We start from the raw sequence: 279,423 nt of genomic DNA, 5'->3' as shown, positions 1-279,423 counted from the left end.
ATTCAGTGGGGGTTTCATCCTTCTTTTGTCGGTCGTTAAATGCTTTATTTATATTCTGGCCCCTAGGAACGGACTCTCTTATGCCATCAATTAATATGGTCCGAAAGTCCCGCATGTTAGCTCTATGGGCCTCATCCTGGTTATCCCAATTAGGATTCTGGAGAGGCCATTTGGTATCGGCCGGCTGCTGGGCATGCGCGGGCAGGGCATCCCAGGCTCGCATTCCAGCAACTCTTATCATGTTCCTTTCCTCGGCCGTGAATAAAATGTTAAGTATAGCTTGTAATTCCTCCCAGGTGTATATATTAGGGCCTAGAAATTGATCCACCCGCTCTGCCACGCCCAAGGGGTCTTCTAGCAAATTTCCCATCTCCTTCTTAAAGTCTCTAACATCCCCCGAACTTAAAGGCACCGAAATAAATCCAATCCCCGGCTCTGGTCCCCCCATCGGCATTTCCCTTAAGGGAAATAGTTTGCCTTGCGTCTTACTTCGGGTAAGAGGACCACGCGAGCCTGAGGGTTGATCAGAGTCTGAGTCTGATTCTTCCTCATCCGATTGTGGAGGAGGAGGGGGTGCATTTGGTGCAGGGGGAATGTAGGGCGGGGGTGCAATGATTACTTCTTCCGCTCGCCCCTTCTTTTTCTTTCCCCCTGAAGCCTCCGAGAGTTTAAACACGAGCACCTCCGGCTTTTCTATCCAGACTTGGGCATAGGCACTCTCCTCAAGGTTAGAAGGTTGTTTAGCGTGTACCCAACCATTCAATAGTTGCTTTACCCAGTCCTCTGAGGACCCAAAGATGGGCCAAAACACTCCTTTAGAAATCTCTTGTCCTCCCCATACTTCTATGCAATAGTGTATCATCTTTGCCTTATCCTTCCCAGGTGCCCCTGGAAAGTGCTCCCAATTTGTTAGCATAAACCCTAAGGGACTCTCCTTAGGAATTGGGGGAAGTTTTACCCCCGCCGGGGAGGGGGATTTATCCTTGCTTCTCCCCTGCCCCATGTCCTCCGGAGTACCTTCAGTCACTCACGACAGCACAATCGCTTCCCCTGGTTCGTGGCCCAGGCCCTCGCGGGCTCTGGAAAACGCACTACTGAGGGTCCACACTCGCTTGGAGAATCCGGCTGCCAGTCCTCCTCTCACACACACACACACTCGCCGTACTCCGGGATCCCGAACCCCGCCCGAACGGATCCCCTTTATACTCACGCGTCCTGCGTCTTCGTCCGGACTTTTGTGCACAAAAATTACGGGGTACCCTGGGCCCGCTTCCCTTTCTTTGCTTTCGCTCTCTAGGCTTTTAGGTTCGTCGGTCGGGATGAGGGTAAAAACCCCGGTCTGAGTCCGCTCAAGGGAGCGGAATCGTGGCGCCCCTCTCAGAGAGAGGTTCCCCAGATCCCGATCCGAGTCACGGCACCAAATTGTTATAAACGAGCACAATAGGCTGTTAAATCCAATTAAAAGGATTTATTAATAGCGGAAAGCGAAAGCAAACCAGCGCGCGCTGGGCGGCAGTCGGTTCAACTACCGCGCCTAGCTCCCCGTTTCCCCCCCACTTATTGGGTTGTCTCTTCCGGGTGTGTGACGCTCTGGTGACGCTCCAGTGTCTCTTCTGCGCAGGCGCACCCTGTTGTTAGGTGGTTGTTCTCTGCCTCTTGATGGCGCCAGTGGTCTTCTTTAAGGTTGTCTCTGCGACCTGGAAATTCCCTCAAAAATAAGAAATGTTATCTCGAGGCACGTTTACATGTTTTGCCAAGTCTGTAACGGAACTATCCTTGAAACATATCTAGTTGCTTAGGTGTTTGGGTGCCTAGTAGCAGCCTTTTCAAAACAGTTCTAACTCCCTAAAAACTTCGTAACGAAGTCAACCTTGAAAGATAGTCACTGGAATGCATGAGATAGACACTGGAATGCCTGACAAGATGAGAACATGTTCAGACAAGTACAAGCTCTAATTAAAACTCTATTCTGTGAATATGAGAGACTCTATATGAACAAAAAGGCCTTATTTTCCTAACACTTACCTTAAACACCACCCGAGCAACTGAGGGGCAGACGGGCATCTTGAACAGCCAAGTAGGGGCTCGAGGGTGAGAAGCTGAGAGCAGAGGAACAAATAACAGGTGGGCTTGGCAGTGATACAGAGAGACTTTAGAGGTGAACAGCTTTAAGACTGGAGAGCACACAGTGAAAATAAGGGGTACAGGTTAGGATATAAGGTAGAGTACAGGTGTAGCAGCCATGGCCCAAACCTAAACAGCAGCCCTAAGAACAGCCCCATTTCCCTGAGAGGACCTGCAGGCAGCCGCTCCAATGCAGGGCAATGGCAGAAGCGCTCAGAGGTGCAGGCAGTAACCCTAATGCTAGGGCTAGGCAGGGGGTGATTGTTGGGGGGGGGGGGGGTAGGGTCAACAGGGCCAGGAATAAAAGGGGGATTCCCACCCTGGAATGCCTTGGTCCTATCCAGTGAAATAAGAGATTTTCCAGAGAACACTTGAGCTAACAAAATGAATGTATCAAAATGAATGTATCAAAAATGAATGTATCAAAATGAATGTATCATGTTTGTAGAATCATGTGTTGAATTTTAAGAAACCTCTGCCATAGCGCAAAAGACATAGAAAAAAAAAAAAATTCTTTAAAGCTTCTTGCAAAAAGACAAATACCAGAGAAGACCAGGAATGCAAAGAACTCAGATAAGGAAGCCCCTCTGTCAAGAATGATGGACTTATCCAGATAACAGAGCAGAAAGCCAAAAGCGCATGTGCAGAGGAGAAGAGTTCAAAAGTTCAATGCAGAAGAAGGCTATGGTTTCAGCCTCAAAAGACAACCGGCGACCCTGTAAAGACCACCACAAAAAACCACGCATGCCCAGAAGGGCGTGGACCTATTTAGCATGAGAGGCAAAGACAGGCGGGGCCAGGGGTTGAATATGCATAGAAAAGTTGTATAATGTATTGCATATGGAACACCTTTGTGAATAAAATTGTGGGACAAACTCCAGCTCGGGGCACAAGATTTTGGAGAGCTATCTCACTTGTGTCGGGCGCTGGCATACATACCCACTTCATAACTACATTAAGTTGTGGAATCTATTTATTTATTCTGCGTATCGCTTCAAGTCTCTAGGTCATCTCTGCCCTGCTGCATAGCCTGCTGTAGGTATGATGGGGCATGTCTGGGGCCTGGAAATGTGTAATGTAGGTTGTATTTGGACTCTAGATGGGATTTGTAGATTGATAAAGGATATCTGGAGCTGTTAAGTTATCCTGCAGTGCTCTGACTTTTGTCCTAACATTCTTTCAGATGCAGCCAGCTGGATTCTGTGGCAGAGGGCCCCATCCCAGCTGAGGGGGTTCCCCTGAGGTCAGTCACCGTCCGTCTTTGCAGGGGAAGCCTAAATGGTGACTCTGTGTTACAGTATTGTTCTTCGTCTTTCTTTTTAGGATCTAAAGCCAGATATTAGCAGTCAATGTAAGTGGGCAAGGTGAGCAGTGACCGGCGGCTGGCAGCAGTTGTTATTGCTCAGGTCTCAATTTCAGGTGCAGCTCTTACCCTCTGTTCCTGTTTGTGTGCATTAGGCAGTCCACTCGTGTTACACGGAGGCCACATCGGCAAGTGGGCAAAAGACCCAGTTTGTCACTTCCATGGGAATTGATGTTGTGAAGTAAATTTTTGTTGTACTAATTGGGTATTTTTTTAATGTATTCTTGTTATGTTTGGTCTTAGTTGGATTAATTGTTTTAAAATATAGGTTTGATATTTTGAGGTAAGTTCTTTGTGGTTTTGTGCTTTTTTTTTTTTTTGTTATTAAATATTATACAAGTATTTATTTGCAATGATTTTAGTAATTTTAATTTTTGTGGTTTAACTGTAATTTGGGGTAAGAGTGTATAAATGTTAATTGAAGTATATGTTATGTGCAGGACTTTTTTATTTTGGGTTAAAGTCTGTGAGGAATAAGGTTAGTTGTGAAGAGGTATACTAACAAGGTGTGAAGAACTACATTGACTTGTTTGTTCATCAAAAGTATGAAATTAGGATAAAAGGGGGGGAAGTCAGGACATGGAATTTGCAGGCTTGACTAGTAACCACAAACAAAGATTGTGAAAGATTTTGCAGGACTGGCTGGAACTGATAACCACAGTGGAAACCCATTGTTGCTGAAACTGATAACCGCGGTGGAAGGAGACTCACCACCCCCACTTGTGAAACCCATTGTTGCTAGAACTGATAACCATGGTGAAAGGAGACCCATCACCCTCACTTATGCAGGATAAAAAAGGACTGAAGAGAAGGAAAGGTTGTCAGCTTTGGTGGAGCCAGGCTCCCAGCTGAACCCAGTGCTGTTTTGCTTGCTATCGCTTGCTGTAATTAATAAAATTATTAATTGATCTTAAAAGGCTGAATCAAATTATTCGCCTCAATTTATAACAAATTTGGTGCCATGACTTGGATCGGAACACCCGGAGAGGAGGTCTCCTGAGGAGGCGCCCCACTGCCTTTGCTTTAACAGTGGCCTTTTGGGGACACTCCTCCCCAGACTCCAACCGACAAACCTAAAATCCGATAGCAAGCAAGGAACTGCCGGCTACCCCTTAATCTTTGTGCATGAAGCCCCAGGCGAAGACACCGGATGGTGTAAGTATTTTCCCAAAGGCCTGGAGTCCGGAGGAGGCCTGTTCTGGGAGAACGGGACCGCCTGGTCGGGGGTGGGGATCCTGGAGTGTGACGAGTGTGGTGTATGAGAGGGGGGTGGGCAGCTCGGACTCCCCAAGCAAGTGCGGACCTCATAGTAGTGCGGTTCCCATATCCGGCGACGGACTGGGCCACAAATTGAGGGAAGCAAGTGTGTGTGTGAGAGAAGGCACTCCAGAAGATGGGTCAGAGGAAAAGCAAGCCTGCTGAACCCATGGGTGGGGGAATCCCTGTAAAACTTCCCCATATTCCAGACGATAGTCCATTAGGCTTAATGATTAAATATTGGAATGCCTTTCCTTCTAGGAAGGGAAAAGATAAAGTAAAAAATGGCTCATTACTGCATAGAAGTTTGCGGGGGGGAAACAAATAAGAGGAGATGCAATCCATGTTAGGGATTTTGTTTTCTGCAGAAGAAAGGAGAATGATTAGAGAAACGGGCATGAGAATCTGGGATGATGAACATCAACAGGGACCATTAGCAGATATTAAATGGCCCCTATAGAATCCCCAGTGGAATAATCAAGACCCGTTACACCGTACCCATATGGGCGATTTGCGAAATATAATAATAATACAGGGAATAAGGAAGGCTGTCCCTCGTGGACAGAATGTACAAAAGGCATTCAGGGAACAACAAAAGAAGGATGAGAACTACAAGAAGCAGTCTAAGATTATGTTAGCAGCTGTAAGGGAAAGACAGAGGCAATCTCCCCAAGGAAGGGGTAGTGGTCACCCAGGAGGTTTGAGGGGAGCTGGTCGACAGGTGCATGAAGGAAGACAAGGTGGAGGAGATAGAATTGTTTGCTTTTATTGTGGGGAAAAGGAACATATGAAGCGGGAATGCTGACAAAAGATGGCTGATGAAGAGCAGTTTAAGGAAGATTAGGGGTGTCAGGGGCTCTATCTGCTGGGGACAAGAGAAAGAACAGAGCCCCTGGTAAAATTAAAAATAAGTCCCCAGCAGCGAGAATATGAGTTCCTTGTGGACTCAGGGGCAGAAAGATCGACCGTCCAGACCTTTCCCCAAGGGTGTAAGATTTCATCTGAAATAATACAAGTGATTAGAGCCAAAGGGAAACCCTTTGGAGTACCTACAATCAGGGATGTACTCTTAGAAAGTAACTCCAAATTAGGAATTGGGTAGTTTTTATTAGTACCAGAAGCAGATTATAATTTACTGGGAAGGGATTTAATAATTGAATTAGAAATAGAGATAGAGATTAATAAGGGAGAACTGACAGTAAAATTGTGTCCTCTCTGGGCTGAAGATGAGAAAAAGATTAATCCAGAAGTTTGGTACACCCCTGATAGTATAGTAAAATTAAGTATTAAACCCTTTGAAGTAACTATTAGGAACCTGGAGATACCTGTCAGAATTAGACAATATCCTATATCTAAGAAGGGGAGGCAAGGACTGAAACCAAAAATAGAAAGGCTTTAAAAAAAAAAACAAAAAAAAAAAACAAGCTTACAGGCGATAGTGGCCTCTGCTCTCCTAGTAGAGGAAGCTGGGAAGATAACCTTTAGAAGTGAGCTAAAAATCTTATCTCCCTATAACATTCATGGAGTTTTGCAACAGAAGGCCGACAAATAGATAATGGATGCCAGATTCCTAAAGTATGAAGGCATCCTAGTCTCCTCTCCTAAGTTAAGAAACAATGGGCCTGAAAATCCCAGCCCATATTTTTTATATAAAGAACCAATTACAGAACTAACACATGATTACCTCTGTTATGTGTAATAAATATAATTTGCACCATTCCTCGTATGAAATATGTTATATTGGATATTTGTTAAATCATGCCCGTCGTATTAGTTCCCCCCCCTTTACAGGAGAGACTGGATATTAGAATATTAGTATATTAGAAACTGATTTACAAGTAAAAGGATGTGGCTCGGCCAGGAGATGGGCCATGTCTGGGCTCCAGGTGTTAATCATCACGATCATCAGTGCTGATCGTCCAAGATGGATATCATGGAAATCCTCAGACAGATCCATGTGAATGCAGCCTTCCCGTAAACTCTCATCAAGAATTCAACTACTCCGGACATTGAATTATTTCTCCTCATCACCAAAAAGAAATCCTTACTAACATATGGACTCCGAATAGAAGAAAGGACTGATTGCTAAAACCTTGGCCTCAGGCAGAATTTTCCCTATAAAAACCGCCTGTGCCAGGATGGAGGTGTGTGGGCATAGGAGAAAACCTCTGTTGAGGCTGACTCCTTGTTGCACACCCAGGGTCGACCCCGGGCTCGGCTCTGTCCTTTCCGTGTGGCTGACTAGATAGAATCTGACCGCAAATAAAATGATTTTTATTTTTAATCTGGCTGAATAAATTCTCATTTATAACACCTCCAACAAATAAAAGAACAAACAAAAATAAGGCCAGATCTTGAGGAAGAAAAACTAAAAGAAGGGGATCAATTATATGTAGACAAGTTCTCTCAAGTTTTGAAAAAAAAAAAAAAAAAAAAAAAAATCCGGGTATGTTACAATAGATAAGAAAACATTTAAGACAGTAGAATCTGGTCCCCTTAGCCCCAGCTGGTCAGCCCAAGCATGCAAATTATATGCTGTGCTTAAAGCTCTAAATTTATTGAAAGGAAAAAGTGGGACTATTTTTACTAATTCTAAATATGCCTATAAAGTAGTTCATACTTTTAGTAAAATTTGAGAAGAAAAGAAGACTACAAAAACTGCAATACGGATGGCCAAAAAAGAGTGGACGCATGCCAGTCGAGTTAAAAGTCCGGCCACCACGGATGACCAGTAGAAAGTAGACAGCCAGCCTGGGAATTTGAAGGTTACCATTAAGAAAAATCTATGAACTCTGTGTACATCATTTAAGTCGATCGCAAAAGAGAACAAAAAGGGATGTAATTACCTACTCATTAGTAATTATTTAGTAGTTTATAATAAGGTAAATTATAATTATTATCCTTTCGTATGTGTTAGTAATTATTTTAATGATTATTTGATAATTTGTAATAAGGTAAATTGTAATTGTTGTCCTTTTAAGTGCTTTACATGTAAAATTTGCCAAGAACGGTGGCAGGTCCATTGCCAAGGGGGGAAGCCGCCAACTGGGGTCTGAACAGAAATTGTGTTAAAATCAAGAAAATTGAAAAATCAATAGATTTGTTTTGAGTCTGAAGACTGGTAAAAAAATGTACACCAAAGGAGTGCATCAGAAAACCTTTGTTTCCATATTAACGAACCCACTCCATTTGTTGCCCAAATTCTATAAAGGTGTTGTCAGAGGGAACTAAAGGGGGGTCTCATGTGACCCACCCCCGGTCAAAGATAAAAATAGGGAACAGTACAAAGTTAGGCGGGAGCAGGGGAAAGGACGCCTAAGCAAGTACCACTGCTGCTGAGAAGATAATTTACCTCGTGGCTCGAAGCAACCGGGTCGGCGAGCGAGGCAGAGGGGAAAAAGCCAGCCCCCCCCCCCCCCAGACAGAATAATGCTGAAATGCTCCAACTATTGCCAACCAAGTACTAGGCTCCCCCAGACGACCAGTCTGATTGCCTCTGAAACACCAAAAAGGCAACAAACCCAAAAAGGGAAAACAGGATATTATGCCATAAAAACAAGGTCAGGACCCCACCCTTATTGGCAAATTATTAGTATTTTAATGCTTTGTATCATACATAAAGGGAAGGGTTCCCCGGCTCTACACCAGCCCTTTAAGTAGACACTAACCGGAATAGATGGCAGGGTAATTCGGAGTCAGATAACATCCAGACCCCCTAGTTTCACCCCACAGTTATGTAAACTAGCCCCTGTAGAGCCCTGTTTTAATACCACGAGATTTTACATGTGTCCAACATCAAACCCAGGGAAAGGGTATTGCAATTACCCTGGAGAATATTTCTGTGAGTACTGGGGGTGTGCAAAAAGAAAATTCACCCCCTGTGTTTCCTTAGAAATAGTTAACGAAACCTCTAACTATTGTATACAGGTAGCTGTGATTCCCAAAATTATCTATCACCCCAATAAATATATGTATAATGTACAAAACATCCCAGAACACCACATACAAAACCGAGAGCCTTTCACCGCACTTGCAGTGACAGTTTTAATGCTTGCGGAGGGAGCAGGTGTTGATACAGGAGTAGCCTCCCTAATAAAACAAACAAAAGAGTTTAATTCCCTGAAGATTACTGTAGACGAAGATTTAGAACATATAGAACAATCAATATCAGCATTGGAAAAGTCAGTAAGGTCCTTATCGGAAGTAGTTCTGCAGAATAGAAGAGGACTAGATCTGCTATTCTTACAACAGGGAGGACTGTGTACGGCTCTCCGGGAAGAATGTTGTGTCTATACAGATCACACTAGGGTGGTACGAGACACCATGACAAAACTAAAAGCAAGACTTGAAAAAAGGAAAAGGGAAAGAGAGGCCCAGTAGAGCTGGTATGAGACCTAGTTTAATCACTCTCCTTGGTTAACTACCTTGCTATCTATAATTGCGGGTCCTTTAATAATATTAATGTTAGGATTAACATTTAGCCCATGTATATTCAACAAGGTAATTGAAATAGTAAAGAAAAGATTGAAAGCAGCACACCTGAGGCTAATCAAAGCCAAATATGAAACTCTCCCTAGAAATCCTGAAGTAGAAGAGACTTTGATTCTAGCCCACCAAGAAATAAAACGATTTGATAAACAAAATGATAAAATATGGAATGGGGGACTGTGAAGAACTACATTGACTTGTTTGTTCATCAAAAGTATGAAATTAGGATAAAAGGGGGGGAAATCAGGACATGGAATTTGCAGGCTTGACTAGTAACCACAAACAAAGATTGTGAAAGATTTTGCAGGACTGGCTGGAACTGATAACCACAGTGGAAACCCATTGTTGCTGAAACTGATAACCGCGGTGGAAGGAGACTCACCACCCCCACTTGTGAAACCCATTGTTGCTAGAACTGATAACCATGGTGAAAGGAGACCCATCACCCTCACTTATGCAGGATAAAAAAGGACTGAAGAGAAGGAAAGGTTGTCAGCTTTGGCAGAGCCAGGCTCCCAGCTGAACCCAGCGCTGTTTTGCTTGCTATAACTTGCTGTAATTAATAAAATTATTAATTGATCTTAAAAGGCTGAATCGAATTATTCGCCTCAATTTATAACAAAGGCATGTGGAAAATAGATTTCTTTTAGGATTGGTGACCAATAACACGGTGTGTTTGGATGGATGGTTTTAGTTACTTATGTTTTGTTTTGGTTGTGGAACTAAGATAAGTGGAAAATAATTTGTTCACTGTGATATACTCGCTTACCTTGGTTTGCATAAGAATGTACTAGTGTGTCTTTGAAATGCTTATTTGCTTACAAGGTGATAAGGAGGTTGAGATTAGAGTCCTGGGTGTGTATATCTGGTCTGCTTGCTGTATCTCAAAAGAAGAGACTTAGAAGCTATCACAACGACCAGACTCAGACTACATCTGGAGAGTCACGCCTGCAAGGAGAAGGGGGGGGATAAAAGGAAGGTTGGGACAGAACATTTTTGCGCGCCGTTGGTGGAGCAGGAGACTCCCCGGCCGCCCAGCGCTGGATTTTGCCTGCCTTACTCGCTTGCTATTTTCAATAAAATTGCTTTATTGGATTAAGACACTTCAAATTGCCGTGTCACAATTTATAACAATTTGGTGCCGTGACTCGGATGGAGAAGTAGATCAGTCGCTACGGGACGATCGGGAGGCGCCCCGCCCTTATGGCGGCCCGGCTGCCCCAGGCTTTCTGATCACTCTCCACCGACGAACCTAAATTGAGTAACGGGCAAAGGAGAACCGGTTACCCCTGTAATCTTTGTGCACGAAGAACCAGCGAAGACGCAGGACGCGTGAGTATAGGCCGGTTTCCCGCTCGGTTTGGGGTGGTTTTCCCGGAGTGCTGTGTGTGAGAGGTCTCGTGGAGACCAAGTGAGTGCGGACTCTGTATTAGTGCGTTTTCCATTCCCCGCGAGGGGCTGGGCCACGAACCAGGGGAGCACGTGTGTGAGAAACTGAGTGCACTCCGGAAGATGGGACAGAGGAAAAGCAAGCCCTCTGGTCCCATGGGAGAGGGGACCCATGCTAAACTTCCCCAGATTCCCAAGCCCCTTGGGTTTGATGATAATGAATTGGGATGCTTTCCCATCTAAAAAAGGGAAAGACAAAGTTAAAATGATACATTATTGTATGGAAGTGTGCGGGAAGGGCCTAACCCTAATTCCCATGCAAGGAATGTAGAACAAAGGGAGAATCGGGAGCAGAGTTATATTTCTAGGGAAGGAAAAGGAAGAGGTCGTGAAATTGTCTGCTTCTACTGTGGAAAGAAGGGACATATGAAGAGGGGATGCAAACAACGAATAGCGGATGAGAATGCCTTTAAGGAAGATTAGGGGTGTCAAGGGCTCTATTTGTTGGGGAAGAAACATCATAAGGAGCCCTTGGTAAAGCTTAAAGTAGGACCCCAACAACAAGAGATAGAATTTTTAGTGGATACCGGGGCTGAAAGATCCACAGTGCAAGCCTTGCCGCTTGGATGTAAAAAGTCATCTGACACTGTACATGTAATTGGGGCAAAAGGAGAGCCCTTTGAGGTATCTGTTATCAAGGATGTGATGGTAGAAACTGATTCCAAATTTGGTATAGGTTCTTTACTACTGGTACCTGAAGCAGATTACAATTTATTAGGGAAAGATCTGATAATAAAATTGGGTATTAATTTAGAAGTTATAAATAAAGAATTACAGATAAAGCTCTGCCCTTTAAGGGTGGAGGATGAAAAGAAAATTAATCCTGAGGTGTGGTATACCCCAGAAACGGTGGGGAAATTGCAGATTAAGCCTTTCTCAGTGGAAATAAGTGATCCTGGCAAACCCGTAAGAATAAAACAATACCCTATCCCTAGGGAGGGAAAATTAGGACTAAAACCTGAAATAGATAGGTTATTGGAAAAAGGGCTTTTAGAGCCCTGTATGTCTCCCTTCAATACTCCCATCCTGCCTGTAAAGAAGTCAGATGGGTCCTACAGATTGGTGCACGATTTAAGAGAAATAAATAAGAGGACTTTGGCCCGGTTTCCAGTAGTTGCAAATCCATAAAAAGATTTAAAGGTAATTGAATCCGGACCACTAAGTAACTCCTGGTCTGCACAAGCTTGTAAATTATATGCAGTACTCAGGGCTTTAAGGTTATTAAAAGGAAAAAATTGGAACAATATACACAGACTCTAAATATGCATATGGGATAGTGCACACATTTGGAAAATTTGGGAAGAAAGGGGACTTATAAACTCACAGGGAAAAGATCTAATTTATCAAGAGCTAATTGTCCAAGTTTTAAATGCCTTAAGGGGCCCGGCTCAAATTGCTGTGGTCCACTTAAGGGGACACCAGAAAGGATTAGACTTTAGAAACAAGGGAAATAATTTAGCTGACCAAGAAGCCAAGAAAGCAGCCCTACAAACTCGGGGGGACATGGGGCAGAGCGACACTGTATCTGTGGACTCCCCCAAAGAAAAAGGGCAAATATATAGTTTTACCACTCAAGAAAAGGAAAAATTACAAAAGATGGGAATTGAGGAGGGGTCTGAAGGGCAATGGAAGCTCCCAGATGGGAGAACTGTTTTACCTAAAAGCAAGGCCTCAGAAATTTTGCAAAGATTGCATGACCAAACTCATTGGAGAACTCAGGCATTAGTAGATCAATTTGCCACTAAATATATAAGTATTGGAATCTATGATTTGGTTAAAAGAGTAGTGGGAGATTGTCTGATCTGTCAAAAAGTAAACAGAAAACATCTTAGGGAAAGGCCCATGGGAGGAAGGGAATTAGCTCACAGGCCTTTTGCCAAAATAAAAATAGACTTCACTGAATTGCCTAAAGTGGGTAGATATAAATATTTGTTAGTAATAGTAGATCATCTCACCCATTTTGTAGAAGCTTACCCCACTACTCGGACTACTGCTCAGACAGTGGTCAGAATATTATTAGAAGAAATAATCCCTAGATATGGGATAGTAAAAACAATAGATTCTGATAGGGGACCCCACATGCCATATGATTTGGAGGAACCCCGAGACCACCCCCAGTTGAAGGACTATAAAATAACCTCATATATTATTGCCTTAATGAAACGCCGCAATGAACTTTGGGAAAAAGGAATCATTACGCAAAGAACCCCTTTAGATTTAAAAATACATAAAATATACCCAGGAGACTATGTGTTAATAAAATCCTAGAAAGAATCTACACTAACCCCACAATGGGAAGGTCCTTATCTTGTGTTACTCACTACAGAAACTGCAATTCAGACTGCAGGAAGAAGATGGACACATGCCAGTCGAGTAAAAGGACCAGTTAACAACACTGTGTGGCAAGTAACCAGTCCTCCCAGGAACCTGAAATTGAAGTTACAGAGAAACTAATGGACTCTTATCAGATTGAATACACATCAGACTTATATTACTTAGATAGTGGGCTAATTAGTAATTCAAGTGTTAGAGTAAAGTGTAAAAATCAAAATTGTAATTGCTATCCTTTTGTATGCTATATCTGTAAGGTGTGTGGGGAACGGTGATGGTCACATTGCAACAGAGGGTATCCTCCACGAGGAACTTGCAATTCCTGTTGGAACGTACAAAGAGAGATTACAGCTTGGGTACTGACCTGTAAAGTGACTAGAGGGGAAATCCGATTGGAATCTAAAGAGTAGTGGGAAATTTTCTCAAATTACTGCTACCATACAAACGAGCCGAGCCCATTTGTGGCAGAGATCATAGAAGGCCTTTGTAAGAAAGACCTAAAAGGGGTCAGTTGTACCGCATCAGAGGTAAAAGATCAGAATTGGCGTTATTATTGCATGCGGCAAGGCACTAGAGGGCATAAATCCCCTCCTGAAGAATACTCTTGCTGCCGAGAAGATAGTACACCCTGTGGCTCGAAGCACCCGAGTCAACAGGCGAGGCAGAGGAGTAAACAGCTGTGGAGGAAGGAGCCCTCAGGATAGAATACGCAAGCAATATTTGCGGAACTACCCCGGGACTGGGAGTAACAAAGGCAGAAATAGTTTTTGAGCTCAAGAGTATAATTGTTGCAGTGTGAGAAACCAGACCCCACATGCCATTTGCTTACTGCTTGTGATTTTCCTTTGTATATATTATAATACTGCAGAAGTAACAACTCATGAACCTTTCAAGTAGACTTTAGGAAGATGGGAGGATTCACGAGTTATAAGGAGCAATACTACAGCTGAGCTCCCACTTTCCAGTTACCTGTGGCATCCTTAGGTACTCGTTGGGGTTCCCATTGAGTTTCATCGTTTTATATGTGTCCTGCTTCGAATCCTGATAAAGGGTATTGCAATAGTCCTAGACAATATTACTGTGCATATTGGAGTTGTAAAACAATAGCTAGTACATGGGACCCCCCACTCCTGATCCATACATTAAGGTGGTCTAGAAGCCAGATGGTTGTATTCCTCCCGGCTACTAAACAGGTCATAAACCCCCAGAAAATATTTGCAGGAATATACAAATTACTGCATTAAGGCCAGAGGATAATATATGGTTAATTGGAAAAACTTGGGGCGTTCGTTTATATTCGGCTGATTTTGGCAATTTTGGTAGCTTAATATTTATAAAGAAGGAACTTGTGCCCCCTGATCCTGAACCTGTAGGGCCAAACCCAGTGTTATTAGAAAAGAAGGTTGTTTTAGCCAACCAAACAAAAGAAAGGGATCAGACCCAGAATAAAATTCAGAATGAAAACACTTCAGGAGACAAACAGAAAAAAACCCAGGAGGGTAATATACTCTGGAAGGTTATGAAAGCGAGTTATAGTGTCCTAAATAGAACCAACCCAAAACTGACGGAAGACTGTTGGCTGTGCTATAATTTAAGACCCCCATTTTATGAAGCCATAGGGGTCACTGCAAAGCCCAGAAGAGTGAATGGAACTAATCCGAATCAGTGTTTGTGGAAAAAGGGTAAAGAGACAACACCGGGGCTTACCTTGGCTTAGGTAACAGGAAAAGGGAGATGCATAGGAAAAATCCCAACACAAAGAGAATACCTTTGTGGAGTAATAGAAACAGGTGAAAAGAAACCGGCTGACTAGCTATTGCCAGCAGCTAACACTAAGTGGGTATGTAACACTCTGGGTGTCACACCGTGCATCTCACTGAAACTGTTTAATCCAAGCCAAGACTACTGCATCCAGGTAACGATTATGCCCAGAATTACCTACCATACAAGTGACTACATATATGAACAACAAACTGTGCCAAAACACCATCTAATGAAAAGAGAACCCCTCACTGCCTTAACTATTGCAACTCTCCTTACCATCGGGGGAATACGAGCTAGAACTAGGGTGGCATCCCTAGTAAAATTGAGCAGGCCATCGATGGATTAGTAAAATCATTAAGGTCCCTATCTGAGGTGGTGTTGCAGAACAGAAGGAGTTTAGACTTGATTGTGTGTAGCCCTGAAGGAGGAATGCTGTGCATACGCTGAAGATTAAAGCAGAGAAAGAGGGAAATCATGGTTCAATCAATCTCCTTGGTTAACTACCTTATTATCCACCCTTGCAGGACCTCTATGAGACCCTAATACTAAGTCACCAAGAGTTACAAAGATTCAGTGAACAAAATAAAGATAAACAAGAAAAAGGGGGGAATTAAGATAAGTGGAAAATAATTTGTTCACTGTGATATACTCGCTTACCTTGGTTTGCATAAGAATGTACTAGTGTGTCTTTGAAATGCTTATTTGCTTACAAGGTGATAAGGAGGTTGAGATTAGAGTCCTGGGTGTGTATATCTGGTCTGCTTACTGTATCTCAAAAGAAGAGACTTAAAAGCTATCACAACGACCAGACTCAGACTACATCTGGAGAGTCACGCCTGCAAAGAGAAGGGGGGGGATAAAAGGAAGGTTGGGACAGAACATTTTTGCGCGCCGTTGGTGGAGCAGGAGACTCCCCGGCCGCCCAGCGCTGGATTTTGCCTGCCTTACTCGCTTGCTATTTTCAATAAAATTGCTTTATTGGATTAAGACACTTCAAATTGCCGTGTCACAATTTATAACAGAACTATTTATCTTGGTTTTTTTTTTTTTTGAGTATTTTCAATAAGGCTTGACAGAGTGAATAGGACTGTCGTGTAGTTTATTTTTTGTGGAAACATAAGTATACCTTTAGGTTATGAAATCGATGGGACTACTTTATTGACTACTTACCAAGTCTTTTTTAGGAGTAGGTTTTTGTAAGTTGGTTTTGAAATCAAAGAAGAAAAATTAGAAGACGAAGGAGGTAGAGAAGTTATCTCCTTATAGGATAAAAAGGGTTTAACATAGTGTTATGTATAGTAAATATAATTCGCGCCATTCCTTGTATGAAATATGTAATATTGGATGCTTGTTAAATCATGCCCGTTGTATTAGTTCCTCCCCCTCCTCCCCCTCCTCCCCCTCCTCCCCGCTTTTTGCAGGCGAGACTGGGTGTATACTGGAAACTGATTTACAAGTAAACGGATGTGTCTCGGCCGGGAGATGGGCCATTGTCTGTGCTGATCGTCTGTGCGTAAACGCTCAACATTGAATTTTTTCTCCTCATCACCAAAAAGAAATCCTTATTAACATATGGACTCCGAATAGAAGAAAGGACTGATTGCTAAAACCTTGGCCTCAGGCAGAATTTTCCCTATAAAAACCGCCTGTGCCAGGATGGAGGTGTGTGGGCATAGGGGAAAACCTCTGCTGAGGCTGACTCCTTGTTGCACACCCAGGGTCGACCCCGGGCTCGGCTCTGTCCTTTCTGTGTGGCTGGCTAGATAGAATTTGACCGCTAATAAAATTATTTTTATTTTTTAATCTGGCTAAAATAAACTCTCGTTTATAACAATAGCAACTGCTTTGTCTAATGTTTGCGTGGGGCGTTTCCGTGCGACGGCCGGGCTGCCCGCGGGGCTCAGTAGCAGGAGTACCGAGCCGCGCGTGCTGAAGGTGAGCCGAGCTCATGAGGGAGCCGAGCTGAGCTGAGCCGAGCCGAGCTGCGCCGAACGCAGCTAGCGGATCCGAATTCAGCCGAGTTCAGCCGAGCCGAGCTATGCCGAAGAGGCGAATCCAGCCGATAATAGCCGAAAATAGCCGAGTCTCACCGAGCCGAGCCGAGCGCAGCATCCCGGGCAGGGCGGGGCGCCAGGGCGGGCTCGGGTGGAGCCGAGAGGCTCTCTCTCCTGTCCCTCTCTCTTACCCCCTTTCCTTCTCCAGGTATTCCTCTTTCTCTCTTTCCCCCATTTCCCGCTCTCCCCCGAGCAACCCCTTTCTCTTCCTTTCCCGCTATCCTTCCTTCCTCCTCCCCTCCCTTCTGTTCTTTGTCCCCCAGACCCTCCTCTCCTCTCCCTCCCAAACCCGACCCCCACTGGCCTCACTCCTTCCTGTCCTGTCCCTACCCCTTTACTCTGTTTTATTCCCCTTCTCTCCCTCCTCTGTCCACCGTCCCTCTTCCTCCCCTGCCGGCCTTTCCCTTCCCTTTCTGTATTCCTCCACAGCCCGACCTCCCTCCCCACCCCTGTCTCGTGCCCTGCTCTCCCTCCTCTCTTCCCGTCGCCCCTTTCCTTCTTTCACCGGCAGCCACGGGGCTCGGGGCACCGGAGAATAAAGCCCAGAGGGCCGGAGCCCGGCGTCCCCGGCCCTTGCGGGAGTCCCCGCACGGGGCCGGAGGCTCTCGGCAGATCCCCCGCGCCGCTCAGAACCCGCCCTGGCGCTGCCGGGCATCGCGCTGCGAGCGGCCCCCGCTCTGTGCCGTGCCGGCCGTGCCGCATCCTCGCCGCCTCTGCCGCTCCCTCTTTCTGCCCCTGGCCTGCGACAGTGAAACTGGACAGGAGCTTCAACCCTTCTGGGGCTGCCGCTCCCCTTTCTTGTTGCGGCAGAGTCCCTTTCTGGGGGGATGGACGTATGGAAAGGGCTGGAAGGGAGTGCTGGGCTGCTGTCCATGGCAGTTGGACTCGTCCTGTGCCTTCTTTGAGGGTCAAGAAAAGGGGGTGAAGACTCGGGGCTCTGATGTCATTTGGAGCACCCCAAGGTCCTTAGGAGAGGGAGGCACACTGTGGTGGAGGAGCAGGTGGATGGTGAATGAGAGGGTTCATGTTGTGTGCCGTCCCCCAGAGGGACCCAAAGCTGCCCCAAAGTTCACAGGGAGGGGTGTGTGTAGAATACTAAAACCTGGCAAATGTTTCGGTTTTATAGGTATTGGTAAAGAATAGGAATTTGTCTCTAAATTCATTTGGAAAGAAACCCCGAGCAGCCCCAGGTATGAGCTGTGAGGATGAGGAAGGGGCGGCTCCTGCCGGGGGCTGTTTAAGGGGGTTTGCCTCAGCTCACTTTTACATGGAGCTGCTGGAGAAGAGTTTATGGGGGGGGAGGGGAGGGGAGGGCTCCCGGGGCTATCCATGGAAGGAGGGTGAGCTCTTCGGACAGGGTCCAGGGGATCATCTGGATACGCACTTGGATACGTGGAGCATTGCTCAAAAGAGGTGCCGAGGGACAAACCTTTGTGCTGGGAAGAAGCAGCCAAACAGGTGAGCCGGTGCGCCTTTGCAGGGGGGAACTTTTCTCCTTTCCCTTTTAAATTTCGTCTTGCCAATCCCTCCCCGGTGCCCCCAGGATTTAAAAAAAAAAAAAAAAAAAAAAAGAGTACAAAAGAAATTCAGATTGAGGGTACCGACTTCTCTTCCATTATTGACCGTGTCTGAACTAGTGGGGGATCCCTCTTCACTTGTGGTTGTTAGGGGTGTTATAAACGAGAGTTTATTTTAGCCAGATTAAAAAATAAAAATAATTTTATTAGCGGTCAAATTCTATCTAGCCAGTGTTATGTATAGTAAATATAATTCGCGCCATTCCTTGTATGAAATATGTAATATTGGATGCTTGTTAAATCATGCCCGTTGTATTAGTTCCTCCCCCCCTCCCCCCCTTTTGTAGGTGAGACTTGAGTGTATACTGGAAACTGATTTACAAGTAAACGGATGTGGCTCGGCCGGGAGATGGGCCATTGTCTGCTGATCATCTGTGCTCATCGTCCAAGATGGATATCATGGAAATACTCAGACAGATCCATGTGAAAGAAGCCTTCCCGTAAACGCCCAACATTGAATTTTTCTCCTCATCACCAAAAAGAAATCCTTATTAACATATGGACTCCGAATAGAAGAAAGGACTGGTTGCTAAAACCTTGGCCTCAGACAGAATTTTCCCTATAAAAACCGCCTGTGCCAGGATGGAGGTGTGTGGGCATAGGGGAAAACCTCTGCTGAGGCTGACTCCTTGTTGCACACCCAAGGTCGACCCCGGGCTCGGCTCTGTCCTTTCCGTGTGGCTGACTAGATAGAATCTGACCGCTAATAAAATTATTTTTATTTTTTAATCTGGCTAAAATAAACTCTCGTTTATAACACCAGCCAGCTTTTATTTGTTGGAGGTGCTATAAATGGAGACTTTCTGATTTTTTTGGAAGATATTGGTGGGAATTTAAAGTTGTTTTGGCATTTTCTTTTTAGGATTTGGATTTAAATGCACAATTAATAGTTATAATGAAAGAAAACAAATATATAAATATAAAAATGGGTATGTTATAAATTTTGACACGACAATTTGAAGTGTCTTAATTCAATAAAGCAATTTTATTTAAAATAGCAAGCGAGTAAGGCAGGCAAAGCACAGCGCTGGGTGGCCGGGGAGTCTCCTGCTCCACCAACGGCGCGCAAAAATGTTCTGTCCCAACCTTCCTTTTATTCCCCCCCTTCTCCTTGCAGGTGTGACTCTCCAGATGTAGTCTGAGTCTGGTCGTTGTGATAGCTTCTAAGTCTCTTCTTTTGAGATACAGCAAGCAGACCAGATACACACACCCAGGACTTTAATCTCAACCTCCTTATCACCTTGTAAGCAAATAAGAATTTCAAAGACACACCAGTACATTCTTATGCAAACCAAGGTAAGCAAGCATACCACAGTGAACAAATGATCTTCTACTTATCTCAATTCCCCCCTTTTTCTTGTTCATCTTTATTTTGTTCACTGAATCTTTGTAACTCTTGGTGACTTAGTATTAGGGTCTCATCTACATCGTGTATGGGTTCATATTTTGCCCTAATGAGCATTAAATGTGCTGCCTCTAAGCGTCCCTTCACTATTTCTATTGCCTTATTGAAGATGCATGGCCCAAAGGTCAGTCCCAATATTATCAGTATCAGAGGTCCTGCAAGGGTGGGTAACAAGGCAGTTAACCAAGGAGATTGATTGAACCATGATTCATACCAACTTTGCTTTCCCTCTCTTTCCCTCTTTCTCTGCTCTAATCTTCTCCTTAATTCTGCCATGGTGTCTGTAACAACTCCAGTATGATCAGCGTATGCACAGCATTCCTCCTTCAGGGCTACACACAATCCCCCTTGTAATAATAGCAAGTCTAAACCCCTTCTGTTCTGCAACACCACCTCAGATAGGGACCTTAATGATTTTACTAATCCATCGATGGCCTGCTCAATTTTACTGAGATCTTTATCTACTGAAATTCTTAATGCTTTAAATTCCTTTTGTTGATTTACTAGGGATGCCACCCCAGTTCCAGCTCCTTATAACTCGTGAATCCTCCCATCTTCCTAAAGTCCACTTGAAAGGTTCATGAGTTGTTACTTCCGCAGTATTACAAGATATACAAAGGAAAATCACAAGCAGTAAGCAAATGGCATGTGGGGTCTGGTTTCTCACACTGAAACAATTATACCCTTGTGACTTCTTTCCCTCTATTAGCTGGTTATCACCAAAATACCCTTGAGCCCAAAAACTATTTCTGCCTTTGTTACTCCCAGTCCCGGGGTAGTTCCGCAAATATTGCTTGCGTATTCCATCCTGAGGGCTCCTTCCTCCACAGCTGTTTACTCCTCTGCCTCGCCCGTCGACTCGGGTGCTTCGAGCCACAGGGCTCTTCTCGGCAGCAAGAGTATTCTTCAGGAGGGGATTTATGCCCTCTAGTGCCTTGCCGCATGCAATAATAACGCCAATTCTGATCTTTTACCTCCGGTGCGGTACAACTGACCCCTTTTAGGTCTTTCCTACAAAGGCCTTCTATGATCTCTGCCACAAATGGGCTCGGCTCGTTTGTATGGTAGCAGTAATAGTCTGGGTGAATGCCCTTTGAGAAAATTTCCCACCACTCTTTAGATTCCAATCGGATTTCCCCTCTAGTCACTTTACAGGTCAGTACCCAAGCTGTAATCTCTCTTTGTACGTTCCAACAGGAATTGCAAGTTCCTCGTGGAGGATACCCTCTGTTGTAATGTGACCACCACCGTTCCCCACACACCTTACAGATATAGCATACAAAAGGATAGCAATTACAATTTTGATTTTTACACTTTAACACTTGAATTACTAATTAGTCCACTATCTAAGTAATATAAGTCTGATGTGTATTCAATCTGATAAGAGTCCATTAGTTTCTCTGTAACTTCAATTTCAGGTTCCCGGGAGGACTGGTTACTTGCCACACAGTGTTGTTAACTGGTCCTTTTACTCGACTGGCATGTGTCCATCCTCTTTCTGCAGTCTGAATTGCAGTTTCTGTAGTGAGTAACACAAGATAAGGACCTTCCCATTGTGGGGTTAGTGTAGATTCTTTCCAGGATTTTATTAACACATAGTCTCCTGGGTATATTTTATGTATTTTAAATCTAAAGGGGGTCTTTGCGTAATGATTTCTTTTTCCCAAAGTTCATTGCGGCGTTTCATTAAGGCAATAATATATGAGGTTATTTTATAGTCCTTCAACCGGGGGTGGTCTCGGGGTTCCTCCAAATCATATGGCATCCCGTATAGCATTTCAAAAGAGGAAATCCCAACATCTGCTCTGGGTCTTGTTCTTATGTACAATAGGGCTAAAGGGAGACACTTGACCCATGTCAATTTTGTTTCTATTATTAATTTGGTTAATTGCTTTTTTAGTTCCCCATTCATTCTTTCCACTCTTCCCGAACTTTGGGGATGCCATGGGGTATGGTATTCCCACTTAATTCCCAGAGCATGTGAGATATCCTGTTATTTTGGACACAAAGTGGGGTCCCCTATCAGAATCTATTGTTTCTACTATCCCATATCTAGGGATTATTTCTTCTAATAATATTCTGACCATTGTCTGAGCAGTAGTCCGAGTAGTGGGGTAAGCTTCTACAAAATGGGTGAGATGATCTACTATTACTAACAAATATTTATATCTACCCACTTTAGGCAATTCAGTGAAGTCTATTTGTATTTTGGCAAAAGGCCTGTGAGCTAATTCCCTTCCTCCCATTCAAATGCAAAATAATCCCTACTTTTCTCATCCAGGGGGCATGCCCAAAAGGCATCCTTTAGATCAATAACACTATACCATCGATTTTCAGGTCCCAGACGGCTCAACAAAGTATATGGATTTGCAACTACTGGAAACCGGGCCAAAGTCCTCTTATTTATTTCTCTTAAATCGTGCACCAATCTGTAGGACCCATCTGACTTCTTTACAGGCAGGATGGGAGTATTGAAGGGAGATATACAGGGCTCTAAAAGCCCTTTTTCCAATAACCTATCTATTTCAGGTTTTAGTCCTAATTTTCCCTCCCTAGGGATAGGGTATTGTTTTATTCTTACGGGTTTGCCAGGATCACTTATTTCCACTGAGAAAGGCTTAATCTGCAATTTCCCCACCGTTTCTGGGGTATACCACACCTCTGGATTAATTTTCTTTTCATCCTCCACCCTTAAAGGGCAGAGCTTTATCTGTAATTCTTTATTTATAACTTCTAAATTAATACCCAATTCTATTATCAGATCTCTCCCTAATAAATTGTAATCTGCTTCAGGTACCAGTAGTAAAGAACCTATACCAAATTTGGAATCAGTTTCTACCATCACATCCTTGATAACAGATACCTCAAAGGGCTCTCCTTTTGCCCCAATTACATGTACAGTGTCAGATGACTTTTTACATCCAAGCGGCAAGGCTTGCACCGTGGATCTTTCAGCCCCGGTATCTGCCGCGCTCCCGCCCCGGTTCCCTTTGTCTCAGCCCCGGCTAGCTCTTCTCTGGGGCGAGAGTGGGCGATGGAGGCACCCTCCGCCGCTCCCAGCTGGGGTTTGGAGAGTGCCTTTGTGGGCTCCGGGCAGCGCTAGCAAGCCTCGCGGTGGTAAATGAAGAGCGGATCCTGCTGGGGGCTAAGTCCGAGTTTATTGTAGCCCAACGGGGCCAAATATCCTAGAACGGTGCCAGCCAACAGGAACAAGCACAAGGTGCTTGCACTGGCTTATAAACTGTAAGGGTGGGGTATCCAACGACCAATGGGGATAGGGATAGGGGGTGGCTCCGGGATGGGGGGATATGGTGGGGTCCAATGGGGGAAGGATATGGGGGGAGCCCCAGGTCCTCGCCCAATCACCCGGTGCCCTGAGTAGAAGCTTCTGGATGGATGGGAAGGGGCACCGAGTGATAGACAAGGCACCCAGGGGGGGTAAAATGCCTCTTTCAGGGTGATGGATAGATACTGGGAAGGCGGGAAGGGAGGACAAGGCGGGAAAACTGGGGATAAACCAAGTTGCACACGGGGGTACAAAGGAATAAACCAATACATAATACAGGGATAATAAAACATACAAATAACGCAACTCCACATCTCCTCCTTTTTTTGTTTAAAAAGAAAGGGGAAATGGGCAAAATGAGTCTTTAAACGGGGGCTGCACAGTCTCTGGGCTCATCTTGAAACTAGATGTTGTTTTCTTCAGGAAGTTCTTCTTCTTGGAACCCTTCCTTGTTCAAGGGTTTTAGTTCATCACTACGCTAAAGCCTGTAATAAACACAATGACTCCCAGCAGCAGCAAAAGTCCTGTTTTTTTAGAAAGCAACTGAAATTAATAGTCGAGGTAGGGGCGGTCTAACTCAAAGGGGAACAGAGAATCCCAGGAGCCAGAGAGGGAAGAGGGGGGACCAGGTGAGGGGGACCTTTTCTGCCCTCGGAGGGCGGCATACCCAACTTGAGGACTGTCCGGTTTTCTCTTCTGGGTCTTAGGGACATATGGTCTGACGAATTTGGAAGGAACCCATCTCAGGCCTGAGGGCGTGGATACGCAAGCGTACCCCCGTCCCCAGGTGACTAAGTCATAGGGTCCTTCCTGCCGCCAGGTCTCAGGGTCTTTAATGAGAACTGGTGGCTTCTCCCTGACCTTGCTCTGCTCGTAGGAATTAAAGTGCCTCGCGATGGGGGGGTTGAGGCACTCGAAGGAACAGTTTAAGAAATTGATGGTAAAAAGGGCCCGTGCCAACTGAACCTGTGGGGACTCATTTTTAGCTGACGACTGTTGTTTAAGCATCCTTTTGATGCTCTGATGAGTCCGTTCCACTACGGCTTGACCTGATGGGGAATAGGCAATGCCAGTTTTATGTTCTATTCCCCATTGCTGCAGGAAGCCTGCGAATTCCTTGGACGTGTACCCGGGGGCATTGTCTGTTTTTATCTGTTTTGGGACGCCCAGCATGGAGAAGGCTTGTATCAGGTGTTTCTCTACTTCCTTGGCCTTCTCCCCTGTGTGGGCAGAGGCGAAAACTGCTCCAGAGAAGGTGTCCATGGAGACATGGACGTACTTCATCCTCCCGAAGGAGGGGATATGAGTAACGTCCATCTGCCACACCTCACAGGACTTCAGACCCCTAGGATTAGCCCCTGCGCTCACTGATGGTAGAGGGAGCGACTTACAGGACGGGCATGTGGCCACAATGGCCTTGGCCTGGTCCTGGGTTAGATGGAACTGCCGGACCAGACCAGGCGCATTTTCGTGGTAAAGCTGGTGGCTGATCTTTGCTTGCTGGAACTTGTCCGGGAGCGGCGCCAGCTGTGCGGGGGCAGCAGCGAGGGAATCGGCACGCCGATTGCCCTCCGCCAAGAACCCCGGCAGGTCGGTGTGTGACCTGATATGCATCACATAAAACGGTTGCTCTCGGTGGGAGACTAGCCTTATCAGCTTTGAGAGCAGGCTGTTAAGGGCATCGTTGGAGACACCTTGCAGGATTGCATCCTGTGCTCTAGACACTACACCCGCTACATAGGCCGAATCAGTGACCAAATTAAAAGGTTCAGAGAACCGCTCAAAAGCTCTGACGACTGCGGCCAACTCAGCTACTTGAGGGGATCCTTCCACCTCAACAACATCTGCTTCCCACTGCTGAGTTTGAGGATCTTTCCAAGTCACTACTGACTTGTGGGACCCTCCGGACGCGTCCGTAAAAACTGTTAGAGCCTTTAAGGGTTTTTTTACTCTGAATTTGTTTTGTTGACAGAGTGAATTTGATTTCCGAATTGAAAATTTTGTGGGCCGGTCTCAAAACAGAAATTTTTCCGGTGTAGCTGTCCAGTGCAAACTGCAATGATTCATTCTCTTGCAGCAGGTGTTCCAACATTGCCTTTGTGAATTGGCCCGATTCCAATTTCAAAGGAATGTGGATGTGATCAAAGTCACACCCCGCCAGCTCCCGAATCCGCGTTCTCGCTTTGCGGATTAGCTCTGCCACCAGCTCTTGTGGCCGTGTCAACCTTTTGGATCGTGAATGACTCAGGAATACCCACTCTATGATGGAGAGTGGGTCCCTTTTGTCCTGATCCTTGCCCTTTCCTAGGGTGTTTGCCCACTGAAAGATGACTCCGTGGAGGTGTGGCAGTCGGCCCAATATGATGAATCTGAAGGGCAGGCCCGGATCGTACCTGTGGGCCTGCCTGGCAGACATTGCCTCCTGAACCTTCTGCAAAGCAGCTTTGGCCTCTGGAGTGAGTTCCCTGGGAGAACTAGGCTCTTCCCCCCCTTTCAATAAATTGAAAAGAGGGGCTAGGTCTTCGTTGTTAATACCTAACCAGGGTCTCACCCAATTTAAAGACCCACACAGTTGTTGCACGTCGGCTAGAGTCTGAATTGAATTTTTTATGGCCAATTTCTGCGGAACAATGGTCCGCTTGTTTATCTCCAAACCCAGGTACTTCCAAGGTGGCATCTTTTGAATCTTATCCTCTCGCAGCTCGAACCCTACAGCAACCAACGCACTGGTTGTCAGTTCAAGCGCGTGTGTAAGTAAATCGCTGTTGGGGGCACAAATAAGAATATCATCCATATAGTGCTGGATGATCACGCCCTCGGTGGCTGCACGCACAGGGGACAGCAATGAAGAGACGTACCACTGGCAAATGCTTGGGCTGACTTTTATGCCCTGGGGAAGAACTTTCCAGTGGTATCTCTCCATTGGGGCTTCTCGGTTGATGGAAGGAACTGAGAAGGCGAACCGTGGCGCATCATCAGGGTGTAGGGGAATTTGGAAAAAACAATTTTTGATGTCAATGACAGCTAATTCCCAATTTTCTGGTAACATCGTGGGGGACGGCATCCCTGGCTGGAGAGGACCCATGTCTTCTATTACATTGTTGATGGCACGAAGGTCATGAAGGAGGCGCCACTCGTCTTTGCCAGGTTTTTTCAGGACAAAGACAGGGGAATTCCAGGGGGATGTTGTTTCCTGGATTTTCCCTTTGGCGAGTTGCTCCTTCACGAGCTCCCGAAGCGCTTTTAATTTCTGTTTATTGAGCGGCCACTGCTCTACCCACACTGGTGTATTTGTGAGCCAATTAAGTTTCCGGGTGGGACGCTCCTCAGTGACTGTTGCCTGAAAAACCTGGGGGGGCCGGGATGTTAATTGTGACCCCCCACTGGGCCATCAGGTCTCTCCCCCATAAGGGTTCCGTGTAATCTAATACGAACGGGCGTAAATAGGCCGATTGTCCGTTCGGCCCCTCAAATTTTACGATGTTTTTTGATTGCTTTGCCAATTGAGAACCCCCTACACCTTGAATTTTCCCCGCCACGTTTTGCAATTCCCAGCGTGACGGCCAATCCCGTGCGGGAATGACTGTCACGTCTGCCCCTGTATCCAGGAGACCGCTTAGGTGTTTGTACTCCCCATCCTTCCACATATAGCAGGAGAGCTTTGGTCTTTCCTTCCCTATGACCTGGGCCTGGCACACCTGGTAGCTCTTCTTAGCTGACTTCTTCCATAGATCCTCAGGGTGTGCCGGAGGCCCAGATGCTGGAATGGCTTGGGCGATGATTTGGCCCTTGGGAAGGAAGACTGGAGGATGGGAGCAGTGCAGCCACACCACTAATTGCTCAGTGTTCCTGGATGTCAGGGATGGTGCAATAGTGACTTCGAGAGGCGTGAATTTTGTGTCCCCAAGAACGATGTACTTACTGTGGAGGTTCCTCTAGGTTCCCGGGTCCTCTGTGTCGACAGCGATGGAGTGCCAGTCGCTGTCCCTTAGGTGCAGAGCCTCAGTCAGGGCCAACCTATATGGGGAGAAACCAGATACGATGTTAAGTATCGGCTTGGGCTGGTTCAGGCCTCGACCCAGCCAGGCAGTGGGAATGAAATCCACATCTTCCCTCATATAGGCTGGTTTGTCAGCCATAGTCCGGTGTGTCAAGTCCAGTGAAATGTCCTCAGGTGGGCATTGCAGGTAGTCGTCCCTCCCCTCCTCTGATGTTATAGAACCCACCATATTTATGTCCTCGCGCAGGGAGGGACTGCGCTGATGACTCAGTTTTTTTGTTTTGCCCCCGAGTTGGGGGCACTCTTTTCTTGTCGCTGCTGTTTAAACCTAAAAAACTCGTCCCTCAGCGGGCATTGGGAAGCCCAATGTCCCTTCTGCCTACACAGATTGCAGGCCTGATGGTGCTGTTGTCCCCTCGGGGGTGCTCCTGTAGGGCGGCGATCTGGAGAAGGGGTGGCTGGCGGTGTCACGGCTGCAGCAAAAGCCACTCTCCTTGTTGGTGGTTTAGGAGTTTCTGGAATGTCTTTAGCAGGAACTGTCACCTTCCTCACACAGACTTGCAGCATGCTTTGAAGGGTAGGCTCAGGGTCCAGGGGCAGACTGAGGATTGCTTGCCGGCACGCGTCGTTAGCGTTCTGCCTCGCAACTGTGGCAAGCATCCCCTCTCGCAGCCTCTCGTCCGGGACCTGAGCCTCCATCGCGTAATGCAAGCGATCCACGAACACGACAAAAGGTTCTAGGGGTTCCTGCTTTAGGGACAAGAAGTTAATAACCATACCGCTGGGTCTTAACTTAAAAAACGCCTTTTCTGCTGCCCTAGTGCTGACTTGCAGCGCCTCTCTGGGGATTTTTTCCGCCTGCTTGGTCCCCATTTTCCAATCCCCCTCCCCGCACAAGTGGTCTAGCGATATTACAGCCCCATCCTCATCCCTAGAGCTATCTGCATTGGCCCAGAGGTCAGGTAACACCTCTCTGATCTCCCGCTTCCACTCTGACTCCCAGATGAGGAATTCTCCGTGGGTAATTAAACAGGAGAAGAGAGTTCGCATGTCTGCTGGGACATATTCTTTGGAGGAGAGGGTTGCTTTTAATAAGCCTCGGAAGTATTCACTTTCTATCCCGAACCCCTTCTTGGCCTTGCAGAGCTCTTTGATGGTCTGCTGGGGGATGGGGGACCACTGTGCAAGGGGCCTACCCCCCCGCCGCGGGGTACAGGTGACAGGTGCGGCCGAGAAGGCAGGTAGGGATTGGGGTGGATCGGGGTTCCCACGCTCCCCCCCCCCAGAACCGAAAGCGTGGGAACTGGAAGTGGGGTCGTGGGAACCAGGGGACGAGGCGTGGTCTGGAGCAGGGGGAGTGGTATGGTGGGGACTCCCCTCCCCGGGGGTGGAGCTGAGGGGTGGGGTGTTGAATAATTCAAGAGAGGGGGAGTTCACGGGGGGTGGAGGAGGGAGGTGGGCGGAGAAATCTGGGGAGCAGAAGGGGTTGGTCTGCCGGAAGGGATTATGGGAGGGGGGAGGACAGGGATCATGGGAAGAAGGAGCACGAGTGGCGGGAAAACCCACGCGGTCACCTCCATCTTGTGTCCTGGGGAAGGGGGGAGAAGGGGAGCCATTTTGAGGGGTTTGGGGATGGAGGATGGGGGATGAGGGATCTTCGGGGGTCTGGGATAACTGAAAATGAACGGAGTCTCTACGGGACGGGGCTGTACAGCGCGGGGAAGAAGGGGAACGGGTAGAAGCAGAGACAGTGCCTGCACCGCCCTGCGGGGTGTCTAGGGTATTCTCAGAGGGGCCAGAATCTGCCTGCGGGCAATGCCGGGATGCCTGTCTGATAATACCCGACTTCGGGAGAGAGGGAGGGTTTTGCCGCAGTTTTCCCGCAGCGCCTGCTGCAGCCGCAGCTTCGGGAGCAGCGACAGCAGCTGCCCTGCGCCCCGCCGCAGCCGCAGCCTCGGGAGCAGCGGCAGCAGCTGCCCTGCGCCCCGCCGCAGCGGCAGCCTCGGGAGCAGCGACAGCAGCCGCCCCGCGCCCCGCCGCAGCCGCAAGCGCTGCATCGTACTGCAGAGACTGGGCTGAGGGACAGGGAAGCGGAGTAGGGTTATATGAACTACCCGCCGAACTGGGGATCGGTTTGTATGCGGCTGGCTGTGGCAGACTTTCATAGCGATATTTAATTATATCGCGAATTTGGAGAGCCAAATGGGTGAATATGGAGAGAGAGAGATCCGACTGTCGCAGGATCTTTTTCCCTACCTGGTCCCAAAAGGGGGCTTGGTATAATTTAGCTGGCGAAATGTCAGGGAAAGTCTGCGACAACCACTGAACAAACTTCTTAACTTCAGATTTTTTAACCTTAATTCCCCCCACTAAAAGGATACCCACAACTTGGGAATAAATGCTCTTCTGCGGCACGGACAGCCTTGCACCCATGGCTGTTAGATGTTAAATCGTGCCGCAGCGCCTACGATTGGGAAAACACGAACGAAAAACAAAAGACCACACTTCCGGCTTTGTCGCGGTCCTTAAGCTTCCCACCCGGAAAGGGAAGCACCAAAAACAGGAATTTTTTCCCCGAACCCCGGGGAAAAAGAAACCCACCAAAAAGGGATCCTTCCCCTAAACCCTAGGGGAAAGGAACCAACCAAAAAAGGACCGGGAAAGCCCCAGGGGCCCCTATACTCACAAAACACAGGGATCCGAGAGGGAAGGGTGGAAAAGAAAATCCAATCGTAGAACTCCTCCACGAGAGGATCGACTCCGGCGGTGCGTTCCGGAGCTGCCGATCCTGTCCCCGAGAGCGCCACACACTAGAACGTGGGTCTGCTCTCACCGGGGAAGCTGACGGCCAGGAGGACGATTCTTCGGGTCCGCACGACCCTAAAATCCTCAAACGAGGGTCCAACGCTGCGAAAACGGGGCCCCACGTTGGGCGCCAGCTGCCGCGCTCCCGCCCCGGTTCCCTTTGTCTCAGCCCCGGCTAGCTCTTCTCTGGGGCGAGAGTGGGCGATGGAGGCACCCTCCGTCGCTCCCAGCTGGGGTTTGGAGAGTGCCTTTGTGGGTTCCGGGCAGCGCTAGCAAGCCTCACGGTGGTAAATGAAGAGCGGATCCTGCTGGGGGCTAAGTCCGAGTTTATTGTAGCCCAACGGGGCCAAATATCCTAGAACAATGCCAGCCAACAGGAACAAGCACAAGGTGCTTGCACTGGCTTATAAACTGTAAGGGAGGGGTATCCAACGACCAATGGGGATAGGGATAGGGGGTGGCTCCGGGATGGGGGGATATGGTGGGGTCCAATGGGGGAAGGATATGGGGGGAGCCCCAGGTCCTCGCCCAATCACCCGGTGCCCTGAGTAGAAGCTTCTGGATGGATGGGAAGGGGCACCGAGTGATAGACAAGGCACCCAGGGGGGGTAAAATGCCTCTTTCAGGGTGATGGATAGATACTGGGAAGGCGGGAAGGGAGGACAAGGCGGGAAAACTGGGGATAAACCAAGTTGCACACGGGGGTACAAAGGAATAAACCAATACATAATACAGGGATAATAAAACATACAAATAACGCAACTCCACAGGTATCCACTAAAAATTCCATCTGTTGTTGTTGGGGTCCCACTTTAAGCTTTACCAAGGGCTCCTTATGATGTTTCTTCCCCAACAAATAGAGCCCTTGACACCCCTAATCTTCCTTAAAGGCCTTCTCATCCGCTATCCGTTGTCTGCATCCCCTCTTCATATGTCCCTTCTTTCCACAGTAGAAGCAGACAATTTCACGACTTCTTCCTTTTCCTTCCCTAGAAATATAACTCTGCTCCCGATTCTCCCTTTGTTCTACATTCCTTGCACGGGAATTAGGGTTAGGCCCTTCCCGCACAACTGCAGCCATAATCCTCCTCCCTTCTCACAGAAACCTTCTGCGCTTCCCTCAAGAGCTCCTCTAATCCTCTAGTCTGCCGTGAACAAAATCCTTAGTATTGACTGTAACTTCTCCCATGTGTACACATTGGGCCCCAAAAATTGGTCCAACCGTTCTGCCACTCCTAGAGGATCGTCCAACAAATGTCCCATTTCCTTCTTAAAGTCCCTGACTTGCTCAGAGTCTAAAGGCACAGTTACATAGGCAACCCCTGCTATTTGGGGTGGCTGACCTTCCTGTCCCGCTTGGGGATTTGGGATCATACCAATGCTTTGTTCTCTTAGGGGAAACATCCCCAATTCCTGTTCCTTTTTCCTAGTCTGACTTCTAGTTACCCTACGATTGTTTTCCCTTGTTCCTCCACTCTCTGCCTCATCATCAGAGTCTGAAGGAGCCGTGGGGACCCCGGGGCCAACCGGGTCCGCAGGCAGCTGGGGATATATATTTTGACTAGCAGGGGGTGGGAGTGGAGGAATATATGGAGGAGGAACGTAGGGGGGCATATTATCTTCCTCCTTGTTTTTCTTGTTCTTTTCCCTGGCTGATAAGGCAAATAGTTTTGTCCTTGTCTCCCCAACTGTCCACAGGGAAGCATATTCGCTCTCTTCTGAATCAAAGGCTTCCTTTGAGTTAACATATATATTTAGAGCCTGACAAATCCAATCCTCAAAGGACCTGAATACCGGCCAATACAAATGGTCTCCCCTAATTTGTTTCCCCCCCGCACACTTCCATACAATAATGTATCATTTTAACTTTGTCTTTCCCTTTTTTAGATGGGAAAGCATCCCAATTAATTATCATCAAACCCAAGGGGCTATCCCTGGGAATCTGGGGAAGCTTAACATGGGTCCCCTCTCCCATGGGACCAGAGGGCTTGCTTTTCCTCTGTCCCATCTTCCAGAGTGCACTCAATTTCTCACACACATGCTCCCCTGGTTCGTGGCCCAGCCCCTCGTGGGGAATGGAAAACGCACTAATACAGAGTCCGCACTCACTTGGTCTCCACGAGACCTCTCACACACAGCACTCCGGGAAAACCACCCCAAACCGAGCGGGAAACCGGCCTATACTCACGCGTCCTGCGTCTTCGCTTGGTTCTTCATGCACAAAGTTTACAGGGGTAACCGGTTCTCCTTTGCCCGTTACTCAATTTAGGTTCGTCGGTGGAGAGTGATCAGAAAGCCTGGGGCAGCCGGGCCGCCATAAGGGCGGGGCGCCTCCCGATCGTCCCGTAGCGACTGATCTACTTCTCCATCCGAGTCACGGCACCAAATTGGTATAAATTGTGACATGACAATTTGAAGTGTCTTAATTCAATAAAGCAATTTTATTTAAAACAGCAAGCGAGTAAGGCAGGCAAAGCACAGCGCTGGGCGGCCGGGGAGTCTCCTGCTCCACCAACAGCGCGCAAAAATGTTCTGTCCCAACCTTCCTTTTATCCCCCCCCTTCTCCTTGCAGGCGTGACTCTCCAGATGTAGTCTGAGTCTGGTCGTTGTGATAGCTTCTAAGTCTCTTCTTTTGAGATACAGCAAGCAGACCAGATACACACACCCAGGACTTTAATCTCAACCTCCTTATCACCTTGTAAGCAAATAAGCATTTCAAAGACACACCAGTACATTCTTATGCAAACCAAGGTAAGCAAGCATACCACAGTGAACAAATGATCTTCTACTTATCTCAGGTAAATAAACTTAATTTTAAAATATAAACAGAATATAAGTTTAAATATAAACAGTATACATATACCATAAATAATATTGTATATTACCATAAGATATTATAATGTTTGATATAGAGTATTTTATATGTTTATATAAGTACATATAAATGTAGATTATAAATATAAACCAAATCCATATAAAATATCAATATAGAAATGTATAAATAATATATGTAGATATATAGAAATATAAAATACAAAAAAATACAAAATCATATAAATCGATACAATGCATAATACATATTATACTGTATCTATATTATTATAACACATTCTATGTCATATAAATTATATATCTAAATGCATACTATTTTGTAAATATTGTATATACAAAATATATTGTAATATAATAGATAAGAACCTATTAATGTAAATATCAAAAGCATAAATATAGAAATATTGAAATATAGTTTAAATTAAAGGGGTTTTTATTTCTATTTGGTAGTAGGCAGGGTTTTTTATTATAAAAATTATAAATATAAATAAAATAAAGTTAGAAATCTATATATAGAAATATATCATACATACATTAAGATATATGTAAAAATGAAAATGTAAGTAAATAGAAGTATTATCGGTATATATGAAATAAAATGTAATAATAATTTCCCTATCTTGTTACCTTATGCCTTGGTTCGACAAGACAGGAGTCTGTGAAAGAGGGCAAAGCCTCCTGTGCAATGGAGAACGGCAAACCCCCCTCCCTCTGAATTACCAGGATCTTTAAATTAAAAGGCTCTCAGGCAAAGATATGGGAGTGGGAGTAACAATTCTTTACTAGGAGAAAACTAGACAACAATTTAAAAAAAGGCAAATGCAATCGGTACAAACAAAACCAGTGAAAGAAAAAGTCCAGAACCTGAGGGATGCCAGTATCAGTTCTGCTGGGACAATTGCTTCCCTTGCAATAGTTGATGAGTTGCAGCTGCAGTGGTGATCTTTAGAATGGTATAGTTTTCCTCTGAAGATCTGGTGGCAGTGGGGCCGGTCTTCCTCTGCGCCGGGGTTGCCTCTGAGCTCCGCCGCTGTCGGCTCAGCGCGCGCCGGCTGCTTCGCTGCGAGTGCCGCCGAAGAGAGAGCGAGAGAGAGAGCTGCTTCTCTGGGAATCCCGTGAAGAGAGAGAGAGCTGCTTCTCTCGGAATCCCGCAAAGAGAGAGAGAGAGCTGCTTCTCTCGGAGTCCCGCCCAGAGAGCTGCCTCCTCTCCCCAAAAAGCTACCCCTTTAAACAACAATAGAGTGCTTGGCTTCCCCCCTCTGGGTGGGACCCCTCACGGTGTTACATTTACCAGCCCTTCATTGAATCAGTCAATGGTGTATAAACAAACCATTGCCTCTACAGGGCAAACCATTGTCTCTGGGAGAGATAACAAAAACCTGTCCAACCGGTTTCGCCTTCAACAGATGGCAAATGGAATACAAGCTTATCTTACAACCCAGGACACCTTATTATATATATTTATAAATGTAATACATCAATATAAGGTATAAATCCAAATGTGAATATAATTATGAAAAAAATATAAATATTCAAATACTGTTTAAAGAAAGGGCTTTTTTGTTTATTATTTAGGTAAAGGCAGGGTTTTTATTGAAAAAATAGGAATATACATTTTATTTTTATATAATTCGAAATATAGAAATATATAATCAATGTATAAAGATATATATATAAATATAAAATAGAAATAAAAATAAGTAATAGGAAGAGAGAATATAAATAACACTATAGCTATCAGTCTACATTTAAAATGTATGTTTCAATATAAATGCAAAAAATAGAAATGAAAAAAAATTCAACACAGTTTAAAATAAAGGGTTTTTTTAGGTTTTTAATTGGGTAGAGGCAAGGGCTTTATTTTGAACAATATAAACCTTTTAGAAATATCAATCTAAATATAGAAATATATAATCAATATATTAAGATATGTATAAAAATATAAATTATAGCAAAATATAAGAAATAGGAATAAATTTAAGAAATTATAAAATTATCATTATACAACAATATAAATTATAAATCAAAATGTGAATATAAATATAAAAAATATAGAAATAAAATATATTGAAATATAGTTTAAAAGAAAAGGTTTTTTCTTTTGGTTCTTATTGGGTTAGAGGCAGGGGTTTTTTGTTGGTGTTTTTTTTCGTGCGGGATGTTTTTGGGCATTTACTGTAGAGGATGCTTTGAAGGCGATCGCGCCTGTTCTTTTTTGCCGCCTTCCCTGGCTTTCCCCGCCCCTCCTGCCGCCCTCCTTGGAAGGTCAAGCGAGTCCCCATTCCCGTCCCGCCGCCTCCCTGTGCTTCCCCACCGTCTCCACTCTCGCACAAACCCCCCGCCTTCTGGCCCCACTCCGGTTCAGGAAAATGCAGGAGAACACGGAAGCACCGGGGCAGAACCGGCGCTGGAGGTGCCCGAGCCGTCTCCCTGCCCGTATGAGCAGAGGTGCCTGCCGCCGTGCGCTGACAGGCACGCAGGATGGGCGGCTCCGGCCCGCTTTGCCTCGCTGCATTCCGGTGCCGCGCTGCTGCGGGAGAAAAGGGCAAGAGCTCCAGAGCCCCGAGCAGAGAGCTAGGGAATGGGAGGAGAGGAAGGTTTGGGCTAAGGGTGGATTGAAACCGGGCTGCCTGCCTATTAGTGCGCAAAGAGACGTTTGTCATGCACGCTGCCAAAATGAACACCTGGTACACCCTAGGTCTGCCTTGTGCTTCACGTGTTTTTATTTCCTATTTAAGTCATCCCAAAAAGCAAGGACGGAGCAAATGGGACTGGCTCCCACTATTGCTGTGTGAAGGCTTTTTACAAGCTGCTGTGTTGATGTCATCTTTTTTTCACTCCAAGCTTGGCTTTTCCCATCCTTTTCCCATGGCTGCTGCATTGGGTGTCCCCAGGGGGGCTGGGTTCCTCAGCAGGGGTCTTAGGAGTTGCTATGAATTCTGGTTTTTCTGAAGGAGTATGGAGGTGTGCTATCAAATCAGCTCTTTTCTCTCCTGAAAAGCTTTCCAACTGTGACCACCCACATGTCTGTGTGTTTTAATCACGTAGCCAGATGCACTAAAGTTTTTACTTTCTAAGCCAAACCTGAAGCAGATGACTGCTTTGTGTGTGTGAGAAGTGACATTTGTGCTGGAGAGCTTCAGTGGGGAAGAAAAGATGGACTAAACATGCTCTGGGGATGGGCACGGAAGGAAACACTTGCACAGAAAGGTGAGGCACTGACAATTCCGGAGGAAAAATGAGAGGTGGTTGCTTCCAATCCATGGGGACTTTCCTTTGGAATGATCAATCAGAGAGTGTATGGAAGCAGAGAGCATCTTCTGGCTATTTCTGCTCTGTAACCTTCTCTCTGGTGTCACAGGTCTGTGCTGGAGAGTGGGAGAACAGTCCCCACTGTTGCTGTGTCCTCAGTGGGCAGAGAGCTCTGACCTCAGCCAGATGGGCTGGTGAGTATTGAAACAATCACTGCCCCTTCATGAGCAAGTTGTTTCAAGGAGTCATCAGCAGGAATGGCTTTTAGCCAGCTTCAGTTCAATTTCTTTTTCAGTTTCTGTTTCTGCGTGTTTTGATCCTGACATCGCCAAACCCTCAAGTTTGCTGAATTAGAGCTCTTACCTGTTTGGCCCATGAAATATCCCGGAAGCTGATCGATGTCTTTGTGCTCCTGCTGCATTCATTTGGGCTGTGCTTCCAGCTTCTCTTCCTGGGCTCTTGCAGTTGCTGTATCTCTTGGATGCCGTGCAGAACGGAATCAGACAGCCAAACCTCAGGTTCACCTTCTCCCTGACACTCTACGCTGCTCATGTGGCAAAGCAAATCCTGAAGCCAGGTACTGGAACTTGCTGTGTGTGTCACTGCTGGGGTGAAAAACAGAGCCCTGGGGAGTGTTGCTTTCCTCACCTGCTCTGTGCTCATGCACTCTTGACTGAGCCTTTCCTCCTGGGCAAGAGAAGGGGAGGGTGGGCAGCAATCAGAATGAGCTTCAGAGCAAAGGCCTTCTGCAGTTGCTGGGCTGTTCTCCCAGCTTGGAGCACTGCACATTCACCACAGTTTCCATGAATGGTCATCCATGCTTGTGGATTGGGAGCATTCTCCTCCTCCACAATGCCAGCTTTTTCTCTTTACAGAGGAGCACATGTACATAAAGGTAAACAGATTCCTTTTGTAACACCAGTATTTGGACCTGAGGAAGGTACCGGATTCTACAGTTTTGATTTTGAGGTAAGGATCCCATTTTAGGTATCCAGTAATTCTTCAGGAACATATTGAAAACAGCTGTAAAAATACAATGAAACCTCATTCTCCCATAGGTAGTTAATTAGAAGCATCTTTCTTATGTTTCATATTGGAAATAAAAATGTTATTTCCATGGGTTTTTTTTTGTTTGTTTGTTTTCTTAATACTAATGCACAATGAGTTGTGCTGTGTATGCTCTTTGAGCACAAGAAACAGAATATTCTGCCCTGGCTAGTTACAATTCCTATTTGAGTTTAGATTAGTATCTTTGAGTACAACTGAAGTATTTTAGAAACAGCAACTTCTAAAATTCCATTTCCAGTGCATGTTTGGGCTGCAGACTGACTGTTCCCAGTGTCTGTTAGTGATTAAATTTGATAGGAATGGAAATAGAAATCCAGAACAAGCTGTGGTAAGCCCTGCGCTGGCACTCAGAGGGAACCAGGGTTTTATGCTCTTAGGAGCAGTTATTCTTTGGAAATGTCTACATGTCTGATAGTGGTATTTTTCTTTGTGGCTTCCAGTACAAAACAGAGCATGAGTGGATCCTCAGATTTCTTGGGGAAGGGCTGGGTGACAAACATTGCTATGAGCTTTATGACTACCAGAGGATTTTCCAGATCATTCTTTCCTTTTTCAACAGTCTTTTGTGTGATGAGGACTCCCAGGTAAGAATTTGAAAAGAAAGTTCCAAAAAACTCTAAACCACAGAAGCTTGCATGGCTTTGAGATCTCAAGTACCAAACAGAAAGAAACAGCTGACTCTGCCTTGGTCCTCTTGAAAATCTGTTCCTTGTTGGTTTTGTTATAGATAAAAATTGATCCAGCCAAATTAAAAATAAAAAAAAATAAAAATTTTGTTACAGCGATCAAATTCTATCTGAGCCAGACACAAAGAAAAGGACAGTGCCAAGCCTGGGATCAGCACTGGGTGGGTCACAGGTTTGACTACTCCAGCAGAGAGTCTCTCTATGCCACACACCACCCTCTTGGCACAAGCAGTTTTTATAGGAAATATTCTGCCTGAGGCTGGGATTTTGGCAATCAGTCTTTTCTTCCCGTTCAAAGTCCCACATATTCATCTCTGTGCTGGGGTGGAAGAATTCAGGGTCTGGTGGTGATGAATCTTCTTGATGGGGTTACAGGCTTTCAGATGTATCAGCCTGGAGGATTTCAGTGATCCCATCTCAGGCTGAGCCACATGTATTAGGTTGCAAATGAGGTTTTGTCAGAAACCAGTTTTCAAATATGTGGGGGCGGCTCCCAATGCCAGCAATAATATAAAATGTTACACATATCATATTATACTGGCGCAAATTGCATTTATTACATATAACAATTTTGTGTATTGTGTGGAGGGGGAAATAATTGCTTGTGTCTAAACCAGTCCCATCCACATCCCCTGAAACTGGAACAGGTTCCTGCCATCATGGAGCCTCACATGGGTGCTGTGGTTTTGCTCCTGCAGTCGGGGCCTTTTCTTTTTGGGATCTCTATTCCCCAGCCAGCACATTTGTTACCTGAACAGTGCTTCAGCAGGAGGGAAACTCACATGCCAGGAGCTCTCAGGTTTGGGAACATCCACCCTGAGTATTTCAAGTATCAAAACCTTGGACAAAAAGAGAAAATTGTCTTGCTACCTGAATACTTCTTGTAAGAGCAGCACCGGTAGTATGAAGCGTTGAAGGGAGAATGTCTTTCCTTCTCTGGAGCTCCTGAGAACAGGTGGTGTTCATTTTACCTGGAAGTTGATCAGATACCAGACAAATTGCTAATTTTAAATTAGATAATTAGATCTTGGGTGTAAAAGAACAAGTTGCATTTTCTGTTTCAGAGTCATATTCTGGAGATATTACAAAGTGCTGCCCATGTCACCAGAGCTGCCTTTGAGCTGATACAGGATCACAGTCTCCCTAGGTCAGGAGGCGGTTGGGCCTGGATCGGGGAGGAGGCCATCAAGGATGGGGACCTTGAGCTGGCCAAGGACCTAGGGCCATTTGCGGCACCGGTAATTTTGAGGAGGGGAGGGCAATCCAGGTGGGAGCAACTTCCCTATGTGGAAGTGAAGGAGTTGAGGGCGGCCAAAGACTACAGAAGGGACTCTCCATTTTTTAAGAATGTCTTAGATCTGACATTCTCGGGACACACTCTGGTCCAGCACGACTTGCGATATATCGCAAAGTCATTGCTTACCCCCACTGAACTATTATTCTGGGAGATTCACTGGAAAAAATTTTTGAAGCCTCTTCTCAAAAAACATAAACACAGGTGCTTGGTGACGGGGAGGAAGGACTGGAGGCTTTGGCAGGGGAGGGTGATTTCAGCCGCCCAGAGGACCAAATACTGTTCCCTGTGGCCCTCCTGGAAGACATCAGAGAGGCCAGCCGGGTTGCACTTTTAAAAATACCTGATGGTAAAACCCCCCTCCAGAGCTTCTCATCCATAGTCCAAGGGCCAGAGGAAACATTTATCAAGTTTGTGGACAGGCTCAAAGAAGCCATTGACTGGCAAATAGACAACCCAGCAGCATGGGAAGAGCTTCTCCGAAAGATGGCCATGACAAATGTGACATCTGAGACCAAGAAGATCTTGTGAGCTCTGCCTCAGGACCTGGAGCCCACCATCGCTCAGATGGTGGAGGCCTGCACCAAAGCCACCTCAACGGAAGCCACTGTCACCATGGCCGTGAGTAAGGGGATCGGGGAGGCCATGCTTAACATGAACACTGTTCGCTGCTTCGGGTGTGGCCAGATGGGGCACATACAAGCCTGCATTGGCCCGCGGAGAAGTGGTACCATCCTTATGTTTCCCCCCAAGGCCGTACTCTAGGAACCCACAGCAGCAACACCAGCCAGCGGGAAACAGGCCGCAGAGCGCAAGGAGGGGCTGCGCAATGACACCAAGTGGCCCCTCACAGTGCCTGAGCCTCCCTACCATCTGGGAGGACCAGTGGCCCAGCAGTCAATTTCGGAGGATTGGCGGAGACATGAGGACGGACTCCGCCTCTTCCGAATAACCGCAAATCTAGACCCAGACAGCCGCCGGGTCCTCACGAGCGCTATTATGATCACATTTCCAGATGAGGACCTGGTGAGGGTTCCCTCGGGGTTCCTGGAGCCCCCTTACTGCGACCACAACACCGCTGTATTGATATTAGGCAACAGCAGGCACACCCCAAATGAAATCACGATCATTCCAGAGGTGGTTTGCTTCCAGCCAGGGTCTGAAGTAAGAGTCTCTGTTGTATGTCATGAGCCGCCTTTCACACTGGACAAGGGGTTCCCCTTTACATTGTTATACTTGCTGGACATCAGAGACTATATTGGAGAGGACGCTGAGGAAGACAAATATGTCTTCCTCACCCAAAAAGTATGCCACCAAAGACCAATTATTAAGATTGTGCTTTCTTTGCAGGGAAAATCAATTTCCATCAATCTAATGGCAGACACCAGCGTGGATGTGACCATCATTCCCAGGTCAAAATGGCCCCGCGACTGGGAGCTGTTGCCCCCTTGTGGCACAATCTCTGGAGTGAAAGAAGCTGTTAATTCCCTTCAAAGTAAACATCTGGTAAGTGTGAAGGGCCCTGAGGGACAAATTGCCACCATTCGGCCTTCTGTTGTTCCATCTAATATTATGCTATTAGCCAGGGACGTTTTGTCCCAATGGGGTGCCCGACTTGACATCCTCCCTAGCCCTGCATGGAATTTTTAGTGTGCGCCACTGTGGAGCGCACCTCCCTGCCATTGAATTGGAAAACTGACACTCCAGTGTGGGTGGACCAATGGCCCTTGACGGAGGAAAAATTGAACGTGCTCACCAAATTAGTGGAGGAGCAGGTGCGCCTGTGGCATTTAATACCCTCCACCAGCCCCTGGAACACACCTGTCTTTGTCATCAAAAAACCTGGCAAAGACAAGTGGCGCCTACTCCAAGACCTACACAGGGTTAATGATGTTATTGAAGACATGGGCCCCCTGCAGCCAGGCCTTCCCTCATCCTCCATGCTTCCCCAGGATTAGCAGCTCGCAGTCATCGATATCAAAGATTGCTTTTTCAATATCCCACTGTATCCCAGAGATGCTTCCAGATTCGCATTCTCCGTCCCCTCCATTAACTGGGAAGAGCCATACAAACGCTATCAGTGGACCGCTTTGCCCCAGGGAATGAAAAATTCCCCAGTGCTCTGCCAAACATATGTGGCTCAAATATTATCGCCTGTTCAAAAACTCTTCCCTGAGGTGGTGATACTCCAATACATGGACAATGTCTTGATTTGCGCCGCGACAACTACCTACCTCAATGAGGCATTGGCAAAGGCAGTCAAGGCCATCAAGTCTGCAGGATTCCAGATTGCTGAAGAAAAAATCCAGCTTTCCGCACTGTGGAAGTATTTAGGCTTCATCATTGTTGGAAGGACCATCGCGTCCCAGTCACTTACCATCAAAGACAACCCACAGACCCTGCGGGATCTTCAACAGATCTGTGGCACCATCACATGGATCCGACCTCTCCTGGGACTCACCACAGAGGAGCTGGTGTCGCTCTTCAACCTACTGCAAGGAGACGGTGACCTGGCTTCTCTGCGCAAGCTAACACCTGCTGCACGTGGAGCCCTGGAGAGAGTCGCAGAGGCCATGAGATCCTGTCAGGTGCACTGTGTGGACTGGTCTCTTCCCATCACCCTTGCCATCCTGGGTAAGTGCCCAAACTAATTTCCATGGCCTGTTGTTCCAGTGGGACGCTGGTCGGAAGGACCCACTCATCATCATCAAGTGGCTGTTCCTTCCGCACCAGTCGGCAAAAGCTGTGTCTACCCCCACGGAGTTGATGGCCAAACTTATCATAAAAGCACAACACCGCCTCTGGATCCTTGCAGGGTGTGATCCGGTGTGCATTTACCTCCCTCTAAATTTACAACAATTGGAGTCTTTGTTACAAACAAATTAAAATTTACAAATATCATTAGACAGCTATCCCAGACAGATTTCAATCCACTATCCTAAACATAAGTTGTTCAAGGATACACTCTATTTAGCCCCTAAATCTTTTAAAAGTAAAACACCCATCAAAGATGCTCTCACAGTGTTCACTGATGGGTCAGGAAAGTCCCACAAATCAGTGATCACGTGGAAGGACCCGGATAGTCAAAAGTGGGAGTCTGACATTCAGCTAGTTGAGGGTTCTCCCCAGATCGCAGAACTTGCTGAGGTCGTGAGAATGTTTAAGAAATTCCGGAAACCATTCAATCTGGTGACTGATTCAGCTTATGTCGCCAGGATAGCAGAGCTGGCAGAACATGCCCTGCTCAAAGAAATTAAAAATAAAAAATTATTTTACTTGCTCTCGGAACTACTTTGGCTAATCTCCCACTGAGAGCAATTCTACCATATAATGAAAGTCCAGGCTCACACAGATCTGCCAGGACCCATTGCTGAGGGCAACTGGATGGTTGACCAGCTTGCCATGACTGTCCAATTGACTGCACCAGCACTTTCCTCTAATCTCCCAGATGTGTTTGCACAGGCGAGGCTCAGCCATGCCTTTTTTCACCAAAACACTCCTGCCCTCGCAAGGCAGTTTAAGATCTTGTGGGAACAAGCAAAGGCCATTCTTGCCACCTGCTCCAGCTGCCAGTCCCTTGCCCTTCCATCTGTGGCAACAGGGGTTAACCCCTGGGGACTGGGAGCACTGGAACTGTGGCAGACAGACATGACTCATTATAACCCCTTTGATGTCTCAAGTCTATGCATGTGTCCATTGACACATTCTCTGGGGCAGTGTTCACGTCCCTCCACATGGGGGAGAAAACAAGGGATGCCATCAAACATCTTTTTATGGCATTCGCTACTTTAGGGGTACCAAAAGCCATCAAAACTGATAATGGACCTGGACTTACCTCAGGATGTTTTAACGCCTTCCTACAACAGTGGGGAATTACTCTTGTCACAGGCATCCCCCACAACCCCACGGGACAAGCAATTGGGGAGCACTCACACAAAGAAATAAAATGATTGCTCGAACAACAGAACGATTCGGCCCTTGCCATGACCCCAGTTGAGAGACTGTGTAAGGCACTTTACATGCTGAATTTCATAAATTGCACTGACCAGGAGCCGAACCTGCCTATTTTAAGGCATTTTTTCAATAACTCGCAAGCACTTTTAAAGGAACGCCCCCAATCCTGGTAAGAGACCCAGAATCCAAGAACATCAAAGGCCCGTACGCTTTGATAACATGGGGGAGAGGGTACGCTTGTGTCTCGACAGAGCAGGGCCCCAGATGGATCCCAGGGAAGTACATTAATCCCTACTGTCTTGGTTTGACAAGACAGGGGTCTGTGAAGGAGGGCAAAAGCCTCCTGTGCAATGGAGAAGGTAAACCCCCTCCCTCCGAATTACCAGGATTTTTAAATTAAAAGGCTCTCAGGCAAAGATATGGGAATGGGAGTAACAATTCTTTACTAGGAGAAAACTAGATAGCAACTTAAAAAGGCAAATGCAATTGGTACAAACAAAACTAGTGATAAAGTCCACAACCTGAGGATTCGGGGTGTTGGTAGCAGTCCGGTTGAAATGACAGCTGCTCCTCTTGCAGTGGCTGCTGAATTGCAGCTGAAGTGGTGATCTTTAGAAGGGTATAGTTTTCCCTGAAGATCTGGTGGCAGTTGGGCCGGTCTTCCTCTGCGCCGGGGCCGCCTCCGAGCTCCGCCGCCGCTGCCTCACCGCGCTCCGGCCGCTTCTCTCGGGAGTCCTGCCGAAGGAGCTGCTTCTCTGGGAAATCCCGCAAAGAGAGAGCTGCTCTGTCCCCCAAAAGGTACCCCTTTTATCCAATAAAAGAGTGCTTGGCTTCCCCCTCTGGGTGGAGCATCTCACAATGGGATGGTGTTACATTACCAGCCCTGCAGTGAGTCAGTCAATGGCCCATTAACAAACCATTACCTCTTCGGAGCAAACCATTGTTCTTGGAAGAGATAACAAACCTGCCCAACCTCCAACAGATGGCAAATAGAATACAAGCTTATCTTACAAACCAGGACACCTACCTTGATGAGACCACCACGGCAGATCCCCCGATGTGTCACAACCCAGACACCTCAGTCTCATCACTGCCGGACAACGCGGTTGCCTGGAGCCGAGGAAAGAGAAAGAGGAACGCGGTCCAACTGAACATCGTGTCCCACATCCTCATTACACGACACTACCTACCTGTGATAGAAGAGACACTCCCCAACACCCATCTCCTCCCATCCCATTCCCTCTGCCTTCTTACCTTACCCATTGCTCCTTTACCCTACTTTTTTTTTTTTACTTCAACCAAGGGAGGAGCTGGGAGGGGAGGGAACCATATGTCTTTTATTTACATTCGTTCTTTATTGTTTCAGTAGAATGATGATGGCTGCCCAGACAAGATATACCTGGCTGCTCCAACCGAAAGCACCCCACTGTGTCCAGCTGCTCGCCGCCATGACTACCATCCTCCTGTGGCTGCAAGCAGCAGATGGCTAGATCGTGCCACAGCCAAAGGAGAACGTCTGGATCACGCTGGCGAAGTCCTTGAAGCAAGACAATCTCTGCCTGGCCATGGGCAACGTGGACAATCTGTTGTCCACATGCCTGGTGGGGGTTCCCATGGTAGCTGATGATTGGCCTGTCTCTAACTCTGACCTACTCCGAAACACAGGTAAGAGACCTAACCCGGTTGATGCCTGGGATGAGTGGACCCAAATCCTGCCAAATAGTAAAGAGGAACCCCAGGCATTGGACCTGCTGGGGTCCTCCACAGCCACTTATTGTGTTAAATTTTATTTCAGGAGGCCAAGTCAAAATTGGCATGGAATTGACTTGGCCAAGGATACATACAGGAAGGATGTGTCACCACTTAACAAAAAATATAACAGTCAGACCTGGTGCAGTTACACCAGCCAGGTCGTTTCAGTCTTGTCCATTCATCCTAAGATGTTGCCCAGGGGGATGTTTCTTACCTGTGGGGACAGAGTATGGTCGGGAATCCCCTCTCGGTTCCAGGGGGGCCCATGCAGCCTTGGCAAGCTTGCTACCCTTACTCTGAATAAAACACCAATTCTGGATTGGAAGAAAGAGAGACAATTGGCTCATGCAAAAAGATTCTATGCTCAATTCGATGCAAATTGCGATTCTGAAATTTACAATTGGGGTAAGACAAGGAGGGTCACTGCCTCCATCTTTCTCCCATGGTATGCAACTGCTAAGGCCCTTGGTGAGCTTTCTCACCTGGACTGCTGGATTATCAAGCATGCCAATGCCTCATCCCCCACTCTTTCCAATCTATTGGCGGACAAGCAGATCACCAGGCACGCCACCTTGCAAAATAGAGTGGCGATTGATTTCCTGCTGCTCGCCCATGGCCACAGCTGCGAGGACTTCGAGGGGTTGTGCTGTTTCAACCTGTCATCAAGAAGCACCTCCATTCAAGCCAACATCCAGCAGATCCAGAGAGAAGTGAAATCATCAAAACAGAAACTTTAGCTGTGGACCCTGTAAATAGACTGTTCTCGTAGTGGGGTGTCCCCAGGTGGACAGCCTCCATTCTGAAGGGACTCTCATGGATTTTTCTAATTATCATTATAATTTTAGTTGCACTTGCCCTCTTCAAAAGGACTGTAGTTAAAACTCTGGGAGAGGTGTATTTAGTAAATAAAAGTGGGGGAGATGTGGGAGGGGGTCCCGGGGGTAGTCCATCTGAGGTGCCCTGGGGTATAGATTAGGTCTGTCCCTTTCATCATCGCTATCTCCCGTGTTTTCTCTCCTCGTTTTCTGCCGGGTTCTACTGGCAGGAGGAGATGTGCTTTCCCCAGTGTGATATGTGTGTGCGTGTGTGTCCCCCTGCTGTGTGGAGGCAGGGGCTTGAGAAGGTCCCGGAGCACCTGCATCAGGGACTTGTACATTAGGTGGCAGTGCAGGCTGAGCCAGGGGCGCTGATGGGGGAGCTGCCGGGACCCGTGCTCGAGCTGGGGGAACCTGGTATGGAGGGGGCAGGTTTCCTAGGGGTTCCCAAGTTTTTTCCGAGCTTACCTTGTTGCCAGAGGTCTTAATAGGGAACAGCCACGCACTGGCATATTCCCATAGCCTGGCATAATCCAATTCCTCATCGTCCCATTCCTCTTCCTCGTACAAGTGATCCAAAAGTGCTTGGCAGAGCTCATTTTCGAAGGTACCAAAAACAGGCCAGTATTGGTATTTTCCAATTTCCATATTTCCCCATACTTCTACACAATAGTGTATCATTTTTTCTTTGGACCTTTTCCATCTCACAGAACAGTTCTCCCAGTGTTCTAACATCCAACCCAGGGGACTTTCCCTCGGAATCTCAAGCAATTCCTCTGTTTCCGCCCTTCTTGTTTTTGAATGCTTACCTTTTCTTGTTGTCAGGTGTTCACCCTTTCCTGGCCTAGGATTTTTCCCTTTTGGTCCCCCCCGCACCTTACTGTTTTTTTTTCCCATATTAAAGGTTTTCCTTACCATATTCCAAGTCAGTGTCTGCAAGCCGTTCCAAGAAGTCAGCAACCCGCGTGCTAAAATGTGTATTTCGGTCCTGTCCCGGACCGAAGCTTACCAAGTGTTTAAACCGGTCTGTTCCCGACCGAACCTTGCCAACCTAGTTACCTCACGGTGAACTGGTCCATGAGTTTTCAGTTGGAAGAACAGTGAGCTCTCTTTTACTTGTTTGTTGGGCTCCCCGAGCCCAGAGCCAGTGAGGTTTACCAGTTTCTCGAGTCCACGAGAACGTACCTTCCCTCCCTGACCGGTCCATGGATGGATCCCTGTAACTCACCGAGTTTCAGGTTGTATGCGTGTTGTGAGTATACGGGAACCTTTTCGCTTCCCCCGTAGCTGACCACCTCCCTCTCAGGCTAGTGGAACTGCAGTTTTATTGGCGTCCGCACTCACGCCGTGACTATGTCACGTCTCACACACACACCCAACACACCCCACTCAACCATGCAATACTTACGGCTCCTTTTCCCACATGGATTCTTCATGCACGTTGATTTTACGAGTGAAAGTTTGCTGCTGCAGCCTCGGAGATTTAGCTCCGAGTTCCAAGAGCTCTGGGCCCATTTATATCCTTTCCTTAACGTGGATTTTTGGCTGTTTTTGGAATCTGGTTGGTTCTGTGGAGTTCCTCAGTCCTGTCCAGCTGCTGAAATCAGCAGGGCGCCACCCAGATCGAGGATAGGGAACTCCCTGGATACCTCCAAACCAGATCACGTAAGGGGTCACCAAGATTGTTATAAATGAGAATTTATTCAGCCAGATTAAAAATAAGGAAAAAATAATTTTATTAGCGGTCAAATTCTATCTAGCCAGCCACAGAAAAAGACAGTGCCGAGCCCAGGAATCGTCCCTGGGTGTGCAACAAGGAGTCAGCCTCAGGAAAGGTTTTCCCCTATGCCCACACACCTCCATCCTGACCCAAGCGGTTTTTATAGGGAAAATTCCGCCTGAGGCCAAGATTTCAGCAATCAGTCTTTTCTTCAGAGTACATAGGTTAATAAGATTTTATTTTTTGGTGATGAGGAGGAATAATTCAGTGTCCAGAGTAGGTGAATTCCTGATGAGATTTTACGGGAAGGTTGCATTCACATGTATCTGTCTGAGGATTTCCATGATATCTATCTTGGGCCGTTTACACGATGATCAGCACCCAATGATCAACACCTGGAGTCCCGATGGTCAGAACCTGGAGTCCCAAGATGGCCCATCTCCTGGCCGAGCCACATCCTTTTACTCGTAAATCAGTTTCCAGTATACACCAGTCTCGCCTGCAAGGGGGGGAACTAATACAATGGGCATAATCTAACAAGTATCCAATATTACATATTTCATACAAGGAATGGCGCAAATTATATTTACTACACATAACCTCAGGAAGTTCAGTTGGTCTTTGTGGGACAAAACCTGTTTTGGGCCCAAGAGCTGACTCTAATCCCTGCTAGCTGAACTATCCAGCTGTAGGATGTTCAAAATAAACATTGGATCCTGAAGGGCAGTTTGTAACCCTCTGTAAAACCCCAGGGGAGAGCCAGGCTCCAAGGGCAGCCCTTGGTGCCTCCAGCAGCTGCTGCTGGAAACGCTGGCTGGACTGGTACAGATGGGATTGAACTTTTACACAGCTCTGTCCTGTGGGACTGAGGGTGCCAGACCAGAGAGACTGATGGAAATATGACAAAAGCTTGATTTAAGTGGACACTGATGGGACTGAAAAAGCCATACCCTGGAATGTGGGAAATGGATTTGTAGAAAATTCTCAAAGCTTGACAGAAGGCTCACATAGTGTGCATCTACATGCAAACTTTGAGATAAGAAATGCTGACTTAGAAATGCTATGGAATAGGACACTGAGAGAGAGAAATCTTCCTTACACAAAGCACCAATTTATCCTATTATGCCCTTTTCTGATCCAGAAATAAGGCAACTGAGAAGTGTTTTAAAAACTTTTATTCCATTTTCAGTCTCACGTGAAGGGTGAGACAACACAGATGCTATAATTCATGCCATCACAATCAGAAGCCAACTATTTCCTAATTACAATACACTGAAAGCATTTCTTGGCCTATCAGCTTTTGCTACACCATGCTGTAAATGTCTTAAAACCAATCATCTAAAATTACCCCTTATGAATCTTATTACAATGCATCTTTCATAGTTCTATTTCTCTAAAATATCTAGTCTTATTTACAAAGTCATCCTTTAAAACTTATTTCTAGCTCCATTTCTCTTTCAACATCTGTCCTATTCCATGGCATTTCTAAGTCAGCATTTCTTATCTCAAAATTTCCATGCAGATAGATACTATGTAAACCTTCTGTCAGACTCTGAAATTTTTCTGCAAGTCAATTTCCCACAGCAGAACTGCTCCCTGCCCAGCACAGGAGCTGTGTAAGTGCTGTTGCAGGGTACAATGTCTGAAGGAACACTGGAGCTGTGACATTACAGCCAGCAAAAGCAATTACTAAGTAGAAAGAGATCCTCACCTGGTCCAAGAACTGAACCTCTGTGGCTCATTCTCATGGGGTGACCCTGCTCCAGGGAGGAATCCCACACAGTCCCTGAGACCTGGGATCAGACGCTGCCCTACCAGCAGAACAACAAAGGGTTAATGAAGCTTTTTGGACACATTCTGTCCCCAGAGTGGTTTGACAAACCATCCATCAATGTGGATCTTTAATAAAGACAGCTTGTATCTATGCTTGCAACAGACTTTCATATATTATTTCCTCAAATTCTCTGTTTTAATGTATTTTGATATTACAAGTATTTAAACAAGATTTAACATGAGCTCTGCACCCTGCCATGCTCCAAGCCCTAAGGAAGAGCTGGATATCCTCACACTTGCCCAAGCTGAGGCAACTCTAAGTAGGGAGGGAGCTGCTGCAGCATTTAAAGCGCTTAAAAATCACACTTGCCTTGAGGGTGTCCGGACCTGGGAGAAAGCCCTTCCCACCACCCTCTTGGATTTCCCTCCCTGCCACTGGCTTTGCTTCCAGCTTGGGAAGGTTTGTCTTGGGGCCATTTCAGCATCACAAAGGGCTTTTCCAACCTCAGGGGTTCCATGGGAGCCCAGTGACTGACCCAGCTGTGCACCCAGGCACACAGATTATCCTGCCATGAGCCAGAGCACTCCAGGGCATCCTTGGAACAGCTCTCCTGCGGAGAGCAGGAAAAAGACACTGATCCTGCTCCCTTGCTTTCCCAGAGGGGCATGAACACCATTTCTTCCTGATCCTGAGAGCTCCAGGGGAAAGGGTGGCACTGAAGCTGCCACTTTTCGGGCGCCCTTGCCCTAGAACCATGGCCCAGCAGGTTTCTGTGAGAGCAGGGATTATTGGTGCAGTTCAGAAGCTGCACATCCCTAAAACAATCCTTAATATGAAGTTTCCCATGTGCATTTTGTAGTCCAGTATGTAATTTAAGCGTATTTCAAGAGAGTTTAAATCAGAATGAGGTGACTTGCTGCCAGCACAGCATTAGCTATGGGACATCAGGAGACTCACCAGACAACATTCTCTGCAGAGCCTCCATTCTCAGCACTCCAGCTGCAGTATTCGCATTTCTCACGGACTCCGAGTTCTGTTTCCAGGACTCCCATCAGGAAACTGGCGGCCGCTTCCAGATGCAGATCCCCAGGGCACCGCTGATCCCAACCACTGCACTGCACTTGCACTGCACTTGCACTGCACTGCACTGCGCCGCGCCCCGCCTCGCCTCCTTCCTCCATCCTTTATCCCTTTTATAGCTACGGCCCCACCCAGAACACAAAAGGAGACCCCCAGGTGCCTCCTGAGACCCAAATCATTCCACGTGCATCAGGAAACAAATAGAAATAAGCTCATCCCTTTTGAGGTAATGGATTAACTTTTTCTCAATTCCCCATTCTGTGTCCTGTTCCCTAAGGCAAAACACCTAGATCAGGTGGGGTTCAGGGGGAAAATGCCAAGTCCAAAACCAAACCAAACTTATTTTTCCATCGGTTTCCATCAGGACTGTTCAGGTTTTCCCACTGACCCTCGGCCGTAGCCACAGGAGCAGCTTCTCTGCGCAACCCACGGGGGTGGGCACAGGGACACCCAACCCACTGCTTCCCGGGAAACAGAGCTCAGCCCATCCCACAAAACGTTGTCACCGTAGCTGGGAACGCGGCGCGAGCTTTATTCCATGAAACACGATCCCAGAGAGCCTCAAGTCCCGGGACAAACTCGTCCCACGAAGCAGCTGGGTCCCACATATCAGTGCTAAAGCACACACGTTCCCCTGTGGATCCCACCGGCCGAGGTGACCCCTCCGGCCGCTCTCCTGCAGCACCATCCGTTCGCTCCCGGCCTTGCTGCCCGCTCCTGGCGCAGCTGCCGCTGGCACGGCAGGAGCAGGGCGGCCGAAGAGAGCGACCCCCGCGTTCTGTGCTGCTGGCCGCGCTCCGGCGGACACGGGGGTAGGCAGGGGCGGAACTGCAGCCCGCGGTGTCGCAGCTGTCCCGCGGCCCGGCCGGTGGGTACTGCCCGCAGCTTCCGCGGTGCCACCTTTCCCTGTGGCAGCAGCTGACCTCGGTCATTCCTGCTGCTTCCAGGGAGTAAAAGCCGCCTCGGGAATTTGCTTCTGATAACAGCGATCAGTTTTCTGATAGGAGCCCCGGAAATAGAGCTGAGTATCTGTGACGCATGAGGATGCTACAGATGGAGGAGAGAGGAAATCTTGTTCCTGACAGTTACCCATGGAAAGAAAGCAATTCCCAGCCATCTTATGCTTGAAAAACAGGGAAAGGGAATTCTGTGTCCTCTCCTGCTTAGGATGTACATTTTTACTGTCCTAAAAGGGGCCATTTGAGGCTTTAGAGAGATATGAGTGGGTCAAGGATCTGCTACCTTGGCAGGGCAGAAGGTGGAGCTGCTGTTTGTGATTGTGACAGACCTGAATAATTAGAGATCAGTGGAAAGTTGTTCAGTGCACCAGAAATTATGGAGAATGTCAGCTTGACTCGTGTCACATGTAGAGCTGGGACAATGACCCTGAACACCCCAAAAAGGTAAAGAAACCCTGAGCCACGCTGTCATCAGACCCCATAGGGGCGGTTTATTGGAAGTGCCAGTAAGGAATAACGGGAATTCCCTGGCCATCAGCTTGGTCCCACCTGCCCACACCACTGCCCTTGGGAAGTGCTATTCTTCATGGCTGAGAAGCCAACAAACAATTTTTTCCTTTGTCCCCTAAAACTGTTCTCTGCTCTCCCAAATTTCTCCTCAAACAGCATCCTTTCTCCTTCCGTCTCTCTGCTCCCTCCCCAAGTGTGTGGCTTCACTGCTCCCCGGCGCTTCGGCAATTAATATAATTGATGCTGAGCCTCACTGAGCCAGTGAGAAGTGCCGAGGGGCTCAGGCCAGGGCTGGCCGTGCCAGCACCATGGTGCGCTGCAGCTGCTCGTATGACACAAACATCACCACGTTCCAGGAGCCCAGCCGCAGGAAGGACGGGACGAAGCTGTGTTGGCAAAAACAGTGCTGAAGGGGACATGCCACGGACATCCCCATCCCCAAAGCCCCGCTTGGAGGTTGGGATATTTTGGATTCTGTGCTGCGGGTCCCTGCGGTCATTGCAGTGAGTTTGCGGGTGCTTAACTCACCCCTTGTAGAGGCCGGTGGGGCCATCCTGCACGAGCAGGGCCAGGAGGCAGCTGAGGGCGTTGCGGTACTGCCCAGAGCTGGCGTTCATGTACCGCGTCTTCACCACATCCACTGGTGATGCCACCACTGTGGCACAGAACCCAGCGCCAAAGGCGGCCACGAAGTGGCACAGGATGTTGTCTAAAGGTGGAGAAGAGCTGGGAGTTGGATGCTGCGGGGACAGGGATGGCACCTGGCTATGTGCCCCCGCGCCATCCTCACCTGTCATGAGCTGTGCCTGCAGCAGCGTGTCCTTGAGGAGGTCGTAGGTGACGAGCTCCCCGCAGTTGATGATGGCATTGCGGGCGATGTTGGGCAGTGTCCCTGCACAGGAGGGTGGTGGCGCTGGGACTGCTGCTCACAGCCCCTCCGGGAGCATTCTGGGCAAGTGCCCCAGCCCTGCTGCCTCCATCCTTGCCCCCATCCTTCTTCCCTTCCTCATGGCCATTTCTGTTCCGATTCCTACCACACCCCTTTCCCACGCCCATCCCTGCCCATGCCTACCTCTCCAGAGGCCGCGGACCCCCTCCTCCCTGGCGATGGTGCGATAGGCATCCACCGTACCGCTGTACCGCCGGGCACTGTCCAACGGGGCCCTGCTGGCCTGGAACCGGACCTTGACCACATCAGTGGGCTGGGCGCAGGCTACGGCCACAGCCCCCGTGGTGCAGCCAGCCAGGAGTCGCGTGGCCACGTCTGTGTCTGGAGAGGGCAGCTATTGGGACTCCTGGCCCTGCAAGGCCCCCCAGCCCTGCAGGGACCCCAGGGTGAGAAGCCCGTGGTGCTTCACAGAGGGTGATGTCAGGGGGTTGTGCCCCCCAGGGTGGGTTTCTCTTTGGGAAAGGACTGTGCAGCAGGAAGGGGGTGTGCAGGGAAGTCCAGGCCACCTGGACACTCACTCTCAGCACCCTTGGGGGTGTAGAGCTGCTTCACGGAGTCGTACAGACCGATGCGGATGGAGGCGAAACTCATCTGGCGCTGCAGCCCGGCTGCCAGCCCACTGTAGAGGCTGCGGGCTCCCTCTGTCCTCACCATGGTGCTCAGCGTGCCCCAAACACCCCGGTACTCCATGGAGCTGGTGGTCTGGGGGATCCTCACCTCACCCTGGATCTGTGGGGTGCCAACTGTATCACCCCACCTCCTGTTCCTCCCCAGGTGTCACCAGCTCTGTGGCAGAGGTGACGTGGAGAGTCCCACGTCACGTCACCAGGTGCTCTCTTTGCCCACAGGGTTTTGGGGACCGTACCTGCAGCCTCACTTTGGCAGTGTCCAGGGGGAAGGTGCACAGGTCAGCGATGCAGCCGGCCATCCCCGCGCTGACGAACTTCATGGCAACCGTCGGGGGCACCTCGGGGGGCTTCAGACCCACCATGGCGGCAGAGGGGCTGGAATGAGAGGAGGGGTTTGTGGGGGAGCCAGCAGGGTGCATCAGGACAGGGTTCCACGTGGGTGTCCTGTTCGGTGACAAGAGGTGATGATGTGCCATGGAGGCTCTTGGTGGCTTTGGTCAATCCCAAAAACCATATCCTGCCCTGTCTCAGAGGAGGATCCCTGAGATAGATTCCCTTCTATTGCAGGGAAACTGAGGCACAGGGCTTTCTCAGCATGGAATCACCAATGCCCACCAATGCTTCCCTATCCCACACCAGCCATAATGGGGGTTGCTGGCTGGGATCATTTCCCCCAGAGTGACGTGCTCAGAGCCATGTCCCTCCATGGTCTCACCGTAGGGACCTCGACACAGTGTTCCAGCTCCTGCCTTGCACAGACAGTGCCCTGAGAGTCGTCTCGCTGGCCCCGCCCTTATATAGAACCCAGGACAACATTCCAGCAGGCACAGATCGGGTGACAAGAAAACAGTGTTCCCCCAGTGGCATTTCAGTTGATGGGACTGGGTCACCTGACACCGACTGAGGTGGCTGGTCCAGCTCTCTGTCCCCCTCCCGGGGCTCAGGCATAGGGAGGGGGGTCCTGCCCAGACCCCCTGCAGTGGACTGGGGAGGAATGTCAGTTTTTGCCCTAAAACCACTCTGGGAAGGACAAGATGCAGAAAACCCATGCCCCAAAGCTTCACAAGCAAGTGATTTGGAAGCAGTGCAGCACTGTGCATACCGTTGCCCGGCACAGATCATGATCCACAATCCCAGACAGCTGCTGAGCTCCCAGCAGGGTTGCCTCTTCACGGTGGAACGTGTTCCCCAAGCTCAAGTGGAGCTGGGGCTGGGTAAGCACCTAGGAGCAAAATCCACCATAAAACCTATGGCACTCTTCAGAGCCAGGCACTGGGCCTGAGGCTGCCGGGAGGGACTGGGCTTGGGACAACAGGCTGGAGGCCAAGGTAGAGTGAAGAAAGGCCCCTTTTCCTCCATATTTTAAAAACTCCATGTGTTTAACCCTTGGTGCTCTTTAGCCCTACTCACAGAAGGGTCTCTCAGGATGTGCTGCGAGCCTCAGCATGTGTACCTGAGCTCACCATGCATGAGAAGGACTTTGGTCCTGACACCCTGGAGCCACCTTTGCTCCATCCCTCAGGCTCCAGACAAAAGCTGCCTGGTACCAACACCCCTCCCCAGCTGGCTCCTCCCTTGTTTTCCTGCCCAGCTCCATGGCTGACCTAGACCTGAAAGGAAGACGTTGTTTACCTCATGCCCAAGATATAGCTCAGCGGTCACTGCTGTGACCTCCTCTGAGACAGTGATCCCAGCTCAGCTGGCATCCTGCCTGAGTTTTTTTGGGGATGCCACCAGGAGAAAGCAGCCTGCATGTCACTCCTGCGCTTCCTGGGGACACTGGGTACCTTTACCTTCCAGACCCAGCAAGGGCAGGGAAAGGGGCCACAATCACAGGGCAAGTTGTGTCATCAGGGACTGATGCATTCAGGGTGTCTCCTGGGAAAAACAACAATATACAAGTGGGAGAAAAAAGGTATGTTGATCCTTTGGCTGGTTAAATCCTGAATTCCATGCACGGTTTGAAAAGCAGCTCAGAGACTTAGCCCACATGGGGCTGTGCTGTCCGGTGATACTGAACTCCTTGGCAAAGCCATGATCTTCCCATGTGATCCTGACCACTCCAGCTTCCAGCAGCATTTCTCTGACTTGGAAGCTCATGTGGGAGAGACTCCCATCTACTGTTGAGGAAAGGTTTCTGCCCTGGCACAGGGACACTTTCCATAGGTTGACAAGAAACCAGGGGAATTTTATTGAAACAAACACTGGAGAGAGCAGTACAAAAATAACTGAGCTCTGCTGGCATCAAAGTCTGTTCTCTGAAAGGTGTACAAAAATAACTTAAATATAAATATAAAAGTCCCATCTTTCTAGTCACCCTCTTTTGTACACCCACCAGATTTTACGGTGCCCTTGGCCTGTGCTCACACAAGCACTTTGGGCACCTGTGGAATCAGAGAATTGTGTTGCTCACCATTTTTGAAAGGGCCATTTCACAGGAATAAATCCTAAAACTGGGCTACTTGGAGAGCAGATAACAGGTCAATGGTTGCCACACAGGTGCATCTCATTGGGGACCTGCCCCTACACGACGTAACTCGCTGTGGGTGACCACAGGCTTTAAGCCCTTCTAAATAGGGGACTTCAATTAACTAACCAATTAGGCAAACTAAAACCAGAGCCTGAAAGCTGTGGCTTCCACCTCCGCTTTACTGGGAGGCTCTTTTTTTGCCAATGCAGCTGGCCCTGGCTTAGGAAACTCAGCTGTGGAAGGTCTCTGGCCAACACTATTCCTTCTTGGAGAGCTGAGCAGAGAAGATCCTGGCAATTCTTTTGGCTTCCTCTTCCAAGAGCTCAGGGCTGGGCCTGGGACGATTTGCTCTTCGGTATGGGATTCCTCCAGGCACTGCTCCACTCCTGCTCTGGGGAGAGAAGGAACCAGGTGTGAGAGCTCTTGGTTTCATGTTGTGCAAACCACAGGGCTGTGCAGAGGGTGACAAGATGGATACACATAAGAAAACACCCCAGTGAGAAAGAACAATCTGAACCCTTCAACAGGGGTCTTCTGTGTGACCTCTGAAATTCTCAGTGCCAATTCCCAGCCAAAGTCTCCCTGTATGAAGCCAAAGGAATGACAGTGGTGTACTCACTGGGACCTGACTGCATTTTGGCTTTCCATTATTATTTTACTTTATAATTTCCAGAACCCTGAAGACCAAATCTCACAGGGGAGAGGCAATGCTCTGTCAAAAACAATCTTAACCCTGCTGACAGGACAAGGCAGGGAGTGGGTTTAAACTAAAAGAGATTTAGATTAGATATTGGGATAAAATTCTTCCCTGGGAGGGTGGTGAGGCCCTGGCACAGAGTGCCCAGAGCAGCTGTGTCTGCCCCTGTATTTTTGGAAATGCCCAAGGCTAGGCTGGATGGGGCTTGGAGCAACCTGGGCTACTGGAAGCCATAGCAAGGGATGGGGCTGGATAATCTTTAAGGTCCCTCCCAGCTCAAACTACCACTGTGAGTCCATGATAAATGGGATGGGCCAGGCTCAGTTGACTGCAGAGACCCCAACGCAGCAGCCCATGACAGGAAAAACCCTGGTTTAACCAGTGTCATCTCTTCCTTGCTTTGCCAGCAGCCTCCCAGCAGTCTGGCTTTGCCCCTGATGTTCCAGCAGCACTAGAGGATGAGTAATTTCAGCATACAAAGAAAGAAATTTCTCCCAGCTAGTTTAGAGTGGGCTGTGCCTATGAAGCACTGAGAAAAGTGATCCTGTCCCAGGAGCCTTTAAGGGAGGAAGCTGGGGGGCCTGGAAGGTCTTTTGGAAAACTGATATGCCAATCTGGCCTTTCACCCACATCACTGGGCTGCTTCTCTGAGCCTCAGGAAGGGTCTCCTGAGGTGCACAGCTCCCTCACAAGAGAAACAGCACCAGGACCCTGTTTTGGTGCACTCTGAGATGCACCGTTTGGAGAGGGAAATGGATTTTTTTAGGAATAAGTAAATCCTTGTGTTTGGTGACCTGTGCATGACAGCTGTGGGTCTCAAATTCAGTCAAAGAGAGAAATGGAGAGTTTCTAGCCAGGCAGAAGCCTGGGAAAGAGTTGAAAAAGAATGTAAATAATTCTTTATCTCTCTTGTTGTTCACATTGTTTATAGTTAAGTTCTATCACTGTGCATCAAGCACTTTACACCAATGCTGTGGGTTGTTTTCACTTCAGGTCAAATGGAATTGGTCCTCACAAAGCTCTGTATAAAAGAGCAGTGTATTTTGAATAAACTGGAGTTTTACTCTCAGAGCCTTCTGAGTTAGAGTCTTCTCATTCCCATCCTGCCTCAACAGCAACATACAGCCTGCAGGTAAAATACTTAAAAACACTTCCCATTCTTATTGCACTGAAATAATGGACAGAGATAATTAGAAGAATCTTTGCTTTGCTCTTCTTTCTTAATAATTCTCCAGGATGAACTTCCTAAACCAAAATACACAGAGCCAAGAGAGATTAAATGCAGACCTGGCCACTGCAGAAGCTTACAAACCAGCAGAAAGAGCTGCTTGGTGGGCAAAACACCTCCCTTGGACAGGGCTCTCCAGAGACCAGGACAGTAGCTCATTCTTCGCACACTGTTTTCTGCCCAGCTGTCCAAGAAATAGCCAAAAGGTCAGAAGTGGCTGGAGAGGGGCAGTGACCAGGCTCTGTGCTGATCCCTGAGTTCTGCACAGCATCCAAAAGCATCTCCCTAGGAAATTCCCCCAATCTGCTGACTTACCCTATTTCAAAGTTGCATGAAACAGCATTTCCTGCCTCCCACAGCTCCCCTTTCCTGTATGCCACGTGTCCTGCACAGCCAGGGATGGGGAGCCAGCACCTCCCATTTTCAATGTCAGGAACAGAATCCCAGAATGGTTTGGGTGGGAAAGGACCTTAGAACCCATCCAGTGCCACCTCTGCCATGGGCAGGGACACATTCCAGTATCCCAGGTTGCTCTAAGCCCTGTCCAACCTGGCCTTGGGCACTTCCAGGGATCCAGGGACGGCCACAGCTTCTCTGGGCACCTGTGCCAGTGCCTCTCCTCCCTCACAGTCAGTAATTCCTTCCTAACATCTAATACCCCTAGAATGCTCTGTTCTCCAAAGCCACAACACAAGAGCAGGTGCCTGATGCTGTTTGATGTCACCAAGGTGAAGGAGAGCTGTTTGCTCCCACAGTCAGGAAACCAGGTGTGCTTGTAAAACACACCACTGGCATGCTGTTTCAGAGATCAGCAGCTAAAATACACCTCCTCCCATCTTCCTACCATTGTCCAATGTGCAGGATGAAGTGGTGTTAAGATGTGTGTATTTATCCTAACCACCTTCCTAAAGATGAACTTCCAGCTGTGGGGAAAGTTTAACATCAGTTTTTGCTGCTGTTTTACACGTACAGGTGTGACTCAAAATGAGTGAGGTTTAAAAGCACCATTAACACTCCCAGCTCAGGCAGATGACCAGAATCACAGAATCATGGAAATACTGAGGTTGGAGAAGACACATAAATCATGGAGCTGTTTCCTCAGCACTGTCAAGGCCACTACTATCCCAAGTGCCACAAGTCCCCAGATGCCCCATCCACACAGCTTTAAACCCCTCCAGGGACAGGGACTCACTGCTGCCCTGGACAACCTTCTGGGGGAAAAATTTCCCCCCAATATCCAACCTAAATCTTCCCTGGTTGAACAACTTGACTGTCCCCATTCCCTGGGAGCAGAGCCTGACCCCCCTGGCTGTCCCCTCCTATATCTGGGAGTTGTGCAGAGCCACAGGGTTCCTCCTGAGCCTCCTTTTCTTCAGGCTGAGCCCCTTCCCAGCTCCCTCAGCCTCTCCTGGTGCTCCAGACCCTTCCCCAGCCCCCTTGCTCTTTTTTGGACATCAAACCTTCCTCTAATCCATCTCACAGGCAGCTTCTGACTGCCAGTTTGATCCTCCTGCATAGTTTCCAGAGCACACAACTGAAGTGTCATGTTTATATCACTCCTCAGCCCAGAACAGGCTCAGGGCAGAGCCCATTCCAGGTTTCTCCCTCTCTGTCTCCCAGGCTCCAAATGTCTGGTGCTCAGCCAGGAAGCACACGTGTTCCATGGGGAAGATGCAAGAGGAAAGGGGACTCGTGCACCGACGATCACGCTGCACTCTCCTTTTAACAGGAATGGCAGCAACACTGAAACCAGCCAAGGATTACTCAGTGCCTGCATGCCAGGGGCTGGACTACAGCAGATTCATGTTATAGCTCATGGTGAGGGACATGGCCTCTTCCAAGGTCAAAGAATTCCAGCCTGGGAGGCAGAGGATGTTCCAGCACTGTGGCTCAGCAGGTTTGCCAGCAGTTTTGTTTGCGCACAGGGATGGAGGTGAACAGATCTGTGTTAACAGGCTACAACCTACCCTGGCAGTGGCCCTGCACCTGCTCCTGCTTTCTAGGCAGGAAAGCAGGAAGATCCAGCAGATCAGGAAGGAACAACACAACCACGAAAGGATGTTTTGGTACTTGTTGCCTTTGGCATTTCTGGAACATACAGTGCCTGTTGTTGTGAATCTGCCCAAGGCTGTTATTTCTAACTTACACTGAAGCTAAGTCTATGTATACACAAATATGAATTATTCTGAGTAAAACTGGTTTCCATGTAAGTTTCTTATCCTGTTGGAATATTCCTAGAGATGAGGGAAAAAAAAAAAAATCACTGCATTTGGAGAGGGACTTTAGCCAAGGGCCTGGAGTGCCAGAACAAGGGGGAATGGCTTCCCACTGCCAGAGGGCAGGGTTTGATGGGATATTGGGAATAAATTCTTCCCCATGAGGGAGGAGAGGCCTTGGAACAGGGTGCCCAGAGAAGCTGTGGCTGCCCCTGGATCCCTGGAAGTGTCAAAGGCTAGGCTGGAAAGGGCTTAGAGCAACCTGGGATGGTGGAAGGTGTCCCTGCCCATGGCAGGGGGTGGAGCAAAAGGATCTTTGAGGTTCTTTACCACCGAAACCATTCTGGGATTCCAGCATTTTATGGAAAAGCTCATTAAAACTCTCACTTTTCAAACCTATCTTCTAACCCCCACTCAGAGCAGGTGAGTAGTGTGGAAGACAAGAGCTGGGAAGAACCTCAAGAATGGGAAGCGATAGTTTGATGTAATGGAGAAAAGCAGTAAAAAACAAAGAGGTTTTGTGAGGCTCTATAAAACTCTGATCCCTGGAAGGTGGTCACAGCATCCACGCTGAGCCTGACCTACTGCAGCACCTCCTCAAGGCCCCATGTTCTCACAGCAGGAGCTGAGACATTTTTGGCTGCCAGCTCCTTTGTTGCAACTGCCCAGCTCCACACCTCACTACTGCTTTGTCATTCAAGGAAGGAAGATGGGGAAAGCAGCGAGTCAGACAAGTCAGGGAGAGGTGGCAGGAGCACTAGGAAGGCCAGGAGAAAGGTTTGCCAGCTGCCAAGTGAGAGAGGGCTCTGGTGATGTCCAGAGGACAGCTCGGATTTCAGCCTCACTATCACACTTGGCATTTGCTGACCTGTGCAGAACCAAACCAAGTCCAGATTTAGAAGCTGACATTGCAAAGGCTAATTAAAAACAAAACTATGAGGAAGCATTTTTTCTGACCTCTATGTATTGGCAGTAGTGAAAAACTTGTTCTTCACAGAGAGAATTTGATGAACAATGCACAACCAAATCCTGTCTCAGCACATCCTACAAGTGCTGCAGCAAAGAATTAGTGCCAGCTAATCCTCAAATTATGTGCTTTAATATCAAAATATCAAAATAGTGTCTTGCTAACATTTTGCCTAATCAGTAATAATTTGTGGGGCTGTAGTTCCAGCCACTCAGCTCAGAGCTGCAGAGAGGCAACTCAAGTAAAACTGGTTTTAGTATTAAACCAGTGGTTTCTATGACTTCAGAGCTGTTAGAGCCTGAGTCTGTTTTGATTCATCAAAACAGACTCAGCTGTTCCCAGTGACACAAATGTCCCTTGAAGTGTTTGTTTCATAGGTCATATGGAGATGAATAAAGGCATCACCTTATCTGGAAGTGGTAAACAAACAGCCCAGCTGCTGCACACCCAGAGCCACATCAACATCCACAGCAGAGTTGGGGCTGGAAAAGGATCATGGAATTCCAGAATGATTTGGGTGGGAAAGGACCTTAAAGCTTATCTCATTTCAACCCCTGCCATAGACAGGGACAACTTCCACTGTCCCAGGCTGCCCCATCCAACTTGGCTTGGAACATTTCCAGGGATGGAGCAGCCACAGCTTCTCTGGGCACCCTGTGCCAGGGCTTCCCCACCCTCACAGGGAAAAATTTCTTCCCAATATCCAATCCAAATCTCCCCTCTTTCAGTTTAAAACTGTTTCCTCTTATCCCATCACTATATGCCTGTGTAAAAAGTCACTCTCTCTCTTTCATACAACCCATCTTTTATGAACTGAAAATAAGATAAATATGTAGACATTGAAACAACTGAGACACAAACCTCTCGCTGTAAATAAATCCTTACGAACATAAAAGAAGCAAAACCTGAGCAATCCACAGCTTTGGTGCAGGAGGAACAATCACTCAGGTCATTCTACTACTCCCTGGGTGGCAGAACCATTACAAGACACCTCTCCAGGACCCCCCCTCCTGATCCAAACTCCCCCATTCCATCCTCATCTAAAAGAGATAAACTGAAGCCATAATTACAAGTCAAAACTGCTCACAACTAGGCGTGTCACCTCACATGAGAGCACAGAGAAGTGCAGAGTGAGAACCTGCCACTTCCACTGACCCTGATGGAGCAGCATTCTCTGAGCATGCTGAACAACTGGTTGATATAAAGGCACAAGGATCACAGACAACATGGCCACGGAGGTTTAAAACCATCCTCATGGAGAAGTGTCAGGAAGATTCCCCTGACACTGCTGGAAGCCATCACATCTAAGCTGAGTGCTGGCAGGCAAAGGAAGAGAGAAGTTTTGTTCCTGCTTTAAGGAATGGACTAAGCTGGACAATAAAGGAAAAGATATCTCATACTTACTTTTGGAGATATGGAAGGGTGAAAAGAAGTGCAGAGCAGTCTCATGGAGGCTTCCATCTCCTCAGGTGGAAGGAAGAAGTTGGGAATAACAACAGGATCAGACCTGAGCAGAACTGTTCAGGAACAACCTTTGGCTGTGTTGCACAGAGGTCCAGATGTGGAAAAACCCTCAGCTGTTAACAGGTCCCAGATAGGAAATATTCCATTGTTCTGAACACTTGGTTCTCTCTCCTGGGCTTGCAGAGTTTTAAACACCAACTCGCTTTAAAACAATACCTCACAAATTTACAGAGGACTTCATCCTGCAAAGATGCCAACATTTAATCCAAGATTTGAAATTTGTGCAAGAAACATTAGGAAGTGTTTTAAAAGCAAAATAAAGCATGTTTCTTTTAATACAGGAGAAACACAAAGGCTCTAACATGGGGAAAAATAACATGGAGAGAAATGCAACAAGACATGTCGGAACTACACAAAATGAAGTGACTCTCACAAATCATAAAGTTTGCTGGCTACAAGTTTCAGGAAAGACATCACTACGCTGTGTGAAACAGTGTAATGGGGTCCTCCAACACCTTCCCAGATCACCAGCTCTGGATTAATTTCCCAGGGAAGAGTTTCAAATAGCAAGTTTCTCTGTCCTGAGGCCAGGGAGGTTCTAACTAAGCAGAAGAGTCATGGAATGCAAGAGTGTTTAAGAAAAGAGTAAAGGATACAAAGTGATTTTTTGTTTGATGAGGTTTTCTGAGCTTTCCACTGGGTCTTCACTGCCGTCATCAGGGAAGCTCTCACTATTTCTTTCTGAGCCAGCTTGGGCTGATACACTCTGAACACAGTTCTCATCAGAACCACTTCCTTCCTTGCCTTGATGATCTCCATTTACAACCTCAGCATTTTCCTCCTCCTCCTCCTCTCTCTCAGTAGTTTTTTGATTGGTCAAACCCATGTCTCCCGGAGATGGCAGCAGTTCCTTGGAGCCTGCATGGAACTCCACACTTTTCTTTATGGGTTCAGTGTTCAGTACTCTGTTCCAGAGGCTCCCTTCAACTGGCCAAAGTGGCTCCTTCTCTGCTGTTTCTGTGCTGGTGTTGAAGGTCTGGAAGTCTCCTGCTGCTCCCCAGGGACTGTTCCCACCTGTGTAAGGGCTCATGGGTGGGCTCAGGGTGCTGAGCACGCTCTGGCTGTCCCCTTGCAGCATGCTGGACAAGGTGCTGCTGTTCCCTCTTTGGAAACAACCTGTATCTATAGAGTGCTGATCTTCAGGCCTGGACTCCAGAGGATGCTGCCCAGCCACCTGCCCTGTTTCCGAGATCATGCTGGACCAGGGGCTCGTCCTGTCTGTCGCGGTTGTTATTTCATTGAGAGCTCGTGGTTCTATGACATCTTCTTCATATTCTTCTTCACTGTGCGGCTGGATGACAAAAGCACCTCTGTTTTCCTGGATATAACCCACTGAATGCTTGTCTTCAGGGACAATGGGGCCTAGGAGCTGGTGCAGCATGTGTCTCTCAAACACAGACCTGCCAGCGCTGCACGGCTGCTGCATGTCACCCGAAATGCCGGGCTCATCTGGCTTCAGCTGGCCTTCAGGAACTCCAGGTCTGGCTTCTTCCTCCTCCGAGCTGGACACATCCAAAGCACCCAGCTTCCTGCTGCTGTCCTGATGCATGTTAGAAGCTTCCTTGCTATTTTTAGTTATAGTCTGCAAGTCTGGTTAACAAAAAAGAGCATCAGTAAATGCATGGAGCAACAATTCAGCTTAAATCTGATTTATTTGGGTTTGTGGCAGAAAAGTCCTAGATGTAAGGATGGTTGGGAGCTAAACATGTGCAGCTTTGCAAACACTGCTGATTGCTGATATGAGCATGTTCTGCTCTGCTTCCCACTGACAAGGCAAGAGGAACAGAAATGCTAAGGAAAAAACAAGCATTAAGGATGAAATTATTGGGAAATCTTACTAATTCTTTAAAAATTCACAATCACTTATTTTTGTTTCCCTGTGAGCAGATCCTTTCATTGCTTGCATCCTCTGGGAATTGAGTTCACCAGTATTAGGTAAAGTGACCAACTATTTTGAGGCAAGTCCTGCTCCAAGGGAATGGTGGGGGACATTTGGAAAAGGAGGAGTCTGGAACAGATTGTAGAGGAAGGCATGTAAAAAAGCAGTAAAAACCATTGCTAAGGATGAGGAAGGACATTAAAAGAGCACAACCTTGGAGAATAAAAAGTAGGAAAAAAAAAGATCAAAGTGGCAGAAGAACGGCAAATTCTGGCATAATAGGGATGTGCCCTTCATCTCTTGGAAATGCTGCTTCCCTGAAGGAAGTCACGGGCAGAAAAAGCATGGAATAACTTTCCAACTGGCAGCAACTGTAGCTCTGGGCTCCAGTTTATTCTCTACTCTGGTAAGTTATTTTAAAAGCACCAGCAGGGTGCTTGTCATTTTGCTACTCACAGCAACAACTCACCATTGATTAGGCTGCTGACCTGAGACACCAACTGACTAGATTTTTCTAAAAGATGGCAGCCTTTGGGATCCCCTTCTCTGCTCATCGAGCCCTGATGGTCACTCTCCCACTCCTCATGGCTTGGTTTGGATGTGCTGAAGTCGGGAAAAGACCTGGTCAGCTTCTCACTGAAGTATCTTTGAACCTCATCCAGCTCGCTCAAGTTTTTTCTGCAAGCAGTGGTCAGAAATTTGGTCAGAGGGGGAAAATAAGCCTGTGGCTTTAGTTGGGTTTTCAGTTGGATCATTCTAGTCAACAACATGCAAATATGCAAGTAAAAGATTAAAGGTTTTTATTGAAAAGCAGATCAGTAGGCAAGTGTTGAGGTTGCTCTATGAAAGAGGAAAACATTCTGGAACAAATCCTGACTTGGCTATGAAACTTGGGCTGGAAGCTAAAAAAGAGCTAGTTCTAAACTTAGGTAATCAAAGGAGCTGGATTTGAGATGACCTTCCAATAAAGGTCATAAAGCCAAGGATATTGTGTGACTTGTGGCTGAGCTAGATAAAAATCCAAGGATTTCTATGTGTTTAAATCTAGGGATTTTAGGATACATTGCTTGTGGTAGTGCAGGAAGGGATGAAACACCTCAGGAAGTATCTTTCCTTCCTATATTCCTACAGATAATAAGGACTATTCTTCTAAATTTAGATCTCATTTAAACCTAGAATCTAGTCAAGTGAACAGTGACTTTAGCAAGAACAAAAACATCCTGATGGGAAAGGATACACTGCTCTGTGCACCCCAGAAATGCTCACAGGCTTGTCCTTCTACCTGTGGAAGTCAGCTGAAGGGACTATTGGCTTCATAGCACCTGTTCTGTAACAGCAGCACCAGGATGGATAATCCAAGCATTCCCTCCAGGTCTGGAAACACTGCTGCTGCTGTTCCCCTTCAACAGCTCATCACCCTGCTACAGCATCTGAGTCCTGCTGCGGAGCGCCCCGTCCAGTCTCTGACTTTCCAGCCTCGCCTCAAGCCACCGTAAATTATGCTGGCATCTCTCCATTGGTTATCGCGCTGGTTCATTTTCGTTTCCCCAGAACTGGATCCATCACTTCCAAGCCCTTCCCTGCTAACCTAGGCCTGGCCTGCCCTACTGGCCAGAGCCCTGCTTTACCTGAGAGCGGTGAGGAGTGCAGCACGTGAGGACAGTGTTGCCGGGTCTGGCCTGGCCGAGCGGCGCGCGTTCCCGTCTGCCTGCTGCAGGGACTTGTGGAATCTGCGCACGTTCTGCATGTGCTCCTCGTGCTGAGGCGTCTGTGTGCCAGGCGGGCTAATCCTGCTAGAAACAGCCCTGTTTAATACCAAAAACCAGGCTGGGACCTCTAATTGTGCTAAGTCTGCTAACTAGACTTAAGAATAAGTCTAGTTATAGAATAACTATGAATAGACAATGTCTTGAAATCCACTAAAGGGCCACCGATGGATGAAACCAGTTCTTCCAAATGTGCACAGGAATGTAATTTACTGTCTCAGATTTATACCAAAGTCAAGTTAATAGTGGGTCTGGTAGGGAGCTTTCCATGCTTGCTGGCAGCTCCCAAGTTGTTCAGATCCCATAGTGGTGGCCCATAGTCCTGCTAAACTTCAAAGACACATATGGAAAGAGGATCATTTCTGTAGGTTAAATAATCAAATAATAAACTAAAACACTCTCACTCACAGAAAGCAGGAATTACTGCAGGATATCTGACAGTCCTACTCCTGTAATATGCAATGCTACAGCGTTTCACCAGCTGTCATTCACTGTCCATGGACAGAAATTAAGGCAAAATAAAGGGGATGCATCAGGAATACTCTATTCTAATTTACACTTACTAAAAATAGAACCAAATACAGACACAACCCTCATTCTTATCAGGGCCTGCAGAAAGTACCTGCCAGCTTTATCCATGGCACCATTTACATCCTTATTTACCAGGGTGCAAATGAAACAAACCAGGAAATATTAATGACAAGGGAAAGAACATCTGGGCTGTGCCAAAAGGAGCCTTTCCCAGGATTGCTACCTCCTGCACCTCTCTCTCTGGGAAAGGGAATGTTCACTAATTTTTAAGTCCAAACACAGTGGACACACTTGGACAGGATGCACCATTTTCCCAGTAGGGTCAACTGGCTTTAGGGAGATATTTCTGAGACCTGAAAATAACCAAAAATGTTGTCAGCCTGTGGACTTACTGCTCTTGAGCAGGAACGCTGACTTCCTTTGACAAGGAATTCAACATCTGCTTGGACAAGTTTGCAGAATTACTAGGACAAGCTGGAAAGCTGACCTTCCCCTAGGATGAAAAGGAAAAAGGAACACTGTACATGAGTCTTTCACAATAAGAAAATAAGAGAAATTAAGGTATTATCCTGCTGATCTAACAAAATTTTAGGCTTTCTAAATAGCTTTAAATTTTCAAATGATTTCTCAGCACTGAGCCAAAGTACTATTTCACAGCATTTTCATTTCAGAGAGTTTTGTTAACTCCCACCATGCTATCAGTGAGTAAAGTGATGGAAAGTAGGATAAAGGCTGCATTACATGTCTATAATACACCCAAGCATATCTGGGAAGTCTAGAGAATAAAGAAAAACCCAGGAAAAATGGCAAAGATCCCAGAAAAACAGATTCCTGCCAAATTAGATGTTTCCTAACCAATGAAAAGTTGAATCTACTGTTTTTGAGCACCAGCTGTCACCCTAAGCAGCAAACAGAACTATGCCATGCTCCCAGACATCCAAATGCACAGAATATTCTCCTAAAAAAAAAAAAATCCCACTGAACCATGAAGCAACCACAGAGTGAAGCCAATGGGGATGCTCATGACTTGGTTGAGGTGGTGTAACTAGCACTGCCATGGAAACCTGGAGCAAAATTCCTAAGGAATTAGGTGGTTTTGGTACATTTATGCAGACTGGTCCACAACAGTGCTGTGAATTGGTGGTGAATCTGCTCAGGAGCCCAGAGTGCTGATTATTAGCAATCCAATAAGGTGTGAGAGGGGAGGAACTGAAGAACATACAGAAGAACTTTCTGGCTGGCTTCGGGCCCTGGCCTGCCTTTCTTCCTTGAGATGATTTATATTCTGGAGAGGGGACACAGCCACTTTGATCTGCCCTCGGCACTGCCCGCTGAAGTCTGTGATGTTGTACCACCCACACACCAGCTGGAAGCCAGAGAGGAGAGGAGAAAGGTCCACGGATGCAAATCCTATCACTCGCTCCGACTCTGGGGAGGAAGGACACAAAGCACATACACTGATATCAATCATTTTCAGGAATACTGAAATACAGCCTTTGAAGTATGGCTTGGAAGTTGACCCGAGGTCCAGAACAATCCTGTCCAACAGGGGGATATTATTTGGATTACCTCGGTTATGTTCAGCTAAAAATGTCCCTGCAGAACACTGAAAGCCCAGGGCTCAGAGAGGGATGGGCAGGAGAACCACTGTGCACACACAGTACTCTGGATATGCAGGAAGCTCATTTTTGAAGCAAAAATCAGACAGCTGAATTTCAATATGTAAAAAGAAATAAATGTATTTGGCTACAACTGCCTGGCCAGACTTCAACCAACTGCAGCAACAATAAACAGCAAGTGAAGGAAGTAGTTCAGAATTTCTTTCAGCAGGAAAATCCAACCTCTAAAGCACCATCAAAATAAAACCAGAGAGAATAAGGATGAACCAAATCTTGTAAGATGATTAATCGGAAAAGGAGGATGCCAAGCACCAGGAAATCAATAGGTATTTATCTGTAGCATTCTTCTCATACAAGGCAAAATATGGCATTACAATTCTACTCTCCTATTCACTTGAAAGAATTTATTTTCCTTGCATGAAATACAAGAAACCTAAGGAAGGGGATGCAGAAAGTGCACTCCTCCTAATACTGCACCACAAACTTTACCTGCTTTGTGCCACACTTTGAAGACCAAGGTTTGCTGTGGATCCAGGAGAAGCTCTTTGGATAACCTGTTAGGAACAAAACCCATAACATTTTATGCAAAGCAGGAAGAAGCAGTAAAATGCTTCTGAGGTTTCAATGTAATTTTATCTACCCAGACAAGCCAGTTTCTTTTTGTACTGATGGGGCAGGAACAAAACAAACCCCAAAATTACTGAGCCTCAAAGCATAACACATCTCTACATAGTTTGGGCTTCTGCTCATTCAATAAGTATTTCCCTCTCCTCACTCTTGCTGCACATTTAAAAGATAGGACAAAGAAACTGTGAAGGAACAGAAATACAGTTGATAGTTTATATTCATGACTCACTAACACAGTGACAGCAAAGCACTAAGGTTATGGTTCAAAGCTGTAATGTTTAAGTTCATTGCTGGAGATAAAAAAAATTACAAATGTAAAAATGAAGTGTTAAATGTAAATCAGTTTTTAAGTTGTTTGAAGGAATTCAGATCTTAGAAACACTGGAGGAGACACAAGATTGGATCACATAGTATTCCTGAATACTGCCATGAATGACTTGGTCTGCTGAGATTCCTTGAAGCAGTAAATTAATCTTTTTTAATTTAAGCTCAGATATCCAGGTCTGAGCTAAAAATCCCCAAACCATACATCCTTTTCCCACCTGGCCTGGCTGTCAGATCTGTGTGAATCCCCATCTCTGACCTTGCTTGCTGCTGGAAGTCCCAGACTGGTGAGTCTGTATTTCCTATCACTGGAGTGGTCACTGGAGCATCTGCACCAGCAACAGCAAATGACACACAGCTGCTGGGGGCTGCTACTTCACGTTCTGTCAACGGGCTTCCTGAAATTATATAGAATTAAATACAGATTTTTAAATTAATAACAACAACAAAATCTGAAGGCAGCTCAGCAATTAAGACCACACAGATAGCAAAGAAATCTACCATCTAGAAAATACTCCTTTTCACTGGTGAAGCTGATAGTATGTTATATTTGCAATAGAAGCAAATATTGCATGAACCTTTCACAGAGCAGAAAATGGAATATTCAAGGGAGAAACAGAAAAAACATTTGCCCAAGATCATCTAAGAAGTCAGAAGTAAAGCTAGGAATGCAACCCAGGTCCTGAGGATCCTATTCCAGTGCTTGAGCTACTCTCCATGCTGCAAGACAGAAATATTTAAATATTTCCGCAATACTCAAAAGAAACCTCCTTTATAGCATCAAAAATTTTGCAATAATAAATAAAATTGCATCAGTTTTCCAAAGACTATGAATTCCAGAATATTCTAGAATGATTATAAAAATCCATCTGCAGGGCTCAGAATCTTTTAGAATTACATACCCTTAAATCATGGCTTGCATTTGACTCTTAGCTCTATTATCGGGGGAAGAAAAGCTGAGTACAGTGAGCCAGCTTTACAAATTTATTATGTGCTAATGTGCAGGAGTCTGTGAGATCTTGGGGCATCTTGGGGTTTAGTTATTCAGTCAATGCTTAACTTGGAGTTTAGCTATTTAAATAATGCTTAATTTCAGAATTCAGCTGTCACCTCTAACAGGTAACATCAAGTTATTTATATCCTGGAATTCATTCATGAAGATAGGCTGTGTAGTTCAGCTTCTTGCTTTCCCTGTGCTTACACAGTGATTTGGGTTACAACACCACAAACCCAAACTCAGGATCCATCCCTGCCATTCACCTTGCTGGAGTAGGAACAGATCACAGAGGAAAACGAAACAGAAAACAAAGAAAGAAAAAAGAAAGGCAAGAAAGAAAGAAAAGAAAGGGTGTGTGTGTGAGATTTTACCTTTTAAACTTAGATGCATTGCTCTTTCCACAAGGATATTGACAGCAACTGTCTTTTCCAGAAACATCATGTCTTCTTCCCGTGGTTTGCCATTGGTGATCCCTGAACTTGCAATATCCACTTGCTGTTTGTCAGAGAGCTGCTGGCTCAGAGGAGGGCTTTCCCCTGTGCCCTCATCTTCACTGTTGCTGCATTCCTCAGCACAGGGAAGTCTGGGCAGGGCAGTGGGAGCAGGAGTGGGAGTGAGGCTGATGTGAACACACATAGCGGCTCCTGCCAGGTCTGCAGCATTGCATCTGAACAATGGATAAACACCTGCAGGAGAATCACAAACAACCAGGAACTGAGCCAAAGGAAATGCAGGAACCTGGAGAACAGCTGCTACAGTTTATTGCTGTAGAGATCTCACATGAGTCCGGCAGAACAAATTTTGATTCTCAGTGTAATTTCTATATGCATTATCATCCAAAAGCACAAGCTTGGAAACATTAAAAACCACAACCAATCCCCCACATTTGGTAGAGCTTCATTTTCCCCCAGTAACTCAGATTAAAGCACATCAAATTCCTGAAAGCCCTGGAAAAAAACTCTATAGAAGCCATAAACTAAAACAAAAGTTTTGCCTCAGTGTGAGGAAGAACTTCTTTCCATGGAGGGGGCAGAGCCCTGGAATAGCTACCCAGGGAGGGCCTGGAGTCTCCCTTGCTGGAGACATCCCAAACCCGCGTGGATATGTTCCTGTGTCACCTGCTGCAGGTGACCCTGCTTGGGCAGGGGGTGGGACTGGGTGATCTCCAGAGATGCATTCTAACCCCACCACCCTGGGATTCTGTGGAGGACAAAACAAAGCTGTGAATAAAGTTACTAGAGAAGGAATAACATTAAATTGCCAACAAGAGGAATGAAATGTGACCCTGTGTTTCAGTGACTCACCACTAACACTCAGTGTTCTCCTGGATGTCTCTGCTAATGCTGCCAGGTCGATGTAGGCAGATCCAATAAGACGATCTGTATCAAGGGGTCTTTCCACCTCCTTTTCCTTGCCATATGCCCACCACACCTGGATTTCTAATTTCTCCTCTCTGAAGAACCACAGCAGCCCCTGGCTCCTCCTGAGAGTCACCTTGCTGGGTTTCCTGAAGCTCACTGTAACGTTCTCTGCGTCCTCACTCACTTTTGGCCGCTTGAGCCACGTCCAGGTGGCCTCCTGGTTGTACAGTTTGTACCTGAGGTAGCAGTGGGTGCTTCTGTGCAGGTGTGTCTGGCCCGCCAGCAGCACACAGTGCAGTGGCAGCCACACCCTCGGGGTGGAGATGGTCACAGCCACCCGGCCGGCACTCTGCTCCCAGTCACAGCTCCCGTCGTCTTCATGGAGCTCCTCGCCACTCCACCCCAAGAGCCTGGCAGCCTCCAAAACACGCTCCCTGTCACCCTGATGGGCAAAGGCAACGGAGACTTCCAGCCCTCCCACAATGGCCTGCACGGCGTCTATGTGGCGTGGAGGCATCGGCTCATCCGAGAGGGTCACCGGGTACCAGCCTGAAATGCCTTCAGGAGGAAAGATCCCGTTAGACTTGTCCCAGCTTTCCAAAAATGTCTGTGAAGAATAGTCACCTCCATGGCCATCAATCAGGGACCAGAATGCCAAGGGTTTATTTCTCGTTTGGAATTTTATTAAATAATTTCTAATCTGAAAGAGCAATGAGTTACTAGCCTTCACCTCGGCAGCAGTTCTGATCCCAAAGGGTTTTTCACTTCATTAACAACACCCATTTTACAATGAAACTGCATCCCTGGGATATTCAATTATAAAATTATGTATTCTCATTTCTTTCCTACTCTCTTCCCATTAAAAACAACTTCAGAATTTTGGGCTGGAGAAAACAAGAACTTCACTGAAATTAAAGCAAAAATAATCAAGGCAATAATAAAAATATAATTATTACGAAGTTTAATAATCCCAAACTAATACAGATAGAGGAGATCGTTAGTGGACAGATATGTGAATATTTTTTTCACAGAAATGACACAGAATATTCTGAAATGGAAGGGACCCAAAAAGAGCACTGAGATATTTCACACATAGTTAAAAAATACAAAAAAGAGTTAATCCTACTACTTTCTAATTATCTAAGACTTTTGTTTCCAGCTTTGACATCTGAAAAGCAGTCACTGGTCCTGCACTAAACTGCAACTAATGGACTTGACATCCTTTTTGAACTTTCTATCTAGAAAATAAACAGCACTGAATAAAGTCCTAAGAATTTTAGGCACTGGTTTCAGCTGGCATGGAGTTAAATTCCTTCATAGTAGCCCTAGAATATTTATTCAGCCACTAAACATCCTACACCCTGAAAACAGATTTTCCATCCACAACCTTTATGTGACTTTTTTTAATACAGGATTTTTACTGAACACATGGGGAACATCTGAAAGAACTTTGGTCTTAAAAAAACCCAGAAACTCTCCCCAAAACCAAAACAACCCCCCAAAACAGGAATGGAAATAATTTTAAGGCATTTCAACAGCATTTACACAGAATGTAAATGTGTAAATTTATGCCTACAAACCAGCTGCACAGCACTGCTGTGTTACCTGATCTTCTTGTCAGCAGATCTCTGGTTGGAATTGTGACTGTCCCAAGAAGATAATCTCTGGATGTTCTGTCAGCCAATTTGTCAGTGTCTGGAAAGAGATGATTTTGTAAATACACCCAACTGATACATAAGGTTTAGAAGTGATTGACTGGAGGACAGCTGTGATCTTCATCACTGGGAGTCTCAAAAACTCTTTGCACAAGGGCAACAATCTCTCCCAAAGACAATTTAGATAATAACATCTATTAGCAACTGCAGAGGTCCCTGCACAGGACTATGAGCAACCTGACCTGCTGGAAGATGGCCTTGCTCATTGCAGGAGGGTTTTTGTAAGTCCCAACCCGAACTATTCCATTATTCTAGGAGGTTTTTTTTTTTTTTGTACACTAAAATCAAGGGGGCTTTTACACCAGTATTCAATCCTTGCAATTGCCCATTGTCCTTACCTGACTTGGTGCTCTGATGGTAGATGGAGAAAAAAATACTGGCAGACTGCAAGAACTCCCCCAGAGAAGAGGTTTCTCCACTGCTTTTCTGAGCGACGAGATGACAAGGGAACTCCAGGTACTGTTCAAACTCTGGGCAGAAGGAGCAGGGCACGGCTGGTGTGCTGCGTGTCTGCACCTCGGGCAGGAAGGACAGGAGCACACACACATAGGCATTCACTCCCACCCCGGCGTAGTACTGGACAGAGGGGTTCTTCTGGGCCACAGCTCTTCATTCCACACGGGAAAACAAAAGGAAAGAAGGAAAAGAATGCAGGTAATGCATCAGGAATCTAGGAACTAACATGCTCAAAAGAGAAATGAACAGATGGGACTAACAGTGAACGTTCTAAGTCAAAATGCATGTGTATTCTGGCTGCATTTTCATCTTTTCTTTCCATCTGAACATACTAGGAACAGATATGAATGGTGAGAGGAGTTCATCACTGGTGGCTGTGCTCTTATCTGTGCTTGAGAAAGTACTCAGCACCATTATGGACACACTGTACTGCAGAATATCTTCCCAGAGAACCTGCTCCAGAAAGAAGCCAAAGGCCAAGCCAAATTATTTTTACAGACCAGAACTGACCAGCGAAAGGAGGTGAAATTAGCAAATGGAACAATTTACAAATAAACCAGAGCCAGGCATTACTCAGATCATCCACCTAAAGGACAAGGGCTCTGAGGTCACTCCATTCCCTTGACTTCTCCAAGCACTATACAACAGTGATCCTCACCTCTCAGGATCTGCTTGAATTCAGATGGACCAGGGTCTCACAGCAACACTGAGAAAGGGTCAGACCATGGCTCTGGAATGACAGGAGCCATCCTTCTCTTGTGGAACTGACTCCCTCTATTCTAGCCCTTTCCTAACTCTTGAAAATTGCATATTCTGGAACTATGTCCAGCTGATACCACCCACTGGCAGCAGAAGCCTTAAGGTGGAAAGGAACATGTTTCATTTCCTAGTCAGTTTATTGAGGTTTTCACAGTGAAATGCAAGAAAACGACCTCAGCTAACTTTTAAATAGCATCAGCAACACCAGGATCCAATGTCCAAATAGATACCATCTTATATCAGCCAATTTTTGTATCAGTCTTTGGTGTAAAAAAACGTGGAAATGTAGGAAAACATGTCCTGCCAACCTTCATCCTTCTGCAGAACAAATGCTACCACCCTGTACTGCAGCTTCAGGGACCAGAAGAACTGCTGATGGTCTTTATAAAGCTATTTTCACTTTGGAGCAGGACCCACTTTGAATCTTGGTCTCTGCAGATGGAAAATTGGCCAGTAAGAATTTGATCTAAACTCATGCCTCAGCCTGCTGCCTCCAGATAAAGCTGTTTTAAGTGAAAAGTAGTCCTTTTTGATTTAGGCTTTACCTGGCTGCTGCCTGCAAACCAGCTGCCCTGTGTATTCGTACAGAAAGTGACACAGCTTGAGCAGTTATTTCAGCTGCTATTTTCATGGATTGCTGGTACCTCACACTCACATCGAGCAAACCTGGATTAAACAAAAGAAAGAAAGGAAAGAAACGCTCAGTCCTCAATGCAAGTACATCCAACAGACTCAATGTTTAGCTATACTTATTAATACGAAACTTACTCTATTAATGAATATTTTTCTAAGAAAAATAACTCCACTAATCCACCGGGATTGGCAGTGCAAGAGGCTGCACTTCAGCAAGGAGGTACCGCCGGATCCGGGAGGTACAGTCGGACCCAGGGAGGTACAGCTGGATCCAGGGGGAACAGATCGCATCCCGCCAACGCCACCGTCTGTCGAAGTGGCGCCCTCTTGTGGCCAATCCCCAGCAAGGCAAGCCCGGGGGCCGACTCAACTTCTTGAGAGTTTGAGGGTTTCCCGTGTTTAATCACGGATTTTTTACTCATTATAGTGTTAGTGAAAGCTGGGAGGAAAACCACTCCTGGTTGGTTTCAATTGCCAACGCAAATCCGTATTTTTATTTGCCCTGGAGGCAAACAGACTTTATTTTGACAGAATTTGACACAGAATCAGAACTCGTTTGGCTGAAAAAGACCCAAAAAATCATGGAGTCCAACCATTCCTCCAACACTGCAAGGGCCACCACTCTCCCACATCCCCAAGTGCCACATCCACACAGCTGTTAAATCCTGCCAGGGCTTGGGATTCCATTATGGCGTGGGCAGCCTGTGCCAGGACTGGGCAGCCCTTTAGGGGAAGAGATTTTCCCTAATATCCAACCTAAACCTCCCTGGCATAACTTGAGGATGTATTCTTTGTCCTTTGCACACCATCAAACACTGTTATGCCAGTTATGCTTCCTCAACTGAGCCTGGTTTTTCCACATGAAGGCAAAACTCACAAGCCTTGCTCACCTGAAGAGCGCAGATTAAATTCCTCTGAGGAGTCAGCCTGGAGCACCAAGGGAAGATTAAATGTTTGGATCTCTATCTCTTTGCGGTGCTGAAGAGTCACCATGGCACAGAGCCGTGACAAAGGCAAGGCCCCTCTGGCAACCAGATGGTCTCTGACATTTGGGTAATAATACCTGGTAGGACACAAAAAGCCAGCATCAACATTTCTCTCAAACTGCACAGAAGTCAACTTTGAGTGTCTTCAAAGCCTAATTAGCCTCCCCAGCTAAGGGACAAAAATAAATGTATTTCCACTGAAGAAAAGAATCATTAAGTGCTTAAACAGATGATGCTACAAATATATACTTGCACTAGCCCTAACAAGTCAACAAGCAGGAACTCCACTAAAAATTGGCATCCCAAAGAAAAACAAGAGAAAGATCTGGCACCAAATATTCTCTGCTCTCACTTCTCATTGATAAATGAAAATATCTCTCTTGCAGAACAGATTTGAGGTACCAGATTGTCAGTGTAAAAAATTACTCTAAACCTTTTCTTAGTGCATTACTTGTCTTCAGCTTCATCCTAAAACAAATTTTGGTGGTGTATCTTATGAACAGCCCATAGTAATTCTCGTGTGACTTTGCAAATTTTAAAAAGCCTGACTTCTTTACTGCAGAATGAACAGATTATCTTTTTATAAGCTATTTGTCTTCATGGCTTCTGCTCTCCATTACTAATAATTAGCTCCAGTAGCCAAAGAAACATTTGAATTTACAAAACACTTTATATTATTTCTGTTATACTCAGGAATTTGTATGAGGAAAAAGAGCAAATCCAGGACAATGAAATTATACTTTCAGGGTTCCATTAAGTAAAATTTAGATATGTCAACCATTTGAACTACGTTTAGATTGTTACGCTGATTAAAAGATGGAAGAAAGCAAATTAGTAACACACACTTTTTAAGTTATAAAAAGGAGTAATTAGGACTCTTGGTGGGGAAAAAGGCCTACATGTTTTATGAGCTTACCTGTTTTTATAGCTATTATTAAATAATACTATGAAACATCCATTCCAGAGCTGGAGATTTTTCAAGATCAGATGTACCTCTACCAGTATTGCTGTGCTATCTACAGTTGTTCTGTACCTGCACCAGACTTCAAACTGGATTCCTCCTCCTGCTGCTCCTGGTGCCATAAATGCACTGACCAGGAGCCTCTGGACTGGGACATCAGCAGGAACCAACAGGGAATGATGATGTTCGTCATTAAAGATGGGATCAGGGACACACAGAGTGGTAGCTGTTCTAAATGGCTTTAATGTGATGCCTAGAAGTCAAGCAGAATCGGTTAAAAGTAATTGCAATTGCAGCTTTCAACCTTTTTCTGCTTGCAATCCTTCAGGAGGTAGGATCCACGGACAGAGAGTGAAATGCTCCTGGAATAAGGCTTGTTCTTCTGAGCTTCCCTTCACAAAGCTTTGACAAGCAATCCATGCAGCCCCATGACCCTGTGAGCCACATGCTGGGAACTACTGCTAAAAAGACAGCACAGAAATCCCACAGGTATGGCAAGCACATTTCTCTCCGTCTCAAGATTTTTCATAGAGCTGCACAGAGAGAAATGGAAGAGAAAATAATTTCTATTTCTGCTCCTTGCTTTTCCTATGTGGAATGTGTTTGGAGAATTGTTTACCTGGAGTGAGTGCTTGATTGGATTCTGGTGAGGATTGTTTGAGCCTGATGGCCAATCCAACCCACCTGGGGCTGGACTCTTGAGAGAGGGTCACAAGTTGTGAGAAATAGAGAAAGTAGTATGTAGTTTTAGTCTCTGCCTTTTTATATAGTGTATTAATGTATTTTCGCCATAGTTATAATAAAGAAATCATTCAGCATTCTGAATTGAGTCAGACATCATCATTTCTTCCCAATGGGTTAGCCTACATTTACAGTACACAGGATTTACTATGGAACCATTTTATTGGCTATCATTTTCAGTGGGAACACATGCTAGTAATGCAAAGCACTCAACACTATGTTCTTTCCTACAATTACAATTCTTTAAATATTCTTTTATAATCTGAAATATGGTGGGTTTAGATTGGATATTAGGAAGAAATTCTTCCCAAAAGGAAGGTGAGGCCCTGGCACAGGCTGCCCAGAGCAGCTGTGGCTGCCCCTGGATTCCTGGAAGTGTCCAAGGCCAGGCTGGACAGGGCTTCGAGCAACCTGGGACAGTGGGAGGTGTCCCTGCCCATGACAGGGGGTGGGAATGGATGAGATTTAAGGTCCCCTCACACCCAAACCATTCTATGTTAATCCTAGTAATCTAAACCAAGCAACTCTTCTCTTGGTATATCTGTGAAAATCACAGAATTGTTATGGTTGGAAAAGGCCTCTAAGATCATCAAATCCAACCGTTAACCCAGCCCTGCCAAGGCCACCCAGTAAATCACGTACCCAAGTGCCATATCCAAACACTTCTTGAACATTTCCAGGGATGGTGACTCCACCATTGCCCTGGGCAGCTGTGCCAGGGCCTGATAACCCTACTGATGAAGACTTTTCCCTAATATTCAACTTAAACCTCCCCTAGCATGACGTGGGGCCATTTCCTCTTGTCCTGTCCCTTGCTGCCTGGGAGCAGAGCCTGATCCCCACCTGGCTACACTCTCCTGTCAGGGAGTTGTGGAGAGCAAAACAAGCACCCTGAAAGGCTTGTGCATGTAAAGCCTTTGCTGAATTTCACTGTGTACAATCTCTATTCCTTACAGACCTATTCCTGCATCTTTGTCAGACCAGCTGGCACAGCTCTCTAGCACCTTTAACAAAAGGTACCATGTGAAGAGATTTGGAATTAGGTCTCTTTTTTCCACTGGGAACTTGCCACCAGCCTCAGACAAACAAGGCTTTGAATTCAGTGACACAGCCCAAGTCCAGTTTTTCCAAGAAAACAAGTGCTGGCTGCATGACAGCTCAGAAAAACATGACCCCTCTTACATAGGCAGAGAGAACATGACTAAATGACATTTAAGTAAAACAATGCTCTAAATAAGGGAAAATTATAAAACAAACTTACCATCCTCATGCAATCCAGGTCCTTTCAGTGCACCACGGGCAGCCTCCTGAACTGGGAAATAGTACTGGATGTAGCAGTCAGCTTCTCCCCAGAGCGTGGACTGTAAGGGAGTGAGTCCCTTCACACTCTCCACATGGATCTCAAACACATGCTCCATCAGGTCTTCCCCTTCTGGCTCCAACTGCTAACAAAAAAAAGGGGGAAGCCACATGGAAAGGATGTCTTTTAGGAAACTGGGAACATTTTAACAAGTTGCCCAGGGAAGTGATGGAGTCATACCTGGAGGTACTTAAAAGCCATGTGAATGTAACATTTGGGGACATGGTTTAATGGTGGCCTTGGCAAGGCTGGGTTAGTGGCTGGGTTCAATGAGCATAGAGGCCTTTTCCAATCTAAACAATTACATGTGATAAGCATCTAAGAAGCCTGAGATGGGGGACAGAAAAATTACCTACTATTTTCCCCCTAAAGCTCACAGAAACATCTGAAAAAATGTTTTGGAAGTCTGAAAGAAAATTATTTTTTTTCCTTGCAAAGTACATAAAATGCATACAAGTTTCTATCTATCCAACTCCAAAGCAGTGGCAAAACCTCCACAATAAGGCTGTGAGAATTAAGATTTTCTGTAAATTTTGCTGTTGTTTTGTTTTTGTTATTACTAGACTTGTGAAGATAGAAACAGTGGATATGCAAGGCAACAAAAAGGGCAATAATGTCAAGACTGGTGAGAGCAAGTTGGTAAAAAAAAGAGTATAAACAATATAATTCTGTGTACAATTTGTGGAATATTAAAAAATTTGCTACAGCTTCAAGAAGAGATTGGGGATCATTCATCTGTTAATGAGCCCACTGATAAAACCCTTTTGACACGTCCTTAACAGTGAGAATGGGGAGCATGAAGAGTAAATACCACTGTGGGCTTTGTAGCTGGGTGGTCCAGAGAGCGGGGAGGATGTGGTGTGACTGGAGGTGCCATTCCTTCTCCAGTTTTGAGCCTCTGCAGTGCCACTATCTGGTCAGCTGAGCCCATGGCCAGGGTGACCCTCAGGCTGCCACTCGTGCTGCCGCTGAAAACGTCCATCACGGGCACGTGGCCATCCACAGCCACCACTGGGTACTGAGCCTGCAGGAGCAGGTGGGAAATCTTGGGATCCCTACGGAACAAACCCAAAACAAACAAAAAAGCCCCAGCATGAGCCATCTGAATAGAAGCAGGATCACACAGAACTCATTTTAGATGGGGCTTTCAATGCTGATAAAAACCAATCTATTTCTGTTCCTCTGAAATTTGTCTCACATCTCATCTTCACTCAGCAGAGATCCATGAGCTGCTGGGTGCAAGAAGCTATTTTCAGCAATGACAAAGGGCAATTTCCCAAAACCTAATAGTACTTCAGCTATCAGACAGCCTAGAGATCTGTGAATGAAGGGACAAGTGGGAACAGGACTCCCATTAACACCCTGTAGCCATATTATACTTTTATGAGGTAGTTATGTGCCTTTGGGCATGGAAGAAAAGAAAGAAGAATGACAGCCTCCCAGAAAGATGTAAAAATCTCCAATCAGACACTGAAGTTATCCAAGGCCAGGTTGGATGGGGCTTGGAACAACTTGGTTGAGTGGAAGGTGCCCCTGCCAATGGCAGGGGTGGCACTGGATATACTTTAAGGTCCCTCCCAAGCCAAACCACTTTGGGATTCTAAGATACACACAAATAATCTAGAGTGGCTTACTAAAAATATGATACAAATGACAGAGTAATAACTAACAAAATAGTGGCCAGTCAGCTCCAGCACCACCTGATTTCCATATGTTATTAGGTCTGACCAAAATAAATCCTTTGCACTAAGAAGAATTTCTTCTGTCCAGTATTTCCAGCAATTTAAACTGCTTTAAGCAGGTATGTTACTTAACTAAACAAGAAGCCAATAGATTAAACCCAAAAAGAATAAAGAACTCTGGAGAATCCCATCAGATAAGAACACAGTTAAAAGATGAAGATTTTAGAGACTTTTTGACACCCAAGCTGTGCAAACCGACAGCATCCCTGTGGGATCTCCACAGAGCATGACTAGGAGAGAACCCAATCAGTCACAATCTTGGAAAATCACTGATGGAAAGCCACACTTCATTCTCCTGTGCAGTCACTTTGATTTCTTCTAGTTTATTCCATCATAGGACCAACAAGTTAGGCAGGCACCAACCCTGATGCACCACAGTGACTTATTTCTCACACTCTATCTGTACTTCTGGACAAGGACAGTGTAGCTTATACCCTGCTCACTGTAGGAAAGGGCTATAGGAAGCTTGGCAGGGCAAAAATGCCTTTTGCTACGAAGTGTAACTGAGAACGCTTCCACACAACCCCCACACACCATCACTGACTTCCTTCTCTAAGCTTTAGCTAGGATGTTTCCCAACCCAATTAAAAATGGGGAAAAAACCAACTTTACTTGAACGAGATGTAAAACTGATGCAGAGGGAGTTTCACTAATCCCAGCAATTTGTCACAGCCAGGGCCTCCCAGCTTGTTCCATGCTTCAATAATCATTACATTGTTCTTCAGCCACTCCAAGCGTTTGGAAGTCAATGAAAAAGGCATCACCTGAAAGATTTAAAATCAGAATTAGTACCCAGAATACAATGGAAAGTATTGGTTAAGTACAGAGTATTCTGGTAAGTCTACTTTATTCCAGTCTTCAGAATTGCGCTTTTTAGAGACAGAAGTTAAAAATCAAATGGGAATTCAACAGAGCCAAGCAGAGAAGTTTCTATGTATCCATATAACTGTGACAGGTATTTCTCAGTGAGGAATACCACATTTCCACCAGTGTGAAATGGACAACACGTGACTTGCCTGAGAAAAATTAAAGGCAGGCTGCGTTGTGTCCCAGATGACAGTGGATCTCATTGCCTCCTCAGTGCTGAGCAGTTTGCAGTTTAAATACACATTGCAAGAAGTGGGGAGCCCACAGCCTTCAGCAACGAAGTCCTTTCCATCAGGCACCATCAGGAGCATGTGCAGCAATAACCCATCCTCTTCAGCTGGGGCTCTGCGTGCCAGCACATCCCAGGCTGCGGCGGCCGGCGCAGGACGCAGTGGCTGTGCCATGTCCCTGCCGCTTGCTCCCGGCTCTTGGCAGTCCTGGGGGCTCCGTGTGGAGCAGAGAGGGCTGGCTGCATTTACACTCATCCTGCTGGGCTCCTGCAGTGCCAGCTGGGCACCTCTCAGGGTGTGAGCTGGTCTGGGAGTGATACAGGCCAAGTCTCTGCTGCTGGCTGCAAGCTGCAGGGACACCTGCAAGGCAAGGCAAAGCTCACCAGATGTGCCCCATCTGGAAACAAGGGATGCAACAGGCACTCAGCAAAACATAGCACACCTTCTGCTCCAGAACTCACCATGAGGCATTATGCTGGTTGCAAGCTACAGCTTTTGCTGTTAAATAAACTACATGTGGCTTTAAGAAAAAAGTGCAGCCTGGAGTGTAAAACCACACAATTACAGATTAATTATTGAATAGTCTGGGTTGGAAGGGACCTTAAAGCTCACCCCATTCTTAACCCTTCACCTGCTAACACAGGGAGCTGTTTATCCTCAGAAGTGTCAAATCTTTCAAACTGTTAGTGCTTCTCATTCAGAAGCTGAGAAAACTGGTAGAAACTTTGGCTGGAGAAAATAATTCCTGAAGTGACAAGGGCAGAGAAGATCAGGCCTCCATAGCAGCAGAGACCTCAGCTCATGCCATATGTGAAGAAGAAGCCAAAGCTCCAAGCCCTGAATATGTACCACTCAAAATTTGCCTGTAGAGTGGTTTCTGTATTCAAGTCCCAGCTTATTGACAACATTCCTACACATGCAGGAGTTTCAAAGTATTTCTCCAAAACTCTAAGTGTTCATTTTATTTTATACTGGTCTTGCAAACCTTTGTATCCGAGACGTGGTAAATTGTAACGAAGAGAGAAAAGAGGAGGTAAAAATAAGAGTGTGCAGCCAAAATTACTAACAGTTCAAACCTGAGATGGTAAAACACATACCTTTAGTGGCCCAACTTGTGTGTGATCTCCCTCCTTTTCCACAGGTATATCCTGGCTGACACTGAACAGCTCAGCCTCAATCACCCTGCGGAGCTGAAGTGCTGCTGAGCCAATGGCCACAGCCTGAGGGCAGGCAAAGAGTTAATTTTGCAAGATTTCTCAGATTTAAAGAATTTTTGTAAAAAAAAAAAAAAAAAAAAAAAAAAAAAAAAAAAAAAGCTTTCTGGGAAACCACAAGCAGCCACAGACTCTCCCACTCCCACCATCAGTTGTATCAAAATGGATTTGGGAAATCTTTTACTTCCAATTTCAAGTCTCACTAGAACAGTAAGACAAATTTTCCTGGAACCTACTGCAAAAAATTATAGTAAATCAGCACAATTTCCATACTGAAAGATGCAATTTACTCCCCCATTAAAAGAAAGGCAGATATCCTTGATGTTGATTTAAATAACAAGCTGAGTTACCCCCTCTCACCATCTTCATCACAGGCAGATGGTTATGGAAGTAATGTTATCAGATAGAAATACACCTTTCCCCCCACAAAATGCACAAGTTCCAGCTGTTCTTTACAGCTCACATTACTTCCCTTACGCTAGGCAGGGTAAAGATATAAAGTGCAGCCATGTGAACTCATCCTACACTGCTAAAGGAGTTGTGTTCTCATTGAAGGATATATTGTTTATAGCTGATCCAATGTGCTCAAACAACAAGAGAGCAGTCTTAAAGATGAGGGAAGTACAATTTTTTTTGCTTGCCATTCTCAATCTCAGAAAATCCTTTAATGAAGTGACAGGAGTGACAAGCCTGGAACAATGAATGGCTCTGGCCCCAGGAATGCTAGGGCTCCAGCATATGGACACTTAGGGATGCACAGGGTGGGACTGGGCCAGGGGTTGGACTCGGTGATCCTGTGGGTCCCTCAGAATATTCTGTGATGACTGAGAAGCAATCAGTGAAAAGTCATTTCCCTCCTAATACCTGACTGTCTGCACTGACTGTCTGTGGGAAATGGAAATGCAAAGAATTCCTTTTCTTTTCAATACACAAAGAAGGAACAACCCCTAATAAATACCTTTTTCTGTGTGCTTTTTCTCATGTAGATTTTAAAAGCCAGGTCAGAGCCCCACCAGTGCTCAATCATCATTCCCCTGAACCACACAGGGAACACAGACTGCTGTTGGAATTTCACCACTGGAAGGAAGAGAGGAGCAACAAATATCCAAAATTATCTGATATAAATAAACTTTCCACTGTAGAATCATTTAATTCTGAATTGTTTATTAACACCAAGGCTGAAGCAGGCTGGTTTTCATTTTTGAAGGCCAGCAAACAGCAGGAGTCCAGCAGGACAAAATTAAGAATATGAATTAAAAAATAATTAAGAAATTATTAAATACATTAATGTAATTCAACATGATAACAGTATTTAAAGACTTCAGGTGACACCAAGGCTCTGCTATTCTAGCATGCAGTAAGACCTGTCCTTCCTCAGTGGGAGAACCCTGCCTCATTTTAACTAACATGATTCAAGATGGTTCTTGAGGGAGTAAAATCTGAGCTGCAAGAAAAAACACAGCTTCAGGAGAACAGCAGTATCTGAAAGTAGAGACAGAATGAATTCACATTCAGTCTGGAAAGGAGTATCAGAAGTACAACAACAGTGCTCACAAAGGATAAGGAGTAGTCTTGTGATGAAAAAAATGCAGGTTATACACAGATAAGGAAATTTCCAACAGGATGCCCTGCTCTTCCCCACCTTGTCTGGGATGGCTGTGGAATCTTCCCCATTAGGCATATCTAATAAATGACATAAACAACTCTCACGAAGAATAATGCTACAGTGGATTGAAGTCTTCTGCAATTTATTTTCAGTCCAATCTATTTTTCTAGGTCCCAAAGAGCTGGACTCTACACAAGGCAAAGGGCAGGAAGATGGATGAGTTTTGGATTGCAAAGGTTGTATTACAAAGGTTCAGAAGAAACAGATGTTTTTTCTGGCCACAAATGGAGAATATACAAGAGAACTCAAAATCTCTCAAGTTCCACTCAGAAAGATGCAAAGCCAATGAATGACCACATGGGAGAAGCATTTGAAAGTCACTCTTTTTGGCATTCCAGTTTGTGGGAAGACTGGGCAGAGAGCATCTTGCTCACCCAGCATTCACTGCTCAGTGGGAACAGAAAAAAAATTGTTCTCAGGGATACAAACACCCATGACTCTCAGTACAAAGATTAATGTCTGCCGATTTGAGCACAGGACTGGAGATCCCTTGGATCCAGCAGATTATGCAAGCTATTGGAGATACTATACAACATACTTCAACATGTGGGAAATTATTTATTTGGGCTATAAGTATCTCTGATATTCTAAAAGTACTTGATCATCCTCCCACTATTGCAGAAAGAATACTGGTTTTATGTTCAAATGAAGGAATGGGTTTACTAACTTGTTCTTTCCCTAGGAAAAGAAATTTGAAAATCCCAGTATGAATATTTTTAGAAGGAAAAAAATAATCAAAAAATCCTTTTGGCTTCCTTCTCCCTGACAGGATCATTCCCCCACCTGCAGCACGGCAAGTCTGGGGCAGAGGTGCCAATGATCATACTGTGATTTTCAGGCAGCAAAGGAAATATGAGGAAAACTGTTGCTTTGATTTTTAAGATTTTTGAAAGTCTTCTGAGTTTACATTCTGTTAGAAAACTTTCCCATACATTTTCTATAAACAACATATTGTTTGGCATTCCTTTGTGGGGGTAGAGGAAGTTGATATACTGGTGGTTTGTCCAATGTCTTTAGAGAGGTGGCCCATTCACTCTCCAATCCACTGTCACCTTTGGAAAAGTATAAAAGTTAGAGTCAAAAAATAAACCTTCTTTTTTACCTTACCATCGCAGTAGCTCGTGTTATGCTTTCTTGTATCCTATAGCAACAGAAAACACTACTAAATAATTTCTAAAAGATGAAGTCAACAAAACTAAATCTAAGGGGGGGAAACGATGCTCTTACCATCATCTGTGATTTTACTTGATGCTACTCTAATTGCTTCTGTTGCTATGGAGACCTGTCCTTTTCCATCCTTGGAGACTCCCACAGGAAAGTGGTACTCCACAAAGAAGGTGCTGTGAATAAAAAAAGGGGAAGGATGACCACAATCCATCAGGAATCTGACATGAGTCATGAAATTGAACACAGCAGGCAAGTTCCAGATTCACAGTTGACTGCAACACTTTCTGTTTTTGGATAACTCAAACACCTATCCTACTAATTCTTTCCATAGATTACGCATAGGCCAGATTCTCCTGCAATAAAGCCCCTTTTGTTTTCAGTGTACTGCCAGGCACAAAGTAAATCTGCACCTCCCCAAAACCCTGGGAATGGCACAGCCCAAAGTGAGCCCACATCAGGATAAATCAGTCACACCTCTAACTTTCCCAAGTTCATGGGATACAATTTCCTCAGAGGAGCAGAGGTTCCAGAAGCCTGGAGAGCTTGGGAAAGCTGCACTACACAAGAGAGCTCAGGGAAATCTCCCCTGAAGGCACAGTAAACCAACCAGCAAGAAACAATCCCCCTTACCACTTATGAACAGACAGAGGCCATGGAGGTTTCCCCAGTAAACCTTTCCTCCTGGGGGAGATCTGGATGCTCTCAGGAGGGATTTTCAAGCTCTCTATGGTGACTCTGGCCAGGTGTATTTGCTGCAGCAATGCCAATCTGTCTGCACTCAAGGATGTGAGAAGAGCCATTTCTCTGTGGTCTTCTGGAGGAGCAGTGGAAGGGCAGCTGAAGAGACACAAAACTGAGGTTCAGGACTGCAGAAACATTCTTGACATGACCACATGAAAGGAGAATTGTATCTTCATGGGATGTTGCTTAAAAACGACCTAAGGTTCACTAAAATATACATTTTTAACAAATTTTTACAACAAATTTGATGATCCCTGTAATTCTCTGTAACAAAAATCTTACAATATCTGGGGTCCATAACTGAAAAAAAAACCCAGAAAGTGCATGTTATGCACTATTGATCTGAAAACATCTTATCCTAACTCTTCAAAAAGAAAATCTTCATTTAATGCAATGTACAAAAGCAGGGAGATGATACAGTTATACACAAGGACAAGTCTCTGCTGCAGAGGAAAACAACAAGATTTTTGCCATAGTTTTAAATCTCATTTGTGTAATTTGCAAGGCTTGAATTGCAAATGATTTTGTGTTGGTTACTCTGGGGATATGAATTTTACCTGATGTAAAAACAGCAGTGTTAGTCAGAAAAATAATCAGAAATAATTGTTTGGAGCTGAAATAGAAAAAAAATAATCACAAAACCTTTACATTAACTGTATTGTACAAGTTAAGCTTAATAACTGGATTTTTAGGGACACTTATTGGTTCCATACGGAAAAAAGCAAATACAATTTAGATGAGGTCAGAACAGAAGTCACTGATGTAACTACCTGGGTTTAGTTTCTGTCACATTCTGATCAAAGGCATGAAAATCCTTCTGTGGATTCACTGGACCCACTTTTTTGAGAGTTTCTGTCTTGGATGCTTTTTTTGAGGATTTAACATCATCCTCACTGAAGAAATCGCTCAAACTGGAATCAGATTTCTAAAGCAGAAATAATGCACATAAATAAGAAGTTAATTGTCATTGTGCAGAGAGTTCCATAATGGTCCCAATACATAAATGGTAAATAACGTGTGCAATTAAACAATTAAAATGGTATCAAAATTTCAGGGATTTAAAAAACAAAGTCTCCCTGGACAGCTTCAATCACAGCAAATTCCAAACTCGATGCTTGACTTTGTAGTCATAACAATATTCTTTAAATAATATTAATTTAAAGCAATGTATACATGTACTCCCAAGCATTTTATGATACTCAGTGGTTATTCAGCCTTAAAAGACTGAAGTCTGTAGTTCTGATCACACAAACGTCCGTTGTTTTGCACATTAGGGAATGCACGTTTTCCTTTGACTTTGCACTTACAGCAGTTGTGTAAAAAAGCTTCTCCAGCAGACTCTGGTCATAATGGGGATCACCGAGTTCACTGTCATACACCTCGCTGCCAAGGGAGAGAGAATCCCACAGGGAGCCTGCTTGATCCCAAAAACACCCCGGAGAGAAATCAGCACTGTAGATACAAGAGAGAGAAATGCACTTTAGCGTTCCAGGTTCTGCAGTCAGTCTCTAAGGGATGTGGACAATACTGCCTACTTCATCCTGGATTTGGGCCATGCTGGCTCCAGCCAGGGGCAAGCTGTGCTCACACAGCATGTCTGTGAGCCAGACAGAAGGGTTACCTTGGGACAACGCCTCTGCCCCAGCAGGAAAGCAGTGCGTGTGAAGTGCGAGACAGCTCGGGTTAGAACAGATCTCTGGTGATCACTCAGCCCAACCTCTGCTCAAAGGGAAGGGATGCAAACAAAAAGTTGTCCAGTTGGATTCTGGGTGTCCTGAAAGCTGCAGATTCCACAACCTCTTTGGACAACCAACTGCAGACCTTGATGATTTTCATTGTAAAATATACCTATGAATATCAACCTCTAATTTTTACCCTTTACTACTTTATAACTTCTAGAATGCTTTAAGATACCAGTAATACCTAAGGACAGTTTACTTTGATTAAAAAAAACCTCCAAGCTATACCTGAGTAGGTGAAAATCCAAGTATCTTTAAATACAAGCTGGGGGTAGTTTGGTTTAAGGGTTTCCTCTGTGCTGTGAGTTTAAAATAATTTTATGATCTGAAACACTACAGTGTTATCCACTGATAAACCACAGTGAAAAGGTAAGTGCAGGGCACAAGAACATGAACCATAAATTCTGAACCATATCTGACCCAGAAGCTGTGTGTTCAGGGTGCAGATGTGGACACAATGGAAGCATCATTTATGCTCCCGCTACACAAAATTAGAGGAAAAGGTGCATTTAATATCTGGAGAAAGATTTTAAATAGCTGTAGTTTTAATTTACAGAGTATGTCCTCTTCCAGGAAACATGGCACTTGTTTTATGTGCTTACTTTATGTAATATTTTAAGCCACAACACTTACAACTATTAAGTAACTTAGTTTTATGAAAGATTGTGGTTAATCCTTCTGACAATCTTTCTGTCACTTTCACACCAAGTGGCTTGGAGCTATCCAGGACATCATGCATTAAAGCTGAGCTATAAAGCACCTGCATCAATTGCACAGGAGTGACTGGTTACATTCCCAAAAATGTGGACAACTTGAAGGGTCAGGAGACATTTTTCAAAATGGTCAGATTAGGACAATTTTGCAGAAGCCTCCAGTGCATCACACTCACCTGCCCAAAAGTAACTGGATTGCTCCTTCTTCAGAGTTTAGGTCGAGTTGCTGACCTGAAACTTCAGATCCAAAGTGATGGAAATCTTCAGGAGTGTGCACAAAACTGGACTTCAAGCCTGTTGGGCTCCTGGGTAACAGCAATGGAAGCAGAGACAGCAGAAAAAGGACAAATAAAGACATTAAGGCATACTCAAGATTAATCCATTAATCGGTCTATCAGTGTCTTCTGTGAAGTCCAAAATAATCCACTTTAACACAAATGCAAATAGCTTGTGCAGAAAGAAATTAAATTGAGTTTGCAATAGCATCACTGACTACCAAAGACAATGACATCGCTTTCTGGTTATCACAGAACAACAGGTAATATTCACATTTTTCCAGAAGAAAATCAAGAAATCTAAGTTTCTTTTCCCCTAAGGAAAAAAAAAATGCATTTAGGTTATGAATTACTTACACTTCTCTGAAAAACTGCTCCTTGTGATGCAGTGCCATTTCACTTGCACTGTCTTTCAAGTCTTACTCTTATTCCCTACCAACATGTAATATTTCCTTGACAAATAACTTAGAACTAAATACAAATATACTAAAAAATTAAATTAAAATCAAATACTTAAATCAAAGCTTACTACATGAAGATTAAAATAAATTCACAAAATTCGCGCATTTATTCACAGGTAGAAATTAACTTCCTATTTGAATGATGTGCTTTTTTCACCTCAAATGAATCCTAAAACACATCCTATGAATCTCAGTATCTACAGTTTTCTGGATAAAGCCTCAAAATTTATGGTTTGGAGCTTGCATCTCACTTCCCTCAATCCAAACTCACTTTGTTGGTGCTTTAAAATCATCTCTCTCTATAAAATCAGATATTTTATTCAGTTCAATCTCCATGTCTAGGCTGGACTTCATTGCAGAAACAACCATGGCATCACGGAGTTTACTGCCTTGATCCAAGAGAGCTGGGAAACAAGCAGAAGGATTACATTTCAGCATTCAAATGTATTTTAAGAGCAATGTGTAGACATAATCAATGTGTCAGCTACGGTCAAGAAACTTGTTTTCTGCTGTTAAAAAAAGATCTTGACTCACTGGGGATTAAATATGTTTTATACACCAGAAAACAGCTCAGCTGGGAGCGAGGGAGAATGATCCTCCATCAGTCTCCCACTCCACTGCACAGGGAATTTCTCTGCACACACAGGGTCAGGTATTGGAAAGGCATTATTAGGATACAGAAGCAGTACTAATTTAGGGAAGAGAAGTTTGCCACTTCAAGATGTCTAATTTTTGTTCTTTTCTGCGAATATGGAACTCAAAAGACAGCACATATGGAAACATGCCCTACTCCAAAGCTTATTTCAGTCCAGCCCAGGCAACAGCAAGTTTTAAGACAAGGCCTTTTTGGTATAATGCAGCAAGAGGGTGTGAAGTCTGTCTTTCCCTTCAGAAAACCTCATCTCCATACAGGCAGACAAAAGAGCATCAAGAGCTGTTTGCAGTGAAATCTAAAATGTGAAGCCAGCTGCACACAAACCTGACAGCAGGTCTTTTGTAGCGGCGTTGTGCATGGAGAGCACCCGTGTGCTCCTCCTGGGAAGCGCTTCAGGATCAGTGCTGCTGGGAAACGACAGGGGCTGACTCGCAGGATTCATTTTCAAGTGTTCATCTGGTAAAATCACACCGTGACAAGAAGCAGAAAAGGTGTTCTTCATGTTTTCAGAATTCTTTTGGTAGAGCAAACCGTCCCTTCCTCTAGGGAAAAACAGTGACAACTCAGGAAGGTGGGTAAAGGGATTCAGAGCTCTGCAAATTCTCCCTTCAGGACATGCTCCAACAGGAAACATGACATGTTATTTTAATGATTCCTCACCTGCCACTGAGACCATCAGAGAGACCAACCCAAGCTGCAAGTAGAAGATTTTTTTTAAAAAAAAGATCTTTTTTACAAGAGCATCTTGTGACAGGACAAGGGGGAACAGATTCTCACTGCCAGAGGGTAAGTTTAGATTAGATATCAGGAGAAAGTGATTTGCTGGAGCACGGTGAGACTCTGGCACAGGTTACCGAGAGAGGCCGTGCCTGCTTCATCCATGTCCAAGGCCAGGCTGGATGGGGCTTGGAGCAGCCTGGGATAGTGGAAAGTGTTCTGGCAGCAGGGCTGAAATGAGATGAGCCTTAAGATCCCTTCCACCCAAATTATTTTGTGATTTGATGATTTGAGGCACCTCTTTTGTGAACTTGCATGACTTGAACTAAGTCAACCTAAGAAGCAAATTTCTTATCAGACAAGAAATTGTCCCTGTCACCTTGGAAATCTCCACATCCTGGATTTAATATAAGATGTATGTTTGAAAACATCAAGCATCCCATAACTCACAAGTGTACTGCCATACCTAAAAATCCTGTGTGAACTGCAAAATAAACCACAGTTTTGTCATGAGAAAAACAAAAAAAACAAACGGATACCTAGGAGATGTGGCTTTGCTGTTGTCAACCCAGTCCTGTTCAACAGTCACCTGTGTGTGCCTGGGCTGCTGGGATGGAGCAGGAAGCTGGGACTTGCTGCTTCCCTGGGCAGCAGCAGCAACTGAACCTCCTTGTGTGGTCAGCACACAGCTGCTAGTATCATACAGCTCTGGCAGAGGTTCTAGAATCAGTGAGACCTGGAAGACAAGAATGTGAAAATATTACTTTGTTCTCTTCCTAACTTAAGTGCAGTAAACACTGCATTAAACTTCACTTGTTGTGCAATGGAAAACTGCTGCTTTTCTACATAAAGTAATATTTACATTACGCAGCTATGTCACATATTTACAACTACTTCTTTCTTGTTCCATGTTTTCAGACCCAGTCAACTGCCTTTCATAATCAATTTTCCAGAGCCAGGGCTGCAAGACAGAATTTTCTTAATTCCAGATGTCAAATCTTCTATTATCAGCCCAGTGAAGTGTAAGAACCAAATATCCATTTAAAATCCACTGTTAACACTCACTCTTGGTGACAGAGATGACCACATGCTCCTCACTAAGCTCAACTACCCCACATCCCTTGGAACAAAATAAAGTCAATATCAGCAGTATTTGTTTTTTTTTATTTGTTACCTAAGCTCAGAAATGCCCTTGACAGAGAGCAAAGCTGCAGTGTGCCATATACAGCTTGACCCTGCACCTGATTATACCAGTGTCACAGCACATAATTTATGATAATGAGCAAAGACATCAAGACTACCTGCAGCTCTCCGAGTTTACCCGATGTTGGTGACACCACAGGAAAAGACCCTTTGATGGGATGGCTGGGAGAGAGCTGGGACAGCTTAGTGATCTGTGCTCTGCCAAGGAGAAGGTGGTCAAGTTTGGTTAGAACCTCCAGGACCAGAACGCCCATATCTGCAAAAATCAGGAACATCTTCAAGTCAGTCTCATGGTCACAACTGACACTTTTTGGCTAAAATGACAGCAACGCCAGAGATTAACATTATGTCCTACAAGGAAATTACGATAACAGGGCAGCAGGTGAAGAAGCGTCAATACAGACATTATTACTGGTACTAAATGATGATGAACGAGTACAGGATTACCAGGAAAGGAACAGGACACAGGGAAATGCTTACCGCTGTTCGAGGGTAACCCCCTGGGCAGCCTACCCACCCTGCCCGTGAAGAAACTTCTCTCGACGGCCGACCCCAACCTGCCCCGGCACACCTTAACGCTGCGTCCTCTCGTCCTACCCCAACCTAACGCGGTCCCGAAGCGTAGCGTCCCTACCTGCCAGGTAGGCGGCGAGCTGCCGGGGTCCGCAGCGCACGGTGAAGCGGGCGCTGGTTCTCCCCGCGGGCTGCCCGGCCCGGCAGGCGGGCTGCAGTACGGTGCCGCCGGACGTCTCCCCCCACCACCGTAGGCGCACCACGGCGGGCGGCTGCGGGGCCGCCCAGAACACGCGGGGCACGCTGCAGCGCAGGAAGCAGCGCGCCGGGCCCTGCACCAGCGGCGGCAGGCTGATGGCGGCGGCGGGCTCGCCGGCACCTGCGGGGACAGGCGACATCAGCGGTCCGTACATCGTCCCGAGCCTCCGTGCCGCTTCCCGTCCCACAGCTGCACGCTTCTCTCCCCGCTGTATCCCCCCAAGCCCCGCTCCGCCGCTCTGTCCCTCTCCGCACCTCCCCTCCGCCGCATCCCGCCCGCGCCTCCCGCCCGGCAACGGCCGCCGCGGCGGGGGACTACAGCTCCCGTCCTGCCCCGCGCCCCGCCGGGCAGAGCGGGGGCGCGGACTACGTTTCCCGCGGTGCCACGCGGGCGGGTGCGCTTAGTGCCGCGTGGCGGCGCTGTTGGGGGAGCCGCTTCCGGCGAGGCGAGGCGGGGCGGAGGGGGCGGCGCGGGGGTCCCGGTGTTCCCGGTGCGTCCCTAGCTGTCATGTCTGCCCTGGAGAAGCAGCTGCATCTGGGCCGCCTCCCACCTCGGCCCCCGTTGCCCGGAGGCGGCGGCCATTCCGGGTCGAAGATGCGCATGGGGTAGGCGGAGGAAGGGCAGGGGCGGATGCCGAGATCGGGGGGGAGTCTGGGGGGAGAGGTTACCGCGGAGCGGAGGCTCTGCAGGGAGGTGGGGCTCGTGTTGGGGGTCTGGAGGGACGGGTGGTCTTTGCTGGGGGGATCTACAAGGAAGGGAGGTACGTTATTCCGGGGTCTGGACGGAGGGGAATCACTATCGGAGGATTTGGGAAGAGGGGAGCTCGTCCTGGGCGATCGGGACAGGGAATGGCCATTATCTGGAGATCTGGGAGGAGGGGAGTTCGTCCTGAGGAATTGGGCACAGGGAATTATCGGGGGGTCTGGACAGGGGGAAGCTCATCCTGGAAGATCGGCAAAGGAATGTCGATTACCAGGAGATCCGGCCAGTGGGGAGCTCGTCCTGGGGGATCGGCACAGGGAATGGCCATTATCACGAGACATACACAGAGAAGAGCTCGTCCTGGGGAATCGGGACGGGGAATGGTCACTACTGGGGGATCTGGAGCGAGGGGGGGTCATTCTTAGGGGTCTGGAGGGAGGGTTGGTCCTGCTTCCCAGTGCTCCAGGAGAGTGACACCTGGATCAGGCTTCTCCAGCTGCAAAGGTATCAGTGCCCAAAGTATCCTTAGGCTGGGGGAAGGTGGCAGGGGCTGGGATCAACTCTCCAGCCCTTTTCTCCTAGTCCTTTTGCCATCAGTGTTTGGAGGAAGGGTCAAGCACCATGTCTGGGTGGTACCTCAGAGTGTGACTGCGGGGAGAGGTGTGTGGAAATTCTCAGGAGCTGAATTCCTAAGCTGGAGTTGGACTTTGATAATGCTTGTGGTGGGTCCCTTTCCGAGTCAGAATATTCCATGATTCTGTGAAACAGAATTTCTCAGCTCCGGGCACCTATGTGAAGTAGGTGTGCTCTGCCAAGTGACGTTAATCCCTGCTTAAATCTGCATTTTGAGATGATGGAAAAGTCTGGAATACTCTTTAATCTTTTAAGCAGGGTTTGAGAGTACATTTTAGGAGCTGTGGGAGAAGTTTGACCAGTGTCTAAGGCTGTAACAAGTGTTAATTTATATAATTCTTCCTCTCTTACCATGAATTGGAGGGGTTTTAAACTCTCTCTGGGAAATTATTATGAATGAAACAAAATCCAGTGTTGCGGTTAAGGATCAAGAATTCCCCTGGAATTCTTCCCTTGGAAGCAGTGGGGAGTAGTTCATAATCATGTTGTGGTTAGATTTACTGCTCTACCACCCAGTAAATCCCTTTACAGGTCATGTTCCTGTTGTGGGAGGTGCTGCACATCCAACATGGAATTACCTCATCCAGAGGGGCTTGGGGCTTCTGTGAAAAGGACACAAGAGGAAGTGGGATAGAAAGTTTAACTTAAGCTGAGCTTATCCTTATCAAAGTTCAGTTCAGTATAAACAGGTGCAAGATTCCCCCTGAAGAGAATTCCACTAAAAGAGAACGGAATTAGTTGTACAGGGAAAATAGTGTGATTTACAGTGCTGGCAGATATACAGGGCTGCACTGAAATAGTTCATCAAAATTCAAAGGTTACAGGGAACAAAAAGAACTAAACTTAGGAAAATATTTATTTGCTTTATTAAGCATCTCACATTTATAAATGTAATTTATTCCTGCACTTTCAATTTCTTGAATTGCAAGCCAGGCTTTTAAAAAAATGCGTTTAACCTTAATATCCAAGAATGCCAGCAACTTGATTTTTCTGTGGCTAAATCCTCTGACTGGTGTGCTGGGCACTTTCTTTTAATTCCCTTTTTTTCCACCATGCAGGTCATCTTAATGTGACTGTGGTGTAGCTGAAAGCAGATCTTGAGAAGCAGAGGGCCAAGCATGTGAGATTGCTGCAGAAAAATAGAATTTACTGAGAACTTCTTAACCAAAATAAAGTCTTACATTTTTTGGCAATATGCTGTTAAAAGGTTAATGTGTGTTTCAGTAGTTCATAAAAAATGGCACCTTTAAGTATGTGAAAATAAACTTATTTCTAACTTTTTCTTTTAAAATTATTATTTTCTTGCTCATTTTTCAGTACAATCACTTCCTTATGTCTCTCTGTGGGAGAGTCTCATTTGAGAAGTCAAACTGTCCGAAGCAAATAGAATCATGGAATTGCTCAGGTTGGAAAAGCCCTCTAAGATCTTGGAGTCCAGCCATTCCCCCAGCACTGCCGAGGCCACCACTATCCCAACATCCCCAAGTGCCCTATCCACACAGCTTTCTGTCCCTGCAGGGATGGGGATCTGTGCAGCTGTGCTAGGGTTGGACAGCCCTTTTCAGGAAGGAATTCTCCCTGATACCAAACATGGCTCCTGCAATGTAGTCTGGAGTGGGTTTTGCGGGAGCATGGGATGTGTGCTAGAATTTCATTCTATTTCACAGCACGTGGCATTGATTCCTGCTTTGCTAGCACAATCCTCTTCTCCCTGGATTTAAGTGCTCTCCAGCAGAAATGATGGTTGCAAAGGCCCTTCCCAAAGGAAGCTGGAGCTTCTCTTCAGCTCAAGCAGTTGGTGAAACTCAGCCACTGGGAGGAATTCCATGTCCATTTCTTTAAGGAGCACCAAGGCTGTGTTGGGAATTGCCTGCGTGTTGCAAGTGATTCTTTCCAATTGCTCAACTGATGAAAATCAAAATCAAAATCACAAAATAAAACAAAACCAGGCTTATGGCCTGATTCTGTGTTCTGTGGGGAAATAAAATAATAGAATTTGTAAAGTCACTGGTGGAGCAAGAGGCCCCACGGCAGCAGATCCCAACAGCTGTAGCAGCTTCTGCATTTCCTGTCTTGTTTTTTGCCTTTTGTTTTTGGCTAGTGGCTCAGAGTTAAGCAGCTAGATGGGATTTAAAAGTGAAAGTCAGTTTGCTGAACCTTTCCAATGTGTGAGTAAAAGTCATCTACAATCTCTGAAGATCTTTTAATTATCTAGAAGGGCACAATTGGATCAGATCTGTGTAGTTCAGTTGTGGCAATTCCTACTCACTTTTTCCTTTTTAATCCATTTTTTCCCTTTGGAATCCTTTTAATGAAAAAACGTTTTATGTATTCAGCATCTCTAAGGCAGAACTTAAGATACTGTCCTTGTCAATTTTTAGAATTTCTAAATACAACTTGTCGGCCATGGCAGTTCTTACTTGTAGATGATGTTTGGTTTGGTTGGGTTCAAATATGATGCCAGAATGAAATCTCTTGATTCATTCACTTGTTCTATATTTGCTTTAGTAGTTTTGAATAGGGGCTCTCAGCAGAAAAAGAACTTTCTGAAAATGGTTCCTTCTGCTGCATCAGTGTGGCAAGCTTCTAGGGAAGAGCTCTTCCTTGGTTCCATGGGTTCCTCTTGCAGGTCATGAGATTCTCTTCATGGATCTGCCTCAGTATTTGCATCTGCCTGCCTCTTGCATGAAAATTCTAGCACTGGATCTCTGCTCTCAGAAATGGCATTTGAAGGAGACACAGAAATACTCATCCCTGCAAGTGTCCAGGGCCAGGCTGGATGGGGCTTGGAGAGGCCTGGTCTGGTGAAAGGTGATTTCTGGGCACTAGCCAAGAGGCTGCTGTGCTCCCCTGTGTAACAGTAGCTGTCCATCCTGCAGCCCTGCTTCCACAAAAACAGGTTCATTTGGCACACAGCCACATCCTCATGCTCTGCCTCCCCAGTAGGTAGGAGAATTCCCCTACAGATTTCTGGTGTCACAGTAGTGCCAGGGCTGGGTCACCAGGGAGTTCCTGCTGCCCACCAGATGTATGGATTATGTAGGAAGGGGTGTAGCCAGGCATATGACAACATTTACTGATCACCTGGAACTGCTCAGGGCAGTGGAACGCAAAAGCACCTCTAACATGCTGTGCAAAAGTGTGACTGCAGTTGTTGAAATGCGGCTTTTTGAAAGAGTGATGGAACTTATTTTCACTAACTGCACATCCTACCTATTCAAAAACCAGAGAAGGGAAATCATCCAAGCTGTGGGCAGTTCTCTCCATCTGCAGAAAGAACCAGAACTGGTATGGAGAGAGCATGTGATCAGGGCTGGGATGGATTCCAGGGCAAAATTAAGCTTTGAATGTGATATTTTTTCCCTTGATCGGAGAAGAGATTAGGCTGAGGCAGTAAAAGAGATTAATATTTCTTGGATTTATGTAGGTGTGTGACATCTCATTTTATTTAATAGACATTTGACAAGAAGTCTGGAAACCCACAGGAGGGAATTTGGTCCATTCAGAGGGTGGCTGTTTATGTTTCACATCCTAGAAACACCAGGGGAAACAGAAATTTTGTTTCTGCAAAATTGAAAAGCTGCTTTGTCTGTTATTTTCTATTTCTTTAGGAAGCCAAGAATTCAGGAGAAACTTCTTCAGCAGGGATTTTTCTGCTGTGAAGGTCTTTCTCCCCTCATGCCCATGCTTGATTTTAATATTCTGTGCTGCCTGCCTGCCTCCCCCAGAAGAGTTGAAGTGCAAAAACATGGTTAAAATGGTGCACTGTTACTCATCCTGTATCCTGGGCTCAAATTGAGCCTAATTATGCCACTTCCAAAATTAAGCACTACTCTTTTAGCCTTCCTGAGTAAATACCAGCCTGAGAAACAAATTCTGCATCAACTGAGTCATCAAGAAAATTCTGATTGCGGAGCCTTTTGTCAGTAATGGGGGTACAAGGAGAGGGCACAGCTGCACCTTTTGAAGGAAGCAAAAAATAAATTGGTTTATCAGCTGGGCACCTTTTGTCTGTGGGTCATTGCAAACTCTGAGGTTGTACTGGGACAGTATCACTGTTCTGTTTATTTTCCCTTGGCTTGGGTCTGTGTAACCTAAATCACCATTGTTCAGTCTTCCTTGGAATTACTTGATGAGGAAAAGACTTTTTTCTCTGTTTCCACTACATTTCCTCAATAGGAGCAACAATTAGGGAGGGGGAAAAAGGGGAGGATTTCTTCACTGACAATAAAATTCTGAATATTGTGGTTGTATGGGAATTTCATGGATGAGTTGTTTGCTTCCAGTCTGAACTGTTGTGTAACACCAGCATGTTCTCTTCAGTGAGAGGAGGCCTGGATGCCGATTTCAGTGGAAGACATTAAAAATAACTCTTTCTTACGGAATTTTTTCTGTCTTGCAGCCCTGGAAGAAAGCGTGATTTTTCACCAGTGCTTTGGAGCCAGTACTTTGAGTCTATGGAGGATGTTGTGGTAGAAAATGACACTGGCAAGGATATATCCTTTTTTTTTTTTTTTTTCTATATTGAATTTGTCATAATCTCAGAGATTGGGGAGGTATCAACATTTGTTTAGTTTATTTGGATTCTTCAGCTTTTTCATGTGTTCCATCTTGTCTTCCATTATGTCTCCTGCAGGGCTTAGTGTCAGTAACTGGAACTATCCCTTCTAGGCTGACAGTTGAACTGTACCTAGCAAGGCTAGTTCCTGATACTGCTTCTTTAGTAATCATTCATTTCAAAAAGTGTTTCCATCAGTCCAATAGCATATTTTGCAGGGAAACATCAGGTTCTCATAATGCAAACCATGTTAGGCCCAAAGCTGTTAATTGATTTTTATTAACTACAGTTAAACACACTCTTTCCCTATCCCAGGCTGCTCCAAGCTCCAGTGTCCAACCTGGCCTTGGACACTTCCAGGGATCCAGGGGCAGCCACAGCTTCTCTGGGCACCCTGTGCCAGAGCCTCACCACCCTCAATTTAAAACCACCCTCATAGTTTAAAACCATTCCCTTCCCCTCTCATTATTTTTTCTGTGTATAAAATAACTCTCCCATCTTTTTTCCTAGTGGATTTCTAGTTTTCTCTTATTTCACTCCCCTGTTGTGCCCAGGGAGAAAAGGAGATGAGTGAATTATAGGCAGGGGAGAAAACCTGGGCAGCAGGAATACAACTCTTGAAGCTTAAATTGATTTACATTTTTGTCCAGGTAAGGCTTGAAAATATCTGTTGGTCAGATAAATGAAGGGTAGAAATAAAACAATGTTTGGTATTGCAAGCTCCAAAATCCATTCTACTCAGCAACTCAGTGAAATGTCCTTAACTGTTCATACACTTTTCGAATTTACAAAAGTGGCTTGGAGGGGCCTGTCTTGCTGCTGTTACATGGTGGAGGCCACTCTGCTCTGTCCTGGGCTGTGTTTACTGTAAGTAAAGCCACTGCTCTGTAGCAATAAATGTGTGGAGATGGAGCTCTCTGAATGTGGAAGGCAGTTATCCATACACCTCTAGGAAACATGGGAAGACAGTATTCTAAGAGACAACAATATTATCTTTACGTGGTTGGGGTTCTTGCTTAGGTGCAGGGGCACCTTGCAGATGGAGGGTTTGGGCTGTCTTTAGGAGCTGGAAAATGCTAACCTCTGGATTTGTTTGGTTTGGGGAAAGCAACTAACTGCTCCAGTCATTTAAAAACTGAATAGCTGAAAAATCAAAATAAGAGGACCGGGTAACTTTGAGGTCTGGGTAGCTTTTGCCAGTTGTGTAGGTGGTTCTATTTAGAATCCATCAGCAAATTCCACACTTCTACTGGGCTGTTATTTAAATAATCAGCGATTCCTTAACACTGAAGTCTTCCCATCAACAAAACATGCCACTTCCCTGTGCTGCCTGAAATAACTTAGTTAAATTGATCTGTCTGGGAGAAACTGAGGCATACTTGTGTTGCAATTATTATGCTCTGTCTTACCTTAAAAAGATTCCTCAGCTGTTTCCCCTGACCTCTTTGTACTTTGGGAGTGCTTGTTGTTGCTAATCCCACTTTGCAAACAATATTCTCTCTGTCTCTCCTTGCAGTCTGCAATCATTAACAGGATCCAGTGTAGGATTGTGGCCTTAGACCTCCGAGGCCATGGTAAGTCAAAGAAATAAATCTGGAATCAAAATAGCATGTTACAACCTCCCATTTTTTAAAGGAGATGCAATGAATTCTTCTCAGGGCGACTAGGAAAACATCCTTAAGGCATCCCAATTTGGATTCAAAAGCAGGGATGGAAGACTGGCTTCTGTCAGAAGCTGAGACCCCCTCTGAACTTCTGCTTGAGACAGTGGTGGACTACTTCCTTCCACCAAGCCGTCTTTCATATTTCCATAACCTTTAAGTGGTCTTTGCCATGAGAAATAAGGCTGTTGTTTCATTTTAAGATCTATAAAGAACAGTTATGGGCAGTGTTTCCCACCCATAGGACCAAGTGTTCCTGTTAATTCTGTTTCTTAATTATTCATGTTCATTGCAGTAGGCTTGCTCTTCATATCTATGCCTAAAAGCTTTGTACCCTCACTGCTCTTAAGTCCTGAGGGGGCCTGAAGTTTTTCAACTTAAGTGAACTTAACTTGGGTTGGGTTTTTTTTTAGGAGAAACGACAGTAAGGAATCCTGAGGATCTGTCTGCAGAGACTATGTCAAAGTAAGGAAACTTATGCTTGTTTCCCTTTTCACAAACCTCCCCTTTCTCTCCTTGGCTGAACTACTTGAGAGTAGACAGCCTTCATTCAAAGGAGCTGGAAGATAGTTTAATTTTACGTGACTCTGGTAGTTATCCCTGCTTTCCTTCCATTCTGGGACAGTTTGAAATGATGTCTCTCCCAACTGAGTCAGATTCCAAAGACTGGAGTTGTTCTCCCAGTACCCTGAGTTTTTAAACAGTGAGCACTTTAAACTTGCCACATGCTGAAGAGTTTCTGATGGAGGTGGAATGCTTCCCTTAGACATCCATGGGGTATTTTAGCTTGAAATCACCAGTTTGACTCTTCCTCAGCCCTTGGAGTGAGTGTTTAGAGCAGGCCCACATTGGCCTGTTAACAGCCCCAAAGTCTGGGTCCCAGACACAGGATTTTCAAGCATAGAATTGCTTTTTCAAAGTGTCATGACCTGCTTTGGCATGCAAATCCATCCCCCTCTTGATAAAACTGTAAGAAAAGCAAATACCCACTGCTGAGCACATTATGTTCTGCCCATATTTAGTACAAAGAGACTCTTTGCTGTGACTACAATGAAATGATGAAGGATTTTATAGCTTTCCCATGGACAAATCCACTTGGTTTGTTGAGGGGAGGCCATGTGTGAAATGTATTCTGATTTCCATTGTATACCTTATTCCTGCTGCTTATGCCTTGTCAGATCCTGATGTGTAACTGTCCTGAGGAACTGCTGAATTAAATAATTAGAATATTTTAGATCTAGAGCAGCACTGCTGTGGGGGGAAAGCAAGTTCATTTTGTTTTGAAACCTTCCCATCTTCTTAGCAATGAGCTTGAAACTTAGTCCTTTTAAATAGGAGCCTTAAATTGTAGCTAGTGTTCCTGTTTATTCTTTTAAATCAAGTCCTCAAACAGTTTTCTCTAGCAGAGCAGACAAGCTGGTCAACCTGTTCATTTTTTTTACTTGTTTTCCATTTTCAATACTGCTCAGTTCTGAGATTCCTCTGGATGGTTGTAGTCAGGAAAGCCAGCTGGGGGGTCTTTAAGCTGCTTTTTTAAAGCAGTCTTTAAACTACTCTTCAAATTTCAGTTGTTAGCTCTGCTGCTGTTCTGGGGTTTGAGAATCATACCAGCCAGCTTTCCCATCCTGGGAAAGGTGTCAAGAAGTAACAGCTTCAGTTTATCAGGGGTGCCTTTTGGGAAGGGTGGGGAAATTGCCCCTTGCCTATCTGTGCTTATAGAGAGTTTCAGTCTTTTTGCTCGTGCTTAGTGTTGTTCATCTTTGCCATGGTCAGCAGGGCCCAGTTATTTTACTCTCTCTAATTCCAGTTTCTTCTTTTAAGAACAATGAGTTTCTTGGTTTGTGCTTCCATGCAAGATGATTTAACAGCTTTTTCTCAGCATTCCCACCAGCAAGTGTCAGCCTAAAATGCTTTCTACAGGGAATCACAGAATTTGGGAAGGGACTATAAATATTCATCCACATGGGCAGGAACACCTTCCACTAGGCCAGGTTGCTTGAACATCTTTTAAATTAAGGATAGATAAATAGAAATTACATGGATGTGCAGGGAAGCCCTGCTGGCAGGGTTTCCTGCTTTGGTGCAGGGATGAAGCAGTGACAGCAGAAGAAGCTTGTCTGTTGCTTGCGGGTTGGAGGAGGCTTTGAGGGCATGTCCCTGCTCCTGCTGGAGGTGGAGGTGCCATGCCAGCTTCGCTGTCCCTCTGCAGAGACGTGGGGAGTGTGGTGGAAGCGCTGTATGGGGACCTGCCGCCACCCATCATGCTGATCGGGCACAGCATGGGGGGGGCCATCGCTGTACACACGGCCGTCGCCAACCTGCTGCCGAGTCTGCTGGGGCTCTGCATGATCGACGTTGTGGAAGGTGAGTGTGCCTGCTGCCGAGCCTTTCAGCCCCTCTGCTGGGCTGCTGCCTCCCAGCTCTTCTCTTAGCCCCAGATCCCTGAATACACAAGGGTTTGCCCTAGTTTTAAACCCGTTCCCTCCTCCTTACAGATCCTGCGCACACAAAAATCTTTCCAGTGTGACCCCTCCTTTTCCTTTTTTCCTTTTCCCAGGTGTACTGTTTGCTTTTTTCCTGCTACTGTCACAGAACCAGAGAATCAGCTAGGTTGGAAAAGACTTTTTGAGACCACGGAGTCAAACCTATGACCTAGCAACACTGTGCCAACCAGACCACGGCACTAATTTCTTTGAAACACTTTCTTGGTGGGGAAGAGGGTGGCTTTTGCTGTAATGCTTGATGCTGATAAATGACTGCGGCTTTCTCTGATGGTCTGAACATCCTACCTATTCAAATTGTAATTTTGCAATATGACTGTTGGCTTAGAAACACTAATCTGTACTTTCCTTAGCATTAAAATCACTGGGGAGCTCCAGCTTTCTGTGAGGGTGTTCCAGACAGTTTTTTACAGAGGGATGTGGCAGTAATTTCATCAGATGCCATGAAGCTGATGAAGATGATGCCATTTGCTTCTAGGTACAGCCATGGATGCCTTGAACAGCATGCAGAACTTCCTAAGGAGTCGTCCCAAAACATTCAAGTCGCTTGAGAATGCTATTGAGTGGAGGTAAAGCTTGGGCTCCATCTCAAATCACTGGTGTTTGTAGCCTGACTCCCAAAGGAAACAAAGTTTATATAATTTGGGTGTCCCAGCCCCTTGCCATGGGTTTAACCCCGTTTCACTGTTTCCCCACCAGCACTTTTCCTTCTTTCTCACAGTTACAGTGACAACAGGAGGTTTGAATAAGTTTAGCTTGAGCCACTCTGTTCAGACTGAGAGCAGGAGCTTTGGGAATAGTTCGGAGAAATCCTAAGCTGTAGAGGAGTTTAACTCATTTCTGGGCCTGCTGATTCTTGAATCTCTTCAGTAAATATTTCTGTTTTATGATTATTTTTGTTTTCCCTAGTGTAAAAAGTGGACAGATAAGAAATCTCGAATCTGCCAGAGTTTCTATGGTTGGTCAAGTCAAACAGTAGGTGGCCTTTGATTTATTTATTATTTTAAAATCTTTTGTTTCTGTTTTACAATACATTCCTACATAAGTGCAGTTGAAAATGAAAATTTCTTCAAGCAAAATTGCTGAACACCTATGGTTTAATCCTGAGTGATGTTTTGTTTTGGATTCTTTCTTTTGTCAGGGAATCAGTTTCTGATTTTATTTTCACAGGTGCGAAGGGGCTGCCAGTCCTGAATGCCCTAAAGCCATAGTAGAGGGAATTATTGAGGAAGAGGAGGAGGAGGATGAGGATGAGGAAGGAGGAGGCTCTGTCAACAAAAGGAAGAAAGAGGATGACACAGAGGTTGGGAGTTTGTTGCTGTGTTTGCAGCTTCCCCTGCAAGAGCTGTCACCTGTGGTTATCCAAATCATTCTGATAGGAAAGGGTGCCATTCCAGGGAGAGAAAACTGGATGGGAGCAAGCCCAAATATTCAGACAATTTTTGAGCTATTTGTGTCAGTAAAAAATAGCAAATTGAGTGCCCGGAATCATGCAGTCTTCTCTTGAAGGCTCTTCTCCTCTTGGTGTAGCTATTTCTGACTTTCTTGTTCCTTGCTCATGTACTTTGATTTGGAGAGAGATTTAGAAGCAAGGAGGGTCATCCCTGGAAGTGTGTAATCCACCAGAGGGAGACATTATTTTTTTATATTTTTATATCTATGTATTTATGCATTTCCATTTCCCTGAGTTAGTTTTCTTTCTGCTGTTTTACTGATCACTAATGCAGAGCTCTCTCTCCTCCCTACAGACAAAGGAGCATTTATACACGTGGCGAATCGAACTGGCCAAAACAGAAAAGTACTGGGATGGCTGGTTCAGGGGTTTATCCAACCTCTTCCTAAGCTGTCCGACTCCAAAGCTTTTGCTTTTAGCTGGTACGTGTCTCTTCCAGTCCTAGTGTGCATCACAGTGATGTCACACGTGCATTTTAGAGAACAGGGTCAGCAATGGGCTGTATTTCCTGGAATACCTGGGCTTCTCTGTGTCTCCTAAAATAGCATGGTGTGAACTTCTCAAGCGAAACTCAAATACAGCTTTAAGCCCTTTTTGTACCTTCAGAGCAAATACAGTGTGTAAGTATCCTTTTAAGTTGTAGGGAGGGCTGTGCTCTTGCACTTTTTGGCTGTTTCTTTCCTGCAACTTTACTCTCTCAAGGTGCAGCAGTGAAATGTCTTTGTCATGGGTGTCAGAGGTGCTTATTTTCTGTTTTTCAAGCAAATGTCTCTTTTAAAATATGGATTCAAGTCTGGCTCAGAGAATTGTATTCTCTCTGGCTGTTCTCCAAAACATTTGTTTATTTGATTGTAGGTGTTGACAGGCTGGATAAAGATCTGACCATTGGACAGATGCAAGGTAGGTATTTAATACTGTTCCTTCAGCCTTACTGTAACGCTCTTTTTGCATGACAGCTTGTTGCTATGGGTACAGTCAATATCCAGACAAGTGGGCATTAAAGAATTTGTCCATCCCAATGTGTTCTCTTGCTGTGGTCAGGAAAAGGTGGGGAAGGTGAGGAGGGAGAGGTTCAGTTCAAAGGGCTGTTGCTATGGGTTTTGTTCAATCTAGTGTTCAGTGCTCCCAGCAGTGGAGCTGCTACACTTCTCTTGGATCAGAATGACTGTCAGAATGAGGGCTTCTTTCTGATCCATTTTTTCCCTTTATAGCTACATTCCTGATGTTCCTAGCTAGAACACTTGGAACCATTCGAAATTGTCCCATCTCACAGTGTTTCTGACAGACAGCAGACCAAGATTAAACACCTTCATTCGTGTTTTGGGGTTTGGGTTGGATTTTTTACCCCCATCCTTGCTTTCCAGAGCAACCAGTACTGGAAAGTAGTATTGGATAGCAGGATAAATGTTAACTTAAGGTAAATCTGGTAGGAGTTCTAACTGTGACACTTGCCTGCATGGAGAAGCTCTGAGAAGTCCAGCTTAACTTTAACTCCTGGGAACCTGTTCTAGTTACACCTGGAAAAGGTGAACTAAGCAGCTGGTCCACATTTTCTTTGGAGACCATGGGCTGTGCATGGTGTGGAGTCTGCTGAGATTTCCTGCCATCCCTGGGCCCTCTTTTCCAGCTACATTAGTGAGATCAGTTGGTGCAGAGGGTGAGATCCATGTGCTGACTCTCTCAATCCACAGGGAAGTTCCAGATGCAGGTCCTCCCACAGTGTGGCCACGCAGTCCATGAAGATGCTCCGGACAAGGTGAGCCCCACTGTGGGGTTGAAGCTACATAAGCCACGATCTGAAATACAGAAAAGGATCCATTCCTTACCATGCAGCAGAGATCATAATTCAGGGGCATCTTTTGGCACAACTGGCTTTCACAAGCAGCTTGGATTTTTTAGGTGTCTGGAAAGCCCTGGCTAAGATGTTGCATGCCACAGGGCTGGGCTATGGATTTAACTCTCAGGCTTGTGGTGATGTACCTAATTCTACCCATGTGGAGTTTGGATTTCTCTTCCCTTCCTTTTCCTCATGCAGTTCCCCACTATCCCTTGCACTAAGCTGCAGCCTTAGGGGTTGGTCTGTGTTTTGTTGAGTTGGGTGGCTCACATTTTCCAAATAGAAACCAAATGTCCCTGAAGCAGCTTTGACAGAGCAGTGCTGCTTCTGGGCACTGCTGGGGTTTGTGTCCAGATGGAAGCAGGAATGCAGTGCAGCCAGTAGAGCCTGTGGTTGGGAGCACATCTGGTTTTAAAGCTCATTCTGCACTGATAGCTGTGTTAAAACTCAGCCTTTTTGTGCTTCACTTTACCAGTCTGAAATAGGTGACTTTATCTAAACATACTGAGTTTTTAAGTTGTTACTCTTTTTTATACATTCTGAGTAATATTGACTAGGCCGGACTGGGCTTGGAGCAGCCTGGTCTGGTGGAAGGTGTCCCTGCCCATGGCAGGGGTTGGGACTGGATGAACTTTAATGTTCCTCCCAACCCAAACCATTCCAAGTTACTGTCTTGCATCCTGAATTTACCTTTTCTCCCTGCTAAACTTAGACATTGTTTTAAGAGTTACTGAAATGAGTGGAGAAAAAATTTGGTCACTTCTTGCTGGCAGGCTCAGTGTCAGAGTAAAGCTGGAGGTGTGTTATACAGAACTCTTGTTTTAAAGGAGCAAATGCTTCAGCAGCAGACTCCTGAGGATGTGAATTGTTGTTGGAAATACTGCAGGCTTTGAAAACTGACTGTGTCCCTTTAAATCTTGAGCTATTTTCTTCCCTTCTCTCAGGTTGCAGAAGCTGTTGCAACATTCCTGATCCGTCACAGGTTTACAGTGCCCATTGGTGGATTCCAGTGGTAAGGCTCCATGGAGCTGTGTCCCTGAGCAGAGCTCCTGTTCTCACTGCCTGTTTGGCTCTCGAGGTGGGAGGCTGGAATTTTAGCATGGTACTAAAAAACACAGATAAACAAACAGCTCTGAATCACAGCCAGTAATACATTCAGTGTTTGTATTCCTTTTAAATTTCTCATGTATTTGTGTGTGCTAATGAAAATATATATACATGTGCTGAGCAAAGCAGATTTCTTTCTTTAGAGCCTGCCAGAATGCAAAATGACAAATTTTATGGCATTTAGCTTCAATAATATTTCATTAAGTAACCAAGGCCCTGTGTTGTAACAACTGGTAAGATCATGCAGGTAAAGCTATGTGCTTCACTTTGCAGACTTTCCATACTTATCTCATGTGTTTTCTTATCAAAATGGTCTGTGGAAGTCAGGCCCCTGTAATCAGCTAGGCAGTGAGAGAAAGGTGTGATTGATAAGCTTGATAGTGTAGGTTGATGTGTAAATAGGGAGAGAGGGAGAAGACCTAAGGACTTTACAGCTAAATTAGGTTGTCGCAGAGTTTGCAGAGAATACCTCGATGCTAACATGGAGTCTTTCTTCCATTCTCTTTTTTGCTTCCTAGTGTGTTTCCTGCTTGTTAATATCCTGGTGTTCTCCAGCACTGATTCCCATTGTAAATAAATTGCACCAGAGAGCCACTGTGATGTATCCATATTCTCTCATCTCCCAGTCCAGCAGCAGTGAGAAGTTGGTGTGAGATTCATCCCCTAGAACTAGCTCTCCAGAATATCTAAATTCTTAGGGACTTCCTTACTGGGAAGCAGCTTCTACTGAAGACCACAAAAAGTCCTTCAGGCCCTTGGAACTGGGATCCTCTTCTCTGCTGCCACAAGGAAAGATGTCCTGGAATCCCATGTAGTCAATCATACCAATCTCCACTGATTCTCAGGCTTTCTTGGACCCAACTGCAGTCCAGATCCACTGAGGACATTGCAGCACAGCCAAAAGCTTCAGGATTTCTCTGTGGAATTGTAGAATCATCTTGGAAGTGCACTTAGATTTGGGTTTTATATAGACACTTTTTTTCCCCATAAAGCAGATGAGAAATCATCTTCATTGGGAGATCAGGCTTCATCTCACCAGCAGCAGCCTTAGGGGTTAAGCTGTGGGAAAAGCCTGGAGGCCACTTTCCTGGGCAAAGTTGGATGGGATTGTAAATCAAAAAGGAGAGGGGGGATTGTGAGCTCCATTTCAGAGTCTTGCAGTTTTTCAGGTGCTCATCTAAAGTCCTCTCTGGGAAGAAGAGGCTGAATAACTCCATCTACTACAGACGCATCCCAGGCCAGAGGACTCTGAACCTGCATTTATGGGGAAGACCCAAGAGCAGCAGGGACAATGAGGCCAGCAGGCAGTTTGGCTATTTTCTGCTCCTGGAATGTGTTTGTTCTTCCCTTCTTGTAGCTGCCACACACAGCTGAGCAGAGATCAGTGCCTTTGGGATGGAAAAACATGGAATGGGCTGTAGGAAAAACCCTGGGAGAGCTTGGAGTCGGTCCTGCTGATGTTGACACAGAGGTGTAGGCAGCTGTTCTCCCCAGTTTTAGAGGAAGGACCTTGTTTCCACTGTTGCTTCCTAGATAATTTCATTGCCTGCCTTCCAGAACTCCATGTACACAGCAAGCTTTTCTTCAGGGTTCAGTTATCCACAGACAGTTCCTGGGCTTGCTTTCACCTAAGAGTCACTTTTGAGTGTAAGAGCAGACATGTTTTGGAGCAGTTTTCCTCAATATTTTCCTGGTGGATGTGAAATCCCTTTTTTTCCCTGGTGTCTATAACCTCTTGCTGCTGTCCAATGATTTCCTGCTCTGCCGAGGCAAAGTTCTGTGGTGATCTGGGAGCTGCCCCGTGCATCCTATGACAAGAGCCTTCAGGAATTCTTGGCACTTGAGAGGTGCAGATGGGGCAAAGGTTTAACCATGGCCTTGGGCCTGGTGGAGCTCCACTTAGCTGTGATTCACTGGGCACAGCAGCTGTGGTGGTCTTGCTCCCTGTCCCTTCCCTGACACATCAAGCTGGGAAGCACGTGGATTAGAGACAGGAAGGCCTCATTCCAAAGAGGAATGCCCTCCTGGCACTTTGGCAGTGGCATTCAGGTGTTAAAAGAGCAATTGCTGGCTCTCTGTGCTTCCCACTGTGAGTCACCCTGTCAGTGCATTAATTTGATGTAGCATCCGCCCTGGTTTAGTTCCTGATGGATTCAGTGGCTCTTCAGTAGTCAAGATACAAAATAGTTCTTTCCCCAGCCATATCCCCAAAATGGTCAAAATTTTCTTCTGCAGGAGTCCCCTTTGTTCAGATTGTTAGGGATGAACTATTCCAGCGTGTCTATCCAGAGTCTCACTTCCCAGGATAATACTCATGAATGATCATAGTGAAGTCACATTCCTCTGTGCTGAAGTAACCTGGAGAGTCTGACTTGGAGTGATTCCTCGTGTTATCTATCCCTGTGATTTGTGAGCTTGTAAAAAAGCCCAACCAAACAGAACCCTCCGTGGAAAGCCAATCAGTTTTGTATTCTGTAGAAATACCACTGGAAAAGGAATGATTTCTGAAATCCTGTGGGCTGCCTGGGATTCTGTTTTGCTGTTAACATTGAGTGAGTGAAAAGAAAATAAATATTTCAAGAGCCTATTTAATTGAATGGTGCGTTGCTCCGTGTTAGCTCCCAGCCCTGCCTGGCCCTGGATCAATGTTCAGGGACTCGTGTGGTACTGGATTAACGGATTCCAGGGACAGCAGCAGTACTGTGGGGGTGGGTGGAAGGGAAATTCCTTTTGGTTCTGTCAAGCCATGCACATTCTTGAGGCTGTACTTTTGTCTGAGAAGTATTAATGATCCTGCTGCAGTTTTACAGGGGGCTGCAGCTGAGATAAATGGCATTTGGTGAAGGATACACAGGCTGTGATAAAAGTAACTGCAGAGAGAAAGTCTTCTCTTTGGCTCATGAGAAACAGGGACACACAGAAATTCCACCCCAAAACTCCCATCTTTGCATTTTTCCTGTAGCCTTTTGATTACTTAGAAACCTCTCTTGGTTTTGTTTCACTTGTTGGATTGAGGATCAGTGGCAATTTTCCCAGTGGAGGATCCCAAGGTTTGGCAGGAGCAGGAGATGCACTTCGGGATGCTGGTCTGTTGCAGGCTTCATTTTAATTGAATAAATTAAATAAATAAATGTCTAAGACCTAGGATGAGTTTTGCCAGATTATGTGTACTGGACAAAGCCATCAGGGACTTACAGATGACTGGAGCATTGGGATTGCTGGAAAAAGATTATTTCCTGTATTGCCAGAGCAGGTACTCTTGCTTTGAATAAATCAACCCTTGAGTACGGAATTAAACTCAGGCCTGGGGCTGTCCAGCCAGAATTTTTCCCTCAGATTCTGATAGGGGGTCTGCAGAGGTGATGCAGCAATACGTAGTTATTTTTCCCTTTTTGCCAGGGGAAGGCTGAGGAAGCCCATTCCAGCCCTGCTTTCCACGTTTTTGTGATTTGCAAGCAAAAAGCAGAGCTGGGCAACACAGACCTTGAAGAATTCCCCGCCCCCTCCCCCCCACCAGGAGGGTCTATTGGGTATTAGGAAGAAGTTTTTTTACAATTTAGGCCCTGGCACAGTATGCCCAGATCCCTGTGGCTTCCCCTGGATCCCTGGAAGTGTCCAAGGCCAGGCTGGACACTGGGGCTTGGAGCACCCTGGGATAGTGAAAGGTGTCCCTGCCATGGCAGGGGTGGCACTGGATGGGCTTTAAGGTTGGTCCCTACCCAAATAATTCTGATTCTGTGACTTCAGCACTGCATTCTTCTTCTTCTCCGCCACTGCCTTTTCTTTTGGGAGCAAAGGCCTGGGAAATGGGCTGTGTGGAGGTACCTGACAACCAGCTGTTCACTGGTTTGAACTGGTAATCAACACTTTTGGAAATCTAGACCTGGATCTTTAGGCAAGGTCAAAAACTTGAGTTTATGGCTTTTCACTTCCAAGAGCCCTTGTCCCTAGTGCATTCTTCCACCCGTTCCAGAGCCTGGCGCTCTGCTCACAGGCTGGAAGTGTCCTTTGTGTTGCCCAAACCTGCATCCCTGGGTTGTGCCGTCCGTCTGTCCGTCTGTCTGAGGCTGCTGCCCCTCAGCACTGTGTCCATGTGGCATCCAACATGGTGGGAATGGGACTGGGTGTTTGCTCCAAGTTTTGCTGCCGAGTGCTTGGCCAGTTGTGGCTGAGCCTTCCCAGTGTGGCAGGGTGACCTCCTGCCACGTGCTGCTGTTTCCAGAAGGAAAATGTGAATGGGTGTGGGCGTCAGTTCTGTGGAGACGCCATGCCATGTCCTGTGTCAGCCTCATCCTGATCTTGTCTTGTTCTGTGTCCATTGCCCTCGCCTACAAATAAAGCATTTGTGAAAAGCCTGCAGTAGGAATTCCTGCTTTCCCTTTAGCTGTGATACTTGGGCTCCTTGGAGCTGCTTGTGGAGGAAGGGGGTTGATCCAGCTGTTCCTGCACCAGAGCCAACCATTGGGTTTTTCTGGCAACTCATGGAAGCCTCTTGTCATCCAAAATGCTCCCCCATCCCTTCCCTGCACCACAGTGTGGAGAGGAGGGGGGAATTTAGCCACAGCTTTCACTTTCCTCCCTCCTTTCTGTGACCAGTGACTCCCATATATGCAGAAACATCTGGAAGTATAAACTGGAGAACTGGGGCTGGTGAGTAATCTGTGCTCTGTTCAGCCTTCTCCGAGTCCTGCGGTGCTTGTTCCTGACTGAAAAGCAGGAACTGGGAGAAACTAGAAGTCTTTCAGGCTGTTTTACATTCCAGCAGGTTTAACAGCCCCAAAGGGCTGCTGGTGCCTCTTCCCAGTGCTCCAGCTCCTGCTGGCCTGCCCAAATGCTCCCTGCAGCTCACCCACTATCCCTGTGAGCCTATGGAAGGGTTAATCCATGGCTGGATGGAGTGATAAACACATATCTGACCCCAAAGCAAGGAGAACCTCGGGAGAGGTCTGCTTTCTATTTCCATCCCCCTCCCAGATTTCTGTCCTTTCTCTTCCAGCTGGGAAAGATGCAAGGCCAGGAGGTGTTATGGTGACCTCTCTGGAAAGCTGGCTTTCCATCCTGAAGGATTTGAATCTCATTCCAAATGTCACCTACATGAGTGTCTCGGTCTAGAGACAAATTTAGGAGAAAAACGCTCTGAAATAAATACTGCTTCTAAAGAAAGGGTTCCAACAATCCCTTTCTGCCAACAGGAGGTTAACAGTAGTGGATGAAAGTGAAAAAACACCAATCGTTTTTTCCCAGAGTGCCCACACGGCGAGGAAAAAGCAAATTAATAAATGCTAAATAATGAATTGTCGTCTGACCTTAACACCACTGTGCTTCCCCCGCCCTCACCACCCCAACTGAATAAAACAAAACAAAACCAAAACCAAACCAAAACAAAAACAAGAACAAACAAAAAACTAAAACAAAACAAAATTCCAGGGAAAGGGAAAAAAGCCCACAACTGCTGCAACGTGGTGAGGAGGGAGAAAAATGGCTGCTGCTGCTGCCTCAGGGAAGGGCAAACACAAAGAGTGCACGCAGCAGCTCGGGGAAAACGGGAGGGAACCTGCTGGATTTACGGCGGGGTCCCCTCCTCGCTGCAGATGAAGCCGCTGGGTTTGGCTGGCTCAGCTGTGCCGAGGTCTGAGGCCGGGCACGGCCGGGCCTGCCCCTCCCATCCCGGCTGGTGCTCCTCCCGCCGGCTCTGTGATCTTGGACCAAAACCGAACCGAACAGCTCGGGGGTAAAAAAAACCAAAAAAAAAAAACCAAAAAAAACAACAACAAAAAAAAAACAACGGCCGAAGGATTGTCCCCACAGTCTCCTAGGCCACGGAAAAAAAAGCCAACCCGCCTGCCTAGGCTAACAAAGCCTGTTATAAATTGTGACACGACAATTTGAAGTGTCTTAATTCAATAAAGCAATTTTATTTAAAATAGCAAGCGAGTAAGGCAGGCAAAGCACAGCGCTGGGCGGCCGGGGAGTCTCCTGCTCCATCAACGGCGCGCAAAAATGTTCTGTCCCAACCTTCCTTTTATCCCCCCCCTTCTCCTTGCAGGCGTGACTCTCCAGATGTAGTCTGAGTCTGGTCGTTGTGATAGCTTCTAAGTCTCTTCTTTTGAGATACAGCAAGCAGACCAGATACACACACCCAGGACTCTAATCTCAACCTCCTTATCACCTTGTAAGCAAATAAGCATTTCAAAGACACACCAGTACATTCTTATGCAAACCAAGGTAATCGAGCATATCACAGTGAACAAATGATCTTCCACTTATCTCAAAGCCCAGGCCAGCGAAGCAGGCTGAGGGAGCCCGGGCCGCACGGCCCCGCGGACCGCCGGACAGGGAGGCTTTGGGAAAGGCCGCAGAGAGCCCCGAGGCTCCCTGCTGAAGCCACAGACACAGCAGGTACGGCTGGGTACGGAGCACGGACCAGGGAACAGGAAACCCGCCGGGACAATGGGGCTGGCCGGAGCTGGGCAGTTGCTGTGCCGCAGCCAATCCCTCCCTGCTCTTGGGCAGTCGCCCACGGAGGTGCTGGGCGCGGGCTCCTGCCCGGGCCCCATGCGCTGCCCACCCCGGCTGCCTGCCCCTTGCTCTTCGACTTCCGGTTGCGTTGGGACTGCGGTCGGGGTGCAGGAAGGAAGCTTGTCTGCAGGCAGGCGTGGGGCCAGGATGGCTGGAAGGAGCTGCCTTCTCCCCGAGACTGGATTTTGGCATTCCAAAACAGATGGGGAGCCCCAGGGATAGGGCTTGGCACCTCAGGACAGACTCCGGTTTTGTTCTTCCGATTTTATTTCCGTCCAGTTTGGCCGTGGTTGAGCAAGCGCCTCTCCCGATCAACCCCTGCTCCGCTGCTATCCCCTTCCCTCCTTTCTCTCTGCTGTGCCAGGGTGGCTTTGCCACCTGCACATGTCACATCTGTGATCCCACGGCAGCTCAGTCATGTGGGTCAGCACTGCACGGCCGCCGGAACTCCTGCCCATGTTCATGGATCCACTTATTCACCGCTGGAACAGACGACGACACGGACCCCTGTCTGTTCCTTTCCCTCTGCACCTTTCTCTAATCCTGTGCTGCTATCGGGGAACTTTTCCCCCTGTTATCCAGTGTATTTGTGCATTCTCAGCCCCTCTTGCCTCCCTGTCAGCGGAGCTCAGCCTCATGTCACCCCAGGATGACACCTGGTAGCATCTCTCACCCCACTTGTCCTCGTCCAGGACGGGTCAGCCGGCGTGGAGGGTGTCCCCGTCAACATTCCCATTCCTCCGCAGGTTCCACCAGAAAAGAGCCGCGTTCTGTGGAGCAGAGATGGGTCTAGTACCCTAAAACAAAGCTGGGATACCCAAGACTAAATTTTAGCACCTCAAAACAGAGTAGGGAGCCCAGGGCTGCGGTTTGGCATCAGGAGAGGCTTGAGCACAACTCCCTGTGAGAACTGAGATACAGAGAGCAGCACCCTCCCTTCCCTGCTCCCAGCGATTCCTCATGACCCCTCACCTTGACTGCTTGACGCTGAAGTTGGCATAGATGAAAGCAGTGGAGCCTCCAGTCTCCACTGCACTCAGCTGGAAAAGGAGCAAAAATAGGAGCCATGGATCCCCCCTTCCTTGGGATGCTCCTTTGCACAGGGAAACCGAGGCACAAAACCTCTCTTGGGCCCCAACTCTGTTCCCCTCGCTTTGGCACAGCACAAGCTTCTGAATACTCCACAGACATTGGCACTTCCCAGGCACTCCAGTGTTTTAGGGCTGCCCTCACCCACCCCATATCCTGTGAGGGCCAAGCCAGTGCCATCCCTCCAGGTTTGGAAACAAGGGGGGACTCACATAGATCATGATTGTGGCAATCCTGTTGCCTGACTTCATTATGTACAGGGGACACTTCGTAGACTGCTCCAAAAGCGGAGGTGGGCATGGTCAGTCCTGTGGAGACAGTCAGTCCTGCACTAACACAGTTCAGCCCAGAGGCCCCTCACACCACAGCAGCTCCAAGATGTCCCACACTGTTCCCCCCACAGAAAATCCCTCCTTCTCCCTTCTTTTTTTGTCTCTCCTTCATTCCCTTCCCACGAATATCCCAGACACCCAGCCAAGGATCATCATCCTCAGACCATCCATCCCACCCCTGCCAGGGGCCATCCCAGGCTGCATCACTAGGAACATATCAGGGAATAACCTAGGGATCACCATGGGGACACCCCCAGGGACGCTTTGGAGTCTTCCCTTGGGCACCATCCCAGCAGCATCATGAGGAGCATCCCAGGGCCCACCTCCAGGAATATCTGAGGGACTACCCAAGAGTTCTCCTTCAGGAACATCTGAGGAATCACCCTTGTCCTGGGTTGTAAAATAAGCTTGTATTCTATTTGCCATCTGTTGGAGGTTGGGCAGGTTTGTTATCTCTCCCAAGAACAATGGTTTGCTCCGAAGAGGTAATGGTTTGTTAATGGGCCATTGACTGATTCAATGCAGGGCTGGTAACGTAACACCATCCCATTGTGAGATGCTCCACCCAGAGGGGGAAGCCAAGCACTCTTTTATTGGATAAAAGGGGTACCTTTTAGGGGACAGAGCAGCTCTCTCTTTGTGGGATTTCCCAGAGAAGCAGCTCCTTCAGCGGGATTCCCAGAGAAGCGGCTGGAGCGCGGTGAGGCGGCAGCGGCGGAGCTCAGAGGCAACCCCGGCGCAGAGGAAGACCAGCCCCACTGCCACCAGATCTTCAGAGAAAACTATACCCTTCTAAAGATCACCACTTCAGCTGCAATTCATCAGCCACTGCAAGAGGAGCAGCTATCATTTCAACCGGACTGCTACCAACACCCCGAATCCTCAGGTTGTGGACTTTATCACTAGTTTTTGTTTGTACTGATTGCATTTGCCTTTTTAAATTGTTATCTATTTTTCTTCTAGTAAAGAATTGTTACTCCCATTCCCATATCTTTGCCTGAGAGCCTTTTAATTTAAAAATCCTAATAATTCGGAGGGAGGGGGTTTACCTTCTCCATTGCACAGGAGGCTTTTGCCCTCCTTCACAGACCCCTGTCTTGTCAAACCAAGACAGATTTTGGCGCATCAACGTGGGGTTTGAGGGCATTGAGAGGGAAAAAAGGATTAACAGTTCTTAAGTAATTTGGTTATTTGTTGTGTGTAGAAACATCTTAAGCATCACCATGTGGTCTAGTTTACATTGGTTTGGGTGGCATGTGATTGTAGCTATACTTTTCCCATTTGCAGACCCTTATCTAAAAATGGGTCCTATAACTAAGGCTACTGTGTCTGTTATCAAGTTTGGCTTCTGGGTTAATTGGGTAAGGAATTCATGGATCTTTAATTTCCTCTGGAAGGCAGACACATGGATTCATAACTATCACACACTAACTGTATGTTTTTGGGGTTACTTTAATAACGGTACCTACTGCGAAGAAATAGCACCTGGGGAAACTTTCTCACAACCTTTTAACCATCTTTTTGAGTCTGCTCCACCAGTTCTCAAAGGGTTAAGATCCTCTCTAAGTGCTAATGATATCATACAATGAGTGGTGTTGCTGATAGGCCTGTTATATTTAGCACTCAGAGATAAGGGAAGATTAACCTGGATAACTACCCTCACACCTACACCAGAGGCTAGGTATGCTCCTGCAGAACCTGACACTGTCCCAGAGACTCGAGATGCTGCTGCTCCAGAGCCTAACCCTGCCCCACACCCCACCTCAGAAATGAACCACCCAGATTGGGTGAGGGTTCTGGTTAAGGAGATACGAGAGATGCTGAAGGAGTGCATTTCCCCAGCTGGTGAGAAACCGGCCCTTTGCCTTGAGGAGGGACAGTCTAATAGTACAGCTGTGGAACCCACAAATGTTACAACTGTCCAGGTTCCAGCTGAACCACAAAGGCAGTCACAGCCAGCAGCAGTGACCCCGGTAGAAACAAGGAAGTCTAAGGTGAAAGCAGAGCACCCTGCAGATAGGGACAGGAATGGAGGAACCTCACAACCCACAGGGGAGCCAGAGATTGCTATCATCACCGAGTCCCTGACGTACGAAAGTCTTCGTAATCTGCATAAAGACGTTGTGAGACGAGGGCGTGAGGCTTATACTACTTAGTTACTCCGGGTTTGGGATCTTATGGGTACAGGCATGCAGCTAGACGGTGGTGAGGCAAGGAACTTGGGACCCTTGACCCAGGACTCGGGTATAAATCAGACTTTTGTAAGGGAACCAGGGTCCCTTTCTCTCTGGGAGCGGCTCTTAATGAGTGTCAGGGAGAGGTTTGTCCACAGAGAGAGAATGCAGGAGCACCATCATAGAATGCGCTGGAAGACCCTCGAGGAAGGGATCCAACAGCTGAGGGAAGTGGCAGTATTGGAGGTACTCTTTGGGAGGGATGGACGACACAATAATGACCCCGACAAGGTCAGGTGTACGGGACAAATGCTGTGGAGTCTGGCAAATCTTGGGCCATCTCAATACACCACCTTCATTGCAACAATCAATGCTGACGCTCACCGAGAGACAGTGGGTTCTGTTGCCAACAAACTTAGGAATTATGAGAGTATGATTAATGGCCCAATGCAGGCTCATATCTCAGCCGTGATTAAGGAGTTTAAAGAGGAGATGAGGGAGGAGATAAGGAAGGTTAATACAGCACCCGTGAGAGTCACAGGCCCCAGAAGCAGCGCCCAACAATCCCCAGCTAGAGAGAGAGGGTACACCCCAAGGGCTAATCTGTGGTTCTTCCTGCGTGACCATGGGGAAGACATGGGGAGGTGGGATGGGAAACCCACTTCTGTCCTGGCAGCACGGGTCCGTCAACTTAAGGAGGGAAACTCTAACCGGGGGAGTTCCACCAAAGTGAAGGTAGCCTCAACCTCCCGTGACCAAGCTTGTGGGTACGATCTGTCAGACCCCCTTGAAAGGACTTCTAGTATGTATGCCCAGGAAAGGAATAATAACCAGTGTTAGAGGGGCCCTGTCTCTAGCCAGGGAGAGGCACGGGAAAACCGGATCTTCTGGACAGTGTGGATCCGATGGCCTGGCACATCAGAGCCACAAAAATATGATGCTTTAGTTGATACTGGTGCACAGTGTACTCTGATACCATCGGGACATGTGGGGGCAGAGCCTGTTTCCATTGCTGGTGTGACAGGGGGATCACAACAATTGACTCTGGTGGAAGCCGAGGTGAGCCTGACTGGGAAGGAGTGGAAGAAACATCCTATAGTGACTGGCCCAGATGCTCTGTGTATCCTAGGCATAGACTTCCTCCGGAATGGCTATTACAAAGACCCAAAAGGACTCAGGTGGGCTTTTAGAATAGCCGCTGTAGAGGCAGAAGACATTAAGCAATTGAACGCCTTGCCTGGACTGTCAGAAAACCCCTCTGCAGTAGGACTCCTAAGGGTGGAAGAGCAACGCGTGCCAATTGCGACCTTGACAGTGCACCGCCGGCAGTATCGGACGGATCGAGATGCCGTGATCCCCATCCACAAAATGATTCGGGAGCTGGAGAGCCAAGGGGTGGTCAGCAAAACCCACTCACCCTTCAACAGCCCCATCTGGCCTGTGCGCAAATCTGACAAAGAATGGAGATTGACTGTGGACTATCGTGGCTTAAATGAAGTAACTCCACCGCTGAGCGCTGCTGTACCGGATATGCTGGAACTCCAGTACGAGCTGGAGTCCAAGGCAGCAAAGTGATATGCCACCATTAATATTGCTAATGCGTTTTTCTCCATTCCTCTGGCAGCAGAATGCAGGCCTCAGTTCGCTTTCACCTGGAGGGGCGTGCAGTACACCTAGAACCGACTGCCCCAGGGGTGGAAACACAGCCCCACCATCTGCCATGGACTGGTCCAGACTGCACTAGAAAAGGGTGAGGCTCCAGAACACCTGCAATACATTGATGACATCATTGTGTGGGGGAGCACAGCGGCAGAAGTGTTTGAGAAAGGTGAGAGGATCATCCAGATACTACTAGAAGCTGGCTTCGCCATCAAGAAGAGCAAAGTCAAGGGACCTGCCCGAGAAATCCAGTTCCTGGGAGTGAAATGGCAAGACAGACGGCACCAGATTCCCACTGAGGTCATCAACAAGATCACAGCTATGTCCCCACCAACCAGCAAAAAGGAAACACAAGCTTTCCTGGGTGCCACAGGTTTCTGGAGAATGCACATTCCTGAGTATAGCCAGATTGTGAGCCCTCTTTATCTAGTTACCCGAAAGAAGAATGATTTCACAGGGGCCCTGAGCAGCAACAAGCCTTCACCCAGATCAAGCAGGAGATCGCTCATGCTGTAGCCCTTGGCCCAGTCAGGACGGGACCAGAGGTCAAGAATGTGCTCTATTCTGCAGCCGGGAACCATGGGTTGTCCTGGAGCCTTTGGCAGAAAGTGCCTGGGGAGACTTGAGGCCAACCACTGGGATTCTGGAGCCGAAGTTACAGAGGGTCTGAAGCCAACTACACTCCCACAGAGAAGGAAATCTTGGCTGCCTTTGAAGGAGTTCAAGCCGCCTCGGAGGTAATTGGCACAGAAACACAACTCCTCCTGGCACCCCGACTACCGGTGCTGGGGTAGATGTGTAAAGGAAAGGTTCCCTCTACCCACCATGCCACTGACGCCACATGGAGCAAATGGATTGCCCTCATCACTCAGCGTGCCTGTATTGGAAACCTGAATCGCCCTGGGATTTTGGAGATAATTACGAACTGGCCAGAAGGTGAAAACTTTGGTCTCATTGATGATGAGGAGCAGGTACAAGTGACAAGGTCTGAAGAAGCTCCACCATACAACCAACTACCAGCAGAAGAGACCTGCTACGCTCTTTTCACTGACGGTTCCTGTCACATTGTAGGGATGAACCGGAAGTAGAAAGCAGCCGTATGGAGCCCCACACGCCAAGTTGCACAAGCTACCGAAGGAGAAAGTAGATCAAGCCAACTCACTGAGCTCAAGGCCGTTCAGCTGGCTCTAGACATTGCTGAAAGGGAGAAGTGGCCAAAGTTCTACCTTTATACTGATTCATGGATAGTAGCCAATGTTCTGTGGGGCTGGCTGGGAAGGTGGAGGAAGGCCAACTGGCAACGTAGAAAAAAGCCAATCTAGGCTGCTGATATATGGAAAGACATTGCCTCTTGGGTGGAAAAGCTAACAGTGAAAGTCCACCATGTAGATGCCCATGTCCCCAAAAGTCGGGCTAATGAGGATCACCAAAACAACGAGCAGGTAGATCAGGCAGCAAAAATAGAGGTGTCAAAGATAGACTTAAATTGGCACCATAAGAGGGAGTTATTCCTGGCTCGATGGGCTCATGATGCCTCAGGTCATCAGGGCAGAGATGCCACCTACAAGTGGGCACGAGACCGAGGGGTGGATCTAACCATGGACAGTGTTTCCCAGGTTATCCATGACTGTGAGACGTGTGCTGCCATCAAACAGGCCAAGAGAGTGAAGCCCCTATGGTATGGTGGGCGGTGGTCCAAGTACAAGTATGGGGAGGCCTGGCAGATTGACTATATCACACTGCCCCAGACACGCCAAGGCAAGCGCTACGTGCTGACCATGGTAGAAGCCACCACTGGATGGCTGGAGGCTTTCCCTGTACCTCATGCCACTGCCCGGAACACCATCTTAGGCTTAGAAAAGCAAGTCCTGTAGAGACACGGCACACCTGAGAGAATTGAGTCTGACAACGGCACCCATTTCAAAAACAGCCTTATCAACACCTGGGCCAGAGAACATGGTATCGAATGGATATATCATATTCCCTATCATGCTCCAGCTGCCGGCAAAGTTGAACAGTGCAATGGACTCCTTAAGACTACCCTAAAGGTACTTGGTGGGGGAACATTTAGAAACTGGGAAATTAACCTGGCAAAAGCAACCTGGATGGTCAACAACCGAGGGTCTGTCAATCGAGCTGGCCCTGCCCAGTCAGAACCCTTACACACAGTAGATGGAGATAAGGTCCCTGTAGTACATATGAAAGGTATTTTAGGGAAAACTGTTTGGATTAATCCCACCTCAGGCAAAGACCAACCCATTTGTGGGATTGTCTTTGCTCAAGGACCTGGTTACACTTGGTGGGTACTGCAGAAAGATGGGGAGACCCGCTGTGTACCACAGGGAAACTTAGTCTTAAGTGAAAACTGGGTGTAAGATTTCATGGTGTGCAGATGGAAATAGAATAAGGGGTGGATAATGTCCTGGTTTGTAAGATAAGCTTGTATTCTATTTGCCATCTGTTGGAGGTTGGGCAGGTTTGTTATCTCTCCCAAGAACAATGGTTTGCTCCAAAGAGGTAATGGTTTGTTAATGGGCCATTGACTGATTCAATGCAGGGCTCTTAATGTAACACCATCCCATTGTGAGATGCTCCATCCAGAGGGGGAAGCCAAGCACTCTTTTATTGGATAAAAGGGGTACCTTTTGGGGGACAGAGCAGCTCTCTCTTTGTGGGATTTCCCAGAGAAGCAGCTCCTTCGGCAGGACTCCTGAGAGAAGCAGCCGGAGCGTGGTGAGGCGGCGGCAGCGGAGCTCAGAGGCAACCCCGGCGCAGAGGAAGACCGGCCCCACTGCCACCAGATCTTCAGAGAAAACTATACCCTTCTAAAGATCACCACTTCAGCTGCAATTCATCAGCCACTGCAAGAGGAGCAGCTATCATTTCAACCGGACTGCTACCAACACCCCGAATCCTCAGGTTGTGGACTTTATCACTAGTTTTTGTTTGTACTGATTGCATTTGCCTTTTTAAATTGTTATCTATTTTTCTCCTAGTAAAGAATTGTTACTCCCATTCCCATATCTTTGCCTGAGAGCCTTTTAATTTAAAAATCCTGGTAATTCGGAGGGAGGGGGTTTACCTTCTCCATTGCACAGGAGGCTTTTGCCCTCCTTCACAGACCCCTGTCTTGTCAAACCAAGACAACCCTAAAGGCCAACCTAAGGCCCTACCCCAGCAATATCCCAGGGACCACCCCTGAGTCCACCCCAGGAACCACCCTGGGTGTCACCCCATGATCCCCCCACCCCCTGGCAGCTCCCTGACCGTGGCATGATCGAAGTGTGGCTCATAGTGGCCTCCCAAGCCATAGTTGACCACCTGCAGGTACTCAGCATAGGCTGGCCACAGGTCCAGGCCAGTGACAGCAGTGATGCACTGATCCAACACACACACAACAGGGTCGACCGTGTCCTTCAGCCAGGTGCTGTGGGACCACCACTCGTCACCTACCTGAATTCATCTGTGGCTGGGCTTCACCCTCGGGGCACTGCTGCAGGGGCTAGGCCTCCCCAGCATGGCTTCACTGCCACCTCACAGGTGACCATGGAGCCACAGGCCAGGTGCCACTGGCTGGAGGACGAGGGAGGGGTGGTTACTACTTCTTGCTTATCCGGTACTCAGCTTTCTGCTGCTTCTCCCCAGAGGCAACCACGGATCTCTGCAGCTGAAGGATACATGGGGGGTGCATGTTGCCACACATGGGGACCCTCACACTGAGCAGGGGCCATGGTCAGGGTGGCAGTTGGTGGGTTTGAACCAGCTGGTTTACTAAACGGTCCCACCCCAAGGTGTCTCTCTGGGGTGAGGGAAGCAGTGACGGCAGGTGGAGTCACTGAGTCAAGCCTGGTTGGGAAGTGGTTTAGGTGCATCTGTGGACCTGGTTTCTTCTGAAAAGTCTTTCGAGGGGTTCACATGGAATGGGGGTCATTATCCTCAGGGTCTCATTTAATCCTAGAGTGCTTTGGGTTGGAAGGGGCCTTCCAAGATCATCCAGTTCCACCCCCTGCCATAGGCAGGGACACCTTCCACTAGACAAGGTTGCTCCAAGCCCCATCCCATCTGAACTCCAGCTTTGGTCCTAATATCCCTCCTATCTCTGCATTCACCCTGGATCATGATCACCTGGGACACCCTGCTGCAGGAAAGGGACATCCCTGGGGACAGGGATGGCTCACCTAGGGCCCTGCCAAGCCTTTGATGGTCTCAGCCCCAGCATCGGTAATGAAATCATGGTACAGAGCCACATGGGGCTGGATCCGGACCATCTCCTTCTTGGCAGGCTGGAGGAGGAGGAAGGGGCTGCTGTTGGTCTCGCAGGAGCAGCTGAGGTGCAGGAGCTGCTCTGGGGCTGGCTGAGGAGGAAGAGGAGGAAGGAGGGAGTGAAGCGGGGACAGCGGTAGTGGGGGACCATGGCACCCCTGCCAGTCTCACCTGCGCACTGGGGCGCTGGTACAGCTCCTTGCAGGCATCACGGGTCTGCAGGTGGGTGTGTTGGGGCACTGCAGGGGCCTGGCACTTGCCCCCGTCCCCATCTCCAGCAGCTTCTTGTACTTGGCCATGTTCCTCGACACCCTTTGGTTACTGAGATCTGCTGGGGAGGTGGTGTCACCCAGAATACTGCATCCCCATCTACCCCCTTCCCTGGCATCGGTCCCTGGACAATTATCCCAGATGGGGGCAAGAAATGGGGTGAGGGAGGTTGTTGCCATGCAGAGATGATGGGGACATCCCAAGATCTTTTCTGTCTTCCTGCTGCATCCAGGGTTTTCCCACATACCATAGTGGAGAAACTCCCTGGAGAGGCTCAAAGCGTGAGAGATGTTTCCAGCCTGGATAGGGGAGTGGAGACCCCATAAGCATCCATCCTCCCACCCATGGTTTGGCTCTACTGGACACTGGGGATGGGGAGGTGACTCGTGGCTGTACCATTAAGTAGAAGGCCAGATGGTCCAGAGCATCCTCCAGGCTGCTCCGGTCCTCCAGGTTCCCGCTGCCATAGGAGAGGTGGAAAAGGCTGACAGCCTCCTCCAGCCATGCAATGGAGTGGTAATAGTCACCTGTGTCATAGGCCACCTGCGGGGCAACACGTCACCTGCACCTGCCAGCTGGGCCATCCCATCCCAGCCCATCCCACTGCAATTCCCACCCATACCATTGCATCTATCGCTTTCCTATTGCCATCTCCATTCCCGTTCTCTCCCACATCACCCCCATCCTGTCCCATCCCTTCCTTTCCAGTTCCTTCCCCACCTCAATCTCCATCCCCGTTTGCACCTGCACTTTCATCTCATGTAAAGAAACCCCCATGTCCATCCCTATGGAAGCAACGCCCCAGGCTGGAGAAGCTTTGTGGAGGCTTATGGGGTTCTCCCTCACCTTTCCCAGTCGTTGGCAGAGAGGGAGGCACGCCAGTCAGGGCTGTAGAGGGGTGGGTGCCCGGCTCTCTGGAAGATGCCATTGGCCAAGCCCTTGACTCTCGGTGCGTAGATGTCCTGCAGCCACATCAGCACCCTGGCTGCCCCGTCCAGGTCCTCAGCTCCAGGCAGCTCCTGCTTCACCTCCCTGAGGCCAGCATGGAGTGCTGCAGGGTGGGAAAGAGGTGAAATTAATGAAATTATGAGGTGCAATTGCCCTTATCAGCTCATTTCCCTGGGGATCCCACATCCTGCTCCTCCATCCATTCCATTCCTCCAACAATTTTCTTGCTTCTCCATCAGTTCCCCAGCCCCTCCATCTATTTCCTGGCCTGGGTGACAGAGGGGACACAAAGCTAAGCATCTTTCCTGTACCCTGGGTGTTCCTGGTGGCCTTGTCATTGTAGATGTTGTTGGGCCAGTCAGAGTGGAGGCGCTTGATGAGGCTGAAGGCCAGCAAGGGGTTGTCCACTGAGGCCTCAGGGTCCTGGTGCAGTGCCTGGACCTTCTCATAGAACCTACAGGGCACCCACAGGAGGACACTTTGATGCTCCTCAGTGTTGACACTGCCCGGGTGAGGGCTGAGTGCCCCCATTGTTGGGCAGCTTTGCCTCAGCCAGAGCTGAGGGATTGTCCGGCCCAGCCCTGGTGGGACTGTGGGGATGGCCCATGCCTTGGGGATGCTGCCACCCAGATCCCTGTGGGTGGGGGGCCATGTCCCCCTCCTGGGACATAGCTGGGGGAAGGGGGGGCCTGAGCCATGTCCAGTCTCAGCTTGCCGTCCTTCCACACCCTCTTATTTAGGGCCACCCCCAAAAATTGGGTGCTGCAGGGAAGGTGGGGATGGGTTAACCCCTCCTTGTAGCCAGGAAACCAGACACACCTGGAGCTGGGTGCGGGATGGGTGGCTGGAGGGGAGAGAATGCTGCGGGTGCCCCACCCGTGGCCTTGGCGCGGTTGGGGGGTCCCGGTACCTGCGGACGAGGCGCAGGCGGGAGCTCTTGGCCCTCAGGTAGGAGCGGAGCCGGTGGAGCAGGCGGCGCTCGGCGCCCAGCGCTCCCCGCACGCTCAGCATCGCAGGGAACGTCTCGGAAGGGGCGGGGGGCGGCAGCAGCGCCAGCAGCGCCCCCAGCACCCCCAATGCTCCCAGTATCCCCAGTACCTCTAGCGCCAGCACCCCCAGTATCCTCAGTGGCCCCGGTGCTCCAAAGTATCCGAAACACCTCCAGTACACCCTGTACCTCCGGTCCCAGCATCAGCCCCAGCACCCCCAGTATCCTCAGTGGCCCCGGTGCTCCAAAGTATCCGAAACACCTCCAGTACACCCTGTACCTCCGGTCCCAGCACCCAACTACCTCCAGTACACCCTGTACCTCCGCCCCCCGAGCACCCAGTAGCCCCAGCAGTGCCCCAGCACTCCCGGTGTCAGCCGTGCCCCGAGGCGCAGCGCCCCCAACCGGCTGCCAGGGCCGCCGCCGCCGCAAGAAAAGGGGCGGCGGACAGGCCCCACCTTTGGGGGCAAAAGGGTAGGGCGTGCGCCGGATCCGCCACGCCGGCTGGGGAGGGCGGTGTGGTGCTGGTCGCCGTCCTACTCGTCTCTGCCCCCATTCCAATCTGCCCCTCTGTCCCTATCCTACTTGTCCCCCTCTTATCTGTCCCTGTCCGGCCCCAGCCTCATCCTGTCAGTCCCCGCCCCTTTCCCTGTTCTGTCCTGTTCCCATCCTGCTCTGTCCTCAGCTTCATCCTGTCTGCCTGCTTCTGTCTGTCCCATTTTATCTTCCGTTGTTCTCTTGTCTGGCTCCATCCTGCCTGTCCCCATTCCATCTTGCCCCATCCTGCCCATCCGTGTCCACTTCCTGCCCGTGCCCATCCCGATACTGCCCATCCTGCCTTGTACTCATCCTGTCTGCCCCCATCTCGCCTCTCCACACACAAAACACAGCACCAGATTGGAGTGGGAGCTGCCACGCTTTGGGCCATCCTGCATCTTTCTGGAGCAGGGTCAGCTCCGTTGGGATTTTCCCTGTATTGACTGGATTTCACGTGTTTTGGGAGAATTTTATTTGACAACAGCATGGAGATGTGAGGTCACTGTCACTTTCGGGATGCTACAACCTGTTCCCTATGGAGCAGAATGAAACACCTCTCAACACTCCTCTCCCCCACCACTCAAACAAGATTTCAGAGCTTTTACCCAGGAGGCAGGGAGAAACTCAGTCTAAGCAGGCAAGTGAAGAAAACAGGATAAAAAATGGTAAAAACTGGGAATCCTTTGCCACGTGCAGGAACACAGGAATTGGAATATTTTTAACTAAACCAAGATTTCTGGGTACTTTTCCCTCAGGGAATCAGCTGCTCTTGCTGGCACCTTCTGCTTTTCAGCTGCTACCAGGTGAAAAATGCTGATTTTTGGAGAAGCAGCGGCATTTCCTATGCTGTGCTGGCATCCCTCTCGGCCAAGCCAGAGCAGATCCTCCACTGCCGCAGGTCACCAACAATATCTGATGAGTGACTAAAAAGACAAAATTAAATAAAAGGCACACAACCTTGAGCCTCCAGTGCACTCGAAATATCCCAGTGAGCTCTCAGCACTGCTGCACTGGATCCGGCTGCCGATGCTCAGGAGTGACCGCACTGCTTAAAACGGGTCTATTTTAGGAAGCCTTGAAGTCCTGATCGCCAGAGGGATCCAGAGTGAAGAGGCAGAAAGTGATCTCCTCGCAGGCATTGCTGGCACCTCTCTCGAACAAGCACCCAAAAACGCCGCCAGGGCAGACGGCCAGGTCGGAGTAGCCGGCCGGCCCAGTGTGCAGTACCCAGGGCTGCTGCCAGCCCGCCCCGTCCAGCGGCGAGGGGTTGACATAGAGGCCCAAATTGCGCCGGCGCTGCCGGTCAGTGGGGTGGGAGTAGAGCAACCAGGTGGGTGCCCCAGCGGAGCGGGCAGGTGCAGCGAAGCTGACCACGCTGCCCTGGCAGCCCCCCGGCGGCTCGCCCAGTGCCACGCACGGCACCGGCTGCTGGAAGCTCAGCCCAAAGTTGGTGCTGAGCGCCACGGCCCGGCAGCCCCGTGGCGCCCGGGCGCTGCAGTACAGCACAGGCTGCCACGGGCCGCCAACCTCGGCTACCTGGCACTCGCCCGTCCGCTTGCCGCCCAGCAGGGCGCCCTTGTGCCAGCGGTGCCCGCCATCATCGCTGTAGAAGACAAGGGAATGCTGGCAGGTGAAGCAGGGCAGCCGCAGGGCCCCGCACAGACAGCCGTGCACGTAGTAGGTATAGGCCGGCACCACCAGCCGCCCTGAGTCCAGCTGTAGCCCGTGGCCTGGCCCCACGGCGAAGGTGGCCCAGCGGGACAGGTCGGCGCCGATGGCCTCGTCTGTCACGTCCTGCAGCGCGCTCCAGCCACGGCCGCTGTCGACGCTGGTGGCAAAGCAGAGGCGTGCGGCGCTGCATCCGCTCCGGATCTGGCTCCGCTCTGTCTTCCCCTGCTCCACACAGATGCAGAAGAGGAAGACAGTGCCACTCCTGGCATCGTAGAGAGGACAGGGGTTCATGGTGCGGTGGCGGGGCAGTGCCAACGCTGACAGCTCCTCCATGGGACCCCACTGCCGGCAAGAAGGGAAATGGGGCTTAGCCACGGGGTTGCTGCACCTTGGAGCCACCCAGCATCGCGCCCATCTCTTGTTCCTACAGCCCAGGGGGATTTTACCTTGACTGAGGTGCCGTGCCGGCGGCCCCGCCGCAGCACCAGGTACTTGGCATCCTCGTCCCGGGCCGAGGAGCGCTTCTCGGCAAAGGCCAGGAAGGAATCATCCAGGGGGACGTAGAGCAGAGCCGGAATGCGGTAGGTGACCCCACCTGCCTGTCGGAACAGCGTCTCTGGAGGGAAAACGTGTGGGGATCCTGGTGGTGGTGGCAGCGGTGGAGGACTCTCCCCGCCATCCCCCTGCCGCTGGAAGGGTGGGAAAGTCAGATGTAAAGGATTAAATCCCAGCAAAAGAGGGGGTGACCTGTACAGGGTGGATAGGGATGAAGGCTCACCTTGAGGCAGGTGGTGGCCTGGGACATGGTGGCCACCCTGAGGTTCCCCCTGGGAGCTGAGCAAGGGAGGGAGAGTGGGGTAAAAGCAGAGCCCCTCGGCGGTGTCATACCCGCCCTCCTGCCCGTCTGTGCTGCTCCCCTGTACTGCACAGGCTCCCCTGCTCCACCCACGGTGCCACCTCCCGCCTCTTCCCAAGGGCTGTGCACCTCCTGCACCGCACCAGGACCCCCAAGCTCCCAGTGCCTTAAGCTCCCCCGGTGGCACTAGCCCAGAGTCCCTGTGCCCGTGCACCCCTCCGTTCCCCGTGCACCCGCAGTCCCCCACGCACCCCTCCAACATGGATTCCACCCTGCGCCCCCCATGTCCCTCCGCTCGCCCAGAGCACAAACCCCCTACAGCCCAGCATTCACTGACTCCCGCAGTGACACCCACTCCGTGCATCTCCCTTCACATGTCCTGACACCCTGATCGCTCCCCATCCACCTGCAGTACCCAGATTCTCGCCGTGTACCCCCCGACACCCCCGCAGCCCGACTCCACTACACTCCGGTGACCCCCCAGCCCCAGTCCCGTCCCAGTCCCATCCCCCTGCACCCCCCTGCACCTCACAAGCACCGACCCTCCCATCTCCTCCGTGACGCGGCCCCCCCGCACTCCTCCATCCCCCGCACTCCCCCCTACATTGCCGCATCCCCCCATCCCTGCACACCCCACTCCTCTCGCCGCCGCCGCGCCGGGGCCGCCCCGCTCCGCCTCTTCCTGCAGCTCCCGGAGCCGGGGGAGGGCCGCATCAGGCGCTCGGCGGGCCAAGGAAGCGGGCGAGGATCCCGCTGTCGGGATACCGGAGCCTGGCGGGCCAGCAGGGACGGTACCTGTGCAGGTGTGAGCGGATGATGTGCCCCTCCTCCGGCGCTCCTGCGGAATGGTGGGATACCAGGAGGAGATTGACTGGTGGAGCCGCTGCCGAGAAGTCCCGACCCTCTCCCCAGCAGGCGGGAGGGGAGCCAAGAGGAATGCCAGGAGAATCCCCTGCCGGACGCCCCTGTGGGACATGTGTGGAGAGGGAGGGCCGGAAAAGCAGGAGGGTCCAACTGGGGGTTCCTTAAGGTGAGGCAGACAAGCCCAGCCAGCTCTACAAGATAAAAAGAGGAGTTATCCTCATCCTGTGGCACCTGGGGATGAGGTTTAGGTGACAAGAGTGTTGTGGTGCCATGGGAATGTCAGGATTCTTCCAGCCTTGAGAATTTTGTGAACTGGGATTCCCTCCCCAGGTGTCAAACACCCCAGAGATGCTCCAGGACATGTTTGATCTGTTCTTCCCTTTTATTGAAAAAAACAACCCAAAAAAATCTCTTTTAAAAAATGCCAGTTTGTAGAAGGGACACTTGGGAGATGCCAGAAGGGAACCACGGGACAGACAGACACAGCTTGGAAAATCTTTTACACTTTCTGAGAAGCTTCGTGGCTGAGGACACAGAAGTAGCATATTTGATTCTCCCCGCCAACACAGAAAAGGTTTTTATATAAAACAACCCTTCACCCCCACTTAGATAAATACAAAAATAAAGCAAACTTGGGTGCGAGAGGATGGCTGTTTCACAAAAGGGTTTTGTCCAGAACTCCTACAGACAACGGAAAGGTGGGAAAGGTGGGATTGGTAAAGCCCCCTGGACACAGAGCCATGGGATAAAGCACTGCCAGGTAAAGCAGAGGATGCTGGGGCAGCATTGGTGATGTGTTTCCCCTCCTGAGGGTCCTCAAAATCCAATTTTGGAGTCCACCTCAGAGCTTGGAAGGCAGGCACAGACACCAAGCTTAGCCACGAGCTTCAACAAATCTTGGGTCCAAGATGAAAATTCCTGCTTATCTAAAATGGAATAGGACTTCAGGACAAAAACAGAGGCCATGATTTGCTTTCTTTGCCATTTGACTTTATTGGTGTTAATTTAGCAGGCTGCCAGGAGGCGGTGGGCTCTGAAATCATTTTGTTTTCCTCTCCAGGGCCAGGCTGTCGTGCAGCTTGGACACCTCTGGCTCATAGGCCTCCATGACTAATGTGCCGTTGTTATCGAAGAACTTGGCGATGGATTTGGTGAACTCGGCTTCCCTCTGCTGTTTGGTTTTCCCGCTGATGAAGGTCAGCTTCAGGGTGTACTTGTCATCGAACCTGTGGGAGGCAGACACACTTCAGAGCGGGATCCCAAAAGTCCCTTCTGGCTGAGGGGAAAACCCTCCCGGGCTGGAGGTCCTGCCTGGGCACTCACAGTTAATACAACTAAAGGACTTTATACTCCGCTTTAAGAGAAGTGAAACAAGAACACTGGTGGCAGAAAACCACTTGGGGCTGCTCCCATTCCTGGACCAGGACATAATTTTTGATGGAGCAGGATGGGTTGGTGGGTTTCAAAAGAAAAGGCAGTATTTTTGGTGATCTCTAGGGAGCCCGGGCTGCCGGAGCAAGTGGTACCGTTTGAGGCTGGAGGAGAGCTGCCAGACGTCGTCGGGATCCATCCCGGATGGGTCCTTCCTGTGAGCCACCAGGAAAATGCTCTTCTCTTTGTATGAGGTATAAATGGTCAGGATTCCCATCATCACAAAATACGTGCAGAGGAAGTTAAGGAAATTGGGAAGGTGCAAGGAGAAGTGGAAATTAGGCAGAGAAGTCGCTCAGATCGCCTCAGACACTGTGGTTTAACATTTTGATTCCAAACAGGATGTTTGGCCGATGCTTCATCAGCATGAGAAATTAGGTAATAAATTTAAACTTCAATAATTCATTATTCACTCCCTGGAAGTGTCCAAGGCCAGGTTGGATGGGGCTTGGAGCAACCTGGTTTAGTGGAAGTGTCCCTGCCCATGGCAGGGGGTGGAACTGGATGAGCATTAAGGTCCCTTCCCACCCAAACCAGTCTGGGATTCTCTGACATTTGCTGGGAGATAGTGGGAAAACTTGAGACTGAACAAGGTACAGAATGAGTGGGCATTCCTCCTAAGCACAGACTGAGCAATTCCTCTTTCCCTTTTTAGAATTAAGTAATTTCAAGTGCTGCAAGACAAGTCACCCATTTGTTCTGAAAGCCACCCAGAACAGCCAGGAACAACGAAATTCCTTAGGATCACAGAATTGTTTATGTTGGAAAACATCTCTGAGACCATTGAGTCCAACCATTTCTGAGTCCACCATTCCTTCCGCCAAGGCCACCACTACTCCTTTGCATTGCTGAGCCTCATGGAGTGACCTCAGCCCGTGGATCCAGCCTGTCCAGATCCCTCTGCAGAGGCAAGAATTTCCTCCTTCCCTCTCAGTATTTGACCTGTGGTATTAGGGAAAAGCAAACGTGTCTGTAACCAGACTATGGATAGAATAATAAAAAAGGATCTGCTTCAGACCACCCAAATTTAGGGGCCAGACAGGCAGAAATTTTCCCATCACATGAAAACTGTCTGACTGTCAGTTGATCTCCACATGACAGGAAGTCTAATTCCCACAGGTCTGAAGATGGGAATATCCAGAAGGGAAAATCAAACCCCTTTGGTATAACCACGACAAGGTCTGCAAAGGATATGAGACAACACAGAAGGCAAGAACTGGTTTGGATTCAGGAAAAGGATGCAGGTAATCCCAAATCAGAGCAATGACAGCGAAGAGACAAGAGACTGTGCAGATGATAAGGCGGCCGTCGATCAAGCGGAAGTTTTCCACGTATTTGTACTTCTCCAGGAGCACCTGTGGGAGAAACAGGCAGCCGAGCCTATGGCGAGCTTTTCAGGAATTTGGGAAGGGGTTGAAGGGAACGATCCCAGTGACACAGGCAAACTGAGCAGAAGGTTTGTGGGGAATTAATGTCTGCCTCAGGTACCCTGATAGTTGATCTCTGTCAGGCACAAACACATGGGAATCACAAGAGTTGCTACAGTCCTGCCATGGCTATGGGCACAACCAACCCTCAAAAAGCAGGAAAGAAAATCAGAGAGCTTCCCAGGAGGAACAACTCAGCAGAGAGAGAACCTACCTTTTTGGCAGAGTCGTCCAAGGAATTTTTCACAGCTGAACCATCCCATTTGTCAATTTTTACTGGCTTGTCATCAATCTTCCACTGCAATGGAAAGTGTGGGGTGAGGGCAATTTCATCCCAACATGGGCACCAGGACAGGGGGCACACCAGACAGCGGCTGCCTGTTTGGGAAAACCTGGCTGGACAGAGGGAATCTGCAGCCAAAAGCTGCCTGAGCAGCACCGTGCCCGTTCCTGGGTGGGTTTCAGCATATACACCTTCTCTCAGGTTTCATTTGGCTCCACAACCTGGCAGCAGGTTTCATTTGGCTCCTACATTTGCTGCTTCCGCTGCTTTCCCCAGGAAGTGACAGCTGGGCTGGATTCCTGCCTTTGGATGTAGTCCTGCTTTCCGTGCCACACTGCTACACATAGACTCCTGGCGCATGGAGGAAACTTTAGAGAATCCCCAACTATCTTGGTACGAGGGAAGATTTAGAAGGCATAAACAGAGAATTTCAGTTAAAACGATTCTCTGGAACAGAAGCAGAGGACTGTGTCACTCTTCACATTTATTCAAATCTCCTGCAGGAATGGGTTCCCTCCCCAGTAACAATGGAATGTACAAAAGCTCAGCTTTTCCAAGGGGGCCACCTTCCCCTGAGCTACACTGGTTTTTTTTTTGGTGACACATCAATCTGAGCCCTGAGTATCCTAAGTCATCCCTTGTTTCAAACGGATCAGTGCCTGGAGCTGGAATCTTAGCTGTCAGTAAAGCAACCCTCAATTTCACTCGTGTTATTTCCCTGCTCCGGAAGCTCCCAAGCTGGATTGATTAACAACTAGTCCAAAAATCTCCTTTCTCTCCTCTGGAAGGAGCAAAACCACTTTAAAATATGATGCAGAACTCTATCTGCTCCTCCTGCAGCCGCACAGGGAAAAGCCCAGCTATCCCCCAGGCCCGGCATGTGGGAATTCTAAGGCACACATTGAATGTCACTGCGTGTCCACGAGCTTCATGAGGCACAAAAGCAACGGCCAGAAGGATCTAAAAATCATGGAAAACTGGGACAGAGCTTGCACACCAGCGTACGGTACCAAATATTTTAGCTGTCTGCTTCTGAAGCATTTTCTTCCAGTGTTAATTAGCACACATTCTAATTGGAAGCCACAGCCTTTGCCGTAAGAGAACAGGGTCGAATTCTTTTCACTATTTATTTTTGCTTATACAAGCATCTACAGCAGTGGGAGGGGGATCACCAGGGCTGGAGGGAGGATGCTGAAGGGGGGATGCTCAGGGATGGGATGCTCAGGGCTGAGGGAAGGATACCCCAGAGTAGCAGGTGGAAGCCCGGGCCGGCGGGGCGCTGCCCGGAGGCCTGGCCGGGGCAGGGGACGCTCGGGGCGGCTCAGGAACCCCTCGCACGGTACCTTGTCCAGGAGCCCGTTCCGGCCGCTCTTGGCCGCCATCTTCTCGCCGCCTCCACCCCCGCCCCGTCCGCGACACCTGGGCGCCCCTGATTGGTCGTGCGGGAGGAAGTGCGGACCCTCGCGCCGCGCGGCACGCTGGGAAGTGCAGTCCCTATCACGTGCAGAAGGTATTCGCATCATGGAATCACAGGATTTGGGTTGGGAGTGACCTTAAAACCCATCCAGTCCCACCCCCTGCCATGGCCGGGGGAACCTTCCAATAGATCAGATTGATCCAAGCCCCGTCTGACCCCAAAAGGGCTGTCCAGCCCTGGCACAGCTGCCCAGGGCAGAGGCAGAGTCCCCACACTTAGAGGAATTTAAAGCCGGGTGGATGTGGCACTTAGGGACATGGGTTAGTGGTGGCCTTGCAGCACTGTGGGACTCAATGACCTTGGAGGCCTTTTCCAGCCCTAACTATTCCATGGTTCTATGATACAGCAGCCCTGTTGCATGGCTGAGCCATATGAGGATGCTACTTATTCCTTCTTAATTAGACCCTTCATGTACAGCTTGGCCCCAGCTGCCATGACAAGGAACCCTGTTTTCCATTGCAGGAGATGTGATGCTAAGCTAGGTGGCCACTGGGACTGATCCAATTTAGCTTTGGATCTGATCCAAATCAGATCTTTGGATCTGGAGCTTTGGACTGATCCAAATCCCGCTTTTATGCAGGATATCAGTTTTATGTCAAAAGAATCAACCACAGCCCCACTCTGGCGGTCTGGCAGATGCATTTCCCTACAGCAAGAGCAAATGAGGGGTTTCCACCTGTCTTTGCTCGAGCATGTTATTAATGAGCCTCTTTGTACCTTTGTTCCTTTTGGCGGGAATGGGGTCTGGCTTGTTGCCCTGGCTGTGCCAAGACATTCCCGGAGGAAACTGCACGGGGTCCTCAGTGTTTGTGAGAGCAAAGGGGAACAGCCTCTGGCAGTGTTCCCAGTCACACGGAAGTGCCAGTGCAGCTGGACATGGAGAAAGGGCAGCTTGAGTATGTCCTGCTGCAGATGCCAGGGATGCGCACAGGGTGGGTGAGCAGCTCCTGCCGCTTCCTGCCCACATGGAAAGCACAGGCGTGCTCCAGTGTGAAAGAGCTCTGCTCTGCCAGGGTGCCACACAGCAGGGTGCTGGGCTCCCTGGGATCTACAGCTGGATTTACCCCAGCCCAAACCCAGCTGCTGGGAGATCAGCTTCGGATTAAAAAGGGTTTGTCCCCAGAGGAAGCGGAACTCGGGTCTCTGAGCTTTTCCAACCAAATGATTTTGTGATTCTAAAATTACTGCACAACCTCCTTTGGACAGAGGCAAGTGTCACCAGTCTGGGACAAGCAGCAGTAGGATCCTGCTTGTTTCCAAGCACAGCAAGAAGCAGGGAGTTTCACTGTCAGAATCTGGTTTTATTCTGTTTGAACCTTGGCTTTTGCCCTGCAGTTCAAGTCCTGGTTGCTGTTAAATCAAACACGTTATTTGTACACGTTTGTTGGCATATTTCTGGTTTGTGACAATTGTTTCACAAGCAGGATTTACTCTGTTTCGAACAACAGAAGCCACAACATGACAGATGCCTGCATGTCATTCCACTCACACATTTCACACATGCAAGTCAGTGGTCCTTTGGTGCCTTCCATCGCTTTGTGACACATTCAGGTGAAGCCACGGGGGTTCAGCAGAGGCCAGAATGACTGTCAGGGTCTGCAGCTGGCCGGTGCTCTGCTGGCAAGCGGAGAACATGAAAGCACGACGACTTAAAGCGTTACTGGAGGGAAAAGGCGGCAACATCCAGGCTGGTGCTGAAGAGTTTGACAGCAAATACCCCATCCACCCATGACTGGCTGGAGGTTTTCCCATTTGCATAGTGCGCAGCTAACCCTGGAGCGGGCACGTGGCGGTGTTCCGCAGACACCGGGAGGGCACAGGGCAACGCCAGGCACATGTGGCACGCGGGGATCACACAGCTCCACGCTTCCCTCTGCAGAACAGCCCGTGGGTCTCCGCCACAGACAGCGTAGGGGTTCCGTCCCACGTCCCCCACTGGGCGAGAGGGTTCAGGTTCTCTCAAAATGCTTCCCCCCAGCCGTGGCACAAGCTCTTTGCCAACCTTCTGCCGGACAACTGGGAGACAGGACGGGGCTGTCCTGTCTCAGGGCCCGCAGCATTGCTAAAGGCTCATTTTCTAAAATCAGTGAGAGTCTTTAAGGCTTCAATCTCCCCCTTTGCTTTCACCGAGAAAATATAAAGAAGCGCTTGTTCAAGCTACACTTGGTGAGTACTGTGCACTGCATGTACATAGCATTGGAAGAGAAATACTGACAGTATAGAACAACATCATACAATCACCTGGCACAATCCCTTTTGGCACTTTTCCTTCATTTATTTCATCTGGCTGACTCTGAACACAGACCTTTCTGTACGGCTTTTCCCGGGCAGAGAGCTCCAGAGGGTCAGAAAGCAACTTTCTGGGAGTCGGTGGCATCTTTGCCAGACACAGTCCTTCTGTCATGAAACCAACCCTAGCTCCTCCAGATGAGACATTCTGGGAGGACACTCCCATGCCTGTGCTGTCTCACAGCCAGCAAGGAACGCCTTCATCCCAGAGGGAAGGCAGCTGAGGGTTACAAAGGACTTCCAGAGAAGTGTGAATAAATACTTGGTTTAATCTTGTGCTGCATCCACTGTTCAGCAGGAGGTATTTTCCTTCTCAGCTGGCATGATTTCTGGCAAAGGTGGTGTAATTCCTGACCTTTACAGGGGAGAAGCTGGATACTCCTGCTCTTTTGAGTGTAATTATTTACAATTTTTGTTGCTTTTTTGCAATCTTACACAAACTGGGAGAGTGTTAAATTAATAAAACATTCATCCTGGCTTTGCATCACTGCAACCCTTCCACAACATGATTGTGATTCCATATCCAAAGGTCTCCTTGAATGCAGATGCCATGGCCTGTGCATGATGTCTGGGGAGTTGGGATCTCTGTTTTGGGGGCAGCTGGGAGCATGAGGAGTCCCATGAAGCTTTTTTTGCCCAGGGATAAGCTCCAGCACAGGCACTGCCTCCTACACTTCTGCCCAGCTTGGATTTGGGATCAGGAAATTAATGCACAAACCCCTAAATATTATGAAATCTTTTCAAAATAAAGTATTTAAGACACTGGTATAGTGCATTGGGCTGTGAAATCTGTGTTAAGAGGGGAAAGAAAAGATACATTCAGTGTGTAAATCTATTTTTTTGTGGTGTAAACAGCCCAGGCCCAGCTGAACTCCCACAAACACCACGAGAAAAAAAGGAAACTGTTTAGGGAAGTCTGTTTGGGGCTCCAGGGATAAACCGCAGGAAAGGGGGCCTGTAAAAATAATTCCAAATCTAAATGCACCTGGAAAGTGCATATTGTAACTCAAAATGTTGGGAAAAACAGCCCAGATTCTGAATTAAAGCTGTGGCTTTCCCTCCTGAGCTCTGAGGGCAGATCCAGGCCATCACTATTTCTCTCTGTACTCCTCTTCTGGGTCCAATCAAGGGTCTGATTCCATAAGTTCCTTCTAATTCACAGCTGGACAGAGGAGCAGGTTTTGGTTTGGGTCAAAAGCGCCTGCTTTAAGCAGCACCTGCCAAGTCTGCGGCACAAGAGAGGGCCTGGAGCGCCAAGAAGGCAGAGCAGGCCAGGTGTCAGCAGCCCCAGGTACAACTTGAACCATCCAGTAGTTTGTGTGGCAAGGAGATAGAGAGATATATATTATGGAATAATTGCTATAAGATTTCTCAAAACAAAAGTGCTGATCCGTTGAAATATAGTATTTAAAATATATAAATTTTACCCAATAAAATATAGGATTTCCTTTTTTTCCTTTTTTTTTTTTTTTTTTTTTTTAAATCCAGTTCAATTAGGGGAAAAGAATCCTGCCAGGGTCCTTACAGTGAAAAATAAAACCAGTTCCTGTTTTCTTTTTGATTGTTTAAGATGAAGGGAGAAAATTCAACCATTTTTAGATAGAGGAAATTGGACAATGCAGTTGTCTTAGATTAGATCTGTCTATTTATGTGCACTGGCTGCCCTCCCTGCACAGGATCCATAGGGAAGTTTGCCCCTGCACTGTGCTCATCCCAAGAACACCCCTGCCACCTGGCACACAGAGGGGCAGGACCAGTAATGCCACAACCCCAGACAAAGGTCCCCATGGGCCTTGAGAGTCCCTGTGAATACCCTGCAAGGCAGCTGCCAAAGACTGAGTGGGAAGGGTACTTTTTCATGGAAACAATCCATTAAATTAATCCATGGAAGAGGGTTAGAGACACTCAAGAGGGTGGCCTGCCACATCTGGGCACAGAACACAGCTCCACCAAGCCCAGGCTCTGAGCCATCTCTGCTCCAGGCAGCTTCATGCCTGGAAGTTTTTAGTGCATCACTCACCTGAGCTTTCTTAGTGGTTTGAGCCTGAAGCCAGGAAGCTGGAGCAGGGCAGCCTTTGGGACAGCTGGTCTCCTGTCCCTTTGGCTGCCTGGAGAGCAGAGCAATGTGCTAGATCTCTCGGGATGTTCCTCTGGGACGTGCAAGGACAGGCCTTAGTTGTGCTGAGACAGTTCTCAACTGAGCAAAGGACATGGCAGCTGGGAAGATGTCCTTCCAAAAACTCCCTGGACACTGTTTCCCTTTCTTCAATACTATAGGGATGAACAGGAAACCTGGGAGAAAAGCTCCCTGGGTCCCAGTGTTCACAGTGTGTGGCCCTAGCTGCTCCACCTGAGCTCTCTCCCCTGTCACAAACATGAAATTACAAACCCCTATCAGGTTTTTCAGTAAAAGCCTTATTTTAGGTCTTTCTTTTCACTGCACTTGGCTTTCTGCTTCAAGAAAGTGATGAATGATCTGTCCTGCTGCTGCAGACAGTGAGATACATTCATTTGGAAATACTATCGGAGAGCTCTGTTTAGGACTCCCCAGGAGAAATACAGAGCACGGATAAGAGGCTGACCCCACAACCAGATGTAGCCTGAGGGAGAAAATGGAGCAGGCAGAGAGAAGAAGACTCTCAGACAATTTTTATGAGCAAAGCTCAGATTTCTCCTGGCAAGGGATGGCCCTCATACCCCACATTCACAACCCTCCTAGCTGGGGATCCCAGGTGTGCCCGACTGTCTGTGGAGGTCTTGCAGTGTATTCACAGGGACAAAAGACAATTCCTTCAGACCAACGGACCAGAGAAGAGGATTTTTTTTTCTCATTCTCTCTTTTTTTTTTAAATATGAAAGGACGCTGGCTTCTCTCTGAACTGGACCTAGAAATGCCTTACCACCAAAACAAAATACAATTATGTGGGTGAAGTAGGGCAAAAAATAGTTTTTGTATAAGATAATCTGATAAATCTCATCATCCTGTAGAAAGGCAACATCGTCCAGTAGTGCTACTTGGCACCCAGAGTGCTCTTGGACCGCAGGAGATACCGATCCAGACGGATTTTCCGCCTATCCACAGTCCTGTTCTCACTGTCGAAAATCCGCTGCAGGTGCAGGGCCAACCTCTTGTCCTCCTCCTCTTGCTGGAGCTTCTGCTCCACATCCCGAACCTCCGGAGGCAGGCCCACCTCCCCTGCCACGTGCCTCAGTCTTTTGACAGAGCCATTGTGCTCCAAGTGCTTTGTTTTGCAGCGTCTCTTCCGGCCCCGCCGCAGTAGCGGCGGCTGTTCCCCGATGATGTTCTCCACAGAGTTGCAGGTGCTGTTCTCTACATTGATCAGCTCACTGTTGTTCAGGTATTTCAGATGCTTTTTCCCCGGTGGCTTGATGGGGACTGCAAGTGTGCTGTTGTCAGGCAGCGATGCGCTGATGCCCATGAGTCTCCTGCTCAGCGCTTTCGGGCCCAGACAAAGACAGGATTTGTCCACAAATGCATTCACTTTTATGTCAGGGACTTCAGCCACTCGTGTGTTTAGGGAGGTTACACTTGATCTCACATCTAGTTCAGCAGCACCGTCATCAGTGGTTAAGGCCTGTGAACCCCTGTTCTTCTCACTCCCCCTTCCCAGCTTCATTTCACTGACTGACGGGAAGAAATCCAGCTCAGGGCAAGGCTCTCCTGTTGTGTCAGGTGGAAGGTGATCCACCTGCGCTTGTGGCTGCTCTTTAGTGCAACTGCTGGAGTTGGTGATGTCAGGAACCACGTCTTCCTCATGCTCCGAAGCCAAGGATGTAAGGGTTGCTTTAGAGAGAGTCTTTTTGATCTGACGCTCCTGAAATATCTGCTCCCATTTTTTCAGTATTCTAGGACTGGCCTCGTAGGTGGTTGGCTTCTGCAGGCTCCGGTTCAGGTTTCTGGGGGTGGATTTGATGATGAGCGGGCTCAGTACTCTGCCGTCGGGAAGCCTCTTTGGCGGGGTGCATGGGGAGCAGACGATCGGCTTGAAATGGTTGAGCTCTTCTGAGATGCTGTCGTTGCTCTCGGGGCTGATGGAGCGCTCTGGCCTGTGCAGGGCTGACAGGGAGGACACGGCGCTGAGGAGCAGGCGCTTGTCGGCCGTCAGGTCCGGGGCAGACAGGCAGCGGTTGTTCTGTGCGCACGACAGCACCCCGAGCAGCGGTGTTGATGCGCCCTCTCCGGGCAGCACCTGCAAGGCAAGGCAGCACAGCTGGGAACGGCCCGCGGAGCAGCAGGCGAGGGCAGAGCGGGAGAACAGAGGCTGGCTGCGTGCCCGACGGCCTTTGCTGCCCACAGCACCTTCCATGGCCCAGGTGGGACACGACCCCGGAGTCCAGCACCATCTAGGCATCAAATTTATTTCAGTCTAAGAGCTCTTGCCACAAGTAACAACCACTCCAATGGCAAAATCACACAGTCACGGGATGGTTTGGGTGAGGAGTGACTTTAAAGGCCATGTCATTCCACCCTCTTCCATGGGAAGGGACACCATCCACTAAACCAGATTCCTCTAAGCCGTGTCCAACCTGGCCTTGAAATGTGTTTTCTTTTTACCTGGATAAATCTGCCCATTTAGTGGTTAGATTGATGGCTGCACTAGATGACCTTAAAGGTCTCTTCCAACCTGGATGATTCTGTGATTCTGTGCAGACAAGAAGAAGCCAAGAGGCACTGCACTGCCCAGGCTGAAGGAAACCATGTTCCTCAGGCACTGCACTGCCCAGGCTGAAGGAAACCATGTTCCTCAAGGGAAATGATCTCCAAATTATTTTTTGTTCCCTTCTGAGCTGTGGGAGAGAAAGAATAAGGACTTGGCCCAGATATAAGAGGTGCCTGGATGTGGGTCCTTAGGGATGCAGGTTAGGGGTGATTGTGGTGCTGTGTTGACAATTGGACTTGATGTCCCTGGATGATTCTCTCATTAAAAGCAACATTTCTTGTAATCTCTAACACAGTCCCTGAATGCTGCTACACTTGGGCATAATCCTGGCAATAAATAAATCAGAGAGGAGACAACACATACATCTGCAAATGGTCTTCTTCTTAACACTGAGATGAAGTATTTTCATCCAGCAGCTAGTGTGTACAATAACAGCCTTTCCATGTTTAGTCCGAATGAAGGTTTTTTCTACTCACTTATTTTGAGGTCAAAATAAGCTTTTGGAATAGCCTGTACTAGAAATCTAATTGGTCATGTCCATAAGGCATCCCCTTAAAAAAGAAGACCAGTCCTTGGAGAGAAGGAAGTTATGGATGTTCACTCTGGGCTCAGTCCAGCTCCCATCAGCTCAACTGCACAGGTGTCTGTTCCCCATGGGATATCTGGATCTGAACCCTCTCCTTCTCCATCAGGAATGAAACCGATCCCAAGAAGGAGAGGTGTCAGCACAAGGAGGAGTAACATCCTAGCAAGAGCAGCTGGGTGGCTGCTGGGTGACTTTAGAAGTGTTCAAGGCCAGGTTGGATGGGGCCTGGAGCAACCTGGGATAGTGGAGGGTCTCCCTGCCCAGGGCAGGGGTTTGGATGAGCTTTAAATTCCCTTCCAATCCAAACCTACGATCCTATGAAGACCAGGCCTTTGGATTTGCTATAGTATGGAAGTGCCAATGTACCCTGATGTCAGGAAAGCAATGAGTTTTGCTCTGTTTAAACAGCTTTGGAGAGAAAGGGAAAGGAAGAGAAGATTATTTTCCTAAACGTCTAAAAAGTTTTTCTTTACCTGGCTGGGGATTCAGCTTTGAAAAGAAAATGAATCACAGAACAAAAGCCTGATGAGAACCCTTTAACTTCCAATTACCCTCCAATGCTACACAAGAACCCTGACACTGCCTGCTTTTCTGTTTAGTAATTCCTACCCCAGCAAGTTTTATTTGGAGCCGCAGGGAGGTGATTGGCCCCGTGGCGATAACACAGCACCACAAAGCCCATATTTTGTATCTCCAGATTACTGGTGCTGTGTAACCTCAGATAAGAACATTTACACACGGGAACCTGTTTCCGCATGCTGCTTGTACCTTTGTTTTGCTGGCTGGGGCTGATCTCTGCCTGCTTTTGGATCTCTCCTGAATGGTGTCATTGCAGCTCTGACTCCTCTTCACCTTGGAGGTTAAATTCCTGAAAAGCAGGCAGGTGAGAACAGGAGACTGTGACCTTAGGAACAACCAGCTCAACAGCCCTGGCAGTTGCTACCTGTGAGAGAGGTATCAGCCTCGGCAGCACCTGATTGGCAGAGATACTTCCTGTACCCTCGGGGAAGAGGGATCCAGGACTCCTGGATTAGTGTTCAGGAGCTCCACACTGAAACATGGACAACTCTGCCCATGGCCCATAATGAACTGGGGTCAGTGCTGAGCTTCCCTCTGCTTCCCACGTGGAAACACACCTGGTTATTCAGCTGCTTCCACTGCGTCAGGCAGCAGCCTTCTGGGGAGTTTGGGGTTGATGCTGTCCCTTCATATCTGTGCTGCAGAAGGGAATCAGCACTCCTGAGTTCATCCTACAGAATTCTGATTTCTGACTAATGGTTTAAACATACAGGCAATGATTTTTCTCCTTCATGGGATGAACATTAACTTCCTTAACTTCCAGATAGGAAGTAATCAGACAGACACCACGTTCTACCAATGAGTCTGCTCTACAATTCCAGAAAAAAAAAAATCACTTATTTTAGATTGGAACCACCATTTGAATTAGAGCATGTCAGGTGTGTTTAAAACAAGTGGGAAGAACATCTTTAATGAACATTAAATAAAGTCTCAGCATCTTACCCTGAAAGGAAAGCAAAGGAGTAAGCACTGGTCTTGGAAACAAAAGCTGACCGATGTGTTTGCTTGCCCTGGAATGGTTCTTCATTCTCGGAATCCGAGAGACGTTCAGGAAACTGAAGTCAATCAAGGAACAGTTAGCTGACATGTACAACAAAAAGAATAACTTGGAAAATAAAGCTCTTTCTTGCAAAAATGTTGAAGATCCCCAAATCCCCCATTTCTGATTATCCTGATGGGACATAAGGCATAAATATTACAAAAACAAGCACATGGCTCCTATATATAGCTGTTAGTCATCAAGTAAAGGTAATTTATTGATCAAGAAAATGTGGGAAAATTCTAAAATACAGGTTACTACAGGGTATTGGTTACTCAGCCCCCATGGGTCAGTTTATTAAATGGAAATTTTAAGAGCATTTCCTGCAGAGCCTCCCAAATGAAATGGGAAATAGGCAGAAGTCAGCATGAGGAATGTGTTAAACTTCAGTTGTACAACTTCACTGCAGAAGATTAATGGAAAGATATTCATGGAAATGCATATAAGCCTGAAGACCAAGGATATCCCCATAGCTATGGGGATTTGCTGTGTTGGGAAGAGTCACACAGCAGAGGGTAAAAAGGGGGACAGAAACCTCTGAAAGAACACCTGCAGTCATAACAGACCTTTGAAGACAGTTCTCATTAACAAGGATCTTCATAATCTGCCAGCTCATAGCCTTCATAAACTATGAAAACTCAGTCAAGGAATCCTGGAAAGCCAAAGAATGAAAATTTTGGTATGTGGGCAGGAAGGAGAAGCATGAGCTCACTTACACAGTCTTGATTCCCTTTCAGCACTACAGATTCATCTTTTTTCAGCTGTTCCTCCATTTTTCTTTTCCCTACATCCATGTCATCTAGGATGAACTTGTGAACAAGATCCTCAGATGTCTTTTCTTCTTGTAGTTTCTCTTCTCTCAGCTGGAACCAAAGAGAGGTAGAGAAGTTATAATTTGAAGTCCTACACTTACAGACTGGAAAGACCAAGTTTGGTCACATCATTTAATTTTGTGCCTTCATGTCTCTACTCCACGGTAGAGCCACTGCCTCTCTCTCACAATAATGTGAAGACTGGTTTGCTTCTATACCACGTTTGTGTTTTATACAAAAGTATCATGGATTTTATCTTCTTTGCAAAACAACAAAGGCACCAGGAGGCCCAGGGCTGGACAAAACCATCTCTGCCATTGTACTTTCTAAAATAGAGAGACAAAAGCTTTTCTCTACTTGTAGGTGATCATACTACAAAAATGTGCAACATTAGTTCCAAGCCAGCTGTTATATTTCAGTTTTAGCCTTCCAATGGCCTGACACACAGCACACACAATTTGGCAGACACACAACCAGCAGCATCTAAAATAAAAGGTGAGATGCAGCAATTCCCACATTGAAAGCTATGTGAGAGATGAAATCTCATTGTTTCACCAATGTGTTGGGATGGAGGAGATCCAGAGAGGCCACCTTTCTCCTGACAGCTGACTCCAGGCTCAAAGCCTGAATTCAGTTTCAAACAGGGAATGCCAGGATCTGGGGCACATGGACTCTGATGGGCTGCCTGTCCTGCTGCACTATTTTGCTCCTCACCTAAGGAATCAAACTCCCCTTTTTTGCCACGTTGGCTTTTTTTTGCAGACTTGTTGTCGAAACCAACAAGACCCCTTTTCTCCTCCTTTCCACTACCTTTTCCTGAGGAACAGGTTTGGTACCATCTGATTGTCCCTGCCCAGGGTAACCAGCTCCCTTCTCCCTCCATCACCCAGCCATTTTCCCAGCTTGTGTCTTGCCTCTTCCTCAACTTACACACAGCCCAGGAAAAGTCTACATGTATCTGCATATAGAACAGATCCTCCCTCCTTCCTCCATCCACCCTCCATGCAGAAGCTATCCAGACCTCTGACTGACACCTCTTTGTCCCGCTCATGAGCCACAGCACCAGGAATTCATATCCCTGGGCTTCTCCTCATACTTGGGCATAGGCATCTCAGGTGCTTAAGAAGCTCCCTAACTCAAAAAGGCAGTGGGGGATGATGCAACAACTCCTCATTCTTCTAAAAATATTTGGTGTTTTTTTTCCCTGCTGGAGGAAGGGAAAACCTCAGACGTATGGACATAAGGGTGACAAAGAAAACAGGAGTTCATGAGGCATGACAGGGAAAGCACATTGTGATTTTCAAATTGGGAAAGACCTAGATCCTACTGAATCCAAGCCCCCAGAAATGAGGAAGAGAGAAACAAGGAGGAAAATGAAAAAAGGCAGAAACCAGGAAAAACTCCACTGTTTGGCTGACTGTGAATGTTCAGCAAATATTTTCAAAGACCAGTTTGACTCCTTCATTAGAGTTGTTTTAAGATGTATCTTTAAATTCCTCCTCTATTAATAATCTCAAGCAATAACTACAACAGTGTCTGACTAACAGAGATTGTGACCACATGATGCAGACATGATGAATAGTCTGCTCTAAGTAAACAGTATTTCTGCCTTTTTTGAAGCATCTGAAAAACAAAATCACATCAAGATTTATCATAATTTTTTGTTTTTTTCCTGGCTGGCTGAAATACCACCCACCCAGCACTCATGCCATTCCTGTATTTCTCATGTGGCACAAAGTTATACGTAAAATTTCACTTTTCTGGCTAAATTATAAAACCAAAAGACTCAAGAATATGTAACAACACACACAAATATTTAAGGATTTTGGGGAAATTCATGGCACAATTAGTGTGAGGTGACAACCCAAGCTTTGCTGACAGTGAAGTCAAAAAGGCAACAACTGGATTCTAATCCTAATTAACAGAATACAAAAAAGAACATAGGTCCAGAATTAATGCAAACAAAATCAAACTCTAATGATAAAATCTGTACTAATTTCAAAAATAATATTTTGAAGTACCCCTAATGTCAATTGTCTCCCAGAGAATTTCCTTCCAGACATGGCAATGCTGTGCTGAGACAGGAGGACAAGAAACTGAAACAATGCAGTGTGAAACATGTAGCTTGGAAGAAGGACCTCATGTTATCTAAGCAGCATCTCTGAAATACTGGATGCAGGACCAACAGCTGCTGTGAGCAGCATGGTTATCAGAAAATGCATTTTAGTCCTTTTGGAGACCGCAGCTGCAGGGGGAAAAACTGCTGTACAAGTAATTGACAATCGTTCACTCAGGACCATAACTCCTGACACTAATATTTAATCCCAAAAGTTTGGCAAACTCACATTTGGTATATTCTCCTCCCTTCATGAGCTGTCCAAGTCTGCTGCCTCCTGGAGCCTGCTCCGTCTGGCCTGGCTCTGGGAAGCTGCATGTCAGCACATGCCTCAGGTAGGAGTTTCCCTCCCACTGTGTGTGCTTACAGCAACACACTTGCTAGTGACAGAAAGAGAGCTGGACAGGATGAGTTAGGGTTTTAGTACACAGAAAGGACAGCCTCCTCTGGAAAAACATAAAATGCAAGAGTACCAAAGGGCACAAAAGAGGAAAACCCAATCCTGCTATCCTGCACAGACAAAATTAAGCTATGAGATAATCCATATCAAATAAAATCTCTTCAGTACATAATTATGGCACCACTTTGTTTTCAACTGCACAAAGTGGGGAAGTGGGTCAAGAGTTCAGATATATAAAACAACTCACATCTGGGAGATGTAAAAAGGGTTGGAAATGCTCCTGTCCCTTCCTCAGGAGGAAAGCCCAGGTTATCCCCATTCCATGGGCAGGGAAGCTGGGATGAAACCCTGTGTCTTGAGACAGGGAAGAAAACCAAATCATATACAAGCTTAGATTCCCAAACCTGAGTTCTCCTTGATTCAGAAGTTCAGAGATACCACAAATCTCTTAATAAGTAGCAACAGTGACAATTTCAGATCAGTTTCTCTACAACTTCATGACAGGAGAGTAGAGCCACATGAGAGTCAGTCTCTCATCCCAGGAAAGAAGTGACAGGACAAGGCATCAAAAAAACAGGGGAAGTTTAGGTTGGGTATCAGAGTACGTTCCTTCCCTAAAAGGGTAGCCAGTCATTGGCACAGCCCCCAGGCAGTGATGGAGTCCGCATTCCTGGAGGGATTTAAAGCCATGTGGATGTGGCATGAGGGGACATGGGATAGTGGTGGCCTTGGCAGTGCTGGGGGAATGGCTGGACTCCATCTCAGAGGGCTTTTCCCATCTAAAGGACTCTGTGATTCTATTCTGATTCTGTGAATAAGGAAACAGTGTGACTGCGCCATCAGTTGTCCTTTTACCAGCAACATCTCACTGCCACTTCCTCTTATGATGATTCACAGAATCTTCTCCCACATGGCTCTTTCAGCTGAGCTTCACAAAAAGCAAGTTTAGGCTGGCAGGGGGAACAAACCCATCTCCCAACTGGCAGGGGGCAAGAAGAGAAAGGCAGCAGGCTGAACAAGAACCAGATAAAAACATGCTCAAATGCTAGAAACATCGTAAAGTATTTCCTTCTGACTGGAAGGGAAGGGAGAAGGGCTGGCACTGGACTGCACATGGTATCTTTTTGCTGTAGATGTAAAAACCTCTTCAGCTGCAGCCTGACCATGATGAAAATGTGCTTCCTTAAATTTCATAGAGAATTGTTGCTGAAAATGCCACGTCCCATGACTTTGCACACACAATTATTCCTGCTGTCCTAGCAAAGCACCTCAACTGGAGAAGAGTTTGCAATTCCTATAATCAATTAATAAAATAGTCAGCTAAAGCTGTCTTAGTAACCTGCAGTGACAGTGCCCATCAGTGTTACTGATAATTCCATACCTGGAGAAGCAGAAATGATGACCCTTCCATGCTTTTTAACTGTCTCCTCACACATACAGGTTTCCCAGACTAGTTACTTACCTGACACATCACTTATTTTCCTACTCAGACAAGGCTGTTTTTCTAACTCAATGAGTGTCCCAGCTCTTTTTAAACTTGTTGAGATCTACAAGTGAAAACCCAAAGAAAATTCTTCAACAATGAAAAACCCCTCAGGTTCCTTCTGCCCAGCATATAAAATAACCAGTAAGGGGTTGTACCCATCTCAAGGGAATACAAGACAACAAAGATCAAAAATCTAAAAAAAAAAAAAATTAATGGACTTTAATTCCAAACCAGCTGAAAAGCCTTTATTCTCTCTTTTGTTGTTTTTTTTTTTCCCTCTAAATGACATTTTATTCTTGGCTAAAAAAAAAAAAAAAATAGAAAGCTCTAGTTTGGAATAATTTGTTTTTGAAGAGAAGGATGTTTGAGGAGAAGGAGATGCCTTATGCTGCAAAAGCCTTTGTGGAATGGAATTATATCCACAACCAAACAGTCACTCCAAAGAAGGTGTATTTCCATGTTCTGGAAGGCAGACTAAGACAGCAAAATTTGGCTTCTACATGCTCAATTACAGCCATTTCCTTAACTGGCTGAACAGTAAAAAGAGAATAAATGACCTTTGTTAAAGAACAGGAAAAAAGAGCCCTTCAGGTTTCCCTACAGGTAGGATGGCATTCCTGCAGGAAATCCAAGTTTTTCTGGAAATAAAAAACACAGTAACTCAAAATACTGACCTTCCTTAGCTGGCTTTCATACTCTTCTCGGAGTTCTCCTGCTTTGCTTAATTTAATGGGTGCTCTGAATATAAAGTCTGGAAAGAAAAAGGGAAAAAAAAGAAATATTTTTTAGTACAGGATAACTGGTTTTGGCTATTATTTCCCAAAAAGAGTGAGATCTCCAGAGGCTGCACAAGAGCTTCTGCAGCACTTTTTTCAAGCCCAGATGTTTATATTCTGCCACTGCTATCACAGCTCTGTTTAACACACAGAAACATAAGGAGGAGGATGGCCAAGAAATCCCACTTTGCACTTCCTGAGTTTCCTTTGAGATTCTCAAGAGTCCTTGACAAGCAGTTAAGCAATTGGGGGAGCACGGGGAGGATGTAAACACAGTGGTGAAGGAACAGCCAGGAGATGTCACAGGGAATCTGAGTCCGGGGAATAAACCCAGGCTTCAAGTACAGGGAATTTGAGTCCTGGGAATAAAGCCAGGCTTCAGGCACAGGGAACCTAAGTCCCGGGAATAAAACCAGGATTTAGGTGCCTGCTGCAGGCAGACATCCCAGGCACACAGGCTGCCAGCAGCGCACCCCGAATTCCCAGCCCTGCCCTTCTGCTGCTGAAGCCAGAGGATCGGGAACACTCCCTGTTTGCTCGGGAATGCCTCCTTCACATCCCCCTGTCCCACGGGTCCCGAGCAAGCACAGCCTTTCTCCCGCTTGCAGGGCACTCCCCAGACCAGTGTTTTGAAGCTGAGCCGGCAGGATGCTCTGTCTAGCAGAAGTTCCCCGCTCCCACTTCCTCCCTCTCTCCTCGGGAAGCCAGAAACCAAAAGCATACTGGCACAGGGTTATAGCTCAGCTTCTATCCCTGGAGTCTCTTATTCCCAAAGGAGCCCCTTGCTTGTATCAGCCTCAAAGCTCCCTCCCACATCTGTGCAGTGGAAGTCTGGGCAAGTTGCACTTCAGCTGGAGGAGCCTGGAGGCAAAAGGGAACAACCAGAACAAAACAACCACCCCCGGACAACCATCCTGGCTTTATCTGTATTGGTATTCCAGGCAGGGTGCAGCACAGCTCATCATCCCAACGTGCTACAGTCAGGATGGAGCAGGTTCGAGCAAGGAGGAAACATCAGGGGCACCTCCTTTCCCCACCCTGCTAAAATTAAAGGATATAAACTAGCAGCTCCACCAGACGCTTTCAAAGAATCCCAAGATTATTTAGGCTGGGAAAGATGTCTGAGACTGTTGAGTCCAATCTGTGACCAATCCCACCTTGTCACCCAGCCCAGAGCACTGAGTGCCCCATCCAGTTGTTCCTTGGACACCCCCAGGGATGGGGACAGCACCACCTCCCTAGGCAGCCCCAGCCAATGCCTGACCACCATTCCAGCAAAGAAAGTCCTCCTGCTTCCCAAACTGAACGTCCCTTGGTACAGCTTGAGGCTGTTTCCTCTTGTCCTGTCCCTGTTCACTGGGAGCAGAGCCCAACCCCCCCTCCCCCTGCCAGCTGCTCCCTCCTGTCTGGGAACTGTAGAAAGCCAAAAGGTCTCCCCTGAGCCTCCTTTTCTCCGGGCTGAGCCCCCATCACAGAACTTCCCTTACATTCTGTCTCCAAATGAAAGGCAGATGGCAGGGTGGGTGAATCCAACACCCAGTGACAAGCTGCGGGCTGTTTTGCTGGGCATCCTCTGCCTCATGGCCACATTTCCCTCGTCCCTGGGGACAGGTCACAGCCCTGGTGCCCAAACATGCCACTTCCAGACTGATGAAATCCCGTTTGTCCTGCTTTCTCCTAGTTTCCCCTTCCAAAGTTCCATGAGAGCCCTGTAACTTCAGTCCCTCCTGCCGGCGAGGGTGAATGCAAACTCCACAGGCAATGCCGGAGCTGCGCAAATCACACAGCATTTCTTTAGTATTCAGAGGGAGAAAAAGCATCTCAGGTAAGCAAACATTAAGCATATAAATCATAATGTCTCTCTTCTCATAAAAAAACTGCTGTTTCCTTGTGCTCACATGCCTGCAAGAGCCAGGCTCGTTTTTAAAGGGAAACATCCCAAGTGTCCCTACACATGTGATAAAAATCCCAGGTGATGCTGATGCTGGGGAGGCCAGGCTGCATTCCTGCTCCTGCTTCTGCGCCTGCAACCAGCCACACTGGAAACCTTCCACAGGCTTCCCAAAATATTTTTTCAATTGTGTCCTTGAGTGGTTCCAGTTCTTTGTGAACTTTATCAAGCTGAAATTTCCACTGAGACAGTCCCAAGAGCAGCAGCAATCTGTAACTCGCCTGCAGCAAACTTCAATTACTCCTCAATGTTTAAGGCTTGTCTCCAACTAAAAAGGTGGAGTTTTCCCCTCCAGGGCACAAGCTAACCCGAAGGAAACACGCAGCAGGAAAGATGAGCCACTTCAACTCTCTCATTTGTCACCTGGCTTCAGCAAGCTGGAGGAAATTTTAAATAATGGAGTAACATTTATATCTAAGTTGTGGTGGTTGAGCTACAAGGGTCCAACAACAGGTGAAGGCAACTTTATCAACAGTATCTTTATGTACCAACTTGTATATTTTACAGATGGGTCAAAAAGAGATAAGCCCCAAATTTCCAACTCCGTATAGAAGAGGTGAAAACAAAAATGTATGCAAAGATGTACAACTGCATTTCACAGAACTCCAGAATGGAGTAAAAACCCGAAGGCTGAAAGGGACTACTATGGGTCACCTGGTGCCACCTCCCTGCTCAAGCAGGGCCATCCCAGAGCACAGGATTGTGTCCAGAGGGTTCTAGAATATCTCCAGTTAGGGAGACTCCACACCCTCTCTGGGCAGCCTGTTCAGTGCTTGGTCATTGCACAGGAAAGAAGCTCTTCCTCATGTCCAGCTGGAACTTCCTGGGCTCAGTCCCTGCCCGTGGCTCTGGTGCCATTGCTGGCCCTGGAGCAGAGCCTGGGCCCTGCTCTGCCCCTCCTGCACACAGGGACACCCAGGGACAGCCAGGGATACCCAGGGACACCCAGGAAACCCAGGGACAGACAGGGCTGAGGCCCCTCTCACTGGGGTTCCTTTCCAGTCTGAGCAGCCCCAGCTCCCTCAGCTTCTCCTGGGCACAGAGATGCTCCAGGCTCTTGCTCAGCTCCCGGAGCTCCAGGGGCAGCATACCCTCTGCTGACAGGGCAGAAAGGTGCTGCACCCAAGGATGCTTCTGTCAGCACAGAACCATTCCAAGTGGAACCAGACCAGTCCTTGAACTGGGAGCAAGCTGAGGTGATCGGTGCATCACATGTCTGGCACATCTCCCCGACCAATTCTGTATGTTCAGGTCCAGGACAAGGCTGCTCAGCTAGTTCAGTATGTGCCACCACCTAGGACAACAGCAAAGCAGGCAAAACCATGGAAGAAAAGGCTTTTTACTTGATTTTGCAGCAAATCTCCTGCTTGCCCTTCCTCTTGAGTGATCTGTGGGTCAGTAGAATTGGTTCCTGAATGAAGCTGACTCTGCTGAGAGGGCTGCTCCTTCCCAGCCTGGAGAGAGCACCAAAACAGTTGTGGTGGCAGATCGAACCTGGCATCCTGCTGTTTTATGCTGGCAGTCAAGAGTTGCATCATATTGTGCTCAGTCTTGGAAAAAACAACTGATTTCTGCACTATTTGAGAAGACAAAGGATTTTCTAATTATTTAACACTGGTTTTCTTTATAAGAGGCATCTGACTTGCAGCCTCAATCCCCTTGAATGAGTCCATCCTTTCCACACCAGCTCGGAAGTGTGTCTTACACCCCATCTCCATGGAGCCGCACTCCGGACCAGAACATTTTAAATTTACTGGCAAGAGATTCAGAAACCTCCATCTGGCAAATTCAGCAACATGGGCTGGCTAAAAGTAAAGCTGAACTTGATTCAGAACCTTTCGAGTCCCTGTCAGTTGTTCAGAGGCTCCTGGATTTTGCCAAACTGATGCCATCAGGCAAGTCCCAGCTCTGCCACCAGCAGCAGTGAATCCCCCTCACCCCCAGCTTCCACAGAAACTTTCAGTAGGCTCTGCAGCTTCCCTTTCCCTTGAGGTTTTCACTACTTTTCCTTTTAACTCCTGGCAGTTAACAGTGGCAGTTGAGGATGAAATCTTAAATGTTTCAAAATATAAAACAAGAAGTTAGGAATTTTCTGACCCTAGTACATGTGTAGCCATTACTCAACTGGAAAATTATTTTCCAAGAGTTAATGATCTGCTGCCATGCCTCTCACACTGACCGCTGAAGCTAGCTCTGGGATAATTTAAGTATTGTGGAACACTGGAGAGAGGACAATGAGGAAAAAAGTGGAGGTGCAAGCCCTCTGATAGCCTTACAGCAGTTACTGCCCCCAGAGAGGCACCCTATCCTATCTTCCTAGGAAATCTTTAATTTGACTCATCCCACCAGCATTACAACATCCTGACAAGGAGGAAAAAAGGTATGGTGTCAGTTTTAATCAGTTTGATGTGGGGTGCAAATCACTGCTTTTCCAGAGACAGGGAAAGGCTTCTTTGGGATTGCCACTTCCAAACCTGTAGCACTGTGCTCTTGAAACAAAAAAACAACTAGTGACAGTCTACAGAACAAAAGAAATTACAGGAACTTAAGGAAACACCAGGAAATGCTCAAGAACTAGACTGGTTTGGTCCAGCGGGGAAAGGGGAAAACCGTTGCCAAAAAAGGACTGAGAGGAAGGAGGGGGAAGTAATTTTACAAGTCTGGCAAAAACACGCCACCCCTCTTGCACAAGCATCAGTTAGTGATTGTTGTGCATTGCTACTGGGTAGGGGAGAAACAAAAGAAATCTGATTCTCTGAAATGTGAATGCACTTATTTTCTTACAAATCAGGCTGAGCACCTCGCTGCAAACATATTCTGCTCCTTCTCCTTGGCCAGCTGAATCCACAAACACACACCCGTAGTCTCCAAGCCTCCCATCTGCTGCTCCTCTCTGCCTTCCAAGAATTCCACAAAGCAACTGTTTTAATATAAGAAACCTCATTTAGCAAAGCATTGCAGCCAGCACTGCAGCTTTAGCTCCGAATCTGACCGTACAGCAGCATCTAGGGCGCCTTCCCAAGTGCTCTACGGAACTTGGGAAATGCCCACAGAGAGGATGTGGGACCCATGGGCCACTTGACTCCCTCGGGAGCCACAGCTGGGGCAAGGCTGAAGGCAGCAGGGCAGCTCCTAGGGAATCAGATGCCCAGGAGCTCTCAGGCAATCCCAGCCCATGCCAGGCAGTGAGCATGTCTCTGCTGATTTCTATCCAGTTCTGTGTGACAACTGCCATGACAAGGACTTTGTACCTATTTGGTCACTCAGTACAGAATCCCCAGCTTCAGCCAGGGTTTGAGGGCTCTTTGAGCCCACTACTATGGAAGAATCAATCCCAAAGGGAATAACAAAAACTGGGACATGAAACCATGATAAATGAGCCAGTTTAAGATGGAATAATGAAGGTATGTCAAGTGGTCATACTGAGTAGTTTTAAAGATTTTGCACATTTTAAGAGATTTAACTGAATATCTGAGCTTAATCAGTTTTTGATAACAGAATCACATAATAATGTCTTACATGGTGAAATGGCTGGCTCAGTGGATGAGCCCAGAGCAGCAGGTGTTGGAAGAGACTGATAAATCGCCTCATTCCACCCCTTGCCACGGGTCTTCCACTGTTCCAGGCTGCTCCAAGCCCCATCCAACCTGGCCTTGGACACTTTCAGAGATCCAGGGGCAGCCACAGCTGCTCTGGGCGCCCTGTGCCAGGGCCTCTGCACCTTTACAAGGAAGAACTTAATTCTCAATATCCCATCTAAACCTGGTGAGAAGCCGTTCCCCTTTGTCCCACACACATCTCACCCAACTCAGGACAAGCAGAGAATTAAAACTAATTCTGCTTTAAGAAGCCCAGCTAAGACACTGCACAAGCATTCCTGCAGTATGGCGGGACACTCTCATCCAAGGAGTCCATTTAAGCATGGCTGACACCACCGCCCTGGAGCAGAGGTTGATTCAGGGAGTTCTGTCCTCCAGAGGAACCGCTCCCACCACTTCAGCTCAGCTCCCCCTGGACAGCCCATCTCTTCAAGGATTCAGCAAATCCTTCCCTGTGAAGACTTCCTAAATCTCTTCCAGGTTAGTGGGGTTAGTTCAAACCAACAATTTAAGCTGTTTAAGCTCATCCTGCTAATTCTTCCCACAGCCAATTAGAGGGTGCTGACACAAGCATGAAGCGGGAGACCAGAAACACGCTCGGAAAGGAATGGGTTGGGCTAAAAGGATGTTTATCTGTAGCTTAAATCCTTGTTTGCCCTACAGCGTTCCCCTCAGTGCTGCTATGCTCCAACATCTCTCCAACCAACAGATCCCAGAGCATCCTGAGTTCTGACAACAGTAAGGTGGGCATCTCCAGCAGCTCCCACCCAGAAAGACCAATGCCACTGTTTCACACGAGGATTTATTTTGAAGGGAACACAGGGAGCAGTTTTCTAGGAGTTGAGAAGGCACCTGGCTTTGGAGGCAGGGAGGAAACGTGCAGCTAAAAGCCATGAACACAGGGATGAAGAACTTTTTTCACATCAATAAGTCACTAGGACTTTTCCATGGTGCAAAACCCTTCCTGTCTTGATGCAGTACAAACCTGCCCAACTCCTGGCAGCACCGTTGGAACCGTTCACTTTTGGGCCAATGTTACCAAAAAAACACCAGAGGAAGTGGGGAAACACCCTGCCAGCCGGCATCCCCTCCAGGGCAGGATGTTCTCCATGCCCTGCACGTCCCGATGCCCCAGAGCAAGGTGGCTGAGCCTCAGTGTCCCCTCCCCGCTCGGTCCCCAGCACTCGGGCTGAGCCCCCGCCAGCTCATCGCACCTCGGCGCCTGGCCCCGCCCCCAGGCAGAGGCCCCGCCCCATCTCCGCGGATTCACGGCACGTCCAGCGGAGGCCACGCCCCCCGGGCTGAGCTCATCGCACCTCCCGCCAGCCGGCCCCGCCCCCCGGGCTGAGCCCCCGCGAATTCCCCGCGACTCCGCGGCAGCCACGCCCCCGCCCCCGCGCCCCCCACCCCTCCCGCTCCAGCAATGGGGGGGGCGCAGGTGCCGCCGCCGCCGCACCTTGGTCCGGCAGCCGCCGCTCCCCGCCTGCTGCTCCGGCGGCCGTGGTGGCTGCGAGCTCGGCCTGCTGCCGCCGGGCCCGTGTAGAGAGGCGGCTGCGGCACAGCGGGCAGCAGAGGCCCGGGCCCTGCAGGCAGCGCTGGAAGCAGGCGAGGCAGAGAGAGTGGCGGCAGGGCGGTGTCACCGCCTCCACCAGCGCCTGCCGGCACACCGGGCACTCGGCCACCGACAGCACCACCGCGTCCTGCTCCTCCTCGGCCGCGGACCGGCCCCGCCGCCGCCGCCCCCGCACCGCGGCCCGGCCGCCGGCACCCGCTGCCGCCATCTTCCCACACTTTGAAGAGCCGCGGCGGCCACGCCCACCCGCATAATTCATGAGGGGACGCCCCCCGCGGGTCATGGTAAAAAGCGCCGCGCGCCGCTCCCGCCTTTGCGCCGCTCCCGCCCACTCATGAATATTCATCGCGCTAAAGAAGGTCCCGCTCTTTGTCGGGACGGGCTGGTCGCCAGGTTTGTTGAGGACAAATAATGAAATCACAGATGGTTTGGCTTGGAAGGACCCTACAGATCACCCAAGGCTACCTCTGCCATGGTCAGGGACACCTTCCCCTGTCCCAGGCTGCTCCAAGCCCTGTCTAACCCGGCCTTGGACACTTCAGGGATTCAGCGGCAGCCACAGCTGCTCTGGGTACCTGTGCCAGGGCTTTTCCATTCTCACAGGAACAATTATTTCCTAATATCCCATCCAGCCCTGCCCTCTGGCAGTGGGAAGTCATTCCCTGTGTCCTGTCCCTCCACACCTTGTCCCAAGTCCCTCTCCAGCTTTCCTGGAGCCCCTTTAGGCTCTTTAAGGGGCTCTGAGCTCTCCTCACATGAACACCCCCAGCTCTGCCAGCCCGTGACTGTAGCGAGTAGCTGGTCTCTCTCCGTCCTTATTCCGACCCAGGAGCCTTTTGTTTGGTCTTCCCTCCACTGTCTGGCTGAGGAAGGGAGTGACGGAGCAGCTTTGGTGGGTACTCGGTGTCCAGCCAGAGTTAAGGCACCATGGATGGTGACTCAGAGCAAACCAGAGGAGGCAAAGCCTCTGCATCAGTTGCTATGGAAATCTCTTGCACTTCTCTTCTGCTTTTCATCTCTTTACTGGGCCACCAAACCAATCTGTCTTTTCATCATATTTTTGCACCCTCTCTGATGAAGCCTCTCAGCTATGCTGGGTTGACAGAAGAGAAAATGTGGCTGCAGAGGCAGAGGTGAAGCCCTATACCTTTGAGCCTCCTTGAGCAGGTTCCTCACTCCTTGGCTGGAAAGAGGAAGGGGTGATTCTTGGCCAAGGAACACCCTCTGCATGTGTACCAGGAACTTGCTGGGGGATATTATTAACTTTGCATCTCACCCACATGTCTATAGTTGTGGCTGTTGAATGACTAGAAGGATACCAGCATGTGGATACCTGCTGTTGTGGGCTCCATGAAATGCCAGTTGACAAAAAAGTTGCTTCTTGTGAAAGAAAAATTCTGTACTGACTTTATTGAGATGAATTATGGCAGCGGTTTGGGACTGGAGCCCATCCAGCAATTTGTGTGTCTGTCCTGTAGATGTTGCTGCTGGCCAGAGCCAGATGGAGCATGCTGCTCCCGAGTTCTCCACAAAGCTGCTGCTCCCGGGATCAGCCTGGCCTGGGAGCTGGGTACTGGGGAGCCCCTGGGGAGAGACAGAGAACGTGGCAGTAGGAGACACATCCCCACCAAAGTTAGGTGTAGGACAAAGAGCTGTGCAGAGCTGTAGCCCTCTGCAGGGTCCCAGGCACACTGGATTTGGAAAAGGATCTCTGCCAGCTGTACTCCCAAATTACTTCTGTGCATCCAGCCTGCCCTGGATGGAACTTGGTTTCTGTGTCTCCAGCTTCTCTTCCAGCCCAAAGCCCCACAAGCGGCAATGATTTGACATGGCCAGAGTGCAGGGTTAAATGGAAGGCTGGGAGCAAATATTTTACATCAAGAATCATCCAAAAATGGCCCAGGTTACCCAGGGAAGCTGTGGTTGCCGCATCCCTGGAAGGGTCTAAGGCCAGGTTGGATGGGACCTGAAGCAGCCTGGGACAGTGCAAGGTGCCCGCGGCAGGGGGTGGCACTGCGGGAATTTGAGGTTCTCCCGCTCCGCAGCCCTCTGTGATTCTACAGCTTGGGATGTGTGGAGCTCAGGGCTGGCCTGCAGAGGGAATCCTAAGCCCATGCAAGGCTCCAGCCTCAAATCCTGGCGTCCCCAGCCAAAAACCTCAGCCTTGCCCAGCCTGTCATGGAGCATTTCTCTGCTTCTCAATTCTCCTGAGGAGCTGGCAGGGTTTTGCCACCACTATTTCTCCTCCCAGTCCTCCCAGCGATGATGCTGCCCCAACCAGGCTGATCTCTTCCATGGGTGCAGGTGGGACGTGTTATGGTGCATTCAGGAGGTACAGACAGGCCCATGACATTGTGCTCTCCCATTTTTCCTCTCTATCCTTCCCCTTTGCTTTAGTCAGCCTTTCTTCAGCCGGTCTCCATGCCTGGAGGAGAATCCCTTACCACTGTCCTCTCTGTATCTCTGGTTTGTACAGATTACAGACTAGTCATTTGGGTTTGTGCTTGGCAACATGCTCAGATTCTAAAAAAAAATGACCAGCTTTCCCATTCCAGGTTGGACTATGTGCTTCCATCTGTGAATTACCTTCTTAAGCCTCACCAGTCACTGGCTGCCTTAAACCCTCAAAAAGGTGTGGCTTTAGAGCTCTTCAAAGCCCACCCGCCCTCAAGCAAGCTGGAGTTTCACACATTGGAAAGGAGTTCATGGGAAACACTCTGATGAACATTCCCCAGACACAGTCACCTTCAGGAGACCTCTGAGGCGCTGGATCATCCAGCAGGATAGGAATAGGGAATTGTGGATGGATTGGGTTGGAAAGGACATTAAAGCTCATCTCATTCTAACCCCCTTCATGTGGGCTTCAGTGACACCTTCACTGTCCCAGGCTGCTCCAAGCCCTGTTCAGCCTGGCCTTGGACTCTTCCAGGGCTCCAAGGGCAGCCACAGCTGCTCTGGGCAACCTGTGCCAGTGTCTGCCCACTCTCACAGGGAGGAATTCCTTCCTGCCTAATCCTGCCCTCTAGTTTTTGAATCCCCAACTGAGGAGAGGAAACCCGTGAGGCTTCAGGCTTAGGATGAGAACTGTGTGAAGGTGTGGCACAAGGAAAATATGGACTTTGCTCCATTTAGCTCTTCTGTGGTGTTCTCTGCAGGGTGATGGGTGATGCATGCTGATAACAACATGATTAGTCGTTGCCTGACCAGCATCCTGGCCTGTCCCAGCACCCGGGAGGCAGCAGGACCAAGGCAGTGCCTATCCTGGTGCTGGGTACTGCTGGAGCACCTTGAATCCTGGGGGCAATCCCAGGTCACTCACTCTGAGGAGGACAGCAGCTCCTCTGTTTCCGAACAGGACTTACTCCTACAGCCCAGTTCCTTCAGACCGGCTTCCAACAATTCTGAGCCCTGCAGGTTTCCAGCTCCGTTGCTTACAGCTGACATCCCTCTCATGTGCATTTCTCCTCGCCCATGCTGGATCAAATGTCAGGGATGCAGGGCTACAAACTTCCAAGGAGAGGTGTAGTGTGCAGCCAGCTCCTCCAGCCTCCAGCCTGGCCAGCTCACACTCCAGCCACTGGGCTTGCAAGGTGGGGAATGCTATCAGAGCCATGCTGTTTACTCAGTAGTTTGCAGGAGATTCTGTTTTCATTCTCATTAAAAAAAAAAAAAAAAAAAGGAATTGTCTTGTCTTCTTGATTGCCCAGAAAACATAAAGTGAGTTTGACCTAAAGACTCAGGAACCAGAAGACAAACAGAACACACCCATATTTTGTTATTTGCAGGCCAATGCCATGTTTTTTTGGAGCCCGATTCATGATCACAGATGGATTGATGTTGGCAGTATTGAACTTTCAGACAGATTCCTTCACTGATGAAGATAAAGAGCCTTGGTTTGCCAAAGGGTGAATGTATTCTTTATGAGACCCAACAGAGATGTAACACAGCACCTTGCTCCTGACAAGGCTGGCTTTTATTTCCTGGGTCTGCACTTAGGACATGCCTGAACTTTCCCATAAGTTTTAGCCCTGATGTGGGGCCAGGATCTACAGTCCTGAATTCAGCTGTTGCTGTTGCAGCAGAGGCACAAAATAACTTCATTGACCTGGACTTCGTGTCCCCATTTTTCTAACTTTCATAACTTGACCACAGCACTGTGCTACAAATGGGCTTTTCAAGTCAGCCCTGTGCAAAGGAAGAACTGGGAGAGGAGGTACCAGCTTTTCATGGTGAGAGCTGGAAGGAGCCTGCTGTTTATCCAAACCCCTTTAAACATCTTTATCGAGGCATGAGGGGAAAATAGAGGGGCATTGCTAGAAAAACTTGCAAAGAGCTGGAAATGAGTGGAGCAGTGAAAAAAGGGAAGTGGCATTAGGTGGTGACAACTTTAATCTCTGGGTCCAACAGCAGCAGGACATGGAGCTGCTGGAGAGAGTCCAGAGGAGGTCCTGGAGCTGCTTCAGGGCTGGAGCCAGGCTGGGAGAGCTGGGGGTGCTCACCTGGAGAGGAGAAGGATCCAGGGAGAGCTCAGAGCTCCTTGCAGAGCCTAAAGCGGCCCCAGGAGAGCTGGAGAGGGACTGGGGACAAGGCATGGAGGGACAGGACACAGGGAATGGCTTCCCACTGCCAGGGAGCAGGGATGGACATAGGGAAGAAATTCTTCCTTGTGAGAAGAATTCCCATTTGTGGTTGGCCCTGGAATGTGACAGCACAGCTTGTGCTCTCTGTAGAGGTCGGTGCCAGATGATGTGCAGAGTGTCCCTGGATTCTGGGCTCCTGTATCCCCAGAGTTCCTGGGTCCTTCAGCAGAATCCCACTTGCCATTCCCAGGGGAGGGTACTGAGTGGTAAAATTGTCATTAGAGCTGGTAAACAACAGATTGTGACCATCCCTGCAGATGTTTCAGCCCTGTCCTCTGCTCTGCACACTGGGCTGTGCTCTTGGAGGGTCCCAGGTCATCCTGCATGGGAAGAGCCAAGGTGGGGTGAAGATTCACCTGCTTTTCATCACTAGGATTTGGTGTTTCCCCCTTTTTTCCCAGAATATATGTCCAGCCCATATGGGAACAGAAATGGGTCTTGATTTCTTTTGCTCGCAGATTAAAGAGAAAATAACAAAGCCAGTGATTCAAAGGGATACTAAAAGCTTTCTTATTACAAAGATTTCCCTTATATCCAGCTCCAGGAACAGGCACCTGCAAGGATGGTTTGGTACAAGAGCATGTTGGCACCTTGGGTAGAGAGTCAAAATTAGGAGATGGATAGAAATAATATGTTTTTTCTGCAGAAATTGCCCTTGATTTCTTTCATCTCTGCAAGAAATGTGGTTGGTGTGACCAGCAGACCAGGGTCTGGGGACACCGTGGCAGACCAGTGGCTTGATGCCACTCTCAGTGTGGGATGGCAGCAGGCACAAATATCTCACACCCTGGAAAGTCCAATCCTGAGTTTGAATTAAGAGAAAAAAATTAACAGCTTGGCTGATGGAGGAGATCTCCTGTCACCAAAGGGATCCAGGTGATGGCAGTTCCTTCCTGGCCAGTGGTGTGAGAAAGCTGAAGGAGATAATGGGAAGAGAGAGCTGTAGACATGAAGGCATTTGCCAAGAAGAAGCTCAGGAACCCTGCAAAGTCTGGGAGCTCCATCCAAGCCTTCCCAGGGGTAGAACATTAAGGTGTTTATTGCTGTATTAAAACCTGTGTGCTAATGAAGCGTCTTGCTCTGAGCACCCCTGAGTTGTGAAGGTGGAACAGGAGGAGCAGGTAAAAAAACACACAAAATCTGGTCTAAGGAAGCTGCAGAAATTCCCCTCCATCACAAACTGGTGGCCCTGGCTTATTCTGGCCATGGGAAGTGGGGACATAGCTGCTCACGGAGCATCCAGTGCTGCCCAGCTTCTCCATGAGGATCTTGGAGACCAGAAAACTGAGCCCCACAGACAGGCAGGGAAGGGCTGGCAGCCTGAGCTGGACCACTTTGTTCAGGACCTGGGGAGCAGCAGGAACAGCAGCAACGTTGTGTGGAGGCCAGGTGGCTTCTCCAGGGATGACGGCATGACCAGTGCTTTTCCAATGATGGTGTTTCATGCCCGTCATGCAGAGCTGGGTGGGAGCACTGCTCCCCACACTGCTAGGGTGGTGGCGGAGGGTTGGGACTATAGGCTGGGACCAGGGGGTTCCTGAAGGCAGGGGCTACACTGGGCATTTAAAGAGCTCTATGAAGCGGAGGGAATGCCAAGCAGCTGGTGGGGAGAGCCGGGTGTCCAGGTGGCATTTGACAGGGAGAAGGAGCGCAGCCGGGCCTTGTTTGGGGCGGTGATGTTCCCCATTAATGTCACCTCTTGGCTCGTAGCCCCCAGGGCGAGGTCCAACCCGGCAGATTCCCGGCCAGGCTGCAGGGCTGCAGGGGTTAACCCTGCGGCTCCCGCACCACCTCTCCGCCCGCCCTCCCTCCTCCCTCCCGCCGCCGAGGAATTTCCTAAAACACCCCCCAAAAAAGTGGGAATATAACAATAATTTAAAAAAATTATAAAATACCCACCCTGCCGTTTCCCCCTCCCGCTTCGATCTCCGCCTTTAATACCAACAAACAACTCCTCGACTCTCCCTAAAGGAGGCGTCTTTGATCGGAGAGAGACGAGCCCCGCCGGGCACCGGCATCGGCATCCCCGGGCACCGACACCGCCGGCACGGGCACCGCGACGGCCGGGCACCCACAGCCCCGGGCACAGGCACCGCCGGGCACCGACAGCCCTGACAGCGGCACCGGAGCGCTTCCGGCACCGGCATCCTCGGGCACTCACAGCCTCAGCTCCAGCACCTCCGGGCACTGACATCCCCGGGCACCGACATCCTCAGGCACTGACATCCCCGGGCAGCGGCGCCTCCGGGCACCGACATCGCCGTCTCCGGCAGCCCCGGGCACCGCACCGTGCTCCGAGGCGCCCGACCTCGGGATCGAGACCGCGGCCCCGCCGGGCACCAGCAGCGGGAGTGAAGCCCTCAGCGCAGGCCCCGAGACATCAACGGGACAGTGGGCAGTGCGCTCCGGGCACCGGGACCGAAGCACCAGGCACCAGCACCCGGTTGCGATGCTTCCCGGGGTGGGTCCCCTCGCCTTCTTCCTCCGGTGCCTCCTGCTCCTCTTCGCCGCCGAGAGCCGAGCCCGGGCTCGTAAGTCTTACTCGCTCTTGTCCCGGCTGCGCTGCTTCCCGCCGTGCCTCAGTTTCCCCGGCACCGGCGTCCCCAGGAGTTTGCGCGGGTGCTTGGCGGGCATGGCTGAGGGCACAGGGAGGTGCCACGGCAGGTGTTGGACATCGGCGGCTGGGATGTCCCGGAACATGCCACCGGCCAGGTTTGCTGTCCCGCGCTGCTGGGGACATGGCTGTGTCCCCCTCTGTCTGCTGCTGTCCCCGCCTGCTTTGCGGGGCTCTATAGCACCGAGCACTGCTCTGCGCGCTGGTGAGGGAGCTGGGGGGCTCCGGGGGTTGGCAGGGGCGGGAGGAAGATCCGGGACCCCCTTCCATGGGGTAGAAATGCCACAGAGCAGGAGGTTGTCTGACAGACCTTCCTCTGCACAGATCCCACCCTGCACGAGTGCATCTCCCCTCCAAGGGTGGACGGGGACAGGGACAACGCCTCCCCCACCCCAAACAAATCTGGGGGCTTTCCTCCATGTCCATCCCTCGTCCATGTCCATGTCCATCCCTCAGTCTCTCCCACTTTTGCTCCCAGTGGGCTGACTCAGGCAGAGATGGTTTGGGATAAAGAAGGGAGGGTTGGCACTTCCCACAGAAAGGCTTGAAGGACTTAGCCAGAGCTGCTCAGGAGCTTGGAAGGTGCTGGACATGTTAATTTGGGCCAGGGGGTGGGCTTGGCTTGGGAAAAGCACTGGGACCATGCCAGTGGGTGCTGGGAAACATCGCAGAGCCATCAGAGCTCCGAGCAAACTGGAGCAGGACCTGTTGTGTCCCTACATTTATTCTGCCCTTTAATCTCCTGGAATCCCAGCGGAGTCTGCCGGTGGCTTTGTCAGGGTGATTTACAACTCGCCTGCTGCCAGCAGTGCATTAGGCACTCAAAAAATCATCCTGCTGGAGTGTGGACCCAAAACATGAGCACTGGATTGCTCATCCCGACTGTGGGGTGTGCTGGGGGGAAAAGGGGGTGGATGGATGGGGCTGTGCAAAGCCCTGGAGAGTAAACCCCAGGTGGATGCAGCTCCTTTCCCTTCCCTGGGCTCATCCAAAGCTGCCAAACCCAGCCCACAGCATCTGTTTCTTGAATGAGGGGTGTGAGTCTGACTCCCTGCCCCTACCAGGCTGCCATGGTAGGGCTGGGAAGAGGATGGAGCCACATCCAGAAGGTGAAACAGGTATTAAGTGAGGTGTTTGCTCTTTGCAGGTCATAACAGCCTGTAAACTGGGCATAAACTATGCTGGATTGGGGCAGTAAGGGCTTGCCTGATTTGGGGGGGAAGTGCTGGGGCCCGTTTGCAGGACTAAAATGCTGATGAAGAGCTGGTAACTGTAGGATTGAAGCAGGGCTGGAGCAGGGAGGTCCAGGGTCATTTAAACACTTTCCAGCTTTCCAGCTCTGAAAGGCTTCAGCTTTGCTGCAGGGCTTATCACACCACGTGGAGGGTTCGGCCAGTACTTGCCCCAAGGTCAAGGGCAGGCTGGTTTGGGTGACAGAGTCATCATCAAATTGTGGACTTCTCTCTCCACCGGCCCCCTCTGCAGGCTCACACTTTTCTCAGGGCTGGGTGTTCAGGGAGAGTGAAGACAGGAATAAATTAGTTACGAGCAGGCTCATCAGCCAAAGGACCTACAGTGTCGTGGCTAAAAATAGGTGAGAAGCAGAAATGCTTGGGCTTGAAGGCAAGTCAGAAAAGAAGAATTTGCCTACAGAAACAGGCTATTTTAGGGGATTTTCTCTCTAGCTGAAGAGAAATATCAGATGCACAGGTTACTGGGACAAATGTGCTGCATTCTGAGTAATTCAGGGGCAATGGTTGAATGTAACAATGTTTTGGCTGGAGGCATCTAAACACCAGCATCTCTGCAGAGCATGGGGCAGTGGTTTTTCCCAGGAGCTTGGAAGCTGCAGTTTCATTTCTTTTTAACATGGTTGCTGGAGACAAGGGCGTTCCTGGGATCTTTCTGTCCTACAAGTTTGGGTCCAGATGAAGGATGCTCCAGATGGGAAGGACCATGATGGAAAGCAAGTGCTACCATGGCCATGGTAAGGGAGAGGCTGCACACCCTGCTATACGAAACGCAGCATTCCCTTGGGAAGGAGTGGGGGAAAACAGGACCCTGTCTGCTTGGCTTCTCCACTCTGGAGAACTCAGAGATGCTTCATGAGGCTGCATTTTCAGAGCCACAGAGCTCTCCAGACTCCCAAAACCCCAAGAAGATATTTCCAGCTCAGAGCTGAGCGAGGCGAGTGTGCAGGAATTGATGTAGATGTGAGCGAAGCCTTTAGGATGCCAAATGTCAAGGGCCCCATGTGTTTTAACCAGTCCCTTCTCAGCTAAGTTGCATTTTAAGCCCTTCATAAATACAAGGCTGTCACAGGAGTGCCTGGACTCTGTGTACCAGACAGTGCTCTTTACACTTTATTTATGGCTGCTCTTAAAAACAGGTTTGCATGAGCTCCCTCCCTCAAGCCCAGCGCTGCACTGGCTGGTAGGTGTGTGACCTCCAGAAAAGCTGAGAGCTTAGCTCAGACATGCCCTGCTCCGGGGACAACTCCAAAGGTGACATCTGGGGATGCAGGACCACCTTCCCCCCTCAGCCTTGGGATGAAATAGGAGAAGAGGAGTGAGGGGAGATGAGCAAGACCCCACGACCTCTTGTTGAGCCATCAAATTGCTCAGAACACTCACAGAGGCAGAATCACAGAACCCCCCGTGGCTTGGGTGGGAAAGGACACTAAAGATTTAGGATAGGCATTGTTGGAAGCTTTCCAGCTACCAGGAAATAGAAACCTCACCAGAGGCTGTGGCAGAATCTCCAAGCAGCATCTTCATAAAGCGGTTCAGAGACACCAGCTCATGGTGACAAACTGAATGGTGTGGAGAAACCCTTCCTGGGCTGCATCTCTCACACCATGAGAAGGGAATGTCTCCTTAGGATGTGCCTCAGACACCAGCTTCAGACACCAGCCACCAACAAGATGCCACCCCACAACTTCTTGACCTGCTCTAGATCCAGTGAGAGTAAACCCACATGACTTTTCTAAGTGTGCTGCTGCTGGAGGTGCAATAAGTAAGATCACCTTGCTGATCAGCATGGGAGAAATTCATGCCACAAATGGCTTTTCACTCCAAGTGAACTAGGATGATGTCCAAAGTTGAACCTCTGAACATGAAATGATTAGCCTGGAATGGGAAAAAAATTGTCCAGAGTTTCCAGCTTTTAAGCCTCATCCATCCATCCATCCATCCATCCATCTATCCATCCATCCATCCATCCATTATCCATCCATCAATCCATCCACCCACCCATCCATCCATCCATCTTGCTCTTGCCCAAGCACGCTGGCACCTCTTGCCAAAAACATAACACTACTGAGATGCCAGCAAGTGTCTCCTGCTGCCCAGCACTGCCAGTCAGCTTTAATTTTACCAGCAGGCCCTTTGCAGACATGAATCAGGCTGCTTTTGAAGGCTGGACCCAAACCAGGGCTCCACTTGTGGTTAAATGTTTGAAGGAAGCAGCCAACTGGCATGGGATCCTGCAAGCTGAGCAGGGCCACATCACACCAAGGCAACTCAATTTCTTCACCCTCAGCATAATTCATGAGGATGCTGCAGCAGGGAGAGATGAAGTCATTTTCTCACCCTTTTGCAAAACTATGATTTTTTTCTTGGTAGTTTTGGTTTTATGTTTGTTTTCAAGCCACATGCTCACCAGTTTTGTGTGGTTTGCTGTAAGCTCATAACCTGCATGGCCAGGAACTGGGAGTCGCTGACTCTCAAGAGCTATGGAGGCAATCTGAAGCCCTTATCAGGGAAAAGGAAGTAAAATACTGCTGCCTGTCCCTCTGGTAACACCCACTCCAAAGCTATTGCAAGCCTCCACATCTGCAGACGCAGCGGTGGCCCCATGCCGCTGTGAGTGGGGTACAGCTTGGAGAATCAAGTGCTTAAAGACATCAGAAGAGAGTCTCAAATATGCTGGCAGGGCTTGAACTGGAAGAGACCTATGAAGATCTTTGTGGACCAACAGGGCTACCTTTCCTGCTGACCAGAAGGTCTGGCCTTGGAAGAGCATCACCGGAGTTCATCCTGAGGGTGGTCATGAGCTGAGGAGGGACTTCAGCCCACCCCAGCATATTTGGATGAATTTTGTCTGGTTGATTGGAGAAATTCATTAAGCAGGTGGCATCTCCAGCTTTGGCAAGGTGGGACAAGCCCCTGCTGTGTCCCGGGTGACAGAGTGGAGTGTGGGATGGCTCTTAGCATCTTTGGCGGAGTGAGAGCCACTGAAATAATTCTGGGGACCTTCTGCTATCCATTAAGGAGCCTTCCCAACAGCCTGGCAGGGTCAGCACCTGCTGGCTCACCTGAATTCATGCACTGTGTGGTGGGCACCATGCCTTGGAAAACAGCCCTCCCCCTCTCCTGTATCCCCAGGGTGCTGCAAGGTTTTAAAAGACCCATAAATACTTCAGGAACCGTAAATGTCTCCACTGCCTTTGAGCAACTCAATCACCCAAACTACAAAATTCCCTCGATGACATAATCTTTAAAACCACCTTCAGTTTCCAGTGGGGCTGTGAGCATGTAAACCACGAAAATCACCTGCAGACAGGTGTGTGCTTAGAAAGAGCTTGGGTCCTGGAGTGACCCTCCGCCTGCTCCATGGGACAGTGGAGGCAGCACCCTGGCTGTTACAGGGTCCAGGTTCCTGCAGACCCTACTGGGTTTGGAGCTCACTGGAGTCAGAGCAATGCTGCATCAAGCCATGTGAAGCCAAAGGGCTGAGACCCAGTGGGATGGCACAAGCAGCCCAGTCCTGCTTGTCCATCCTCAAGAGAATGAACTGAAGCTCTTAGGAGTAGCAAAAGGTTTTCCCCCAGAATGTGTTTTCATCCATGATTTTTTTTTTATTTTTTTTTTTTTGCGGGGGGGGGGGGGGGGGGCGTGGTAACAGTGAAAATATCCCCTAAATTCAGGGTCTTCCATCTCTGTCACCACTCCCAAACTTTCTGATCTCACTGGGGGAAACTCCATGCTGTAGCATCACCCTGAAATCACCTGTCCATCTTCCATCTCTGTTTTAGAGTGAAAACTATTTTCTGCCTCAAAACCACCCATTCTGTTCCTTTCTTGCAAAGGGAGTCCAGTTTGCTCAGAGGAGTTGCCACTCGGGTCAGGTGGGGTCCCAGTGTAAAAAATGCGTGCAAAAAAGAGTATAACCAGGGGGAACAAAATATGGGTTTAGTGGGTGGGATGTGGGGAACATTGTGAAGGCTGTTCTTGCTCTCATCACAGAGAGCCCTCCCAGGAAGCAGCCCCTTTTCTCACCTGGCTTCTCCGGGTTATTTGCAGGGCCGGAAGCATTCTGCGACTTCAACGGCAAGAAGTACAGCCCAGGGGAGAGCTGGCACCCGTACCTGGAGCCCCAGGGGCTGATGTACTGCATCCGCTGCAGCTGCTCCGAGGCACGTCCCAGGCGGGCTGGCAGGGACCTGCTGATAACGATGCAGATAAGGATGCTGATGATGCTGCTGCTGCTGCTGCACTGGGGCTTCGCTGGTCACCTTTGAAGCAGATTCGTCCCATTGTCTCATTTGACCAGAGGAGTTATTTCCTGGGGAGGCAGATAATGATAGGCCAGAGGAAGGGTTCTAAATTAGAAGAGAGGAAGTTTAGATGAATATGTTCACAAGGAATTTTTCCCTGTGAGCGTGGAGAGGCCCTGGCACAGGGTGCCCAGAGAAGCTGTGGCTGCCCCTGGATCCCTGGGGGTGTTCGAGGCCAGGTTGGAGCAAGCTGGGACAGTGGAAAGTGTCCCTGCTGATAACAGGAGGTGGAACAAGATCTTAAAGGTTTCTTCACAGCTGAATCATTCTGTGATTCCATGGTTCTACCTCTGTAGCCCTGGTGGGCAGTGGGTGGAGGTGGCTGAGGGCTACTGTAGGATGATGGGTGGCCTTTGCTGATGAGAGACCAAGGCTGAGTTTGAGCCAGGGCTGGAGCCATCCTGGTGATTTACAGGCAGCACAGTTTGTTGTGATAGTGTGTTCATCATCCTGCAGGTGCGGACCATGAACTGAATGTTCCCTGTGGACTAAAAAAACCACGTCTCTCTCTCCCCAGAGCACCAACATCAGGTGCTACCGGATCCAGTGCCCAGCTCTGCCGTGTGCCAGCCCTGTCACCGAGCCCCAGCAGTGCTGCCCGCGGTGTCCTGGTAGGTGGACATTCCTCAGGGCTGGGGTGACAAGGTGGCCACAGTTCTACAGGGCAGTGCCTCCACTGCTGCCACCTGTGGCAGCACTGTGATGCCGGCTCTGGCCCTGGTCACGGAGCTCCAGCTGCTTTTTCCCTCCAAAAATCTCGTTTTGATGGAAAAGGCTGCCAGACCACCTTCTCCCCCCTCCCCATCCCAAGAGCTTTGTAGGGACAAAGCATCAGTTCACACTTCAGGGCCAAAACAGAAGTTGGCAATTTGTTCTGATCATTTGCCAGCTAAGTGTCTTGGATTTAAAAAAAATTACAGTTTTTTAACAACTTCCTTCTCTGCACTGGAGACTATCTCAAGTTTTAGACCCAAAACTCTTTCTACCTTACCACTACTGATTGCCTCATTTTACCTCAATATGTTCATTCTCACCCCCACAGATTACATAAAGATTTAGTTCTGAAACTTTCCCTACCTGAGTGCTGGCAGAGCTAGTCAGAAACCATTAGTGATTTGAGAAATTAGGAAAAAAAGATATGGAAAAAACAAATTAATTTTCATTTTTTGCTAATTACCCATGAGACAAGCGCTTTTTACCTGACTCCATCTGAATCTGGCAATCGCTACAGCCAGGGGAGGGAAAAACGCAAGAATTTTGTTGAGGTCAGACTTCCAGTTCTTCCCTCTGTGCTGAGCTCAGGGCAGTCGGGGCAGGCCCATCCTTCAACAGCTTTTGGACACTTCATTGCTGACCAGCCACACAGCACTTGAGTGTGAAGTGACTGCTGGTCCTCTTGGGGTGGGCTGGTGGGGCATCAGCACTGCACTGGGGCCAGGCTCTCATCCCGCTCCTCTCCTCTCTCATCCTCTTTCCCAGAGCCTCACTCCCCATCCGGCCTCCGTGCCCCTGCCAAATCGTGCCAGTACAACGGGACGACGTTCCAGCAGGGCGAGATGTTCAGCAGCAGCGAGCTCTTCCCTGGCCGCCAGCCCAACCAGTGTGTGCAGTGCAGCTGCTCTGTAAGCCACCACCCCAGCACCTTCTCTCCACCCTTACTGCCCTTGCACAGGGCTGGCCTCCAGCACTTTGTGCTTTGAGTTTGGCTGGGAAATAAAAGAAGGGGCAAAAGAGCCCAAATCACCTCCCTGTGTCATGCCAAGAGTGCATGCACACCACACACACACACACACACACACACACACACACACACACACACACACACACAGGGGTTACATCAATTGATGCAGGACAAGGAAGGATCTGTGCTAGTAGAAGAGCTACTCTGAGCCTCTGGCGCAGGCACCCACCTCGGAGCTGGGTGGCAAGAGGAATAACTGACACGTGGAAGTGATGCAGCTTTTGAGGAGGCCGGTTCCTCTCTTAGGGACCCCAGCGGGCAGTGGGAAACACTGGGAAGGAGCCCTCTAATCCCACTGCATGTGCTCATCCGTCACTGTCCCCAGGAGTCTGGGGAGTTCCTCTCAGGGGCTCTGTGTTTTTGTCAGGGTAATGCTTCGGATACAAAGGGGAAAATAAAGGGCTGGCTTTGGAGCCTGCAGTGGGGGGATCTGATGTGGTCAGCTGCTAGAACAGCTGTGTTAACAGCTGGTCTACCCCTCTTTGAAAACTGCCCCAAGAGCAGAGCCTGGGGGATAAATCTTGCTTTTAGGGCACTGGCTGTTCCCTGCCTGGGGCAGGTCATGGCTGCGAGCTGCTGGCAGAAGTAAGGAAGGGAGAGGCAGGTCTGGACTCCCCAAGTGTAGAGCAGGGTTTGGTATGCAGTGACTTCTGCCAGATCCTGTCACCCACCAAACTTCCCTCATCCTTGTGTTCCTTGCACAGCCGTTTGCCTTCCTGATAGGAGAAGAGGTAGCTATGCTTTGTTTTTTTAAGGATATCCTTGGCTGAGCTCTTGGTCTTGGTTGACTGGGAGCTTGTGGATGTCCCAGAGAAAATTGGTGCATGGAGAAGGTGACCTTACTGTCGAGGTCTGGCTGCTGAACATCTTTTTTTACCCTTTGGCAAAGTAGCAAAAACTTATTCCTGCAACAAACTGGTGCAAATCCACTGATTGAGGTGGCACTGGGATGCACCAAGGTAGAGGCTGGCCTCGACCTGTGGTTTTCAGCTTGAATCACCTACAGCAAAGATATTTTCCAAACTATCCACTCAGGTCTACCCCTGCACCTGTGTATGCTTGGCTCTGGTGTTGTGGAATTAACCGAGAGAGGGAGGGCAGAGCTTTGGTGTGGACCTCAATCTGGGCTCAGGGTCATACTTCCCATTTCTACCCATCTCCTCTGGGTCCTTTTCCTGGCATATGTCTGGGAAAACCTTCTTGGGCGTTGTTCTGCAGAGCTGAGGGGCGTGTGGTGGCTGTTTCAGGCCTGGCAGCACTAGTGATGCCTGAGAGGGAGGCACTGCCTGCCCTTTTTGAGGAAGAACAGTGTACTGTCCATGGAAAGGCCATGCCAGGAGAGGACACAGCCCTGCTGTGCCCTGCAGGATGGATGGTGCAGCAGGGACAGACTTCAGCTGTCAGCAGGTGCTGGATGATTGGTGGTATTCTGATCCTGGACTCAGAAAATCCTGGAATGATTTGGGTTGGAAGGGACATAAATGGGAGACATACGGATCTTTATAATGCTGAGAATGTGTTTTTTCCTCCTGCCTCCCTAGGAAGGCCAGATTTACTGCGGCTTGGTGACCTGCCCCGAGCTGCTGTGCTCCTCTCCCTTCAGTGCGCCGGATTCCTGCTGCCAGTTCTGCAAAGGTAATGAGGCTGGGACTGAGGGCTGGTTGCCACCTGTCAGCAGGAGCCATTTCAAGCCACTTTAGCAGGATTTTGGAATACTGGGCTGTAAATCAGGCCACTTGTTATCTTTTGGTTGCATTAGGAAGTGAAAGCTGAGGGCTTGGGTTTTCCTTGGATAATATGAATTGCATGTGCAAAGCTCCTGTCTCTCCAGACTCCTGGCTAGACCAGAACATGGAGGAGCGTTGCTTTCATCCACAGAGAGCAAACCTCCCTTCAGCCCTGCAGCATCTTCCAGAGCAGTGTTTTTCCCTTGCAGATGACTCCTTTGAGAAGTCCACAGAAGAGGAACCCCTGCAATTAAACAGAGGTGTTGTACGTGACTTTTTCATTTTAAAACTCCACTTCTTGCTTCTAGTACAGCCCCCTGAACAACTCACAGAATGCCCTTGCACATTGTCCTCTGCAAAGAGAACAGCTCTAGGACACTCAGATCCTTGCACAGCAGAACCACAGACACCTGATTTTCAGGTGAATCATTCCATGGGATTGACTCTAGCTGGGAGATATCAGCCTAGGTGAGACCTCAGGCCATGAGGGAAAGACTCTTCTCTCCCTTGGCAGCATCCTGGGGACATGGCTTAGTGGTGGACCTGGCAGTGTCAGGTGAAGGCTTGCACTCGATAACCTTACAGAATTTTCCCAACCTAAGTGATTCTGATTCTGTGATTCTATGGCATCCTTGGAAGAGCAAAAGACCTGCAGGAACTGGAAATCTGGGACACTCCTCCTCCTTGTTGTCCAGTGTCTGCCAGGTCAAACAGCCGAAGGACGTTGTCAGAGCAGACCCAGAGTTGATCAGCAGCTAGGCCTGATCCTTGCGCATAGAGCCAGATGCCCAAATCTCTCTTAGGAGGGTTTTTCCTTCAGGAGAAGGTGCCCCCTCTCCCTGTGGGCATCCAGGTGTCCTGCTTCCCACCAGGAGGGCAGTGCTGGGGCTGGCCATCACTCTGCCTTCCCCAGGCTGTTTGTATCAGCAGCCCCAGCAAGGAAAAAATGACTTCTTGGCTGCCAAGGGTTCCTTCACGGCGACATTTCAGAGCTGGGCAGCCCATGCCAGGTCTGTGGGATTAGGTCACTTAGCTCCTGGCTCTGCCCTTTTCCATACTGCTCCACTACCTATAAAACCTCCAAAATAGACACAGGGGACCCTTTGTGCTGTGTGTCTTGTCCCAGCACTCTGCTTTTGGAAGCCTGGGATGTTCCTGGCATTTCAGTCCTGCTGGCTGGCAGCCCCCATGCCATGACTCCCCTGGTGCCTAGCAGGTGAGAGAGCAGGATATGGCCCATCATCACTTTTCTGATCCTGTTTGAGCCACACAGATACTACTCCTCATTTTCCCATCTAGGAAAGACCAGCCTATTTCCCTGTGTGTTTTAGGGATGCAGGACCTCACACACTTCTCTGAGGGCATTGGGTTGTGCTTGGGTAGAGAAAGGTGTCCCAGTGAGGGTGACCCATGTGAGGAGGACACCAGTGTGGGGCACTGGCACCAACTGCTCAGCACCTCTTGGTTGATTGCAACAGCAAGATGGGGAAGGGTCTGGAGCACCAGGAAAGGCTGAGGGAGCTGGAAAGAGGCTCAGACTGGAGAAAAGAAGGCTTAGGGGGACCTTGTGGCTCTGCACAACTCCTGACAGTAGTTGTTGGAGGATCGGGCTCTGCTCCCAGGAACAGGGACAGGAGGAGAGGGAATGGCCTCAGGCTGTCCTAGGGGAGATTCAGGGTGGATATTAAGGAAGTTTCTTCCCCAAAAGGTTGTTCAGCCCTGGGACAGCTGCCTGGCATCTCCATCCCCTGAGGGATTTAAAAGCTGTGTGGACGTGGCACCTGGGGACACGGGATAACAGTGGCCTTGGCAGGGCTGAGGGAATAGTTGGGCTCCATGATCTCAGAGGAATTTTCCAACCTTCATATTTCTGTGATTTATATGGCTTGTGGGCCATTTCTTACCCCTGTGGTCTCTGCCCCTTCCACTCCTGAGGGAAGGTGTGCAGGACACTGCTTGGCTTTTTCCAGCATGCTCTGGAATGAGAACCACTCAGCTGCTGGAGTCTGAATCCCCTCTCTTCTCTGTCTGCTCACAGAGACACTCACAAGACCAGTGCTTGGGAGAGGTGGTGGGGAGGAAGCCACCCAGAGCCACCGTGTCCACGGTTCTCAGCTCTTCCTTGGAGTTAATTCCCAGAAACTTCAAACCCAAGGGTACAGGTGGCACCACTGTGAAGATTGTCTTGAAAGAGAAGCACAAGAAAGGTAAGGGATGGAGAGGTCAGGCAGTCTGTATGTGACTTAAAGTGACTTCTCCAGAGCTTGGAATTCTTCAGGGAATATCATTCAGCAGCAGGTTTCCACCAGCAAGTCCTTCTCCCCACTCTTCCACAGCCAAGTATCTCAGTCCTCATGCCCACAGTCTCCTGACTGCACAAACCCACCACTCTCCAAAATGGGTTGGAAGAAGACTGGTCCTTGGAATGTTTTGAAGATCTAGGACTTGGGAAGGAAGGAGCTCAGCTGGAAGATTCCACATGGGCCTTCCAGCACAGAAGACAGGATATTTCTCCTTGTGCAAGGGCTGGGTCTGACCCAGAACTGTCCCAGGTGTTCCTCCCGGAGGAGAGAGTAGGAAAGTAAGATGAGGAGCCAAGCCCCTTGATCCAAAGAGGGGAATAACAGGTCCTTTCTCCTCCTGGCCGCTCTCCCACCACCGTGCTTTCGGAAGGGCTCTTTCCAGTCCTTGGGCGTGAAGGCCTGGAGGAAATTTTGGGACCTCCAGGAATTTCCGTGGAGGAGTCAGCAGGTGGCACTCTTCACTGTGCTTCATTCCTGCGACAGCCTGGGAGGGACCCGGGACTCCCAGAGGTTGGGAGCCAGGTGAGGTCTGGCCCACACTTGCCCCTGCCCCACCAGGGTGGTCAAGCCCAGCAGAGCCATCTCCTGGCGCTGCTCCCTGTGTCCCATGGCACCTTCTGGGAGTGGTGGCTGTGGTGTCCCGTGCCTGCTGCTGCCAGAGGACCTTGCTCCACCACACAGCAGGACCAGCCGTGTCTGAGGCGCTGAAAAGGCAGTGACTCCACCGAGCCTTGGGCTGACAAAGAGGAGCAGGATTTATGTCCACCAGCAGCTCTTTTCTCTCTCTGCTGCAGCTTGTGTTTACAATGGGAAGACCTACTCTCACGGGGAAGTGTGGCACCCTGTCTTCCGGCTCTACGGCCTCCTGCCCTGCATCCTCTGCACCTGCAGGGATGGCATCCAGGACTGCCAGAAGGTCAAGTGCCCTAAGGAGTATCCGTGTGAATATCCAGAAAAAGTAGATGGGAAATGCTGTAAAATATGCCCAGGTAGGTGGGATCCAGCCTGCTCCTGCAGCTGCCTTCCAGTTCCTTCCTCAAGCTTGGCTTAAAGCCTCACGCTGACAGACGTGTAGGGATTCAGATTGCTGGTGGCTAGAATTCACACCAGACAAATTCAGCAGGGCAAGCACTGATGGAAGGGTTGGCTTGTCTTGGTGGGCAGCAGGACTTTCCCAAGGTAAAGAAGATCCCCAAGACCCCCACAAGGTTCCATCTGTTGGGAGGATGAAGTCTGGAGAAAGATGCCTGAGGCAGGACATGCTTAGAATGCTCGGATGGAAGGTGCTTTCAGGGGAGAGGACACAGAGTCTGTTCTCCAAACCTCCAGGTGGCACAAAAACCAGAGGGTTAAATTGTGCCAGCTGAGGTGTAGGTGTGAAGGCATGAGTGAGGACACTTCCCAGGAGAGGGGTTGTCTGTGGTGCTCATGGTTTGTTGGAATTGGAACCCCCCATCTCTGGAAAGGGAGGTTGAACACACAGGTTTTAGGGTGGTCCAGGTAGAACTGGGCTGGGGCTGGGACATGGAAAGGGGCTGGAGCCCCAGGAGAGGCTGAGGGACCTGGAAAGGGGCTCAGCCTGGAAAAAAAGAGGCTTGGGGGGACCTTGTGGCTCTGCACAACTCTTGACAGGAGGGGACGGCTGGTGGGGAACAGGGATAGGAGGAGAGGAAACAGCCTCAGGCTGGGCCAGGGGGTGCTTGGATTGGATGTTACAGACAATTTCTTCCCCAAAAGGTTGTCCAGCCCTGGGACAGCTGTCCAGGGCAGTGGTGAGTCCCCATCCCCAGAGAGATTTAAAAGCTCTGTGACATTTGGAGACATGGGCTGGTGGTGCCTTGGCAGCACTGGGGGAACAGTTGGACTTGATGATCTCAAAAGTCTTTTCCAAATTCAGTGATTTTGCGATTCAATGTGGAGAATACCTCTTTTCCTTTTCTGTTCAATGTACTTTGGGTTTCTCAGCTCTCTGGTCTTTGGAAAGCTGTTTGCCTTAAGCCACAGACCTGGCAAAGATGTGGCAGGGCGTGACAGCTCCTCCTGTTCCCACTGGAGAATGTTTTGTGGATGATACCTCTCTCTGTACTGGCATTTATCAGGAGATATTCAGCTGATGGACCACCCACTGCCTGCCCAGGGAGGCTAAAGGTACCTGAGTGTCTTTGAGTCTGGCTGCAGGGGCAGCAGGTTGTCTGTGATCCCCTCTGATCCACATCTTCCAGGGGTTTCTGTGGAGTGGTCTCACCCAGGAGAACAAGCAAAGTACACTGCCATGTTTTGGAATGGCTCCAAAGTCATTTGAGCTGAGATTTTCCCCTGAGTGGAGAGGTTCTGGGATGGCCTCCCCAGGGGAGCAAAGGGCAGAAGCTCAGCTTGTTTTAATAGGGTTTTTGATATGTTTATGAGCAGGATTTATGATGTGGTGCCTGGTGGGAATGGGATCTGATAACTGAGCAGAGCCCTTCCAGTCTTGCATTCCCACTCTAGTGGGTCTCTCTGGTTTAAATCCGACAACTTTCCCTGCTTGGATCTGTTGTCTGCTGTTCAGACTTCATTTTATTTCCAATTAAACACCCTGATGCAGCCAAAATTATTTTGTTCCTGCCTTCCAGTTCTCATAGATGATGATCACACACACACGCACACACACAAACATTGCTCAGCCAAGTTACATCCTTGCCCTTTCCTTCACTGTGTGGAGGCTTTCCCAGGTTCCTTTTCCAGGTGCTTTCTGGGACTGCCATTATCTTCCTCCTTTTTTCCCAGTAACTTAGGAATGCTAAGTGACTTTGCCAAAGTGACCCCGGCCCCAGGAATTGCTGGGATGTGTTGTCTGGATGTGGGGAACACTGCTGTGGGCAGAGCTGGGGACCATGACCTCTGTGTCCCTGCTGTTCCTCCCAGATGCTGTGGGGGTGAGAAGCTCTTTGGCTGTTAAATTCCCGTTGAATTGCAGGGGTTCCTTTCCTGCTGTGAAGGTGGGACTTTAACCACAAACTCCATAATCTCAAAGGGCTTTTCCAGCTTTAACAGCTCCACACTTCTGTGAATTCCCTGGAAGCAGGTGAAGGTGAAGGCTCTGGGGCAGAAATTTCCCTGCTCCCTGACCCCACAGTGGGACATGTGCTCATCCCCCTCTGCCTCACGCTGAACTGCAGAGCTGAGCCTGTCCTCTGGCTGCTGAAAAGCTTCCTTTGTTCCTTTGCTTCCCTTTAAACTGAGATCTCCATTCCCTCTCAGAGAGGAGAACTCAGGACCACTCCAGAAAGCCTGGGGGAGAGCAGAATCAGGCCTAAAATAACTGTCTTACTAAAATAAACCCCAGGCATCTATTTATAGCCAAACTTTCTTTTGAGTAGTGTGAAAAGCTTCAGCATCCAAACTGACTGGGAGAACAAGGCTAAATTCAGTAGAGCTGGGCTCCTCTGCATTCCAAGGACCACAACCAAAGGCAATAAATCTCCTTCCAAAACCATGGGGCATTCTTAATTACTCCAGATACATTAAAAAAAAAAAAAAAAAAAAAAAAAAAAAAAAAAAAAAGGGAAATATTAGCAGCTCTCCTTTAGCAAGAATGCTGAAAAAGTCACATAGGACCCAGTGTGTATGTCCTTGTGGTGACACCCTGTGTGGGGAGGGTTCTGGGGCTGATGCTGAGCCCACCTGTGGTGCTGAGCCAGGCACACTGCCCAGGAAGCCCAGGCTCCCCTGCTGTGGGCTCATCCCTTTGCTCCCTTGGTGTTCCTCCCCCAGCAGGAGCAAGATGGGAAGTGGGGAATCCAGCCCGTACTTTGTGGCCATGGTGGCATCAAAGTTGCTGCAGAGAGTATGGGGGTTGCAGATGGACAAAATCCCCCTTCCCCATCCCTGATGGCACAGAGACTGCTGGGATCAGAGGGAATGAAAAATGTAGAGAGAATGAAGAGGTCCACAGCTCCTTTATTAACCTCTCCTTTGCTGCTGGTCCTGGAGCTGGGGCTCAATTCAGGGAACAGACAGGACTGTGCCACGTGGCACCAAAGCAAATGAGATGTCTTTTCTGTGACCTGGGTGCTGAGATGGTCCTTCCTTCCTGTTTAATGAACTCTGTCCCTGTTTTTGTTCAGAAACCAGAGTCAAACCCACGGATGAGATCGCCACCCCCCAGTGTGGCAAGAGCCCCAGCCGTGTCTTTGTGTACACATTTGTGCCGCCGCGTTCAGAGGCATCCAAGGAGATCCTCAGGACCATGGCCATTGAGAAGGAGCTGGCAGAAGAGGTGGAAATCTACAACTGGAAGCTGATTAAAGGTGAGCACCATGATGAAAGCAGCCAGGGGAGCAGAAGGTGTGTGTGTGTAAACCTGATGCTTTCCAAGCTTTGTTCAATTTTTCTGGGTTTTCTCGAGGTGATCCACCCCTTGCATGGTGAATCAAAACCTGCTGATAGCAGGCTGACTTTTCTGACTCCCCCATTTCACACTCTTTTCCTGCATTCCATGCAGACATGGGGCTGGAAAACACTTTTGGCTCCACTAAACTCACCATAAGCTACAACACCATCTGGAGGCACAGCACAAGAGCAACCAAGACAAGGGCCTGGGGGTTGCTCCTGCAAACATGCCTGCTCTCATGCCAAATGCACATGGAAAACAAACAAAAGAATTGTTCTGGTGACTCTATGGTTTTGCTTTCACTGGTTTTTTACACCCCAGTCCACCTACAGCTTGAAAGCTGCTGCAAAGGTGCATACATGGGGGATGAATGGTCCCCAGCCCACTTTTCGGATGGGTGGATTTGGATGCTTCTGTTGGTGTGTGCTCCAGAGGTCAAAGCACAGCAAATACACTGCCAAATGTCTCCAATCTCTTGTTCTTCCCCCACACCTTCAGCTTTGCCCCATGGACGAGAGGAGTCCAGGGACAGCTGGCCCAGCAGATATTTGTGCTGCCTTTCTCTGCGGCCCAGGACAGCATCCCAGCGCCCCATTCCTGAGTTTCCACTGGGCATATTCTACCCCAAAGAACTTGAGCACTTCAGGTTGGTCGTACCTTTTCTTTGGACGCAGTGATCCTTGGCCTGTGTCTGCTGGACAGGTGTAGCCATCCTGGTCTCCTGGTATGTCCATGTTTCACATCACTCCCTAGGGAGACCTCAGCCAGCTACTGAGACTGGGCACACTGGGACAGTGTGCACCTGAGAAATCAACTCCAGAGATGGAGCCCTGGTTGCCAACATGTTTCCTTCCTGGCCCTGCCATCCTTCCTCCTGTGCGGTGACCCCTGCCCGTGCTGCCCCTCCTCAGCGGGGCATCCCTCACAATGGCACCTTGTGGCTGAGGACAGCTCTGAGCCTGCACTGTCTGGGCCCTGCTGCTTCCTCCCCTCGCTCCTTGGCACAGGGCAGCACCCAAACCTCCTCGGCACCTTCCAAAGCCAAAAGCTTCACGTCTTCATGGAGCTCCTGAGCCCTGCCAGCCAGGGACAGGGGAGGCCCTTGTCCCTGAGGCCAACGCAGCTCTTTTGCTTGGCAGAGTGAAGTGTTGTTATTGTGAAAGAGCATGAGCTCACTCACATATGGATTCCACCTCTCCATGGCCATAACTCTACCAACAGAGCAGCGTGTGTGGAGTAAAGAGGCTGCAAGTCGCACCTGGACCTCGTCCATCTGCCTTTGTGTGGGCTTATGATACCTATGTGGCCTCATCTATTTCTGGGCCAGGATGGTTTCCTCCATGAAGCAGGAGTCGGGAGGAGAAATCAGCACCAACTTCCAGCCAAAAGTCTTACCCAGCTGGCTGCTGGCACATAGCTGGCCTCCAGAAGAGTTGCAGTGCAGGCTTCCTCATCTTTTTAGGGGTCTGAACCTCACCAGGAGTTTTTAGAATTGACTTTCTGATGTTTCGGACCTGTGGTCCTCTCACTGCGGTCCCTTCTACAAAGTTCTTTGCCATCTTTCTTGCAAATCCCCTTTAAAGCACCAAGTATGGTGGTATGTGCCCGACAGCCCCAGCAGCTCGCTCCATCTCATCCCAAACACTGCCAGGAATTCTCCTGCCTGTGCCAGGAAATGGCATTGCCCTGTGCCAGCTCCCTCCATACTCCTCTCCACTGGTGGACTGTCCTTAGCTTGTACTATCTCAATTCTTGCTGGGGCACGGCCTGTGTTCCTCTGCTGCTCCCCAGCTCCTGGCACATCAGGAATGACCCTCTTGGGGGGCCAAAGGTCTCAGCCAGCTCTCTGAAAGCTCTTGGGGAACATTATCTAGGTCAGTTGATTAAAAGATGTTTATCTCTTGTAGCACTTGTTTAAAATGTCCTCTTGGTTACTAATGTGCTGGAAAGTGCTTCATCAGCCCCAGGGACTGTAAGCACACCCTCCTGCTCCTTTCTAATTATAGACCAGAAGAATTTATTGAACACTTGTACCTTTCTTGCATTAATAACAGTTTTGTTATCTCCATCCAGTATCTTCTTTTTTTACTGGTAGGAGTTATTTACCTACACCACTGGAAGGACTAAATAATAGTCCAAATATCCATCCACTTCTCTCTCTGCCTTTGACTTCCTGTACTAATTTTCCACAGTTGATAACATCTCATTTATATGGATTGTGAGGCAGTTCCCCCTCAAAACATACTCTTTTTAAGTGTAATTGCTGCTGGGAATCAGGGAAAGTCTCATAACCAAATAAGGGGGACCATGTTGCCTCTCACATCTGCTGGCAGCAAGAGACTGGATGTTCTGGGAGCCTGAGAGGTGGGGAAGGATATTCCAGGCATATCTGCCTGGTTTGTCATGCCTTGCAGGAGAACAGGAATACCACAACCCCTAATCCCACAGGAAGATCACTTGCATTGCTAAAAGCAGGTTCTGGTTTGCATGGGTCAAACATCTCAGTCAGGCATCTCCACTAAGGGGCCAATGCTGGCAGGGGCAGAAATATCAATCTTTGCTGAGGTCACTTGTGTTCTTTCCTGTCCTGGAGCAATTTTAGTGCTGCTGATGAGGAGATAGAAAACTTTGGTCCCTGGCTGCTTCCAGGGAAGGAGATCATCTGAGCATGGAGGGGTCTCTGCAGTTGAGGAACAGAGGTGTTTGAGAGTAGGCAGAGGGGACAAAGATTCCAGCGTCCCCTTCCTCTCACCTTTATTTCTTTTATGTATTTAGGGGAGACTGGAACTCCTGCAGGGCAAGATGCTTTCTGGAGCAACAAAATCCTATTGCTTCCACCTGCTTCATGGTGAAACATCCTGATTTAAGCAGTGACTGTTTTCATAGAACCTTAGAATCTTAGCAAGGTTTAGGCTGGAAGGGAGCTTCAAGCCTTCCCTGTTCCACACCCCTGCTGTGGACAGGACACCTTCCACTATCCCAGTTTGCTTCATCCTGGACTTGAACACTTCCCCATTGTGTGGCAGCCACAGCTTCTCTGGGCAACCTGTGCCAGGACCTCACCACCCTCACGGAAAAGAAATTCCTCCTAAAATCTAATCTGATACTTAAATGAGATATCTCCTGGCCTTGGCCAGCCCTGGATTCATTCCCAGTTCCCACCAGGTTCTGGCAGCAGGTCCTGCACCAAACCAGGACTCTGGGGCAGACAGTGTCAGGAGAGGACAGAGAATCCAAACTTGTGTGAGCCTTGAATTGCGCATTGCAGAATCTGATGCCCTGTGTCCCCTTCTGCAGGAATATTCCATCTGATCCAGACCAAGAAGATCAGCAAAAAAGAATTCAAGCAAGAGGCACAAAACTTCAGGCTGATCACTAGCACAAACGAAGGTAGGGAGAGAAAAATCCCCTTTCCTCACTCCTCCAGCACTCCTTGTCCCAAACTCCTGATTTCCTGCTCTGCTCCAGCCATTCCAAAAGGCTGTGTAAATCCCAGCACGGCATGGGAAGCTGAACCATGGGGATAGCACTTGTGCAAGTGTAGCTGGGTTGGGGCTGACCTGTCTTCACACCCTACGCAACACTCCAGGTTAACAACCACATTTTCACTTTATGGTATTGGAAAGGGCAGCCAGCTTTCTAAAAGTGGATGCGTTCTTGTGAAATGCAGGGGTTTTGTCTCTCCAGAGCCCGTAAAACTGTTCGATTTTTATATGTAATCCATCTGGTGCTCCTGGGAGCATGGGCCGAGGGAAAAAATGGTGCAAGGGATTAGAAAAAAATGAAACTGTTGAAATATGTTTTAAAATAGTTCTGGATGTTACGGGATGTGCGTAAGCATGACAAAGAGCAGGAATGCAGGTGCACACGCTGGGAGTGCCTGTACTGAGAGAAGCTGCCTGGCTGCTCCCTGCTGGCTGCCTCCTGGCCTGGCTGAGCTACTGTTTAGTGGGATAGGCTCGGCTCAGAGCCATGCCCCTCGTGTCCAGCACCCGTGAATTATGGGGTCACTGGGAACAGTGCTGCTGCCCAGGGCACACCAGCACTTCCAGTGCCCCGGGCATGCTGAAGCTTGTTTTCACCCCCAGCCCATTTGAGACAGCATCTTTTGACCAAACCCTGGGGGATCATCCAGTCTCTGCTCCCAGGCTGGAGTGTCTGGCACGTGCCTCCTTCTTCTTGCCTCAGTTTCCCCTGACAAATAACCCTGTTGTGAAAACATCCCACTGATGTGGCTGCAAGTTCTAGGAAAGCTCTGACCCATGATTTCTTCACAGCAGAATATTCATTCAGCTAGAAAATATTCCCTCCACCCCTGGGGTGATGACATTGGGGCTGCATAATCCTTGCTGGGTTTGCACTGAGGGAAGGGAACACTTGGAGGGAAAGCACCTCCAGCCACCTTCTGCATATCTTGAGATTCTTTTGGGGAGCAAGGAAAGGGACTGGGACACTTTGTCTTGGTTTGGGGAGGGGGAGATTTCACAGCTCCACATTTGATTTGCTGGGAGTCTGCAGCTCCTTGGGGGATTCAGAGGGATTCCTTCCCTCTTCTTCTGCAGCAGGATTTTCCCCTACCACAGGAGGACCCAAGGCTGAGGCAGCAACAGAAAAATGAATATAAATGGGGGGGGTTTGACAAAATGGGGCTGACAGAAGGGAGGAGAGACCCATACCTGTCCAGTGCCCATGAAAGTGAAATTTTGGCTTTCTGAGGTTGAGACAGAAGCAGAATGCTTCTTCCCCTAAGAGGCAGAAAGTCAGCTCAAATCCAAGACATGCCAATGAGGACATGGACCTAACACCACATCAGAGCACCCTTTAAAGAGGTGGAGAGGGAGGCTTATCCCTGTTTCAGGGTGAGCCCCCTTTTTTTTTTTTTTTTTTTTTCCAGAAAAGAAAAGTGCAAGTGTTTTCCACAAAAAGCATTGATTGTGCCATTATTGCATTGTGAGGGTGAGAGCCCCTCCAAGCCCCGTTTTAATTGCAGGACCATTGTACCTGTGTCTGGGATCACTGATGAGCTGCTCTGATTGTGACCAGCACTGTGGGCACCCCTGTCCCACAGCAAGCTGCGTGTGGATCCTCCAGTGCCAAGGATGCTGCTGTGCTGTTCTGCTCCTGTGGTTTCCTGTTGCTCATCTGTGTCTGTCTTTGCTTGTCCAGGTCACTGGAACATCTTCCGAGCCCACACGTCGGAGCTGAGGATGACAGAAAGCCCAGAGAAGGAAACAAAGACCTTGTAAAGCAAAGAACTTTTCTCTAACTATTGATTTGTCTACACACAGACACAAATACACATTTATATGAACTCCAGAGCTGCATTGTTAAATAGACTGGCACTGCAATACAGGTTACACTAGTGGAAATTCCAGCAACTCCAGAGAATGATCCCAATCCATTGGCATTGAAGCCACAGCCGTGTAGGTGCCTCTCTCTGGTGGGAGAGTCATCACCTCCCACTGTCCCAAAGATGTTGCACGAACAGAGGGAGGAGGGAGAGATGGTGGAGGGGTGGGACCTGCTGTGACAAGAGGAGGTGGGATCCATTCCGGGCACCCCGGCATCCCTGAGGAGCATCAGGAATGCAGCAAAGGGGAACATGGCCATGCTTCTTACCAGCTGATGGTAGAAAGATGACCTGCAAAGAAAGAAAAATCATCCCTCCTTCTTTCCTTGGATCCCCTGGGAGCTGCAAAGGGGTTTCTTTGACTGAGTGCCCGCCAAGGGGTGTTTTTGAAAAATCTCTTGTCTTCCAGCTGGGATGATTCTTTTCCCTCTTTTCAGATCACTTGAAAATGTAGGCTTTGGGAGGACCCGCCTGCTGGCAGAGTCTGAGACCCTGAATGCTGCACTAAGGTCGCTACTCAGCATTTATTGTGCTATATATTTATATGTATCCTATATAATATCTACCAGGCTGTATTCACGGGAGGGGCATCTCCCAAAGGGCAAACAGGATCATTTCTGCAGCATGGGGAGGAGGGTGTGCAGCAGCAATCACCTTCCCCCTGTCTGGAAACAGCTTTGGGGGATTTTCAGGTTGGTTTGGTACCTATGTTTATCCCTGGATTCTTGTTTTATTCTGTTTTGATAAATCTATTTATTTGGAGATCCAACTCTGTCTGACAAATCTGATTAAAAGTCTTCTTGATTCAGCTTCCTGTGCTGGTTCTCCTTTCCCTGTAGGGTCTGTGTTAAGGCTCGGGGGTCCTGGTGGGGTCTGGTTCCCTTGCACTCACTTGGGCAACATCCTCAAGGTTGGGATGCAGAGAAATCCCCCAGATGATTTGCTCATCAATAGGGGATCACCCCTTCACATTTGCTTGTGGTCTGCTTAGAGCTCAGGGCTTGGGCCCTGAGCTGGCACTGCTCACCAGAACCACATGACAGGGCTGAGCTGCCCGAGTTTATCCAGGAGAAAAGCCCTGTGAGGCTTTGAGCATTAGGGGGTCTGCCCATGGTGTGAGGTGAAGGGAGAGGGGCTGAGCCACTTCCTTGCCCCATGGCCACCTGCATGGCTGTGGCTGTGTGTGGGCAGGGAGGATGCTGCCCGTTCTCGGGCAGAGCCTGACCCCTCACTTGTCAGTCTAATTAGCTGGCCCTGGTGTGATCTAACTGGAGCTGAACCAAGGGTCAATTTGTGCTCATTTACCAGAAGTGGAGGCGTTTGGAGTGAAGCTGCCCCAGTGGGGTCACAGGGAAGGCTGGGAGGAAAGCAGCACGAATTCTGCACTGCCTGGTGCAGGTGAGGCTTCCTTCAGGTATCTACAGGAGGCTGAGCCCATACAGGCTGTCCTGGGACCATGGGCACTAAGCCCAGACACAGACAAAGCTCCTGGGCACAACCCAGCTGAGTGCCTTGCACACAGAACTCCTCTGACATGTCCAGGAGGAGGGTGGATGCTGCTGGTTGCTCCATGGCCAGGAGAGACCCTTTGGTGAGCAGTAACAGAGGAACCTGCACGGGGTTGGTCTATTCTCCCATGGAACAAGTGAAAGGGCAAGAGGAAACGCCCTCAAGTTGCAGCAGAGGAGGTTCAGGTTGGATATTGTGAAAATTCCTTCTCCAAAAAGGCTGTCCAGCCCTGGCACAGCTGCCCAGGGCAGTGGTGGAGTCCCCATCCCTGGAGGGACTGAAACCTGTGTGGATGGGGCACTTGGGGACATGGGACAGTGGTGGCCTTTGCAGGGCTGGGGGAAAGGTTGGACTGGAAGGTATCAGAGGGCTTTCCTAATGTGAGCAATTCAGTCATTCTACAATTCTATGGATGTGGTCCCTGGCATCCCTCCCTGAGCAATCCCTGCCCAGACTGTGCTACACTGTACCTCTAGAGAGCCCCATGTTTCTGAGGTGGCCACAGAGCTGCCTCATCCCGGTTTCAAAAATGCCCTTTGTGGGATGTGGGTCTTCCATTCTCCCCTGACACCCCCAGAGCAGAGGGGCACGGGAGAGGAAAGACACCAGCTTCCCCTTGGCGTATGGGTGTCAGAGACTTCTGTTTCCCCAGGACCGGAAAGGACCGTCCTGTCGCAGCGCCGGGGACACAAAAAGGGGCTCGTGGCCAGGCTGTGTCACAGCGCTGCTGGGGACACACAAAGGGGCTGGTGGCCAAGATGTGTCACAGCGCTGCTGGGGACACAAGGCAGAGGGACAGGCTGCGGGCAGGACGGAGCTGTGGGCAGCGAGCAATCCCTGCGGTCGTGTCAGTGAGTCCCAGAGATACCCAGCCTTCCCAGGAGCCTGCTCTCCCCGCGGAGCACCCGGGGGATTAACCCTTTTAATTGGATCAGCAGCCCCGGGGCAGAAGCCACCGCTTCGCGGTCGGTGGCATCACCTTCCTCGCCCTGCTCCTCCTCCGTGCGTCCGTGCCCTCCGCAGGCATCGCCCCGCCGGGACCCCGAGCTGTGAACATGGGGTGGATTCGGGGGCAGAGCTGATACGGTGCCCTGGCACCTTTCATCTCCCGCAGCACCGGCTGCGTGTGCACATCTGTGAGCAAGGAGCAGCCTCAGCTTGTGACTGCAGAGATGGTCACGGAAGCGTGGAATTGTTTGGGCTGGAAAAGACCTTTTCACTCCCTCCAACTCCCTGACAGGAGGGGGCGGCCAGTGGGGTCGGGGTCTGCTTCTGCAGGACTCAGACATCCTGCTTCCGCTTCTCTGGAACCTGCATCTCCTGCCAGCCCTGGCGCGATCCTCTGTCCTCTGCTGTGACCTGTTTGGAGCGCACCAGATCTCTCACGGCTGGTGCAGCCCGTGCTGAGACACCCTCGGTCTCTGCAGAGAGCACTTGGGCACCGGCTAGGGACCAGTTTGGGTCCTTAGTACCAGGCAGGCAGGGACTGGATGGACCTGGTTCAGCTGGAAGATATGCCAAAAACGTTTTCAGAAGTGCTGAAACTGGGACCAAGGAAAGGAGGGGCATCTCATCCTTGGAGAAACCCAGCCTTATCCTGGACACAGTCCTGAACAACCTGAAGTGACTTCAAAGTTATCCCTGCTTGGAGACAGATGTTGGACCAGGGACCTCCTGGGGTCCCATCCAGCCAGAATTACCCTGTGGCTGTGTGCTCTGGGATGGATGGCAAGTCACCACCAAAAATCTTGGCTCTACCTCTGGGGTCTTAAGGCTTTTTTATGTCAGAGCCGTGCTATTTCATGCTGTATTACCAGGTTAGTCAAAAAACTTCTCCAAACTTTATGTCTATATAATTGCCAGCTATACTCACTTCCTTGGCCCTTGCTGTTTTCCACTGCATGGGGTTTTCAGCCACGCAAAATACCCACTTTCACCTTCATGTGCACCAAGCCCCCTTCCCTGTGGGGAAGCCACCACCTTCTGGGGGTGTCTACTGGAGCCCTGCTGCCCTCAGGAACAGCGGCAGAGCCAACGCTGATGATGGGCACTACTCGGCTTGGGGTGTCGCTGCACCACCAGGGGAAGTGCAGCCACACCAGAAGAGGGTCTGCTGCTGCTCCAAATGTCCTGTGTAAAGCCCACAGCTCTGGAGGTGGCTTGAATTTTTAGGCATTTCCCGATGAATTGCGATATATGTTCTTGTATCACCTTCCCCCAGTCAAAGGGAGGGATTTCTCCCCAAAAGGATAGGATTTCCCTTAAAATCTCTCCACAGAGACCCACGTACTGCACTAGGCAAATGTTTCCCCTGCATCCACTCTCCTCTGAACATCCTTTTCTTTTTTTTCAGATGAGAAATGTTGAAACCAGAGGATTGTCAGTGCTGCAGGGCTCACAGGCTGTTCTCGTGCCACCACAGACCTGTCTCCTCTCCAGACTAAACAGTCCTAATATTTCCTGTCTGTTCTCCCATAGAAATGTGTCTGTAATCACTCTTTTCTCCTGTTCCTTCACCTTTTTGAATGCAGGAGCAGCTCAGGATGTACCTAATCTGGCAGGTTGTCCAAGCTCTGCTGGGGAAATGGGATCACATTTCCCTGTCTCCAGCTTTGTCAAAGTTTGACACCCCCAGAATCAGGAAAAAAAGAAATCCCTGCAGAGAGCAGCTTTGCCAGCAAGTCAGGACTATCTGGACACTGGAAAAAGCCCCTGGCTTCCTGGAAGAGTGCTGCTGAGAAAGGAGCGATGAGAAAAGCAGGGAAATCCTTGGAGATCGCAGCTGGAGCCAAAGGAGGGATGGAGGAAATGTGACTGGCATGGCACGAGCACAGCCCCAGAGGCCCTTTCCTCTTGCAGGATGCCTGGCCTTTGCCCATTCCCAAACATGGGCATTCCAGAGGGAATATAGGACAGACCCATGGCACAAAAGAGCTGCTGGATTGTCCTGTGGCTCTCCTGCCCCTTGGGATGAAGGAGATCCATTTTTGCTGCCTCTGATTGAACCTCTGGGTGGCTTTTCTTGCTCCCCTGTTTTTTGGCCATGTAAGTATGTGGCTCCAGCAGAGATCCCCGTTTATACAGGCTGGGTAAATCCAAAGGAAACTGCTTACAAGTCCTTCTCACCAGTGTTGTCAAAAGACCATGATTCAGTGCTACTTTTTTGGGTAGAAATTAATTAGTTCAGGCCCATCACAATTATCTAACTGAAGGAGCACAACAATAACCCACTGTCTAATGGCTCTTCATGGCCATTTAGCACCATCTGGGTCATCTGATCTGGGGCTTTACAAACAGTTGAAAATGAAGTAAGAAGGACTGCTTGGTCCAGACACCTCTTTTTGCCTCCTAGCTGCATGGACAATACAAATAATTCTGGTGGACCCATTAGACACAGGGACAGAGCAAAGATCAACACACAACTCACCCAGCTCCTCTGAGACTGGAGTCCCCAAGGGGAAGGTGGTGGCTCTGGAAGGAGCAGGGAAAAAGAGCTTGGCCACATCTCTTGTACCCTAGACTGGATCCTCTTGCAGCTTTAGGGGCCGAGTTTGAGTGGTGAGGACTGACAGCTTCCTTCCAGGTTATCCTGGAGTTTAGCCCTGTGGCATCAGACCCCCAAGCAAACACACCCACCCCTGTGGAACAGAGCCCCACTCAGGGCTAAACTCCAGGACGACCTCAGCAATCCATCCTCCAGCCTCCAGGCAAGGGCAACCAGAAGGTATTAAACCACAGGTCCAAAAAGGGGTGGACAGGCAGGTCTCCAAGAAAACTTTCTAGATGGGAAATGTAGGCAAGTGTTCCCCCAGAACTACCTGCAATGTCAGTGTCCATCCAAACAGGGTAAAATTAGGAATTTTATCTTTTTTTTTTACCCTACCTGCCTATACATCTGTTTTTAGCTTGGTGCTGAGTGTTGCAGGCTGCAGCTTTCACAGAAAACCTGGGAAAGGGGAGGTTTGCTCACTGAGGGCTGACTGAAGTAGAAAATTTCAAGCAGGATTTGGCAGGGGGCTGCAGAGGGACCCATAGGGGCTCCTCCAAACCCTGTCAGGCTTCCGGCTCCTGTTCTGTGGCAGGAAGATCAGCACTGAGAAATGAATGGAAATATTGATCCCCTTCCAAACTGCTTTTAGCATGTCCCGAGAAGTTATGCAGAGGCCGGTGTTGGCTCCTGCTCCTCCCCAGCACAGAGCGGGAACCTGGAATGGCCTGGACAGACACAGAGGAGAGCTGCACCTTGTCCTTACCTCCACGGCTTCCCTGGAAGTCAGGAAAAGCCAGCCCTACAAGGGGTGGAGGCTTTCAGTAAGTGCCCACGGCTGCATCACTCAGCTGTCCCTCCTGGGTCAAGAGGTGTCCAGGGAAAACTGCGAAGTGCTTTGCTGCCTTCCCAGATGGATTATTGGCCTTTGGAGCTGAGTATGATTTACCAAAAAGAACAAAAATGTTGATTAGAGATTAATATAATTTGTCCCTTCATTTAAGCAACCCCCAGCCTGTGATAAACACCCAAAATTTCCAGGGCGAACTCTCCAGATGGTGTTGACCTGCTAATAAGGAAGAGGTCACAGGACTGGTGTTGGATTTCTACAGCAGCCTCACCAAATGCTGGCCCAAGCTGACTATGTTCCCCAAAAAGGCATTTGGTACCATTGGGAACCTCTTGCCCTGCAGGTCTGAGCAGCCCTGATGCAAACTGAGACACACTGGTATCCGAAGAGTTTTGTCCTCCAGGCTGGCAAGGCCAGGGTTAACCCAAATTCATCCAAAAGGATTTTGAGGAAGATTTTGTCATTGAAAAGGCAATTTAACCCTTTCTGGTTGGTCATTTCCTCTGCTACAAAAGCTGAGTTTTCCTCTTCCTTGGCCAGGCAGCACATGAGCAGGTTGGGGTAGGGATGTCTGGGTTGCCTTGGCTGCTGGCTCAGCCCGAGGGACTTGGTGTCTCCTAGGATAAACAGACGAGGGCTGCATGTGGAGAAGTGGTGAGAGGTGGGACAGGCAATCACAGCTCAGCTCGGGTTCCCTGCTCTTTCCTTCAGAGATTCCAGCAGCAGAACAGCCTGATCCCTGCTTGGGGCTCCAGGACAAGCTTTGGGTGATGCTCTCCCCCAGCCTGGGGGTCCCTGTTCATGGTGGGGATGGTCCCTCATCCCCCTGGAGTTCTGCATCCCCAGGGAGCAGATGTGCTCCCCACACCTGGCCTGGGGAGGAGGGATAACGTCATCCGCAGCTCCTTGGCACACAAGTGTTTGCAAATTCCCAGCCAGTGGGCCAAAGGAGAGGCCAGCTGGGGGAAAAAGTCCTGGGGGAGCCCATAGCCAAGTCTCCCAGCTGGGAATTGGTGGGGAGGGCTCAGGCTCTGCTCCTCACAGGGCCTGCAGTTTTATTCCCTTTCCCCAAGGTATGGGGAGGGAGAAAGAATCTCCTGCAAGCAAAAATCCCTGGGATTTTGTTCTTCAAACACCGTGGTTAGGGATGATGCAGTCGGGGATGTCCCTGGAAGGCTTATGGGAAATCACATTCTGGTGATCCTATGGGATGGACTCTGTGCATGCTCCTCTCCCATGTCCTCCTCTTTTTCTCCTCTCCTTGTTTGTTTCAGTTTTTAGACATCCTGGAGCATAAGAGGCTCAAGAGAGCATTGAGGTGGGTGACAAAACTCTCCAGGCTTTGACCTGGGCTCCCGTCCTTGCTTTGATGCCAGCAGGGCAGAGTCTGCTCCCCTTTCCAGCCTGTGGTCCCGGCTGGGAGAGATGGGATCTTGGGAAGCAAATGCTGCTCCCTGGGTGTTTTTTTCCCCCCTTGTAGTGAATTTTGAAGTTGCCAATCCCTGGCCATGGCACTGCTTGGACTAATGGAGGGGAGATGTGGGTGAGGAGATGCCCCCTCCTCTGGGGAATTCCCTGGGGAATTGCTGGGGAAGGGGGTGCACTGCCCCAGCTCCAGCGTCCCGGGGTGGGTGTGTCTCCCTGTTTAGCCCCGTTCTCAGCAAGGGCAGGGCTGCTGTTTCGCCACTGGAGCTACGTCGACGTCCCAGTGAGACAATCCCTGTCACCTGGGGCCCTGGCACTGAGCAAGGGACATCCTGTGCATCACAAGGGCCCCACCAAGGGCAGGCGTGTCCCTGGGGTGACTGGGACCTCACAGCCAGTCCCTGTACTCCCCCAGCAGTCACGGCTCTCCAAACTGTGGGTGCCTGACCCCAGACACATCCCTGTCACCAGGGACGACACAATGGCCCCCAGCTCAATCAGCCCCTTCTGCTGCAGGGCAAGGAGACAGCCCAGTGACTACCCCCAAAACCCCCCGGCCATCGGGCTGACCAGTCCCTTCACCCCCTTGCAAAGGGGCCAGTAGCCAGGAGCCCGTGCCAGGACCAGAAGCTGGTTCCATACAACCAGGGAATATAGTAAAATTAAAGCTCATTAAGCACTTAGAAAAGGGTTTGCATTGAGGGGGAGTGGGCAGGGGGAGTGAGGGGTTGTGCATCTCAATACTGGCCTATTTAGAAGGGAGATTTAATAACAGGGGGGTTGGTTTTTATGGCAATAGAGTTATTCCACCTGGGCTAAGAAATACATTCCACATCTGCCGAGCCGTGTAACCAGACTCTAATTAAAACTGTGTGCCAAGCGAGAGCCTGGCTGTAAAACACAAAGCTGGCTTTTAGAGCGGCTGGGAAGTGTGGCCAGGCGGCCTGGAGGCTGTGGTGGCCGGCAAGACGGGCATGGGGCTGGCGGCAGGGCTGTGCCACCGCTCACCATGCCCACGCTGGGGAACAAGGAGTGGTGGATGGGGCACTCCATGCGTCTGCAGGGACCCTGGGACACGGTGACACCCACGCGCATGTCCCCACATCTTGGGGACCAAGTGATAGCTCTGGGTGTGCTGTGACACCGAGGGTGGTGGCTGCCCATAGTGATGGTGACACCCACACGTGGGACGGACCACGGGTGGCTGATGTCCACACACAGGCAGTGCACGGGGACTGGTGACATCCACATGTTTGGGGACAGTGTGACATCGCAGTGACAACAGGGAGGGGGTGACATCCCCCTTTCCACAGTGCTCATGAAGAAAGGGTGACATCGATGCATTTCATGGGGACGGGGTGACATCGACACACCTGTAACGACCAAGGGATGGGCTGGCACCCCTGTTCTGCGACAGGGGACAGGGTCGTGTCCACAGCGACGCCCACACACCACGGAGTGACCATGGGACGGACGGTGCCCACCCATCAGCAGTGCCGGAGCAGGGTGACACCGGTGACAGCCGTGTCCCCGCGGCAGCGGCGGGCAGACACCGGGCTGAAAGGGCGCCCTGTGGGCCCCGCCGCGGAACACCCGCGCTGGGGTTTTACAGCCCCGCGGGTCGGGCCCAAAACGTCCTGAACAAACAGCGGCTGTGTCTCTGTTTAACAGTCCGGGCCTCAGACAGAGGCAGCAGCGCCAGTTCTGATGGAGAAACTAATGAAACCTTCGAAATAGTTTGTACGGGAGTAGCGAGGTGAGAAAAAAAAACCCAGAGCGATTGCTGCCAAGGAAAATACACTTACCTAGTAAAGCATGAGTAATAAGAGGCATTTTTTACAGTGTAAAGATATAACTTTTCACGAAAATACCAAATAAGGCTCCATGTGAAAAGTTGCCAGCCTTTCTAGATGCTTTTTATTTTTTCTTTCCCTCTCTTTCTTGCCTTTCTTTTCGTTCTCAAGGCACACGTGTGTTTTCCCCAGTGCCCCTTTTGCAGGAGCTTGTTTACGGGGTCGCCTTCCCGCCACCCCCGGCTCAGGTTCCGTCGCCCTGAGATGAAATGAAGAGGGAATGGAAAAACAGGAGCTGCTGTTCTGCGAGACTTTCTATTTTTAAAAGGTTAAAAATATCTGTTTTCAGACACATTTCAGCCGAGAAAGCGCTGGGGTGAAGTGACGCAGCGGGACAGGAGGAGTAAACAACGCCGGGATGTGCCGGGAGGCTCGGGACCTGCGGCTCCGGGGATGCTCCTGGGGACGGCGACAGCGAGGGACAGCGAGCCGGGGATCTGGCCGCGGGGAGTTGAAGGACTGCATAAGTCTGCGGGGCTCCGTGCCACGGGGATACTCAGCCTCGAGAGAGGATGCTCAGCATCAAGGTGGGATGACCAGCCCCAAGGGAAGGAGGTCCACATCCAGAGGGATGCCCGGCCCCAAGGTGGATGCTCAGCTCCCGGGTGGGATGCTTAGCATCCAGGCAGGATGGCTTATCTTCTCCAGCATTACAGCCCTGGTGTCCTCGTGGGATGGGATGCTTGGCGACTGCACATGGATCCCACCACAGAAGTGGGATGCAGTACCCACTGTGGGAGGAAGAGTGTGGAAAAGCCATCTCCAAAATCCCATGGATACTTTTCCACCTTTGGTTTTGCAGCTCCACTCCCTTCTCCCAGGCCAAGGTCCTGGTGAGGCTCCCTGGGCTGGCTCCGGCAGCGGCTGTGCCCTCGTGCTCATCCCTTGGCTCACTTGGGCAGGAGCACCCACATCCGACATGCACCATGTTCCCAGACAGGGAGAACCAGGCAGTGCTCCAGGCTGGTTCAGAGGGGCTGGAATGCTGGAAAAGATCCTGGGAGTGCCAGTACTGGACATCAGCTCAGGTGAGCCCAGGTGAGCAAGAGGCTCCTGGGCTGTGCTGGGCACCTCCAGTGCTGGTAGCAGCTCTGGGCCCCTCCTGACAAAAGAGACTTGGAGAGGCTGGAGGGTGTTCAGGGCAGGGAACAGAGGTGGGAAGGGAATGGAGCCCCAGGAGCTGCTGAAGGAGCTGGGAAGGGGCTCAACCTAGAGTAAAGGAGGCTCAGGGGGGACCTTGTGGCTCTGCACAACCCCTGACAGGAGGGGACAGCTGTAGGGGTCAGGCTTGACTCCCAGAAACAGGGACAGAAGGAGAGGGAACGGCCTCAGGCTGGGCCAGGGGCGCTTCAGGGTGGACATCAGCAGGAACTTCCCCATGGAAAAGGTACTCAGGCCTTGGAACTGCCAGGGATGTTTGGAGTGCCCATCCCGGAGGTGTCCAAGGAATTCCTGGAGGTGTCACTCAGTGCTCTGGGCTGGAGACAAGGTGGGCACTGGGCACAGTGTGGACCCGATGGCCTTGGAGGGCTTTCCCAGTGTGCTGGGCTCTGTGGTTCTGCGGTGCCGGTGCTGAGGCATGGCCTTGGCAGGTCCTGCTATCCCTCAGAACTGCTGAGGGATTTTGCTTCCTTATAAGGCCCTGCTGTTCCCTGATCCGGTGTCTGTGGCCAGGCTGGCATCGCCTGTTGGGAGAGCAAAACAATTCCCAGCAGGCTGCCAGGACACCCTCCTGCCCAGCTCAGCCCAGTTATCCTCCTCAGCACTGGTGGCGCCCCTCACATCCCTCTGGCTCTTATCTCCAGACTGCCTGATGCCTGGGCAGGAAGGCTTTCTCTGAGCAGGCCCTGTCCTCTGGGAAGGAGGGTTATAAATCAGCTCAGCCGTCTCCTGAACAAGGCACGGAGCTTTTGCATCCCTTGGAGCAGCACTCCCAGCCCCTTCCCAGGGGCTGCTGGTTCAGAAGCACCTTGTCTGACAACAGCCCAAGTGCAGCAATAGTCTGTCTGCACAGTGCAACTCCTCAGCGCACCTGGAGAATGAGGATGACAATTCCTCTGCCTGAAATAAGGCTGTTAGGGAGGAAACACTACAAACTGCACTCCTCTGAATGAACCTCTCCCCCTGCTTCTTCTGAGGCTCTTCCAAGGGTGTAAATATGGTGGGGAGATACAGGGGGAAGAGGAGAGCAGATCCCCCTGGGATTGGATTTCTACCTCTAAATGACCCATACATGGGTATAAAGACTTCTGCATCTCCAGGAGGAGCCTTTGGACCCTGAGCTCCACCAGTACCACGTCCTGAGGCAATGGGAAATGTGCTCCATGTTCCAAGAGCCTGGCTCCTGGATATTTTTGCCCCTCCAGTCCCTGGGTGCCAGAGGAGTGACCCCCACCCACAAGGGAACCTTCTCCCTCTCTCCAGCTCTAATTTCTGGCTCCCAGGCATCGCCTGGGAACACTCCAGCCTTGGCCTAGGGGGCATCCAGGGACCTGAAGGCCCCCTAGGGCTGGCAGCCCATGGAGTGCGGGAGTGGGGAGTATGAGCTCACGATTTTTGGAAGTCTGAAGTTCTCCCGGCTCTGGCTCCTGCAGACATTAAGTCATTTTCCGGAGGAAGTGCCGTATGACGTCAATCTGGTTACAGGAGTCAGGGTGGAGATGGCAGCTCCAGCGAGACCACAGCAGAGGTGAGAGGCAGGAGTACCAGGATACCCCGTCCTGTCCCTCTGCCACAGGAATGACACTCCAGGGGTCCAAATTCAATACAAATGAATTCAGATGAGGTTTCAGATGCCCTAAAACTCTCAGTTCAAAGCTTCCAGCCCTGGTTTTGACAGAAGAAATCTTTACCCACTTCACCAGGGAAATGTCTTTGACTTCCTCTCTGTCAAGTATCACAACAACCCTTGGAAATCAGGATTTCACACATTATTTAATGAATAAGGACAAATTAAAAAAAACCAAAACCAAAACTCTGTTCAATGGGATTTGTTACTCATCGCTGCCTTTAAAAATACCACCTTCAACACTACCAAGAACAACAGAACCACTATGGCAGGGTAGGTTTTGCTCTCAACAGTTAAACTTTCTTCATTAAACCAGAATAAGGTTGATCATTCTCTCCCCAGGCCACAGCATGGGCGCAAACCCAGCAATGCTGCTGGGGTGCAGCAGCTTCTCTCAACCAACCACTGACAACACCAGTCCCTGCCTGGGAGCACTCACCAGCCCAAACTTCAGGAGTGCTTGGCATCAACTCTCCGGAAAATGTTTTACATCTGTCTACCAGCCTCAGCACCAACCAAGCAGAGGCTCAGACCAAGAGCTCCTTTCTGGTTAACAGGATTGCCGTGCTTTATTCCTCTCCCATAACAGGTTCCTCAGGACTATGTGCTGTGGCACTTTTCCTTCAGCAGGCAGATGACAAGATGTCCAGGGAAAAACTCTTTTCTTGTTTGGTTTATGCCTGTAAAAAAGCCCTTAAGGCAACCCCAAACCCTCCAAGCTGCGATGCAGCACGCGCTGCTCCCCAGTACCTGCCTGGTTTATCAGCAGTGCCCTCTAATCACCCTTCCCTCTGACTCACTGGCCTGCAAGGCTAAAGATCCAGTTCTTTCCCAAGAACAGCAAAGCCTCCCCCCAATTACTCTGGAGCCAATTGGGTGGGAAGCCTCAAGGATGTTTTTGTAAAGACAGAACACCAACCGTGGCCCAGTCTATAATTAGGCATCTGAGCAAGTTACAGAGGATATGTTCAAGGAAGAAAAGAGTATGAGAATTTTACATGTACTGCTTTGTCCAAAAAAAGATTATGAAAGGCAAAGCAAAAACTATTTACCAGTCTTAGGGGGAAAATGAAGTACACTTCATTCAGTTAAAACTGAAGCAGATGTTCAATATTTGTGTCTGTGCCTGATGACCTGCTACATTACAGCTGCTACCCAACGTGAACATCTGGATCAATCTGAAAAGCTGAGGGTGTACAAAGAGGGGAGGAAAACACCACAACTCCTCTCCTAACTTAGCACCAAAGGAGTGATTACAAAAATACAATTTCATGTGAACAGATTAAATAGCCTTTCAAGAGTTCCTCTAGATGTTGCCTCTAGCTGGCAGTTCCTACACCACTTAGTGAAGATGACTGAAATTATTGCAGTAACAAATAAAAACTTTTCTCTGATACAAAATCTAGTCCAGAGGGCTTCCTTACACAGTAAGCAGGGCACCTTGCATAACCAGCGGTTGCATGTTGACCTCTACAAGCAGCAGCAGCTTGGAGAGAGCCACACAAAAAAGGGAGCAACACTCCCAAGCTGCCAAGAGGAGACAGACCCAGTTCATTTCTTCTGGCAAAAGCCCATGATGGAGACCTGTTTGTTTGCTCTGCTGGCAGGTGCTGCCCCTTTCTTTGGGTTCTTCCTTTCTTCCTTTGGTTGTCTCTTGGTGGGCAGCATGGGTTGTTTTTGTGGAGTTGGAGCTTTGGGCTTGGGGAACTCATCCTCGCTGTCTGTGCAGGATTCGCTCTCATAAACCTTCTCAGTCACTGGTGGAAAGAACAGGGAAGGGAGCAGAGGATGATGATGGTTAAGCCATCTTTCCACCAAAGACCTCCCCACGGCAGCCTTCCCATTGCCCTCCTGGAAAAGAACGCTTTGGGTTCAAGAAGCACATGTCAGACACAGGAATTAAGTCCAAAGTTAAGCAGCAGGAAATTACCTCAACTTGCGCCAAGGGAGGTTTAGGTTGGCTATTAGGGAAAATTCCTTACCTAAAAGGGCTATCCAGCCCTGGCAGAGCTGCCCAGGGCAGTGGGGGAGTCCTTATCCCTGCAGGGATTTAAAAGCCATGTGGATGTGGCACTGGGGGACATGGGCCTTGGCAGTGCTGGGGGAACAGCTGGAATCTATGACCTTAGAGGGCTTTTCCAACTGCAGTGATGCTGAGATTCTAAGTCATATGGCAAAGGCTGACAAGCAGCCATCAGAAAGTGATGAATTTGAAGGAGATCAGAATCAGTAGTTTGGCATTAGACAACGGAACATCTATTTTATGGCTAAACCCCACCATTCTGACTTGGTCTGATTTCCACAGGGGCCAAAGCAATCAGATTTTCCAGAAATCTAGGCAAGACAACCTAGAGACATCCCCAGGCTGCTCTCACCAGCACACTGGACAGCCAGGGAAGAGCAGAGCAGACTTGTGCATCTCAAGGGGCGCAAACCCTTTGAGGCAGCTTCCTTCCACAGAGGTGGCCAAACAGGGCAAATATAAAGAAATCCTTTATAAAGGATCAACCTGAAGCTGTGTCTGCAATCAGGGACTCTGCCTGAAGGGGATTGCCAGCTCACTGCTGTCAGCGTCCGGCAGTGGAAAGCCCAGGCATATAAAACCGCGCTCACGGAAATTAAACTGGAGTCAGCTCCACTGATGAAAGCCACTGTCAGATCCCAGCAAATGCTGTTATATCAGCTTTCCCAGCAGTGCTCTGGGATTCTTCTAGTAAGCCATTTTTCTTTAGCAACTGTATTCTTTTAAACAGATGTCTTAACTTCCCTTCTTCTGGGAAACTGGCTTTCACTTGTATTAATGCATCAAATTAAATAAGGTTTCCTACGTCACCAAGGACTGGGAAGAGGAATGCAATGAAATCCTCCTGGGCAGCGCTAGCAGGACCTCAGACAGGGATTGCAAACCAAGCAATCCCCCTTCAGAGGCAGCAGGTTTTTCAGGGAGCAGTTTCCACAGACCACTGGGTGAACTTAAAAATCCTTATCCTGTTGTCAGCCCTGTCAAGAAGTGCTGGGAACTCCCAAAGCGTGCAGTTAACCCCCTCCAATTGCAGTAACACAGCTTAGATCAGCTTTCTTTGGCTGCAGTCTCAGCTGAACTTCAGAAGTCTGCATCTGGAGCACCTATGGGTACACAGACACAATTACTCATGCCCCACTCACAGCCAGACTCCCTGAATCAGAGTGGCTCAAATGATGGGAGCACTAAAATGCTGATTTTAACATATTTTAACACGAATTTCCCTCCAATGCACATGTGGATATTGCAATCTCCAAGCCCATGTGCGTCCTTTGAAGCTTTAGAAAGTGCAAGGTAGAAACACACGAACTTAAACCTCAGTAATTCCCCTTTACTAGAGACTAAGAGCAGGCCCTCAATCCATGGATTTCTGTTGATGCCTAGGAATGTTTCTTCTGCTTAACTCCACACATACTGAATTGCTGAATTTCCCTCAGGGCTAATCCCGAAAATTACTTTTGCTTTTTGACACCAATTCCTTGCTATTGCAGCTATTATGAAAACCATAACTTAAAATTGTGGAGAAATATACAATACAGCCTCATACTAATGTTAGGATTAAAACCTAGTGTTGGTTAAAAAATAAGAAGACAGCACGGAGAGGAGAAAAAAACCCTCTATTTTGAAGAATAACCAAAATTTACATTAGCCTGGGAGATTTGCAAGAAATTCAGCCTTTGAATTACTAGGCCTGTGCATGGAAGGGGTGGGGAATGGAAGGAAGAAGAGAAACCGGACAACAGCCAGACAGCAAGTTCTGCACAACAGGCTGGAGGATTTGTAGTAGAGAAAGCAGCATCTCCTCCCCACCCAGTTCCTCAGTATCCAGCTCCATCCCTCTCTTGTGTCCCATAGAATCTGTCTCCCAAGGGCACAACAGGGCCTTGCATTCCCTTTTCAGAAAGGGGATATGAACTATAAAACCAGGAGCCTGGATTTTCCAAGGGAATATGAAACCCTGTGGGGACAAAGAGCAGAGAAAGAAAGGCACTATTCCCAGCTGAACCCAGAAGAGACATTCCTATGTTCTGGACACAGAGTCTGTACAACTCAGCTCCCCATCTCCTTCCAAGTGTTTCAATGGCTCTACCTGGGATGGGAGAGTAAAACATCTCATAGGGTAATCAGCCAAAGCTGTCGATAACTCTGTGCAAGTCCAATTCTTGGACAAGAAAGCAGTACTTGAGATCTCAGTCCCAGTGCAGCCAGCTGCTGAGAGCTACAGCTTTGTGTTTCTCCAAAGGAGACACAAAAAGTTAACGGGAAACAGAAGATGCAGCTCTGCAGACAGGTGCAAACAGAGGCTGAGTCTGGGCCAGGCAGTCCTGAAGCTGGGCCAGGGATGCCCGTGTGTCTCCATGGCCAGTACCACGACAGACCCGTACAACAGCACCACATCCTCCCTAGCATGGGCTGAGCTGCACTGACATCCCCTCAGCCTAGCCAGGGAATCAAGGCATCCCATACAATCCAGCTGACAACAGCTGGATTACTAAAAACACATTCCACACTCTCACGTGTTTAAAGCCTCCAAAAAATCCCCCAAAACCCACCAAAACTCAAAACCAGCATAGTCTGAATGTTTGCATCTCTACTTCAATGTCAGGACATGGAGGAAACAAACACAGCGGTGTTACACAGCTTTCTACAGGTCACAGAAGGAACCAGAGTGCAGTCAGGCTGGAATTCAAAGCCTCTGGCTCTCAGGACTTCTGTAGGGATTCTTTTCCCTTCTGAAAGCAGAGCCACCCTTATCAGAAACAGAAACTCTACGAAGTATTTAAGCCCCAACTGTTTATCTGGGATACTGTGTGTTTCTTTAACATATAATCAAGTTTTGCACAGCTCTGGATTTAGCCTCAAAGGAAAAAAGAAAAAAACCCAACAAAGTTATCTCAGCCAGAATTTACCCCAGACCCTTAAACCTCTTTCTATACAGTCTTTAAAAGCTTGTAGCTTTGGAGAGGAGAGTAAATGAAGGTGGTAATCATGATGGCAGGAAAAAAGGAAAAAGAACTGAAGGAAAATCTGTGAATAATCAAAAAAGGGTAAGGATTCAGCTACAGCTCTGACTCCCTACCCAGGCCTTCACCAGAGGCTCAGTTACCTCAGTCTGGGAGCAGGAGTTCCAAGTAGGATAACTGAGTGGTTTTGTGAACCTCTTTCTATCCTGGGAGAGGCTGGCCTGTTAAAATGGCCAATAAAGTGAGCTCCAGTGCGTGTAGGGCACAGCCAGTCTTACCCATGCAGCCTTCCTCTTCATCAATAAACATCCTGGATTTCAGCACGCGCTTCCGCTTCCTCTTCTTCCCTCCAGCTGACACCTGGAGGACATGGCAGCATTGTGAGAAACCTGGAGCTCATTTCTGGCAGGAAATCACTGTGATCTGCTCTCACCTCTGTGGATGCAGGCTCCAGCTCAGTTTTCAGAGCAGGTTCAGGTGGTGGAGATGGAACTCTCTCCTCCTCGGGTGTGGGAGAGGGTGGGACATCTGCTAAGAAGAACACCTTGTTGGCACACGGGTCTGATGCTACATGCTGAGGTGCCCAAAGGAAGGAGAGTGGGATAGGATGGGAGAAGTGCACTGGGGATTTTTGGTAAACCAAAAAAATCAGTTCCACCAAGGGAAACTTTAAAACCAGGCACAGGAACTGGCAGATTTTAGCTATACATTTCACTTACTTGTTAAAAAGAGTAATTGTAATTTGTTTAGAAATTAGAAGAGGAGGGGTATGGTAAAACAATTGTTGCTTCACTGGTTGTGCTACACATCCCAAACAATCCATGCTATTAGCTTAGCCCAAGAATTAAGTGCAGTACACTATCACACATCCTAAAAGACTGTTACGGGACATCTCACACTCTTATTTGAAAACAAGTTCAAAAAACCCCACAAAAATCCAAACCACTACAAAAACTAGAAGCTGATTCTCTCACTGTTTTATCTCCTTGCTGTCCTCTGTGTTCAAGGACAGGGACAGCAGGCTCCATTCAATGCCAAGACTGATCAAACCAGTCAGGGACACCTCCACGCATTTGTACGGAGCAAAGTGGGCTCTGGAGCCTCTACCAGAAACATCAAAGTGAGACAAGCAGGGCTTCAGATCAACAAGGGAGGTAGGGGCACCCTCCCACGGGGCTGGCACGGAGACAGAGCTCCAGGAGATCTGAGTGTGAAACGCTGCCACGCAAGCCCTGGGCTGCGGGGGAGAGCTGGGAGCGCTGGGAACAAACAGCTCCTGTGACCTATTGCTTCACCACCGCACAGATGTGGCTCCCTGGAGCGGCCATGCCTGCCTGGCTGCTGCTGCAGCTCTGCTGGCTGCAGCACTGCCCTTATCCCATCATCCCAACACGGAGCTGGGACCTGGAGCTGTCCTGAGGGACTGGAGCCATGTAAGGAGCTGGCGCTGCAGCGCACACAGCCAGCTGACCTCCGCAGGTCACTGAGGGCTCCAGTGAGACAGCGCTGGGCTGCCAAGGCCCAGCCATAAATGGCACTCCTCCAGCAAAGACCTGGCCTCCCAAACACCGCTGTAAGCAAGGCACAGGAATGCAAACAGAGTGGGATAACACCACTGTTCCCTCACTCTGCTCCAGAGCTCTGGGGCTGGCAGCACTGTGAGGACATAGCTGAACAAGGGCTCTGCGGTGCCCAAAGGGCTGAGGGCAGCTCTGGCTCTGTGTTTATCCCAGTCTCACAGACACAGTGGGCTCCACAGACTTCCTGGCACCAAACCTGCACTACCATTGCCCAGCCTGGCCTCTGCCCTTTGCAAATACCTTATGGAGAGGACAAGTTAAGAGGGCTGAAAACCAGTCTGGTGAAAAGCCTCTGCCATGCTCAAGCAGGGGGTGCTGAAGGCATTGTCTGTGTGCCAACTCCACTAGATTCCCAGGGGGAAATATGGGCTTTTTTTCAGCTTCTTTCAAACAATTTCCCCAGCTTTTGGCAGGCAGAAGACACCTTCTCATCATGTCAGAGTGTTTAGGACTACTATCAAGCTCTATTACTTTATTATCCTCTTCTAGCCAACACATCCCTCTGACATGTGATAACTCCTGAGTCAACCACAAGCTGCTGCCCACAGTTTGCTCAACAGCAACAGCTGCATGAAATGGATACAAGTTAGGCAACTGGATGGACCAAAGATGTAAATCCTGGCTTTGTTTGGTTTGCTTTGACCCTGCTTGGAAAAACTGTGAGAAGCTTTAGTGCTTCTGCTGCGGCTCTCCAAAACCCACGGAGTTTGTAGGTCACAGTGCCACTGAAATCACCCTCCAAAGTGGCTGTAAAACACTTGTCAACACTGCAAAACCTGCCTCTGTTGGTACAGCTGAAGCTGCCAAACCTCCTGTCCTCTGTGGGCACATTTGTGGAGCTTATTCTGGCACTGGAAGCAAAACAACCTACAGTGACTAAGGAACCCTCATACCAATATAAATTTTTAATGAAAAATCATTTAAATGGAGAGGATTGTGCCTTATGCCCTTTCTGTGTTTCCAGTGTGGTACAATGTGCTGATGCTGGTGTAAGGAGAGCTTATTTAGGGCTACTTTTAGTACATCAAGAGCAGACTAACACAGAACTAGACAGAAGACCTGGCCTGACACAGAATTGCCCATAAGCACTTCACTTCATGCAGGCTGAGTTTCACACCCACAAAACCCTGCTAAGTATGCCTGTCACTCCAGGCCCCATTTTGCTCACTGATGCTGCTGATTCCAGTTGCCCCTGCTCTCTGGAGAAACCTGTTTGTTGCAGAAGATAGATAAATATGATTATCCATAAATAATACAGCCAGGATGAGAACAGTTCTCCCAGCTAGCCGGACAATGCCCCTGCCTATGGATGGGTCCAGGGGTCAAGTGGACTGTTCCATCTCAGCCCCCAAAAGATGTATGGTTCACCCTGCACCTGTAACCCTCCCCTAAAACATCAAATGCCTGTAACCCCATTGGCCCAAGCCTTGTTTCAACCCACCTTGAAGCTCCTTGAAAAGGGGGCTTCGATGGGCCACACGCTCTCTTGGAACTTCCTCCCCTCTCCTAGAGCATCCTTTTGTCTCTCCCCCCCCCCACCTTCTCAAGCCCTGCCATGTGCTGCATCTGGGAGCACGAGGCAGGACCTTTCTGCATCCCCAATAAACCTGATCTCCCAAGAGCAGCCTTGAGAGATCTCTTGTCTACATTCATCTACACTGTGCTGGCGCCTGCAGTTTTCTACACCTGTTTCCAAACTTTCAAAGGATAGATGCTGTTCAAGTCCAGCTGCTGTACATGTATTTCTTTTATTTCTTTTTCATCCAACTCACAGTCTTCTACTTCAATACAAATATAGTATTACAAGTTTGGACTCATTAAAAATATTCCAAACAATTCAAACCTGTCTTCTTTCATCTGGTTGGATTTAGAAGGGCAAGCAGCAGAACCAAAGGGCTGAGTTCTCTCAATTCTCATTTTCCCTTTTCAAAGGGCAAACTGAGTGATATCCAAATCTGTATACATGTGCTGTAATTTGCATACATTTACAATTCTAATGCACAGAAAAAAACCCACAAAAACAAACAAACAACAACAACAACAACAACAAAAAAAAAAAAAAAAAAAAAAAAACAACAAAAAAAACCCCACCAAAACGAAAACCAAAACCAAAGAGGGTTCTGATGCAGGAGCAGCAACAGCAGTGACAAAAAGCCTTCCCAGTGCCTGACCTCCCTCTCAGGGAAGAACTTTTCCCTAATATCCAACCTAAACCTGCCCTGACATAGCTCCAGCCATTCCTTCAGGTTCTATCTCTGCTCACTGAAGAGAATATAAACCTTGGAATAAATGAGAGCAGGAGGCATCCCATTCAAAAGCATTAATTGTTAAACACATGCTGAAGTCATGCAGGTGTCCCATAGGAGACCAGAGAGTTCTAACATTCCAAACTCCTGCCTGATCTCACAGGATATGGAAGAGCTGAGAGATTCCAGGCAGACAAGGATGGGCTGATTTCAAAATTTCCTCCTCAGAGCTAAACAACTCAGCTTGTCAGCAGGGGAGTGGTGAGGAAATGGAAAGACAAACATTTAAAGAAATAAATACCAAAGACCGTGGGCATATATGTGTATATATATTTTTTATAGCCAAACAAGGAGCTTCACACTGGAATGTGATGGAATTAAGGCTGATCAAAAAGAACAACTTCCTGAGAGATTTATCATCCTGTGGAATAGTCTCAGAAGTGATACATACCTGATGACAAAGATAATTTGAAATTATGTGGGCAGTAGGGAAACTATGAAATTGGGCCTACAGTTGGCATGGATACTGCAAAGATGCCAACAGCAGCCACCTCTCTCTGGCACTGCAGGTTTTCTTAATATCCTGGCTGTTGCCCATGTGCCAGCCACACTAAATGAGCAATCAGCTCTGGCTCCCCCGAGGGACTCCACCTCCTCACCAGTACACCCCATTTGCTGTTTCACCTTCTTTTACTGGAGCTCTACACCAAACTGGTGGTTTCAATTACTCGTCCGTAATGACCCCCAAGTTCTTTTCCTGAGCAGCTTGCTGGATGACTGTTCCATTTAGCACATACTGCCAAGCTCAATTCCAATTTATTTTCCAGTTATCTATATTGAACGGCATTTGTCACCTCAATTATCCAAATTCTTTGGGATCCAGCCCTGCTGTTCCTCATTATAAGCTCAAATCTTGCAGTGTTCTGGGTGCCCCACTCCTGTCATAGCCACCAAGGCGACACACAGTCGCATCAGATACGGCCCAACTGCTTTGCCTCCAACTTCCCTATTATCTCTTTTCTTTCCCCTTTGAGGAGAGGGAGGCCACTTGTGAGTGTTTCTTCCCCATATGAACTGGTTCTGACCAGCCCTGCGGTTCTGGAAGGTGCACTATCTTTCACAAGAGATTTCAGAACCTCCTTCCCACACATCAGTGGCACTGGCAGCACACTTAGTGAGGAGACAGCCAGGTCTGAGCTAAGCTAAAACAAAGACTGAATCTTTGTTTTGAGACATCTCAACTCTATGCCCAAGTGCTTGCAGCACAAAGATAAACAGAAAGCTCAGGCTACAGCCATTTCCATGTTCTTTAGTCCTTTAAACTATTCTCCCACCAGTGAACAGATTTGGAGAGTAATGTTTTGGAAATCAGAACCCTGAACTACATGCCTGATTGTTTACAGATCTTCTTACCTTCCTCATCACTGCTGTCAGACAGAAGTTGCTTGATTCGCTTCCTCTTTTTCTTGACATTTTCGGGATCTCTTTCTTCATCATCTGACCTATCCGCTCTCTTTGTTTTACTGCCACAAAAAGCAAACGGAAAAGAAAGGGAATAAACACCTATTATCTCTCACGTGTGCATGACAGTATCACGTGTGCACTTGGATGAGCACGTTCCTCACAGAAGGAAATCATATGCCTCTTAAAACCATGAGCATTGCATACTCTGAACTGTACACTCACTGCACAACCAGGCATAGGTGCACAAGCATTTCCAGGCCTCTCATCCTTCCCCATATTCAGCTCTCCAGAACAAGGAGGATTTCTTTAGCCCCTCTGTAGTTCAGCCCAGTACCTCACCTCACCTGGCCACAGCAGCCTGGCAAGAGTGTACTTCTGATTTTGTCTCTTTAGCTCAGGCTCCCAGTGTCCCCAAAAGCATCACTCAGAAGCTCTTTTGACAGACTGCTTGACACTGACTGACTATGAGGTAGTGTCTCAGAATCCTGGAGCCATTTTTAAAGACTACTGGAAAAATAAAATAGCTTCTTTCTTTTTAATGTTGGCGAGACTTGTCAGATGAACAAGCCTGGAGGCTAAAGGCCCATGTCTCCTCAGAGATCTGGGACAGCCCAAGTGGCCTTCCCAACTCCATGCTGCCAACACCTCCGGGCCCTTGGCTTCTTAGACAAGACTATCAATAAGACAAGCAGTTAGTGCTAACTGCGATGGTGGGCTGGGTGGTGTGCTTACCTATTCAGTTAGAAATGGATTGAGACCACCAATTAATTACTCATAGGCCACCAGAGAGCCATCAGACTGTAGTGATTCTTTGTCTCTGTCAGTTTGGGTTGGATTAAACACAAAGGGCTGAACTTAAAATTAACTTGGAGCCTCAGCCCAAAGTAAACCAGTGTCATTGAAAGCAGCCCTACATGAGCTATGGAGATCAACAAGCACAACTTTGTGCTGCAAGTTGTGTACATACAGGCTTGGGAATATCCCACCTTCCCTGCAGGACAGGTGCTCCTGCCAGCCCTCCCCACGCTGCCTGCAGGGTCTCTCCCACGGCTGCTCACAGTGGGAGGTTGTCTCATGGAAAGCCATCCCCTCCCTCTGAGGACAACCTGGGCTGTGTCCCTTCCCATATGCAATGGCACCCATGGCCCTGAGGCACCTACAGCAGCAAATGGAAAAGGAAACACCAGGAAAAAATCCTGACAGATAATTTTAGTCAGGTTTAACACAATTTAGTAGATGGAAACAGGAGGTGAGCCAGCATTGTATGACCAGATAGCTCCATGCAGGCTGTCCCCAGGCAGGTTCACAGGGACCCTGAAAAGCATGACCCACCTTTTCTTGTCCTTTTGCTGAATTCTGTCAGATTCTGTTTTCTTCCCAGGTTTCTCTGCCACAGTATTAGGAGATGACTCTGGTTCTGCTACAGCAACTGACGGATTCACTACTTCTTTCTCCTCCTTTGGCTGCTCAGGCACAGAGTTGGCTTTGAGTTTATCTGTGAATAAACCATTCAAAAAGAACAAACACTGGGCATTCAGTTTGAATGACAACTTACAAAGCAGCTGGCTAGCTCTATGCACCAAGATTACAGACAACACTACCCATCATGTATTTAGGGAAATAGATTGGCCAAGCTGTATCAGCCAAGGGAAAAAGGAGGGCATGCTTTAATTTCTAGGTGATTTTCCATGGTTCTGCTATTCCTGATGTCAAGCCACCATGTGTGCTGCAGCAGTTAAAACTCTGTGGAAGAGGACTGGGAGGCAGTGGCAGGAGATCACTGTGGGGTCAGAGGCTGCCAACATGGTGCCAAAGCCTTTCTGGGCGTGCTGGGAAAACAGGCTGCCTGCTTCCCTGGGCAAGGGCAAACAGTACTGGAATGATAGCTCTCTTATTTATGATCAACAGCAGAAAGCCCAAGGACCCAACTGCTGTTAACTCAAGACTTTCTGGCAGTGGTGGAACTTTTGAAGCCAGGAGAGACATGCACGTAGGGAATAAATCTTTCTTGTAGAATCCCTCTGTCCTATACGCATAATCATTTCCAGTTCTGCTCAGTTTGCTCCTTCTCTGCAGCCACCTCACAGGTTTCCTCGGTGTGCTCCCTGACAGGACTCAGCAGAGAAGGGAACCCCTTTGGAAATGATGGAAATGCATCCACAAAACCTTCTCCATCACCACTGGGTCACCTCTACCATGCCACTTTGGGTTTTCAGCACATGAGCTTTGGTCTAGGGCTCTTCTAGACCTGTAGAATTTACTCCAGTTAATTGTAGCAACTGTCCTTAGGCTGAGAGTGTCCTCAGCTCCCCCAGTCTCACCAAAACAGGGACTCAAAGAGTCCCAGCAGGGCTGTGCCTTGTCTGCTCAGTGCTAGAACTGGCCCTTGCAAGCTCTATGTCTGTTGGAAAGTGAACTTTGCTGTTTACTCTCTCCCAAAAGTCCTCTTTGAAGCCCCTCATACTCAGTGTTATAAGGGAATCTTTGAAGAAGGTCCCAAAGTCCTTTTCCAATATTTCAATATTTAAAAGCTTCAGAATAGTTTATTTTGATTTAGGTAATTCAGAAGGGACCTGCAGAGGCCACCTAGTCCAAACCTCTGCCCAAAGAGAAAGGCCACCCCTCATTTGTATTTGCCATGTATCAGTCCTTCTGTTTTTAGGAAAGAAATTAACTTTAAACCCAACAATGGGCACCTCAGTGCTGTATGATGAAAAGCAAGCACCATTAACATGCCCTGCAAAACAGATTTTGGCAAACATCTCACCAATAGCTGGTCTTCCAGCCAGGAGAATTCACTTTAAATCAGATTTCTTCTGCGCTAAAAATCCTTCCTGGGTTAGTCTGCTCAAATATGCAATTTTAATTGATCTCCCTCCAGTAAGCCTTTTGTCTGAAAAATTCCACTGACAACTGTTAATTTTTGCTTTAAAAACTGTGTGCTAAAACATTAACCCTTTGAGTGCAAAAGAGCAGAAAAAAAAGTATGAAAAACTATTAGGAAAGAGGGGATATAAAGAAGATCCAATGAGTTTGGTAGAGTGGGGATGGGGAGGAAGAGCTCTGCTCCTTTCTGTATGCCTCCAATCATGGCTCTAGTACAAACATTTGATTCTACTAAATATTTTTTAAATTTCTACCCAGCTTAAATAAAGTATAATTTTTTTAAAAAAAGATACTTCAAATAATCCTCAGGTTTGTTTGTTTGTTTTTTTTTTAACTAGAACAGGCTGTTCCCTGACCATGATAGCCTCTGAAAACAGAAAAGCACTTACTCATAGCAGCTTTTCCAAAGAAGTTGTTCATGATGGTGTTCTTTGTTGGTGGCTTGCTGTTTGCTGCAGACACCTGGAAGAAAAGAGAGGAATAAGCACAGGAATTGCTCCCAGCCCTCAAGGTGCACAGCACTGCTTCTAGACAAGCAAAATAATAAACAGCATTTGTTCCCACTGCCTTAGATTTTAGCAGATTTAGCAAATTCTCTGTTTTGGAGAATTCGAAGATACTCACTAGACACCACGTATATCAAAGGGGGCAGAGTAAGCTCCTAAGAACTCCTTAGCCAAGCCTTCAGATCTGACTTGGGGCACATTCCCATCTGATGGCTGACAGTGTTACTGGGACTAGGGTCAGCTCCCAGGAAAGTACTCTTTTTGCAAACCATCAGTGCCTCAATTCACAGCAGCCAACAGAAGAAAGAACACGGACTGGCCAAACCAGGAAAGCTTTATCCAGCTCCTCTGGCACGTAGGCTGTTTGCAAGGGAACATCACTGCTCTGTTACACCAATGCAACCACCAAAATGAGAAATCACACCCACACCCCCTAAGAAAGTGCAGTCTCTTAATCAACTTCTTTTCATGCAGATAAAAGGCAACCAGACACTAAAGTTCCCAAACCACTGCACACTTCACCAGTTATCAACTCCCTGTAAAAATCAGAGAAAGGAACCCAAACGTTCTCAGTTATAAAAAGGCCAAACCACCCACAGGGAGTGTTACCATTTTAACACCCATTTGTCTGGCCACATCGTTTTAAAAACAATTATACTAATTAAAATGAAAACATAATCCTATCCTGGAAAAACTGCAGTCCAGAAGATAAACAATTGAGTCTTGCACAGGTCAAGCTCTGAAACTTCCCTCACTGACCAAGTTTAAATACCTTGATACTTTTAAGACCTGGGCTTCTCATATTTCACTTATTGCTCAAAATAAATCCTTTTAAGCACAATGGAGAGAGCAAGATCCTCAGCTGGTGTGTGCATTGGGATGGCTGGAGAGGGCAAAGCAATCATCTCCATAAGGCAGCTATGCTGGTTTACACTCGCCTGAGACCTTGCTCATTGGGGAATGTCAAAGCTATGGCTATGTGGAGAGATCCAGAGTGTGGCATGAGGGGTTTCTGCCCCAGGTGACTGCACACAGTTAAACAATTGCAAAGGATCCCTGAGCACTGCCAGTGGGATGTGGGCTTGGCAGGAGGAGCAGCGCAGGGGTGGCTGAGCTCCCTGAGGCAGTGTGCCAGCGGATCATTAAAGCCACAAACTAAGGGGCTGAAGTAACTTACACCTGAGGCCTCCTTGGCCTCTGCTTTGGCCTCCTTAGGCGTGTCCTGGGCTCTGGCTGCTGCTTTGGCTGCAAACATGCCCATGATGCCTTTGTGCTGCTGCGGGGGGGGTTTGGCAGCCTGGAACCCGTGGCCATTGACAGTGGCATTGGGGTCCCTTTGCCTCTGGGGACTCTGCGCAGGCTCTGGCACTCGGGGAGTGTCGGGCGGCGTCCTGGGCACAGCGGCAGCGCAGCGGATGGCACTGAACCTGTGTGGTGAAGTGAAAAATCCCATTAGCCTTTTCAGCTCTGCAATGCTCACCTTGTGGATAGGATCATGCCTTCTCCTTTCCTACAGCGCCACCACTCCTCTGAGCCTGTGTTCTCCTGTTATGGAAAAAGGAACAATTTAATCTGTGCATGGGACAAGAAAGAAAGCCTGGCACAGAGCAAGAGATCTCTGATGAAAAGATCAGCTGAACCTGTCAGCAAGAGCCACAGCATTTGCACATCAAACAAGCTGTGCAGCTTTCCTGGGGGAAAAAGGGCCTTCTCCACACTCAGGCTTGACAAGGATCAGGATGAATTTTATTCCTAAACAGGTTGTGCTTTCTAAAGCCTGTGGCAGAAGTTGTATGGCTGTGTGAGGATCTAAAATGTTTACAGCTTTCTGATGCTCTGTCAAAGCCCCACAGCTGCTGCAACAAGCAGCCACACTTAGCCAGGTGAGTAAATCCCAGCTGAAACTGAACAATTGAAATGGCTCAGAAAATATCCACGACATTTCTATTTAACTACACAAAGTAATTTCCAAGTAATCCCTGAGAGTGAGAAGCAGCTTGGATTATAATGGTCTGAAACTTGATTGTTTGGGGATATAGAAACACAAGAACTAAATGACGTGCTCACAGTTACAGCACAACTCACTGACAGTCAGGGATAGTAGTTCCCAAAAACAGCTGAACTCTGCTCCCCACTGTGCAAATCACAGGCAACACTTTCCAGATTTCCCACAGAAATGCCACAAAAGAGCCTAGCTCACACCTCCCAGCCCACTGAATTACACAGCAAATTTTTATTTGCCTAAGCAAATAAAATCAGCCTTCTTTCAGTTCATTTCTGTGCCTCAGCATTAGCTGCTCACTTGCACAGTCCACTTCTACTCCCATCAGGATCTGTATTAACAAAACAACATAATCTCCACAGTATTCCCAGGCTGCAGCAGCAACCTCTTGACATTCAAACCTTTAAAAGAAGGAAAACAAGACATGGAAGAAAAATAATCCTACTCTCCTTTGTACTTTCAATCTGTTTTTAACATGGTTAATACAGCTCTCGGGGCAGTGTGAGCTCCTACTCTAAACACCACCAACTCTCCAATATATAATATTGTCACAAATAATACTCTCAGTGATTATGCTGACTGTGCAGCAGAGCTCAGCTAACCTTCCCACATTTCAAGTCAGCTTGCCTTGATGCTGCTGTGTGACTATACCTTTATGGGCTTGACCCAAAATTCACTAAATAACCACTGAAAAAATAGCCAATACTTGGACTGTGCTCTGCAAACAAGGAGCTGCTTCTGTTTGGAAAGCTGGCAATGTCAACTAATACCAGATACTGGTATTAGTTAGTACATCTAACCACCTCCACTGTCTTCACAGCAAAGCAGGTCCCACAGAAACCCAGAAAATAACAAAGATCCTTGTCCCAAAGCTGTGAAATATCTGGACAAACAGGGAGGTTCTGTTTGCTACAAACCCCACATAATTAAACCTCTGGCTTTTGCAGATCCTGCAGGAATCTTTTCCCAAGTGTCACAGACAATCCATGCAGATGGCAAAGAGAGGGAATGGGATCAATCTGTATTTACTTCAGTCAGGTCACAAATGAAGAAAGTACACTTTTTCTTAGTTTGCTTGGGAAATCCTGCTTCAAAGCTGGATTTACATGCAGGCCTCAGCTGCTTCAGAACATGGATTATGTAAACCTTCTGGAAGTTTAAATCCCAAAGGATACAAGTTAAAGGCACAAGGATCATCACGCTGGGGTACCTAAGAGTAAAAAGAGTGGATGAAGGCAACTGCAGCCACACCCAGGGCACATGGGCTCCACTGAGATGGGATCACCCAGCACCTTTCAGGGCATCCACCCAAACACACAGCTTCTATGCCACTTTTTACAGCTTTTCTCTGCCACTCTCTTGTCAACACTTTGGACACAACCACATTTCCCCTCTTGTTGGGAAGGATGGATAAATATAATTATTCATAAATAATACAGCCAGGATGAGAACAGTTCTCCCAGCTAGCCGGACAATGCCCCTGCCTATGGATGGGTCCAGGGGTCAAGTGGACTGTTCCATCTCAGCCCCCAAAAGATGTATGGTTCACCCCACACCTGTAACCCTCCCCTAAAACATCAAGTGCCTGTAACCCCATTGGCCCAAGCCTTGTTCCAGCCCACCTTGAAGCTCCTGATAAGGGGGCTCTGAGGGGCCAGACGCCCTCTTGGAACTTCCCCTCCTCTTGGAACTTCCCCTGCTCTTGGATTTTCCCCCTCATAGGACCTCCACCCCTTCCCAGAGCATCCTCTTGCCTCTCCCCTCCCCCATCCCCTCAAGCCTTGCCACGTGCTGCATCTGGCAGCTCAAAGCAAGACCTTTCTCCATCCCTAATAAACCTTATATCCCAAGAGCAGCCTTCAGAGATCTCTCGTCTCCATTCACCTAAACTGTTCTGGAGCACTCCCCACACCCTCTCAAATTGTATACTCCTGCTATGACACACCCTTCAGGCATCCACCTTTAAATCAGATTGGTTATGGCACCATGCACCCCCATGACTTCAGGCTGGAGCTGTCCTGGTGGGAACAACAAGCAAACAAGAAGCTGCAGCTGCCAGGCACTGCTCAGGAGGGAGCCAATGACTCTTGGGGACTGCAGTCCCTCCCAGCTCTTCTCCACTTCCACCAGGAAGGACACTGGTGCTGCCTGGACTGTTCTGTGTGCTTCTTCCATGTCTCAGAGATTACAGCCTACTCTGAACTGCAACAAACCCACACACAGATCAAAGCCCAGGTCCTGGAGAAGGACTTGCTCTGAGACATTTTCAGGGAACTGGATGAGTCCAGAAGATGAGAACACAGTTTCACAAAACAGAAAGCAAACTCCTGTAAATGCTTTGCTGAGCACATCATTCATGGTTTTATCAGCCTGTTTCAATTTTCTCTTCCTGTGTGGCTGAGAACTGGATTAAAATGGTCATGATTAAGTGTGGCCTGGGAAAGAGAGAAACGTTTCCACCCATCAGACAACCAAGGTACTGGAACAGCCTCCCCCTCGGACTAAGGACCAAGTGAATCAACTGTGAGCTCAGTTTACAAAACAACCACACAATGTGTTCTTTGGGCCCTGCTTTGGCAGGACTCTGAGGATATCTTTTCCTAGCTTTCCAAAAGCCCAGGCCTATCTAGTAAGCACTGAAGTGGAGTCTGGAAGTGCTTCAGAAGGAAAAGGAAGGCAGGACTCACTTGCTGCAGTGCTGCAGGTTTGTTTTGACGATGTCATAGTCGGTGTTGTAGAGGGGGGAGCTGTCCTTGAGCAGGGCCTTCTGAATGCTGTACACGTGCACACTGGCAATTGTGGACAGTTTAGACTTCATTGCTGGGGAAAAAGAGAGAAAAAAAAAGCTCTCTGTTAGCACACCCTTTAGGATGACTAACAGACTACTCGACAGCAACATATGAATATAAAAAGATCCAACCACACCTTCTCCCAGCACTCACTAATGAAGAATTCAAGGCAACAAACCCCACAAGCCTGTCACGTTTTCCACTACACACTCTTGGTTCCTGCACAACTGACTTATGAGGGATCTCTCTGTGTTTCCCTTCAAAGCATCCAGTGTTTGGGATGCAGAATAGCTGAGTGAGTACCTAAAGCTGAGGCAGAAGGTAGCTGGTCACTGCTCTGCCCTGCTGGAACTGCTCTCTGCTGCTGGGGCTGTGTCCAGCACCACAGTATCACCCCCACCAGTCTGCTGGAATTAAAACTTTCTCTCTTTTATGCTACTTAGACTGCAACCCCCTTGAGACAAGGGCTCGCTTTCAGGAATTCTTTGTTCATTGCTTATATTGCTCTTTTCACAGAGTCCTGGTCTGAGGCCGAGCTTCTAGGCACTGTAAAAATACACACAGTAATCATTTCTTGGGGCCAGTCCTAGGCTATGCAGCCCTACTCCCATCAAAAATCTCAACCTCTTTCAAATATAAGTCATAGCTTTGGCCTGCCTTCCAATACAAAAACCATGAGCAACCCTTTCCTCCACAGCAAAACAGTGTTACACAGCACACATAACTCAACAAACATGACACAGAGTAGTTGCACTGCCTGACAATCTCCTACTCCGAGGAAAACAGCCTGAGCTAGAAATCCACTTCAGACTTCCAACAACGCAAGTCCTTCAAACAAAGTGAGGTCATTAGCTCAGATTCTTAAGGTCACAAATACCACAGTGTGCTCTCAAGTGCCAAAGACGTTATTTGAAAGTGATGAAGAGCCTGAAGCTGCATTTCAGTTCTGTGGGTAAGATTTCATCAGCAGGACCCGAAAGATGGTGAGACAACAGACAGTGCAGGGAGCAGTGTTGCAATGGGTTTTTTTCACCTTTCACTCACAAAAATGAGGTAAATGTTCTATGAGAACATCTGTTTTAACACCCACAGGACTCAGAGCAAAGACTGCAATTGCATTGACCCAATGACCAGAATTACCAGTTTCAGCATTCTTGGGGGCCTGAAGGTTCAAAAGGAAAAAATCAGACTCAAATCACAAGCCTGAAGGTGTTCAGCTGCTGGCTCAGATACTCCAAATTCTGAGAAACAGCTGGTACAAAAAGTACACACCTGACCCTGAGAGCCTGGCTGGGCATTTATGTACAGATGGCAAGTTCTGAGCTTTGATCATTTTGCTGTTCTTTCAAAGAAAAAAGTTAAAGCCACACGACTTTCCCATCCTGCTTACCTTCAAGTTTATCCTCCCTCACTACTGCGACCTTGTGACACTGGAAAAAAGAAATACAATCTTAAAACCTGAGGTTGTAAGCAAGACTGCTATTTTCAGTTATTAAATAAGAAAGCCTAATGATTATTGTAGCACAGAACACTGACAATGTCTTTAAACACTCCTAAGTTTTTCAAGCTCTGAAATGTGCTCTCTGGCCAGTCTTCAAGGTCTATACCTGCTCCAGGACATTTAATATGTGCTTAATAATGCAAAGATCCAGAGAGACGCTGAAAATCCCACCACAAATTCTGTATGAATTCTGTCTGAAACCAGGGAAAATCCTGTTGAATTCAGGCTATAAACATGACAGTGCCTGTGCAGCTTTAGTTAAATACATCCATTATACAGAATTAATGCAACAAATAATCACCTTCCATTTCAGGCAGATTTGGAGATTAAAAGATAATATTCCGTACATGTGAACTAGTTTATTATTTAGAAGAACAGAAAAAAGGTTTGCTGGTGTTTTTCTCCAATCTACCAATAAAAGCCAGGACACCCTGAGATTTACTATTCCTAAAAGAAGACTGGATCATATTGTAATACATATCTGTGTATTTAAAAACACTTGGTGGGATGTAAAAGGCATTTAGTGTTTGGCTCTTAAATTTGTGGACAGACACTGAATTTTCCCATTTTCTTTTAAAAACCTCTGGGCTATCTGCTTGAAGTTTTAGATGACATTCCTGAAAAACTGACAAGCAGCAATGAAGAAAAAGAAATTAATTAAGCAGTAAGTCATTTACTTAATATGCTGAAGCACTTTAAATACAAAATACTGTAAATTAATTTATTTACATCTCACCAGGATTAAAAAGTTGTTTTAATTAGGCAGCAAAAGAGCAAGTGGCAAGAAGACACAGACAGGTAAGAGGATAACCAAAGATTGGCAGTCTGGGCTCCTGAGTGCAGAAAGCAGCAAGGAAAGAGTGTGCAGTGTTAAGGAAGAGCACTTGAGTGGGATTTCAGGGCTCTCCCTGCAGGAGTGCTGCAGCTGCATCTGCAGCATTCCGGCTACACCTACTGCCAGCAGGCAGCAGTGCAGGGCTGTGGGCAAAGGGGAGCAGACACTGAATTTTCTCATCCTCTATTAAAAAATTCTGGGCTATCTGCCTGAAGTTATAGGTGACATTCCTGAAACTCTGACAAGCTAAATGCATTAAGCAGCATTTTACTTAATAAGCTGAAGCACTTTAAATGTAAAATGCTGTTAATAAATTCATGTTTTGTTCACAAGGACTAGAAAGCTGGTTTAATTGACAAGACAACTTCAGCTGTAGGTGTGCTATCCTGTTTGTTATTATTCCATGCTATGTGAGCTGTCCCTCCAAGCAGCCCTCAGACACTTCCACACCACAGCAGAGCCTGGGAGGTGGATAAGGTGATCTCACAAGGGCTCCTCCACAAGGTTTTGTGATCTTTGCTGCCCACCAGCAGTGAGAGGATTGAGGTGAGTGGTGACGGGATCTGAGTGTGCTGGTGAAGAACCCTGCAGTGTTACTCAGCACTGTGCTCCCAAACCATGGCCAACTGGTCTTTCCTGCCCACTGGGGCAGACACTGAGCCTTCTTCTGTCCCTGTCCAGAAGCCCTGGCACACTGCAGCTCCTGTTGCAGAGAGAGCCAGGGCAGCTTTTCATCCCAGGAGCACAGAACGAGGCAGAAGAGACAACACAACCAAGGCTGACAGACTCCTGTGAGAAGGGCACCACTCACAAAGTGTCCATTCTGGAGGAGGTTTCCTGCCACCAGGTAGGTGACGTGAAGCTGAGCTCCCGAGTTCTCCTTGCGTTTCCTCTCTACGTAATCATAGAGCATTCTGCACAAAAGAAACCAGAGTGAGCCAGCAGAGAGGAGAGAGCCCACACTGCACACCCCGAGCAGAGCCAGCCTGGCATGGACACTGGCCACGCAGGCACATTGCTCTCCTCAGGATTCATTTCATTCCCTCAGGCTTCCTTTTCTGAGACCCTTGTGCCTCTGCCACTGCAGAGTCCAGTCCAACAACTACAGAAACCAAAGGGCAAATACATTTAATAGTATATAATACATTTAATAACACATAATAATAAATATAATTAATAAATATAATATTATATGGTATTATATAATACCATATAGTACTATATTATATGAAATATAATGTATTATATAATGTATAACAAGACATTATACATTTATGTCTAATAATAAATATAACAATGTATTTTAGTATAAAAATACATTTAATAGTATGTAATACATATAATAAATATAATATATATATTACATACACTAAATATATGTAATATGTATATTACATACATATATGTAATGTATTACATACATTGTATAACATATAATAAATTATATATTTATATATAATATGCAAAATAATACATATAATACATAATAATACATATAATATATAATAATATATATTGTATATGTAATATCTATATCACATATGTATAATGTATAATATAATATATTTCAATATATTATATATAATTATACATAAAATGTCTTTTTTACTATGAAAGTACATTTAATAGTATATAATACATATAATATATAATAATGTATATAATATATACAACAAATATATTACATATATAATATAGAATATGATATATAATATATATTCCACATAATATATATTTTTAATACATAACATATATAATAATATCTTTTTTAGTATGAAAATACATTTAATAGTATCTAATAGTGCGTCTCACAGCCCCTGGGCAGCCTGTTCCAAAGCCTGTCCCCCAGAAGGGCATTCCTGACACCCCTGGGAGGTTTTGGTGCCTCACTGCCCACTCAGCAAGGCTGGAAGACAGGCAGGCACATGGACTACCACAGCTGGTTGTGCCTGGGAAGACAGGCAGGGTTGGCAAGCATTTCCAGAGGAATCATTTTAATGGGCTCACACCACAATGGAAACAGGAATTGACATGGAACTGACAGGAAATCCTTCCCAACCCAAACCATCCAGTGATACTGTAATCTTATTTTAAACATACACAAGCTGCTAAGACAAAGTGAAAAAGTAATTACTTGTTCCTATGTCAGAAGTCAGCTGTTTGCTTCAAATACATTAAATATAACAGTACAAGTTGCCAATCCCCTGGCCAGTTCTAGTGAGTCAAGAGATTTGTTATTTCCAAAAGAAATGGGGGGAAAACTGTTAAGCTTGGACTATAAATGTGACAGTACTCGTGCAACTTTAAATATTCCATCATACTGAACGAATGCAGTAAATAATAACCTTCCAATTCAGGCAGATTTGGAGACTGACAGAGTATTTCATGCATGTGAATCAGTTTATTGTTTGGGGCTCTGGGGGATGCAGGGAAACCTACTGTTTAGCCTGGTTGACGTGGACGCCCAGGGTGTAGCTCAGCCATTTGTACGTCACCTGGAAAAGGGGAAAAACCCCAAAAAAAACACTTCAATAGCAAAACCTTGGCCTCTCAGTTTGATCAATCTCCCCTCTTTGGCTTGTTGGTCCATGGAATTCCTTGGACACCTCGCTCCCTTGCAAGAAACCCACGGCAGAAGTGAGAGCACCCTGTGCCTCACTGAGCACCCTGAATTCCTGAGAGCTTTCCCAAATGTGTGTCGTCTGGCCCTGGGACGCGGCTGGACATCTCCAGCTGCAAAATCTCAGTGCTGCAATCCCTGTCCTGCCGTGTCATTTTGACCAAGTACATCTCCGACACCTGCTCCTCCTCCTGCTCTGCCCTTTTAAACAACGCCCCAGGCTCTGGGCTGAAAACACAATTAAATTCTCGTTTGTCTGCATTGTTCCTGGAATGAGCTACAAAGCCACAGGCTGCTCTTGTTCTTTGCTGCACCATTTTCTAAGCAAAACCTATTTTATTTTATTTTATTTTATTTTATTATTTTTTTATTTTATTTTATCTCGTTTCTTTTTCTTTCCAAATAAATTTTTGAAATAAACTTGGAAAGGAACAGATCCACGTGGGAAACCATCAGCTTTCTGAACTGCCTTCAAAATAGTTAGGGAAGGGGGGGAAGAGAGAAGGGAAAACAGAGGGAGAGAAGGAAGAGTGGGGAGGAGGGAGGAAGAAGACGGAGAAGGAAGGGAAAAGGAGAAAGATGGGAAAAGGAGGAAGGGGGAGAAAGAAGGGAAGAGAGAACGTAAAGAGGGGAGAAGGAGGAAGAAAAGGGAGATGAAGGAGGGGAGAAGGAATGGGGAAGGAAAGAAGGGAAAGGGAAAGGGAAAGGGAAGGAGAGGAGAGGAGAGGAGAGGAGAGGAGAGGAGAGGAGAGGAGAGGAGAGGAGAGGAGAGGAAAGGAAAGGAAAGGAAAGGAAAGGAAAGGAAAGGAAAGGAAAGGAAAGGAAAGGGGCGGCGGAAGGCGGGGGGTGGGGGGAAGAAGGAAGGAGTGGAAGGAGGAGGAAGCGGGACAGGGAAGGAAGAGGGGAGCAGGCGGCACTCACGACGCGGTTGTGGTCGGTGACGAACTCGTCGATATTCTCCAGGTACAGCTCGTCCGCCATGGCCGCGCCGGGCCCGCTGTCCAGCCCCCGCTTCCCGCCTCAGCGCCGCCGCGCGCGCGCTGCCGCCGCTATGGCAACGGCCCCGCCGCCGACGGCGGCCGCGCGCGGACACGGTTCTCTCAGGAGCGCTCCGCCGGGCCGGGCGGGCCCGCGACTCGCCTCGGTCAGGAGCGCTCCGCCGCACGCTCCCCCCACGGGAACAAGGAGTGGCCGTGGCGCTCCTCAGCTCCCTCTTGTTGGCTGGAGGGTACCTGGCTCCCACCTGGATACCTGCCCTGCCGGCCCGTCACCTCTCCGCCTTTCCTTCCCTGTCCCGCTTCCTTCTCCTTCCACCCCTTCCTCCTTTCCCCCCCTCTGCCTTTTTATATAAAAAAATATATAATATTTTATATAAAATAAAATAATAAAAATAATAAAAATAAAATTACAAAATACAATACAATACAAACTAATAAAATAAAATAATAAAAGATAAAATAAAATAAAATAAAATAAAATAAAATAAAATAAAATAAAATAATAACGCTTCTTAGTGGATTGGGGGAAAACCAAGCTGTAACAGGCAGAATTCCAAAGCAGCCCTGCCCCAGCCACGAGAGGGGTCAGCGGCTCTGCAGAGCTCGGGACAGCAGGGACAGCTCCCGTGCGTGCGGGTGCATGCCCCGTGTCCGGCATGGCAGGGCAGCTCCCGGACCGTCCCTGCCCGTGCAGTTCCCTGTCCGGGACGGCAGGTGCCAGCTGGACACCGCGCCTGCCCGCAGCACTGAGGGACACGCCGTGGGACAGCGCCCTGGGCTTGGGCCGCCGGGAATTGTCGCTGGAGGTGGCGCAGGAGCCCCAGAACCACACGGGAGGAACCCCAGAACCACACGGGAAGAACCCCAAAGCCCTCCAGGATCTTCGAGTGGAATCCTTCCCCCAGCGCTGCCAGGGCCACCACTAACCCATGTCCTCAAGTGCCACATCCAGGGATGGGGATTCACCTGGACAGCCCTTTCCGTGAAGGAATTTCCCCTAATATCCAACCCAAACCTCCTCTGGCACAGCTTGAGGCCGTTTCCCCTTGTCCTGTCCCTTGTTCCTTAGGAGCAGAGGTGCTCCCACTCCCCTTCATCCTCCCTGCTCTGCCTGCACCAGCACCTCTGAAAGGAGGTGCCAGAAGAAGCTGAGCACGCTGAAAAATACCCAATTATCAGCAAATATCTGGGGCTTGCTCCAGACAGGCACAGAGCCCCAGGGAAGAACCCCTGGCTGGGGAGTGCAGTGGTGATTCCACTCCAGGGTAGCCATGCTGGACAGGAGTGTCCCTGGCCCTGGTCAAAGTCACTCATTTCATGAGAACTGTAAGCAGATGCAGATCCTGACTTGAGCACAACAGCTTTTTACCTGGCAATGGTGAGGGAAGGAAATCAGACATGTTTAATAAGTGTTAAAATAAACTCAGAGTATCCCTGTGCTGGAGTGTTTCTCAAGGCTCACAATGGCATTCATTACTTAGCTGGCATCAGGTTTGTTTTGCTGATAACAAAACAATCCACATCCTCTTCCTCCTGTGTGCCAGGCACCTTTTCTCACACTCCTGTTGTCTCTTTTTCTTAATTTCGCTGTAGTTATTCTTGTGCTGTGACATTCCTGGCTTGACGTTTCTGCCTGGTTTACGGAAGGAGTGTGCAGCTCTAAGCATGTTACTCATCTTTTCATTGTTTTTAAGTCTCTTTTCGTCCTTTGTTTTTTCTACCTTAAGTTTCCTGCTTTGAGCTGATTTCATGACCTGGGCTTAGTGTCTGATGAGTGTAAAATAGCACTTTTCACTCTCAGGACACAATGTGTGCTGGCCCTGCAGGCTGGCTTAAGGGTATGAATGAGTGTGAGAGGTAAGAATTCTTCAGCTGAGGATTTCTTTCCTCTCTATTAAAATGATGTGGGATCTGCATCTGCACTCACTCAGACCTGCTTTCTACTCTGAGGGAGCTATGTGGGCACAGATTGAAATGAAAGGTTCGGACTGGACATAACAAGTTATTAGAATCACAGAAGGGGATTGGAATGGGCCCAAACGACCATCCTGTTCCACTCCCCAGCCATGGGCATGGACACCTTCCACTAGACCAGGCTGCTCCTGATCTCCGTGGTGAAATATTTTGAGATCTCTTAATGTAGGCTTGCTTCATTGTCTTTCTTCCTCAGTTGTGCCAGCTCTGAAGCTTCAGTGCCAGCTCCTCTGAGGTGTGAAAGGCAGAGTCAACAAGGCACAAAAAAGGCTCCAAAAGAGCCAAGTTTCTGAAGGACGCACCGACAAGCAGGGCTGGCTCCTCGGTGACGGAGCTGCAGAGGAGCCTCTGAGCAACCTCTGTCCTCACCTTGTCAGGCTGTGTGGAAGTGCCCTGGGATTTGTAATTAGGCACAGTTTGAGACTGGGCTCTACAGTGATTTATACCAAGAATTTTGAGTCCCTTGGAGCCCTCCAGGCCCTGCAAGGGCTCTGAGCTCTCCCTGGAGCCTTCTCCTCTCCAGGTGAGCACCCCCAGCTCTCCCAGCCTGGCTCCAGCCCTCAGAGCATCCCCATGGCCTCCTCTGGGCTCTCTCCAGCAGCTCCATGTTCTGCTGCTGTGTCCCCAGGGGTGGGGCAGCTCTGCAGGTGGGGTCTCACCTCGACATTTCTCTGGTGTTCCCTAAGAACTGCCATCCCTCCCCTGAGCCCTTCAGGAGCATCTTTGCCACAAGCAGTGCTGTGATGGGTGTGTGACCTATCAGTGGTGATTTTGGCTGGTTGGAGTGGTGCTGTCTTCGCAGATGGCAGGGTGACCCCTGGGAGGGGCTCTGGCCAGCTACTGGGCACCTTTCAACAGTGTTGATGAAGGACAAACAACACATCTGAGCTTCCCAAGTGGGAGTGCCAGCTCCTGGGAAGCTCAGAGGAGCGTAAGGCCTGCCGTGTTTGCTCCAAGATGAGCCAAAAAATGACGACTGCCCAGAGAAGTGCAATCAGCACAGAAACACCGGCTCTGACCCGTCTGCCCAGGCCATCAAGGAGCTTCCTTAAGTACTTCCTTACTGCACCCCTGGGGCACAGCCTGTGGTGTGTTTCCCTGCTTTCCTTCCCCTTTGGCACAGCCTTGGGAACGTGCTGCTTTGAGTCAATGAAGGGAACAGGCTGGGGGCAGAGCAGCCCTGCCTGTGGGACACAGACCCCCAGATCCTGCCCAAACAAACCGGGGATCTCAGCCCCAGCCCTTCCCCCCCAGCCTTCCCAGGGAAAGGTGTGTAATATATGATTTAGAATAGATTTGTGCTCAGGACTAAAAAATACAGTATCCTTTTAAATGGAACCACGTGATGGGAAAGAGCAATATACACAGGATGAATTCCTGTCTCAAAAGATGGTTATTCTGAAGGATTATTCTAGAAGATATGCCTTGAATGCTAAGATGAATATTCGTTGCCAGAACAAGATATTCGGGGGGATTACTGTCTAAGAGGATTTCAGCAATGAGAGTATTCTAGGAAAGCCTCTGTTTAGAAGCACCACAAAAAAAGAACATGCATGAATATGTGAAAAAGGACAAAAGGAAACAGGAGAACCACCCCAGAATCCTGTTAACTCTAGAAACAGTATAAAAAAGACCATGTGAAATCAGTACCCCGTGAACTGCCAGGGTATGGTGCTGCATTAGTCCGGACCCAGTTCACCCAGCACCGAATGCCTGGCTCGGCGCTGATTTGCTTCTGGCTTTCCCAATTTTACTTCTATTTGATTTAATAAATTCCTTTAATTATTAAATTGACTGATTCATTTATAACAGGTGCATTCCAGAATGAAATGTTTGTCCTTCCTAGTAAGGTGGCTGGTGCTTGTAGAGCCTGAGTAAGTCAAGATGTTGCCTTTTGCCTCTGCCTGTAGCTCTCCATGAGCTGTGACAGCCCCTCTTGCCAGGCACCTGTTTCACAGCCACCACCTCTGCCCTCCCCTCAGCTTCCTGCTATTAAGCCCCGACTTGCATTGGCCCTAAAGCTCAGAGGGAGGCTCTCCTGCCAGAAAAAAATCAGACTCTGTCCTTCAATGAATTGGTGAGGACTGCACAGGCTCTGCTTGTGTTTACGGCACCCAGAGGAGAAGGTACAACGGGACAGCAAATCATGGACACAACAAAACCCCCAGTGTGCTGTAGAAACGCCCCAGCCCTGGCAGAAGAATAAAAGGTGAGCCATCCGCAGCCCCTTCCATCCCGTTTCCGCCTGGCTGAAAAGCAGGATGTGGACAGTAAATTGGGCAGCAACGATGCACGCCAGTGGCGTGGTGCTGACGAGGGTCCCAGTCCTGTGACACATGGCTCCATGTCCTGCCAGCCAGACAGGAAGAGCCCTGGGCTTTGATCTCCAGGAGAGAACTGGGGGCTTAACCATAAAAACAAGAAAATAACTTGCTGCACACACACTGTTGGTGCAAAATATGAGTCTCTCCTGCCAAGGCAGAGACCTAGAGCTGCTCTCCAGGAGATGATCTCACTCCAAGTGGGATCTTCAGGCTGGGTGCTGTTCAGTTCCTGGTGAGGTTTATGGTGATTTTCTTCCCCCCATTTTTTCTCCTTCATTGAGAAAACAGCCTAACAAAGGGAAGCACCTGTCCTTACTTGCAATAACACAGAAGTCGACCTTGTCAGCCGACGTCTGAGTTACCTGTGGCACCTGTGGTGACAAAGGGCAAATGACTACCGAGGTGTGTTTGTGATAAAAGCAAGAGCTCAGTAACACAGTGACTGCTCCATAAAACCAGGACATACTTTCACACAACTAACCCGGTCGATAAGCTGCAAGGGCTGCAGGCTGGGAACAGTTTGCTCAGGCTTTAATGGTTGACTCATTAGTGGTTCAATTTGTCTATTTTTTACATTGGGAATAAGAAGCTGAGGTAGGAACACTTCCTCTTTCACTGTCCCAGGGTGAAGAACTGCAACTCTCACCAGCACCTCAGCAATACAAGAACTTTATTTACAGGGCACAACCTTGAGGTGCTAGCACAGAATCATACAAAGAGAAGTGGTTGGAAGGGAGTTTAAAGCTCATCCTGTTCCACCCCCTGCCATGGGCAGGGACACCCTCCAGTACATCAGGTTGCTCAAGGCCTTATCCAACCTGACCTGGAACACCTCCAAGGTTGGAGCATCCACAACTGTCCTAATTTTACCCCAGAATCCTGATTTTAGCCCACTTTGAGCAGGCCTGTGATTGCCCAGCAGCACAGGATGTCCTGTACACGTTCCCTGCCCTTGCCCCCTTCCTGTTCCCCACCCTAGTGCCCCATGTCCCACACCCTGTAGTGAAAGGGGCTGCCCTGTCTCTCCTCCCTGTTATGTGTAGTAGATATAATTCACACCATTTCTAGTATGGTATATGTGATATTGAATATTTGTTGGAGTATACACGTTTGTATTAGGAGTCCCCCCTACCCTCACAGGCGAAACCTGGTTTATGTTGAAACCTGATTTACAAGTAAAAGGATGTGGCTCATCAGGAGATGGGCCATATCTGAAGCAATATGGGACGTCCAGGTGACCTGAGACGATATAATGGAAATCCTCCATACAGGTACATGTGAATGCAGGGTTCCCATAATTTTCCTCAAGGGATTCACCAACTCCAGACATCAAATTGTTCTACCTCCTCACCAAGAAAAGAAATCTCATCAAACTATGGGACTCCTAATAGAAGAAAGGACTGATTGCCAAAATCTTGGCCTCAGGCAGAATTTTCCCTATAAAAAAGCATTTGTACCAGATTGGTGCTGTGTGGGTATAGAGGAAAACCTCTGCTGAGGCTGACTTCTTTGTTGCACACCCAGTGCTGACCCCGGGCTCGGCACTGTTCTTTCCTTGTGGCTGGCTAGATAGAATCTGATTGCAAAAGAAATATTTTATTTTTTCATTTTAATTTGGCTGGACAATTTTTCATTTATAACATCCCTGTGCCCCTCCTGCAGCCCCGGCCCTATCAGCCACCTGCAGGCCCGTGACCTCCTCCTCCCTATGCCTTATTCCCTGTCCCCCATCTCTCAGCCTTGTTCCTAGGCACTAGCCCCCATCCCCAACCTCCTAAACCCTGTCTCCAATCCCCCACCGCAGGCCATATTCCCGGCCCCCTCCTTAGGGCCATGTCCCATGTCCATAGGCCCTGCTCCCCTCCCTAACGCCCATCCTCTGTCCTGCTGTTTCCTCCGCCCTGTCCTCCATGTCCCCATTCACCATGTCTGTGCCCCGTCCCCCATCCTCCGCCCCTGCAGTCCTGTTCTCCACCCTGTCGCCGTGCCCTACCCACGTCCGCCATCCACGTCCCCCATCCACTTCTGTCCCCTCCCTGCCCCTGTCCCCAACACTGTCTCCCGGCGGCCAGGCTCCGGTCCCCATCCCGCATGGAGCCCGTCCACATGACTCTGTCCACATGACTCTGCTGTCCCTATCTTCGCCTCCCGTTCCATCCCCGCCTCTCGCTCCTACCCCGCCTCCTTCTTCCGTTCCCGTCCCCGTTGCTTTTCCGTGTCCCCGTATCCGTTGTCCGTCTCCGTGGCCCAGCCCGTGCCCCTGTCCCCGTCCCCGTCCCCTGGCTGGCGCCCCGGCGCGGCCCGGTTCGCTGTTGTGCGCTCGCCCCGCCCGTCGGCCCCGGCGGTGTCCCGGCCGTGTCCCCGCTGTGTCCCCGCCATGTCGCGGCGGGCGGTGCGGGTGCTGCGGCTGGGCGCGGTGCCGTACGCGGAGGCGCTGCGGGTGCAGGAGCGCTGCGTGGCGGCGGCGCGGGCGGCGCGGGGCCCGGCGGCGGGCCGGGGCGGCGCGGAGGCGCTGCCGGCGGAGAGCGTGGTGCTGAGCGAGCCGGCGCAGCCCGTGTATACCTGGGGGCTGCGGGGCGCGCCGGGCGCGGCGGCGGCCGCGGCGCTGCGGGCGCGGGGCGCGGCGCTGGTGGCGGCGCGGCGCGGCGGCCACATCACTTTCCACGGCCCGGGGCAGCTGCTCGCCTTCCCCGTGCTCGACCTGCGCCGCCGCCGCCTCCCGCTCCGTGCCTACGTGGCCGGGCTGGAGGCTCTGGTGCTGCGGCTCTGCCGCCGCCTCGGGCTGGGCGCAGTCCGCGCCCTCCCGCCGCCCTTCACCGGGGTCTGGATGGGCGACAGCAAGCTCTGCGCCATCGGTGAGCGGAGACGGCGCCGGGAGCGCGGGTGTGTCCGTGGAGCCGCACTGAAGAGCCGGCGGTGTTCCACGTGCGGAACGGAAGGCTCCAGGGAGAGCTCAGAGCCCTTTCCAGGGCCCTAAGGGGGCTCCAAGAGAGCTGGAGAGGGGCTGGGGACAAGGGGGAACGGCTTCCCACTGCCAGAGGGCAGGGTTAGATGGGATGTTGGGAAGCAATTCTTCCCTGTAAAGGTGCTAAGGCCCTGGCACAGATTGCCTAGAGCAGCTGTGGCTGCCCCTGGATCCCTGGAAGTGCCCAATGCCAAATTGGACATTAGTGCTTGGAGCATCCTGGGACGGTGGGAGGTGTGCCTGCCCATGGAACATCTTCCAGCCCAACCCATCCTGGCACTGCCTGGGCACCGGGGCAGAGCACTGCAGGAAACTGCCCTGGACCTGTAGGCACCTGAGAGGGTGGGTGTGCACAGGGGTGGGATTGGCCTCCAGGAGGAGGGGGCAGCAAAATTTGGAGCCCCTGCAGCCCACCCAGACCCCGACACTTTGCACGTGTCGCTCCCAGGGCTGGCTGGCTGCCTGCAGGCCAGTCCCCAGCCTTGCCCCCTTCCCTTGCACCCCTCCACATCCTGTACCCCTTCCTGGGACCCTGCAGCCTGGATTTTGGATCCTGCAGGTCTCCCCATATCCGAGCCCATTGGAAACTCCAGCGGTGGGAGGTGCTGGGGGATGCAGGGCTGGGGTGGAGGGTCTGGACATGCTGCGCTCCATCTGCCCCATGTTTGGGGAGCCTGTCTGTGCGTTTTCCCTGGCAGAACCGAGGAGCACAGCGTGGTAGGGGGAGGATGTTTATAGTGATCTGGACAGCGTGGTCACTCAGTCTGTCCCACCAGGGCATCCCTGGTGATGGGGCTGATGGGTGGGTGCTCTTGGCCATGCAGGTGTGCACTGCGGGAACCACATCACCTCGCATGGGCTGGCGCTGAACTGCTGCACCGACCTCTCCTGGTTTGAGCACATCGTCCCCTGCGGGCTGGAGGGCAAGGGCGTCACTTCGCTGAGCCACGAGCTGGGGCAGCATGTCGCCGTCGGCAACGTCATCGAGCCCTTCCTCGACTCCTTCCAGGAGGTGTTTGACTGCACTTTGGTCTCTTCAGAAGACCCCGGGGATTAGAATTGTTGTGATGCCTTGGCCGGGTGTTTTGGCAAAGCCATGGTGCAGCCAGTGGGCATCAGGGCAGTGCCGGGGTCTCTGTTGTGAGATGAGTTCTTGTGCCTTTGCCTGTAGACTGTGATTGGACTTTGGCACAGGGTTTCAGGCTGCTGCTCGATGATCCAAACCTCCCCTGGGGCTGTTCTCTCCAGCCCTGTGAGTCTCCATCTTTTGGCTGAAACTTCCATGGGTACCACTTTCTGGGGAAGTACTCAAACAGGTGCTTTTGTGGGGTTTTTTTCTGCTTTTTGCCTCACAACAATTAAAGATTTGTGTGAATGCTCATGAATTCACATGAATTCTCATGAATTCACATGAATTTGTGTGGCTTGAGCATCCTTCCCTTGCTGACGGGTAAGAAGAGGCAGATTTTATATATAAAGACAGTTGCTGTGAATTTTGGCTGCCAATCCTTTTCTCATTTATTTACCCCAAGACTTTATCAGTGACAGCCTTTTTCTCACCCTGAGCCCAGGGAAATCCTCACATGGCAAAATCCTGGTGCCAGGGAGGGTGGAAAATGGCTGTAAACACTGGTGGAAAGGCCACTGGAGTGCTGCGGATGCAGTGGAAAAGGGGGAGAAGGAGGGAAAAGGGTTGGAAGGAGAGAAGCCACAGCTGTCATGGATCCTGTGGGACCACACAACATTCCAGCTGAGCAGTGGAGACCTGCTCCCACGAGGTCTGTGGTGCTGGAGGAGGTGCTGCTGTCAGCACTTCTGAAATTGCTGTCCCAGCTGCGGCATCATAAGCTGATTTAATGGACGGGTTTATTGAGGGGGGAGAAGTCAGCCTGAGGCTGGAGTACCCACACCCTGCTCAGAGTAAGACCTGACTCCCACCCAGAGCCCCTCACTGCTGTTCTGGGCCTTCTCCCTGCCCCACAAGCTTTGGGGTTTCTCTGCTGCTGCACAGCACTGGCAGCTCCTTGTGAGCCCCCCTTAGTGCCCAGTGGGGCTGAAAAAGGGGGAAATCCCATTTCACAGAGCAGGCTGAGCTCCAGGAGGGAACGGGGAGCAGGAAGAACATGCCCAGGAAGGCTCTGTGCCAAGGGTGAGGGCTCGGGGACTGCGGTGCCGGACGAGGAGGGACAGGAAAGCGTGACCGTCAGCGTGTGCTGGGGAAGTGTGGAGGGAGCCCCGCTCTGCCGCCCCACAAAGTCCCGGTGTCTGGCTGGGGCGAGGGGCCCTGGCAGCACCCATGGGGCTGGGGGTGGGCCGGTGGCCATGACGGGGCTGGCTGGCTGTGGCAGGTGGCTCTGCCCGGGAAGGGGAGGAGGCTGGCAGCGTTCCCAGCCTGGCTGGCATCCCTCCCCACCAGCAGCGATGCTCAGTCCCGGCTCAGCCTGGCAGCAACGCGAGCAGAGAGGACACACGAGGTGAGTACGAACCCCTCTTCCCACACCCTGTCGCCCGCTCCTCTCCCTGTCCTTGCACCCTCCCTAAGGTGGGTCCCCCCAAGGCGTGCCCCATCTGTGGGTCCCCTCCTGGGATAAACCCAGATCTTGCCCCAAACCTCCCAAATTCAGCCTACTTCTCTTAAGTCAGGAATGTAGCAAGATCCGACGTCATCCCTGTGGGCTCGTGGCTGCTCAGCCCCTTCTTCCTCCTCTTCCTCCTCCTTGCAACTGGGGTCTCATCCTGGGAGGTGCCCCCCAAGTTGAGGGTGACCCATTTGGGATCAGCTGCCTCTGCACAAGTAGAGCTGCAGGTGCAGCAGGCAAGGGGTGCTGGGGAGCTGCTGGGGGCAGGCTGGATACCTGGGGGGACTACAGTGGGGACTGGCATGTCCCAAAGGATGGCACACGTGGGAGACTGTGTCCCATGTGCCTGTCCCGGGGCCCCAGGAAGTTGTGAAGGTGCACAAGGGAGCCCAGGGGGCTGGCAGAGGGGCACCATGCCAAAGGTCAGAGTGGGTCTGGTACCCAAAGGGAAGGGAAATCCCCGGGGAGGTTTAGAGCAGCAACCCCTCAAGATGGGTTCACATCGATCTGTGGGGGGCTGTGCCAGCTCTGCACCCTGCAGTGGGGCAGGGTATGTGCCCACCATCCCCACACATCCCTGGGGAAAGCAGACTTTGGACCCAGCCCTCCTGCTCCCTGGGGACAGCTGTGTCCTCACATTGTCCCCAGTGGTGGGGAGGAGAGAGGGCCAGGCAGCTGCCCCAGAGCCCTGGGAGATTTATCTCTTCCATGGAAGGACTGAAATTTAGGGAGAGGGCTGCTGGGAATGCAAAGGGTTTGGCCACCCTGCTTTGTGGCAGAGGAAGTGCTTCAAGGGGCAGTTTGGGGTCAGTGCTGGGAACACCTCTGCTGTGAGGGCAGCCCCGTCTGAGCCCCCTGTCCTTCCCCGCAGCCTGCAGAGGACATGGATGAGAACAACCGCACTTTGGAGTCTTGGCACCAAAGCCTGCAGGCAGTGCTGAACGCCCTGAACCAGACGCTGCATGGGACCATCCCCTGCTCTGGCGAGGCCCTGGCTGGCGCGGCAGGAGCCACACGTGGTGGCCACACCGGCCGCAACGCCAACGCCTACATGTACATCCTGTTCGTCATGACGCTCTTCGCCGCCACCGTGGGCAGCCTCATCCTGGGCTACACCCGCTCCCGCAAGGTGGACAAGCGCAGTGACCCCTACCACGTCTACATCAAGAACAGGGTCTCCATGATCTGAGCCTGGCCCATACCTTGTCCCCAGGGTGGCTTGGGGTCACCTTGCTGTGCACATCTGGCTCGCTGTGGGATGTGGCAGTGCTGCTGGCTCCAGAGCTGCTGGGAACCCCGTAGAGCTGCTGAGAATCCCCCGAAGCTGCTGAGAACCCCCAGAGCTGCTGGAACCCCCACCATGGAGGAGCTCAGTCCTGGTGTGAGCAGTGCCGGGATGTCCTGGAAGAATGTGACCTGTAAGCAGGTCCTGGTCCTGCAGACCCACCTCAGCTCCACCATGGGCGTGGGGCTGGCAGGGGCAGCTCCTTTCCCACTGTGGCCTGCGGGGGCTGGCAGGAGGCGTCAAGGAGAATATTTCCCTATTTCCCTACTCAGATCAGCTGGTGTTGACCTCCCTGGGCTCCTAGCAGCTGTGACAGTGGTTTTAGGGAGTTTTTCTGGTGCTGAAACCCTGTAATGTTTGAGCTGGGCTGTGTCCTGCTTTTCTGGCAGGGAATTAAAGGAGGTGGTGGGTTCAGGGAACTTGTGTTTGCTTCTCCTCCGAGCAAAGCTGGTGTCTGGGGCAATCCATGAGGCACGGCTCTACGCCAGAGTCCAGGGGATGCTGAAAGGGCTAAACCTGCTGACTGTGTGCTGCCAAGGTGGGTTCAAGGGTAGCCCTTGGGTGGCATCACAGCCTCCAGATGGGACAAATCCCCGGGATGGAGCAAGCCCCGCACTCCCAGCTGGCCATGTGTCCGTGCTGCTGTGCGGGCAGCACTGCTGGAGCTGTGGGCACGCTGTGAGCGTGGCCCGAGCCCGGCCAGAGGCGTGTGGCTCCAAGCATCTCCCAAGACCTCTTCAGGCTCCGGATGGTGATGCTGGACTCTTTCCTGCTTCCTTCCTGCTGTCAGCTGTAGCTTTGGCCTTTTGTACCGCAGGTCCCAAATGTGTTTTCCATGGGGTGAGGGTGCAGCAGGGGACGGGAAGGGATGTTCTTGGGTCCTGCTGGCCTCCTTGGCTTTGACTCTGCTGTTAAGCTGGTCGGGTTTGGACCTGGCCTGTGGAGTGGCCAGTGTCCAGGACAGTAAATGACCCTGTCCTTCAAAACAGGCTGTGGGGCAGCGCCAGTGTCTCGCACGTCTTAACCTGTTGGTAATGGCATAATGAATGTCTTTAATTGCAGCTAGATTAGCTGGCCCATAGGGGCCTTTCCGCCTGCATTCCAAGGTTAAACACAGTTGCAATCCTGAGCCCAAACACTGACGCCAAACCCTAATCCAAAAAATAATAGTGGATGTGAGTGTGTTTGGGGTAGGGCTGGAAACCTTGGCACTGGAGGCACCAGCACAGCAGCAGCCTAGCGACCGATTCCTGGTTTGCCGTGCCTTTGGCTTGGGAACAAAGCCTGGAGCAGGGGGGAATGGGAAGCCCATTTTGGGGTTGGTCCCACTGCATTTCCTGAGCCAGTCAAGGCTTTCTGGGGTGCAGGTGTCCTCCGGCACCTGGCCCAAGCGGGAAGTAGCTCCAGAGGCTTTGCTCTGTTTATCTAGCACCTGCAACCTTGGGAAAGGAAAACAAACCTTTATCTGCAAATAAACCAGGGGAATGGGGCCAGGCAGGGACAGAGACATGCTGTGCTGATCCTTTTCCTCCTCCTCCCCTGGGTTTGTCCTCCTCCAACACCAGCCCCTCCTGTGGGATGAGCCGTGCAACAGCCAGGGCCGGGATGTGGGAGGACCCGGCGATGGGATGGGGGCTGGATGATGAGCATGGTCCCCCAAAATCCCCCCTGGGATGTGGAATTCTTGCTTTTCCCACTTTTGGGAGAGAGGGATGAATCCAGTGACTCTGAAATCTCTTCTGATGCTGTGACCCAAGGGGAAAAACCCTGTTGCCCTGTTGAAGGATAGCATGTCATAAAAATTTGGGGGGGGTGGGGGGGGGGAGGGGAGGGAAATGCTGTTTATCCCTAATCTGGAAGATTCTGAGGGTGAAAATCTGTCCTGCAAGACACAGCTTCTGCAGCAATGGTTACCCACCCGACCTGCGACCCACTGGCAGCTCCAATGTCCGCCCAGCCCTGCCGGTAAATTCGGAGCAGAGCCTGCGGCGGAGCAGGGCAGGGCAGGGCAGGGCAGGGCAGGGCAGGGGGGACGCCCCAGGTGCTCCCACCCTGGAATGGCCGGCTGGATGCCACCAGGCTGGGTTACAAGATGCCAGTGCCACCTTGTGGCAGCTGCCTCAGGGTCCTGGTGTCACATGCCCAGGACACCCCTGGGGCAAGAGCAAGGACTTGTATTGGCGGGACCTCTGGCTGTCCTTGTCCCTATGGCTCCCTCAGCTCCAGCCTGGCCGGTGTCCCCATGGGATCCACGGTCTGGGGTAGCCTGACAAACCTCCTCAGCAGTGGATAGTGCTGGGCTGCTCCGAGGGCTATGGAAGCAGGGATACATGAAAGAAGGATGGATTTGGGAGTCCCCTGGAATGGGTTTGCTTCTGGAGCCAGGGGAAGGATTTTGCAACTCTTTAGATGCTCATGCGAGAGCTCAGAGATTCTTCCTTGGAGCCAATGGGTTCTGGCCTCACCTCCCTGGGCTAACGCTCCCTGGGTAACACTCACAGAGCTTTTGTTAGCAGCAAGGAGATGCTCTCAGCATGCAGAGAGAAGAGCTGGGAGTGTGCCGGTCCTGGCTGAATCCCTAAATCCAACTCAGCAAACTGTAGCTGGCTACATTTGGATTTTAAGCAATGCAGCTGGGAAAAAACATAAGGCTCCTGGGAGGCCAGTTTATTGAAGACATTTTTTGCTGGCACACAGCAACGGATCATGGGTGAGACGGCATCTGGTGCTTGGAAAAGGATATGAAAACATGTAGGAAGTTTGGGCTGACCTTGGCTTAGCGGATCAACGGCTAGATTGTTGGGGCAGCGGGAATCACAGGAACCCGTTCCCAGGGCTGCTTTGATGCTGGGCGTTCTGATAATGAAGGCACAAGGTGAAATGAGAGCAGCCCAGGGTGAGAGCAGTGAATGCTGGGCAGGTTGCCTCGGGTTGTGCTGGTTTGGAATGGGTGGCACAGCCTGGCTGAGCAGTGGGAAGCTGTGTTCCCGGGGAGCTGCTCCTCCAGGAGAGCTGGCAGAGCTCCGTGGGAGTGCTGTGTTCAGATGGAGCAGCCAGGGAAGAGCTGCTCTCCCCTCAGCAGTGCTGAGCCAGGCTCACATCACCAGGGCTGCTGTGCAGCATGAGGGACAGAGGGGTCACGATGGGGAAGGTTGATTTTGGGAATCCAGGAATGGTGAAGGGACCTGCTTCTGCCCTTCCTTTTTGGGACCAGAGCAGAGGTTTTTCTAGTGGCTCTGAGCTGCACGTTACAAACTGCTTTTAGAGCATACTTAGAGTGTTATGTTTCTGAGGAAGCTAAGGAGTGTGCTGCCAGTGCCAGAGGGTGTGGGATTAGGCCTTCCCAAAGCTGACATCATGAAGCATCGAGCCAGGGGCAGTTGCAGAATTTCAAAAGCCATTTCCTCATGCCAGTACTCCCTGTTGTGTCCTTCCCACCTGCCAGCCTGGGCTTTGTCTCCATGCTCTGTCTGCAGAGCACCTGCCCTCCTTCAGGACAAAGCCCTTCTGCTGCCACCCCAGATCTGCTTAAAACTGGTCATTCCAACCCCAAAAGGCACCTGTGCCCCTGCCCTGTGGTGGCAGGGATGTCCTCGCTGCCTGTCTGCAGCACTCCACTCTCTTCCCTTCAATGTGCAGTTCTGGGAGGGAAGGGAAAGCGGGGAGGTGCTGTGTCATTATCAGGGAGCCTGAGAGGCCTGGGAGAACAAGCAGGGTGTTCAGGAGATATAAATAATAAAATTATAAACCGAAAATCGTGCCCAGTGCTGAGAGGCTCACCCATCACCAGCTGCAGGAGCACACGGGGGTCATCCTGCATGGCCCCAGCTCTCTGCAGAAACCGGGAGTGGAAAAGCAGCTGGAATGGCATGGGAGCTCTGGGCTGCTTGGCCACGATGTGGAATAAACAGAATAAACGGTGCAAATAACCATGGAAACACTGCTCCCACTGGCCTCTGGTAGCTGGGAGATCATGGGGCTGCTCCCGTTTGTTGTGCACAAGGGTTTGGGCTGTGGAACCAGATCCCTGAGGATGCTAATGGGATGGGACGGATGCTTCTGGTCCTTCTGGTGGGCTGATCCCCCAGCGTGGGCAGCTGGGGAGGGGATTCTGCCCCTCTGTCCTGTGCCCAGGTGAGATCCCACCTGCAAAGCTGCTCCAGCCCTGGGACACAGCAGGAGGAGCTGGAGCTGCTGGAGAGAGCCCAGAAAAGGCACCAGGATGATCAGAGGGATGGAGCTTCTCTGCTGTGTGGAAAGGCTGAGATTGTTTAGCCCAGACTGGAGAAGCTCCAGGGTGACCCAATTGTGGCCTTCCATCACCTGAAAGGAACCTACACAAAAGACAGAGAGACTTTTTACAAGGGTTCAGGACAAGTCTGTCTCAAACTGACAGAGAATTGATCTAGATGAGGGATGAGGAGGAAATTCTTTGCCCAGAGAAGCTGCCCCATCCCTGGCAATACTCAAGAGTAGGCTGCATGGGGCTTGGAGCAGCCTGGGCAAGTGGGAGGTGTCTCTGCCATGGCAGGGCAGGGACTAGAATAGATCCAGTCCCAGATGTGCCCCTGGGTTTCCCCTGACAGGGCTTTCCCTGGCTGCAGGACAATGTCTGCATGGTGCCATGTCCCTGTGTGACGCTCCTGCTCCCTTTAGCCCAGGAGAAGCCATTCCCTCCTGCTGAGCCCTGCCACACTCTCCACTGGCCCTGGCAGCTCCTAGCACATGAACTGGTGGCTGGCAGCAGCCTGGCAACCCTTCTTCTGGTAGCCTGGCTCCCATCCATGGCTGGCAGCCTGGTCTGCCGGTCCCTGGGCTGTCACTGCTGCTCCCTTGGCATGCGGTGCCTCAGCGGGGCGGAACGAGGCGTGAGGGGGAAAACAGAGAAACCTCGGCTTTCCTTCCCCCACAGGCTGATTGCCGATGAACTGGCTTATTTTCCACCACCGTGAGAACTGGAAAATGCTGCTTCTAGCAACAGATGAGAAGAGGTGTTTGTGCTGGCGGGCGTGGGATCCCCTGGAGCGCTGCGCTGGACTCCCGCACGCTCGTGCCAGCAGATGGGACTGGGCTGAACTTTCCTGGAGCAAGATAATCAGCTTTAAAAATTCTTCTGGAGCCTGATTAACCCTCAAATGTACAGGATTTAGTTGTCATCTCGCATCTCCATCAGTGGATCTAAGCTGTATCACTGTAATCTTTTTCCGTGATTGCCCTGCTCTGGAGCTGCTTGGAGCATCTGCCACGGGCTGCCTCGAAGCTAGAGATCCCATCCTTCTCACAGGGACACATTTGGGAACTAATCACCACTTCCCAATGTCGGGAGCACTGGTGAGATCCTGGGAAGTATCAAACCCTCTGTGCTGCAGTTATTCCTGGCAAGGAAATCACTTCTATCCCGCATGAGACTATTTTGTTCAGGGGAGTAATCATGGAGGAGCACTGACATCGGAGAGAATAATTTTCCACCTTCCATCCAGTTTTGGAGGAAACCCAAGGTCTTGTGGGCTGGAGCTCCTGTTATCCTGGGCTCTGGTCTTCTCCCTTGAAGACAAAACATGAGGAGGAGATAAGATCAGCAAAAGCATGCAAAGCACTGAGCTCTGGAGAAATGTGCCAGGGACTTGGTTCTTATCAGACCTGTGGGCTCAGGATGGCATCAGTGCTGCTGCAGATGCTGCCAGATGTACAAGCAGGAAGGATTGCATCCCATTTCCTCGCTTTATTGGTGTTCAGGCTCTTGTCCTTCTCTGTGCCAAGAGCAGGGATAGGACTTGGGAGCATCCTCCCTCCTGGTGACCTACTACCTTATTGTCTTTATCTTATGTTGGCTTCAGCCAGCAATTCACTGTAATAGACCAATCAAAAGGTTTATCTCCCCACACCCAGCCAGACCTCTGGACCAGAGGATCTGTTTGTGTGTGAGCCAAACTATCTTCCGATGGATCATTTCCCTCCCTACACTTTGCTGTCCTGGTGGGTGCCCCAAACACCTCCTGGGTAGCAGTCCCACAGCCTCTGTTCATCTTCCCAAAGCCTCCCATCCCCACCTGCAGAGCTGCCCCAGCGCTGGGGTCCCAGCACAGGAGGGACAAGGAGATGCTGGAGCCACAGAGCTGCTCCAGGGCTGGAGCCAGGCTGGGAGAGCTGGGGGTGCTCACCTGGAGAGGAGAAGGCTCCAGGCAGAGCTCAGAGCCCTTGCAGGGCCTAAAGGGGCTCCAGGAGAGCTGGAGAGGGAGTGGGGACAAGGCATGGAGGGACAGGACACAGGGAATGGCTTCTCACTGCCAGAGAGCATGGATGGATGGGAGATTGGGAAGGAATTCCTGGCTGTGAGAGTGGACAGGTCCTGGCACAGGGTGCCCAGAGCAGCTGTGGCTGCCCCTGGATCCCTGGCAGTGTCCAAGGCCAGACTGGATAGGGCTTGGAGCAGCCTGGGACAGTGAAGGTGTCCCTGCCTATGGCAGGAGGTGGGAAAGAAAGAAGCTTTAAGATATTTTTCAACCAAAACCATCAGTGATTCCATGATTCTATCCCTCTAGCAGTGCCTGCTGTCACTATGGCAACCTCTGCAAGGACATGCCGTGGGCTGGGAGTGCTCTGCGGGACTGGGATGCTGTACGGGATTGGGATGCTGTACGGGATTGGGATGCTCTGTGAGATGTGGTCACACCGAGCCTGCTGCTCAGGGCCAGGCGATCCAATTAGAACTGATGGAGCCAGGGGAGGGCTACGATTCTCCTCCAATGCCTTTGGAATTGCCATCTGGAAACGCTCCTAAGCAAGGGGCTCATCCCGCAGGGCAGCGCCCCCGCCGTTAACTTCTCGAAGGGAACACGCGGTGCTGCGGGCAGCCCAGGGGGTACTGCGGGGCTCTGACGGGGAGGTGTGTGACTGTGGCTCGGCTCGGTGGCGCAGTATCCGTCGGTGGCAGCAGGGGACAGACGGGACATTGTTTCCGCACCGCGGCCGAGGCGGGACGCGAACCTGCGGTAGCCGAGCCCCGTCCCGCTCCCTGAGGCCGCCGGGAGTTGTAGTTTCTTCCGCATGCCCTATCTTCCCTTCCGCGCCCCGGGGACTACATTTCCCGTCATGCCCGCGCGGGGGGCGCGGCGGGGCGGTGGCTCAGGGCGGGCCGGGCCGGCGGAGGCGGCGGCGGTCGCTCCCCGTTAATCGCCGCTGGCAGCGCCGGCCGGGGATAAAACCCGGCCCCGCGGGAGCCCCCAGGCTCCCCTCGGCCTCCTCCGCCTTTTCTCGCCCCCCGGGCGATGCGCGGTGCGGCGGCGAAGTGAAGAAGCGGCGCCTTCTCCGTCCTCTTCCTCCTCCTCCGCGCGACCATGGGCGACTGCGGAGCCCCCGGGGACGTGAACTCCAACGTGCTGGTGGCCCGCAGCACCGGGGACGCGCAGCTGGACAAGGCGGTGTGGCAGTGGCTGAGCTGGGACAAGGTGGGCGAGCGTCGGCAGCTCCGCGGCGAGCGCTGCCCGCGCCCCTCCCGGCGCGACAGCGGCTGCGACACCCCCGTCCCTGCGCGGGGACTCCCCGCTGCCTCCCTGCCTGCCTGCCTCCCTCCCAGCGCAGCCCTGCCTCCGGCCGGTGCCGGGATGGGCGTGGATGGGGCCGTCCTGGCACCTGGAGCACCGGCCATGGCTCATTGGGCACAGATGGGTACTGATGGGACCGTCCTTGATTGATTGCTTGATTGATTCGGATTTGGCCACTCAGACAGTGTGCTGTTCGAGGGTATTTTGCTCATCCTGTCGTTGAAAGGGTTACTTTGGGTTTTTTTAGGGTTTTTTTGCAGCTGGTTTGTCCAACCATCATGGCCTAAAAAAATACCTTGATGATGGGGAGGGTAAGGTAGCAGTGCACCAGTGGTTTGGGCTTCTGACTGCTTTGCCTTAATTTTTAGGTTTCTCCCTCCTGAACCTCTTTTGCTTTTATATTTATTAACTAGGACCACCCGTGTGTTGGTTCTGTTCCCTCCTCAATTTTATCCTGCTAAGATGAAAGCGGGAGGGCTGCTTTCAGGCAGGTGCCACCTGATGGCTCCAAGATAAGCTTTCTCCTGCCTGTAAATGTGCTCTCTCCTGCCGGCTTTGCCGAAATTAACAGGTGCCATCTGCACCTCCTGCGCTTGGAGCTGCTGCTGTGAAAATATCCGGGAACAGCAGCCTGGGGGAGGGAAGGAGTGCAGGAAGGAAACAGTATTCCTGATAACACATTTGATAACCCAGGGTCAACTCCAGTAAGTATTTTATTTTAATGACGTCTTGTTAGTGTATTGAAAGGCTTCTGTTGTTTTTTAACAGGTTGTTTTGTCTTTCCTTGGGGGGCTGTAATTAACCAGTGAAATGCAAACGCAGGGTCAGTGTGAGTGTACCTGTTCGCCCTTGCTTCCCCAGGTGACAAACATCACCTTTCCTGCTCGAACTTGGAGCATTCAGGACTACTTGGAGAGGTTTCCAAGAGAAATCTGACAACTCAAAGTTACCGGGAGGAGGAGGACTGGGGGCTGCTTGCTGGGGCCAGGGGTCGTTCAGGAAAGGTGTTAGCCAGCCAGGGGAAGGTGTTGTGGGAGGGAAGGCAGGGAGAAAGCAGGGAATGTGGCAGGGGCAGGGATTGCTGGTCCAGTGCCCTGCTGTTTTCCCACAAGCTGAGGAAGTGGGACCTTTGGTGCTTATCAGCCTTGACCCCCCATTCCCACCCCCAGCTTCCTGAGCTGCAGGGATTTTTGCTGCCTCTAATAAAGGAAAAATCTATGCACTGCGTTCCCAGCTGCGGGAGGCTTTTGTCCTCCAACTTAATTGAAAATCGTTGTTTGTAATTAATTACCAGAGCTGTGCTCTGTGTCCTTTGTGGCTTGGGTGTTGGTGCTCACCTTGCCCAAAGCCCTGGGTGGGTGGAGGAAGCCTGGCTGTGGGATGAGTGTCCTGCTTTCCTGCCCTTCTCACCAGCCCCCTGCATTTTCACCAGTGCCCCTGGCATTCCCCCCTTGCCATCCTCCCTCCTGGGTTACTGCTTTGAGCCAGACTTGGAGGCACAAGGCAGAGCTTTTGAGCAATCCTCCTTGGTAAAGTATGTCAACAACTAGTAATTGGTCTCCACTTTCTCCCTTTAATTCCCTTTCATCCACTTCCTGATTTTCCTATTTTACTTCCATGTGTGCCTCTGGTTTCCTGAGGGAGCCTGGCTTGTGTGGCAACTGCTCCTGCCTGGGCTACCTGGGGAGGCTTTGGCTCCTGAAAGGCACTGCTGGAACTCTACACAGTGGGGAGAGCTGGAATTCATTACCCAGGAGCTGTTTGTTCATTCATTGAATCCTCCCTTGGTTTTACTCGTTCATGGGCTCGGGATCCCTGTCTCAGCTGCAGTGTGCAGGCTTCCTCCTTCCTGATTAGGTGGTTCTGGGGTGCTTTTGAGCTGTCCCTCGATGTTCTTCTAATTTTTGTGGCTTTCGAGATGCTTTCCAACAGGAAATGGACATGACAGTTTGAGACCAGTAACTTGATCCAGTTATTTACTTGAAATATTTTTGCTTGTTGAGACTTCTAAGTGAATTTTTAAGAATAACATTGGGGTAAATGAAGGCCACAGAAAAATTCACTGAAGCTCAAACCAACTTGAGGCTTTTCACCTTCCTTCAGCTACACATGCATAGAGTGTGCAAAACAACAACAACAAAATTGCTGTGGGTAGTAAATTATTTTGACAGAGTATTAGCTTTGAAGCCTAACTCCGGTGGTAAGTGCCCGTGATAAACATGATTGGGTGTGAAAGAGCCATAAGAAATACCCAGCTAATGGCCTTGTCTTTATTTCCCCACTTGTTCCAAGTGTTGAACCCTGTTGAGCCACAAAAGTGTGATTCTGCCTCAGCAGGCAGCTGTGCACTACATGGCAAGCTGACAATTTGGCAGAGAAGATATATATTTTTTCTTTTTGCTTAATAATATTTCAAACCTCTCTGAAATGTGTTGCAGAGTCTCCTGCAGGTTGTGACCCCAGAGTTCTGAATCTGGCAGTGATTTCTTATAAACAGGTTTTTTTAATATATAATGAATATTTTTAGAGGGAAAATAATTACAGAACTATTAATAATTAAATAGTTAAAAATATTTTTCTGGTGTTTATGTGAGCACAGGACAGTGTTCAGTATGTCACCCACACAGCAGCCTGGCTGACTGTGTCCCCAGTGTTTGATTTCCATTTCTCTATGACCAGGAATGGGAATTACTGCAGGGAGGGTTCTGCCAGGCTCGCTGTCTCTCCTCACAGCCTGGCAGTGATGCCAAGTCCTGCTCCCTGGGGTGTTCTGGGGACAGGTCCTGGGCATGGCAGGGAGAACACAGTTTGGGCTCTGCTCCTTCTGCATTCCCACCTATCCATGGCATGCCTCAAAGGTGCTGGAAAATCGGGATATCACTCAAAACGGCCATGTGTTGGTGGGAACTGGGGGAGGGCAGAGGGACAGTCCTGGCCAGGGGAGGAGCAGGGATTCCCTGTGGCAGTGCCAGCTTGCCCATCCCCAGCCCAAACACCAGCCAGACCCCTGTGCTGCTGTCCCTTTCCTGCCCCAGCAGGGTGTGTTCAGGCAGCACTAGTCTCTCACAGGGCTGCTGTCACCTTATCTGTCACATCCTTGTGCAGCTGGCCATGGGCAGGAGCCTTGTCCAGAGGCAGCTGGCGCCTGTTGCCTCTTGATTGTGGCCTGGCCTTTGTAGGCTGTGCTAAACATTTACAGATGTGTGCTCCACAGACACCAGGGACAGCATGGACATAGATTAGTTAAGTGTACATTATATATATTGGGTCAGTATCATTTAGTTATTATATACACCTTTATATTGGTCAATATAATTTTTATTATCTACACATTTATAGTGGGTCAGTATCATTTTTTTATTATATGCACCTTTATAGGGGGTCAGTATAATTTATTTATTAGCTACCCCTTTAGAGTGGGTCAGTATCATTTATTTATTAGATACACCTTTATATTAGGTGTCCTAGATTTGTGTACATATATGTGTCTACTAGAGAGGTATCATGTGTTTATTTATACAAGTATTATGAAGTAGTCCTGGTGTTTGAGGAGGGTGATCAAATAAAAAAATGTCTAGATGATCAAATAAACCAATATCTATTTTCTATAGAGAGCATCCACCTACTGCTGGCCTTCAGGTGGAAGCCTGCAGCCTTTGAGCCAGGCACTCCCAAGAACTGGAATTGCTCTGTTAGAGCTGCTGGAATGCAGGCATGCCTTAAAGCATTGCTTTTTGGAGAGCTGACTATTTCTGTATCAAACAGCCTCCCTTATTTCTGCTGAAGACAGGAAGCTTTAGGCAGTTTTGTATCAGGTAGATTTTTTTAAAGGATATTAATTAATCATTCAAACATTTTATTCTAAAATCTCTAAGGAACTTTTATTTTTTGCTCTTGGGAAGATGAACCATCACAAAAGCCCCCATGAGACCTTCAGCTGTATGACCTCATATCATAACTACCAAGCAAGCCAGCAAAACCTCTATTTTTTTTTTTTTTTTTCCGGGGTTTGCAGTGGGGTTAAGTGTCAGCAGTGGAATTCCCAGGTCAGGGTGGCAGATGGTGCTCAGAGCCAGGCTGGGTGTTGCAAGAAGCTCAGCTGGGCCACAGGATGTGAAGCTCCAGCTTGGGATAACAGGGCAAGCTGGGAAGCATAGGAAGGAGTAAAGGTGATGCCAGGCTGGGATAGGGGCAGTCAGGGGGTCAGGCTTATCCAAGCTTGGAGATTTTCACTTGTAACTTTTTTCTCCTCTAGTTTCTGCAGCTTCAGCTTAACTGAATGTGACCTGGGCAAATTAAAATGTTACTCAGGTGCTGGTTTGGCCAACTCATTTTTATTCCTTAGGCAATTAAGTTTCTTCAGTCAAAAATGCTTGTTAATCTATTTTTAAAAGAAATGTTTGTGGTCTTGCTCGAGTATTGCCTGAGTTTTGCAAAGCTCCATAAACTATAGGATGTGTAATTTCTATTCTGTTTTTTCAGGAAGCAATGCAGTGTGTCCTAAAAAGCTGTAGAGGATGCTGTGCAATTTAATAACTGTATTTTAAAGCCAAGCCATGTGCTGTCACAGCGTGAAATGAGGTTCTCAATACTCTTGCCTTAGACTCTTCACATCAGTCATTTGTTTTCTGGTTGGCTGCGTATGAACAGCTGAGAGAGAAACTTCCACTTTTGCAGTTGAACATCTATTGTGCCCCATTGTTTTGCTTTCTTTTTAGACCTGTGTTTAGCTGTGTAGTGAGCAATGCCTTGCTTTGGTTGCCAGGCCATCCAGGAGCCTGGACAATAATGGCTTACCTTTTATTTCAGAGCACACAGAAATAAAAATAAGAAATAAAAAGTGATTTGAAATTCACATGTTGAGTGTTCAGGATCTGCTGTCAAGCTGCAGGAATTATTTCAGATTTTTCAGTGCATTTTATTGATGATTTTTTTCTTCCAGTGAATGTGCCCAGCTCATGGCTTTGTGCTTTTCCCAGTCCTGCTGAAGAGCCTCCCCGTGTCTGTGAGGAGTGTGTTCCAGTGCTGCTGGAGCTGGCTGACCTCTCTTTTAAATGTCAGAGGAGCCTCACCCCTGCCCTGCATATTCCATTTGCCTTTTCTAACCTTTCCTTGCCACTCTGCTTGAGGCAGCACGGCTTTGGAGGAGCACTTGTGCCTCCAGAGCTGTGTTTTACACCTCTGCAGTTTTCTCCAGCTGTGTGAGCACTGCCTCTCACTGCTTCTGCTGTGTGTATGGGATCTGGGAAGTGCCCTGGCCAAACCGGCTGTCAGTAGGCAGGCAGAGCTGCTTGGTGGCTAGATTAATTCAGTAAAAGTTGGATAGCTGCGGAACAGGCAGTAGAGGTGTGCAAAGCTGTGATGGTAGTGTGGATTTAGGGAAATCCTGCCTAAGCAAGGGGGATCAGTCGGGGTAAGGATCCAGCCTGCTGCAAAACACCCTGTCCACTCTTGGAGGGGTTTAGGAGCCTGGTCCAGTGCAAGGTGTTCCTGCCTGTGGAATGGGCTGGTCTCCAAGGACCCTTCCAGCCCAAACCATCCTGTGATTTTCAGGGTTTTACTGTGCCTCTTTCCTGTGGGTGGGGAGGAAGGAAATGCTGCTTCGAGGTTTGGATTTTTGTCAGTCCTCCAGGGGCAAAGATTGGCAGTGGAATTGTTGTCTGCCCTGGAAAAACCTGTTCCAAAGGCACTGCTCCTCAGGCAGAGGGGCTGGCAGGTGTCTTAATGACCAGACAATCACATCACCACATCAGTGGCAACAGGAGCTCTTGAGTCCTTTGTTAATAATGATAATATGGGAATAACGTGAGAAACGAGGTCCAGTGGAGGCTGCTGCACATGCTTTTTATAGGATAGGAGGGATTTGCTCTGGGAATTACCTCAAACTGATGAGCATGCACAGTTGAGCCCCTGATTCCAAGCACTGAACGAGGACCTTCACCTTCCCTTGCAGAACCAGAAAACGAAGGAACAGATTGAGAGCCTGCTGCAGGATGGGAAACACAGGGAGCTGCGGGAGCGCCTGTGCTGCCGCCTGAGCTTCGGCACGGCCGGGCTGCGCTCGGCCATGGGAGCGGGCTTCTGCTACATCAACGACCTCACAGTCATCCAGTCTACCCAGGTGAGCTGGGCATGGCTCTGGGGCAGCCTCTGCCCCATGGGATCGGCTGCAATCCTCTTGAAACCCCCGAGGTGGGTGGGAGCATGGAAGGCTCAGTGCTCAGAGGAGATGAGGTGGCTTGGAGAGCTTTGGCTGGGCTGGAGTTTGGCCAGCGGTCACTCTGCTACACAGCCCCAAAGTTGGAAGTCTTGTGAGCTGCCGCAATAACTTGTAATACTTGTGGTACAGTATAGAAATACTCGTAGTATTTCACAAACAAAACAACAAAAATAACCCAAACAAAAGAAGCAAAACCCCAGCCAAACAAAAATTTTCTTTTGTTTTCAGCACAAGTTGTGGACCTATATGGACTGAGTATATGTCATCTCCTGAAACAGTTTATTTGTGCCCACCTCTAGCCTTCACTGTTGGAAACAGAGTGAGCTGGTATATTTGAAGCCCTTGTGCTTAGGAAATCAACAAAATGTTTGTTAGGACAAGACTGACTTTTACCTATTTTGATAGATAATTTTTGTAGAAAATATGTTTCAGCTGTATTTAGCAAGGCTTGGTTAAACCCCTCATTTAATACTGTGCACCCAAACTTTTCTGCTGGTTTCTCTTGCAGGCTGATGCTCTAACATCCCTCAGGACATGTGACTGAAATAGCGCTTTCTGCTGGCCTAGGGTGGAGGGATGTGCTTAGAGCTTGGAACAGCTGGGACTCTCCTAAGCTGTTTGCCATTCTGCTGTCTGGGTTGTACAACTGGAGCCCGCACTCTCGTGGAGAGGCTGAATTCCAGTACTGTTTATGGAGGCTTTGTTTTGCAGTGTGGGTTTGCAGCCCAGCCTTCTCTCTGACAGTTCTGCTCTGCAGTATCCTCTTGACTCTAACAAAAAGCTTCCTTCAGGTGTCTGACCTGCAGACTGGACACATCCTAGGATGATTCTTCCTTCCCTTCTGCCCTACCTGCTGCAGGTGTGCCAGCCTCTGCCAAAAAGGCTGCAATGGCAGGAACAGGTCCAAGCAGACTTTGCAGAGGGAGCAGATTAAGAAAAAGGGTTTTAACAGTCAGCATTTTGCTGCCAATGGGGGGATTGTTAAAAGCAGCCGAGCTGCTGTGGGAAGGCCTGTTTCCTTGGCAGCAGAGGAGGTTTTTGGGAGTGAATTCCCTGCTGCTGGGTTTAGGGGTGCTGGCTGTTGCCTGCTACCTTTGTGGCTTGGGCTGGCGGAGTGTGGGGCTGCTGGCTCAGCCATGCTCCTGGCACAGAGGGAAAGCTTCCCTTTTGCTGGGCAGGGAATGCTTTGGCAGGCTCATTGTCATCAGCACTGCTGGTTTTTGGGAGTTCCAGACCGGGTGTGTGTGCTTCTGCTCCCTCTGCACAGCTGCTATTTTTAGTTGTTTATTAGAGCTTCAGATCAGGCTGGGGGAAGTGGATTGGAACTTGTTTCTGAAGCAAACTGCAGTGGATTTTGGCTTTGTTTGAGCATTCATGTTCCTCAGAAGCTGAGGCAGGAACAGCTCTGCTGAACCTGGTGTGTGCACAGGCAGCCCTGGCTCTCTGGGTTTGCCGTTGCCTGGGACAGGAATAAATGGCCAGCAGGCTTGGGTGTAATTAATACTTCTTCAGTTAAAATAAGCTGTAGTGAAGTTGCACATATGTTCTGTGTCCTTCATTTGAGCTGATTTTTTTTTTTTTTTTTTCATTTGCTCTTCATTTGATTTGATTATATTGATACTATGAAAAGTCAGATCTAGGAAGGTGCAGAATATTCAGCAGTTGCTGTGGACTCTGCTTAAAATTGCAGGTACATAAACTCTGTGTAAAGCCCAGGTTCCCTGGCTTCTGTCCTACTTTGATGCATGTCCAGGTGCTTTTATTGGTGGGGAAGAAACCTGTCACTGAGCTCCACAGTGACAAAACCAGCCAGCTTCGCATCAAGGCATTTCCTGCTGCTTAAAAAGCAAAGATAAAGGTAAAAGATGAAAATTTTAAATGCTGGGCATTATAAAGCTGTTCCTACCTCTCTGGATTTCATCAACCAAAAATCTATTTCATTCATGATGCCATCACTCTTCCCTCACTTTTCTTTTGAGCTCGAGCATCAGAGACTGGACATGCTGTAGATGTAGACTTGTTCTGTTCCATGGATTTTGCAACAGGAAATCACCTGAACCGAGCCGTGGGAGAATGGGAGTCACCTGAGGAGAATTTTTGGCTTAGATCTTAGTGCTGACACCTGCTAATAAGCCATTAATGAGATGCACTTGTGCCTCCTTCAGAAGTGGTGGAAGCTTAATAGCAGAAGTAATTAGGGACACTATCAAAACCTGAGTCTTGTTAAAGGGAAATAGAAATTCTTTATATTGAGAATCTTCCAAGAGAGGACTTAACACCAGAGGTGTTGGAATTCCTAACTGCCCTTGGGGCACCTGGGAGAAGATGGGTGTGAGCTCAGGTGGAGGGTTTAGACAGTGGAGAGGCTCTGTACTCACTTGCTCACTAACATTTGCTGATTTACTTTTATTTCCTGCAGCTTTCATAACAATGTTTGGATAGCGGGCAAGCCCTCTAGGACTGAGAGAACTTCAGGTGTGGAGTCTCTGTCTGAACTTAAGGGGCTCATTTGAAGCAAACTGCTCCATAGCAGAAAGTAAAGACATTCCTGTTTTTCTTCATACAAAATCTTAGCCTAAGTAAGGGGTCTGTTATAAGAAATGTGCTGTTCATGTCTTTAGATGTTATTCAGGTTGCTCAAGTCAACTTGAGGAGTTTTTCCCATTCCTCTCTCTCCTCCTTGCAGCTGATCTTCCCATCCAAGCTATTTCCTGATTTTTAGGCAAATTTAGGACCGACACTTTGGGAACAATGTTGAAAATGTTTGACTTGTTCTGTGGGCAGAGAGATAAAGACCAGGCTGGCACATCTGATATTGCCTGAGGGGATGGACTTCTAAAACATGGGTTTTTCTCAATTCAGTTTTGAGAAGACGATTTGAATAAATGAAGCTACAGTATGGATTGAAAATGAGTGTTTGCTTCTTGAGGGTTTGTTGTTGTCCTGCTCACTTTTATTTCCCACAGCAGTTTCTCTGGTTACTTTTTCAGTGAACACTGGGGGAAAGCCACTGCTGTTTTTGTGAATATTGTTATGGATGTGTTTGAGCTGTATTTTACCTACTGACATTATCCATCCTTTGTGCAAGATCACCTTTAGTGTTTGTGTGTGCTGCAGTCCAGCTAATTATTTTCTCTCTTTTTTTTTTTTTTTTTCCTCCAGGGGATCTACAAATATCTCGAGAGAAACTTTTCAGACTTTAAGCAGAGAGGCTTTGTTGTTGGCTATGACACACGAGGTCAGGTCACCAGCAACTGCAGCAGTAAGAAGTATGAGTATTGCTTACATTTGCAAGACTAGAAATGAAATTGTGGCTTTAAATGTGTTCTGTCGTGTCAGCACTCTTTCTCTTTGCTTGGGGTGAACTAGGCACACTCTTTCCTCTCCCTCAGTCCATTGCAACAGTAATGAGGAGAGGCTGGGATTAAATCCTTTGTGATACCAGTTTGCCAGCAAAGGAGGAGTACAAGGCTGCTTGCTCCACCAGAGAATTTACAGATTAAATGCACAAGAATGTTAGGCTTAATGTGCCTAGAGGGAAATTTGAACATGAAGGTAAATTTAGAGTATTAACATCCATCTGGAAACCCCTAAATATTAATGTACTTTTTACACTGTCATTCTCTGGTATGTCACACCTGATTTAAGCTTGCTTGGGTGGGGGGGGACAATTCCATCTGCAGCCTGCTATAACCCAGTGTATTTTCACTTTGAGGGGATTTTACCTGGAATGCTTAAAATGTAGGCTTCCAGCAATGGAACTGTGCCCTTGGCAAGGAAAGGGGAGAAAATTGCTTCCTGTATTCTCTAAGGAATCTTAATCCCTTGCTGGGGAGAAAAACACATGTGAGGATGGTATGCTGTGCAAAAAAGCCAGCCCAGTACCTAGTTTGTATTGAGGCAATGAGAAGTTAATTGTTGTAGTTACTGTTGTAACTAACAGTTCTTTTTTTCTTAGTAGTATTTATGTTTTGGGGATGAAGAAGTCCAGTAGAGCACAGAATGCAGTGAGTCTCTCCTCTCCTCTGGGCCTCAGGATGTGTGTGGCCCATTTTCCCCAGGTTTTGGTGTGAGGAGTTTAAACTCACTGGTGATACTGAGCTTTCAAACCCAGACTGTGTGGGTTAGACACAGTCTAAAAATGGGAAGGTGTAAGAGGGATGTTCCTTTTTTGCCCCTCAAAGCCTGCCCTTCAGCCTGGATGGTTTACAAGGTTCCTGACTGTGTGTTTCTCCTGTCCCCTGGCATCCTACACCCTTCCAGCAGTGCTGAAATCCAGCTGAACTCCCCCAAAAGAGCTCCCAGGGGGTGCAGAGTGCTTTACTAGCGCTGTGGGATGGCAGGTCACACAGCTGTGTCCTGTAGCTGAGTTGGTGTGACCCAAGCAGAATTTTAGTAGCTTCAGCTTGGAACTGAGCTCTCAGACCCACCCAGGTGGTCTCAGGTGACATTTGACATGTGCTGTAGGAACTCTCAGTCTGTGGGGTTGCTGCTGATGGAGAGAAGCAAGTCAGTACTAGTGCTTGGCTGTGAGAACAAGGCAGCAAGGTGAGCTTACCCCATTTAATATCTCCTCTGTTTTGCTTCTGAGACTACCCTTTATCTCCTGGGCTGTGCAAAAGAAGCTTGATATCTGTTACTTGGAAGAGAATGAACCTCCCTGGTGCTTAAAAGGGCAAGTTTATAATAAAGTGAGAATTAGAACTATGGACACTGTTCTTGTTTCTAAATATTCTGGAATGAAGGGTGCTGCTTTGCAGCAATATATTTTAGGATTAGATCTGCTTCCTGGGCATTGTCTGAAAGTGCTGAGCTGGGCTGGAAAAGGAGCCTCATGTGGGATACCAAATCTTTTTCCAAACCTGCTGTTGCAGACATCTGGTACTTCAAACTCTCTTGAAAGCTGGTTCTGTCCTTGAGCTGAGGGTTGGGTGTTCTGTGTATCTGTGTGGGACATCTGCTTTGTTTGGGTGAGGGGCTGAAGTGCCTTGCACTGCCCAGGCAGCAGCTGAAAGTGCTGGCTCACATTTTACAACCTGGAAACTCTGACCCTGACAGTGCAATTTGTAGGATACCACTCCAAGCATAAGCCAAAAAGTAGTGGAGTGCCTTAAGAAACAAGTGCCTGGAGGTGACCGGAATTCCATCTTGCTCTTGGGCTGTCCTGGGGAGCTGGGGTGACTGAGTGTTTTCTTTTTCCTGTTGGTAGGCTTGCAAAGCTCACTGCAGCAGTCCTGCTGGCAAAAGATGTGCTTGTGTATTTCTTCTCCACCTATGTCCCTACCCCCTTTGTGGTGAGTCACATTCTCGTCCTATTGTTGCAGCACACAGTTATGGGAGTATTTGAATTTACTAAAAAAGAGAGCTTCAGTTTTCTTAAATTCTGTTTAACACAAAAATGGAGGCTGCTTGGTACACTTGGCTCTTCAAGGAGGCTGTTACAAGGATGTCACCAAATTCCTCAGTGCCTCTGCTTTTAAGATATCAAGAATAGGCTCTTCCAGTCATGGGAGCTTTTCTGTGCGTGGTTGTAAATCCTTGCTTGTATTCCATGAGCTCTCCCAACATGCTGTGTGTTCTATGGATCCTGGTTTGAGGGGAGGACTGGAATGCCTGGAGAACCTGTGATTTGTTCTTCAACAGGCCTTTCTGTGAATTCCTTTGTTCTGTTTCAGCCTGTTTCCAAGGGCTCCTGTAATCTCAGTGTAGACTTTTGGCTGGTCAGTTAAGGATTTTTGCAATTGTTAAAAAAGGGAATGTTTTTCTGGAGTGGAGTTAGAGCCAGTTTTCTGCTGCTGGCTGCAGGAGACAGAGCGTTGGTGTGTGTGGTTTTCAGATGGGCTGGGGCAGGGTTGCAGGCAGCCCTGGTGTGCTGGGGCAGTGTTTGTGGCAGTTTGTGCTGAGGGCTTTCTCTGCTCCTTTGCAGCCCTATGCCGTGCAGCAGCTCGGGGCCGTGGCTGGGGTCATGATCACTGCATCCCACAACCGCAAGGAGGACAATGGCTACAAGGTGAGGCCAGTGTCACCCTGCCCTGCCAGGGACAACTTTCCCTAGCCCAGGCTGCTCCAAGCCCTGTCCAACCTGGCCTTGGAACCCTCTGGGATGGGGCAGCCTGTGCCAGGGCTCCCCTTTCTGTGTGTGTCCACTGGAAGAATAACTTATGTAAAGTAATTAATCCTTCTACAGCCTGGCACACTCCTCTGTGATGAGAGCATAGGAGCACACGGTTTGTGTATCTTGAACATAAATATGTAAGGACATTCCACGGAGTCTTATCTGCAGCTGAAGAAGTGCTCCAGCAATTTGTGTGTTAGCTGCTGAGGCTTAAAACTCAGTTTAAAACTAAGCCAGAACTGAGGTGCATTCATGCACACAGTAGGGGACTGTGCTGAAGATGAGAATGATTTAAGAGTGGATTAATAAAACAAGGTAGCATTGTGTTGTTCCCTGGTTTTCTGGGCATTGAAACAGGGGTGGTGGCAGGGGTGTTGCTTCACTTGAAAATCAAAGCCTGGGACAATCAAATCATCCACAACATTAAGTGCTTTAACTGAGTTTAAGTGTTCTGAGTATTTCCTTCCTCAGCTCTGTAAGAAGCTGAACTAAACTCTCAACTTTAGCTGAGCATTCTGAAAGCCCTGTGGCAGGTCAGTGAGTGAGGAAAGGCAGAGAGAGCTCCCGGGGGTGATTGAACTGCTCTCACCTTCCCTGGAACAAGTTGTGAAGTTTTTCACCAGCCTTTGCTTCTGCTTAGCTGGAGCAATGAGTAAGGAAAGAAGCCACATGAATTTCCCAGGTGCTTCATTTGTCAAGAAGCAATTTTGTTTGTGTCTTCTGATACACAGCAGTTTACTTCTGCCAGGACCCTGGTGTGTTTCCTGGTTTTTCCCAAGAGCTGTTCCATCTGTCACAATTTCCCGTGTGAATTTCAGCAGCTTCTGAAGGTTTTGGGCAATGTTAACTGAAGGTGAGAAAGCAAAGGCAGATCATCTGAGCAGAGTCTGCACTGTGAGCCCAGCCGTGCTGTTGGCAACAGAGTGTGGGAAAGATGGCCTCTAAATCTTTAACAAAGGCTTTATTATATTATAGCTGAGCTTAGATACGGTGTTTCCACTCTAGAGGGTGTTTCCAGCCCAGAGATTAGTGTTGTTCAGCCATGGAAAAATACGGACCTTGGCACACTGCTTATCTGTTTTGCTTTGGGTTCAAAAACAAGCTGTGTTCCTTTTCCAAGAGGAACACCAGCCTTGGAGAGGGTGATACTTTTCTAGTGTTAGTTTGCACTCCTTGATACAAGTGCCTGGTTTTGGTTTCTCACATCCTGATATTTCAGTTCAAATTATTACATTTGAACAATTATTGCTATTATTTGTGAAATCAGATTGTGTTGCTGTGTTAGCTCCATTTATCAGTTGTGAACTTAGAGGTTCATGCTGGATGATTCCAAATGAGAATGTCTTGAGAATCAAGCCAGTCAGATGCTGATTTCTCTGTATGGCTTAGCAGAAAGCAAGTGGAATCCTATAGCTAAAATAATGTATCAGGTTAATAATCTTCATAATTAAACTGTCTTGTTTTCCTTCAACTTACCCCAGGTTTATTGGGAAAATGGAGCACAGATCACCTCTCCTCATGATAAGGAAATTATAAAATGCATAGAGGAGTGTGTTGAACCCTGGAATGGCTCTTGGAATGAAAGTCTGGTAGACACCAGTCCCCTCAGACAGGATCCTCTGAAGAAAATTTGTGACAGCTACATGGAGGACCTGACAAAGATCTGCTTTCATAGGTATTGTATAAAGCAAAAAGTGCCCGAATTGTGTTTTAAAGTAAGCTGTGGGTTGCATGTGGAAAAATTGACTGTAGATAGACTTCACTGTGTTCCCTGAGGTGCCTTAAAATTCAAGGGTCACCATCCTTAGGGTTAAACAGTTTGAGAATAAAGCAGCTGCCTTTGGGGATTAAGTTACTGTGAAACATCCCAGTGGAAACCATTTAATGCAAGTGAATATGCTCTAAGAGTTCTGAATAAAATGCAGAACTTCAAAGTGAGGTGCACATGCACAAAACAGATTCAGTCTAAAGGTTAGGTGGGGCAGAGGATAAGAATAAAAGGAGGAGGATGAGTGGCATGAAGCAGATCTGGAATAACAGAGTTTAAGGTGGTGGAAGAGTTTGAGTCTTGGGAGACTTTGATCTGTTTCGGCAGAAGGTAAATACTTCATTTTCCAGGAGAAGCAGCTTTAATCCAGCAGTTTCTAGTGCAAAATAAGCACTTTCACTCATTCCTTTGAAATTAATGCAGGAATTAGCAGAACAGTACACAGAGGAACTGCAGTTTACTTTGCTTTCCCTGATGAAAACAGTCTTGTTGAAGAGCTGAGATACTACTGAAGCTGTGTTTCCTCCTCAGGGAGCTGAACATGCAGAGCAGTTTGAAGTTTGTCCACACCTCTTTCCATGGAGTTGGCCATGACTATGTTCAGTTGGCTTTCAAAGCCTTTGGGTTCCAGCCCCCCATTCCAGTCCCGGAGCAAAAAGATCCAGACCCAGACTTCTCCACTGTCAAGTGCCCAAATCCTGAAGAAGGAGAATCTGTGCTGGTATTTTGATTTCTATTTCATCTGATTTCCGTGGGGAAAAACAGACTGAGGAAGAGAACAGGGAGAACCTGCTTTCTGTTCTGTCAACACAGTGGGCAGTCCATGGGAGGTTTTCTTTCACTGGGTGTTAGATGGAAGTAGGGAGGCTGTTAGTTTATTTACTCTTACGTTTTGGATTTTTTAATCCTTTCTTCTCCCACCAGGAACTGTCACTGAGGCTTGCAGAGAAAGAAAGTGCAAAAGTAGTAGTGGCCACTGATCCAGATGCAGATCGTCTGGCAGTGGCAGAACAACAGGAAAAGTAAGTGATGGGACCCTTTTCTGTGTCTTCCTGCAGAAAAGGTGGTGAGAGCCACAGAGCGGCCCCAAATGGTTGCCAGACACAGGCCTCCAATCCACTCCTTTCCTTGGGTATATGGATATTTTTCCTTCTAGCTTTATCCTTTGGTATAGCTCAAAATGCATTTTAAATCAGTTCACCCATCAAAGAGTCAATTAAATGCTTACTGGTGTAATAGTAAATGGCCAAATAAAGCTCAGCTGAAAACAGAATGATTACTAAAGACAGTAAAATTCTTTGTTTGCTGTGTTTTAATTTAGATCAGGCCAACCTTCCTTGGTGGTTGTCATGGGCTTTTTTGGTGGAGCGGGTTTTTTTGGTTTGTTTTGTTATTTTTAATTTTAATCCTTTGTTTTCCCCTACTTGTTCATATTGAACAGAAATTATTTTTCTCCCACTAACAGGCCCCAGTTCTGATGGTTGTGTAAGTAAAAGCTGAGCAGGCTCTGCCTGGCTGCAGTGTTCAGGCTGCCTAGACTGCTCTGTGTGGATCAATTCCAGACAGCTCTCCTGTTGCTGGGTCATCAAAGGCCTGAGCTGCCAGAGAGGAGACCCTGGGGAGTGCCTTTGGGCTCTGGGCTTGTAAATCCTTGAGGTGTGATAGGTGTGGAATCTGTCAGTACAGTGGCTTTGCTTAGAGCAGCTTTTTAGTGCTATGCTCACATTCTGTGTTCAGTGACTGCAGAGTTCCTGCTCAGTGACTGCAGAATTCCTCTCCTCCAGCCTTGACCTTGCCTCTCTGGGTGTTCAGTGCCTGCAGGGTTCCTCACCTTGCCTCTCCCTGCAGTGGCTGCTGGAAGGTGTTCACGGGCAATGAGCTGGCAGCCCTGTTTGGCTGGTGGATGTTTTCCTGCTGGAAGGAGAACCGCCCCCAGGATGCTGACATGAGGAATGTTTACATGCTGGCAACCACGGTCTCCTCCAAGATTTTGAGGGCAATTGCACTTAAAGAGGGATTTCACTTTGAGGTGAGTGTGGGTTGTGTGGTGCTGGCTCTATCCGAACCCCTGCTGGTGACCTCATGGAGTGAAAAGTGGGCAGGGGACTCCCAGGCTTCTGGCTGGGAATTCTGAGGGATTCCAGCTTGCAGAGAAGGAAATCAGGCTTGTGTGGGTGAAAGAACTATCCCCTCAGTGTTCTGGGACTGGGAGATCAGTGTGGGCAAAGCTCAGTCCCAGGGACACAAATTAACACCTGAATTGCAGGTAACAGGATATCATATATATATTCAGATAACCACAGCTGTGGTTATCTGAAATCTTTGTGTGAGAGAAGGGAGATTTGTGCAGCCTGCCCTGCTCACTCTGAGTGTTGATGGGTTTGTAGGAACTTGGAGGTTACACAATGGCCCCTCAGGTGCCTGTGCCAGTGGGTTTTGAATTTAGGTTTACTTCAGGCAGAGGAACTCCTGTGTTCAGATCATTAATATGCAGCTTTAAGAACCTGCTAAAAAAGAAACTGGGGGTGCTCCCCCAAGACTGACAGTTTAGTTCCTGCATCACATAAAATGGTACTCCTGTTAGATGTTAGCCAGAAGAGAGTGAAGTGCCCAAGATCATAGCACAAGCAGACAAAGGGCCAGGCCTTGTTTATATGTGTCTTAATTAAATCCATGTACAATAGGAATAAATATTTTGCCAAAAAATGAGGAACATAAAATTGAAAATAACTCTGAAAACCATTTTGAGTGACTGGCCAGGTAATCTTAATCAGGGTTCCTTGTCAGTTCCTATAGTGGATTTGGTTCTCTCTCTAAATATAGTTCATTTTTTTTTAATTGGAAAAGGACATAATTGACTGAAAGAAAAAGAGAAGCTAGGAATTTACACAACCTCTTGGCCTTCTCTAGAAGCTCCTCTTTCTTATTTATAATGTCCTTCCCTCCAAGAAAAGCTGTTTCTAGGCTTTTGACTGCTTTTGCATGATTTATGTAAAAACCCCCCAGAATAGTGCTCTCCCCTCCCAGCACCTAAAAGTGTTGCTTTTATATTTCTGTAGCTTTTCCTCCTGAATTACTGTGTCTCATCTGATGAGCAGCACAGATGATCTAATGTGATCTGAGCGCCAGAGTCCCTGACACAATTTTTCCTTGGTTTGGTACTTGTGTCCTAGTTGAATATCCATTAAGAAAACCCTTTCCAGTGGCTCTTTGCCTTGGACTCCTCATCCTAACTGAAGATGTGGCTTGTCTGATGCTTCTTTACTGTCCTTATTCTGCTTGTCAATTAATTAGATTTAAATTTAAGGAAATCACTTTAAAAGAACCAGAAAAACCATCCTTAAGCTTTAGTGTTTTGACTCTGCAGCAGGCTTTTCCATTGACCTTAAAATTCAAACTACATTGTTATATTTTCACTTTGGTTGATGTTTTGGTTTTTTGTGGTGTTTTTTTTTTTTTTTTTTATTAGTGTGAAGTGAAGGAAACAGTGGCTATTCTTTCAACTGAAGCTAATTTGAAAATATGTATTTTAAGCCTTCCTTTCCCCTCCCCTCCCCTTTTTAGGAAACACTCCCTGGTTTTAAATGGATTGGAAGCAGAGTAAAAAATCTCCTAGACAATGGAAAAGAAGTTCTCTTTGCATTTGAGGAGTCTATTGGTATGAGTGCTGGTATACCTTTAAACTGTTGAGAACTGAGGGTGGGAATGTGCTCAGGAGGGACTGAGCTATGAAATCAAACACACAGACAAAGTGCTTTATTTTTATCCTAGTAGTTCATAGCATTGATATTTTGCTCTCATCAATTTGGCGTGCCAACTCCCATAATAAATGGTATCTGACTTGCTGATGTTGGTGTTTTGCTTATCTTCCCAGCTCTATAACCCCCAAGTTCATTAGATTTCTCCTGCATATGCAGCAATAAAGCTGCCTCCATGTACTGGTCAATTTCCCTTTACAGGATCAAAGGTTAGAGTTTCAGTCAGGTGAATCAGTGTAATAATCTGTCAGGTTATTTCTCCACAATCCCTTTTTCCTTCCTAGGCTTCATGTGTGGCACATCAGTGCTGGATAAGGATGGAGTGAGTGCAGCTGTGGTCATTGCTGAAATGGCAACTTACCTGCAGGGCCAGGGCCTGACCCTGGCACAGAAACTCGTTGACATTTATGAGATGTGAGTGGTGTTTTTCATATTGGGATATTCTACTCCACTGTTTCAGAGCTGGGAATCATCTAAGGAATATTTACTTAAATATAAATATATATATAAGTAAATGTTTGTGTCCCTCGGATGTTTTCTCATTGTAAGCTGCTGTGGGGTTTTTTGTTGTAGGATGGATTACAGCCCATCACTGGTGCAGATATCACAAGGGGCTCCAGGAGGGCTGGAGAGGAATTTGGGACAGGACACAGGGAATGGCTTCCCACTGCCAGAATGAATCTGTGACAGAGCAGGAAGGAATGGCTAGGGATACAGTCCCAGCGATAAAAGAAGGGTGTGTTTGTCAGAATTAACCCCTGTACTGAGATCTTTTGGGTACCAAATGTGCTAAAACCCTTTGAATCTTAGAATTGAAAACATTAATCTGCTTGTAGGTATGGGTATCACATATCCAAGACTTCCTATTTCCTGTGCTATGAGCCTCACACCATCAAAAGGATATTTGAGCGGCTGCGGAACTTCGATGGTCCTCAGTCTTACCCCAAATGCTGTGGGGCTTACAACATCCTGCATGTCCGAGACATCACCACGGGCTACGACAGCAGCCAGCTGAACAAGAAGTCGGTGAGTGAGAGTGTTTGTGCAGAGGAGGGTCTGCAGAAACTGGAACGCACAGGGAAGGAGGCAGCTGTGTGATGTGCTGGTGATTCTGATGCAATGACCTCTGTTGACTCCCTGCTCCTGCAGTTCCTGAGCTCCCAGGGGCTGCTGCAGTGGCAGTAAGGGGTTGCTGTGATTTTGTAGGTGCTGCCAGTGAGCAAGAGCAGCCAGATGATCACGTTCACCTTCCAGAACGGCTGCGTGGCCACGCTGCGCACGAGCGGCACCGAGCCCAAGATCAAGTACTACGCCGAGATGTGCGCGCTGCCCGGGCACAGGTCAGTGCCCCAGCAGGGCACCAGGAGGGGGCTTAGCATCTGCTGCAGCTGACTGCTCTCACACACCCAGTTCCCCAGTTACTCAGAGTTAAAACTGCTCAGGTGACAAAGTCACAGAGTTGGTTAGGTTAGGAAAGCTCCCTGAAATCAGAGTCCAACCTGTGACCAGCCCTCACCTTGCCAACCAGACCAGAGGGCTGTCACATCCAGGCTTTTCTTTCACTCCTGAGGTTGTGCTGCTGCTGAAGAGAGTGGGAGCCCACCTGGCTGCAAACACAGCCTTTGGGAATCTGCTGTTACCCTGAGCTGTGGGAGAGGAACTAGATGTTGTTCACCTGGGTTGAGCTGCTTCCAGTTTAAAAGTGATGGGGGGGAATCCATATTATGGAACCATGGAATGGTTTGTGTGGGAAGGGACCTTAAAGACCATCTCGTTCCATCCCTTTGCCATGGGCAGGGGCACCTTCCCCCATCCCAGGTTGCTCCAGGTTGTGGGGTGGGACAGCCACAGCTGCTCTGGACAACCTGTGCCTGTGCCTCACCACCTGATTATTGTACTATTAATTGAAATTAATTTAAAGGAGAAAAAGGCCACTAGAGGGCGCTAGGCACCATCTTTAAAAGTCCCTTCCAGCCCAAGCCCTTATGGGATTCCATGATAATCCTGCTGAAAACAGGAGTCCCTACACCTGGTGGGGTAGGAAACGCAACAGGGCAAGTTCATCCCCATCAGCTCTTGCTGTTTATTTATTTATGTTTGGGCATTTCCCAGACCTCTGACCTGGGCCTGTTTTTTCCTGCAGTGCCAGAAGTGTGCTGGAAGAAGAGCTCCAGAAGCTGATTGAGGCTTTGATCGGGAATTTCCTGGAGCCTGCCAAGAACGGGCTGACCTGGCGCTCTGCATAGAGCCCGCTGCTGCAGGAGGCACGGTGTGGAACAAAGGACCCAGGAGCAGAACCACACTCATCTCTGTGTGTGTGTGTTTTAAACAGCTGCATTCTTTTTCTGTAAAGAAGAAGCGTTCTTTTATCAGGCTTTTCACCAAATTGGGATAAGGAGAGGAGGTCAGAGGAAAGAGTAGCATTTATTGTTGCAGTTCTCAGTCCCTTTGACCAAAAGTTTAATTAACCCACACCAATGCAAATGAATTGCCCTAGTACCTTTGAGGCAGCTGAGCTTAGCTGCTACATTTTGTCCTAAACTCAGTTCAGGTACCTAAAACACATCTTTTTTTTGTGTGTGGAAAAGTTTTAAAGTTTTAAAGGGAGTGATCACTCCAAACTCACAACAAAGGCTGCTTCTTCCCTGCAGCTCTGAGACCTTCCATGCAGGTCTGCACTTCCAAAAGCATCAAAGCAGAGCTCAGCATTTCTTGTTTAGGCAAATTGTTGACATTTTTCAGCTATTTAAGAATTCCTCTGTTGGTCAAGTTGTTCTTGGGCATTGTAGCTTTCCTGTGTGTGTCTTAAAATAATTGGCAATGAAACAATAGTGGCAACAGCTGCAGCTTGGGGTTGGAATTGCCTGGTGCCTTTCCAAGGCTTCCAAAGGAGCAGGAACTTGGTCATTCCTTGTTAAAATGGCCCTTTCTGACTACCACAGGCTCTGTAGCTACTTTTTTGTCCCACATCTCTGAAGGATCTGAAGTGTTCTTGATTTTCTGTATTCATTACTTCGAATGAAAATGCCAGTCAGTGACTTTTTGGTTTTTGCTGGCCTGTATTTATATTGTCTGTGTATTAAAAAATACAAAACCAAGGAAGAAAGTGGAGATGAGGATGAGACTGACAAGTTACTAAATTTTGATTTTTTTTTTTTTTAAATTTTGCCATGCACTGTCAGGTAATTTTGCAAATTCTGTTATTCCCTATCTTGAAGGGTAAATTTTTAACAGCTTCTCTCATTTGTTTTCTCCCTTTGCTGAAGTAGCAAGTGGGACTTGTAATCACATTTTCCAAGAAAGCCACCCAAACCAATACTCAAGTTCTCCTTGTGGTTATTTTGGATTTTGGACAATAAAGGCTGTGTTTTGGCACAGGAGAGCTGGTTCTGGAAGTTCCCTGCTGTCACTGGCAGGGAGAAAAGAAAACCAGTAGCAATTCAGTGCTGGGTTTTCTCTCTGTTGGAGATGATGGGAGAAGCCCCCAAGGTGCCCTGGAGTTCAAGCTGTTGTTTTGCCACCATTGTTGCCTCTCCAAATTCAGCCTCCCTCTGATGATGCCCTTTCAGCTTGATGCCACAGGATGGCACAGGGTAGGTTTGTGTGTGTTGCCTCTCCATGGCTTCAGAGAGCCCTGAGGTTTGGGGGTTTCCTGCTGCTAGCAGCTTTGCACTATATCCGTGGAGAAGTATTTCAGTGTCTGTGAATGTATGTGTACTAGAGAAGGTCTGTGTTGCACAAGTTCTGACCTGTCACTGCTATTTATTTTTTTTTTTAATCTTGAGAAAGTATCTCCAGATTGTTCTGCCAGTGAGTGAAATGTATCTAATTCCAAAAGCTTTTTTTTTTTTTTTTTTTTTTTCTTTTTTACCTTGATTGTACATTTGACTGACATGGTGGGGAAAATAGGCAAACCCAGATACCCTCAGAGGATGCTTTTGTTGTTGTCTGTGCTGGTAGGGCTGGGAAGGCATTTCTGTCTGCTGCTTTGCCTTCAGCTCACCCAAAAAAAGGATGCATATCTGGATCCCCACTGCATTGAACTTGAAGGAGCTCTTTAGCAGAAGAGTAACCCTGAGGCGTTGAGGATTTTGTTCGCCCAGCAGTGAAGAGAACAAGTAACTTGGGACATAATTTTGAACAAACGCTGTAAAAAGCATAGTGTGTGTGTGGTGAGCCCAGCTGTGTGTTATTGTAGCAGTCATGTCTTGTGAGAGATGGCTGTGCTCCTACAAAGAGCAGGAATCTGCAGCTTCCCAGAGTTCTGCTTTGTGTCAGTCGGCAAGTGCTAGAAATTGAGAAAATGTTTTCAAAGAAGCCTTGTTAGAAGCTGGTAACTGTTCATAGTCTAACTGTCCTTAATTAAAGAAGAAAACCCAGCTGTGGCATGTTTTGTGTCTGGGATTTTCCCCATGGATAGTTCTGACAGGGAGCTGTAGCTGTAGTAATGCTTTTGGGAGGACAGCAGCAGGCACAAGGTGTTGAATGTACTTTCAGGGTATAATAACTATTTGCTGTTTTGAAACTGCTGCTACTGTTGTTTTCCTACTGTATTGGAACTGTTTGATATATTTATACTATTCCATTTGTGGAACTCCTTTATCTCCTCCCTCTGATCTCGCATCCCTTACTTCTCTTACTGTGAAAGACTGGAATTCTCATTTCCTTGCCCTGTAACATTGTAATGCATCGTGTTAGAGTTCACTTGGTTTGTGCACAGCCTTCTCAGAGTTGTCAGCTGTTCTTTCCCACTTTTCAGTTAAGAACAAAGGCTTTTCTGACTTGAGTAGAAAGCAGGTCATAGATCAGAGGGTGCTGTGGATGTTGTTTCTGAGGTGCTTCCAGGTGAAATGCACCTTTTCAAAGGCTGGGCAGTGGCTAAAGCTGTGGTCATACAGCCATACAGGTGTGTTTGGTTTGGTGTTTGATAAAATCCAGAGGGCTTGGGTTTGTCCCCTGGCTGTGACAGGTTTAATTCCTGCACTGGAGTTGTGTGTCTGTGGGCCTGGCACAGGAACTCTGAGTTCAGGGCTTTGCCAGGCAACACTGAATGTCTGTGAGGCAGAGCTGGGTTTCTTACAGAGGTTGTCTTAGAGCATACAGGGTGTGGATTACATACGTGCAAGTGCTGTCCACCTGTCCCTTCCAGCCCCCCTGAGGGTGCGTGAGGGAACTGTGAACTCTGGTGTGCCAGAGGAGCAGAGAGTGCGTGACAGGCAGGGCTGGCCTGCAGTTGTGGCTCAGAGGAGCAGTGTAGCCCCACTCTGTGTTGGGCTGCTGAGGCAGCTCTGCTTCCCATGTGTCCCAGCAGGATGTAGCTCCAAGGAGCTGGGCTGGCCTTGGGCTGCAGGAGAGCTGGGATCTGGCCTGGGGAGCTCTGCTCATGTCCCTTTGAAATACCCAGCCCTCTGAGGGAGGGGAAGCACACCCTGGTGTGGTCCATAGGGTGCATGAGGAAGGCAGATCCTCTGGGGCTCCAGCTGTCCAGGTGGTGTCCATTGCTGCCTGAGGCTCCCTTGCCTGCCTCCCCTGCTCCCAAAGTTACCTGCATGTCCACATCCCTAGTGCTGCTCCCTGGCTCAGCACTTTATGTGCCCTCCCTGCCAGGCTCCTGAGGTCACTGGGGATTCCAGGTCCCATTTCCTTGCAGGAAGTGTTTGTGTGGAAGCCGGGAGAAGGAGACATGGGTTCTGCCACTTGATCTGTGCACAGCTTCAGGAGGCACCTGGATGCTCTCTAATTTTAAAACTGATACTGTTATCACTTTGTTTTGTCTTCCCCTCTGCCTTTTTGTCCTCTCCCCCACCAAGAGGGGGCTCCTTGCATGGTGACACCTGGGTGGTTACAGTCCAGCTTGATTCCCTTCACTCAAGAATGGCTTTGTACAGGTGACTGAAGTATCTCAAGTTGTATCATTCCCCTTGCCTAGAATCTCGGAGAGTTCTGAATCTGTACTCCTGTTTACCTGATGTCTGTTCTGTAACACTAGAGCGTATTACAAAGTGAGAATTTGCACTTTTCTGAAGACTTTCTGTGTACTGCTATGTGGATTTAGCTGAATGAAGTATTATAAGGAATAAAATATTCCCTTCATAATCTCAATCCAGGTTTCTTTGTCTTCTTTAGCCAAACACCTCTGCCCCAGAAGATGAGCTTGACTTGGAGGAATATCCATGTGCCACTTGGATAAGGCCTGGGAACAAGATACTGTTCAGAGCCTCCTCCTTTTGATGGCACTGAGATCTCCCTGATCATGGAGGGTGTCCCTGGGGCTGAGGGGATCCGGAGTGTCCCTTCAGTAGCAGCTGCAGCTTCAGGCCAGGGAATCCTGTGTACCTGCTGTTGTTTTTATCTGCCAAGGCTGCTATCCCTGGGCCTCTCTCCCCCTCCCAGCGCAGCACAACCACCTCTGAATTCCAGCCCATCCTCTGCAGGCCATTGCAGCGGGCTTGAAGCTGGGGAGAGGGTTGGGTTTCTTCGGACTGAAGACAGGGGAGCAGTGGCAGCACCCCGGGCACAGCAGGGACTGTAGTGGGGACACCTGGCTGAGCCACTGCTGGGCTGTCGTTGCAGCATTCAGCACTGGATGTCACTACTGGTTCCTGCAGGGGGATGGAACCCTGCGTGTCCCAGTGTGTCCCCCTCAGTGTGGGGGGCAGCCAAAGGCCAGGCAGGACCGCCGGCAGTTCAGGGTTGGGGTGTACTTCAGCAGGGAGAGTAGGACCCCAGGACACCTGCTGTCCTTGTCCCTGCTGCACACAGGCATTTCTTCCAGGACAGCATGATGGAGCTCGTGGGAGCAGTGTGGGGGACCAGAGCATCTCCTGGAGACTCCATGGCCCCTCGGTGCTGCTGGCAGGGCACCAGGACCCAGGGACACCCGCCTGGGAGCAGCCAGGGTTGCTGGAAGCCGATGAATCCTGACAGGCAGCAGTGCCTGGCTTTGCATCCGGGTCTTGTCAATTTAAATGTTAATTTGGTAACTAAATTAATTACCAATGTGCTGAGCCCAGCCCACGTGGGCTGTTCCCTGGGCTCAGCTCTCCGCAGGCGCCTGAGGCATCTCCGGAGCCAGTCCCTCCTGGATTTGCCCTGCTCGGCTGCTTCCCACTGGGGGAGGAGGACTGGACTGGTGCCCCGGGAGCTGGTGCTGGTGAAGGGCTAGGTGCTCCCTGCTGGAGCACCTGAAATCCTGTCGGAGGGCCTGGGGTGGGAGCGGGACCAACAGCCCCCAAAACCTGGTCCCCAGAGTCAAGGGGAGACCCTCAATTGCAGTTTGCTAAAAGGGAAACTGAGGCACAGGGAAGAGAGAAATGGGCTCAGGGACCCATCCTGCCCATGCACAGCAGCATTCCTGAGGCTGGGGAGCCTGAACAATTAGAAGTGATGAAGGTCATCTAAAAATAGGGATTTGTAAATGTCAGGTTGGTGAGTGGCTGGGGCATGTGCCGGGAGGACAGAGCAGCTCTGCAGGCTGCCTGTGTGTCCTTAGGCAGGACCAGGGACCTGCTCTGACCTGCCCTGGGGTGATCCTGGCTCCCTGGGAGATCCCTAAACCCCCAAGAACTAGACAGGCAGCACGAGAGGGTTTTTCTGGCTGTTTTATCCTGACAGGAGCTGCAGAGGAGCTCAGCTCTGCTTTGGATCGGAGATGAGGTGGGGGACACTGGGCCCGAACACAAGTCACTTTCCACTGGCTTTTGATAGGAGGAAACTTCAGCAAAGGCCTGAGGCCCCATGGGATGATCCCAGCCTCAGGATCTGGGTGCTGTGCTGCCAAACCACCTCAGAGATGCTTGGTCCCTCTCTCTGTGCAGACAATGGGAATCTACTGGCACAGGTACACCCAGCAGATGTCATCCCCTCCATCTCCTCCAGCCCTGCCAGCTTCCCCCTCATCCCCACAATCCCACCTGTCCCCAGCATGCCAAAAACTTGCTTAAAACAGCTGGGAACAGAGGTTTATTTGGAGAAATAATCCAGATTGGGGCAGATTAGTGGAAACATGTCCTTCCCCATCTGCCTGGGCACTGCTGTGCCAGCTCCCTGAGTGGCTGCCTGGAGCCGGGCTTGGGGAAAACACACAGGGACTTCAACCTGCCCCCTGGTCAAACTGAGTGTCCCCAGCTCCTGCCCCTCAGGAGGAGTCCCCCAATCCCTGGTAGTGTCACTTCCAGCCCCTCCTTGCTGCTGGGGACAGCTCTGTGCTCAGCAAGGAGCGCCCATCTCCCAGGAATATCCCAACCTGGCTAATTAGAAACATCCATAGGTAAACTGGAGATATCCTTACTAACAATCGCACTTTCTTTGGCAGGGCACAGGAGCCACCCCTAAACCAAAGGAAGGACAGAGTACTGGCCTGGGTGTGGCAGTCCTGAACCACCAATGTTTCAGGTGAACCCTGCTGAGGACTGAAATCCATTTCTGTGGGGTTTTTCCCCTGTACAAACCCTTCCTTGCTATCCACCCTGCTTTGTTTGTGCCTCAGTTTCCCCAAGGTATGAGGGTAGCATCCCTGTCTTGCTTTTCCTAAAGGAAACAATGAAAAGCAGAGGGTGTTTTTCCTCCCTCTGAAGGTTTGGGTTAATTTGTGATAATGGAAGAAGAAATGTGAGGACTAAGGAGCCTGGTGTGTAGGTTCTGAGGGGTGAAGTTGCTTGGGGAGAAATAATTATCAGTAATTCAGTGTGTTTCATGAGGCAGCTTATGGCTGATTTTCTTCCCTGCCCCAGTGCAGGAGCACCACAGCCCTGGGCTCAGTGAAGACAAGGGTGATGCTCCAGCTGAGTTATTTCTCCTGGAAAAATCCAGCTGCCGTCACCACACTGGGAGTTTTGGCCTCTTCTGCACTAAAGGAGAACCACACTCAGCCTCTTTCCTACAGCTCTGGGCACCATGGAGCACCTTGGGCCACCGGGGATACCCTGATTCAGTGACATGAACACCTGAACGCCCCCAGGATGTTCTGGGGGCTGGGTGTCCATCCCAGCTCCAGCTGCACCCACATCCCCCTCCCCAGCCAAACCTTCCTGCCTGCCCGCTTGATCAGCCCAGGGAACATCTGAGCTTTTGAAAATAAGGAAGGAAAAGCAGATCTCAAAGCCTGTGCTGGTTGCAAAGCACTAGTGGCACTTCATATATGCAGGGCATATAAATAGACATTTTCTGGCTTTCCCCCCCCCTCTGTTTTGATTATGAGCCACTGCAGGGGACTCTGAGCATGCTTTTCTTGGTTCCTATCACAGATACTGTTTCTATCCTGCATTTCCCTAGGCTCCAGGAGCTGCTGGAGTGACTTTCTGCTCGGGCAGCAGCTCCTGCCATGAGCTTGGGACATTGGGAGATCCACATTCTTTCATGGAAAGGGACTGCATGTAAATGGGATGGCAGCTGCGTCTCCAAACACAAGGCCTTCTTTGAGAACCCAAAAAGCACATTTTGAGTCTCAGCTCAGTGACAATGCCCTAATCCAGAGGTTCCCTAATCCTGCTCCTTCATCATGTGTGGGGTATGCGCTGTACAGAATCATATCTATGCTAACAAGCAACAGGAATTGTGCTCCCACAGCTTTAGCTTTATCCAGCCCCATCCTACCCCCTGCACATCACCTGGGGGGACTTGGCATCTTTGGAGGGGTCTCACTGCACCCAGCTTGGAAGGCCAGGATGGCCCAAACCTTTTGGTGCCAAAAGGAGAAGTGCCCTCATCCCTGGGCAGCAGAAGCCACCACCTCCCTCCCTCTGGCCTCAGGAAAAGCTGGAGCCACCAGCTGCCCACACCAGCCACCCCTTCAGAGAAAGGGCTTCGGGGTCAGGGAGTGTTTGGTCACTTCTCATTTTGCTTGGAGGCGATTTCCTTCCCGTTACCTATTGCCAGAGCCCATTATCTATTGCCAGAGACCAAAGCCTGCTGCCAGACTGGTGCTCTGTTCCCTGCTCCAACATTCCCCTTCTCCCTGCTTCCTCCAGGCTTCTCCCTGCCCCACGCTCCCCCTCACCAGGGTTCCCCATCTCTGTCCCCGCGAATGGATGCTGTGCCCCTGGAGTCACAGCTGGGGTGTGCTCTGCCAGATGTGCAAATCCACCCTGCTGCCCCTTTTGCTCAGGGGCTGCGGTTTGGCTGCACTGGGGTGGGAAAGGGAAGAAGGGAGGAGGTGGGGAAGCAGAAGGCGAGGGCAGGCTAAGATTTCTCCCCCAGAAGCTGACTGCATGGAGTGACAAGGTGGCACTGCAGCCCACAAGGTCCAGGGGGACAACCTCAGGAAAAGGTCCTCAAAATGCAACAAGTTTCACAAGGAGCTGAGCCATGGGGATCTCAGGATTCCTCAGGAGCCAGGACAGAGCGGACAACCAGCTCCCTGCTCAGTAGGACCAGCTCAGAACACCCAGCAAAATCATTGCGATTCCCAGTGCTGTATCCCCACTCGAACACAACCCAGCCTCAGGCTCTCCTTTCCCACCTCGATACTGGGATTTGAAGGGCAGGAATTTCAAAGGGGAAAAATGCAAAGGATCCTACAGCAGGTTGCATCCCTGCCGGTGCCTCCAGGCACGGCCGGGATGGAAATAACTGTGCTGTCCTCCTGGCAGCTGAGTGCACACGCACCCAGGCTCAAGGAACACAGCTCCCGCAGAACTCTCAACTCAAAGCCAGCACACCGGGCACATTCCCGAGCATCCCCGAACACCCGGCATGCCACCCGCGGCTGAAGGAAGCCGCGCTCCTCGCCCTGCCCGCATCAGCCTCCCGCCGTGGGGAAAGGCAAACGCAGATGCCTCAAAACGCAACGCTTCAGCGTTCATCCCAGCACCGAAACTCGGCATTTTAAGACGCCGCATTCCAAAAGCTGCAGCTTCCTTTGGGGAAGCCCCGCAGCCGGATATGCTCAGCGCTCCGGCACATCACGAATTGGATACCAAACCACCAAGGAGAGAAGAATTGCTTTAGCAAACTGTTACCTGGATAATTTTCCCGAGCCCCTGTGCTGTTGCCAGGGAAGGATCAGGACTGGCAGAGCCTGAGATCTGTGCACAAGCCACACAAAACCCCTCTGCATCCCTGGCCACCAAACCAGCTCAGCAAAAGTTCCTAAGCACCGATGGAAGCAGAGGAGCCCAGAGTTCCCTTCCTCTGACAAACCGACCGCAACAACTTCGCCTCAGCCACGGGAATATTCGCAAATCGTTTGCAAGGAGATGTATAGAAAATAGACGATGGAGTGGGTGCAGCTTTCAATATATTTGCTCTAGGACATAGTAACAGGCACAGGCACTAAAGCAAACACGGACAGGGGAATTAGGGCGGGAGCTTCTGCTGGGCTCGTTTTAAATTACAAAGTGCCGAGACAGCCAGGTCTACGCTACACTCTAGAGTCAAAGGGCTGCCCCCGCGTGTCCCGGGGAACATGCACGCAGCCAGCGGAGGCGTTTCCTACAGCTGCATCGCCTTGTGCCTAGAACGAGCTGGAAATGTCATTGAACAAAACCTAATGGATAAACGGGATCGGAAAAGCACTTCGCTTCCCGGGGGCAGCAGCTGGACTTGTTCTCCCATTTGCAGAGAAAATAAAAGGGAAAAAAAAAAAAAAAAGGAAATCGAGTTCAACTTTGCACCTGTCAAATAGAAATCTAATAGGAAAGAGAGCTGTACATGGTCGAAGTCAAGTCCAGGCTCCAGGAACGTCCAGGAGGACAGTTTCAGGTACTGCCCGCGGCTTCCCGGGCTGAGCCAAGCAAACTGCCGAGTCGCGCACCCGGGCGTGGGAGCGCCGGGGCTGTGCATGCCAACACCCCGCGGGACCCCGCGGGCACCGCCAGGGGGGAGCGGTACAGCCCGGTGCCCTGCGGGAGCCGCGGGCTCGGAGAGGGCGCGGGAAGGGGGAGCCGCTCCGGAGCCCCGCAGGCCGGTCCCCCCGCTCCGGCGCGCCCCAGCGCCCGCCCCGAGGCCGGCTCTCCCCGCAGTGCCGGGGCGAGGCGGGGCCGAGCCGGCTGCCGGGGGCGCGGTCAGAGGCCGGGCGTGCCGGCGCAGCGCGGGTCGGCGTCCTGCTCGTAGCGGTAGTGGTAACCCTCCATCTGGTCGCGGCACGCCTCGCGCAGGTTGTGCAGCCAGCGCTTGATGCCGCGGCGGTTCAGGTAGAGCACCATGAGGAACACAACGCCGATGAGCGCCAGCACGATGCCGAAGAAGACGTAGGAGGCGGTCTCCAGCTCGCCGGGCTCGCCGCCCTCACTGCGGGCGCAGGCCAGCGCCTCGGGCCGCAGGCGCAGCAGCGCCGTGCCGCGCAGCCCCGGCGGCCCCGCGCAGCGCAGGCTCCGCGCGTCGAGCACGCGGGCGGCGGCGGCGCGCAGCCAGGCCAGGAAGGGCCGCAGGCCGCAGTCGCAGCTTAGCGGGTTGGCGCCCAGGCTCAGGCGCAGCCCCCGCAGCTCCGGTGCGTCCAGGCTGCGCAGCTCAGCGGCCGCCAGCCGCCGCAGGGAGTTGTTCCGCAGGTCCAGCTCCTCCAGGCCGGGCGGCAGCAGGGCGGCCGGCAGCGCCTGCAGCGCGTTGCCCGCCAGCTCCAGGCGCTGCAGGCTGAGGTTGCGCATGGCCAGGGAGAGCTGCTCCTCCAGCGGGGCCGCCAGTAGCGCCTGGTTCAGCTGCAGCGTGCGCAGCAGTGGGACCCCGGCGAAGGCGCCGGCGGCCACCGAGAGCAGCGGGTTGTGGCTCAGGTCGAGGGTGCGCAGGGCGGGCAGGCCTTGCAGGGCCATGTCCTCGATGGTGTGGATGTTGTCGTGGCGCAGGCGGAGCAGGCGGAGGTCGTGCAGCGGAAGGGCGGCGAAGGCGGCGCGGGACAGGACGCTCAGGTTGCTGCCGGCGATGCTGAGGTTGTGCACGGCGGCCGGCAGCTCCCTCGGGGGCTCCTCCAGCCTCTCGTAGCGGCACTGCACCAGCTCCGGGGTGGCCACGCAGTAGCAGGCGGAGGGGCAGGCGGCGGGGGCGGCGGCGGGGGGCACGGCCAGCGGCAGCAGGGCGAGCCCCAGCCAGGGCAGCCAGCGCCCGCCGCCCGCCGGCCGCGCCTGCCTGCGGGCCATGCTGCCCGCGCGGGCATGCAGCGCCGGGCCGGGCCGGGCCGGGGGCCGCGGGGGCGTCGCTCCTGCCTCGCCGCAGCCCCCCGGGGCCGATCTGCCTCCGGCTCCGCGCCCGCACACGGCGGCTCTGCCGGCAACGCCGGTCGCGCCGCTGCCCAAATCGGGCCGGGGGGGTGGTGGGGGGTGGGGGGGGGGGGAGTGGAAAGGGAGGAGAGCAAGGAGGAGGAGGAAGAAGAGAAGGGGACAGGCTGGGGCTGCCCGGCGCTGCGCGATGGGCTGGGGAGCGCCGCGGGCGGTGGCCGTCGGGGGAGCCGAGCGGGGCTGGGCTGAGCCGGGCGCGGCACCGAACCCAGCGAGACCCCGGCGCTGCGGGGTCCTGGGGGCTGGACGGGGCTGCCGCGGTCCCCTTGCTATCCGAGGGAAGATTAGGAGACGCCGCGGTCCCCGTCAAGCCCGGGGAGGATTTGGAGGCTGTCCCGGTCCTTTCCCAGTAAGATGGGCGTTGAGGCGTTGCTGCGGGGTGGGAATGGGGGCTGTCATGGGGTCTTGCCACCCCGGGGAGGAGTCAGGGAATTACCTCAGACCTCTTCCATACCAGGGAGGATGTGGGGGGGTTGTCTCAGCTCGCCTCCACCCAGGGAGGATCTAGGGGCTGTCCCACTCTCCTTCCAGCTCTGGTCCCAATTCCCTCAACTTCCCCACAAGCCAGACACCCCGCAGCCTCCCTGAGCATTGCAGGGTTATCTCCCCCTGCTTCCAAGCCTGCTTGGTCCCCACCAGCATCCCGGGTGCTTCCCAGGGCTGGGGGCACAGGGGGGGATCACAAGCCCCTGGGCATGGAGGGTGATGTTGGGGTGGTTTGGGATTTTTGGGTGCTGAAGCAATGCACAGCCAGGGACTGGGAGAGCTGTGTTCAGAGCCAGATGCAACAAAAGTTGGATCCCCTTCAGTGCCTAAATACCTCTGTGGGCCTGAGCTGGGGTCACATTAAATAAACCCCATCCTGAGCACACAGAACCCCAGAAAGGTTTCAGTTGGAATGGACATTGAAGTGTATCTAGTCCCACCTCCTGCCATGGGCAGGGACACCTTCCACTGTGCCAGAGCCCTGTCCAGCCTGGCTTTGGACACTTCCAGAGATGGGAGTCTCGTAGGTCTTGATTTTTCTCCTCCTCCCTGTCCTTATCTCTTATCCTGACCTTTTCCCCTCTTATTGGGGTTCCTTTCCCCAGAGGCTCTCCTGAATTTTACAGGGACCAGGTAAATTGTGGATGCTGCTATGACTGGGTGGCTTCAGCTGCTGCTGACCACCCTGTGCTGCAGTCCCAGAAATTGGGCAAACTCTGTATTTAAAGTGACAGTGTCTAACAGCAGCCAGAGAAATCAAGGAAGCTTGTAGAAGGGTGGGGGAGAGAAAGGGGCTGGAGAATGTGCCAGATAACTGTGTGCCATCACATATTAAAGTGTGGAGCAGTGGATGAGTGGGGAGAGCCAGGTGTGCAGTGGGTCGTGCTGAGCCAGCACTGCAGCACTCCCAGATGGAGCCTCCTCTCTCCCAAAATTGCACTTTGCAGCCCATTTGTCACATTTAATTGCTATATATAAAGAATTGATAGCACTCTGGAAGACAAGGCAGTGGGTGGGTGAGGTCAGGCCAGGTGAACCAGGTCCTGGCAAGTCTCACCATCCGGGCTGCGAAGATCCCAGCACCTCAGTCCTTCTTTGGGCTCCTCAGACAAGGAGGTGCCACAAGAAAAGGCAGGCAGCTTCCCTCCTGATCCAAAATCCATAAAACACAGCAGCTGAGGGACATTAGAGGTTGTGGGAGAGCATGAGGCTCTCTGCAGCTGACCCCTTTGACTTTGTAGGGTGGAGATGCTCCAAGGTTTGGAGGGGAAGGGTGTTCCAGGGCCATGCTGCGGCAGGGTGACTTTGGGGATATGGGGGCTTTTGCCTGGTGGCACCATGGTGACTTCCTTACCTGCTGCAAACACCCTGGACTTCTCCAGGGATGGCTGGGGGTGGTGAAGCCGCAGCATCCAGCTCAGCAGAGCTGTGAGCCTTTGGGGAGCCGGGGCTGTGCCAGTGTGTGCAGCAGTTCCCGAGGTCCCAGCATCCACCACTAGGCTGATGTTACTCATTCCAGGCTGACAGTGGTCATGCTGGAACCTGGAGCCCTTCAAACACACTGTGTACAGGCCTTCAAACCCCTGACAGGCTTGGATCAATTTGAGAGCCTCCTCCACCATCCCCCCGACCATAATTCTGCATTTGAAGCAGCATTGAAGACTTCCTGTGGTTAAAGGCCAGGAGATTGCTATGTCTCAGGATGAGATTAGGTCAGGCTGATGTGATTTGTTCCTACAATTCCATACAGACTGTTATTCATTGCCTTGTTATCTTCTGGATGCTTCCAAGGAGAATTGATTCCTTGTGCCATGTCTTTGGTAACTGCTGTCAGGCCACCTGCTCTGTGACATTGCTTCTCTTTCCCCCTCATCAGTGGTGGCCCAGGTTATTTTTGGTTTTGCACTCTGGGGATGTGCAGGCACAGCTCTGGTTCCTCTCCCACCGTGTCCCACACTGGTTTTTTTGTGTTTTTTTTTTTTTTTTTTTTTTTTTTTTTTTTTTTCTGCTGGTGCTGCTCTTGGAACAAAAAGACAGTGAATGCTTTGGCTGGTTCCTTCTAGTGGTAGAGGGCATAGTTCCTTCCCTCTCCATCCCTCTCTGTTTCCTGCTGCCGCAAACTGAGGCTGAGGGCTCTCCTCATCCTCCTCTGGGCAGAGAATGGATGGAGAGCAGCCCTGAGGAGAAGGACCTGGGGGGTTGTTGTGGTTTGACATGGAAAAATAATTTTCTCGGAAGGAAGAGGTCAATTTGGATATTGACCAATTGAAGGTGGACACGCCTCTGAGAACACAGAGAGGTTAAAAGCGGAATTCCCAGGAGAACTCACTCTCTTTTTGGTTCCGGTCAGCGTGCAGTGCAGGACTCTCTCCTGCCCGGCAACGAGCTGGGTGGGGAGGGGAAGGCCCATGGCCTGACTGAGGTAGGCCCAAGGGTGGAGGGACTGGAACCGGGCTGGCCCCTGCAGACGGAAGGGTGGAGATATCTGGGATGTCTCCATTCCCCTCAGAGTCTCTCTCTCTCTCTCTCTCTCTCTCTCTCTCTCTCTCTCAATCTCTCTCTCCCCCTCTCTCCCCCCCTTCAAGAGACAGCGGCAGTTTTATCAGCAGTTCACCGTGGGGAAGAAGAGCTGGGTGGGGCCACAAGGTGCCCAGCTGCCTGTGGGAGTCGGAGAATCTGGGCATCAAGCCATCCCTGGGAGTCGGGACTTTTAACCCTTCCTGAGAAATGAAAGCTTTGTGAAATTTTCCTCCTCCTCAGTTTGAAAGAGAGGAAGAGAAACAGCTTGGACCCTGGGATGTTAGAAGGAGAAGTTCTAGATGGGGGGGATGATGGAGTGGCTTTTGGCTGGACTTTTTCCTTCGTAGCCATAGGCAGAACCAATCTTCTCCTCCAAGAGAGACTGTATTTTAGGAGGATGCCAGTGAGCCAAAGAGACCTGCTTCAGCTGGGAAAAGACAGAAGTGGAGCAAACAGAGGAAAGTTAGGGGGTTTGTGGTGGTGCCCCCTGTCCTCAAAGAAGAAGAAGAGAAGAAGATCTCTTCTTGGACCCTCAGCCCCAGGGGAAAACGGGTGGGGACTGTGGTCCCAAAAAATGAAACACTGAACTGTTGTTTTTTCCCCTCTCGGCAGGGCATCCTTGAAAGGAAAAATCCTGAAAGCAGTGTATCCATCCATGCATTGGTGGTGAGAGCACTGTGCATGGAGAGGAGAAGGGTCACCATGGCAAACTTTTTCTCTGGGCAGTACCATGTGTGACATGGAAACACATGATGTGGCAGCTGTCTTTCTTGGGAGGTCTGTGGTACAGGAGACTCCTCTCTCCCTCAATGGACTGGGTATCGATTGTCTGGAGGGTGGAAACCTGATTGGGGTCCAGATTGTGTCTCGCTGTGGTTTGTTGGAGTTGGGTGGTGGGAGGAGGAATGCTTTGCAAAGTTTTCATTTTGATCTTTGTGTGGGTTTTTTTTTCCCTTTCTTTTTTCTTTTATAGTAGTAGCTTAATAAAGTTTTTTTTTCCTATTAAGCTTGGGGCTGCTTTGCTCTGTTCTTGATTGCATTTCACAGCATTCAATAGAGAGATTGCATTTTCATGGGGGCACTGGCATTGTGCCAGTGTCAAACCATGACAGGGGTGTTGGTGGGTAAAAACTGCACATGCTCCAGCCCAGAAACCCTGGGCTGATCCCACAGCCTGGACAGCGGGAAGGGGGGATTCTGCCCCTTTGCCCAGGTGAGACCCCACCTGCAGAGCTGCCCCAGCCCTGGGGACTTGGCAGCAGGACCTGGAGCTGCTGGAGAGAGCCCAGAGGAATCCATGGAGCTGCTCCAGGGCTGGAGCCAGGCTGGGAGAGCTGGGGGTGCTCACCTGGAGAGGAGAAGGATCCAGAGAGGGCAAAGGGGCTCCAGGAGAGCTGGAGAGGGACTGGGGACAAGGCATGGAGGGACAGGACAAGGGGAATGGACTCAGACTGACAGAGTAGGTTTAGATTTGATATTAGGAAGGAATTCCTGTCTGTGAGGGTGGGCAGGCCCTGGCACAGGATGCCCAGAGCAGCTGTGGATGCCCCTGTATCCCTGAAGTGTCCAAAGCCAGGTTGGACAGGGCTTGGAGCAGCCTGGGACAGTGGAAGGTGTCCCTGCCAGCACTGCAGCATTTGAACCCAGCCATTAACCTTTGCTCAGCCAATGCTGGCAGCAGCATCCCTTTAATAACCTACACCTGTGACACTGGAACTACTCATTTCCCTGCAGGAGCATGCTTGGAAAAATGCTGGAAAATAATTAATAATTTTTTTACGTTTCCCACATAAAACTGTTGGAAATTACATTCCTTTCACTTAAAAATAACTCTTCCGCCTGTGTTTGCAGAGGTTTGGCACTGAAGTCCTGGTTTTGCCTTGTCCCAGGTGATTTCTTTCCCTCCCTTTCTCACACCCTCTTGGGATTACAAAAGGTTTAGTAAAAATATGCTTTTAAGCCAAGACGGGAGAGTCCCCAGGCACAGGAAAATGGAGGCTAATTCACAGATTTTGTGTCTTGCTCCAGGGATGTTGCTGGGGCTGGAGGTCAGTCTGGACCTGCCTGGTCCCATGGCCAACCTGTTTCCCTGTGACCTGGCAGAAATTGCCTTCCCCAGCACCAGCAGATAAAAAGTGGGAAATAAAAGCCTGACCAGACGGGGCTGACAAAAGCAGATGGGGACAGCATGTCGCTGTGGGTTGTGGCTGGCCATGGTTATCCCTGCAGGAAGAGCTCATCCCTGGGATTGGCAGAGGTCCACTGCTGGCTGGATGCTCCACACCGCCTCCTTTTCCCTCTCCACAGCTCCCATGTCCGTGTGTCCCAGCTGGCAGCAGCCAGGTCCCATCTGTCACTTAGGGAACGGGGTGGCTCCTTTTGGTAGCGCAGGCACCATCAGTGCCACTGCTGCAGCCACACTAATGGATTCCTCGAGCTAATCCAGGGAGCTGGCTGGAACTGAGCCGCCTGGTGCGTATTTTCAGATGCTATTGAGGCTTTTGCATTTAAACATTAGAGACTGGCAAAGGCAGCTGCAGGTGGGCAGGACCAGGGCACTTCTCCTCGTAGGCACAGCCCTACGGAGCCGGGAGCTGCTTCCTGCAGAGCGGTGGAGGGGACAGGGGAAGGCAGTGAATCAGCAACCCCCTGGGTGACCTGGGGTTACCAGGGTGTTTTTCCAGCCTAAATAAGTGGAACCCTGCAGTGCTGGCCTGTGCTGCTTTCCCTGGGCACCAGGGTGCCCAAAGCCAGGCTTGGCTTTGCTGTGTCCAGGGCCCAAGGGAGAGAACGCCACTCCAGCCCAGCAGGGAAACAACAAATCCCTCATGCAAAGCCACAGGATCCAGGAGGGGAGGGAGGGATGGCCCCTCTGGAGCGGCAGGGCTGGGTGCAGAGCCCAGGGGTGTATAACTGCTCTGTTCAAACCACAGCATCCGAAGGAGAGGGCACCCTCTCCCCAGCCACCCGCAGAGCCCTGTGTGTGCTGGTAATGCTCTATAAATACATTAGCAATAAATAATGGATAACCTGCATGGGCATTAAAGTGTAAACAGGAGGTGAAGGGCTCTCTCCCATTACCGGTCCCCCGAGAGCCACGCGCATCCCTCTCTCTAAGTCTGCCTTGATGCTACTCCAACTATAGAGCCCTTAGTCACAGCAGTGACAATATCATAGATCAGTGCTCCAGAGTTGGCAAAAACAAGCTAAAAATAGTCTGGAGGGCAGAATCTTCCTCCCAATGGCCTGCTGGATTTGCCTGCGTCAGCATTTTTGCCTGTGATACTCCTCTGCCTGCATGGGGTGACCCTCCCAAGGAGTCAGAGTCTTCTCCCTGGCACACAGCTGGGGAATGCCCCTGATCTGGGAGGTTTTATCCCCCTCGGATGCAGCTGAAGTGTTGAGCCATGCCAGCTGGATATGGTCCCCAAAAGTCACTGCCCTGTGGCTGAAGGTGGCCCGTTCCCAGGCTGGGGGAGAGTGTCCCCATCACCATGGTGCCCATGCCCACAGATGGTCCCAAGGGATGGCATGGACACCCATGCCATGTGCAGAGAGACAAGGGGATTAAATGAATTTATGGATGTGACATGGGATCATCTTGGGAGGAGACTTGTGCTGGGAGTTGAAGGAGGAACTCATCAGAGTCAGGCAGGGTTTGCACAGAAAGGGGGTCCCATTCTGCTTCCAAAGGGTCCTCAACCCCAAATAAAAGCAAACCTACCTGGTACCAGCCATTAATGATATATCCCAGGGTCCACCATCCTCCTGGAGAGGAGAATAGGACTTGGAAAACCAGCTGGCTGCTCTCCTCCTGCAGCCTCACTCTGCCAGAGCGGGCATTAATTCATCACCTGGCTGCAAACAGCTCAGGAGCGGCTCTGCCTCAGGAGAGAGGAAAGAGGTGAGCCCTTCATCTGCCCAGCTTTCCCGGGAGCCTCACATGGAGCCACGGAGATGGGAGCTGGGAGCTGTGCCAGGTTTGGGCTCAGGCTGAGACAGTGAAAATTTAACAGGGTAGAAATCCATTTGGATTTAAGTGAAATGTGCTGCTTTGAGCTTGCTAAATACGCTGTTTAGTGTGGTAACTGCAGCACTAGCAAAACTACCTCAGCTAAGGAGAAAGAATGCAAATTTCCACACTAAAAAGATAAGAAATAAGAAAGACTCCTCAGACCTTGAAACAGACAGGGCAGAGTGACCCACGAGTTCTTTCTCTACTTTCTGACAAAAACTGAGTACAAGAATAATTAGCTGTAAGTGTAACATGAAATCAGCATAATGCATATGTATGAACCTATTGTGAAATTCTATGCATATAGAAATGAGTCAGGGTAATAAAAAAAGATTGGGAATTCTCAGGGGTGCTCATGTCCATTGAAGGGCAATGAGTCCCCACATGTGTCCAGTGCTGTGAATAAACATTCCCTACAAATCTTTATTGGAATTGTAGGGTTTGATTTTTCATCCGCGTTTCAAGGCACTGGCAAATCTGGTGTGTCACAGTCTGCTTGGGCTCCTTCTTCTGCAAGGGGCTCTTTAAGGTCCCTTCTGACCCAAAACATTCTGGGATTTGTGGTTTTGAGCTGCTAAATCAGAAGAAAAACATCCCCATAAAATGTCATGCGCATTGTATTTCCTGGGTCTCCCCCAGCCATCTCCAACACCAGGGCCAGCCTGCAATGGCAAGAGTGTATCTGTTTAATAAGACAACCTAGGCCATGAAGATACATTCCAAAAGGATAATAAACGGTCTTGCTGGAGTGCAGGGAACACGCACCTTTGTCCATCACTGATCCCCCTCTCCCACCCTCCTCCCTGAGCCCTTCATCAGGCCTGTTTATCTTCCTGCATTTCTTTGGAGAGCTGCTATTTCCTACTTTTCAGGGTTCAAGTCTGCTGGCAGAGTAGAAGGCGCAGGTTGAGGGTGCTGAGGAGAGGCTGTGCAGGATGGCAGTGGAGCCCATGGGGGGCTGCCCCAGGGTCCACTCAGGACTGAGCTTTATTCCCAGGTGGTGGCTGGTGCAGAGCTGCTTGAGCATCCCAAATTCTCCAGCCAAGTGGAAGCCAAGGGGGTGATGCAGTCAGAGAGCAGGCAGCTGATGGGTTGCTGAGCTCCCTCCACAACTCCAGCATGTGCTTCCCTGGGTATTTTTCACTGCCAGCCAGCTGAGCTCATCACTACACTGAGCAAATGGAAAAATATAAATTTCCCCAATCTTGGAACTGGGGGATGGTCACAATCACTCACACTGAAGCTGGCAATTAATAATGGATATCTGACAAATTACAAGCTCACCTGGAACAGTGCACCGCACCTGGAGAATATTAAACTAACGCTCACAGACGCCCTGAGCTTGGAGCTGTGAAGTCCTGGTTTTGATGCCTGATGGCAGAGCTGAACTGAGAGCTCCTCCTGTGGTGGAAGGTGAGGGCAAGACAGAGAATTCCTCAGCGAATTTCTGTCCTCCAGCTGCTGAAGCACTGTGATAGGACCTGTTTTTGCATTATTCAGGTGACATAAATAATCTCCTGAGTCTAGAGGGGAAAAAAAAGGGCAGGAATGGCCTTGCCAAAGCTCCTTTTTGCAGAGGTGACTGGGTGTGACCCGCAGCAGTCCCAGTCCTTCTCTGGACAGGGCCTGGGAAAATGTGGTCATGTGCAAAGAAGAGCATGAGGTGTGGGTATCCCACAGTCCCCAAAACCCTACATTATAACTCAGCCTTTTTTCCTCATCTCCCATGGGCAACAGCCCTTTCATGGGGT

General features: G+C 49.1%; 14 protein-coding genes across 23 annotated transcripts; 5 read left to right on the top strand and 9 right to left on the bottom strand.

Annotated features, from left to right (window-relative positions):
* Positions 1-43,410: 43,410 nt before the first annotated feature.
* LOC116184009 (uncharacterized) lies at positions 43,411-50,215 on the bottom strand. Of its 2 annotated transcripts, XR_004148726.2 has the most exons (5): positions 50,009-50,215; positions 48,989-49,088; positions 44,957-45,056; positions 44,018-44,100; positions 43,411-43,745 (listed from the first exon to the last, which is right to left on the bottom strand). XR_004148726.2 is itself a non-coding variant. In XM_077781213.1 (4 exons), the coding sequence occupies exons 1-4, from the start codon at positions 50,034-50,036 to the stop codon at positions 43,492-43,494; spliced, it is 465 nt and encodes a 154-aa protein (XP_077637339.1). In that variant the 5' UTR covers positions 50,037-50,211; the 3' UTR covers positions 43,411-43,491. The 2 variants fall into 2 exon arrangements, 1 of the variants encoding a protein (XP_077637339.1); XM_077781213.1 differs by lacking the exon at positions 44,957-45,056 and having other exon boundaries at positions 50,009-50,211.
* Positions 50,216-51,556: 1,341 nt separating this feature from the next.
* LOC110477872 (putative mitochondrial transporter UCP3) lies at positions 51,557-53,957 on the bottom strand. 3 transcript variants are annotated; one of them, XM_021544033.2, is made up of 7 exons: positions 53,894-53,957; positions 53,415-53,553; positions 53,068-53,278; positions 52,673-52,870; positions 52,391-52,492; positions 52,129-52,309; positions 51,557-51,986 (listed from the first exon to the last, which is right to left on the bottom strand). In XM_021544033.2, the coding sequence occupies exons 2-7, from the start codon at positions 53,538-53,540 to the stop codon at positions 51,881-51,883; spliced, it is 924 nt and encodes a 307-aa protein (XP_021399708.1). In that variant the 5' UTR covers positions 53,541-53,553; positions 53,894-53,957; the 3' UTR covers positions 51,557-51,880. The 3 variants fall into 3 exon arrangements, with proteins under 3 accessions (XP_021399708.1, XP_021399709.1, XP_021399710.1); XM_021544034.2 differs by having other exon boundaries at positions 52,673-52,772; XM_021544035.2 differs by having other exon boundaries at positions 53,116-53,278.
* Positions 53,958-55,345: 1,388 nt separating this feature from the next.
* On the bottom strand, positions 55,346-93,440 carry C2CD3 (C2 domain containing 3 centriole elongation regulator). Of its 2 annotated transcripts, XM_021544002.2 has the most exons (33): positions 93,412-93,440; positions 93,020-93,277; positions 92,484-92,641; positions 91,722-91,918; positions 90,790-91,007; positions 90,082-90,214; positions 89,251-89,379; positions 87,930-88,074; positions 87,393-87,547; positions 86,512-86,718; positions 85,942-86,054; positions 84,007-84,125; positions 82,932-83,054; positions 81,754-82,194; positions 81,350-81,501; positions 79,807-80,050; positions 78,897-79,080; positions 76,967-77,147; positions 75,838-76,010; positions 74,860-74,980; positions 73,438-73,706; positions 72,990-73,079; positions 71,328-71,942; positions 70,395-70,709; positions 69,286-69,424; positions 68,565-68,629; positions 67,679-67,884; positions 66,849-66,949; positions 65,788-65,964; positions 64,629-64,837; positions 62,877-63,870; positions 62,161-62,263; positions 55,800-56,039 (listed from the first exon to the last, which is right to left on the bottom strand). In XM_021544002.2, the coding sequence occupies exons 1-33, from the start codon at positions 93,425-93,427 to the stop codon at positions 55,905-55,907; spliced, it is 6,885 nt and encodes a 2,294-aa protein (XP_021399677.1). In that variant the 5' UTR covers positions 93,428-93,440; the 3' UTR covers positions 55,800-55,904. The 2 variants fall into 2 exon arrangements, with proteins under 2 accessions (XP_077637338.1, XP_021399677.1); XM_077781212.1 differs by lacking the exons at positions 92,484-92,641; positions 93,020-93,277; positions 93,412-93,440 and having other exon boundaries at positions 55,346-56,034; positions 62,157-62,263; positions 90,790-91,005; positions 91,722-91,829.
* Positions 93,441-93,589: 149 nt separating this feature from the next.
* PPME1 (protein phosphatase methylesterase 1) lies at positions 93,590-110,196 on the top strand. Of its 2 annotated transcripts, XM_077781210.1 has the most exons (14): positions 93,591-93,762; positions 98,895-98,989; positions 99,826-99,917; positions 100,567-100,624; positions 101,125-101,176; positions 102,921-103,075; positions 103,691-103,781; positions 104,122-104,187; positions 104,383-104,515; positions 104,961-105,087; positions 105,521-105,565; positions 106,357-106,421; positions 107,447-107,514; positions 108,128-110,196. In XM_077781210.1, the coding sequence occupies exons 1-14, from the start codon at positions 93,665-93,667 to the stop codon at positions 108,144-108,146; spliced, it is 1,164 nt and encodes a 387-aa protein (XP_077637336.1). In that variant the 5' UTR covers positions 93,591-93,664; the 3' UTR covers positions 108,147-110,196. The 2 variants fall into 2 exon arrangements, with proteins under 2 accessions (XP_077637337.1, XP_077637336.1); XM_077781211.1 differs by lacking the exon at positions 104,122-104,187 and having other exon boundaries at positions 93,590-93,762.
* Positions 110,197-114,520: 4,324 nt separating this feature from the next.
* On the bottom strand, positions 114,521-126,715 carry P4HA3 (prolyl 4-hydroxylase subunit alpha 3). The gene is given in 16 exon segments (XM_077790367.1): positions 114,521-114,610; positions 114,802-114,917; positions 115,107-115,168; positions 115,430-115,492; positions 122,650-122,809; positions 122,985-123,049; positions 123,561-123,737; positions 123,817-123,875; positions 123,878-123,973; positions 124,163-124,214; positions 124,312-124,460; positions 124,754-124,966; positions 125,175-125,317; positions 125,774-126,034; positions 126,173-126,309; positions 126,629-126,715. Coding segments are annotated over 16 exon segments (1,911 nt in total). The 3' UTR covers positions 114,521-114,539.
* A 130-nt stretch (positions 126,716-126,845) lies between these two features.
* On the bottom strand, positions 126,846-130,007 carry NEU3 (neuraminidase 3). Its single transcript, XM_021544009.2, has 4 exons — positions 129,711-130,007; positions 128,838-128,893; positions 128,506-128,748; positions 126,846-128,401 (listed from the first exon to the last, which is right to left on the bottom strand). The coding sequence occupies exons 1-4, from the start codon at positions 129,889-129,891 to the stop codon at positions 127,454-127,456; spliced, it is 1,428 nt and encodes a 475-aa protein (XP_021399684.1). The 5' UTR covers positions 129,892-130,007; the 3' UTR covers positions 126,846-127,453.
* Positions 130,008-130,747: 740 nt separating this feature from the next.
* Positions 130,748-134,354, bottom strand: SPCS2 (signal peptidase complex subunit 2). The gene is made up of 5 exons (XM_077781209.1): positions 134,264-134,354; positions 132,852-132,935; positions 132,406-132,565; positions 131,306-131,441; positions 130,748-131,005 (listed from the first exon to the last, which is right to left on the bottom strand). The coding sequence occupies exons 1-5, from the start codon at positions 134,300-134,302 to the stop codon at positions 130,819-130,821; spliced, it is 606 nt and encodes a 201-aa protein (XP_077637335.1). The 5' UTR covers positions 134,303-134,354; the 3' UTR covers positions 130,748-130,818.
* A 1,323-nt stretch (positions 134,355-135,677) lies between these two features.
* RNF169 (ring finger protein 169) lies at positions 135,678-156,493 on the bottom strand. The gene is made up of 6 exons (XM_021544029.3): positions 156,169-156,493; positions 149,061-149,137; positions 144,289-144,435; positions 143,476-143,588; positions 142,723-142,822; positions 135,678-140,897 (listed from the first exon to the last, which is right to left on the bottom strand). Exons 1-6 carry the CDS (start codon positions 156,491-156,493, stop codon positions 139,698-139,700), a joined length of 1,962 nt encoding a protein of 653 aa, XP_021399704.2. The 3' UTR covers positions 135,678-139,697.
* Positions 156,494-163,374: 6,881 nt separating this feature from the next.
* Positions 163,375-184,667, top strand: CHRDL2 (chordin like 2). The gene is made up of 11 exons (XM_031505760.1): positions 163,375-163,456; positions 168,843-168,955; positions 169,614-169,707; positions 170,576-170,718; positions 172,379-172,472; positions 172,774-172,829; positions 174,603-174,771; positions 175,662-175,856; positions 178,974-179,156; positions 182,537-182,629; positions 184,406-184,667. Exons 1-11 carry the CDS (start codon positions 163,375-163,377, stop codon positions 184,483-184,485), a joined length of 1,302 nt encoding a protein of 433 aa, XP_031361620.1. The 3' UTR covers positions 184,486-184,667.
* POLD3 (DNA polymerase delta 3, accessory subunit) lies at positions 184,129-220,980 on the bottom strand. 3 transcript variants are annotated; one of them, XM_031505710.2, is made up of 12 exons: positions 220,838-220,980; positions 219,736-219,791; positions 218,108-218,210; positions 216,351-216,390; positions 214,859-214,991; positions 211,347-211,596; positions 210,053-210,125; positions 208,110-208,272; positions 206,727-206,836; positions 201,921-202,018; positions 201,766-201,847; positions 184,129-184,440 (listed from the first exon to the last, which is right to left on the bottom strand). In XM_031505710.2, the coding sequence occupies exons 1-12, from the start codon at positions 220,895-220,897 to the stop codon at positions 184,253-184,255; spliced, it is 1,356 nt and encodes a 451-aa protein (XP_031361570.1). In that variant the 5' UTR covers positions 220,898-220,980; the 3' UTR covers positions 184,129-184,252. The 3 variants fall into 3 exon arrangements, with proteins under 3 accessions (XP_031361570.1, XP_021399688.1, XP_021399689.1); XM_021544013.1 differs by lacking the exon at positions 184,129-184,440 and adding an exon at positions 196,629-198,258; XM_021544014.1 differs by lacking the exon at positions 184,129-184,440 and adding an exon at positions 196,629-198,258 and having other exon boundaries at positions 201,921-202,015.
* A 6,609-nt stretch (positions 220,981-227,589) lies between these two features.
* On the top strand, positions 227,590-229,670 carry LIPT2 (lipoyl(octanoyl) transferase 2). Its single transcript, XM_021544036.2, has 2 exons — positions 227,590-228,067; positions 229,002-229,670. Exons 1-2 carry the CDS (start codon positions 227,590-227,592, stop codon positions 229,232-229,234), a joined length of 711 nt encoding a protein of 236 aa, XP_021399711.1. The 3' UTR covers positions 229,235-229,670.
* Positions 229,671-230,471: 801 nt separating this feature from the next.
* Positions 230,472-232,460, top strand: KCNE3 (potassium voltage-gated channel subfamily E regulatory subunit 3). The gene is made up of 2 exons (XM_021544037.1): positions 230,472-230,651; positions 231,628-232,460. The coding sequence occupies exon 2, from the start codon at positions 231,640-231,642 to the stop codon at positions 231,943-231,945; it is 306 nt and encodes a 101-aa protein (XP_021399712.1). The 5' UTR covers positions 230,472-230,651; positions 231,628-231,639; the 3' UTR covers positions 231,946-232,460.
* A 6,692-nt stretch (positions 232,461-239,152) lies between these two features.
* On the top strand, positions 239,153-263,548 carry PGM2L1 (phosphoglucomutase 2 like 1). Of its 3 annotated transcripts, none has more exons than XM_021544017.3 (14): positions 239,153-239,489; positions 245,539-245,706; positions 248,968-249,074; positions 251,015-251,099; positions 251,732-251,815; positions 253,402-253,595; positions 254,220-254,409; positions 254,613-254,710; positions 255,537-255,717; positions 257,253-257,346; positions 257,731-257,860; positions 258,283-258,472; positions 258,653-258,786; positions 259,590-263,548. In XM_021544017.3, exons 1-14 carry the CDS (start codon positions 239,379-239,381, stop codon positions 259,690-259,692), a joined length of 1,869 nt encoding a protein of 622 aa, XP_021399692.1. In that variant the 5' UTR covers positions 239,153-239,378; the 3' UTR covers positions 259,693-263,548. The 3 variants fall into 3 exon arrangements, with proteins under 3 accessions (XP_021399692.1, XP_021399691.1, XP_077637333.1); XM_021544016.3 differs by having other exon boundaries at positions 255,501-255,717; XM_077781207.1 differs by lacking the exon at positions 239,153-239,489 and adding an exon at positions 239,688-239,784 and having other exon boundaries at positions 255,501-255,717.
* Positions 263,549-269,448: 5,900 nt separating this feature from the next.
* On the bottom strand, positions 269,449-270,513 carry TPBGL (trophoblast glycoprotein like). Its single transcript, XM_021544031.1, has one exon. It carries the CDS (start codon positions 270,511-270,513, stop codon positions 269,449-269,451), a length of 1,065 nt encoding a protein of 354 aa, XP_021399706.1.
* Between the last annotated feature and the right edge of the window lie 8,910 nt (positions 270,514-279,423).

The sequence above is a fragment of the Lonchura striata genome, chromosome 2 (genome assembly GCF_046129695.1).
Source record: "Lonchura striata isolate bLonStr1 chromosome 2, bLonStr1.mat, whole genome shotgun sequence".
Classification (NCBI taxonomy): domain Eukaryota; kingdom Metazoa; phylum Chordata; class Aves; order Passeriformes; family Estrildidae; genus Lonchura; species Lonchura striata.
This window is presented reverse-complemented; position numbering and strand designations above follow the sequence as displayed.

Coding starts and splice junctions, on each gene's coding strand:
- LOC116184009 (XM_077781213.1), bottom strand. CDS start 50,036: ATGGAGGCTCTGCAGAGAATGTTGTCTG. Junction 49,089..50,008: donor TCTGCAGAGAATGTTGTCTG/GTGAGTCTCCTG, acceptor TTCTGCTGGTAG/GGCAGCGTCTGATCCCAGGT. Junction 44,101..48,988: donor AGGTTCAGTTCTTGGACCAG/GTGAGGATCTCT, acceptor CCTCGGCTCCAG/GCAACCGCGTTGTCCGGCAG.
- LOC110477872 (XM_021544033.2), bottom strand. CDS start 53,540: ATGGTGGGTCTGAAGCCCCCCGAGGTGCCCCCGACGGTTGCCATGAAG. Junction 52,871..53,067: donor CACCCCCAAGGGTGCTGAGA/GTGAGTGTCCAG, acceptor TGCCCTCTCCAG/ACACAGACGTGGCCACGCGA. Junction 52,493..52,672: donor GGTCCGCGGCCTCTGGAGAG/GTAGGCATGGGC, acceptor CCTCCTGTGCAG/GGACACTGCCCAACATCGCC.
- C2CD3 (XM_021544002.2), bottom strand. Junction 82,195..82,931: donor CACAAGTTGGGCCACTAAAG/GTATGTGTTTTA, acceptor CTTGCCTTGCAG/GTGTCCCTGCAGCTTGCAGC. Junction 63,871..64,628: donor GGTCAGCAGCCTAATCAATG/GTGAGTTGTTGC, acceptor TTTGTTAACCAG/ACTTGCAGACTATAACTAAA.
- PPME1 (XM_077781210.1), top strand. CDS start 93,665: ATGTCTGCCCTGGAGAAGCAGCTGCATCTGGGCCGCCTCCCACCTCGG. Junction 100,625..101,124: donor CTTAGACCTCCGAGGCCATG/GTAAGTCAAAGA, acceptor GTTTTTTTTTAG/GAGAAACGACAGTAAGGAAT. Junction 105,088..105,520: donor AAAGCTTTTGCTTTTAGCTG/GTACGTGTCTCT, acceptor ATTTGATTGTAG/GTGTTGACAGGCTGGATAAA.
- NEU3 (XM_021544009.2), bottom strand. CDS start 129,891: ATGTCCCACAGGGGCGTCCGGCAGGGGATTCTCCTGGCATTCCTCTTG. Junction 128,894..129,710: donor ATCCGCTCACACCTGCACAG/GTACCGTCCCTG, acceptor TCCCTTGCTCAG/CTCCCAGGGGGAACCTCAGG. Junction 128,402..128,505: donor GGCACGGCACCTCAGTCAAG/GTAAAATCCCCC, acceptor TCTTGCCGGCAG/TGGGGTCCCATGGAGGAGCT.
- SPCS2 (XM_077781209.1), bottom strand. CDS start 134,302: ATGGCGGCCAAGAGCGGCCGGAACGGGCTCCTGGACAAG. Junction 132,566..132,851: donor TGGACGACTCTGCCAAAAAG/GTAGGTTCTCTC, acceptor TTTCTCCCACAG/GTGCTCCTGGAGAAGTACAA. Junction 131,006..131,305: donor CTCTCCTCCAGCCTCAAACG/GTACCACTTGCT, acceptor TGCCTCCCACAG/GTTCGATGACAAGTACACCC.
- RNF169 (XM_021544029.3), bottom strand. CDS start 156,493: ATGGCGGCAGCGGGTGCCGGCGGCCGGGCCGCGGTGCGGGGGCGGCGG. Junction 149,138..156,168: donor GCGGCGGCTGCCGGACCAAG/GTGCGGCGGCGG, acceptor TTTTCTTTCCAG/ACTTTATATTCAGAGCACCC. Junction 142,823..143,475: donor TCCTTTGCTTTCCTTTCAGG/GTAAGATGCTGA, acceptor CCTGCTTTTCAG/GAATTTAACCTCCAAGGTGA.
- CHRDL2 (XM_031505760.1), top strand. CDS start 163,375: ATGCTTCCCGGGGTGGGTCCCCTCGCCTTCTTCCTCCGGTGCCTCCTG. Junction 172,473..172,773: donor CTGCTGCCAGTTCTGCAAAG/GTAATGAGGCTG, acceptor TTTCCCTTGCAG/ATGACTCCTTTGAGAAGTCC. Junction 175,857..178,973: donor ATGCTGTAAAATATGCCCAG/GTAGGTGGGATC, acceptor GTTTTTGTTCAG/AAACCAGAGTCAAACCCACG.
- POLD3 (XM_021544013.1), bottom strand. CDS start 220,897: ATGGCGGACGAGCTGTACCTGGAGAATATCGACGAGTTCGTCACCGAC. Junction 218,211..219,735: donor CACGTCAACCAGGCTAAACA/GTAGGTTTCCCT, acceptor TCTTTTGTGCAG/AATGCTCTATGATTACGTAG. Junction 208,273..210,052: donor CTTTGGAAAAGCTGCTATGA/GTAAGTGCTTTT, acceptor GTTTATTCACAG/ATAAACTCAAAGCCAACTCT.
- LIPT2 (XM_021544036.2), top strand. CDS start 227,590: ATGTCGCGGCGGGCGGTGCGGGTGCTGCGGCTGGGCGCGGTGCCGTAC. Junction 228,068..229,001: donor CAGCAAGCTCTGCGCCATCG/GTGAGCGGAGAC, acceptor TTGGCCATGCAG/GTGTGCACTGCGGGAACCAC.
- KCNE3 (XM_021544037.1), top strand. CDS start 231,640: ATGGATGAGAACAACCGCACTTTGGAGTCTTGGCACCAAAGCCTGCAG.
- PGM2L1 (XM_021544016.3), top strand. CDS start 239,379: ATGGGCGACTGCGGAGCCCCCGGGGACGTGAACTCCAACGTGCTGGTG. Junction 249,075..251,014: donor AGCAACTGCAGCAGTAAGAA/GTATGAGTATTG, acceptor TCCTGTTGGTAG/GCTTGCAAAGCTCACTGCAG. Junction 254,410..254,612: donor AAGAAGGAGAATCTGTGCTG/GTATTTTGATTT, acceptor TTCTCCCACCAG/GAACTGTCACTGAGGCTTGC.
- TPBGL (XM_021544031.1), bottom strand. CDS start 270,513: ATGGCCCGCAGGCAGGCGCGGCCGGCGGGCGGCGGGCGCTGGCTGCCC.